Source organism: Cervus canadensis, chromosome 12, assembly GCF_019320065.1.
Source record: "Cervus canadensis isolate Bull #8, Minnesota chromosome 12, ASM1932006v1, whole genome shotgun sequence".
In the NCBI taxonomy this organism is placed as follows: domain Eukaryota; kingdom Metazoa; phylum Chordata; class Mammalia; order Artiodactyla; family Cervidae; genus Cervus; species Cervus canadensis.
Genome location: NC_057397.1, coordinates 10,727,832 through 11,016,189, shown reverse-complemented (window position 1 = coordinate 11,016,189; position 288,358 = coordinate 10,727,832). Strand labels below are relative to the sequence as shown.

The following is a 288,358-nucleotide window of genomic DNA, read 5'->3' as shown; positions in this document are numbered from 1 at the left end:
ACACAGTGTGGGCCAAATGCATAGCTTTAGGTAATACTTTTGATAGGATAAGTCCAACCTTTGCTATTTATATATCTAAAATAAGCAGTAGTGAGTAGTATAAAATTAATTTCCATTTTTGGATCTTTGCTTATCAGAAAAGAAAATTATTGTGTATATTTCTGACAAAAAATAAAAATTAAAAAATTTTAAATAATATGGCTGCAGAGAGGCATTTCCCTTTTATGTCTGTTCTCCATCCAAATGCTCAGTGTTATTGTACAAATTTGAGAGGGCAGTTTGAGGATGTCAGAGGCATTTGTAGTTTACTGTATCTGAAATTCTTGGGCTTACATAAAAATGCAGAGAAACAAATACATGGATAAAATAATTTATCACAAAAGGATTTCAACCCAAGCAGGGATGACTACATGGCCCAGCAGCCCTATTTATCATCTAGAAGTTCCTGAACTTAAGGATTGGCTTCTACTGAATAAAAAGGAAATGCCCATTTCTTTGTTAGATTAATAAACCTCAAATTAAAATGTTATCTTAATTATTACGTGTACATGGAACCTTAGTACCCAGTAGATACTTATTCTACATGGTGACATTATGTACAAGGTGGGCTTCTGGATATAACCCAGGGACTCAATGAATCTCTCTCTAACCTAAACATTAAACCAACCTCATTTTCAAAAGTGCTTTTTTAAATCTATGAATCACCAACTGGGGGAAAAAGTAAGGGTTGGGACCACTGGCTCCAAGAAGTAAAATCAAAATAAATGTTTTTATCAGAGTATAAGCTTTCCTTGGAGAGGAAAATGGCAACCCACTCCAGTATTCTTGCCTGGGAAAGCCCATGGACAGAGGAGCCTTAGTCCATAAGATCACAAGATTCGGAGGTGACTTAGAAACTAAACAACAACAATAAGGTTTTCTAGCCTTTGAAAAATTCAAATGTCTATTTATTCAATTAGTAACTATCTTTTTAAAATGCAAAGAAAACCTTGGCCATATGTAGACAATGAAAATTACACAAAGTGTGTTGAAAGGAGAATATGTTTCCTCAGGCAGCAGAGTGACCTGATCAGAAAAGACAGCGCCCAGATGATGAATCAAGGCTCTCTTTGGTTCAGTCCCAAATTTCTTTTCTCTTCTTTGCTCCACGTGAAATAGCATTTAAGAGTTAACCTGTTCAACTGACACATTTAGTATTTTCTACTGTTGAAAATTTCAGGGAAATTGTGATGTTAAAGACATTTCTGTGCAGTGAGACCTTTGGGACTGTTTTCATATTTTATTAGTATATAATCAACATGTGTTTCCATCTTGTTTCCTGAATGAGAATGAAACTCCTTCAGGGCAGTTATCTATCTCAGACTTCTTTAAATTTGTTGTAAAGACTAGAAAAGTTGGCCTGCAGGCCAAGAAACAACATGGTACAGAGGAACAGGCTTGCTCCGTTTTGGGGTTGATTCTGATTCTCACTCTGCTAGTCCAGGCACGAGCTATGTGATTTCCGGTCATTTGTTTAACCCTCCTGAGACATCATTATTATTCTGGGAACATGCTGGGGTGTGTGGGAGTGTGGAGTTAGCTAATTGGCTACTAGTGAGCAAGAGGTTAGCGCAAACAGCTGATCCTGTTTACATGGGTTTGAGGTTTTTAGTGCTCTTGGGCTTTGTTTGCAGAAATCTTTCTTCAGAGGCCTTCAGCTTTCAATACCTTTAAGAAAACGCATTGGGAAGATCAAGGGAAGGATCACTTTTAAGCTGAGTGCAAAACCCAAAGCTCACTTAGATATCTTTGGCTTATTCCACTACTGGATAGACTTATGTTCTTGGGCAAAGACAACTGTTTTCCCTGGCTCTCCTCCTCAAATATGCAGACAAATCCTCGATGGCAGCGGCAGCTAGAGAAGAGGTTATAGCCAACTCTGCTAAAGGAAGTCGGTAATACAAGTCCTGTTTACTGGTGCCAAATGGCAGCGTTGGTCCAATATTAGAAAAAAAAGTTCAACATCCCAGGGTTGTTATTGATCACCATGCATGACTTTACTCTTTTTTGAATAATAGTTGTTTACTGCAATGCTTAAGCCAGGGCTGGTACAGAGTAATTTTGAAAAAATATATACATAATGAAGAGAAGTCTTATTTGCTTTTGTTTGTTTAAGACGTATTTTTACATGTTGACATTATAGCTACCAACACACACAGAAAGAGGCCTTCTACTAAATGTACTGAAGGCTCAGTTGGAAAAGATACAAGGACAATGAAAAAAAAAAAAAAAGAACGGTGAAGGAAAGGGTAAAATGTTTTATTTTATATCTGAACTGGTATAACTGATTATTAATGGTCATTCAATGGAAAACTTTGGTTTGTGTTTTGGAGGGCCAGTCTTGCTCTTCCAGTCTTGGTTTTGAAAGTCCTCCCCCTCCCCTACTACCATTTCCGCTGTTGTTGCCCCTTCTAGCCATCAGGGTTCTGCATTACTAGGTTAAATATTATTATGGTAGTTTAAGATTGGATTTGTTTCTTTCTATGACTATTATGTTGTCATGGCAAAAGTCTTGTGTAATATGAGAACCATAATTTCCATTTCACAAAGAAAATAATGGTTCTTCAAGCTGATTTAAAGAACTTAACAATTTAAATAAATAGCAAGAAACTCATAGTTATATATTCCTCAAATATACCTGATTTGTATACATCTAAGGAAGCATGGCTACGTGATCACTGATCAGTATCCTATGTTATAATATATTTCCATCTCCTCAGCATTTGTCATAGAAGCATCTGTTCATTATTTCGTATCACTAGTTCTTTTAACAACTTGGAGATAGTTACATGAAGAAATTCAGAAATTTCACCATGATTCATGGAGAAATGCATTCCTTTATGCCTTGGTTTTGAAATTACTTACCAAATCAGAGTCTTTGGAATTTTCATAGCTTAAGCAATTGTAAAAGAAACTTTGTATGCTTCTGATATTTACTCCACTTTGCCTTCTGGACGAATCTAGAATTAATGCTTTTGGTGACAAATTACCTTATTTGGAATGTATAGCTATTTTTGCCAAAAGTGTTGACCACAGATTCAAAACAATAATAATTTTTTAAAAAGCATACATGTAAATCTATTGCTGGTTCATGTCAATGTATGACAAAACCCACTGAAAAAATAAATAAATAAATAAATTAAAAAAAAAAAAAAAGCATTGTCCTTACTTTTTATGGGATTGCTGTTGTTTTTTAGTCACTAAGTCATGTCCAACTTTTTGCGACCCCATGAACTATAGCACACCAGCTCCCCTGTCCTTCACTATCTCCCTGAGTTTACTCAGACTCATGTCCTAGTGGCTCAGATGGTAAAGAATCTGCCTGCAATGCAAGAGACCCAGGTTCGATCCCTGAGTGAAGAAGATCCCTGGAGAAGGGATTGGCAACCCATTCTAGTATTCTTGCCTGGAGAATTCCATGGACAGAGGAGCTGGCTGGCTACAGTTCATGGGGTCAAAGAGAGTCAGATGCAACCAAGTGATTAACACACACACACACATGTCCATTGAGTTGGTGATGCCATCCAACCATCTCATCCTCTGTTTGCCCCCTTCTCCTCGTGCCCTCAATCTTTCCCAGCACCAGGGTCTTTTCCAATGAGTGGGCTCTTCGCATCAGGTGGCCGAAGTATTGGAGCTTCAGCTTTAGCATCAGTTCTTCCAATATTCAGGGTTGATTTCCTTTAGGATTGACTGGTCTGATCGCCTTGCTGTCCAAGGGACTCTCAAGAATCTTCCCTAACACCACAGTTTGAAAGCATCAATTCTGCACCATTCTTTATGGTCCAACGTTCACATTCATACCTGACTACTGGGAAAACCATAATTTTGACTATATGAAACTTTATTGGCAAAGTGATGTCTCTGCTTTTTAATACACTGGATGGGATAACATGGTTCAAATAAAAAAATTTTGCCTCCCCTTTGTTTAGAATGTACAGGCTTCAAAAAGATGGGTCTATTTTTTTGAACATTTTTTCCCCACAGTTCTATGGGCTGCAAGGAGGTTTTGCCTGGGATCTCTCAGGCAGTTCCAGTCAGATAGCAGCCGGATTGATTGGGCCAGGAGGTCCAAGATAGAGTCATTCAGATCTCTGACATTTGGTGATGCCAGTCAGCTGGGGTACCTCGGTTTCCCTCACCTGTAGTTCATTCGAAGGACCTCAGAGATCAGTTGTTGCCCTTCTCTTCTGTTCTTCTCCCTGTTTCCTTTTCTTCTCCATTATTTTGTAGCTTCTTATTCTTCGGGTGCTTGAAATATTTTTTAATTTCTCTAATCCAATTCTCATGTGAAGGATGTGGACATCTCATGCCTTTTTATGCTTCTCTTCTCATATTATCATACTATGCTAGATCCATGTTCTTTTCGCAGCTTCCATTCCCCAGCACCTTATTTTGAGAGCTTCTATCATTTCTGAGACCAGCTTTTATTTCTGGTCTGAACTTTGGAGTGAAACTGCAAAACAAAAAAAACCTGGCAAATTTTACATAACTAAGGGTTTAATTGGAACAGTCCTGATTTTTGTACTATAATTCTCTGCAAAGGACTCTTTTTCTTCTTTGCCTTTTAGAGGGCTTTCTTTTATTTTCTGTTTTTGTTTCTTTTTAAAGACCAGATGCATTTCTATATTTTATTTTTTATATGTACTGCTTGATGTCAACTGAAAACATCCTACAGTTTCTCTATCTCCTTCCTATATTTTTTCTCTCTCAATACGGAAGTAAGATCCAATATTCACTCCAAGAAAAGCACAACTGGATCCAAGGGAACACAGGCACTTTGGAGCTCCTGCCAACGAACCACACTCTCTGCTGCTGTCAGTAAAGCACTTTGACACCCACCTGGGGCTATTGTCACAGGTGCCTATTCTCTACTCTATTCAGCTTTTGAAATCTACAAATGGTGTCCAGGACTCAGTGTAATCAACATACTGGAAAACAAAAGTGAAGCGCACAACAGAAACAAACTGAGAGTGTATTGTATCTATCATCATGAAAGCGACATTTCTAATTCCCTGTCCACCCCCCTACTTTGGAAGAGTGAGAGCTGCAAACCTTTTTATAAAAAGATCATGTCCTTGGACAGCAAGTATCATGAAAACCTCAAACCATCAAATAATAGAATTGTTAAGCACTGTGTGGAAGTCCTCTTAATTTAAGTAACATTGCCCCAATCATAAGTAAAGACAAGATGAATCGGGTTTGCCTCTTTGAATTAACTGTGGTGAGTTACATGATTATCTTACCTTGAACATTTTTGCTGCTGTTCATACCTAAATTTTTATTGTCTGAGCTCTGTCCTCTATCTCAGGAAAAATTCCTTTCTCAACTCTCAGTGCAAAAGTTTCTGTAAATTTAAGATTGAAATGGCAGGGGGACTTAAATACAGTGCATTTTTCCTCCAAGGTCAGAATTGATTGAGGATAGTTAAAGGGAGAAATTAAGAAATTTGAATTCTCTTCTGTCTATTGTCTGGAAACAGCAAAAGGACTTCATCAGTTCTGGGAGCTTTCTAAGTATTTATTGTTATTTATGTTTATTATTTCCAAGTGGCTTTTCCGAAGAAGAGCTCTGAGATCTTATAACAATTTTCATACTTTCTAAGCAAAAAGAAATCAATAAATTTGAACGTGTTGAGAAAAGAAAATGGATAGAAGGAAATATTGTTAAAAAAAAAAAAAGATAAATATTATAAAAAATAAAAGGGATAGGCGCACAGAAGAAAAAATAATTAGACCAAAATAAGCAAGACAAATAAAGAGAGTTTGAATTGAGGATGGACACTGTCCAGAGGGGAAAGTTGAGGCTTTAAGAGTAGATGGACTCTCAAAGGTCACCTAGTCTCTGAATCAAGAACAAAACCCTTTGCTTTCCTGGGGGTTAACTGAAGCTTTTCTCCAGGAGACCACACTGTCTGCCTAGAATTTGCTTCACACTTTCCTCCTCAGCACTGGTGCACTCCTGTCTCCCTGCCCTTGGGTTCAGTGGGTGGTCAGTATTACTTTACAGAAAGAGAAACAGAAGTTCCAAGGGGTTAAGTGATGTATAAAGTGTTAAACAATCCTTTAGAGGGCTGATCTCAGAATTGGGCAAAATCACCCCATCCAGATATTTTGAGGAAAAAATGATTCTTATTTATTTTGAAGAGAAAAAAAAAAATCAGTTTTGAGGGTGAATAGATGTAAAAGAGCTACATTCTACATTTACGAGGGATTACAAAACAGGGCAATGATGACTTTGCAAATAATTTCTCTAATTTAAAACGTGTGGGGATTTCACATTTTAAAAGACCATTATTAATCCATTTTTTTTCCTCAAGTTTTTGAAAGTTCCTGAGGAGTGGTACAGCTACATGGGGAAATTTACCTATAAAAGCATCATTTCTGTGACCTCTGTTCTGGCCTACAGTGTCGAGTTAAGGAGAAACACGCTACTTATCCTACAAGAAAATTGGAAGATCTTAGCTTTGAGCTGTAATATTTCCAGATGGTTGAAATCAAAAGCAGACTTCCTTTCCTTGCCTCTTCAGCCAAAGTTTTATACAGCAGTAAATAAACTCTTATTTGCTTCTGCCACATTTTATAGTAGAATACAGAAGGATTGAAGGGGACCGTTTCTCAGGGACTGATTCTCTTCTCATACTTTGAAGGCTGGATACTGCTTCTGTTTTAAAATGGGAACACATAGCTCACAACTATAACTCCAAGAGTAATATAGAAATCTGTTGGTTCATTGCCTTTTACTATTAAGACTTTTCTAAAATTTGCAGAAAATGTCAATTTCTCTTTCCACAGATTGAGACAGAAAAGCACAATGATGATTCTTCTCCTTAAACTTTAAATATTAAACTTATTTTGGGGGGACTTCCCTGGTGGTCCAGTGGTTAAGATTCTGTACTTCCACTGCAAGGGCTGCTGGTTCAATCCCAGGTCGGGAAACTAATTTCCCACATGCCAAGCAGCAAGGCTGAATAAATAAATTTATTTTCATGGAAGTAAAAACTCATTTCATTAATTTTCATTATGAATACAATAATAGACACTTTTAAAAGTAAATACAATATCCTTGGAAGTCTAAATTAGACTTAAAAAAATAAAATGAGGATTTTTTTCATTACTGACAAACGGATTGGGTTGGGTTAGTTACTTAGTTTACAAATGTGATTTAAATTTTTTTCTGACCTATAATTTCTATCCCATTTTTTGGTAGAAACTATATTTCAGCTATGATCTTTGCTGGATAATGTTTCTGGACCTACCCATTATATTGAACAAAGAGAATATGTTTTGATAACAGAGTCAGCTTGTCAACACCCATAGTGTATGTGAAATCTGGCTCTAGAATATGATAAAATATAAATGCCATGTATTATATTATGGGTTCAACCCCTCCCAGCTTATTTTCAAGATAAAAAATAGACTGTCATATTGTTACAGAATCATCTCAATGCTTTTATTTCCTTTATTTTTGCTAAAGGTGAATAATCACTTGCCTATCTTCAAATATGTGGGCTTCCCTGGTAGGTCAGTGGTAAAAAATCGACCTGCAACTCAGGAGACCCAGGTTCTACCCTTGGGTTGGGAAGATCTTCTGGAGAAGGAAACTGCAACCCACTCCAGTGTTCTTGCCTGGGAAATCCCATGGACAGAGGAACCTGGTGGGCTACAGTCCATGGGGTCACAAAAAGTTGGACATAATTGAGCAACTATATAACAGTCTTCAAATGTACAGATGGTGGGAATGAGCAGGACTGTGAATTTTCCCAGATCTGTAGAACTGAGGTGTTTAATCTTGAGTGAAGCAAGAACTTAGTATGTGCCTGAGTGAGAATGGCGGTTGGAAAGAATACTGATTATACTCACTAGGATGTAGCTATAAATACTTTCCTCTGGCAAGCAAGTGGTAGGAACTACAGACTTGGGAGAGAGGACTGAACAATTCTGTGGTTCAAGTTAACAACTTCTCTGGTTCACTTCTATATATATTTGCTAAATGTCAGTGCTGCACTAGATCCTGCCCTTGGCACTTGCTATGGGGTGAATGTTTGTTGTCCTTCTCAAATCCATATGTTGAACCCCAAAAGTGATGGTATTAAGAGGTGGAGCCTTTGGGAGCTGATTAGGTCATAAGGGTAGAGCCCTCATGAAGGGGATTAGGGTCCTTACAAAAGAAGCCCCAGAGAGATTCCTCTGTTTCATACCTTGTGAGAACACAGTGAAAAGATGCCATCTATGAATGAGGAAATGAGTCCTCATCAGACATTGGATATGCTGGTGCTTTGATCTGGTACTTTCCAGCCTTCAGAACTGTGAGAAATAAATTTCTGTTGTATATAGTCCACTTGGTCTAAGTTATTTTCTTACAGCTGCCTGAACAGACTAAGACAGCATCTTTATTCAATAAAGAAGACACAATACTTGATCAAGGAACAAACACACATTAATGTGGTTTGCTTTTAGACCAGTTTAACCAGTGTATGGGTAGAACTCTCAGAGGAAGTGATTCTTGAAAGTAACTCTAAGCCAGGAGATAAAAAATGGGAAAGGGTTCAAGTAGGGAAGACAATCCGAACAAATGCACGGAATTATGAAATCTGCAATCTCATGCAATCATATATGCATGAGAGATTAGAGACTAGAGGCAATTTTAACGACTGCATCATTGAATCTAGAGGCAAAGAGTAAGAAATAAGTAAAGAGGAAATACAGTCACTGTCATAAATAATCTCATCTTCTGTACTATCTTCTTGTGAGATAATAAGCACTATTATGGTGGAGAATGTAAGCAAATGCCTGATAATGCCTTACTAATGAACAATTATTTATTGATCCATGAGTGAATTACCTGGATGAAACAGTGGGAATAAGTATAGAGCAAGGGATAGAGTTTAAAAGTATTTAAAGTATTTAATAGGTAAAATTACCAGGACTTCTCAACTAAAGTTAAAAATGGCACTGGGGTGCCTGTATTAATGAGATCATATGCAAGACTAGGATAAGATACAGCAGAATGTTAAGAATGTAAACTCGGGATTGATTTTAGCTCAAACCTCAGCACCTTAACTTCCAAGCTATGTGCCCTTGGACAAGTGATTTAATCCATCTGTGCTTTTTTCCTCAAATGCAGAGTGGGAATAAAGACAGCATACACCTCATCCTGTGGTTCTGAAACTTACAGGAGTTCATTCTTTTAAAACACTTAGAACAAAGCCTGGCAAGAAGCATTCAGTGAAAAAGCTCAGATTAAATTCACATTAAGTCATTAGTCAGCAGTGACTGTTTTATTGCAGGGAGGTGACTTGGCTTTTAAACCTTAGCCACGCCCCTGCTTTTGGTCTCCACTCTTTCTCTGAAAGATTTCACTCTCTTTATTGGACAAATAGCAAGTCGGAAGCCCCATAAATGATGTGTTAAAATTCACACAAATTGTCAACCACCGGAACTAGGCTCAGAGCAGCGATGATTTGACCTTGTACAGCACTTCCTACTGAATTTCTTCAAGGAGAACTCACTGCTGGCTGTGGATAAATCAAAATCAAAATCAACTTTTAAGTGGTGGGAGGTGGGAGGGAGGCTCAGGAGGCAGGGAACGTATGTATAGCTATGGCTGATTCATGTTAATATATGGCAGAAGCCAACACAATATTGTAAAGTAATCATCCTCCAATTAAAAATAAATAAATAATTTTAAAAAATCAACTTATAACTATTAATAAGAATATATATTTTGACAAATTATATCACTTCAAAGTTTTACCAGACTAGCACATCAAGAGCATTTTAGGAAAATTCTACAAATATGTGATTTTTGTTTTGTCCATTAGAGATCTATATTCCATAAATTTAGCCAAAATATTTTAGTGCCTAAAATGAGTTTTTTTAACCATGAGTTCCTCCTTTACTAGAGATTCTAGTATAAGTAGATTTATCATGTTTCTATTTTCCTCAATAGAAGAGTTTTGTGTTTATTGCATACTAATGTGTACATTTCTTCTCTTGTGGAGTATTAGCAAAAGCAGAAATAAAATACTGGGGAAATAAAAATGAAAGCCAAAAGAATAGGAGAGGAAGAATTTTGTCATTCAGCTTTGGGAGAACTAAGGGAAATTGAATAAAAATACCCCTGAGCCTTAAAAAAGATTTGAGGGCCTCTCTGCGGTGATAAGTAGGAATATGAGTGGACAGAGGCTTGTAGGGCTGGGGTACTGGGCTCTGTGGCCTGAAATGTGCTGCCTAGCAAGCAGCTGAAATTGGTAAAAGGAATTTACCATCTCAGGCCTAGCTACTGAATTGAATAGAGGTCTTCCAAAGCTTTTTCCATCAAAAGGTACTTTGAATTTCTAGGAGGAATACAAGAAGGATTTAAACAGAATGCCACTGTGAGAGTCAAAAATTCGAAGAGTGTTTGAAAAGAATAAATGGACAAGAAATTAAACCCTAGAAAATAAATGCATTCCTTAGTAAAGTCCTCTATTGTGGTCTATGTACCAGAGATGATCTCTCATAGTTTATCATCTGTCTGCTAGGGAACGTGAGACATTGAGAATAAGCTGAAGAAACTTGTACAGCAGGTTGGAATTCATTTTATGTCTGTTCCATTTGATGTTTAAGAATATGGCCCTAATGTATGGCTTTCATTTGCTTTATATATTCCTATTTTTTACTTTATGCTCCTAGTAATGTATTCTTTATTGTACTTTATAAAAATATCAGTTAAGGATGGATGGGGGAAAATTGACCCTTTTCCATAGATAGTTGGAGAAGTACAGTCCTCAAATGAGGAGAAGGAAATGGCAACCCACTCCAGTATCCTTGCCTAGAGAATCCTGTGGACAGAGGAGACTGATGGGCTCCTCTCTATAGCATCGCACAGAGTCAGACACGACTGAAGTGACTTAGCATGCATGCATGCATTGGAGAAGAAAATGGCAACCCACTCCAGTATTCTTGTCTGGAGAATCCCAGGGACAGAGGAGCCTGGTGGGCTGCCGTCTATGGGTTCGCACAGAGTCGGATACGACTGAAGTGACTTAGCAGCAGCAGCAGTAGCAGTCCTCAAATGAATGGTTTTTCCAACATTGTGTGTGCTCAATTGCTTTAATTGTGTCCGACTCTTTGAGACCCTATGGACTATAACCTGCCAGGCTCTTCTGTCCATGGGATTCTCCAGGCAAGAATATTGGAATGGGTTGCCATGACCTCCTCCAGGGGAACTTCCTGACCTGGGGATCGGACCCATGTTTCCTGTGCCTCCTCCATTGCAGGCAGATTCTTTAACTGCTGAGCCATCTGAGCAAATCTGCCATCATTGCTTAAAACATGGGGGAAGGAGATAAAAAGTCTCTACCAAGCAAGAGAGGTAAATATAGGTTAATTTTATGCTTTCTAGTATTCCTATTTTAAGATATGCATGCAATCTTATGAGATTATCCCTGACAACCTTAGGTAATATGCTGAATTTATTATTTTTATTTTGATACATATGTGGTGCTAGTGGTAAAGAATCTGCCTGCCAATGCAGGAATCATAAGAGATGCAAGTTCGATCCCTGGGTTGGGAAGATCCCCTGGAGGAGGGCATGGCAATGCACTCCAGTATTCTTGCCCTGAGAATCATATGGACAGAGGAGGGTGGCAAGCTACAGTCCATGGGGTAGCAAAGAGTCAGACACGACCGAAGCAAATTAGCACCAGCATATGCAATATATACTTATAAGGAACTGACGGCTCCATTTATATTTCTATCTTCTAGTATCAGCTTTTGCTTAACGTCATACTATTTTTCAAACCAGTTTTTTTCCCCCCAAAAAACTGTTTTTTTTTGTGAATATAGCTTTTCAGTTAAGAGGAATATACAGTATTTTATATTTTTTAATATGTTTTACATCTTCTCAGGGTTTGTTATGTTTGATCACTCAGAAATATCCGACTTTTTGCAACTCCATGGACTGCAACACACCAGGCTTCCCTGTCTTTCACCATCTCCCAGACCTTGTTCAAACTCATGTCCACTGAATCAGTGATGATGTCCAACCATCTCATCCTCTGTTGTCCCCTTCTCCTGCCTTCAATCTTTCCCAGCATCAAGGTCTTTTCCAATGAGTCCACTCTTAGCATCAGATGGCCAAAATATTAGGGCTTCAGCATTAGTTCTTAAAATGAATATTGATTTCCTTTAGAATTGACTGGTTTGATACCCTTGCAGACCAAGGAACTCTCAAGAGTCTTCTCCAACATCACAGTTAGAAAGCATCAATTCTTTGGTACTCAGCCTTCTTTATGGTACAACTCTCACATCCATACATGACTACTGGAAAGCCATGGCTTTGACTATACGGACTTTGTTGGCAAAGTAACGTCTCTCCTTTTTAATATGCTGTCTATGTTGGTCATAGTTTTTCTTCCAAGGAACAAGCATCTGTTAATTTCATGGCTAGAGTCACCACCTGCAGTTATTCTGGAACCCAAGAAAATAAAGTCTGTCACTGTTCCCATTGTTTCCCCATATTTGCCATAAGTGATGGAACTGGATGTCATGGTATTAGTTTTTTGAATGTTGAGTTTTAAGCCAGCTTTTTCATGCTCTTCTTTTACCTTCATCAAGAGGCTCTTTAATTCCTCTTCGCTTTCTGCCATAAGGGTAGTGTCATCTACATATCTGAGGTTGTTTATATTTCTCCCAGCAATCTTGATTCCAGCTTGTGCTTCATCCAGCTTGGCATTTTATATGCTGTACTCTGCATATAAGTTAAATAAGCAGGGTGACAATATACAATATACAGCCTTGATGTACAATACACTTCTTTCCCAATTTGTAGCCATCCATTTTTCCATGTTTGGTTCTAACTGTTGCTTCTTAACCTGCATACAGGTTTCTCAGGAAGCAGGTCAGGTGGTCTGGTATTTCCATCTCTTTCAGAATTTTCCACAGTTTGCTGTGATCCATACAGTCAAAGGCTTTGGTGTAGTCAATGAAGCAAAAGTAGATGTTTTTCTGGAATTCTCTTGCTTTTTCTATGACCTTATGGATGTTGGCAATTTGATCTCTGGTTCCTCTGCCTTTTCTAAATCCAGCTTGAACATCTGGAAGTTCACGGTTCACGTACTGTTGAAGCCTGGCTTGGAGAATTTTGAGCATTACTTTGCTAGTGTGTGAGATGAGTGCAATTGTGCAGTAGTTTGAGCATTCTTTGGCATTGCTTTTCTTTGGGATTGGAATGAAAACTGACCTTTTCCAGTCATGGGGCCACTGATGAGTTTTCCAAATTTGCTGGCATATTGAGTGCAACAGCATCATCTTTTAGGAGTTGAAATAGCTCAGCTGGAATTCCATCATTTCTGCTAGCTTTGTTCATAGTGATGTTTCCTAAGGCCCACTTGACTTTGCACTCCAAGATGTCCGACTCTAGGTAAGTGATCACACCATCATGGTTATCCAGGTCATTAAGATCTTTTTGTATAGTTCTGTGTATTCTTGCCACCTCTTCTTAATAGCTTTTGTTTCTGTTAGGTCCATACTGTTTCTGTCCTTTATTCCGCTCATCTTTGCCTGAAGTATTCCCTTGATATCTCTAAATTTCTTGAAGAGATCACTAGTCTTTCCCATTATATTGTATTCCTCTATTTCTTTGCATTGTTCACTTAGGAAAGCTTTCTTATCTCTCCTTGTTATTCTTTGGATCTCTGCATTCAGATGGATATATCTTTCCTTTTCTCCTTTGCCTTTCACTTCTCCTCTTTTCTCAGGTATTTGTAAGGCCTCCTCAGACAACCATTTTGCCTTTTTGCATTTCTTTTTCTTGGGGATGGTTTTGATCACTGTCTTCTGTATAACGTTACAAACTTCCATTCATAGTTCTTCAGGCACTCTGTCTACCAAATCCAATCCCTTGGATCCATTTGTCATTTCCACTATGTAAACGTAAGGGATTTGATTTTGGTTATAACCTGAATGGCCTAGTGGTTTTCCCTACTTTCTTCAATTTAAGTCCAAATTTGACAATAAGGAGTTCATGATCTGGGCCACAGTTAGCTCCCAGTCTTGTTTTTGCTGACTGTTTAGTACTTCTCCATCTTTGGCTGCAAAAAATATAATCAATCTGATTTTGCTGTTGACCGTCTGGTGATGTCCATGTGTAGAGTCATCTCTTGTGTTGTTGGAAGAGGGTGTTTGCCATGACCAGTGCATTCTCTTGACAAAACATTTTTTGTCTTTGCCCTGTTTCATTTTGTATTCCAAGGCCAAAGTATTATAAACTTACCTGTTAATCCATGTATCTCTTGACTTCCTATTTTTGCATTCCAATCCCCTGTGATGAAAAGGACATAATTTTTGGAGTTAGTTCTAGAAGGTCTTGTAGGTCTTTATAGTACTGTTCAACCCTGGCTTCTTTGGCATTAGTGGTTGGGGCACAGCCTGGGATTACTGTGATAGTGAATGGTTTGCCTTGGAAATGAACAGAGATCATTCTATCATTTTTGAGACAATATTTGCACCCAAATACTGCATTTTGGACTCTTTTGTTGACTATGAGGGATATTCCATTTCTTCTAAGGGATTTTTGTCTACAGTAGTAGATGTAAAGGTCATCTGAATTAAATTCGCCCATTCCAGTCCATTTTAGTTCACTGATTCCTAAAATGTTGATGTTCACTCTTGCCATCTTCTGTTTGATCACTTCTAATTTACCTTGATTCATGAACCTAACATTGTAGGTTCCTATGCAGTATTGTTCTTTATAGCATTGGGCTTTACTTTCAGCACCAGACACCCTTCTCAGGGTTAGAGCTTCCATACATTAATTGTCTATATTGTAGCACATCAACCCTTTTATTTTTCTTAAATGTACTTGCTTCAAAAACTATGGCAATGTTCATATTAAAGAACAAATTTCCTCTATTTTCCCCAATGTTCTTAATTCCTATAGACATTCCTATTTTGCTTCTTGTTAAAAAAAAAAAAAAAAAAAAAAAAAACCTGGAGGGAAGGAGATTTGGTAAATTCTTAAAAAGAAAGACAACTGTATGAAAAATACTCAACTCTTATAAAAGTGTCTAAAATACTTGTATTTTCCAGTATTGGTAATATTGAAATTAGACTTGAGAAAGTAAAATCCTTGCTCCAGCATGCCCAGGGCAGTGTAATAATACCTACCCAAAACACACACGAACACACAGACTCTCATCTTTTTAAATCATACTGTGGTAGTCGGGTTCTCTAGGGTTCCTTGTTCCAAAGGATGGTGCCTGCTTCCAAGCCCATGTGGCCATTCCCCCTGTATCTACAGTTTTGATAGTGACTGTCACTAGTGTGAGTGGGCAAGTGAAAACAGACTAAAGGGCATCTATGGGGGAAGTCATGAACAGAGATTTAATGTGTAGTCTAGGAGGTCCACATGCCTGCAAGGTTAAGAATTAATGTATGAGGAGGGTAAAGGGGCCCTGACCTTACAATAAAGGTAGTAAACTGTTTTCATATGGTTGGAGAACGAGTGAGAACAAGCCTTTTCAAAATTCTTGGTGAATGAAACATTGGTACTACCTAAAAGACACTTAGCAATCTCCAATAAATCCCTGAGTGAAAGTCGCTCAGTTGTAGCTGACTCTTTGTGACCCCATGGACTACACAGTCCATGGAATTCTCTAGACCAGAATACTGGAGTGGGTATCCTTTCCCTTCTCCAGGGGACCTTCTCCACCCAGGGGTCAAACCCAGGTTTCCCACATTGCAGGTGGATTCTTTACCAGCCACAATATCCCTAGTAAATGCCTTAAGTTTTCATCTCCACTTGAGGTTTTTATCATGTAAGAAAAATCTCTTTCCTCACTAATTCACTTATTCAAAAAATTATTGAATATCACCTATGTTCCAGACACTATTTTAAGTGCCAGAGATACAGAAATGAACCAAAAAAGGAGAAGAAGAAATAGATAAAGTCCCTTTCCTTAAAGAGATTACAGTTTAATGGGGAAAAACAAATGAGTTACAAAATAAATGCAACTAGGCAATCTTATAATATAAAGGAAATAAAGGGGTAATTGGAAGACTATTTAAATATAGACATTACATGTACATATACACACACATATATACATATATACTCATTAAAATAATGCTATAGTAGCAAAAGATACAGGAAACAGTTAAATATCTGTTACCATGGAATCGATTGAAAAATCTAGGATATAGCTATGTATGTTTATCAAATAGATGTTAAAAAATGAGATAGAGTTCTTCTGCATATGCTGAAAAGGCAACATCTCTAGCATAGAAAAAAGTCCGCAAAACATTATACATTGCATATTGTGTAGAATATGATTTATTTCAAATAAATGTGCATGTACTTATGATTGTATGAAAATTTTCTAGACAGCAAATGCAACAACAGCTCACAGTGGGATCTTTGGCCAAATGGAGCTGGAAGTACATTGTTCATTAAATGCCATTTGTCCTGTTTTAGCTTTTTACCATAGGAATTTATTACTTTTTAAACAAAGGTCTGTTTTAAAGTCCTAGGTTAGGTTAAGAAGGAAGTGCTATAGTGTAGACTGAGTGCAGTGGAATTCCAGCTGGAGCATGGGCTGTGGTTGCAGAAAATAAAATGCTCCCTCTGGGTGAGAAGAGTGTGAACAAGGGAGAGAAACCCAGGCGGCTGGTGACGATGAAACTTCAGTGAATGCATTCCCAGAGACAGACTCACAGTGGGGAGAAACAACTGTACTATTTTTAAAATATGGATATTTGCTGGAGGATTTAACTTGGAATAAATTAATATTATCCCAGGTTTCAGGTTGGGAAGCAGGACCCCTGCAGTGGAGATGTGGTCTGGTGGTGAGAATGTTTGGCAGATTCAAGGACTGTTCACACTGGTGTCTCAACAGAATGAACCTAAGAACCTGGAACATAAGACCTAACAGGAGCTCTGGTTTCAAGGTGGTGGGCTAGGCTGTCTGAGGCAGCCACAGGGGAAGGCCTTTGGAATTAAGAGCCAAGAGTCTTGCTACCACCGGCATCCGAAGACAAAGCTGTGGAGAAAGACAAGACACTGTCTCTGAAGAGACAAGGAGGAGGAAGTTAAGCAACAAAAATGAGAGAAGTTGGACAGAGTCCTGAGTTCAGAATGAAGGATAAAAGGCATATCTGGAGAGGACCTCTGGACCCCTGGCAACCTGGACTTCTGCTCCTGGGCCTCTGCTGATACAGACAAGAGCACATTGAGGAGGCTATGACAGCACCAGCCCAGGACCTTTAGGTCCTGCAGCTCAGGGCTGTGCATTTTCTCAGTTTAGTGCGAAACAGCCCTTGGATGCCCCTTCAGAGCATTCAGAGCAGCTGCACAAGAAGAAAATGTGACGCGTGTTAAGGAATAAGAACGCTGAAGTTAGACTTCTCAGGGTCAGCTATCATTTTCTAGTTCTAGTCCTTGAGCAAGCTGTTTAAGCTCCCTAAACCTCAGTTTCTTCATCTGTAAAATGGTATAATAGTATTACTTACCTCAGTGTGTGTTGGGCCCCCCTGGTGCCTCAGATGGTAAAGAATCTGCCTGCAACACAGGAGACCTGGGTTTGATCCCTGGATTGGGAAGATCCCCTGGAGAAGGGAATGTCAGCCCACTCCAGTATTCTTGCCTGGAAAGTTCCATGGACAGAGGAGCCTGACAGGTCCATGAGGTCGCAGAGTCAAACATGACTGAGTGACTAACACACACACACATACACACACACATGCACACACACACAAACACACACACACGCACACTGCTCATAGAGTGTTATAGTGAGCATAAAATGAGATAAAATGCACAAAGTGCTTGGCATGTAGAAAATGCCTAATGAATGACGATGATGATGTAACAGCATCACACAGGCCAGGCACTGTGTACATGATATTGCATTTGACATCACCTTCAAGGTCAAGTTCAATGATCTCCATCCCTCCATGATCTGGTAGGAGTGGAACCTTCTGGAAGGCTCAGGGGAGCAAGAAGAGGAAGCCAGCTATAGCTCTTGCAACCCAGCCACCTAGCCAGTGGAAATGAGCCATAGAATTATTATTCTCAGCCCTTCATACCTCAATCCACCCTCCATGGTGTTGTATCCCCAGGCTGGGCAGCACCTGTTCTACAGTAATTCTCATGAATGTGGGGATTTATCTGTAGTTTCATGCATTATATCCTTATCATCTGCAGTTATACAGAGCAGAAAACTACCTTTGTGTTTTATCATGATTAATCTTACTAATTAGGTTTTCTACTTCCCTTGTTTCCTGTTCCCCATTTCTTCAGAACCCACACTGGGAATTTTATACCAGGAAGTTGCAGCTGTGTTCATATGCCATGAAGCTTTAGTTACAGGAGGGATTTCCATAGCCCACAAGCTCGGTAATCTAACTTCCATGTACACTGATCCTTACTTTGGCCTGGAGGTAACTTAAATGATTCTGCCTGCCTGAGTGTTCTGTGAGTGCTTTCTTCCCTTGGTGCCACAGGAAGGTACTGGGCTATTTTCCCATGCCACTCATTAGTTGGGAAAAATTTTTTAGAGAGTTTCAATTAATTGTATTATTAGTTTTCTATTGATGCTATAACAAATTACCATACACTTAGAGGTTTAAAACAATGCAAATTTATTAACTCTATTTCAGAAGGTGAAATTCTGGGTATAGCAGGGGTCAACAGGTTCTTTCCTTGGAGTCTCACAAGACTGATAGCAAGGGATCAATCATCAGGTATCTTCCTTTCTGAAAGATCTGTAGATAAATCCACTTTCAAACATGCTCAGATTGTTGGAAGGTTCAGTTTCATGTGATTGTAGGACCGAGTTTCAAGTTTCCTTGCTGATTGTTGGTTAAGGGTCATTTCATTTTTTAGAAGCTACCTACATTCTATGACTCATGACCCCTTAGCACTATGTTCAAAGCCAGGAGTGGTGAATCAAGTAAGCTGCAAATCTCTCCGGCCTCCTCTTCTGCCATATTTCTCTGCTTGGTCTTCAGTTTCACAGCTCAAAATTTTTAATTTTGCCAGTTCTTAGTATATTTAAGTTTCAAAAAACTAGCAAGAGACTGAAGAAGGGACAGAGCTAGGTTTGAACACCAGCCAAAGGCTAGTAGCTATCTTACATGCTGTGTTGAGGATAGCCAGTCTATTACAAAGCTCAGTAAGATTTAACCTGGACAGGGTACTTAGTGGTACTGTCTATGTGGACTTGGTTTGATATGGAGGTGGTGGACAGGAGGCGGTCCCAGCATTTGTGCCATGCATTCTCAGTACAGTGGCTCATATGCAACCTATAATATTTGCAAATTTCTGTCAATGTTTCACTCACATGCTTGTTCTCTGAATTCTCCTCTACATTGGAGATTTTTAGAAAATTAAGTCACTTAAAGAAGATTGCAGGATTTAAGTGGTGGTCCAGCAGTTAAGAATCTATCTTGCAATGCAGGGTATGTGGGTTTGATCCCTAGAGTTAAGGGACTATGATTCCACATGCCACGGAGCAACTGAGCCGATGCACTCTGGAGCCTGTGTGCCACAACTAGAGAGTCTGTGCACCACAGCAAAAGAATCTACAGGATGCATGAAGATCCCACGCTTCAGAAAAAAAATCCCAACACTAAGAAAAAAGTTACTCCAGTAATGGTGATCAAATACAGTTGTTCTCTTGCATCTGATTACTATTTAGTTTGAGACATTCTTACTTTATCATTGTTTATGCCGTGGTTCTAGGATGCTAATACCACCAGCTGACCAGTGCTATATTTTGACATTTTGATGGGAACTTTGGTATTCCCAGGCCCTATTCTCACAGTCACACCTACATTTTATTCTCTCATCTCCATTTCTGTCATGACTCTTCTCCAAAAACCACTTCCTGGTTCCCGTGCTTTGAGTTCTCTGGGTCTTCAAATATGTTTCTCAGTCATCTATAATGCGCACCTTTCCATTTTTTATAATTCCTTCAAGAATCCTTCTCAAATGTTCCCTTTTCTGGATGACTTGGTGCAAATAATAATAACAGTTAATGGACCTTAGGTAAAAATTAGGTCAGACACTAATACTTACAATGGGCCACAAAATTTAATTCTTCTAAATCTATAAGGTGAATACTATTATATCCATTTTAAAGATGAAGAAACAGAATCAATGTGACTCATTTCCTAAAATAAGTCTAGTTACTAAGAGCAAAGCCAGGTTGAAACATATGTTGGTTTCATTGGGTTGGTTTCAGCACATTCTTCATTGTGCTGAGATGCTAAAATGCTCTGTGCCTGTGATTCCTCATGTTTAAACTCACTCATTCCCTCAGGAACCATCTCACTGTCACTTCCTGCACACACCTTTCTTAATTCCCCAGGTAGATCACCCTAGGTTTGAAGTGTGCTCTTTCTTATTTGCTCCACTCCTGAGACCTTCTGTCATTTCTCTTCTTTTATTATTTTCTCTTATTCTCTGCATTTCCTGGTGGGCTGTTTGCAACCTCCCTGATGACTGGGGCCAGGTCTCATTGGCCCTGTCTTATTCAAAGGACCCCACATTCTGCTCAATAAATGTCTGATAAATAAATGAAGAATTGATTAACACTTCTCCAAATGGATTTTTAAAGACCCTGACATAAGAATGATTTTGCTTATATTAAGGACGTGTAAGGAAAGATGACTTAAGTCCTGCTTTAGTTACCTTTAATCTCCCTAATTGAGTCCCTAGCTTTGAAGCTAAATACCAAAATGATTAAGAGTGCATTACTGACCTCAGACACCATTCAGACTATACGTCAGTGCTCACCCACTGGGAGTATCAACCTTCCGAAGGTTAAAGCTAATGTTTGAGGGAGGAGCACCAGCAGCTAGTGAGGCCAGAAGTTAGGCCTTGGGGACCTGCAGAAAACAACCCACCCCTTTCTTCACACAGTGATGTTACCACTTGCTAATCAGTCAACAACTGGCCTCTGTGATAGAATTTCTTCTCTGGATTTACACAATCCAGAAAAGCAGAACATTCAGTGGACTTTTCCCTTACTAAGCACCATCTATTTCCATGAAAATGTTTAGCTTTGAGGGTAAAAATTTACTGCAGCCCGAAAAATGAGGATATTGAGTTCAGTTCAGTCACTCAGTAGTGTCCATCTCTTTGCAACCCCATGGATTGCAGCACACCAGGTTTCCCTGTCCATCATCAACTCCCAGAGCTTGCTCAAACTCATGTACATCAAGTCGGTGATGCCATCCAACCATCTCATCCTCTGTCGTCTCCTCCTTCTGCCTTCATCTTTCCCAGCATCAGGGTATTTTCAAATGAGTCAGTTCTTTGCATCAGGTGGCCAAAGTATTGGAGGTTCAGCTTCAGCATCAGTCTTTCCAATGAATATTTAGTACTGATTTTCTTTAGGATTGACTGGTTTGTTCTCCTTGCAATCCAAGCGACTCTCAAGAGTCTTCCCCAATACCACAGTTCAAAAGCATCAATTCTTTGGCGCTCAGCTTTCTTTATAGTCCAACTCTCACATCCATACATGACCACTGGAAAAAACACAGCCCTGACTAGACGGACCTTTATTGGCAAAGTAATGTCTCTGCTTTTTAATATGCTGTCTAGTTTGGTCATAGCTTTTCTTCCAAGAAGCAAGTGTCTTTTAATTTCATGGCTGCAGTCACCATCTGCATGATTTTGGAGCCCCCCAAAATAAAGTCTGTCACTGTTTCCATTGTTTCCCCATCTATTTGCTATGAAGTGATGGGACCAGATGCTACGATCTTTGTTTTTTGAATGTTGAGTTTTAAACCAACTTTTTCACTTTCCTCTTTCACTTTCATCAAGAGACTCATTAGTTCTTTTTCACTGAGATGGGGTTATGTTGCAATTTTTAAATTTCTTTTATATCAGAGGCAAGATAGAGGAAACAACATAGCTCCATGTTATTTCAAAAACCATTTGATACTCCATTTGATATATAATGTGTGTGTGCAATAATTCAATTATTTCTGTCATTCTTTTTGGCTTCCCAAGTGGCTCAATGATAAAGAATCCACATGCCAATGCAAGAGGAAATGGCAACTCCCTCCAGCGTTCTCTTTATGTATGCATAGAAATTTATGAAATGTTCTCACACTCTGTCTAAATAAAAGAAACTGTGAAAGTAAAAGTTGCTCAGTTGTGTCTGATTCTTTGCAATCCTATGGACTATACAGTCCATGAAATTCTCCAGGCCAGAATAATGGAGTGGGTAGCCTTTCTTTTCTCCAGGGGGATCTTCCCAACCCAGGGATTGAACCCAGGTCTCCCACATTGCAGGCAGATTCTTTACCAGATGAGCCAGAAGGGAAGACCCAGATAAAAGTGACTCAAACACTGAAGCAATTATGATCTTGCATAGCAACATCATCAATATACAGGACCAGTTAATTCAGTGATTCAACAAAATCATAGAAAACTCAGGTTCCTAACATCTCTGTGTTCCTCCATTCTCAGCATGGTAGATTTTGTCCTCAGACTTTCCCACACAAGATCACAGAGTGAATACTGCCACTCCCAGTTTCATCTCATCATGAAATCAAATCAGAAAGGAAGAAGGGAAGAAGAGTGTGATGTTGCACAGCTATTCTTAGTGAAGCAATTTATCTAGTTAATTCCAATAACAAATAAGACCTAGCATGCTAACAGTTATACAACCTCTGAGCAGTTGGTGTCCTCCAACTTCTTAGAGGGACTAGTGGCTTTCAGCCACCTGAGATTGAGCAATAACAGGTCTGGGATTACCTTAGATGTCTATGGCTGCACACACGCTATTCTGACTGGTCCAGCATATGTCTACTCCACAGCAGGAGGCCCAGGGAACCTGTTGAACCCTACCTGTGTCTTTACAGCATGCCAGTTTAATATGACTGCTAGAGTTGATCCAGTGGGGTTATCACCATTTTTTTCTAATATGGCTAGCTACAAAAATTATGTAAGTTAGTTCTATCTTCTAGTCCATCCATGCTTCAATTTAGACATTCTTACCTTTCCTTTTAGTAACTATAGTAAAAGTAATCTTATTTAAGATGGTAATGCTGGTTAAACAGTGTGCTCTGAAGACATCAGATTGCATTAACACCATTAAACACCTATTATGGTCCAAGAATGTTTCCACATGCATTGTTACACTTTCAGCCAGTTCAGTTCAGCTGCTCAGGCTTGTCCAACTCTTTGCAATCCCATGAATCGCAGTACGCCAGGCCTCCCTGTCCATCACCAACTCCCAGAGTTCACTCAAACTCATGTCCATTGAGTTGGTGATGCCATCCAGCCATCTCATCCTCTGCTGTCCCCTTCTCCTCCTGCCCTCAATCCCTCCCAGCATCAGGGTCTTTTCCAATGAGTCAGCTCTTTGCATGAAGTGGCCAAAGTATTGGAGTTTCAGCTTCAACATCAGTCCTTCCAATGAACACCCAGGACTGATCTCCTTTAGGATGGACTTGTTGGATCTCCTTGCAGTCCAAAGGACTCTCAAGAGTCTTCCCCAACACCACAGTTCAAAAGCATCAATTCTTCGGTGCTCAGTTTTCTTTACAGTCCAACTCTCACATCCATACATGACCACTGGAAAAACCATAGCCTTGACTAGATGGTCATTTTTGGCAAATGTCTCTGCTTTTTAATATGCTGTCTAGGTTGGTCATAACTTTCCTTCCAAGGAGTAAGCGTCTTTTAATTTCATTGCTGCAATCACAATCTGCAGTGATTTTGGGGCCCAGAAAAATAAAGTCTGACACTGTTTCCACTGTTTCCCCATCTATTTGCCATGAGGTGATGGGACCAGATGTCATGATCTTAGTTTTCTGAATGTTGAGCTTTAAGCCAACTTTTTCACTCTCCTCTTTCACTTTCATCAAGAGGTTTTTTAGTTCCTCTTCACTTTCTGCCGTAAGGGTGGTATCATCTGCATATCAGAAGTTATTAATATTTCTCCCAGCAATCTTGATTCCAGCTTGTGCTTCATCCAGCCCAGCGTTTCTCATGATGTACTTTGCATATAAGTTAAATAAGCAGGGTGACAATATATAGCCTTGACGTACTCATTTTCCTATTTGGAACCAGTCTGTTGTTCCATGTCCAGTTCTAACTGTTGCTTCCTGACCTGCATACAGGTTTCTCAAGAGGCAGGTCAGGCGGTCTGGTATTCCCATCTCTTTCAGAATTTCCCAAAGTTTATTATGATCCACACAGTCAAAAGTTTTGGCATAGTCAATAAAGCAGAAATAGGTGTTTTTCTGGAACTCTCTTGCTTTTTTGATGATCCAGCAGATGTTGGCAATTTGATCTCTGGTTCCTCTGCCTTTTCTAAAACCAGCTTGAACATCTGGAAGTTGACAGTACATGTACTATTAAAGCCTGGCTTGGAGAATTTTGAGCATTACTTTACCAGCATGTGAGATGAGTGCAATTGTGCGGTAGTTTGAGCTTTCTTTGGGATTGGAATGAAAACTGACCTTTTCCAGTCCCATGACCTCTGCTGAGTTTTCCAAATTTGCTGACATATTGAGTGCAGCACTTTCACAGCATTATCTTTTAGGATTTGAAATAGCTCAACTGGAATTCCATCACTTCCACTAGCTTTGTTCATAGTGATGCTTTCTAAGGCCCACTTGACTTCACATTCCTGGATGTCTAGCTCTAGGTGAGTGTGAGTGATCACACCATCGTGATTATCTGGGTTGTGAAGATTTTTTTGGACAGTTCTTCTGTGTATTCTTGCCACCTCTTCTTAATATCTTCTGCTTCTGTTAGGTCCATACCATCTGTCCTTTTTTGAACCCATCTTTGCATGAAATGTTCCCTTGATATCTCTAATTTTCTTGAAGAGATCTCTAGTCTTTCCCATTCTGTTGTTTTCTTCTGTGTCTTTGCATTGATCACTGAGGAAGGCTTTCCTATCTCTCCTTGCTATTCTTCGGAACTCTTCATTCAAATGGGAATATCTTTCCTTTTCTCCTTTGCTTTTTGCTTCTCTTCTTTTCACAGCTATTTGTAAGGCCTCCTTAGGCAGCCATTTTGCTTTTTTGCATTTCTTTTCCATGGGGATGGTCTTGATCCCTGTCTCCTGTACAGTGTCATGAACCTCCGTCCATAGTTCATCAGGCACTCTGTCTATCAGATCTAGTCCCTTACATCTATTTCTCACTTCCACTGTATAATCATAAGCAATTTGATTTAGGTCATACCTGAATGGTCTAATCTCACCAAAAATCTGTGAGGAGGAAGATATTGATATTACCAGTATCATCAATACTGATATTGATTTTAGAGAATACTATAACTAAAAAGGTGTTTACATTAATTCTTTAAGACCACCCAGCTAGCAAGTGGTAGAGATGAAATGCAAATACAGGTTGTTTAGCTCTAAATTCCGTATACTTGTCACAATGCTACTCCATGGGATTACAAAATCAACTAAATTAAATGAAAAGTGATCCAACTGATAATAGTACTTTAGAAGATGCCATGGGTGAGAGCCAATAATACTAAAGAGTTTAAGCAAATATGTTCAGAGCTGGAATGCACTTACTAGTGGTACTTGAAATAAATTTGGATAGAATCTTGAATTAGGCTTCTGAAACGATGGATTTGATGCACTTTTTCCTATTCATCACACTAAGTACAGCTACAAGCCCTGGACATTATATAACAAGAAATATAAGGAGATTCTGAAGTTACAGAGAAGTTGACAATTTGACTAGGGATTTGACATTCAAGGCATGACATGATGTTGAGCTCCCTGGGTGTTCTTTTCACCTCATGTATCCCACACTTGGTGCAAAAAAAACTGGTACTAGTGACTGAATGTTCTAAACAGAAAGAAAATAAAGAATAAACCTTGGAAGGAAGAAAGGATAGAGTAGGCAAAAACATTTGTAAATACAACAGACTTTGCTTTTCCTCTTGAATTCTCTAATTTGTGTTTTTTAAATTATTCCAGTTGAAGCAACCATGATACCACCATCTAATATGCTTCTAAATGTATGTAGAGGAAATATTTAAGAAAATAAGTTTATAAATAGAGGAGAATAAAGGGAAGTAAAGGGGGGGTAAGGTATTTATGCTTCAAAAGAACTGGTAAAATGATGGCACAAATAGGCTGTGGTTAAAAATATATAACAACCACAAAAAGTTGTCCTATTTTGAATGTGAGATACACACTTAAAGGCACTACACATGAATAAAAATGAAATTTTAGAAAATGTTCCAGTAACCTACAGGAAGACAGGAAGAAGAAAACAGAGACAAAAATCAGAACAAACTGAAAACAAAAATAATATTGAATTACAAAGTGAGAAAGTAATTCCCTTTTCAATAGCCTTTCTAACTTCCAATCAACTCAGGCAGAAATTCCAGTCTGGTGAAGTCTTTAGCCTTCTGGTGACATTGCTAAACTTCTCTTTTTTAACCTAGGGAAAGTAGATGGAGACTCAGAATCTTGGTGTGGTGAAGTTACTTAGATAGAACTCACTGCTTTAATCGGGCTTCCCAGGTGGCACTAGTGGTAAAGAACCTGACTGCCAACGCAGGAGACATGAGAGACATGGGTTTGATCTCTGGATTGGGAAAATCCCCTGGAGGAGGGCATGGCAACCCACTCCAGTATTCTTGCCTGGAGAATCCCACCGACAGAGGAGCCTGGTGGGCTTCAGTCCAAAGAAAAAGTCAGACACAACTGAAGCAAAAGCACAGTTTTTATGCACTTTTTAATTGTATTTATTTTTAAGATTACTTTATGCACTTTAATTTTTAAGATTACTTTATGTGATTTATTTTTAAGATTACTTTATGCACTTTATGCACTTTTTAATTGTAATTTATTTTAAATAAATAACAATAATAAAATTTATTTATAAATAAATAATATAATTTATTATAAATTTATCACATTAATTTATTAATAATAAATTGTTGATTTATTTATTAATTTATCAATTTATTAATTAATAATTAGTATATTTATTTATTATAAATTATTTATAATAAACAATATAATTTATTATAAATTATAAATTTACTATAAATAATATAATTTATTATAAATAATAAATAAATAAATTACAAAAATAAATTTTAAGTAAATGTAATTTATTTATGCACTTTTAAATTGTACTTTATTTTAAAAATGTAATTTATTTTTAAGCTTACTTTATGCACTTTAATTTTTAAGATTACTTTATGCACTTAATGCACTTTTTAATTGTATTTATTTTTAAGATTACTTTCCCTTGTGGTAAATGATAATAGGTTTTTATACACTGGTCTTATAAAATGTTCCTTTTTCAATAATTGGGGGAAAATGATGGCTCAATCTATGAGAAAATATTAAATATATCATAGTTCATATATCCAAAAAGAATAAATATCAGGAGATAGTGAATGAAATTTGGGAATTTAAGTAAAGTGGCAAAGCCATACACATTAATAAAACTTTCTTGTATCAAATAATTACTATCTGTTTATACATTTTTAAGCCAATTATAATATGAGCTTCTTAAAATGAGGAAATATGTCAATTTGTTTCTTTAGCACTTAGCATTATATTTGTCCCATAAATTTCCAGATAAGTGTCTAGTGAATGTTTGCCTGAGCAGTTCTAAAGGGAAGTATAGAAAATTAAGATCAAACTCAGCCTCTCTGTTACACTTTGCCTATGATGGGCTAAGAAAATAAAAGTCATAAATAACTTATATTCTTGAATTGACTCTAGGTATGGGTTTATTTATGCATCAAGGTAATCAGTATGAGGCTAAGGAGGTGCAAACAGGCACTAGGATATCACTTAAACAACATCAACAAGAACAAAAATATGAATGTGCCCTGATATTTCAAATCCATATTTTACTAAACTATGTTTACCTTTCAGAAAGATCAAATTTTCAGCATAAGCATGTGTCCTTTTATATTATTATTTTATTTTTAAAATATTTACTTATCTGGCTGCACCATGTCTTTTTGCAGCATGCAGGATCTTCAAACTTTGTTGCAGCATGCAAACTCAGTTGCAGCATGTGGAATCTAGCTCATGACCAGGAATTGAAACAGGGACCCCTGCATTGGGAGCGCAGCATCTTAGTCACTGGACTGCCGGGGAAGTCCCTATAATTTTAATCAGGTACTATACAGCCAGTTATGAATTAGTTTTTAAATCTTTTCAGTTATAGACATGGAGTCTATTTTTGAGAAACATAGTCATAAATTTAATGAAAATTATTAGCTAGGTTGATGAAAAAGAAATCCTTCAGGTATGTGTGTTTGTACATGTTTTTCTGTGTACTTTTAAAACTTTAAAGCACTTCTTTCAATCATAGCCTTTCTAATTTATTTTTTTTTAATTAATTTATTTTTTATTGAAGGATAATTGCTTTACAGAATTTTGCAGTTTTCTGTCAAACCTCAACATGAATCAGCCATAGGTACACATATATCCCCTCTCTTTTGAACCTCCCTCCAATCTCCCTCCCCATCCCATCCTTCTCGGTTGATACAGAGCCCCTCTTTGAGTTTCCTGAGCCATATAGCAAATTCCCATTGGCTATCTATTTTACATAAGGTATGTAAGTTTTCATGTTACCCTTTGCATGCATCTCATCCTCTTCTCCCCTCTCCTCATATCCATAAGTCTATTCTCTATGCCTTTTTCTCCATTGCTGCCCTGTAAATAAATTCTTCAGTACCATTTTTCTAGATTCCATATATATGCATTAGAATACGGTATTTCTCTTTTTCTTTCTGACTCACTTCACTCTGTATAATAGGTTCTAGGTTCATTCACCTCATTAGAACTGACTCAAATGTGTTCCTTTTTATGACTGAGTAATATTACATTGCCTATATGTACCGCAACTTCTTTATCCATTCATCTGTTGATGGGCATCTAGGTTGCTTCCATGTCCTAGCTATTGTAAATAGCACTGCAATGAACAATGGGATACACATGTCTCTTTCAATTTTGGTTTCCACAAGGTATATGCCTAGCAGTGGGATTGCTGGGTCATATGGTGGTTTTATTCCTAGTTTTTAAGGAATCTCCACACCGTCTTCCATAGTGGCTGTATCAATTTACATTCCCACCAACAGTGCAAGAGCCTTCCCTTTTCTCCACACCCTCTCCAGCATTTATTGCTTGTAGATTTTTTGATGATGGTCATTCTGATCAGTATGAGGTGATATCTCATTGTAGTTCTGATTTGCATTTCTCTAATAATGAGTGATGTTGAACATCTTTTCATATGTTTGTTAGCCATCTGTATGCCTTCTTTGGAAAAATGTCTGTTTAGGTCTTTTTCCCTACTTTTTGATTGAGTTGTTTATTTTTCTGGTATTGAGTTGTGTGAGCAGCTTGTATATTTTGGAAATTAATCCTTTGTCAGTTGTTTCATTTGCTGTTATTTGCTCCCATTCTGAGGGTTGTCTTTTCACCTTGCTTATAGTTCCCTTTGCTGTGCAAAAGCTTTTAAGTTTAATCAGGTCTCACTTGTTTACTTTTGTTTTTATTTCCATTACTCTAGCAAGTGGGTCATAGAAATCTTGCTTTGATTTATGTCATCGAGTGTTCTACCTGTCTATGTTTTCTTCTAAGAGTTTACATTATAGTTTCTTGTCTTACATTTAAGGTCTTTAACCCATTTTGAGTTTATCTTTGTGCATGGTGTTAGGTGGTGTTTTAATTTCATTCTTTTACATGTAGCTGTCAAGTTTCCCCAGTTTACTCAAGACGCTATCTTTGCCCCATTATATTGCCTCCTTTGTCAAAAATAAGGTACCCATAGGTGCATGTGTTTATTTCTGGGCTTTCTATCTTGTTCCAATGGTCTATATTTCTGTTTTTGTGCCAGTACAATACTGTCTTGATGACTGTAGCTTTGTAGTATAATCTGAAGTCAGGAAGGTTGATTCCTCCAGCTCCATTCTTCTTTCTCAAGACTGCTTTGGCTATTCAGGGGTTTTTGTGCTTCCATATGAACCGTGAAACTTTTTGTCCTAGCTTTGTGAAAAATGCCATTGGTAATTTGATAGGGATCACATTGAATCTGTAGATCGCACTTGGTAGTATAGTCATTTTCACAATATTGATTCTTCCTGCCCAGGAATATGGAATATCTCTCCATCTGTTTATGTCATCTTTGATTTCTTTCATTAGTATCTTATAATTTTCTGTATACAGTTCTTTTGTCTCTTTAGGTAAGTTTATTCCTAGATTTTTAATTCTTTTTGTTGCAATGGTGAATGGGATTGATTCCTTAATTTCTCTTTCTGATTTTTCATTGTTAATGTATAGAAATGCAAGTGATTTCTGTGTATTGATTTTGTATCCTGCAGCTTTGCTAAACTCACTGATTAGCTCTAGTAATTTTCTGATACTATCTTTAGGGTTTTCTATGTACAGTATCATCTCATCTGCAAACAGTGAGAGCTTTACTTCTTCTTTTCCAATCTGGATTCCTTTTATTTCTTTTTCTTCTCTGACTGCTGTAGCTAGGACTTCCAGAACTATGTTGAATAGTAGTGGTGAAAGTGGACACCCTGGTCTTGTTCCTGATCTTAGGGGGAATGCTTTCAGCTTTTCACCATTGAGAATAATGTTTGCTGTAGGCTTATCATATATGGCCTTTACCATGTTGAGGTAAGTTCCTTCTGTGTCCATTTTTTTCAAGAATTTTAATCATAAATGGGTGTTGAATTTTCTGAAAGGCTTTTTCTGAATCTATTATCATATGGTTTTTATCTTTCAATTTGTTAATATGGTGTATCACATTGATTGATTTGTGTATATTGAAGAATCCTTGCATCCCTGGAATAAAGCCAACTTGATCATGGTGTATGAGCTTTTTGGTGTGTTGCTGAATTCTGTTTGCTAAAATTTTGTTGAGGATTTTTGCATCTATGTTCATCAGTGATATTGGCCTGTAGTTTTCTTTTTTGTTGTTGTTGTCTTTGTCTGGTTTTGGTATTAGGCTGATGGTGGCCTCATAGAATGAGTTTGGAAGTGTTTCTTCCTCTGCAATTTTTTGAAAGAGTTTTAGAAGGGGGCATTAATTCTTCTCTAAAAGTTTGATAGAATTCTTCTGTGAAGCCACCTGGTCCAGGACTTTTTTTTCTTGGGAGCTTTTTGACCACAGCTTCAATTTCAGTGCTTGTAATTGAGTTGTTCATAATTTCTATTTCTTCCTGGTTCAGTCCTGGAAGACTGAACTTTTCTAAGAATCTGTTCATTTCTTCCAGGTTATCTAATTTACTGCCATATAGTTGGTCATAATAGTCTCTTATAATGCTTTGTATTTCTGCATTATCTTTTGTAACCTCTTCTTTTTCATTTCTAATTTTGTTGATTTGATTCTTCTCTCTTTTTTTCTTGATAAGTCTAGCTAAAGGTTTGTCAATTTTGTTTGTCTTCTCAAAGAACCAGGTTTTAGTTCTATTAATCTTTACTGTTGTTTCTTTCATTTCTTTTTCATTTATTTCTGCTCAGATTTTTATGATTTCTTTTCTTCTACTAATTTTGGGGTTTTTTTTTTTGTTTGTTTGTTTTTCTTTTTCCAGTTTTAGGTGTAAAGTTAGGTTGTCTATTTGATGTTTTCTTGTTTCTTGAGGTATGATCGTATTACTATAAACTTCCCTCTTAGAACTGCTTTTGCTGCATCTCATCAGTTTTGAGTTGTTGTGTTTTCATTGTCATTTGTTTCTAGAATTTTTTTGATTTCTTCAGTAACCTGTTGGTTATTTAAAAACATGTTGTTTAACCTCCACTTCTTTGTGTTTGTTACATTTGTTTTCTTGTAATTGATATCTAGTCTCATAGCATTGTGGTCAGAGAAGATGCTTGATATGATTTCAATTTTCTTAAATTTACTGAGGCTTGATTTGTGACCCAAGATGTGGTCTATCCTGGAGAATATTCCATGTGCACTTGAGAAGAAGGTGCATTCTTCTGCATTTGGATGAAATGTTCTGAAGCTATCAATGAGATCCATCTCATCTAATGTATCATTTAAGACATGTTTCCTTATTAATTTTTTGTTTTGATGATCTGTCTATTGGTGTGAGTGGGGTGTTAAAGTCTCCTACTATTATTGTTTTACTGTAAATTTCTCCTTTTATGTCTGTTAATGTTTGCCTTATGTACTGAGGTGCTCCTATGTTGAATCATGGCATCTGGTCCCATCACTTCATGGCAAATAGATGGGGAAATAATAGAAACAGTAGCTGACTTTATTTTGGGGGGCTCCAAAATCACTGCAGATGGTGACTGCAGCCATGAAATTAAAAGATGCTTACTCCTTGGAAGGAAAGTTATTACCAAACCAGACAGCATATAAAAAGCAGAGACATTACTTTGCCAACAAAGGTACATCTAGTCAGGGCTATGGTTTTTCCAGTAGTCATGTATGGATGTAAGAGTTGGACTATAAAGAAAGCTGAGGGCCAAAGAATTGATGCTTTTGAACTGTGGTGATGGAGAAGACTCTTGAGAGTCCCTTGGACTGCAAAGAGATCCAACCAGTCCATCCTAAAGGAGATCAGTCCTGGGTGTTCATTGGAAGGACTGATGTTGAAGCTGAACCTCCAATACCTTGGCCACCTCATGTGAAGAGCTGATTCATTTGAAAAGACCCTGATGCTGGGAAAGATTGAGGGCAGGAGGAGAAGGGGACGACAGAGGATGAGATGATTGGATGGCATCACTGACTCAATGGACATGAATTTGGGTAGGCTCTGGGAGTCGGTGATGGACAGGAATGCCTGGTGTGCTGCAGTTCATGGGGTCGCAAAGAGTCGGACACGACTGAGCGACTGAACTGAACTGAACTGAACTGAACTATGTTGATTGCATAGATATTTACAGTTGTTATGTCTTCCTCTTGGATTAATCCCTTGATCATTATGTAGTGTCCTTCCTTATCTCTTGCAATCTGCTTTATTTTAAGGTCTATTTTGTCTGATATGAGGACTGCTACTCCATCTATCTTTTGCTTTCTGTTTGCATGGAATATATTTTTCCATTCTCTCACTTTCAGTCTATATGTGTCTTGAGGTCTGAAGTGGGTTTTTTGTAGACAGCATATATATGGGTCTTGTTTTGTATCTGTTCAGCCAGTCTGTGTCTTTTGGTTGGAGCATTTAATCTCTTTACATTTAAAGTAATTATTGATATATATATTCTTACTGCCATTTTCTTAATTGTTTGGGGTTGATTTTAGATCTTTTTTTCTTCTCTTGTATTTCTTCACCATGTAAGTCCTTTTAACATTTGTTGTAAAACTGGTTTGTTGGTACTGAATTCTCTTAACTTTTGCTTGTCTGAAAAGCTTTCTACCTCTCCATCAATTTTGAATGAGATCCTTGCTGGTACAGAAATCTTGGTTGTAGATTTTCCCCCTTCAGTTCTTTAAATATATCCTGCCATTCCCCTCTGGCATGCAGAGTTTCTGCCAAAAGATCAGCTGTTAAGTGTATGGGGTTTCCCTTGTATGCTACTTGTTGCTTCTCCCTTGTTGCTTTTAATATTATTTCTTTGTGTTTAGTCTTTGTTAGTTTGATTAGTATGTGTCTTGGCGTGTTTCTCCTTGGGTTCATCCTGTATGGGACTCTTTGTGCCTCTTGGACTTGATTGACTATTTCTTTCTCCATGTTGGGGAAATTTTCAACTATAACCTCTTCAAAAATTTTCTCTTACCCTTTCTTTTTCTATTCTTCTTCTGGGACCTCCATAATTCAAATGTTGATGCATTTACTATGGTCCCAGAGGTCTCTGAGACTGTCATCAGTTCTTTTCATTCTTTTTACTTTATTCTGCTCTTCAGAAGTTATTTCCACCATTTTATCTTCCAGCTCACTGATTCATTCTTCTGCTTCAGATATTCTGCTATTGATTCCTTCTAGAGTATTTTTAATTTCAGCAATTGTGTTGTTTGTCTGTGTGTGTTTATTCTTTAATTCTTCTAGGTCTTTATTAATTGATTCTTGCATTTTCTCCATTTTGTTTTCAAGGTTTTTGATCATCCTTAGTATCATTCTGAATTCTTTTTCAGGTGGCTTGCCTATTTCCTATTCATTTATTTGGACCTCTGTGTTTTTAGTTTGTTCCTTCATTTGTGCAGTATTTCTCTGCCTTTTCATTATTATTATTATTATTTTAATTATTGTGTTTGAGGTCTCCTTTTCCCAGGCTTCAAGGAACGTTGAATTCTTTCCTTGAGGAAAGTTGAACTCTTTCTTCCCTTCTAAGTTTGGTCCAGTGGTTTGTGTGAGCTTCCTCTAGGGTGAGATTTGTGCTGAGTTTTTGCTTGCTTGTTTGTTTTCCCTCTGATGAGCAAGGCTGACTGAGGTGGTAATCTTGTATGTGGATGATTTGGTTTGTATTTTTGTTTTGTTTGTTGTTTAGATGAGGTATCCTGCACAGTGTGCTGCTGGTGGTTAGGTGATGCCAGGTCTTGTATTCAAGTGGTTTCTTTTGGGTGAGCTCTCGCTATTTGATACTTCCTGGGGTTAATTCTCTGGTAGTCTAGGGTCTTGGAGTCAGTGCTCCCACTCCAAAGGCTCAGGGCTTGATCTCTTGTCAGGAACGAAGATTCCACAAGTGGCTTGTTATGGCATTAAGTGAGATTAAAACAAATATTCAAAAACAAGAAACCAAAGATGAACCCCAGACAAACGGCTGTTACAAAATCAGGCAAATAATTAAAATAATGGAATATACACCTATATATATACACTCATAAGCAAAGTGAAAACAGTCCAACAAAAATAAAGTACCTGGCAAAGAAAGGAAATAAAAAGTTATATTTACCAGTTAAGAACAAAACTAACTAAAGCACAAACTGGAGAACAAAACTAAAGCAAGGTGCCAAGTGGGGAATAAAGCAATGAAAACAGACTTTACAAATATGTTGAGAGGAAAGGAAAGAAAGAAAAGAAAGAAAGAATAGGTATGACAATTAAATAGAGGTAGATGAAGAAGATTAATATACATTGCATTAAAGATTAACTGCAAGGGGAAACAAACAGTAGGAAAGTCAAACAAAGGAATAAATGTAGAAAAAAAAATAGGTTTAAAAAAATAAAATTATAAAAAAGAGAAAAGAAAAAAATGGAAGAAGAAAGAAAAAAAGAAAAACTCCACAGAATTGCAAAAGCCCAATGTAAAGGCAGAGGTTTATAACAACAATAGAAATTTGACTGAATATACACACATACATATACACCCATAAGCAAAATCAAAGCAGCCCAACCAAAATAAAGTACAACAGATTGACTGGGCAAACAAAGGAAACCAAAATTTTATCTACCATAAGAAAACTAATTAAGTTCAAACTGAAAAACAAAACTAAAGCAAGGTGCCAATAGGGGAATAAAGCAATGAAAATAAAACTAACAAATATGTTAAGAAGAAAGAGGAGAAAGAAGAGAAAGAAAAATTAGATATGCAAAGTTAAATAGAGGTAGATAAGGAAGATTTATATACATTAAAGATTAACTGCCAGGGGAAAAGAACAGTAGGAAAAGCAAATAAAGGAATAAATGTAGAAAAAAAATAAGTTTTTAAACACTTAAAATTAAAATTAAAAAAGAGGAACGCTCCACTGAATTGCAAAAGCCCAATGTAGAGGCAGAGGTTTACAACAACAATAAAAAATGTGACTGAGGGGAAAAAAAAAAAAAGCTCAAAAGCTTAATTGGATTTCTTGGTGCCAATAAAATCAACAACTACAACAGAGGGGGAAAAAAGGAAAAGAAAATGAAAAAATATTCCAAAAGAATCTACAGAACAAGTCAAAAAATAAGAACAATAAATGTTTTTCTTGAGTCACTGCTGTCAGGGTCCTTTCCCTCGCTGGGAGTCACAGTCCACCTCACCCCCCTAGGATGCCCCCCAACACTGTGCTGACCTCTGGACCTGCTGTGGGAGCAGCTCAGATTCTAATCTGATCCTACTCCTGTGTGTTCTTGCCTCCAATGTCCACAGCTATCAGAACTAGTGCATTTTCTTTTGTGGGAGCTCTCAATTGCCTTTTTTACATTCCATGGACAGAGTTTGCCTAGTTGATTGTGTGGATTTAACCTGCAGCTTGTACAGCGGATGGAAAGGTTTAGGGTCTTCTTCCTTAGACACACGCCCCTGGGTTTCAATTGTGGTTTTATTTCTACCTCTACATGTGCATTATCCACTGGGGTTTGCTCCTGAGGCTGCCCTGGAGGACTTGGGTTTGCCCCTGTGAAGAGCAGGTATGGAGATGGTGCAGCTGCTTGGGTCACAGGGGTTCTAGCAGCACCAGGCACTCAGAGGGGTTGGCGGCTAGGGCAGCAGGAAATACAGTGCTCTAGAGGGTATGGCAACCAGTATTGGCCAATGCCCTCCAGTACACTTGCCTGGAGAACCCCCTGTCTGACAGAGAAGCCTGGCAGGCCAGAGTCTACAGGGTTGCAAAGAGTCGGACACTACCAACGTGATCCTGTGTGCACAGATACAAGACTTTTTTTTGCCTGTGGCAGCTGATCCCCACTGAGAGTTGAGTGTGAAGGTGGCACAGCTGCTTGGCTTGCGGGGACCCTGGCAGGGACACAGACCACCTCCGCTGCAAGAGTTATGGCCCTATCAGAGTCTTTTTTCGAGCCTCTTGTAGCTGGAGATCAGAAGGCCTCTTCGGCCAGCCTTTGTCCCTAGCTCTAGTTGTCAGGTACTTAGGGGCACCCTGGGTGGGGTCCTACTCTGTAGTTCATTGCATCAGGCGTTTGATAGGCCAACTTCTCTATTGCTCACCTGCCAATGCTGGCGTGGGGACAGAGGTTGTGGTGACGGCTCCACCCCCTATGCATGACTCAGCAGTATCGCCTTGCTTCCATGGCTGCCTGGCTTTCCTCCACAGGCATTTCCCACCGCCATCTCCTCTCTCACATGCCCTCAATCGTCTCTCCACAGTCAACAGCAGCTCTTGCCCTGGGATTGCTCCACAATCCCTAAACACCAGCTCCCAGCCGCTGCACCTCCCAGGGGACCAGCGTTCCTGTCTGGAGTATGTATGGCTGCAGCAAGGACTGTCTGATTCTCATTCCATTTAGGCTGCCACAGATCAGCTATTTCCCTCTCAGCCTCAAATGTTTGTGCTCTGGTTCAGACAATTGCCCCTATGTGGGGATCGGACCCCCTGCTTTAGTTCCCCCAACTGCTGAGGGCAGGTCCAGTCCTACTAACACTCCTGTTTTTCCCCCTCGTTCCTTCATCCTACCGAGTTTGCGTGGGTCTATGTATTCATGGGAAATAGATGGGGAGACAGTAGAAACAGTGTCAGACTTCATTTTTTTGGGCTCCCAAATCACTGCAGATGGTGACTGCAGCCATGAAATTAAGACGCTTACTCCTTGGAAGGAAAGTTATGACCAACCTAGACAGCATATTAAGAAGCAGAGACATTTCTTTGCCAACAAAGGTCCATCTGGTCAAGGCTATGGTTTTTCCAGTGGTCATGTATGGAAGTGAGAGTTGGACTATAAAGAAAGCTGAGCACCAGAGAATAGATGCTTTTGAACTGTGGTGTTAAAGAAGACTCTTGAGAGTCCCTTGGACTGCAAAGAGATCCAACCAGTCCATCCTAAAGTAGGTCAGTCCTGGGTATTCATTAGAAGGACTGATGCTGAAGCTGAAACTCCAGTACTTTGGCCACCTCATGCGAAGAGTTGACTCACTGGAAAAGACCCTGATGCTGGGAAGGATTGGGGGCAGGAGGAGAAGGGGACGACAGAAGATGAGATGGCTGGATGGCATCACCGACTCTATGGGCATGAGTTTGAGTAAACTTCGGGAGCTGGTGATACCGGGAGGCCTGGCGTGCTGCGATTCATGGGTCACAAAGAGTCAGACACGACTGAGCGACTGAACTGAACTGAACTGATGTACTCTTTCCCACTGGTCAGGGGCTCCTGGCCACTCTCAGCTGGTGTTCTGTGTGCACTCTGTCTGAACGTGTGTTGCTGATGGATCTGTGGAGAGAGATGTAGTCCACATCCACCTATCCTCCACCGTCTTGTTCTCCTCTCTAATTAACTTTTAAAAGCTAAGATAAAATTCCTCAAAACCTGAGTTCTCATGTTTGAAAATAATACCTTCTCTTTTGTAATATAAATTTATTAAAGAAGATTAAGTCATTAAAAAAACAACAACACTTCTTGTGTATATGTGTGTGTAAACATCAAAGTTGAATTTATGGCTTAGGTTGTATGACAGGACTTTCTTACACAAGCCGTTTTATTATTACTCTCAGACACAATAACAGAGATTAATGCCTAAGGTTTTCCAGATGTTGGCTGAACAGATTTGTACTGGAAATAAAGATCATGGAAGTTGGTGTATTTTCTTGCAGAGCAAATCACTATTAAGTGTGTGAAATCAGTTGTTTTTCAAAACCTCCTGCTAGAAATAATCTTGACAGTATTATATGCTTAGTAAACTCCTCCTCAGGTAAATTCAAAGGCAAATTTTGACTTGCTCAAATGATCATATATTTGGAATCTCTGGCCTCACTTACTGAAATTTATTGTATTGTTCTAAGAATTTTGTGATGCCTTAGGTAAATAAAATCAGTATTTCACTTTTGAAGACTAAGGTTAATTTTTTTTAAATAAAGAAGTTAACTTCTAAATTTTACTCATTTGTTACTTTTAAGTGCAAATGAACTTTCAATTAATTAATTAATTAATCTTTATTGAAATTTTGTGATATATCAGAGAAATGTTGCACAATGCCCTCCTTAGCATATTCTAACAATTTCATATCCCCTTACTTCTAGGAACAATGGTTTGTTTTGTAGTTCACTCTGATATCCATTTCAGAATGAAAGGCCATATTTATGAGAAATGACATTTCAAAACTTAGAAAGGGGAAGAGAATATTCATGAGGAAAGAGTGATTCATTTTAGAGAAGTAGTTCTGTCTGACGCCCAATAAATGAGCTAAATATATAGCTTATTTCTCCATTCAGTAAAAAATTATTGACTCCCTACTATGTGCTAAGCTCTGTTTTATCATCAAAGTTACCTTAGCAACACGGAAAAAAATCCCTTCCCTTGCAAGAAATTTTAAAGAACGGAGTAACAAAACAGGGGAAACTATAAGGGAGTTTCTTCAGATTATGAGAGGTTCTACATACAGAAGGTAAATGGTAATACAATAGAAAGTTACTAGTAGAGAAAGAGGATGTTACACTTATTAATATATTGTAAGTCAAGGAAGGTAATATAATCCGTCTGTTGTAGCTTAGCTCCATGCTCTATGGTTTAAAGGTCCTGCATATCACAGCACACACACATTTTTATTTTTTTTAATTGGAGGATAGTTGCTTTTTAATGTTGTGCTAGTTTCTGCTGTACAACAATATGAATAAGTCATAATTATATATATGACCCTTCTAGGTTATCAAATCCACCAGACTGGGCTCCCTGTTTACATAAGGCATCCTCCCACTACTTATTTATCTTACACATGATAGAGTATGTATGTCAACACTACTTTCTCAATTTGTCCTACCCTCTCTTACCCCTGCTGTGTCCACAGGGCAATAAACATATGAAAAGATACTCAACATCACTCATTATTAGAGAAATGCAAACCAAAACTACAATGAAGTATCAACTCACACCAATCAGAATGTCCATCATTAAAAAAATCTATGAACAATAAATGTTGGAGAGGATGTGGAGAAAAGGGAAAACTTCAGTACTCTTGGTGGGAATGTAAATTCATAGAGCCACTATGGAGAACAGTACGGTTGGTTGGTTGATTGGTTTAGTTGCTGAGTTGTGTCTGATTCTTGTGACCCCATGCCAGGCTCCGCTGTCCATGGGATTCTCCAGGCAAGAATACTGGGGTTGCCATTTCCTTCTCCAGTGTTGCTTTGAGCAAGTGCCTACTTCAACCAACATGTATGGAGTTGCTACTGCAGACCATGATGGTGATGGCAAAAAGAAAGCAAAGGCCAGCTAGTGGCTCTTGTAAATAAGCACTCTGCTTTTTACCAGGGTTCTGTTTCCCAGTTGTTTGCTATTGTGCTCAGTCGTCTGACTCTGCAACCCCATGGACTGTAGCTCACCAGGCTCCTCTGTTCATGGAACTCTCCAGGCAGGAATACTGGAGTGGGTTGCCATTTCCTCCTCCAGGGGATCCTCCCAATGAAGGGATCGAATCCAGGTCTCCCGCATTGCAGGCAGATTCTTTACTGTTTGAGCTACAGGGAAGTCCAGGCTTCTGCATGAGGGCCCTTTAAAAAAATATATGAAACATTTTGTGGAAGTCTCATAATTAAACATTAAATTTAAGCTGTTCCATTGATAGCTGAAGTGGAAAGTTCCTAAGTCACGTGATCAGTTGTTTCTTCACTCCTGATGGGAACCCTGAGGCATTCACTTGGAATTCTGTGTTTCCAAATTTGAAAAGAATTGAACTTGATGATATTTATTCACCTTTGACAATACAAGCTTTAACATTCCCCAACTGTCTATGCATCTTGCCACCAAAACCTAGTTCCCCTAAAAGCAAGCTCTTCTGCCAAGCTGATGATTAACCTATCCATCCAAAACCTTATTCCTTTTCTTGTCCCACCTCTGTTTCCCCCAGGACTGAGGAAGTACAGTATGGAGATTCCTTTAAAAAAAAGGGGGGGGGGAATAAAACTACCATATGACACAGAAATCCCACTACTAGGCATATACCCTGAGAAAACCACAATTCAAAAAATACACATGTATAGAAATGTTCGTTGCAGCACTACTTAGAATAACCAGGACTTGGAAACAACCCAGATGTCCATCAACAGATGAATGGATAAAGGAGATGTGGAACATGTATAATATGGAATATTACTCAGCCATAAAGGAATGAATTTGAGTCAGTTTTAATGAGGTGGATGAACTTAGAATCTATTATACAAAGTGAAGTAAGTGGGAAAGAGAAAAACAAATATCATATGTTGTTGAGTCTCAAAGTCATATTCAACTCTTTGCTACCCCATGGACTGCAGCATGCCAGGCTTCTCTGTCCCTCACTATCTCCTGCAGTTTGCTCAAACTCATGTTCATTGAGTTGATGATGCCATCCAACCCTCTCATCCTTTGTTGCCCCTTCTCCTCCTGCACTCAATCTTTCCCAGCACCAAGGTCTTTGCCAATGAGTCCACTCTTTCATCAGGTGGCCAGAGTATTGGCATTAGTTTCAGCATTAGTCCTTCCAATGAATATTCAGGGCTGATTTCCTTTAGCATTGACTGGTTTGATCGCCTTGAAGTCTAAGGAACTTTCTAGGGTCTTCTCCAACAGCACAGTTCAAAAGCATCAGTTCTTTGGTGCTCAGACTTCTTTATGGTCCAACTCTCACATCCATACAAGACTACTGGAAAAACCATAGCTTTGACTAGACAGACCTTTGTTGGCAATGTCATGTCTCTGCTTTTTAATATGTTGTCTAGGTTGGTCATAGCTTTTCTTCCAAGGAGCAAGCACCTTTTAATTTCATGGCTGCAGTCACCACTTGCAGTGATTTGGGGCCCAAGAAAAGAAAGTCTGTCACTGTTTCCATTGTTTTCCCATCTATTAGTCATGCAGTGATGGGACCAGATGCCATGATCTTAGTTTTTTGAGTGTTGAGATTTAAGCCAGCTTTTTCACTCTTCTCTTTCACTTTCATCAAAATGCTCTTCAGTTCCTCTTTGCCTCTAGGTGAGTGATCACACCATGACGATTATCTGGGTCATTAGGATATTCTTTGTATAGTTCTTCTGTGTATTCTTGCCACCTCTTCTTAATATCTTCTGCTTCTGTTAGGTCCATACTCTTTCTGTCCTTTATTGTGCCCATCTTTGCATGAAATGTTCCCTTGGTATCTCTGATTTTCTTGAAGGGATCTCTAGACCGTCCTATTGTGTTGCTTTCATCTATTTCTTTGCATTGTTCACTTAAGGCAGATTTCTTATCGCCTCTTGCTATTCCTTGGAACTCTGCATTCAGTTCAGTATATCTTTCCCTTTCTCCTTTGTCTTTTGCTCCTCTTCTTTGCTCCTCTTCTTTTCTATTTGTAAGGCCTTCTCAGACAACTATTTTGCTTTCTTGCATTTCTTTTTCTTTGAAACGCTTTTGGTCACCACCTCCTGTACAATGTTACGAACCTCAATCCATAGTTCTTCAGGCACTCTGTCTACCAGATTTAATCCCTTGAATCTATTCTTCACCTCCACTGTATAATCATAAGAGAATTTATATAGGTCATACATGAATTGTCTAGTGGTTTTCCCTACTGTATTCAATTTAAGCCTGAATTAAATTTGTGACTTCACTTTAAAAACCTGCCTTCACGACTAATGGCATTCAGGTCTTATTTAAAAGCTCTTTCACCTTTCTTTGCCATATATCCTCAAAAACAGATAGTGAGGGTCTGGCAGTGTCCCCTCTATATTTCAAAAGTGGACACTGTTTTGAGTCTATGAAGGATTTGAGTAGCTGACTTTCTTAGGTAAGAAAACAGACACCTTTTTCTCAGTTAAAACAAATGCATAGATTCTTGCACAGATACTCTAGAGCATCAATGCAGAAGCAAGTACATACTATTTAGAGTTGAAGCAACTATTATTTAAAAGTATTTAAAGTATGCCAGTCAACAAACTGGATGATTAGTAATGTTTTGCACCTTTCTGTGAACTTATGGGTCATCCTTGTATCCTGTTCTGAGAAGTCATTGTTTCGGTCTTTACCTAGCTTATTTTTTATTGAGATATTGTTCCTTTTTCTAAAGATTTGCAGTTCTTCACATATTCTGAATACAAGCCTTTTTTAGACATTTACTTTGCATTTGCATTTTTGCCAGTTAATGGTATGTCTTCTCTCTTTGTTAGGAGTGTTTGTGATAAGCAGAAGTTTTTAATTTGGGGGAAGTCTAATTTATCATTTTCTTGGCTTGTGTGCCTTCTGTGTCCTAATTATGAATATTTTCCTATCCCAATTTTGCAAGTATTTTCTCCTTTTTTGTAAAAAAATAAATTTTACAGTTTTGGTTTTAACATTTATATCTAGCATCTATTTCAAGTTAACTTTTATATATTTTGCATAGTGAGAGTTAAGATAGTTCATTGTTCCATGTGGATATACCCTCACTGTTTCATAAAAATAAATTGGCCCTGTATGTTCAGGTCTATTTCTAAACTCTGTTTTGTTCCATTAAGTTAAAACTCCACACAGTCTTGTTAAGTGAAGCTTTACATAAGCTTTAAAAATTAAGTAATATAAGATTTCTAATTTAATTTTTTCTTTCTTTTCTTCTTTTTTTTTCTTTTTTTGATATTCTAGGTTATATCTTTTCCATATAAATTTTGCAACTAGCTTGTCAATTTCTACAAAAATTTTGTATAATTGATTGGTGCCAAATCTGAGAAAATTAATTTGAAAAAAATGACATTTAAAAAGTACTTAGTAGCAATCTACCATTATGATCTATTTCCTTTAATTAGTCTTTTAAAATTTCTCTTGACTGGTTCACAATGATCCAGTGGCATCCATTCATGTGCCTTTCTAGTCTACTGTCCACATTGCAACTAGAGTTGCCTTTTCAAAATGTAAATCCAATGATACTTAAAATATTTCAGTGGTTTCCCATTATTTTGGGGTATTAAGAACACCATTCTTAAAATGTCAACTCTTCATAGCTCTGGAGAATTTGGATATGATATTCAGATAATAACTTAGTTATTACCTTCTCTTGGAAATCTTATAGATCACACTGAAAAAATCAAATTACCTCCTTACATATTTACATACTACCCTGTACCTATTCTGTACCAGACTAATGCTATCATTTTATATTTATTTTTGCTTTTTTGAGTAATATCTATCCACCAATTGCATAAAGAGTCTGATTTTGCTCATCATTTTCAACAGTTATTACAGTGCCTAGAACACATGATGCACTCAATACATATTTCATGAATGATTATACAAATTAATCAATTTGCTTAGTAGTGAATTTATTGGCAAGAAAGGTAAAATAGTTACAACCCCATGGACTGTGGTCCACCAGGCTCCTCTGTCCATGGAAATCTCCAAGCAAGTATACTAGAGTGGGTAGCCATTCCCTTCTCCAGGGGATCTGCCAGACCCAGGGATTGAAACCCAGGTCTCATACTGGAGAAAGATTTCTTTACCATCTGAGCCACCAGGAAAGCGCAAAATAGTTAAAGGGATATTAGCCTTGAAAAATGCCTATTTCCAAAAGAAACTTAAGAATTGCCTAGAAAAAGAATATCATCAAATATCTTAAAACTATATTTAAATTATTTTTTCATGGAGAATCACAGCTAAATCACTACAACAGAACAAAAATTGTAAAATATAAAATATTTATGCTAAGAACTTTCAGCATTAAAACATAATCTAATTACAAAAATATTTACAAGGTGCTAAAATTATAAGAATAAAATTCTTATTATTTCCTAGAAAATATCATGGTGACTCTGGAGACTCAGAAACCAAACAAAGTCATCTTTCTGTGACTCAGTATTGGATGGGTTATTGGAATCTGTGACCAAAATACATCTGTGGAGACAAATACAAGCTCAGCCTTATTCTTTTCCTTGAGCCAGCCAAGCACTGCTAATAAATCACCAGAAGCAGCAATAATGGGGTATGTCTGTTCTGAGGACCCGCTGTTCATAATGAATTTTCTTAGTTAGCCCTTAAAATATCTATGAAGCAAACGCTGTATTTTTCTCTTCTAAAAATGAGGTAACTGCCATTTTAATTATTCTGAAGTAGACACACAGCCCAAATGAGGTATGTAAAGCATCACTGACCAAAATATCTTCTGCAGAACATGAGTAACAGGTAAGATGTTAACTGCTGTTCTTTATAAAGAAATGAAATTAAATTTCAGTCCCTGATAAAATAAGTTAAAAAAAAGAAGTCTGTGTAAAAATGTTAAATTAGTTTATTGTAGGACTTACCAGAGATGAATTTAATATTTTAATATGCATTGTATTCTTCCCAAAAGAGTTAAATAGCACACAAAAGTCCCTATATTTATTTGGTCTCTTGAAATATTAATATATCTCAAGAAACTCTCATGGTTTGGTCAATACAGTTTGGGAAATTGTGATATTATAATGTTGTGGTTTTAAACCATATAAACAAAGTATTAGTATTTTCTTTCACCACAAGTGTCACCTCCCTTGAACATGTTTGGACAAGGTGTTGAGGGAGAGGGACTTGTTTAACTACTGAGTTTTTTAACAGACTCTGGATGCACTTAGTTTGATTCCTGAGTTGGGAAGATCCTCTGGGGAAGGGAATGTCTACCTTCTCCAGTATTCTTGCCTGGAGAATCCCACAGACAGAGGAACTTGGTGGGATACAGTCCATGAGACCATGAAGAGTCAGACACAACTGAGCGACTAACCACACACAAAGTTTCAGGTTCACCAGATGAATACATTTTAGAGATCAACTGTACAACATTGTTCCTATAGCCAGCAATACTGTATTGTACACTTAGAATTTTGTCAGGACCATAGACATCATGTGAAGTATTCTTGTGCCAAAAAAACAAAACAAAATAAGATCAACAAGATAAAATATTTGTGAGCTCAAGGTACACACAATTTGTAATCAAAACAAGGCTCACCTGACACCAAATACTGTTTTCTTTCTACTAAAGCTTAGTTTTATTCATGTCACTGTCTTTTACTAGGAGGCAATTCCACTTAAAAGATAAGACCATGGATTCTATAGATGGCTCAGAAATAGAGCTTCATTCCAACAGTGATGGGGTGTGTGAACTTGCAATTTACATAACCTATCTAAACCTCACCATCTCCATCTATACAAGAGAAAATATATCAGGATCACCATGAGAATGAAATAAGAGGATGAATGTAAAAAACACAGTGAGTGCCCTCAAATAGTTACCACCACTACGCATCCTGGCTGCAGCTGGACAAACTGTCTTATAAAGACAGTTTTTGTTTAAGCTTGTTTAACTTTATTTATTTTGGGCCATGTCACATGTGATCTTAGTTCCCTGACCAGGGATCAAACCCTCGCCCCTGCAGTGGAGGTGCAGGGTCCTATCCACTGGATCTCCAGAGAAGTCCCTAAATACAGTTTGGGGTTTTTTTTTTATAGTTTAAATTTTACTTCACTTTTTAAATTATATTAATTGTAATACACTTCAGTTGATATCAGTTGAGTACAGTCACTCAGTCGTGTCCAACTCTTTGAGACCCATGGATTGCAGCATGCCAGGCGTCCCTGTCCATCACCAACTCCTGGAGTTTACTCAAACTCATGTCCACTGAGTCAGTGATGCCATCCAACCATCTCATCCTCTGTCTTCCCCTACTCCTCCCACCTTCAATCTTTCCCAGCATCAGGGTCTTTTCAAATGAGTCAGCTCTTTGCATTAGGTGGCCAAAGTGTTGGAGTTTCAGCTTCAACATCAGTCCTTCCAATGAATATTCAGGACTGATTTCCTTTAGGATGGACTGATTGGATCTCCTTTCAGTCCAAGGGACTCTCAAGAGTCTTCTCCAACACTACAGTTCAAAAGTATCATTTCTTCAGTGCTCAGCTTTCTTTACAGTTTTTATACATAAATAAAATATGGAGAACTGAGTTTTTTATTCCAAAAAGTCAAGCAACATATTTTTTACATGAAATATTTAGAAAAAAATGTTAAATAATTTTATTTGCAGTTTATCTTGATCATTGTTTTTAATTATGTTACCAGGGTTTATTAACCTGTTAAAGAAATTCATGACTAGGTAGATTTTAGAAAATTCACAACCCTTAAATCATAAGCAAATTTTTATCTGTATGCAGCTAACTTCCTTGCTGAGAGAAGATTCACAACTTTTTCCAGGTTTTTTACCCGCTAAATTTAGTAATCTACTCATCTGTTCGCATTATTTGTTTTGACATAAGTTGTATGGCAAGAATATGTTTGTTCTATATAAATGAAATTATTTTGTGGTTATAATAGTGTCAAAATTCCAGGTTTCTTTGTCTAGTCATATAAGCTTCCAGGCACCACCTTTCAGTAATTACTAGCTTTATAGAAAATGTCAGGTGTTTTTAAATGTTTCAGTATTTCAATCTCAATTTCAGTCTCAACTATAACCTCCTCTAGAAAGCTCCATGGGCTTCCCAGGTGTTGCTATGGTAAAAAAATCCACCTGTCAATGCAGGAGATGTGGTTAAATCCATGAATCGGGAAGATCCCCTGGAGTAGGAAATGGTAACCCACTCCAGTATTCTGGCCTGGAAAATTCCATGGACAGAGAAGCCTGGTGGGCTATAGTCCATGGGGTCACAAAGAATCAGATATGACTGAGCACACACGCACGCAGAAAGCTATATACTTTTCTCCTCCCAGGTAGAATTTATTCACTTTTCTTTGCATTCTTCTGGTATCCTAAAGAAACTTCTATCATAAATTCTGTGCTACTTCACTGTATTTTCTTGCCCTTCATGCATCAGCTTAAATGCTGTTCCTTAGGGAAACTTCTCAGACCCCTATAATAAGATTAAGTCTTCAGTGTGTGCTGCTATAGCATCCTAGGCTTTGCTTGCATAGCAGTTATACTGGTGCATTTATGTACATTATTTTCTATTTTATATCTCTTCCCAATCAGTATATAAAGTAGGGAAAAGACTGTGTCATTACTTTTGATGGTTTTTGTTCCTTTGAACTGAGCCCAGTGCCTGTCACACAGCACGCATTCAAAAAAATGTTTGAAGAGGAGAAGGCGGGGAAAAAGAAGGGAGGGAAGAAGGGAAGGAGGGAGGGAGGAAGAGTAGGAGGGAGGGCTCTGAATGGAGTTTTCCACCAAAAGGATAGGTTGAGTGTTCTTGGGGTGGGAGATGGGGGAGGCAAAGAGGACAAAAGTCTTGCAGACTATCTCCACATGGAAAAAAAAAAAAACAGCCAGACAAGTAACAAAAACAAGTACCTAGATTATCGACAGTATAAAATAATCCTGCACTGCTTTCCCATTCAAAAAAAACAAGCATCAGAGCTGCTTCTTGAAGTTATTGACAGTATATGCACATATCCCCTGATGACTGGGGGTGTTTTGCCCCTGCCCCAACCCCAACACCACACACATATCTCAGTCTATCTTTGTGCAAAATGTTTGTTCTTTTCTTACAATGGTCACTCATGTTTACTAAGTTGGCCATGCTTATTATTATTATTATTTTTAATTTAAATGTTTGTGATCTAATCTACTTACTGGCATATCCCCAAGAGCTGGGCTAGGCTGTGGGCAGACTAGACTGAACAACAGCTGCTGAGAATTCTAAGCCTCAGAGGCAAAAACTTAAGGCGATCTGGGGAAGGAAGAGTATAGATTTCATATACCTAGGGGAAACAACAGCAATATTAGTGTTTCTCTTTGCTTGTAAAATGGAGGATACAAAGGTGGTGAAAAAAATAGTTTTGCCAGTCTATCTTTCACATGGGTAATTGGGAGCCTGCTAGGAATTTTCAAACATAATATAACAAAATTGAGAAACAAAAAAGTTCCTTTTCATCTGCACAGAGGCTCTGTTGAAGCTGAAATACTTGTGGGATATTAGGAATGAAAAATGTCAGCATGCACACTGCCCAGGCTCGCCTGGTTTATGGCTCCCACCTCGTGGCCGTCGTGACTGCCCAGTCAAAGAGCTTCTTTGTCCCTGGAGCATTGCTTTGCAAAGACAAGAAACATCCCCAAGCATCCTCTCACTTTGACATATAGGTCATGGCATTCAGAGAATAATGCGAAGGATTGCCCAAGTGCCAATTCCTTGAATCTTCGGGACATGAGGCTATTTAGTACGGGTTCAGCTAAGCCTTTTTGCTCCTACGGATTTCCTTCCTGAATGGAAAGTCACTTTTCAAGTGAAAAAGACCTGAGTTATTGAGTGGCTTGAAATGCAAGGCTTGTAAACAAATAGAAGGCCAAGAAGTGAGTGTGCTGGAGTGGGGAAAGAGAGAGACCTGTCATTTGAAAGCCTTAACCAAAAATATGTACAAGTGATGTATGTGTGTGTGTATGTGCGTTTTGAAATCCACAAGAGAAATGCCAGTCCTTTAATTCAAGGCTGAAATGATCCAGACTTTGAAATGCGCACATTTCCTGATGTTTTGGTAGATTGAGAAACTTGATTTAGAGAGAAAGATGAGATTGACATGGGCATTCTGCCCTCTGCCATAAATTCCCCTGCATCTCCAGCCTCAAGTCAGACCCTAGAGAGGAAAGATGAGTTCCTGTCATGGGTGTGGAATGCAGAGGTCTAGTTCTTAGAGGTAAGGGTACTGCAATCACAGCTCTTTCAAAGTAAATCATTTCTAAGCCCAACTTAGTGGTTTACATTTGTTAAAATCATGGCACTGTACAAGGACAGTTGCTTCTTCCTGGCTACCTGGTATGAACGGCAGCCAAGCCACTTTGTTGAAGTCAGACCTAACCAGTCTCCCTGTGCATACGGTGCCTAAAACCCATGGAAAATAAGAAGGGTTGATGATTTTGCATGAGATTAAGTCATGATTGAATAGCATGGCAGAGGCTTAGATGGCATGAACATGTGACATGTGGCAGAGGCTATGGCAACTGTCAAACCTGAAAACTTCAAAATAAACTAAAGGGCTAATAAAGAGACAGGGTTAGAATAAACAAGGACACTTGAAGCCCAAGCAGTGAGCAGCACTAGGCTCCATCTTCATCTGAGTACCTTTAAACAGTGATCTAATTTTTCTGTGACTGAGCTTTCTGCCTTATCTGTCCAAATGTTTTCTTTTTGGCTAGAAAATAGAGACTAAGTCCTACATTCTATCCCTCAAAAAAATGCCAGGTACTGCTCTAAAATATTTGATCCTCTCCCAGACCTCATAAGGTGAAGAACTCTTGTTTTAGCTTTTTAATAAGTTCACATGACTTGTTAGGGGCAAAGCAAGTAGAGCACTCTGTCTTCACAGCTTCCTCAACAAAAAACCATCATAAAGCTTGCCATTTTGTTCTAGTTTATTTTTCCCTTACTTATGTTATGATAATCACTCTTGAAATTACAATGTGTCTTGCTATGCACAGGCAAAGGGTATAGATGTTGAAATAACTCATCACCTATTTCACCTGTTGTCTTAACTTGAAAAGAACTCATTCATTTATGAATGCATGTATGCATTGTTTGATTGATTGACTTATATACCAGATGTCTTTTTTAAAAAAATATGTGTCTTCCATACAGATGGCTAACAAACACATGAAAAGATGCTCAACATCACTCATTATCAGAGAAATGCAAATCAAAACCACAATGAGGTACCCTTACACACCAGTCAGGATGGTTGCTATCCAAAAGTCTACAAGCAATAAATGCTGGAGAGGGTGTGGAGAAAAGGGAACTCTCTTATACTGTTGGTGGGAGTGCAAACTAGTACAGCCGCAATGGAGAGCAGTGTGGAGATTTCTTAAAAAAACTGGAAATAGAACTGCCATATGACCCAGCAATCCCACTCCTGGGCATACACACCGAGGAAACTAGATCTGAAAGAGATATGTGCACCCCGATGTTCATCGCAGCACTGTTTATAATAGCCAGGACAAAAAAAAAATAGCCAGGACATGGAAGCAACCTAGATGCCCATCAGCAGATGAATGGATAAGGAAGCTGTGGTACATATACACCATGGAATATTACTCAGCCATTAAAAAGAATTCATTTGAATCAGTTCTAATGAGATGGATGAAACTGGAGCCCATTATACAGAGTGAAGTAAGCCAGAAAGATAAAGAACATTACAGCATACTAACACATATATATATGGAATTTAGAAAGATGGTAATGATAACCCTATATGCAAAACAGAAAAAAGAGACACAGATGTACAGAACAGACTTCTGGACTCTGTGGGAGAAGGTGAGGGTGGGATGTTTCGAGAGAACAGCATCGAAACATGTATATTATCTATGGTGAAACAGATCACCAGCCCAGGTTGGATGCATGAGACAAGTGCTTGGGCCTGGTGCACTGGGAAGACCCAGAGGGATAGGGTAGAGAGGGAGGTGGGAGGGGGGATCGCGATGGGGAATACATGTAACTCCATGGCTGATTCATGTCAATGTATGACAAAACCCACTGCAATATTGTAAAGTAATTAGCCTCCAACTAATAAAAATAAATGAAAAAAAAAAACTGCAAAAAAAAAAAAAGAGGTACTGGGGTTTAAGAATTTAACATGTGTTTTGAGGGAACACAACTCAAACCATAATGCTATTTTTTATGAAATAAATATTTTCCCCATAATAAGATAATATATATATATATGTGTGTGTGTGTGTGTGTGTGTGTCTTTTAAAAACACTTTATTTATTTATTTTGGTTGCACTGGGGTTTTGTTGCTGTGCATGGGCTTTCTCTAGCTGCAGTGGGCAGAGGCTGCTCTCTAGTTGCGGTGCACAGGCTTCTCATTGTAGTGGCTTCTCTGGTTGCAGAGCACGGGCTCCAGGGTATGCCAGCCTCAGGAATTGTGACACGTGGCCTCAGTAGTTGCAGCTTCTAGAGCATGGCCTCAGTAGTTGTGGTGCACAGGCTTAGTTGCTCCGTGGCATGTGGGATCTTCCCAGACCAGGAATCAAACTCGTGTCTCCTGCGTTGGCACCAGGGAAGCCCCAGATATCCTTTTGTGAAGGAAGTTTGACTACATGTTTTTCAAGTTGAGATATTATTGACTTGGGAAATGGGGAAAAGAATAGGAATAGGTTTAAATTTTTTTTAAAAAAGTTTTCAATGGATTCTGCTTGGAGGAGAGAACTAGGTGGTAGGTCTAAGATGGTATAAGACATTCTGGGCTTAAATAAATAGGATGCTGTCTCCAATATTGATCAGCCTTCCAGCAGTGGTTTCCATGGAACCACTGAGGGTAGAGAAGAGTAATATGGTTGGAGAAATTGTATTCTTATTTTCCTTAATCCCACAGGTGGGGAGAGGGTGGTATCTGGTGCTTGGAAATTCCCTTCCATCATAAAAAGTACTTAGCACAGTAACTGGTGGTGTCTGGTGTGATTTTGTGTGACTGGGGGCTCTTTTATTCTTTGGAAAATGCAGACACTTCCATATAAAAGGAATAACACACTGCATGGTCAGTATGCATAGATTTATATCTTGCCCACTGTTCAATTAATTAATTTTCCCTAACCCATTACCTCACAGGCCTCATAGGCTATTCCTTTCCTGATGTCATTTCACTTCTGTTTTCTCTTGGCCCTCTTCCATCTAAATCCAGCAATCTTCTCAGGGCTTTTTACTGTCTTTTCTCAGCTCTGTGTTTTTACGCATGACTCTGTAGACAGAACCTCTCCTGGGCTCAATCTGATTCATAATCTCTTTCCTGACTCTAATAACTCCAAGATATCCCTGATTTTAAAGGTGGCTTTCAGGCAGTAAAAATCTGGATAAGAATTAACAAATATCTAAATCTCTTCTTTTCTAAATTTATAATTTTCAGTATTTATAAATCTCTGTGCACGCATGTTAAGTCACCTCAGTCATATCTGACTGTTTGCAACACTATGGACCATAACCCACCAGGCTCCTCTGTCCACGGAATTCTCCAGGCAAGAATACTGGAGTGAGTTGCCATACCCTCCTCCAGGAGATCTTCCTGACCCAGGAATTGAACCCGCGTCTCCTACATCTTCTGCATTGGCAAGTGGTCTTTACCACTAGAGCCACCTGGGAAGCCCTTATAAATCTCTACCTTCTTAAAAATAAAAGGCAATGCTCTTTTACATGCTTATTCATTGAAAATAGTTAACAAATATTATGCAATTGCTATGTCCCAGGTACTGTGCAGAACCCTGGGAATAAAATACAGAACAGTTAAATGTAATCCCAACTGATGGAAAGTTTAAATACTGACGTATTTGATCATGAGCATTAGCTGGTTACTAGAAATAACATTTTTAAAGTGGTTTTTAAAAAGGCTTGTTGCTGTATAAGTGGTAGCACATTTAATAGATAAAACATATGGCAGTTTTGAATTCTTCTAGTCATTGTAGAAAAATATCATAACGTTCTTGCAAGTCTTTGAAATCTCAAATCAATACATGGCTTTTTCCTGTACCCAATGTGTCAATACCTTACATTAAAACGTTTTTAAAGTGTCTAATCATTTTTTCTATTAGAAGTTGGCTTAGTAAAGTTTAATTTTAACCAAATCTAATTTTTTAAACCTAACAACACTAAGGGGTTATTTTAGGCTTATAACTTTATTCCTAACACAACAACATAGCTCTGCTGTTTGCTAAACTTTAACACAAAAAATAGAAACCTACCTAGATTTGCCCTGTAAACTATTTGTCTACCTTGCATAATTTTTTGAAAAGAAAGGAATAGCCAAAATGTAGGTATCATATAGAATATATGCTATATGTCATATATGTCATATAGATTATAGCATCTGTAGGTGTCATATAGGTTTAATGGAATAGTCTACGGTTTCTTATGTATTCTCAGTGAATCCAGTTTTGCTGTTAGGGAGTCGTATGGGACACTCTCAGTTTTACTCCACTTTCTCATTACTTTATCCCCAGCATGTGGTTGGTATGCAGTAGATGCTAACTCCCTTCATCTTTTAAAAAATATTTATTTATGTGGTTGTGTCGGGTCTTAGATGCAGCATGTGGGATCTTTGTTGTGGTATGCAGGCCACATGCAAGCTCTTCACTGCAGCCCGCAGGCTTCTCTAGTTGAAGTACGCGTTCTCCAGTTGTGGTGCGAGGGCTCTATAGCTCAAGGGCTCAGCTGTGCATGAGCTTAGTTGCCCCACAGCACATGGGATCTTAGTTCCCCAACCATGGATCGAACCCTTGTATCCCGCATCAGAAGGTGGATTCTTAACCTCTGAACCATCTGGGAAGTCCCTCTCTTCTTCATCTTTTGGTTAAAGCAGAAATTGGTGATGTTGTAGCTGTATATATCACAATATCATATCAAGCACAGTGCACTAATATGCTTTTTGATTTTTTATTTATTTGATTCCTTTATTCTGCTTCTACCTTTTCTGCTATCTTTGATAGCACCAAAGTGACAAAGGCATTGGTGAGTATCACAAGGAACCCTGTTCTTTGATTGGCTTGGAATAGAAAAATGAGTATGAGGGCATTGTGGGGGAACAAGAGGGCAAATAAAAGTCATGAAAGTGTTAGTTCTTCAGTCACCTCCCCATCCATCTCCTCTGGACCCTGGAGGAGAAAATGGCAGCCTTACTTTGATATGATTGAAAAAATTAATCCCCCCGCCCTCCCCGGGATCTCTGGAGCTTTAGTTATAGACTGTATTATTTATTCTTTAAACTTTCTCCATTTCTTCTCCCATTTTCCAACTTTAGTCCTTCTGCTGCTTCCTGAGTTTCATCCTGGAATCTGTTTCCCATAAACTGGAAGATCTACTCATCCAATGTGATTTTATAGCAATGCTAAAAGATCTACCATGTTCTTTCTAGAACTTGATACTCAGTAGCTGTAAAACCCAAGTTCTCTCTCAAGAATTATGGACCCTGGGGAAAAAATTACATTTTAGGCCTCTGTATTTTTACATTTTTTTGGAAGGAATATATCCCTTAAGAGAGATAAAAGAAGAACACTGCATTCAAATTCGGTTCTATCCTGAATCAGTTAATTGGACAAAGATTAGACAAGTTAACTAACAGCCTCTCCTCAGTATTTTGGTTTCTTTGTGTCCCAAGATTAGATTATAAGAATTCATGGGAGGGTATGATAGTGATGGGCTTCCCTGGTGGCTCAGACGTTAAAGTGTCTGCCTGCAATGCGGGAGACTTGGGTTCGATCCCTGGGTCAGGAAGATCCCCTGGAGAAGGAAATGGCAACCCACTCCAGTATTCTTGCCTGGAGAATCCCATGGACGGAGGAGCCCGATGGGCTACATTAGTCCATGGGGTCACAAAGAGTTGGACATGACTGAGCGACTTCACTTCACTTTCACTATGATAGTGATATTCAAAGTGTGATCTGTGTACCTATATGTATCCTTGGGATATACATGGACAGATTTGGACAAGACTTAGTGACTGAACAACAACAATACTAGAACAAAACTATTTTTATGCATTATTAAGTCATCATTTGCCCTTTCCATTATCATTTTCCCATGAGTATATAAAGCTCAAAAAATTCATTAGTGTAGTTTCACTTTGCAACAGATCTCTAAGAAAATAACACATGTAGAGTTTTTATGCAGTATCAAAGAACATCCAAAAAAAAAAGAACATCCACCATTATCTGAACAGGCTATTCAAAAATGTTTTCCTCTTCTAACTATATGTCTGTAAAGGACCAGATTTTTTTCACGTACTTTAACCAAAACAACACATTGCAAGAGTTTGAAAGCAGCAGATATGAGAACCCAGCTGTCTTCTATTAGTCTAGGAATTAAAGAGATTTACAAAAACGTAAAACAATGCCACTCTCTTTAGCAAAACTTTAAAAAGTTATTTCAGAAAATATATTGATTATTGATAACTGTAGATAAATCTGGATTTATTATTTTTAAAAATAAATTGATACATAGTAATTTTTTAAAATCTTTAAAATTTTTTGAATATAGTAAATATCAATAACCATAATACATATAAATTAAATATCTTTAGTGCCTTTAATTTTGCTTAAGAATGTAACAGAAAAAGAAAAAAAAAAAAAGAATGTAACAGAGTCCTGAATTAAAACTTTGAGGACCACTGATATATAGAATGTTGACACATAATTTATATCATACTCACCCACTGTAAACAAACATGAAAATGCTGAGCTCATATTTTGCTTTAGAGAGCAAAAGAAAAGTTAACTTCTTCCTTTCTTTCTTTCTCTTCCTTTTATCCTTGTATCTTTCCATTTTTTATTATCTGCCATTATCTAATTTCTATTTTTCTAATATCTCCTCCATTGTCATCTGTATTAAACTTAAAATGTATTAATGTAAGTGAACATAAAAGGACTTTGCCTTATTTAAATCTTTATATGTAAAAAATAAGCCTAGTATAAATAATTCAAATTTATTGACAAGAATAGGTCACTCAGGTGTGTTTAAAAATGAATTTGAGAAAATTCAGAATATTACATATTTATCAGTCAGATATATGGTATGTAATGTCACTGAGACATTAATGAGATGACATTGCAAAACATCTGGAGGAGTAGGAAAAATGAATCACTTCTTTGTTAAAGGGAAATTCTCGCATGGAAAATTCACTGGGAGAAATAAAAGAGAAGTGATAAACTAGTTTCTCCACTCTAAGTTCTAAGAAAGTTGTAGAATTTAAAAAAGAACTTGGAAAAGGGAGATTTAAATGTATTGGAATTCCAATAGAGGAAACATAAAGAATTGTAAAACCAACTAATAAAATTTGCTCAAAAATCCTGTTTTGTCATATAAACTCAGCCTGGAATGTGAATGATTATCAATTGTGATAAATTCCCCAAGTTGCCAGTCTTGGTTTTCATGTCTATTCATGAAAGGTGATGATGGTACTTACACATTTCTTTGAGAGAATTGGATGGGAAAATACAAATAAATTGCTCAGCACACCACTAGATATAGAGTAAGTGAACACTACTTTTGTCTACTAACAGCAGTGATGCTCATTTTTATGTGTCACGTAGTGTCCAGATGAAATGGTCTCTCCAGTTCCCACTCTGGTTCTGATTCCTAAAACCAAATTCCAACGTCGACTTCTACTTCCTTGTTGGTAACTTGAGGAATTTATCACAGTTGATAATTATGCAGATTCCAGGCTGTCTAATCTAGCATCCATGTCCTTAGCCACGTTGGTATTCATCTTTCTTTAACAATGGCACCCTTTGGTATGGCCTCTTCTTCCTTTGTCTACCTCTCTATCAAAGCTCAGATCTCATCACCAGGTAAATGGAATCTCCAGGCCCGCACCACCCCAGGAAGCGCCAGTTCCCTCCTCTTGTTCACGCTACTTGATTTTGACATAGGAGTTACATTTCCTTGTGGCTTCTGCTAGCAAGTGCTAGCATGGAAGTGAGGATCAGGGTACCCAGGTGGTAGCAGGAGCAGAACTGTTTTGTAACTGGAAGCCAAACAAGTCACTTAGCTTTGAAGGCACAAGAAAGGCTTCATTTAGATACCAGGCGACAAAGATCAAAGCTGAGGAGGACAAACATGCCTGTTGTCTGCGACAGGCGGCAAGTCACCAGAAGGGAGCCCCACATCCTTTACTGCAAAGCAGATGCAGTACATCTGAGAGGTTACCATAAACCAAATAAATACCACTGCAGAGCCTTCCCTTGAAGTCTCATGGAAACAAAAGAGGGGGGCTTTCACCTGAAACAGAGTGGCTTGCTCTCCCTGCAGCTGGCACATGGCCTTCTGCCCCATTCTACTTGTCACGTCTTAGATGAACACCGAACATCTCCTAATAAACTCCCCCAAAGACACAAAACCTCCTATATGGGTCCAAAATAACACAAAAATTAATGTAAAAATATTCTCTGGGAAGTGACATATCATGACTTCTTGGCAAATCACAAAGGTTCCAGGGTGCTGGTAGGCAGTTAAGAGAGATGCTCTGCTCTATTTAAATGAAGCCATGGCAAATGAACACAGGGGACTTCCTGATTCAAGAGAGAAACACGAGCATATTGGGCAATCTACTCTACGGCAACACTATTTTAGGTCTTTGATGCACATGGTTGTATCTGATTGCTACCACAGTCCCATAAATTTGGAATTATTCTCCAAGAAGAAGGAGATTTTTTTTTTTTTTCTCAAGATCATATAGTAAGTGGTAGAACTGGGATAAGAATTCCTTCCTTCAACAAGATACTTGATTTTATTTAAAAAGTTACTTTGTAATGAATTCTACCAGCTAGGAAACGGAAAGCCCAGTTAGGAAAATTTATGAAAATTACACAAAAGCAATTAACTTTAGGAGCAAAATATTTCATCTGTTAAATCTGAAGGAAAAAGAGATAGATTTAGGATCTTAATAAGTTAGAGGTTGGTAATAACAAACAGAAAATTGAGCAAAACAGCCTTCCTCTTAAACTTTAGTTTTAAACCCATTTTTGAGTGCATTTGAGAGTGGCCTGGCTCTGTCCCAATCAGACCCTGTATTTCATCTTGGAGACAACGTACATGGTAAGTAAGGATAGTTGGATTCCTACCAATTGCTGCCTATGGTAATTGCTAGAGAGAACAGAAATTAATGGAATGAAATCCAGTGGTAATTAGAGTTACTAAGTTAGTTATGTGACTGCATTAACAAAGGGATTTGAATTGCCATGGGTGTTTAAGTATAACTCTGTGGAAGTGACAGATGAGAGGGAATATAAAGGATAAACAGATATTAAGCAAATACAAAGGGGGTTGAGTGGGGATATTCTAGGCAGAGGGAGAAGACTGTAAAAACTGGATGGCTGAAGGGAAGAGATCTTGGTACTTTGGAGCAACTGGAGAAAATAAGGGTTGCTTGAGGACAGAGTGAGGAAAACAAAGTGCAGGTGAGACTCAGGTAGGTGAGCAGACAATTCAAAGGTTTGTAAATTGAGTTAAAGCTTTTTATTTTTATCCTAGGACAAGAGATCTAGGACTTTGGCTCAGATGGTAAAGAATCTTCCTGCAATGCAGGAGACCCAGGTTCAATCTCTGGGTCGGGAAGATCCCCTGGAGGAGGAAATGGCAACCCACTCCAGTACTCTTGCCTGGAGAATCCCATGGACAGAGGAGCCTGGTGGGCTACAGTCCATGTTGTGGCAGAGTCGGACACGACTGAGCAACTAATGCTAGGAAGAGAGAGAAGCTTTTAAAGGGCTTAAGGACGGTGAAGGGAAGGGGTGGAGGTTGCAGTTGACATATTTACGTTTCCATTGTGAGAAGATCACTTGCACTAAGGGGAGTAGAGTAGATGAGAGGAGACATCTCGCTCCTGCTAAATGACTGCGGGCACCAGATGAGAGGCAATGGTGGCCAGGGCTAGGCGGTCAGAGCAAAGACTGAAAGAGGATGGATCGTGCATATTTACAGACAGAAAAATTGACCGCTCTTGGCAGTAAGTTCAACAGTGAAGCGAAAGTAAAGTGTCAAAGACGATGTCTAGTTTTCAGGCTCTTGTAAATCGATGGACGAAAGAAACTTCAGTCAGTCATTTCAGTCGCTCAGTCACATCCGACTCTTTGCAACCCCATGGACTGCAGCACGCCAGGCTTCCCTGTCCATCACCAACTTCCAGAGTTTGCTCAAATTCATGTCCATTGAGTCTGTGATGCCATCCAATCATCAGTTTTATTCTCCAACAATTTCCATTAGCTGTTTTAATAAAGGTGTTCTTGTTTTTGTAATAACATTGGAACATGCATGGGTCTATAGTCCCCTGCTGCCATTTTCTGAAGCTGTCCCTTACTTGTGGAGAGACAACCTGGGAGGTGAAGAGAACTTAATAAAGGCTCAAACATCAAGTCTATAAATTACAGCTCACATTACATGTGAATGAAGATCAAGCGTACCGGAATAATTAGTTCAAAGTTCCCTCAAGCTGAAGATGCATCAATAGGCAGATCACATGAATGAAAAAAACTGTAGAACTAATTCATTTAACCCATCTTCTTGACAATGAGAGACAGGAGTTAATACTTAAAGGTAGGTTGTTTTTTTTTTCTTTATAACATTACTTTTTGGAGCAGTTTTGACAAGAACCAACAAAATAATTCCACAAATCTCTCTGCTCACTCGATTCTGCCACCGTGAGTAAAATTATTCCCTTCATACAGCTTCCAAAAGTATTAACACATATTTGATTATGCTAACCCTCTAGATTTTTCTCTCATCAACAATATGATTATTAAAAAGGTAAAAGCTACTATAAAATTATTTTTGTCTTATCCAATGATCAGATTGTACTTAGTTTACAATAATAAGAAGAAAAAGAAGAAATTATGCATAAATATTGCAACCTGATATATAATATAGTATATGGATGTTATATATTAATGTAATATAATGTATAATTAATTACATGTATTCAGAATGAACCATATTCTGGGCTATATAGCAAGTCTCACAACATTTAAGAGGTTAATATAGTATAAAACATGATTTTAATCACAATGGAATTAAATTTTAAAGTCGACTTTAAGAATTTTTAAAAGGATAATTATAAATAGTATACTAGGGTGATAGGTGAGAGAATCCAGAAACAAATTTGCTTCAAGTCAAAACAAACCACATTATCTGTTAATATATATTATTATATAACACAGTACATAATAATACATTGCATATATTATATAATGTATGTAATATAAAACCACACTACTATGCTTTAAAATATCAAAGTGATACATAAAACTCATAACATATGTTATATTTTATAATTCACAAAGTTGTTTCACACATATTCTTGCACTGAATCTTCACTGTGATCTAAGTGTTACCATGCTTCTAACAAAAGACAGGAAACAATGACTGTTATTAGGAGGTTGTAGTGAGTTTGAGAATAGAGGATAGATGGTGTAATATCTCTGTAAGGTACAATACATAGTATATAATACAGAATGCATCACCTATGACATATTACAAAATATACTTCCCCATGTATACTCTCCGGAGAAGGCAATGGCACCCCACTCCAGTACTCTTGCCTGGAAAATCCCATGGACAGAGGAGCCTGGTAGGCTGCAGTCCATGGGGTTGCTAAGAGTCGGACACACCTGAGCGACTTCACTTTCATGCATTGGAGAAGGAGATGGTAACCCACTCCAGTGTTCTTGCCTGGAGAATCCCAGGGACGGGGGAGCCTGGTGGGCTGCCGTCTGTGGGGTCGCACAGAGTCGGACACGACTGAAGCGGCTTAGCAGCAGCAGCAGCACGTATGCTCTCACTGCCCTGGGATGGGAGCATTACCAGGCCTTCTAACAGAGAAGGAAACAAAGTGATTCAATAACTTACTTAAGTTCCCTCAACTATATTATTGAGAAGATTTAGAACTCAAAGCCAGCTTTCAAAAAATGCAATTTTGGTGTTATTTCTACCACATCACAGCTGCCCTAGATAATGGACTGACTTTTGATTTATAGCTTCTAACCAGCTCCTAATTGGCAGTTATATACAGGAATATTCATGATACTATCTGCATAAAGATGACTCAACTGATGACATCCAGAAGCAGTCAAGAAAATTCTGAATGGGGCTCACATGTCACATTCTGAATAGGAATATTAAAATGTCCAGTAAACATTTGTGTGAAATGTTTCCTTGGCAAGAACCAGACTCTCAGGACTGAATTGCATTGTGTGCAAGTGGTTTTCATCATTCTTTCCCTTTCAAGTAATGCAGGGAGCAGCCTCGCACTCCAGGTTCCCAGGACCAGGACTGTCTTTGCACACAAGCGGCAGAGCAAGTATCCTGGCCTGATGGCCAGGCAGCGTATACTGCCTGCTAGAGGCAAAGGTCATCAGGCTTAATGACCTCCAAGAAGCCCACCCACCCAGAGGAACAAAGACTCCTCTGGGTTCCCGGGACACATGAGAGCAGAGGGATGGTGTAAGAGTGTGTGAGGGGGTTCCTGTGTGGGGGCTGGGGTTGACATCATTCTCTGACTTCATGGTTTAAGCACGGTTAACCCCAAGAAAGCTAAGGGGTAAGTCAAAACATATAGGGAATTCATGGACAGGATAGGAGAAAAAACAATATTTTAACCCTGTTCCTTCCTTTCCCCTAGCTGGTACTCACTCCCAATAGTACCAAAAAAAAAAGAAAAAAGAAAACCGAAAACTCACACATGTACATATATTTATATACTTACATAGATTATATAATACATACATGTTTATATATACACACATATATATATACACACACACATGTTTTTCCTTATGTTTTCTTTTTCTTGATCTCTAAGAATGCAGGTAATGCATTTCTTTGGGAAAAGAACTGTAAGCTAAAGAACTGTCACTGATGGCAAAGATTAACTTTTTTAAAGGCCACAGAGAAGATGGAATAAAAATCATCCATAAAAAAGAGAAATTGCATCAATCATGGCCCTATCTTTAGGTCTGCTGGCTGGAATCTGTCTTCTGCTCCAGTATGTGTACACGCACTTTTATTTAGGTTAAGAAAAAGTGAGTGAGTGTCATTTGCTCAGTCATGTCTGACTCTTTACAACACCATGGACCATATGTAGCCTGCCAGGCTCCTCCGTCCATGAAATTCTCCAGGCAAGAATACTGGTGTGGGTTGCCATTCACTTCTCTGGGGGATCTTCCTGATCCAGGGATCAAACCCAGTCTCCTGCATTGCAGGCAGATTCTTTACGGTCTGAACCAGAGGGAGATCAATATAATCTGCCTGCCTAATTTATATCTGCATTTTATATATACAGTCTCATTAAACCTGAAAAACACTCACTGATGGGAAATAGCAAAGATTGGCTTTTTAAGAAAGTTACTGAAAGAACTGAGTAAAATTTTCCTTAAAACAGAAAGAGCGAGACATATTTTTATAGATGATTCTATATTACCTCCCTGCTCAAAAATTGTGTTTGGCTCTTCGTGGACTGACAAAAAAAAAATCTGAACTCTTTATGTGGCTCATTTTCACTAAGTTGGAGAGGAAAGGGTTACTAGTCACATTTTACAGATGAGGAAACTGATGCTTAAGGATGATAAGTGACCTGCACAGGGTTTCATGTGGAACAGATGTTTTCGTCTGCCTCCAAAGCTATTGCACCACACTGCGGTCTCTCATGAAAGAGTTCAGGCCTGACATTTCTCCATAACTACGAAACAGAGAGCAGAAGATGCTTCACTTCAAAAAAAATGTTCTGATCCAGCAATATGTTTTTCCTTATTTCCCCCTTTCCCCTCCAATTCCTAAGAATGCAGATAATGTGTTTCTCTGGAAAATGGATTACAGCCTGAAAAATACTCACTGATGGGAAACAGCAAAATTAGCAATTTTTAAAAGTTACTAAAAGAACTGAGTAAAATTTTTAAGAAAAAGAGACATATTTTTACAGATGATTCTATATTACCTCGCTGCTCAAGAGTTGTGTTTGGCTCTTCATAACTGACAAAAAAATTCTGAACTCTTTATGTGGCTCATTTTCTCTTTCAACACAAAACTGTCATCATACCCCCTTTGCAATTACAGGACTACTACACATCTCTATGTGTATGGGAAGGCTAATCCTGTTCAGAACACCTTTCATTCCTGGGTTCATCAGCTAGAAAATTTCTTTGCGCTCACACTGGAACCGATGCATCCCCATCTCTATGAAGACTGCTCTGAACTCACTAAGCAAACGGGGTGACTAAATGACCTTGTTCCATACCACCATCACGTTTTTCATTATTTTTGTAAAGTTTACAGGTTCTTTTACTCACTACCTGAGCTCTGTTGGGGTCAGAGAACATTGCTTCACACATGGTTATGGCACCAGAACCTTCACTGTCCTTAGCATGTAGTAGGTAATCAACAAAGAGTTGTTGCATAAATCAGTGGATAACTGAATCAAAGCCAAGTACAACACACTAAAAATTCTGCCAGGTTATTTATGGTTCTGGTGAAATTAAGTTGTGTCTCATACAATTATCTGATGCTGAAGCTGAAGCTCCAATAGTTTGGCCACCTGATGTAAAAACTCGTTGAAAAAGACCCTGATACTGGAAAGATTGAGGGCAAGCGAAGAAGAGGGTGACAGAGGATGAGATGGTTGGATGGTATCATTGACTCAATGGAGATGAGTTTGAGCAAATTCCAGGAGATAGAGATGGATAGGGAAGCCTGGCATGCTTCAGTCCATTGGGTCACAAAGAGTCGGACACGCTGAGCAACTGAACAACACACAATTGTCAAAGGTTTATTCCCATCCAGGATTATACACTCTCTCTGTCTTCTTTGACATTCTCAAACATTTGCAATTCCTTTCTATTATTGCATTAAAAAAAACCACACACACAAATAAATCCTCCTACTAACCATATCTTGGTTTTGCCATTTGTGCACAAATGATTCGATGGCACCCATATAGGGAGGTTATTGCTTTAAAACAACCATTTATTTTTTCAGATATCAAATCTCTATTTTTTATGCTCCTGGTCCCAGTCCTGTTTCACAGCTCTGTTTTCTTGTAATCTTCTACCACCAAAGTAGAATCAGGGGGCTGATGACATTAGAGAAGAGGAGCGCAGACTCTGCCTGGTTCCTTCATCAGCCTTGAGTTCTCAGTTCTCTAGACTCACAGCTACACAAGAAGAATGACTTTATTTTTGTCTCCTGCTCGTTTCTCAGCAACTAAAAAGTGCCTAGCACATAACACTCACTTTATACAGAACAATGAATCTGTGAATGAGAGCTGTTACTCTTGATCTCTTTAAGACAGCAAAAGTAATAATTACTGGACTTGATGAGTAAGAAAGGATTTCCTAACATTTCTCCAGATTTCTTTTGAACTTAGCAAAAGGCAGACAGGCTCACCCACTCATTAGAGTGCCAGTAAATAGATCATGACAAACAGGGAAGGGAGAGCTGAAGGCCCACCCTTTCTGATCTCATTAATGGTGTTTAGTAGAAGGAGAGAGACTGAAGGGCAACAGGTGATTAGAAGCATGTCTCAGGCTCCCTTGTGCAGCCCTAAATCTGAGGCTAGGTAGGTTGGGGGTCATGTCAGCAGTGGAAAAGCTTTTGCTCTATTTATTTTTGGACATTGGGAGACTATCTCCTGGCAAGCTACCCTCTCAGCAACCCAGAAGCAGTTTCACCAAATAGGTTGCTTTACTGTAATTAAATAAAGAGAGAATCTGAGTCTGGTTATACCGAGCTCCTCTCCCGGGTTGCCAGATTTAGCAAAAAAAAAAAACACCTATATATATATATATATATATATTTAGGGCACCCAGTTGCATTTGAATTTTGAATCAGCAAGTGAATTTGTTTTTTGTGAGTTATTTTGAGTTTTGCATGTGTGTGTGTATGTGTGTCTGAGTGTGGGTGGGTGTGTTTTGTATAAATGTCTCACGCAATATTGGGTACAGCCTTGCACTAAAAAATATGTTCAGATTCAAATGAGACATGGCATGCTGTATTTTAAATGGCAACTCTGCTGCTGCCACTTTTTGTCATGTATAATTTATAATGTGCTCAGGGATTCCTGCAGACCCCCACAAAGCATGTGAAAGTTATTTAAGAGCTCTCTGGGGATCTTGCCAGAGGGTGTCACAGCATACTGAAAGCCAAGGTGTGGCCAAGTTTCCAGGGAGGATCAGTCAAAGCCCTGAGCAGGACAGAGAAGAAAAGATCTCAAGCTATGCCAGCCTCATGAAGGGAAAGTGACAGGCTCCCTAAGAATGGCACCAGTTGCCCCTCGGAGGTGTCACCTGTCAAGAGAGAAAACAGCTGAGACAGAGACCAATAAAAACCTAAAAATCCAAAGAACCTATGGTAGCAGTGGAGTATACCACCCAGACCTCTGCTCAAGATAGAATTCTCCATTTAGGTAAAAATAGTGCAGTTGGCTGACAGCCTCCTGACTGCCTTCAGGGTTGCTCAGTTTGAGACAAGAGTATGCTCTCTCTGGGTAACCCTCTGCTATGATTGAATACAGCAGGGGTACTAAGTTCTGGCAATTTCTGCTGAACACAAGACTCCTCCAGGAGTCTGTCTCTCCTCTGCCAATTGCTGTTGGATTGGCAAAGCCTTTCTCATAGTTGCTTTGTGGTCTTCCTGCCCAGTTCTGCTTCTTTCCATCTTTCTTTCCCCTGGTACAACACCTGTGGACTGAAGTCTTTCCCCATCCAATCTTGCTTCCTCCCCATTTCAGTTTTCACAGGTTTTGCTTTGCAGTAAATCCCTTGAACTCCTACTCTATTACAGCATCTGCTTCCCAAAGGTTCCAATCACCACAACTGTGTTAGTTGACGTGATGCCACCTAAATCTACCTCTTCCCATAATCTCAGTTGGGCTTCTTTGGTGGCTCAGTGGTAAAGAACCCACCAGCCAATGCAGGAGAGATGCAGGTTCGATCCCTCGGTCGGGAGGATCCCCTGAAGCAGGAAATGGCAACCCACTCCAGTATTCTTGCCTGGAAATCCCATGGACAGAGGAGACTGGTGGGCTACAGTTCATGAGGTTACAAAAAAAAATCAGACATGATTTAGTGACTAAAGAACAATAAACAACAACATAATCTCAGTTGCCTTCTTGGGGAGAGAGAGAGGATGCTACAAAACTCTGATACAGTGAGTAGAACCTGTCACCCTAGCAGAAAAAGAGCTTACGCTTTTAAGTCAGAATAAGACTATCTGATTGTGATAAATGTACCTGGAGTAAATTTATTTCTTCAAGTCACCTAATTGGGACCTCATGAAGGAGATCAAAGTAATTACAGAGAAAAAAAGAAGTCACATTTTCTTTGTAAGTTTGACTGCAGTATTGAGGGATTTACAACTCTGGACTTAGGGTAGAATAAAACTTCTGATTAATGAGATAGGAAAACAGAGACTAGAGACATGGGGAAGAAGGAGATAGATTACAGGGAGGTGAGACAGATGAGCTTCCCGAACACTTAAAATTTCAAAGTCTTCAGGAGGGTGCTTTTGGATGCTACCCTCTGACCCTTCACTAACTTCAATGTTAGTTTCCCATCCTGGGAAAACACTGGCCAGGTTAATTTCAAAATCTCACCCTGTACTTTTTTCCTGGGAAAATGATCAAAAGTCATTACCTAGCAGGTGCCTAAAAAGGGGAAGAGGAAGTCTTACTTCCTGCTAGGTCCTGTAGATGTGAAGGTTCAACTTTCCCATCTAGTAAATCTCTTAGAAGCATAATATCCTTCTGGTAACACCCTACTGGAGCTAGCTTGCTACCCTTTCAACAAGTTTTAGGTTGCAACCCATTCAGAACTGAAGGGATTTAGTGGAGCAAAAACCACACCCCAAAATATCTTAAAATCTGAGCTCTTTAGCCTGTATTACATGTATTTCATAAATTCAACCTAACCCATCTTTGTTCCTGAAGGCTGGTTAGACTGATTTCCTGCCTGGATGAAGCCTTATCTAAATTTCAAATCTATGATGCACCTGCTTCAATACTTGTATCTTATTTTGTCACCATAGTTACAGATTTCTTTCTCTTTGAATCATTTTGAATTTATCTTATTACTTATTTTTTCATTCACTACATACCTCCTCATATTTTATAATTTTTCTGTGTAAATGTCTTATCTCACCAATATCAAAGTTATTATAAAGGACAGTCCCTTTTTTTCTAGAGTATATGTTAGAGTAGGTATCATAGAAAGACAAATATGTTTAATCTCACATGTGGAATTTAAAAGAAATAAAACAAACTCATGCAAAAAAGAGATCAGACTTGTAGTTACCAGAGGTAGAGGTTAGGAGGAAGGAGAAATAGGAGGAAGGTGATCAAAATGTACAAACTTCCAACGAACACTGCTGTGTGATACATAGGAAAGTTAAGAGAGTAAATCCTAAGGGTTCTCATCATAAGGAGAAACTGTTTTGGGTTTTTTTTTTTCTTTTCTTTTTTCTTCCTTTTGACTGTAACTATATGAGATGACAGATGTTAACTGAGCATACTGTGCTAATCATTTCACTATACATGTTAAGCAAACCATATGCTGTATACCTTAAAATTATATAGTGATATATATCCATTATAATAAAACTAAGAAAAACTCTTTTTCAAGAAGTAGCTGTCAGCTGATTCTGGAAGTTCTGTTGACACCAAAACAAGTTATTTCAGGAAAATCACAGATGTAAATGGTTAAGTTAGGGTCAAAGTTAAATACTGTCAATTTGAAGGTACATAAATATTGTGCCCACCATGTTGTTATTCTTCAAACTTAAAGAAACTTCTAGTAGTAAGAGACAGTGGAAAATGGATGTTAAACAAGTTGGTTGTGATTCGCTGTTTGGTCTTTAACAGTGACCAACAATGAACTTTGAGGTGAGCCGGAATGAGCTACTCCACCTCTAGTCTTGATACCAGTTTGAATAAACTGAGATCTCAGTCTAAATTTTGCCACACTTGCAAACAAAGCACATACTGAACAATGCTTAGAAAGCAAAAACAAAAATTGTTCATACAACCTGTTATATTGGCTCAAGGAAGTCTTAGCTCCCTGTCCTTTTAGATACTATTTTCATAAATTGCAAGAACATTCACTTAAGGCAGACAGCAATGTTCTAGAAGCAGACACAATATTTCCAAGCCAGGATTCTGTCACCATTACAGCTGAATCAAATAACCAGAATCCTCCAGAATCTAGGGCTGGACACAAGAATCTTTGGGGATTTAGATTAAGACATCTTTTGGGTGTAGGCAATAAACTAAAAACACTCCTTGAATTCTTACTGTTCATGTAAGTGTGGGAAGTAGCTTCTAAATATTTTAGCCAATACACATACACTGACTATTTTAAATTTCTCTAACAAAGAACCACTTTTTAAAATTAATTTTTTTTATTTTGTATTGGGATATAGCCAATTAATAAACAATGTTGTGATAGTTTTAGGAGAACAGAGAAGGGATTCAGTCATACATATACATGTATCTATTCTCCCCCAAACCTACCTCCCATCCAAGCTGCCCCATAACATTGAGCAGAGTTCCCTGTGCTATACAGTAGGTCCTTGTTGGTTACCCATTTTAAATATAGCAGCGCATACATGTCCATCTTTTTTCTAGCTAGGTTCCCCCGAGCCCTAGTCTTGCTCTCCACTTCTACCAACTGGGGAGCTTGTGCTCATGCTCATTCACTTAGTCGTGTCTGACTCTTTGCAACACCATGAACTGTAGCCCGCCAGTCTCCTCTGTCCATGGGATTTTCCAGGCAAGAATACTGGAGTGGGTTGCCATTTCCCCCTCTAGAGGATCTGCTCAACCCAGAGATTGAATCCAGGTCTCTTGTATCTCCTGCATTGGCAGGTGGATTCTTTACCACAGAACTAGGGAGCTACTGTATCCTAAAAGGCTGAGTGTTGAAGAATTGATGCTTTCAAACTGTGGTGCTGGAGAAGACTCTTGAGAGTTCCTTGGACTGCAAGGAGATCAAACCAGTCAGTCCTAAAGGAAATCAATCCTGAATATTCATTGAAGGACTGCTGCTGAAGCTGAAACTCCAATACTTCGGCCACATGATGTGAAGAGTCAACTCATTGGAAAAGACCCTGATGCTGGGAAAGATTGAGGGCCAGAGGAGAAGGGGGTGACAGAGGATGGGATGGTTGGATGGCATCACCGACTCAATGGATGTGAATTTGAGCAAGCTCTGGGAGATTGTGAAGGACAGGGATGCCTGGCATGCTGTAGCCCATGGGGTTACAGAGAGTTGGACATAACTTAGCTGAACCAAGCAACAATAATACGGTATCCTTAAAAAAAACAAAAGCTACTTTAAAAAAGTGTTTAATTTTTATTGAACCTCCAGGTAAGATCTCATCTGAAGGATATAGAAGGGATTGCTGAAAAACAGATTGGAAAGAATTACTCTGCTACTTGTGTTATGCTATTTCTCAATGATAAAATTATCACCCAGATGGTGCAGAGATAAAATTTGAGATGTATTGTTTAGTGGCAGGGATGGACCCTGAAGAGCATTTGAATTTGGGAGAGTGGTCCATAAAGATACTGTGACAAAATCAATATGTTTAGAAAGATCACCACAGTGGCTGGTTTTCTGGATCCAAGTCTGTTAGCAAAGTACCCCTGAAGAACCACTGTGATTTGTCCTTGTTCCTTTGACACATCTTAAATTATGTACAGATATAGCATCAGTCCAATACTTGGAGCTGACCCAGATAATCATCTAAATCAAATGATATAAGGTATGATTCTCTGTCAGAATCTTTGGTACATATAGAAAACTATCCTCCAGGAAAACAAATTGAAAGTTACTTGCAAAGAGTGAGATTTGAACCCATATTATCTCAAGGATGCCTTTGTAGTTCCAGCTGGACTGATGAGGTTGGGAGCACTAGACGTTTTGATAGCCTAGGAGAGCATGACCCCCTCTGACACTGCCTTTCTCCCTTGGTCAGGGGCTCTTAAAAGTCTGCTTTGGTGGACAAGTGTGAAAGATAATGAGTTCTTTTATAGAAACCACTGACTCTTTCTTTACTTCTTTTGGGTCATGGGGAGTTTCCTATAAGGAAAGAGAAGGAAAAAGCCACAGATATGGGCAGAGAGCAGTGTACATGTCCTCACTCTATGCTGTTCTTTGCTTTCCCACTTGCATTTCTCAATCAGCAGGTACTTCTACCAGAATATACTCCAAAGGACTTGTGAGATGAGGAACAAAGAAGTAACTCAACATACAAAATTTGGGAACCTTAAACCAGGTGGTTAAACTCTACCTAAATAGTCCTTAACTTTTTCTAGGTTACCTTTTGGAGGACTGGAAAAACCCTGAGCTGTTGTTCCAGAACATGCTCATGTGTTTCAAATTTTACAAACTATCAGAGAGGTTACTGCCTCTCCAAAGATCACCTACAGATTGTTCCCTTCCTCGGGTGACCTCAACCTAGAAAGGTGGCAACCTGTGGTTATATATCCACAAGGAATTCGGATGTTGTAGATGGTAAGTAAGTTCATTATATTGATTAAAATTAAAAGATAGAACATGAACCAAAAAATCAAATAAATATGATGGCTAATCTACCAACCTAAGAGTCTCTATTAGGAGAGTCCCTCTCCCATGATTCCCTGTGTTCCTCCATAAAATGGCAGAGACTAATAACACACCATGCTCTATCTCAGTTACTACTTCCTGAAGTTAGCCTTCAGGCACATTTTGGTGTAAGCAAAGCTATTCTTATCATATAAAACAAGACAAATGCAAGTAAAGTTACAGAGCTCTTTGAGTCACTCCAATAACATTTCTTTCTAGATTTCATGTTGAGTTTATCTCAAATTATTTAGAAACACGTTCCTAAAAAAAGATTGTGATTTACTCCTTTACAAGGATTATAGTATTTTTGTATAATTGTGTGATGCTGGTAATTTCGAACATCCCTTCATCAACACATGTTCATGCTGCCAATTTAAATTCACAAGTGTACTTAGACAGGTTTTTTTTCTTTTAAGATCTTCAACATATAACTGTATTGTTTTAATTTCCACCTCTGTGATGAAATGAATGTACAAGAAAGGAGGTGGAAGTGGGAAAGGTCATGGGAATAATGTGGAATCCATCTCACCACCAAATTATCTCCATGTCTTAAAAAGCCTTGTTCCAACATGGATTGGATTTCCTCTGAGCCACAGAGAAAGAATAAACAAACAGAAATGTTTTCAAAGAGAAGGAAAATAATTGCCAAGCTGTACACATTTAATTGTAGCACAATGACACAAGTTAATTTGCATCAAGTAAAAAAACATATTTTAGTGATTAAATAAAAATAAAACCTGGGAAACCACTCAAAGTTTCCCTCTGAAGAAAGTATTCTACCCAAGTCTAAACCGTACAAACACACCCTCTGATTACCGCCGATTGGGAACCATGGAGAGCCTTAATGTCAAAGCATGAGAAGGCATTTTAGCTTTACACACCACCTAATTGTTCCAAGCTATTTGACAAATTCAAAAAGGCCAGTTTACAAAAAGCATAGTACATATGGTGCTTGCCTTAATTGCTATCTATTCTTTCAGATATTTGAACTCAAACTCACTATGCCTGTCAGAAGCGGCAGAAACAATTCAGGAGCAGACAAGTTTTGTGTAGGTGTATCTTTTGCTTCTCTAGTCCATTATACAGTTGATTTTGCCAAACCATTGTCTCTTATAAATACAATTCATCTGAATGACTTTACAAGCTGCAGGTCCACGGGATTTTAAATGCAGTCTTGACAAGCTGTGTGACAACCTAGTGGCAGAAGGCGGGGAGGGGTGAGGCAGGAAGAGCTGCATGGTCCAGAGCAACTTAGCCTGACTCTCCCACCGGAGACCAATTAATTCAGCAGGAAGTTATGGTTTACATTTTGCCCTGGAAACTCAGGCTTTGCACACATTTCTGGACCTTGGCCCTCAGAGCATCCTCCCCGCAAGTTTTGTTTAATCACGGTCATGGTTGAAAACTCCCAGCATTTTCCCCTCTGATTTTATTAGCTAGTCCTTACCCACATTTCATCTGCTTTCTCTTAAACACTTCTTTGGGGTCTGTGTTTATAGACCTTGAGTAAACACACATCCTTGACTTTAATTAGGAAGCCAGCAATGGCCAGAAAAGGGGGCTCATTCTATTTCTCTTGTACTGTGACTGTTGAAAGAGTAAGAGAGGGGATCTCCTAGAAGCTAGTAGAAAAAGACCTGGGGATGAAGAATTATGTGGTCTCCCTGCCCCCCAGCAGATCAGGTGCTCTGAATCAGCTTACATCACATCGACATTACCTGCAGTAGTTCGCCTGAGGTTACCTTTGATTCATTCATTTATTCACCAGAGGGACACCACCTTTCTGTAACACCGTCTTATGATCGGACCTTAGCGGGCAGCAGCGATGTTTGCCTCTGTTCACTCCTGCTTCTTTATCTCTAGAATAGAGCATCCCGTGGGTGTTCAGTAAATATTTGTGTAATGAATAAATGAGTACCCGAATCCGTTTCTTTGTTTTAATCACAGGCTTCTATCTCCTTGTATCTTAGAACAGTGCTCTGGGGGAGGGTGAAGAATACAGTGGGTGCCAACAACAAGCTGGTCACAGGAGGGCAGATGAAACTCTGTGACTGCTGGGGAGAAAGTGAGCCAGCAGCTGGCTGGGATATCCAGTCGTTCTGGAAGTTGATATGAAGAGTGAGATCAGAGGCTCTGCTAGTTGTATGAACAGGAATCTTGGGCAGGTCACCCAGGCCCTCTGAGACAGACTTCCTGATCTAGAAACCAAAGGGCGGAAGGATAATGCCAGACTCTTACCTAAAGAGTCTTACTTGCCCTGTTCCCTGGGTTTCAGTTTCTCCTCTGTCTTCTTAGCTGTTCCCACTGGGGCTTCCTCAAGGTGTTTATTCTGCCTCCACTGTGTCAGACACCATTCGAGGCCCTGGAGGGGGGCAGGGGACGGTGGTGTCGGAGGCAAATGAGTCCTTTTTTCATCTAAGCCGGGGAATTGAAATAGAGAGAGAGCCAGCAGTGATACAGGGAGCTGGGGTGGGGGACGTGCAACCCAGCTGAAGAGATCAAGGAGGGCTTCCTGGAGGAAGTGGCATCCTAAAGGGCAGGGGCTGTGTTTTCTTACTGTTTAGATTCCTAGCTCTAAGCAGAGTAGCTCACATATAATAGGTATTTGGAGAATGAATGATGGATGAGCAAATAAGTGTAACAGTGTCTTATAACCAGAAAGTGTAGAACAAGGGGCAGGTGTTGGTGTTATGATTTGTGGAGGGTTGAGCAGGGGCACTTAGGGCAACCTTTATCTCCCAGCTTCCTGAGACCCACCTGTCGCCAAGGGCTAGGATCTCCCTTAGAGCATAGCCGTCTGGGTAATGGTGTCAGCCTCTGCCTTTTGTCCCGCGACTCAGGGATGGAGACTGTCTGAGGCTGGACACTTAAAGCCAACTCAGTGGCCAGCAGCCCTTCCTAATGGGATCTAAAGTTGGACATACAAACCTTGTTCTTGGGCTAGGTCCTAGGGCTAGTGGCTGAGTCAGGAGGTAGCTCGTTTTGTGCGTGTGTGTGTGTGTGTGTGTTTATAAATGGGGTGATGCCCAGCAATTTCTGAAAAAAAATGTCTGCAGCTTATATTCAGATCACCAACTCTGCACTATATTTGCCTTCCCCAGTGCAGAACTTGCTTGCTTTTTATCCTTTCCTTTAGCCAGCTGAACTTCTGGAAGCCAAGGATGATAAGTGATTCATCTCTGTAACCCTAGAACCCAGCAGGAGGCCTGGCACATCTGGATCTTGAAACAGTTTGCTGAATAAATGAACAAACAAATGAACAAATGAACCTCAGTTTATGTCCATGGGGTTGCAAAGAGTCAGACACGACTGAGCAACTTGCACATACAGTCACAAATATCATTAAGTGAAAGTGAAAGTTGCTCAGTCGTGTCCAACTCTTTGCGACCCCAAGGAATGTATGGAATTCTCTAGGCCAGAATACTGGAGTGGGTAGCCTTTCCCTTCTCCAGGGGATCTTCCCAACCCAGGGATCGAACCCAGATCTTCCGCATTGCAGGCAGATTCTTTACCAGCTGAGCCACAAGGGAAGCCCAAATATTATTAAACTTAATTTTAAAAACTTCCCCCAAAACCGAGTCGTAGGTGATCTTCACTATAAGGTAGATATGATTGCTTAAGAACACACAGCCAGAAAAAGTTGAAGTTTGGCTTGAAGCGCAGCCCTGTAATTATGTTCTTACTCCCTGCCAGGTTGGGTCGCAAACACAGTGTAAGTGAGGCTTCCTTTTCTTTAGATTTTGAGATAGTGTAGTTATAGGAGAGTGAGAGGCTAGTGTAGTTAGTTGGAGAGAGGCGTAAACCTGCAGTTTTCATAATTGTTTTGTTGTTAAGTAGTAGGGCTCCATTTTACCAACTTGCAATTTCTAAATTATCCTTTTCAGTTATTTTCTGTAAACAAGCATTCTTGTGGAGTATTGAAAGCTGATTTTCCTTGCTGAAGATTGTTACGTTTGAACTTCTTCTGACTTAAATATTTAATGTGTTCTGATATTAAGTAAGTATATTTACCAAGTTGTTTTTGAAAGTACAGAGAAATCAGCTTCATGTATTCCATTCGTTTGCCTTAAAGTATACATGAATTTAGACTTGGAAATGTGAAATAATCTGCTAGTTATGTTGGCACTAGTTCTGAGTTCCTACTGGGTACAAGTAGGTTGATGCCTAAAACTGAGAGGCTGAAGTGTTTTGGAAATAGTCTTCGGTAAGCAGGACTTCCTGTATTAAAATGTGAATGTAGTTAAACTAAAGCTGCTTCTTTTTGTTTATAGAGCAGTGTGTTGAAGCGATAGTCACAGCATGTGGCCTGGGGTCGGCAGCCTCTGAGGTGGGCGCGCCTCAGTCCATTGCAGTGTGTGTCGTGGTGACAGCTGGCCAGCGCTCCGTCTCTGGTGCGTGTCCCTGCCCCTTCTCAGTCGGCTGTTAGCATGCTTCATGTGTGTCTTTTAAGAACTTCATTTCAGCTGACGTTCAGTGTTCTTTCTTTACAAGCAACTTTTAAAAAAACACGATAGTGTACCTTAGTTTTATTAAAATAAAATGCAGCTTTTTAAACCATTCTCAATTTGCCTAGCGTGGGTAGGTAGACAGCTTATGCATTTAAATAATTTTTAAAAATATTTAAGCACTTCAAAATTTCTTCCTAGTTTAGGTATACAAGCAAAGCTTTTTGTGAAGTCCTTTTACGGCGTCTTGTCTCCCAGACCCCTTCTAAGATCTTATTTGGGCCTCACAAGTGAGAGACGGAAAAACAGTTTTCCAAGAAGTGTGACTGGTTTATGGTATTACAGGAAACTGTCCTCAAGTTATAAAATACGGGTTAAACAGTCACCCTAAGACAGTCTATCCCAGGCACTTGTTACCCCCTTGTAGCAAGGTCACATATTTTGTACATCAGGGCTTCTTAACTAACTCACTGTGCCTAATCTTTATACACACTCTTTTCCCCCACCTTCTGTAAAATGGGAACTCTTAAGTGACCTTGTCATGAGTTAGTTGAGGATACTGGAAAAGACTGCTTGGAACTATTTGGTGAAAGTTCTTGACTTAATAAGGAAAGAAAGAAAAACTCGTCTTCTGAGGTTGCTGAGATCTAAGGTAAGAGCAAATCTGTCTGCGAAATTGTGAAGAAGGAAAAAGAAGTTTATGCTGTTTTGCTGTCACACCTCAAACTGCAAAAGTTACGACCACGGTGTATAAGTTCTTAGGGAAGATGGGAAAAGGGTTAAATTTATACAGTAAGATACTGTGAGAGAGACAACATGCCTGTAACTTTTATTACAGTATGTCGTTGTGATTGTTTTATTATTAATTGTTGTTGATCTCTTACTGTGCCTAATTTATAAATTAAACTTTATCATAGGTATGTGTATATAGGAAAAAACATGGATGTATGTAGGTTTTATGTATGAGGTTTATGTATGGATGGTTTTTTATGTATGAGGTTTTATGTATGTATGAGGTTTCAGGCTTCTCTTGGGAGTCTTGGAGCATCTCCCCCTTCGATAAGGGGAGACTGCTGTACCTACTTTTTATCTCTATAGATTTTCCTCTTCTGGACATTTCTTGTAAGTGAAACCATATAATACATGCTTTTCTGTTTGTCTGACTTTCTTCGCTTAACATAATGCTTTTGAAGATCGTTCATGTTTTTGAGTACAGCTAACTTTTGAGCTATGTAGCTGACCCTCTGCACAATTGAGAATCTGTAACTTTACAGTCTGCCCTCTGTATCTTCAGTTCTGCATTCTTAGGTTCAGCCAACCTCATTGTGTAGTACTTACTGTATTGCATATCCACATGTAAGTGGATCCGTGCAGTTCAGACTCACGTTGTTCAAGTGTCAGCTGCATGCACCAAGGATTCGTTCCTTTTTGTTGCTGTGTAGTATTCCATTATATGGATGTACTACTTTTTTTAATCCATTTACAAGTTGATGGACATTTGGATTGTTTCTACTTTTTGGTCACTGTGAATAATGCTGCTATGAACGTCTGTGTGACTGTATGTTTTCACGTCTTTTGGGTAGATGCCTAGGAATGGAATTGCTGGGTCATGGTAAATTTGTGTTTAATTTTTTTTTTTTTTTTTTGAAACTTCTATCTCGACTACCATATGAGAGCTTCAGTTTCTCCAAATCCTCCCAGCACTTTTCATTGTCTTTTTGGATTATAACAATTTTATTAGTTGGTGTGAAGTGATACTTTACAGTGGTTTGGATTTCCATTTCCTTAATGACTAATGTTGAACATCTTTTTAAAGCCATTTTTTATCTTTTATGTGAGATGTTTATCACATCTTTTGCCCATTTTTTAATTGGGTTGTCTGAGTTGTAAGGATTCTTTACATAGTCTGGATCCGAGTTCTTTATTGGATACAGGATTTGTAAGTATTTTCTCCCAGTCAGTGGGACAAAAAGACAAAGAAAAATTGTCTTTTTATTTTTTTCATTGTCTCTTTTGAGTTGCTTGGTTTATGAGTTTTAACAGAGTCATTTTCTCTTTTCTTTTTAGATTTGTGTTTTTGGTGCTGCGCCCAAGAAATCTTTGCCCTATCCAGGGTCGTGAGATTTACTCCTCTGTTTTCTTCTAAAAGTTTTTTTTTTTTTTTTTTTTATATAGTTTTAGCTCTTAGATTTAGGTCTTTGATCCATTTTAAATTAACTTTTGTGTATAGTGTGAGGAAGATGTCTAAATTCATCTTTTTGTATATCACTATACAGTTGTCTCAGCACTATTTGTTGATGAGACTATCCTTTCCCCCTGTTGAATTGCCTTGTCGTTTCTGTTGGTAATTAATTGGCCATAGATATATGGCTTTATTTCTGGACTCTCATTTCTGTTTCATTGGTCTGCATGTCTCTCCTTCTGCCAGTACCACATATTTTGATTACTGTAGCTTTTCATGCCATAATAATATAGCATTCTTCTTGTAAAAAAATAAACACTGTTAAATATTGAAACTATATAGAAAAGTAAAAGAAGAATGTAGAAATCATCATCTGAGTGGTCACTGTTTTGGTGAACGTGTCTCCAGACACCTCTACACGTACATGCATGTTGTATGAGTGCACACACACCCTCTGCAATTATACATAGAGACGTGTCAGTATTTGCCCACACTCCTTGTTCTTGTGTACTTCTTGAGTGAATACCTCTATCGTCAACTTCAGGAGAGAAATGATTATTTTTCTTCCTTCAGGCACTTTTTAAATTCTGTGGGGTTTTACTGACATAAACTTCTGAGAAGAGTGAAGATGCTTTGGGCCGAGAACTGAGTGTTGTTTTCTTGGTCTCATGTTAAATGGAATGTATTTCTCACTCATCTACCTAAAGATGGCCTTCAAACAAAATTTTAAATGTGTGCTCTGTGAATGGATGGCAAATTATGTGTGAAACTTTGAGAAATTAATCCCCAGATCCAGCTTTAAATAAATTTAGTTTGCAGAAATCTCCTGTTAAGTATTAGGTAAACCTTTTGGCAGTTGTGACAGTGTGGAGCCAATAAATTATATGTGTCTGTGCAGTGATAGTTGTGTTTACAGTCATGTGGGGGCTGATCCCTGCTGCAAGCTTGGTTTTTACTGAGTTATAGAGGAGTAGCATATTTGCACTTTTGTCCTTGGTGATTTCAGCCTCGTAGACTTGATGAAGCTGGGTCCTTCGCTACTTTCAGTAGCCAAATTGGAGCTGACCAAATTCGTCTGAGTTGTAGGTCCACTTCCATGATCAGAAACTCCTCTGACATTCACATTTTTCTTGCAGTATGATTTTTCTATGATGAATACATGTTTTAAAGTCACATTTAGAGATGTTACAGATGTAGGAGACCATACAGATTATGCTTCATTTAAAAAGATTGAAGTTTAATTTTGGAAATAGGGAGCCATTAAAGAGGTTTTGACTTTGAAGAGTGACATAGACAGACAAGTTTCAAAAAGCCACTGCGCACATTGGTTGGGTTCAGTGTAAATTTGGTGTTTGAAACTGTCATGCTTAGTCCATGGCCATATCACCCTGAATGTGCCCAATCTCGTCTGAGAATATCATGCTTAGGTTATGTGGGAAACTGGATCGCTCAATGAAATTATATAAATGAGTGCTTTTTTCATGATTTTTAAAAGTTAAAACTTGAAATAAGAAACTTTCAGATGACAACTAGACTCTACAGAATGAAAACCAGTTAGCAGTGACTAACTGGTGGGATTATAGATTTTTCTTCCTGCTTTTGGTGGAAATTTTAGAAAAAAATATTAACTATATTATGTAATAAGATGTTACAATGAAGCTCTTTTGTTCTGAGTTGAGCTCTAAGTCAGTAGATGCACATTTCTGAAATGCGTTTTAAGAACACAATGCAGGTCCAGCAAGAGAAAGAGCCAAGAAAACGGATCTTGTGACTTCTAACACCCATTTCATCTGTCGGTATATAAAGATTCAGGAAGTTGGAAATTGGAAGAGTTTTTGAACCAAGTGGTTGATGTGAGTTTCTTCTGACTCCCGCTCCCATCTCAGTGTTCCCCCCACCCCAAGTATGGGGTGACTTGGAGAGCTTACTCAGCGATTGATTCGGTTCGTGGACACAGCGGGTTGATGTCTGTCTCTCGCATGCCTGGGTGAAGGAGAGGCTGTTTGGTCTGGCAGCACACGAAAAGGACCTGTGTGGGCCCTTGTTCTCTGGGGCGAGGGTTGCGTGGTTCCTGCGGTTTCTGTGAGGGCCACCAGTGAGAGAAAGCCCGCTGGAACAAAGTGGTGTGGAGTGGAGCAGGGACTAGACGATCATGCTGCATGTTCTCCATCAAGGAAATGCAGTGAGAGATCTCAAAGGGCTGGAGTGGCCGAGAGCATCCCAGGATCCTGGAAGCAGTTCCTCACAGGTTGGCTGTATGCCCTTGTGAGCTAAGAGAGTGCCCATGTCCTACAGGGACCCTTAATTGCCTCACCCAGGGTTACTAAGGTGGAAGGAAGAGGGGTAAAGTGCAGTCCTCTTAATAATGCCTGCTAGCCTGCTTTTGGAGAAGGAAATGGCAGCCCACTGCAGTATTCTTGCCTGGGAAATCCTTGGACAGAGGAGCCTGGCAGGGTATATAATCCATTGGGTCTCAGAGAGTAAGACACGACTTAGCGACTAAACAGCAGCCTGCCTTAGGCAGAGCCGGGCATAGGGGAGAAGCTGTAACCTTGAATGACAATTTTGACGATTATATGGTACTAAACAGGGTCTATCAGTTTCTAAGCTCAGTTTTTATAACTTGAAAAAATGACTAAAATCATAATAAAGGTTCGGGGCACTATCACCAAAGAATAACTTTAAAGAGCAGCAGTGAACAGAAATTTGCTTTATGGTTACATCCCACAGGTTCTGCTTGTCCGGGGTAATGGTTACTGTTGTTTTTCTAATAAGAAAAATATCAGTGAAAACAAATTTTTATAAGAAGAATGTGCCCATTGAGACATTTGTTGGGGGTAAAACACTGCCTTTAGGGCCAGGCAGATCTGTGCTTGAGTCAAACCAAAACCTTGTTAGCACTGACATGAGGTGAGTAAACCAGTTTTTTAGGTTAATTTCTGTCATTTACTTCTCATAAAAGGGGTAGCATCATCTGCTTTCTAGTGTTTTCCAAAGAGATTTTGGTCTATAGCAAAATTCATGGTACACATAGGTGCTCACAAATATTACTAGTGCTCTTTCCTCTCTGAAGCAGATGTTTCCTATAACTTTAAATGTTCTTACTCCCCTTCACATATGTTTTACTTCCTCTAAATGTACTTCTTTAGCATACCAAATAGATTAGAGGATTTAAATGACTACTGGATACTACTATCAAGAATGTAAGAAGTGTGAGCTTTTAATATAGGTAAAAATTCAGTTTTGAATTGAATTGTGAAAACTTTTCAGAAACAGTGAAATGTAGTTTTACTTACATGTTAATTTTTAGTGAGGAAGCATGAAGTAGGGATCTAGAGAAAAGGTAGACGCAGGTGGAGAATTGTTTTCATTACTGTTCTTGGAGCTTTCTTGGGGGGGGGGGCGGCGGTGCACTGACTTAGTTGCTCCTTGGCATGTGGGATCTTCCCAGGTCAGGTGTTGAACCCATGTCTCCTGTATTGGCAGGCGGATTCTTTACCACTGAACCACCAGGGAAGCCCACGGTTTGGTTTTCATAAAGGAGAAAGAAGCCTTCTTACCCCAGGGAAAACACTTTGTAAAAACCAGTACCATTCTAGTGTTCCTATTTTCTCAAAACATGCATCAGTGTTTTCTTTTTCTGGAAAGCTAGTTTAGTTTTTTATTTGATTGACACTGTTTAAAATGTTCTTGGTGTTTTGTCGTTTCTTCTTTCTGGATGTTCTTATACTCTAGCATTCAAATTTTGTATTTTGAAACTTAAAGTTTTTTTAGTTATTTTTAGGAATACAGGCACCTCTTAAATGTCTCAAAAAGCTGATTTATGTCACTTTTAATTTCATAAGATCTTTACAGTCTGCATCTCAGAGTTACATTTGTAACATAGTTAAGATGTGTTTATTTATAGGAATGGCTTTAAATTAGGAAGGAAATTATAGTTAGCATTGTATTTGAGTCCAGAATATTCTTTATAATTCATTCAAGCATCTTAGGTTGCAGCTTGCAGAAATTGACAGGGTAATTTGGATGGAAAAGGAATGTATTGGGAGGCTGGCAAGTAACTCACAAAACTGGCAGAGAGACTAGGAATGCAGCCTCAAAAAGCCTGAGCAGTCGTGAAAGGAGGGCGAGCCCCAGGAAAGCCCAGCCCAGGCGATCGTCTGGTTGGGACGCCGGCTCTGGGCTCTTGCTGCTGCCAGTGATCCCTCAGGTGCCCCTCTCTGGATCGATCAGTCGGAAGCCATGGGGGTGGAGGTGCAGTGTTTGTGGGCTGGCCCTCCATGACCTACCTACACACTTGTGCTCCTGTGACTCTCTGAGTTTCCATTTGGAGGCCCTTGACCTGGCACATTTAACATGAATGGAACTCTTGCTTTTTTTTGTTGACCTCAGTGGTAAAGAATCCGCCTGCCAATGCAGGAGACACAGGTTTGATCCCTGATTTGGGAAGATCCCCTGGAGTTGGAAATGGCAACCCATTCCAGTATTCTTGCCTGGGAAATCCCGTGGATAGAGGAGCCTGGTGGGCTACAGTGCGTGGGGTCCCGAAGAGTCGGACATGACTGGGCAGCTGGGCATGCACGCACCTGCTCCTTCCCGCCCAGGCAGGCGGTCTGAGAAGTTGTTCTGTAGTTTGGATTTTTCTGTTTTTTGTCTCCTTATAGATAGATTGAGGTACAGCATATTTGACAAGTATTTTACAGAGGATAGTATTGAGAATGTCCGCATGTATCACATCAGAAGGCATACCAATGACTGTCACATTTCTTGATGATACTGAGTTTGATCCCTCATTAGAAGTGATGCTTACCAGCCTTTTCTGTTTGTTTTTTCAGTCTGAAATACGTACATAAAAATTATTGATGATATGAAAGTATTAATTATGGCAATTAATTATTGTGTTGCAATGATGCATTCATTTGGTTTGTGGATATTAACCTGTTAAATCATTTAAGGAGTTTAAGTCTAGAAAATAAAGATAGCACAGTACTAGCTTTTTTTTTCTCTGCATAGGTTGGAGAAGTTTTATTTTATTGATTTGTCTTCTTGTGTTTATACTAATGTTTGAGAGTAACACTCAGATACAGTGCTATGAGCACTCTGAGCATGTACCACAAAATGGTATGTGTATATGTTGACTCATTTCAGGCTATGACAGTTCCTCTTTACTGCATAATAGGCAACACGAGGTAATACACTATGTATGCCAAAATGTGGAAATACTGATTATTTTCCACTTGTATATCTCTGCAAAGCCTCTTGAAATTAGGAAAAGCAGAATTCCATTAAGAAAGTACCAGCTGTTTTGAGAAATTAAGCTGTATGATGTGATGCTTTTATATTTGTGTGTATTGATGTTTTGTATCTGTTAAATCCGTTAGATATCATATGGCTACTTTCATTCCTAAGAGAACAACTGTAAGATATGTAAGGTTTTGGGTTTTTTTTTTTCTTGAAAGAGAAGATACAGAAAAAAAAATCAATTTTATCTTAGGATGTGTAGCATGTTTGGACAGTGTTTTAAACATAAAGCTTTAAGACACACACACACACACTTTGGTCATTAAAGACTAATTTTTAGAGTAGTGCATTTTTTCCCATTATTCTTTGTTTATTCCAGTTTTATTGAGAAATAGTTGTCATACATCACTGCATAAGTTTAAAGCATACTCCATGATGATTTGACTTCCATATATTGTGAAATAATTCCAATAAAAGGTATGTGTCCTTTTTTGATATGTTTCCCCCTTGTAAGTTCAGACTTGAATAGTCAATATCTGAAATTAACTAGACTCTGCAATAAGTGGAAATAAAAGACAATTAAAGTTTAAACATGCATAGCAAATAGGATAATAATTGTTGAAAAAATTGGCGTAGTGTTTGTTATTTACTGTGACTGAAAAATCTTATCTATTGTTCTGTGGGATTCTTGATGTTGCCTCAGTCTCAGTTTAACAAAGCTTTTTCTTAAGGACTTTTACATTAATCTATTCTGTGCCCCTTGTTAGGAATCAGGTGGATAGCGTTTAAAATGCTTCTTTTAGACACAGATGTATAGAACAGTCTTTTGGACTCTGTGGGAGAAGGTGAGGGTGGGATGATCTGAGAGAATAGCACTGAAACATGTATATTATCATATGTGCAATAGATCGCCAGTCCAGTTTCGATGCATGAGACAGGGCGCTCAGGGCATCTAAAAAATATCTTCGGAAGTTGTTAGTGGTGGTAGTGTTTTTAAACATAAAAGGCAAAATCAAAGGTCAGCACTTCTCTAGCTTTCTCTAACACTGTCCTCTAGGCATAATTCAATTACTTTTTCATCTGTTTTCCTAAAGTATTTTATCCACAGAACTCTAGCGTAGCATTGTACTTAATTACACTGTATGGTCGCAATTTATTTACCTGCCTTCACAGACTGTGAACTTCTTGAGGACAGGTCTTATATTACTCAGTATATACTCTGCCTTGCATGTGACAATCTGGTGTTGGAAGTCCTTTTCTAATCTTTGTCAAATTGCCATTGCTGAACAGGTTAGCATTATTTTTTAAAGAAGATTGTGTGACAAGGCATTTTTTAATGATTTTGAAGAAATCTACGGTTTGATGGCTTCTTAGACAGTTGTGAAGTAATATTACATGTCAGGCATACAGTATCTCTTCTGAGTGGCTATCTGCTTGCTGCAATTGAATTATTCTGTTAGCTTGGAAGAACCAATATCTATAAAACCATGGTGCCCACTTGAGAGTGTTCTATTTAACATCTTTTTTATTAATTTAAATAGGGGAAATAACAGATTTTTCTAAATGTTACTAGTTAGCCCATTACTTTTTTTTTTTTTTTTTAATGGCCTCTCCTTATGTCTCATTTTCCTAAAGAAATCTTTTTGGCAGAACAGCCAATCTTATGAGGCCATAACTCTAAATAAGTCGCATTTACTCAGGTCCCCTTAAATCATGTATCATGCTTGCTTAATTCACTCACTCGGCCAGCATTTACGCGTTGGAGGCTGCAGTGTGCCAGGCATCGTTCTTAGTGCAGAGATACAATAACAGTGAACAGGGGTTCAGTCCTGGAAAAGAGCCAGACATTACCACTAGTGATGTGACCTGTCATGGGGCCCATGAAAAAGGATTCTTGTGGAATTGTCTCTAAATTTCTATTGCAATTGTGATCTGTAACAGTGATGTAGTATGGGCAGAATTGTTAAGGACTTGTTAGTTTGTACATATGCAGGTATCATTTCCACAGCAAGTCATTAGCCTCTTTCAGGATAAAGACTGGCTTATTTCTTCATATCTCAAGCACCGCTGGGGACACAATAAAGATTGAATCGACAAACAGAAACTCTCTAACCTCTGTTGCTGCTTAAAGTCTTTGGGCCTTGAAAACTGCAAGAACGGCAGTGACCACATCTCTGCAGAGGGAGTGCTCTTGGCCTAATGTTGACAGGTTAAGATTGGGGAAAAGAGCCAGACAGTGGAATAAGTGCCCCTCGAACTTTATTTCTGGGTCGCTCAATTTCATGAATACATATTATAGTCCTTTCTATAGATGAAGAAATTGAAACTTTGGGAGATTTAAGATTCTTGCTTCAAGTTTAAAAGCTGAGATTTTCTTTCTGTCAAATTACCTTACGTGTGGATCTGTATTTTTGTCGGGAAGATGATTAAATGTTTGGTTTGGTCATAGAACTCTCTGGAATTAGGAGAGCACGGTGTGACGTCCCAGGCACAGACCTTCTCTCTGAAGGTCACAGGCCCAGCATGATCAGGTCTTTAGTCCTGGCTTGGCTCACGGCATGCTGCAGCAGCCCACGCTGAATGGCGCACTGGCTTATGTTGTTTGTAAGCAACACAAATTACCTTTTACAACAGCCAGAATTTGTCAGTTACTTCATTTAATCTTTAATGTTACGTAAGGATTAAGCAATTTTAAGAGTGAGTTGTGTACATTTGATTTTATTAGTGGTTCCTAGTTTTATTTTGCATAGATTGTTTTTTTTTTTTCATTCTATGGAATAAAGCTTTTTAAAAAAATTGCATAGATGACTCAGTATAACTCTGTATTTTGAAATTTGTGGTATTGCAGTTCAGACCCAGAAGTTTGAGAACACGCTGTACTTAAATACATACTTTTGTAGAGCATTATCTCAATATTTGGCACTCTGGGAATATTGCTGCTAAACAGTTGATTATGTTGTATATTTCCAACAGTAGGAAAAATGGCTAGAGAAAATTAAGAAGTGGACTTAGCCTTGGGACTTTGGATTTTCCAATGGTGGACTTGCCTCTGATTCTGTTACTGTGAAGTGTGGTTTTCAGAGGTACTCAGTGAACAGCCAGCTGTAGAAAGGGACATGAGTGGATGGACGTTGTGTTCTTTGCTTCTGAAAGGCTATTTTCTTTTGTTAGTGTAGGTCAGCCCTTTTGGTGTTTGTGTGTTTTTACATGGGTTAGATCTATAGTGTTTGCTGCAGTTGAAAGTGTGAAATCCCAGGCCTTCCCTCCCCCTTGTGGTATAGCTTGCAATATGGAGTATCGTCTTTATGCCTTGGCCAAATTGTCATACTTGTAGGTCTGGGTCAGCTTCCAGCATTTCACCCATTGCCTTCTCAGTGTCATAAGACACACCCGTGAGTTCTTTCAATGAGAATTTTTTTTTGCTGGCATCACTTCCTGTGGGACATCTTTGTCCTTTTCTTCACGACCACTTTCCTCACTCACGTTGATAGGTTTGTCTCCACAGAGTTCCTCTGACTACATATTTAGTCTCCTTCATGGCGACAAGTGTCAGCATTCTTGGAGTCAGCTATTTTTTTCTATAACCCCACTTATGTTCTATTACAGTTTGACTTCCGACATTACCACTTCTGTTTCTTTACTGTAATTTTATCTTTGTTGGCAAGTCCTGTTGTTTGGCTGTCCGTTTTTGTGAAATGTCCCACGGGTCTGTCGCTGGGAGACAAGGAGGAAACACACCTCTGTGCTTTACGGTCTATGTGTGACCTGGACAGCAGACATTCAGTGACTGTCTGTGTGTGACCTGGACAGCAGACGTTCAGTGACTGTCTGTGTGTGACCTGGACAGCAGACGTTCAGTGACTGTCTGTGTGTGACCTGGACGGCAGACGTTCACAGTGACTGTCTGTGTGTGACCTGGACAGCAGACGTTCACAGTGACTGTGTGTGACCTGGACGGCAGACGTTCACAGTGACTGTGTGTGACCTGGACGGCAGACGTTCACAGTGACTGTCTGTGTGTGACCTGGACGGCAGACGTTCACAGTGACTGTGTGTGACCTGGACGGCAGACGTTCACAGTGACTGTCTGTGTGTGACCTGGACAGCAGACGTTCACAGTGACTGTCTGTGTGTGACCTGGATAGCAGACGTTCACAGTGACTGTCTGTGTGTGACCTGGACAGCAGACATTCACAGTGACTGTGTGTGACCTGGACAGCAGACGTTCAGTGACTGATCACTGACGGGCTGTGAGAGGGGTTGTCGTCGGGCACTAATGATGTAAAAATGGGTACAAAGTTATGACACTAAACATATAAAACATTCTGTTTTCACTGTCTTCATTTCTCATTACATTTTAAAGAGGCAGCCAGATGTTTCAGAAAACACGTATTTGTGGGTATGGTTTATACAATAATAACAACAGCATCAGCTTACACTTGCATGCTACTTGTATATCAGGGGCTGTTCTCAGTGCTAAGCATATATTCATTTACTCCTCACAATAACCCATTGAAGTAGGTATTACTGTTTGTTATCCCCTCTAGAGGTAAACAGGCAGTCAGAGAGAGATTAACTTGTCTGGAGCTAAGCCTGACAGTCTGGCTCCAGAGTTCCTGCTTTATATGTTATGCTTTGTAAACCAACTCTAGTTCATAAACTGTTGGCAATCTGCGGAGAATTGGGATTTGTATTTTGTAAGTCTTTTTAAAACTTTTTTTTTCTTTTTTTTTAAGTCTTCTTCTTCTTCTTCTTCTTCTTTTTTAACTCTAGCATGTTAGTATTCTGGATTTTTTCCCTTTCCACCATGATGGGTGGAAAATTTAAAAATGAAACAGCTGTCCTTCACCACAGAGAGCTTGAAAAATCTCAGTAGGCTGTGCAGGAAATCATGTTCAGTACTCTAGAAATGACCTGTATTCAAAGAATGTGTCTTGGTCTTCATAACAGGATTAGCTGATGAATGTGCATGTATATTATATCTATCTGAAGAATTTTTCTGAATTGAACAACTTCTGATTCTGATTATTCTAATGGAGAAAAGAGGGGTTTTTACTGTAAACACCTTAGAAGGAGGCAAGGCTTATCTCAAAAACTTCTGCTATTTTCAAAGTGGAGCAGGTTCCTGAAAGAGTAGTAAATTGTACCATTCACCTTTGTGCTCTGCGTGTAGATGTTGTTTTAACACTGATAGGAGAAAACATGCTTGTTTCCTATCAGCATAAGCGCGACATGCAGACCAAGAATCCACACAATCATTTTACCTGAACCATCTTATAATGTGCTTCAACACTTCATATATGAAAGATAAATAAGTTATAAGTTGTTAATAAGCGTAAAGTGAAAGTTCATGAAGTCACCTCTGATTAAGGTCTAGGAAGCTGCTTTGTTCCTTCCCTATACAGTCTCCCTGCTGCCCCCTAAAGGAAAATATTTTTCCTGAATTATGTGTTTATCACTTTTATAGCTTAAAAAAAAAATCGCAATTGTCTGTGTCTCTAAATAATACGTATTTTAATTATGCCGTTTTTGAGCTGTGTGAAAATCATTATGTAGTCTTCTTAAGACTTCTGACGAGTTCATCGTTTCTGAAATTTCATCCATATCCTTCTCGATGACTACAGCTCCTTTGTACTGCTCTGTAAATTTTCATTGTGTGAAAAAGCTACAGTGTATTCATTTTCCTATCATTGAACATGTAGGTTGTTTGCAGTGTTTTGTTATTTTTTTTCCTTTGTAACAAATAGTGCTTCTCTCTACAAGAGTTTCTCTAGGTATATACCTGAGAGTAGGACTGTTCACTTTAACAAGATAATGCCAAATGTTTCCTAAAGTGATTGATAACCACTTAATTATCACCTAAAGTGGTTATCAATTGATAATCCCACATTCTGGGTATCTGAGAGTACCTGTTGATAAACATTTTTGTCAACACTCTTGTCAAAGCTCTTTATTTTTACTAATCACATGGGTGTAAAATGATATTTCATGTGGTTTTAGCTTATAAACATCAAGACTGAGGATTTAACTTTTGTGTTTCTTTTTATTGAAATGCCACTTTATGACTGTGGTCCATTGTTTCATTGATTTGTCTTGCTCTTACTGAGTTTAGCAGTTCTTTATATATTAGATACTGATCCTTTCTCTGTTATATATGTCATCAATAGCTTTCTGTAGCTTAGTGGTTTGTATATTCAGTTTCTTTAAAGTGTCAATAAGCAGAATTTTTTTGATGCTAATAGAATAAAATTTATCAGGCTTTTCATTTGTGGTTAATACTTCCAATATTTTATCTACATTGAGCTCTCCTTCCCTCCCTCGGGGCTTCCCTGCTGGCTCAGGCGGTAAAGCGTCTGCCTGCCGTGCGGGAGACCCGGGCTCAGTCCCTGGGTCGGGAAGGGCCCTGCAGGAGACCCGGGCTCGGTCCCTGGGTCGGGAAGGGCCGTGCGGGAGACCCGGGCTCGGTCCCTGGGTCGGGAAGGGCCGTGCGGGAGACCCGGGCTCGGTCCCTGGGTCGGGAAGGGCCGTGCGGGAGACCCGGGCTCGGTCCCTGGGTCGGGAAGGCGGTGCAGGAGACCCGGGCTCGGTCTCTGGGTCGGGAAGGGCCCTGCAGGAGACCCAGGCTCGGTCCCTGGGTCGGGAAGGGCCGTGCTGGAGACCCGGGCTCGGTCCCTGGGTGGGGAAGGGCCGTGTGGTAGACCCGGGCCCGTTCCCTGGGTCAGGAAGGGCCGTGCGGGAGACCCGGGCTCCGTCCCTGGGTCGGGAAGATCCCCTGGAGAAGGAAACAGCAGCCCACTCCAGTCTTCTTGCCTGGAGAATTCCTTGAACGGAGGAGCCTGGTAGGCTAGAGTCCACGGGATCGCAGAGTCGGACACGACTGAGCCTTTTCACTTCACTTCCCTACCTTGGGATTATAAAGAACCACTTTTGTATTTTCTTTTAAAATTTGAGGTTTTTCCTTTCAAATTAAAGTCTTTAATCCCATGAGGATTGATTTATCTGTGGTATAGGATAGGGATTTTACTTTCTTTATGAACAGTTAATTACCCTAGTTCCATTTATGCCGCAATCTCTCCCCAGTGATCTGCAGTGCAGTCCCTCAGGATTTGCTTCCTCTTCATAAAGGTCCGTATGTTTTCCTGGACTGTGCATTCTGCTTTTTGACTATGCTTTCATTTGCCAGTTTGTCTTTGTGTTAATTCCATTCTGTCTTAATTACTGTTGTTTCATTCTATATCTTGATGTCTGATTGAGCAGGTTGTCTTGTTTTGAGTCCTTGAGCATTTTGACTGTTTTTCGATTTTTGCTTTTTTATGTAAAGTTTAGCATGAACGTATTAAGTTTTATAAAAGAATACTTTGGGGATTTGGGTTGGAAATGCATTGAATATTAACGTGGATTTTAGAAAGGATTGACATTTCTTACAGTATTGTCTTCTTATTTGTGAACATGTCTTTACATTTTTTTATGGCTTTCTTAAAGTTTTGTGATTGTTTTTCATGCAGAAATTACAAAGCTTTTGTTAGGTTTATTCCTAGTTACTGATTGCTTTTTGTTATTGTGAACTGTGTCTGTGGGGAAAATTCTCTTTTGTTCTTTTTACTGGAAAATAGAAATGCAGTTGAGATTTTCATGTTGATTAAAATATTGTTACCTTGCCAAACTCATGAATTGTTTTTTCCTTAAAAATTTTTTAACCTTTAATCTCTTTTTCTTATAAAGTTGGCTAGGACCTGCATACAGTGTTGAGTAGAAGTATTGATCGTGGACTTGTTTGTCTCATTTTGATTCTAAAGGGAATGTTTTAAGAGTTCTTCATTAAGGACTATTTATTATAGGCTTTGGTAAGGGTAGATATCTTTTATTCTTCTATTCTTACTTTGCTAAGGTTTTTTTTTTTTAATCACAAGTATAGCTTCATGAAAAGCTCTTTGTGTATCTTTGACCTGATCATATGTCAGTCCTTTTTGCTTACATCTGTTAATGTGGTGAAAAACAGTTCTAGGTTTTCTGACCCAACTTTGCTTTTCTGAGATGAGCCAAATTTTTTTTTTTTAACTTTTTAGTTCAGAGTAGGGCTAGGAGTGGAAGGAGGGGTGGTAGTGGGAGGTGATGAAGCAGGGAAGAAGCTGGAAAGGATGGTCATTTCAGTGCTAATACAATGACTGATTATTTTGGAGCCTGTATATTCTTAGGAGGCTGTGTAATGAAATGAATAGATATTTATTTGATCTTTTCCAAAATTGTCCATGGGGAAAATGGTATTTTCTTTATATATAGAGTTGTAATTTTTTATTTTGCCTGTTATTTTCACTCTTCTTATTTATAATTTCTTTAAAGTTTAATCATGTGTGTAAATTTTATGATGAATTTTGAATATATGAAGTAGAGTAAATGAGCCACAGTAAAAATTCCTATCTTTTCTTTGAAACAAACATTTGTTTTAAAGAATTTGAGTTTTTGCAACTGCAAAATAGGTTATGTATTTGTTTTACAGAATGTACTTAAGCCTGTAGAATCTTTAGGTTGGCATGATCACAGTACCTGTTATCCACAAATGCATCTTATAGTATGTTTATTGCTGTGTGTTTCAAAACATAGCTGAGTTTAGGTCTTAGAGAAATCCCATTGTAGAAAGTCCAGTAATCAGGGCTTGGTGATGACAGCAGCCAGGAGATCAGTGAGAAGGTTCTGGACAACATTCCCAAAGCCTAGTGATCATCTTTATGAAGCTACTGCCTCAGGCTTTCCAGTTATGCTACTGTAGTTTATTCTTTAAGGAATCGTCGTAATTTTACAGAGGATGTTAATGGGAAGGTAATATTGGGTTCCCCAGAAAGTTTGTTCATGTTTTTCCATACGGTATTACAGGAAAACTCGAATGAACTTTTTGGCCAACCCAATATTTACTTTACAGAAAGTCACAATTACACAGAGGAGTATTATAACTGTTACTGCTTGAACAGTTTCCTGAAAAATAATTTTCCAACTCATTCCCTGCCTCCCTTCCCGTCTCCTTCTCTTGTGACTCTGGGCAAGCTACTTCACCCTTTAAAGCCTCATCAAGGAAAAGAGGCAAATAATTTTAATCTGATTAGATTGTTAGTCTTCAGTGAAATAAATCATGCACAGTGTGTCTCAAACACAGTAAGTGCGTATGAAATGGCAGCCTAGTAGATCGTTTTTGAAGACAGTGTTTAACTTTATCATATGCATTTATTATATACAGTGTCTGAACTAGGAGTTCAAAAGTGACAGTGATCCTCTTAAAAATAAGTAAGGCCTTGATAGAGAAACGAGAAAGGACTAGTTTTACAAATGCAGAGTAAAAAGAGCCGACGTTATTTAGTAGCTCACTAAAAACACTGTGAAAGAAGGCACCATATTGTATGTGCATGTGCAGAAACACACCGTAGTGCACACCTTTTACTTTTCAAACCGTGAAGTTCATGTGCAGGAGGCATGGTTCTGATGGCATTATAGATTGAGATGTATCTTTGTAAAGCAGTTTGGCATTAGGTATCAAGACCTCTACATATCATAAAACATTTTAATTTATATCAACAAAGATTTGTGTTGGGTATAGCCAGGGTAATTCTTCAGATTGTCCTCTGCAGAGAGGGGCCACATCTGTGTGTCAGGCGCAGCACAGGAATGCCCTTTGGGGCCATGGGTGGGTTTGGGGATCGGGGTCTTCCCACCACACTAGAGCAGCGGTACCGTCAGATTGTCCTCTGCAGAGAGGGCCACATCTGTATGTCAGGCACAGCACAGGAATGCCACCTTTGGGTCATGGGTGGGTTTGGGGATCGGGGTCTTCCCGCCACACTGGAGCAGCGGTACCGTCAGATTGTCCTCTGCAGAGAGGGCCACATCTGTATGTCAGGCACAGCACAGGAATGCCACCTTTGGGGTCGTGGGTGGGTTTGGGGATCGGGGTCTTCTCGCCACTGGAGCAGCGGTCCCCTCAGATTGTCCTCTGCAGAGAGGGGCCACATCTGTAGGTCAGGCGCAGCACAGGAATGCCACCTTTGGGGCCATGGGTGGGTTTGGGGATCGGGGTCTTCCCGCCACACTGGAGCAGCGGTCCCCTCAGATTGTCCTCTGCAGAGAGGGCCACATCTGTATGTCAGGCGCAGCACAGGAATGCCACCTTTGGGGTCGTGGGTGGGTTTGGGGATCGGGGTCTTCCCGCCGCACTGGAGCAGCGCCCCCTGGTGTATAAGCGCAGCAGCGCCGGAGGCGTGCCTGGACTCGGGTGCTGAGGCCCCACGCCACCCCAGTGCGCGCAGCAGTGTCTGGTTCTGGAAGAGCTTAAACTCGTCTCTGTCTAGTCTGTGTAGGCTGGGAAGGTTGTATCTTAGTTCAGTGTGGAACTACTTCATCACAGTTTATTAAGTTTTCTTTCTTCACTGCCCTGTGATGATTATACATTCCTCCCATGGAATGTTCTTTTTATACCTTATACCTTCTTTTCCTTCTTGCCCAGATTGTATTCATTTTCCAAAATCTGCTTCAGCTACCAGAGCTCCATAGCGTCATAAAATCTTTCCTGACACCTGATTTCCAGGCTCTACTCCTAGCTGGAATTCCGTGATTGCTGCAGCACTCTGTGTAGCTGTTTCTTATGATGCTCATTTTCACCTTAAATATTTTAATTGCTATACTCAGACTAGACATTTTTAGAGTGCACAATCTTTTTCATCATAGTATCTCCTAGGGTATCTCTTTTAGTGGTATATACATAAACAGACTTTGTGATAAATACTTGGTGTTGGGTTTTTTCTTTTTTAAACATGTATATACAGTTGGACCTATTCTAATTTCTGATTTCTTCCCCTCACTGTATATCTAACCCAGGGCCAAAAAATTTTAATTTCTGATGAGTAGGATGGATCCATCTCACCTGTTATTCTGTCTCTCAGAAAATTTTTATAGACTTGCATGTTTCCTTTTTCTCAAATAGACACAGAATACCTTGTCAAGTTCTCAGATTTAAAACTTATCAGATATTTGTTGGAATTATGTCGTAATGCACTTTTCGGAATATTGTCTGATCTGTGAGTATAATCAGTAGGCCCTTTATTTCAAGTGCTCTTTTCTAAGATAGCTTTTTAAATTGCTCTTTGTATATTAAGGGGAACTTAAAAAAATTGAATCCAGTTATGTTTTATCATATACCCAAGTGGAGGAGAACTGCAACCTAGGTGGAAAAGGTTGGACTTTTCCATGGGGTTATTTCAACACCATTTATTAATGCAGTTAGATTTATGTACCATCATTTGAAATACTGCAAAGCTGTAAATGTGGCTGACAGTGCTCTGAAGTCATAACTCTTCTATTTTATATTTTGTTGGAGGCAAAGAAATTGGTTTATAGATAAAAGATCCTGGATTGTCTAATTTACATATCATCTAATATTCACTACTTATGACTTGACGTTTGATTTCAAAGGGTGAAAACAATTACAGGTGTTTTATTATTTCATGATTTACTAAGAATTAAACAGAATCAACAGAGCTTTTCCCCCATGGTGTTATGTAAGTGGCACTGGTTTTTCTTCTGCGGTTTATGCAAGTGGCCAGCCAAGCCACTTGTTTTATTTCTGGGTGGCTGCAGTAGGTCTTAGGGAAGGAAGTTTTCATTTGGCAGGAAAAGCAAAACTGTGTTTATTCATTCCATTTGTAGTAGCGTTGATCCACGAGGAGCTTGTGAGAAAAACCAGAGTGGTTAGGCTTTGAACATAAGTAGCTCCCGTTCATCTCTTATCTGATCGAGGAAAGTATAACAACAGATTAAGGATTAATAGTATAGCAGCAATTAGAAACAGTACAAAGTTCTGAAGCAGAAGTTGCAAACTGATGGTTCATCAACCAAATACAGCCCTCAGACTCTTTATTTTGGCCTACTGAATGTTTCCAAAACTTACTCAATTACTTCATAACATCTCAAAATGGTTTTATATGAGTACCTAGCAGTGGATCACCTGCCTTTTTAGCCTGACATGTTAGTAGCTGTGGCAGTCTATAGACGAAGCCCCAGTTAGCACTTCCGACATGATCTCAGCATCTCACTTTGCACCACCTGTTCTGGAGGCTCTTGAATACAAAAGTAATAGTAGATCTAATAATGTTAATGCAGCTCAGCCTTCGACAGTGAGTAGATAGGAGGTAGAATAGAGAGCATGAAGATTTTAGGTAGTGAGAGTTGTAGTTGAAAAGGGATACGTGAGAAAGAGTAATTGCAGAGAAATCCAAGGTTTTTAACTGAGCAACTGTAAGGATAGAAGTGTCATCAAATGATGGGGGAGACTGCGGGGTAGGTCAGGCATGGGGAGTGAGATGAGTTCAGTTTTGAACATGTTAAGTTTGAGCTATCTGTTAAAACATCCTAGTGGAGATACTGAGTAGGGAATGCTATGAAAGTGCAGAGATGGAGAAGTGTCTGGACTGGATAAATAAATTTGAGCAAGTTTTAGATTTTGCTAAATTTAGACTCAGAGAGTTATGAGACAGGATGAAGTCACAAGGAGAGCAGAGGACTTGCAACTGAGTCCTGGGACATGTCAGTATTCAGGGATTTCAAAAAAGTGTTCAGCACAGGAGATGAAGAGGGAGCATCCAGTGGGGTGGGACAGAAAGGAAAGGAGGTGTGGTGTCCTGAAGGACAAGTGTCTAGACATGTTTTTACCTCCTAAAGCAGAGCCCAAGACAGGGACTCTTCAGACAGGTGATTTCTTGGGGGAAGTGTTAATGAGAAACACAAGTTGGAGAACTGGGGCAAGTGAAACAGAAAAGGAAAGTCAATCTAAGGGAGTATTATTGACCTGGTCACTTCTGTGAGCATTTGGGCTTGATCTTGAAGAAACCCCCTGAGAAGATATGAAGAATACGCCTATTGGTGGGAGGAGGAGGGTGTTTGTCTACCAGACTTCATCTCACCAATGGCCAGTGATTGCCCAGGCTCTTGGTATTAACACCTTCATACTTCCAGGTTCATTATGACTCAGGATGGCCTAAGAGTTCCTGTAGGCATCTCTTATTGCAAAGCCTCTGAGCAGGAAGTGAGCCCCACCAGTGCAGCAAGCCGCTAAGGGGAGGCGCCTCAGCTGGAGTAAAAACGAGAGGCGGGGCGGGAGGGTGTCCTGTGCAGCCCACCATTAAGTGCTTGCCATTTAGTTCCACCTACTATTAAGCTTTCAAGATGGTGGCTGACCACAGTTTCTACATTAGACTTACGACAGAAGGCTTAGTGGAATGATGTTCTTTAGTTCAGTCAACTACTAAGTTTAGATTGTCCTCACTTTCAGCCAGCACCCTTCAACAGGCTGAGGCATTTTCCTGGTGGAGTGACCCAGACTTTCCTCCCCAAGGGATCAGCGCCTGTGATTACTTTATGCTTTCTGGGCTGTGTTGCGATAGTTGTCCATTTACAGTTGTCAGTGGGCATGGCAGCCTCAGTCCCATCCCCTGGGTTCTCTGTACATTGTCTGTTGTGTAGGAGCTGCCATGAGTCCTCATGGTGAGGGGTCAGTTTACAGGACCCTCTCCCATTATTCTCCTGTTGGTTATTGCTTCAGAATTCTTCTTGGCATCTCCTGACAGAAGTGCCTTCCCTTCTCCCCTAGAATCAGAAATTTTAATTCAGTGGACCCTAAGGTTGCCAATCTGCTGTTCATCTTTTGGTTCCTATATGTGTATAATTTTCTTTCTTTCTTTCTTTTTTTTTACTCTATCAGAGAGAGCACCACATTTCTACCTTGGGAAGAGTGTGTCAGATCATGTACCGCTGGGAGAACTGTGCCCAATTCCCTCAAGATGCTACCAATTTTTTATACATAGGAAGTTTTGTTAAATTTGTTAATCTCGGACTCTTGGGTTGTACCAGATAAATAGGGAAAGAAATCTTCTCATAAAAGTGGTTAGTTACATTCGTCAAATGTTTCCCCTCATTCTATTTGTGAATTCAGCTAGTCATATGGCTATAGTTGTTCTTAGTTGCAAAGTTAAATTCATTCTGAAAACTTTATTTCACCTAAAATTATTTAATAAGGCTTTGAAATAGTAAAACCAGTCCTTGAGAGGACTTTGTGGTTCAGTGAGTTTAGCCAAATGTGCCTCTGGCATAATTGTCATGGAATATAAGGATCTTAGTACTTGTAGTAAAACTGATTTTCTAATACATTGATACTGAACTTAAATTGTGATAAGAATATAGAAACATGCCTCTTTTGCTAATTTTACATGAATAAGGAGGAATTGCTAGTTTTTTCTCTTATCATCTGAGTAAAGAATTTATTTTTTTTCTCTTGTTACCTCCTGCTTCGTAAGCTCTGATGAGAACTGAGTACTTGGTACACCTGTTTGTCTTTGAATATCTTGATGGTGACAACTAGGGTATATCACTTACTGATATTTCTCAGGGCTTAAGATAACGCCTTAGTAAGTCCTCCATAAAGAGTTGTTGAGTTAACCCAAGAGGGGAAGGATATGGCTTATACATGTGATATATGATAGCATTGATGAACTTTGTGGTTAAAGTTAGTTTTAATAAAATTAAACCTTGTTTTAAAAATAATGTTATAGACTGTCTTCCTTTTTCCTTTCTTTAAACAGATAAGAGGGACACGAACAGAATCACCAGCACTGGCTGAAGGTAAATATGTCTTTGGGGGAAATGATTATTCAAATACATGTGAAAAGTTATGGTTTAAATGAAAAGTGATATCTGCTAAACATAATTTAAGAAAAATGTTCTGTGCATATTATTGAACTGCTAAAAATGTCTCTAGGAAATACCCTATATTGTTTAGTTTCTGGCTTAGAATGGGAAGTAATGTAGATTAATTGGAACTTGTTTTTTACAGCTTCCTTTCAATAGGAGAGGTATGTGTTTTTCCTTGAATTCCTTTCTAAGTCATTTTCGCTATCACCAGTATAGTTGAGCAGGAAAAGTCCAAGCCATAGTTCTAGTGGTTAGAAATAAAATGTATGTGTATATTTTGAAGCTAGCTAGAAGGAAAGACACTTTTACATACTTTCTTAATACAAGAATTCTACCTACAATGGATTCTGGTCCTTTTATAAGATGGTGAAAGTAAAGAACGCAACAGCAACAGTAAATAGTCGCTGGTAAAGGGTCCCGAGTACCCAACCATTTACAATCCTGGGATTGTTTCAATTATAGCAAGTTAATAGGTATTTGGAAATTAATTTTTCTATAGATATACTTTGTCTTGTCTAAGTGAAAATGATCAGCTTAAAGTCCCTTTCTGTTTTTTCTAATCATAAGCAGGTATTTATATTTTAAAACGCACCTGTCATTTTATTATAATGGGTATGATTATGACAGTTATGGTCATTCTTTGGAATTGTAATCACCTCACCCACACTCTCTATTATAGGGCAGGAGTTACCCCCCTTTTATTTTGTTGTTGTTTCATGAATTCTAATAATGATCCATGGTTTTATGAAGTAAAATGCATAGAATTAAAAAAGAAACCCGTTATTATTGAAATACAGTTAACAAATACTAAAAATACAAATTTTTGATGCTTCTCACATTAGAGAATAAGCTTTAGTGACAATTTAGTTAAAGTACTGTAATTTCAAATAATGATAAAAAATAAATAATGATGAATTTGTAGTAATTGTAATATGAAAATACCTGTGATTTTTACCAATAACATGTTCAATAGATATTTCTAATCCTACTGTGGCTTGTTGCCTATAATCCTAATTGAAGGAACTGCTAAATTTCACATAAAGGTTAGTAAGAAGTTTCCCATTCAGGTTCACAGATCACCGAATTCTTTCTCTGAACCTCAGATAAAGAACTCCTATTAGTGAAAAATCCATTAGACCTTTCTTTCTCCATCATGTTTGAGTAAGTGTAGAGTTTTTTATGTCTGTATAACTAATCTTAAAGAAGTAGAGTTACAATCCATTCCTTAGGAAATATCCTAACAGAAATAGCTTTGAAAAAACTTCTAGTTGCTAATCAGTAATCACAGAAACAGCAACATAGTCTATAGAAAAGGGAGTAGAAGAGGAGTTATACCTTGGAGAGACCCTGCCTTCAGAGAACTCACATTCTAGTTCAAGGAATATGAAATAAACATGTAAAAAATAGCATATCAGCTTGAGATACTTAAAGTGTAACACAAGAAATGTCATAACTGTCATAGGGAGGATGCAAATAGTAAGTGCTCTGATGTTTGTGTTACCGAAGCACAAAAAAAAGGTCAAGACTTGCAAAATGTCACCAAGTGTCTGCCAGTTGCTTTTTTTGAATAGAACATTTGTGGGATTTTTGTTTTGGGTGTTTTTTTTTTTTTTTTTGCTTGTGGTCCTTTGATTCTTTCTATCATTGTAATCTGACTCTGATACCATATTTTAAAGATGTTCTTAAAAGCCACACTGTCAAGCAGCACAGGGATTGTTTGGTTAGTTTGGTTCCAGGAGGCCGGTGAGAACTGGGACCAAGGAGGAGAAATTAGCAAGTTTCAGCTTCATGCAGGTTTTGTGTGGTGGTTGAGGATGGGCTTCAGGTCAGATTAAGTGTGTCATTTGATTATTGGCTGAAGTTTCTAAAAAGTTTTTAAAAATTGACTCAAGTCTAGAAAGGTGTCATTTGAAAACAGAATGACTTCCTCTTTGGATGTACTCATGCAGAATAAAGTATTTAAGCAGAGACTCGATTACAGCTTGGCATAAACAGATGTTGTAGAATACATTCTTACTAAGGTTAGATGGTCAAGCTTGAGACTTCCATTTTAATGCATGTCTTAGTTTGGGCTGCTTTAACAAAGGACCACCAACTAGGTGCTTCATAAACAACAGAAATTTATTTCTCACTGCTTTGGAAGCTCAAAATCAGTCCAAGGCCAGTGTGGATGGTCCCTTCCTGGTCTAAGATTTTCTTACTCTTTGATGATTGGATATTAAGCCTTTCTGTCTGGTATCTTTCACTCCTCACGGTGACTGTTAACATTATGGAGAAACCACAGGGACGTCCCTGACGGTCCAGTAGTTAGGAAGAGTACTTCAAGTGCAGGGGGCAAAAATTTGATCCCTGGTGGGGGAATTAAGATCCGAATTTGCTGCACGGTACAGCCAAAAAAAAAGAAGAAACCACAGTCCATCAAAAAAAAAAAAAATGGAATTCTTGCTTCAGAGAATACCTTTTAATTCAAATTATGAGGGAAAGTGGACAATTTCTTTTTTTTTATTTGTGCTGTGCAAAGATGCCAGGAGAAAATTAAATACTTTATTTCACTATGTATTTATGAAGCACTTCACTCATCCCAAATTCTCATTTATTGCCAGGCACTGTAATACACTCCCTACATACATAATCTCATTCACTATCTTAAAAATGTTTTTAAAAGCAAGTTTTATTATTTTACATATTTATAAACAATAAAGCCAAGTTTTATTGTTGAAGTACCTTGCCCAGTGTCATAGTTAACAAACTGCTGGCTTACACATACAGAGGAGCAAAGCAAGAAAGTATTTCAATAAATATTAAACTGAATTTTAAAATGTCTGTATCCCAGAAGTTTATGTGGCCTGGTCTCTGACCATTAAATAAATCCCCAAAGGAAATAGTTTCTTTCATACATTGCTGGTGGGAATGAAAATTGGTGTGCTCCATCTGGAAGGGAATTTGGAGATAGTTAACCAAATTTCATACACACCAACCTTTTGACTCAGCAGTTTCACTTCTAGTAATTTATCCAGCAGCTACACCTTCAAAAATATGAAAATCAATGTGAACATTTCTTCAGCATTGCTTGCATATGCAAAATACTGGAAACAACCTAAATGTCCATACATTGAAGAGTTATTGAATAAACTATAGTCCATCCATACGCTGGATGCTAGGTAGCCATTAAAAAAGAGAGGTGGGGGGTCGGGGAGACAATTTCCCTGAACTGGTATGGAATGACTTTGATGATCTGATTTTTAAGTGAATAAGAGCCGTCTAAACTGTTTTCTGTAGAGTATGTTATCCTCCACCTACCATGATGGTCCTGAACAAAGTCTGCCTTACCATCTTTAACACACATCATTGATTATCTTTTTTTTTTAAATTAGTAAATTTGTTTTTGATGCAAGGGTGTGAGTTAGAAATTCGGAAACTAGTTTATTGAATTTACTTGAATTATAGTAAGTGAATATGTGGTCAAAAATGAGGGCCAAGCTTCTCCCGGTCAGAGAAAGGAGCTATAAATAAGGAAAGGAAGAAAATGACAATAAATCCAGTGATGTGGGACTGGGATTAGAACTATTAGTCTGAACTTATGGTTTTAATATGTGTGTGTGTGCATAAATAGATACAGAAATGAGTATATATGCATATTTTGCATTAGTAAGTAAATATATCATTTCATAGCTATCTTTCCTAAGAAATCCTAGAAGTAGTAACATCTCAGTAGTAATAACTATACCTAGTGCTCATCTTTTGGTTTATAAGTATCATTATTTGATAAAAGGAAATAGAGATCCTTAAAGATATAGGAAATTGGAGGACAGAACCATTAAAAATTATATGTATAAGATGAGCCTGAAATATTTATGGAACCAAAAAATAAGAAGGAAATGTTCAACAAATGATGTGAACGTGTTGAAAAAGACACATGGACTAAATTGAATAAGCTCCCACTGACTACATCTGGGACAGTTTGAGCAACAAATAAATAAAAGTATAGTAATGGATTATAACCCATAGACTAAAATAAATATCCATGAATCCATACTAATAGAAAAAACAAATGAATACTAAGTGGAGATGAAAGGCTTGCTCTTCCTTATAGTAGAATTCAATTAATAATTGTATAAGGAATGATGAAAATTAAAAATGACCATTAGTAAACACCACAGTGAACATTGTTGCAGAGAAGTAATCATTGAAGGATGCTCAAGTTAATGGGCAAAAGTGAGATGAGAAACAGGACATTTGAATAGTCTCAAAGTGTCTCCCCACAAGATATTTATTCATTGCAAATGTGAAAACACTTTTACAGTGGATAATTCTATCATTCAGCACCTTAACCAAGTAATCAAAATCGATATCATTAGCAGCACAAACTGCACGCATGCAGCTTCTGAAATGATGCACAGAGAAGGACAAAGGTCACAGCATCACTTCAGTAGTGATCTTGCCAAACATATTTTATCCCATCTAATCCGACAAACCCAGACTTAGGGACATTTGATAAGATAACTACTCGGTTGTGGTTGTTTAATCGCCAAGTCATGTCCAACTCTTTGCAGCCCCATGGACTGTAGCCCACCAGGCTCCTCTGTCCATGCAGTAGTTTCCCAGGTTGGAGAATACTGAAGTGGGTTGCCATTTTCTTCTCCAAGAATCTTCCCAACCCAGGGATCAAACCCACATCTCCTGCATTGGCAGCTGGGCTCTCTCCTGCTGAGCCACCAGGGAAGCCCATGTCAGTACCACACTGTCCTGGTTTTGACGGCTTCGTAGTGTATTTTGAAATTGAGAAGTCTGAGTCCTCCAACTTTGTTCTTTTTCTAAATTGTTTTGACTATCCTCGGTCTCTATATTTCTGTAAGAATGTTAGGATCAGCTCATCAATGTCTGCAAAGATGCTGGGATTGTGTTGAATCTGTAGATCAATTTGCTATCATATGAATAATACTAAGTTTGTGATCTATCAATATATGATGCCTTTTCGTTTATTTAGGTCTTCTTTAGTGTCTATAAAAAGTTTTCTCTAGTTTAATACTGTTCATTTTTTAAAACTCTTCTTCCATGATTAAGGCTTTTGAACTTTACTCATTTAACATGGGTCTGTTTCTGTATTCTTAATTATACTCCATGACCTGTGTCTATTCTGCATTGATGCTGCACTATTTTACTTACAACAGCTTTGCAGGACACTTTGACATCAGATAAGGGAAGGCTTTCTATACTTCTAATACTTTGTTTTTCTCAAAATCTCTTGTCCTCACTCATTCTCCCATATGAATGTCAAAATTATCTTAAGTTCTGAAAGAAAGACTTCTACAGCAATCTGAATTGGAGGTACATGTTCCAGTTCATTTAAGGGACTGGACTCCTTTACAGCACTGAAAGTACCCTTACTTGTTCAACTTTTCTGTTATTTGTGTTTCAACATGTGTTATATTTTTCTTTATGGGTCCTGTGAGGGTTAATTTTATGTATCACTTCTCACCCATACCTGATCAGGTGACATTTTAATGAGACTTTGGACTTGGAATCAATGGTGGAATGGCTTAAGACTTCGAGGGATGTCGAGATGAGGTGAGTATATTTTAATAGCACATGAAAAGGACATGAATTTGGGCGGGGGGTGCAAAAGATGGAATGTATAGACCAAACTGTTTCCACTCAAAATGTATATACTGAAGCCCTAACCACTAATGTGACTGTATTTGCAGATAGGGTCTGTAAGGAGGTTCGTGGTTAAATGAGGCCAAAGGGTGGGGCCTTAATCCAACAGGAAGTGTCCTTATAAGGAGAGGAAGAGACACCAGAACTGTCTGTCTTTGTGTGTACACAGAGAAGAGGTTATGTGAGGACGTGACAGAGGAGCCTGGTGGGCTACAGTCCCGTCCATGGGGTTGCAGAAGAGTTGGACATGACTTAGCAACTAAACCACAACAACAATAGAAGGCGGCTGTGTATAAGCCAGTGAGAGAAGTCTGATCCAAACCAACCCTGACAAAATCCTGATTCTGGACTTCAACCCTCTAGAACTGTGAAAAATATAAATTTCTGCCGTTTAAGGCACACAGTGTGTGCTTTCCTGGTATGGTACCCTGCAGACTATTAGGGCTTGCTAGGGGGCGCTAGCAGTAAAGAACCCACCTGCCAAGGCAGGAGACACAAGAGATGCTGGTTCAATTCCTGGGCTGGGAAGGTCCCCTGGAGCAGGGCATGGCAAGCTACTCCAGTATTCTTGCCTGGAGAATCCCAAGGACAGAGGAACCTGGTGGGCTGTATAGTCTATAGGGTTACAAAGAGTTGGACATGACTGAAGTGACTTAGCACATATGCACACAGACTATTACTAATAGAGGGTCTACACATTTCATAAAAAATTTTACTGGATATTTTTTACTATATTATTCAAGGTGGTATCTGGAATACGGGTTCTGAGACCTTACTGCACCTATTGCTAGTGTTAGCTATTGTAGCGCTGACGTTAGACACCCTTCAGGATCACTGGCGGTTGGGACACACTGGTGGTTGGGCGCGTGCGCTGACGTTAGGCACCGCCTCAGACATCGCTTGAGGTTTGGCGCGTGCGCTGACGTCAGACACCCTTCGGGATCACTGGTGGTTGGGCGCGTGCGCTGACGTTAGGCACCGCCTCAGACGTCGCTTGAGGTTTGGCGCATGCGCCGAACTTCGACACCGTTCAGGATCCTGGCGGTTGGGAGACGCTGGCCGTTAGGAACATGCGCTGCAGTTAGACATCCTTCGAGGAGGAAAAGCATTCAAGGAGAGCTTTCCGGGAGGAACACATTTCAGCAAGAGAGAAGAGCCAGGTTACAGAAAGCAGAGAGCATTGGCATGTAAGAAAAACGCTTTCCCAGGAGGGCGGATTCTGCAAAGAGGCCTAATATGACTGAAGATAAAAGCAAACAGGCTTAGAAAAGAGAAATGTACCTGTTTTGTTTTGTTTTTTTAATTTATTCCATATTATTTTGTTAATCCCCTAGGCAGATGGAAATCCTCAAGATTTTGGAGCAGTATGGGATACAAACTGAGAAATGTGCTTTCCAGACGGTTCTTTGGCCAACTCTAGGAAGAACAGGTGAGTCGATTGGTTCAGGGCAGGGAAGAGACTGTAAAAACATAGTGAAGCTCTTCAACTAAGACGAGTTCATTTTCTCCTTGGTTTGAATTAGAAGTAGGCTCTGGTGTTTGGAAGGGGCCTTAAAGGTCACTTGGAGCAGCCGTGGACCCTGTGCAGACAGTCATGGGAGGGTCACTGGGACACAGAAATGACCCAAGGTGTTAGTGAAGAGCTCAGCCCCACAGCAGACAGGTGCAGGGGAAAGACCTCAGGCCTGAGCACCAGTCCCTGCTGCCCAGGGAGCAGAGCAACTGTCTGGGTCTTGGTGCCCTTCTCTGTGAATATTAACTTTCAGTGGACAGAGATGCAGTGATACAAAAGTATATCTCCTACCCACTGTAGCCTGGGCTTCCTAGGTGGCGCTGGTAGTAAAGCACCCACCTGCCAAGGCACGAGATATAGGAGACATGGATTTGATCCTTCGGTCAGGAAGATACCCTAGAGGAGGGCATGGCAACCCACTCTAGTGTTCCTACATGGAGAATCCCATGGACAGAGGAGCCTGGAAGGCTACAGTCTATATGTAGCACATGCACCCACTGTGGCCTAGCATGAGAGACATACACTGCACCTCTTGGTCACAGCCAGAATCTTCCTCCTCTTTTCACTCATTCATAGGACCAGATTTCATCTCCTGAAAACACATAGGACACATTCGCTACCAATTTCCTAAGTCAGATATTAGAAGATAGAAACCATGTTGCCACAAGTCTTGTCTTTGCTAAAGAACATTTAACATCACCTCCCTCAGATAACATATTTTCCAAAGCACTTATCTTTGCAATTCCTAATACATGCACTCTGATGATGTCTAAAATGGTCTTTAAAATAAAATCATATTCCTGTGTACAGTGAGGGTTAGGCTTTCTCTAATACAGTTCTGAGTATCTCACTCCTTCTACAGAGTGAGTTCATTTGGCTAAGAGGGAGAGACAGGGCTCTGTTGCTGACCTCTAAAGACTTCTGAACCCTTTTTCATTCCTCCACACTCTGGTCTGACAAATCCTCAAGTATACTCTGGGACAAAGCACTGGGAGAGAAAAAATGAGAACCACTGGTTTAAGACACATGTATCAGTGTTCAGCTGACTACCCAAAATAAACGACGATTAACAAGATTAAAATAACTTCACCACTTCATGTTAAAGAGGCGGGGATAAGCTCTCGTTAAGGCAGTGCATAAAAGAGCAGAGCAGTTTTCAGTACAGGCAGCCTGGTCTTGGGAGCCTTGGCCTCCCACAGGAGGAAAGAAAGAAAATAGGTGGGAGCGAGTCATGCGTGTCCCATCAGTGTGGAGAACAGATTTCTTCTGCTTTTGAAAACTGGAGTCTCTCTTCCCTGACCCCACGGCCCACAGCAAACACACTCAGCAACATGCGTTATTGACCCCTCACTCTGGACCAGGTTTTTTCTGAGGTCTTACAGATGGTAAGGTGATTAAACCATCACTGTTGCTCTCAAGCAACTGGAAGTCTGACTAAGGAGACTGTTAGAGAACAAGGAAGATTAAGGCAATATAACCTGGTACATGAAACAAGGATAAAGGAAACCTAGATTTTGTACTTAAGGTCTAAGCAGGGGGCCAGAACAGCTGTTAGAGCTAGGGTGGAGATTTCATTTCAAGTGCCATTGGCAGTAGCAAGCAGTCAGGGACACCACGAAACAAAAATTTCACAAGGATTTCACCAGGCTGCAAGATCAGTCAGGGAATTCCAGGCCAATGGAATAACATGCCCAAAAGCCTACTGGTGGGAAAGCCCAAGGATTATCAAGGAAAAGGCAAATATACCTATGGGCTTTAAAATCCCTAAGTCATGTGGAATCAAAGAAAGGCTTTTAACTATGGAAATTACACAAAAGAGATTACAGTGGAATCCTCCAGAACTGGGTAGAGAAGGAGTTGGAGTAGCAAGTCCAGAGTCAGCGAGAGCTGTTAGAAGACCCGAGACCAGTCACAGATGGGGCCCTGGATTAGGGCAGTGTCTCTAGGGGTAGAGAAGAGATGGTGGGTTTGGTAGACATTTTGGACAAATAGCTAAATCGAGATGTACCACATTCCTGAGTAAATATTTGCACATGATGCTGTGCTACATTTGAGGGCCCGACAATTAACGGAAAGGACGGGCCCTAATATCTCCCAGCACAGACACAGGTGAACTAATGTGAAGAAGAGCCATTTTACTCAGGCATTTGTGCTGTGCAAAGCTGCCAGGAGAAAATTAAATACTTTATTTCACTATGTATGTATGAAGCACTTCACTCATCCCAAGTTCTCATTTATTGCCAGGCACCGTAATACACTCCCTACATACATAATCTCACTTACTATCTTAAAAAAGTTTTTAAAAGCAAGTTTTATTATTTTACATATTTATAAACAATAAAGCCAAGTTTTATTGTTGAAGTACCTTGCCCAGTGTCATAGTTAACAAACTGCTGGCTTACACATACAGAGGAGCAAAGCAAGAAAGTATTTCAACAAATATTAATTGAATTTTAAAATGTCTGTATCCCAGAAGTTTATGTGGCCTGGTCTCTGACCATTAAATAAATCACCAAAGGGTACTTACAAGAATAAGCAAAGTTTCTAAAGACGATCCCCAAGTCTGAGATCCCAGACTTTGGGAATTACTTTGCAGTTTCCCCTTCCCTCTCTTCTTTCCTCCGTCAGGTGACTAATTTAGGGAAAGATCTGAGTCCTGGCATGAAAAGAGATGTATTCATGGTCATACTTCACATGAAAAGGGAGTTCAAAGGGAATTGACATTGGTTGATTATTTGCTATGCATCAACTGCTTTATCCACAGCTTCTCAATTTATTTCACTTAACAACCTGGAACATAGTCATTTTATTACTATACTGATTTCATAGATGAGACAACAGTGCATTATTAGAAGTGACAAAGTGCAGACTCAAACCCAGATCCAAGTAACACAAAGCATATTCTCTTCCCACACTATCCCATTGCCTTGCCCCATGAAGGCACTGGGAGCCTTTGATGAATGCTATAATTCCATCTTGTCAGCCTGGGCCACTTTCTAGGCATGTGAATAAGATCACTGATAGCTCTTCTTGGTTTCTTTTTTCCCCCTTCTGTTCTTTTGGCTGTGCACAGCATGTGGGATCTTAGTTCCCCGACCAGGGATTGAACCTGTGTCCCCAGCAGTGGAAGCTCTGTGTCTTAATAACTGCACCATCAGGTAAGTTCCTGGTTTTTTGTGCCCAGAAAGGACCCCACACTTCCTCCGCTCTCTCCCACCCCTGGTACATTGTCAGCTATCTTGCAAATGCACCACCTTGGTTGTTAGGCAGATAGATGAGTGAAGCTACAACTGGGAATCTAACTCAGCCAATTCCCTGGTGCCTGTGGGGTCACTAGTGCCCTTGCTGACCAGGAGAGTAAGCCACCACTATTCTTATCCCTGCTTTTCAAGGGGAAGAAAAGCATTCTGTAAGGACCATTCTTATCTCATCAGCAGTGCTCAGAGTAACAAACTGGCTTGAGGACTGCAAGGGTGCAGAACAGCATTGGATGGGGGTGATGATGATAACGAAAAAGATGATGCACACTTTAGACAAAACTGGGTGTGCATGAGTATGTGTGTGTGTTTTTCCTGGCTCCAAAAAAGATGATGTGTATTTCTGAACGGGCTTCCCTGGTGGCTCAGTGGTAAAGAATCCGCCTGCCAATGCAGGAGACGTGGGTTCAATCCCTGGGTTGGGAAGATCCCCTGGAGAAAGAATTGGCAACCCACTCCAGTATTCTTGCCTGACAAATCCCATGGACAGAGGAGCCTGGTGGGCTACAGTCCATGGGGTTGCAAAAGAGTTGTACATGACTTAGCAACTAAATAACAACAAATATTTCTGAGCAGCTCTGAACAAAGAAATCTAGTGTTTAAGTTTTGCCTGCATCAGACTCTATCCACAGAAGATAGCCAGGAATGGTTTTCAGGGTGTCTGAGAAAATGAGAGGTGCAGATGGTTTGCGCTGGGGCATGGTTTCAAATTTTAAAAGGATTATGGCTCATGAATCCTAGAAATGGTGGGTGGAGGTGTGAATCTTTGAAATTCTAATTGCATACCAGTCTAAGGAGGTATATACTTACCTGGGCACATTATCTCATTGTTCATATATTCCTTTCTTGGCTAGGGGAGATGGGGAGGAGGAGCAGATACATAACATAATCTTCAAATGAAACTGAAACAACAGTTGGTGGCAGCAGTTTGGACTCTGGTGAATTCCATCAAGAAAGCAATCCCCACTGTTTACCATCACAGTTAGCTTAGCTTGTTGTAATAATCTTTATTCCTTGCCTCTGTAGAGCTGAGGGCGGACACAGACTCAGCTCCAGCTGGGAAGGATCTCTGTGGTCATTCTGACATATGCATCCCTTTATTTTATCGAAGTGAGGGCACTAAGGCCCAAGCTAACAGCATCAGTTATCAGGAGAGAAAGCTCTAGAATCCAGGCCTCCTGGAATTGAGGCAATTATTCACTGACTACAGGCTTTTTAATAACAGCTCATATTTATCAAGTGTTTGCTCTAAGTCATGCACATGTGACAGAAGGAGCTACCAGCCCAGCAGGGATGACAGGTATTCGATGACAACTTGAAAGAGAGAAAAGTGGAAATAATGCAAAATCAGAGTCTCAATTGATTTCCAGCCTAGGGGGTGGCCTTCTTGGAGTGGTTGGAAGGCTGAGTGCTGGGTGTTAGATTCTCAACTGCTGCATGGGGATAAACATGGGGTTACTTGAGGCTCTTGGAGCTTAATGAGCACAAGCTAGTAGTGGCCATAGTTGTTCCCAAGTCACAGAACATTGTAGATGCAGGATGACCCAGTTAGTATATGGGAAAAGAGGTAGGGTTTTTTCTGGTGTCTCATATTCTGTCAGTAACAGCATGTGAACAAGTGACCTCCAGGTGTGGGTCTTAAATGCCATCTGGCAGTCTCCCCAAAACCTCAACCTTGGTGTGTCCCAGTGCAGACTTTTAAAGTAGAAGGAGGAGAAAGTGTGTACCTATTTGTTTGTTTGTTTTTTAGGATGCCTCTCAAAACTGATGTCTCAATGCTTTGCCAGAGCAGGGTCTTTATTCCTGTATGCTGCCTTACCAAGGCCTTCCTCTCGTTAGCTGCAGTGCTTGCGTTCCTGACATTAATAAGCGCTTCCCCAGAGACACAGTGCAGGTTCAGGACAGCCAGCACAGGCAGCCAAAAGACCTTGAACTTGTACAATGGCTCTCCTGGGCACAGAGCACCTTCTCATCTGTTATCATTTACCAGCCTCATGGGGCTAGCGCCCTCTTCTTTCATGTTCATGGGAGGCAACTGAAGGCCAAGATCCCGTAGCCACCAGGATACCTGCAGAGGCAGCCCCTCATTCCCGTTTCTTCTTTTGTTTATTTGGCTGCATCGGATCTTAGTTGTGGCACACGGGACCTTTGGTCTTTGTTGCCACTGCAGCATCTTTTTAGCTGCGTCTCAGAAACACTTTTGTTTGTGCCATGTGGGATATAGTTCCCTGACCAGGTATGAAACCCAGGTCCCCTGCACTGGAGCGGGGATGTCTTGGTCCACCAGGAAAGTCCCTTCATTCTCTCTTCTGCTCTAGATGTCACTTTGTCAAGGAGGTTTTCTCTGCTCATTCCTCAAACCATAGCTCCTGCATCGCTTGCCTACTCTGTATATACTTCACTTTATATTACATGTATATTGCTTGTCTGTTTCCCTTACTACTGTTGATGGAAGAGTAGGGGCATTGTCTGTTTCCGAATCTCCAGCGGCAGGAGGAGGGCGTTAGTAAACAGTTGTCAGCAGTGAGCGAGGAGATGCAGTTTTCATTTGACAATCACTCCCGCGTCCAACGCCCCTCCCTGCCAGTGGGCACTCTGTTGTGGTTTGGGGAAGGACCAGAGGACAGATAACTGTACAAGATCGCAGAACTCAATCCCAGAGGGGGCCGGGGGGCTAGACTTCTGCCCAGGTTGGTGAATTTGGGACTTTGTGAGCCGGCTTCAGTTGGCTCCAATTATAGGAGCCAATCGTCAGGCGCTTCCTAAGGGCCTAGTTGGTGTGGTGTTTTTTTTTTAACCAATTTGATCCGCAATCAATGGTGAGAAATTAAATGGATTCTTTGGGCTAAGTAGATTGAAGAAAATAGCCATCTGCCAGGGCCGAGGAATGAGCAATCTGTTGGTAATTTTTCCACTGAAATTTGGCATCTACTTAGCATTGTACACCATTTGCACCTCGGGAAATGCCTTTTACACCTCTTCCCCTCCTCTGTCCTTCGCGCTAAAAACAACAACAACAACAAAAGCCAGTATAAATGAAAGATTAGAAAACTGTGGGGGGGGGGGGACTTTCCTATAGGGTCTTTACTTAGCACTTCAGCGGCTTCAGCAAACGACACAAAGCTAGCCTTCGGGGGGCTAGTGAGCGCCCTGCCAAGGCAGTGAGGGGCCAGAGCCGGCGGGCGGGCAAGCTGCGAGCCGGGCCCCAGAGGCCGCCACCGCGCGCCCCTCTCGCCGGGCCCGCGACCTGGGCAGACGGAGGCGGCTCTCCGGGCCTCGCTTCCTGCACCCACACGGGGCTAAAAAAGAACGCGCACAACTTTTTTTTTTGGTCCCCCTTCTTGCGAAACGCTCGCGTAAGGAGCTCGCCCAAGTAACCGCTCCGGGGGCGGCCCTGGGAACGCGGGCATTCGCCGCCCCGAGAGCCGCGCGGCCCGGGCCGCCGGTGAGGGGGGACCCAGTCGGAGTGCTGCGCGCGGGGCTGCGGGGGACGGGACGGTGAGGGTGGGGCGGACTGGGGCAGGGCCTGGGCGGGGCTGGGGGCTGGCGGGGGCGGGGTGGGGGGGCGCGGCGGCGCGTGCGCAGAACACTTCCTTGTTTGTCCAGTGACTGTCGCGGCAGCGCCGCCCGCCCGCTCGCGGGAGCGTGTGTTCAGTCAGTCGGTGTAAGCGCTGCGGCCTATCAGAGCGTGTGAGCAGGCAGCACCGGCCTGCCGCGACCCCGGGCGCCCCCTCCCCGCCCCCCGCGAAGCATCCCCTCCCCCGTGGCCGGGCATGAGCAGAGGGAGGCGGGTAGCTGAGAACTCCCAGCCTCGCGCGCCGCTCGGAGTTTGAAGGGCCCCGTGCCGATCGCTGATCGCGGCCGCCGCCGCCGCCTCCTTTCTCACGCCGCCGCCGGGATCGCAGGCGCGCCAGGCCGGGCGGCGGGTGGCGGGCTGCGTGCGGGGGCCGTTCATGAGCCGCCGGCTGGCCCGCGGCCGGGGAGCCTGCGCAGAGACTCACCCCCCCCCTCCCCCCGCCCCGCCTTCGCTTGTGTCTCGCCCCCTCCCCCGGCAGGATGCCGGACCAGATCTCCGTCTCCGAGTTCATCGCGGAGACCACCGAAGAGTACAACTCGCCCACCATGTCGAGCTTCACTACGCGGCTGCACAACTGCAGCTGGAGGAGGTAGGTCGGGGCCGGCGCCCTCCGCGCGCAGCCCTCCGAGGACCCCGGCCCGCCCGCCGGGACGCCTCGCCGCCTCGGCTCGCGGCCGCTGCCTCGCAGTTGGATTGTTGATTTCCGAGCCGGGGAGGAAGGGGTTGTAAGGGGCCTGGGGGAGCCACACCCCCACTGCGGGACTCCCTCCAGCCCACCCAGTGGCCAGGTGATGGGCGGGGGACATAGGATGTGCAGCCCCCAGCTCCGTTTTCCCCTCGAGGCTAGAGGTGGGGAGAGGATTGAACAGGCTGTGGACACCCCTAAGAAGAGGGAAGTCCTCTCCCTGGCTTGAGCCCTTCTGAGCGCTTTCCACATCATCCTGACCCTCTCGTAACCCGCCAAGTAGATGGTGTCAGGCCCCCGAGAGCAGAGGGAGGCAAAGCAACGTGGCCATGGTCACCAGCAAGGGACTGGGAGATGGTCAATTAATGGACCTCTCCACGGCCCGGCTTGGCCAGGCAGGCTGAGCTGCATTGGCTAGGACTGGTGGAAAACCCCCAGAGGAATGAGAGGGAGCTCTGGCCGGGACTGCCTTCACCCCGGGATTCCTCCTCCTCTGTTGTCCTAAAGCCCTGGGTGGAAAGAGCTATCTATGCAGACTGGTCCCCACCCGGCTCCCGTGGCTGGCTGGTTTGGTAGAGTCAGGCTGCTGCGCCAGCAGGACCTGCCCGCAGGGCACTCATAAGCTGTGAATGGATCCCCGAGGCCGATGCTGCCCCAAGGAGCTGGCCAGACATGAAGAAGGGAGGCCTGAGATGCAGAAAGAATCGCTCCTCTTATTTAGGTCTCCAGGGAAAGCTCGTGGGTGCCTCCGACAGCGCCAAGAGCTTAGCAATTTCCTTTAAAATTTTAGGTGCATTAGTGATAGGGCCGAGTAGGTACATAAGGAGGAATCTGCAAGCCTGGGAGCTGGGAAGCCTCTGAACCGCCTCAAAAACGGGATATTTGCCCTGGAACTCTGTCCCGTATGTAAGTGCCATAAAGTGCCGCTCCCTTCTCAACCCCAAAAAAGATAGCACTGGAGGAAGTTAGGAAGGCAGATCGTTTTCCCTGGGTGGATTCTTCTGTGGTTGGTTTATTTGAGGTTTGGGGAGCTCTTTCTGATCTAAGCTCCCCGCGGCTCCTCCTCTGTAATGCTAAGAAGCTTGGGCTTCTGTGAGCAGACTGCTCTTGATGCAGGCTGTGATACTTGTTCCTGGGCCAGGTTACACCCAGAACTGTGTGTGTACTCAGAAGCACCAGGGTCCTACGTTTTAGGAGGGGAGAGGTTTCTGCTAGTGCTGGGTCCTGTTTTGCCGACCTGATGCTGCAGATGAGTCTGGATGTTTTAGGCCAGTTGAGGTTGCTTCTGGATTCTCTCTGAAGTTAATGTTGGGTTATTGAACTGAATTTTGAAATTCAGTTGGAGAAGCACCATCTAACTAGGTTTGTTGAAAAGCCAGAGGTAAATGACTCTTTTTTCTTTGTTGTGGTTTTGTTTCTGTCAACTGTCTTGTCTGTTGAACCAGCCTGATGCCTGGTGTCTGGGATTAAGTGGACTTGCCAGGCATTCAACCCTATGACCAGTCTGTCCTTCACTTAATTGTGATGAATTGAAACATGTTGATGTGGAAGCATTTTGCATCCTTTTTCTGTACCTACTGTATATGCTTCTAAAGGATGTGATATTGGTTAGACTGAGGGGCTATTTTCCTTCTAGATAAGTCCTTCAGGGCCTGCTGATGGAGCTGTCAATTGCATTAACTTTTCCTTTCTGCACATTCAGATAATGTTACTGTATTCTGTTTGTGTGGGGTGTGATAAGGGTAAGTGTATAGTTGGTGATGCTGTTTGTAGGGGTATGTGCCCATATTATGTGGCCACACTGGAGGATAGGGTTAGTGTTTTTAAATTATATGCAGCTGCTCTGGATCTTTGTTTGAGATTACTAAATTTAAAGGCAAATGCAGCTGATACATTTTTTGGTGGGCCCTGCTGTTTTGCAAGGTTGGGTAGAAAAACAGACCCAGTCCTATGAACTTGAGAAGGAATTGGAACCAGGCTAGAAGTTCAAAAGTGTCATGTTAGAGTACATTGGTAATACTCAGGTTCTCAAGAATACAGTAGTGATTGTTTCATCAAGAGCGGCACAATAATTTTGTAACTGTTTTTTCTGACTTTAGTACAGTCCTAGTCAAGAAGTCATTGTCCCCAATCTCCATCTTTTAATTCCTTAAAAAAATTTTTTTTTAATTTATCTTATTATTATTTGTTTTGGCTGTGAACAGGCTTTCTGATTTGTGGCGAGTGAGGTCCTCTGTGCTGCGGTCCTCGGGGCGGGGTCCTCACTGCGGCGGCTTCTCTTGCGGAGCACCGGCTCTAGAGTGCTGGGGCCTCAGTAGTCGTGGCACTCGGGCTTCGTTGCTCCATGGCATGTGGGATCCTCCCGGACCAGGGATTGAATCCATGTTCCCTGCATTGGAAGCGGATTCTTAACTGCTGGGCCACCAGGGAAGTCCATCTTTTAACTCCCTAACTGAATTCCATGAGGTCGGATTCAAGAGTGATTGCCTTTAGCCTAAATATGAAATAGGCCCTTTGGTTTCTTAATTGATAGATAACTACCACGGTTGAACTTTTAATCCCACCCCCCCCGAAGCTTATATGTGTGAAAGAGGTACATTTATAAATATCTTACATTTTACATTACATCAGCATTCAGTTCTCAAAAATTATGGGGCTTAAGGTTATTACCCTCAAAATATAATGAAAAGTTTTGGGGCAAACCACAAATTCTTGTTGGCGTAGGCTTCACAAGTGAAATAGGTGGAAACTAAAGACTGCTGTTTGGGTTATCTTGTGGTTATTCTTAGGAGGAGAAATTTTGGGTACTTTTTTGGTGATGTGGAAACTCAGAAATAGGAATTAATTTGGGCAGCTTGGATTTTTTAAAAAAATATTTTTCTAGTTTTAGCAATTGTCTTCCTATTTATTTATAGACTGTTTTGCTCTTTGAATTCCAAAGTAGCATGCCTAAATGTCACATAAAAAGTTGTGTTAGATCTCCTAACTTGGAACCCCAAATTAACCCACACACTCCCTTTTGGTTTGTCCTCTTGGCAAAGAGTTCTGTGCTTTGCAGATGTTGCTGCTTTTATTTTAACCTATCACTGATGAACACTTTAGGAACTGGGTCAGACATCCTTGGTTAAAAAAAAAAGAAAAGAAAAGAATTTACTTCTAGGCTTCAACTTTGGGGGCAAAGGGTCCCCCATGATTCTGGAAGTCATGGCGGGGCTGGCACGCAATGAGTGGCTGCTTTTGAGAGGCAAGAGTGGATGGGCTGCCAAGGTTTCATGCTGGTGTGTGAGTGTTTTCCAAGCAAAAAGCCAGTGTTTTGCTTATTCAGCAACCAAAGCACACTGACATGTGCCATTTTACTCGTGACCGTTTGGAAATTATGAGTAAATGAGTAGGAGAAGGCTGAGGTTTCCCAGGAAGGGAGCAGGCACCATTGAGGGAGACAAAAGGAGATGCTCTTCATTTAGAGACTTCGATTGGTACATACATAGTGTTGGCTGAAAGGGAGAGTCCAGTGTGATATGTGAAGGTCAGCTGGGTTATTGATTGTGTAGCGTTGGCCCAGCACTTTTATCTTTGGTGATGATGGAGGAGGCATGCTCTGCTCATTGATTAAGCAGATAGCTGCTTGGTACCAGGACTTTGAAGGCACATGGCATGCCTGAGGACACTTCACCCTTACAGAGGCTTTATGGAGGAGGAACAATTGTTAGCCCCATTTTACAGGGAAGAAAACTGAGGCCTAGCGAGATGAAGTGATTTGTCTCCAAGATCAGATGGCTAGTAAGTAAGTGGTGTTAATGATGAACTCTGCTGCGGCTAAGTTGCTTCAGTCATGTCTGAATCTTTTCGACGCTATGGACTTCAGCCTGCCAGGCTCCTCTGTCCGTGGGATTCTCCAGGCAAGAATACTGGAGTGAATTGCCATGCCCTTCTTCCAGGGGATTTTACCCAACCAGGGATCGACCCTTCCTCTCCTGCATTGGCAGGCGGGTTCTTCACCACTAGCGGCACCTGGGAAGCCCCTAAGTGGAGTTAGGAAGCCCTTAAATAGTTAAGACTTAGCATAGATGTTCTCAATGTCTACAAAAACATACTTCAGTGGTTAGTGTTTTGTGGAAGCGCAGGAGGCTTCACTCTTATTGTCTGTTCTCGCTTTGGTACCATGAATCAGGTGGGTAAGTTCCTAGGTGGTTTGGTTTATCTTCACGTTCAAGTCACAAGGAGCTCTTCATGTGGTTGCTGCTGTTCAGTCGTTAAGTCATGTCTGACTCTTTGTAACCCTGTGGACTGCAGCACGCCAGGTTCCCCTATTCTTCACTGTCTCCTGGAGTTTGCTCAGATTCATGTCTGTTGAGTCAGTGATGCTCTCTAACCACCTCATCCTCTGCTGCCCCCTTCTCCTCCTGCCCTCACTTATATCCAGCATCAAGGTCTTTTCCAGTGAGTCAGCTCTTCAGGTCAGGTGACCAGAGTATTGGAGCTTTAGTTTCAACATCAGCCCCTCCAGTGAATGCTCAGGATTGATTTTCTTTAGGACTGACTGGTTTGATCTCCTTGGTGTCCAAGGGACTTTGTAGAGTCTTCTCCAGCACAAAACATCAACTCTTTAGCAATCAGCCTTCTTTTTGGTCCAACTCTCACATCTGTACATGACTACTGGGAAAAAAATCATAGCTTTGACTATATAGACCTTCATGAGCAAAGTGATGTCTCTGCTTTTTAATATGCTATTTAGGTTTGTCATAGCTTTCCTTCCGAGGAGCAAGCATCTTTTAATTTCATGGCTGCAGTCACTGTCTGCAGTGTTTTGGTGTCCAAGAAAATAACTCTCACTTCCATTTTCCCCCCTTCTATTTGCCATGTAGTAATGGGACTGAATGCCATGATCTTGCTTAGTTTTTATTAATGTTGAGTTTCACATCAGCTTTTTCACTCTCTTCTTTCACCCTCATCAAGAGGCTGTTTAGTTCCTCTTCAGTTTCAGCCATTAGAATGGTACTATCTGCATATCTGAGGTTATTGATAGTTCTCCTTGAAATCAAGGCAATCTTGATTTCAACTTGTGCTCCATCCAGCCTGGCATTTCGCATGATGTACTCTGCGTAGAAGTTAAATCAGCAGGGTGATAACATACAGCCTTGACGTACTCCTTTCCCAGTTTGTTTTATTTATTTATTTATTTTTTGTTTTTCTTTTTATTTCTTCATGTTTTCCTTTCCCAATTTGGAACCAGTGTGTTGTTCCATGTCTGGTTCTAACTGTTGCTTCTTGACCAGCATACAGGTTTCTCAGGAGGCAGGTAAAATCAGTTGTGATCTTAAAGAAAAATAAGCCTCAGGAAAGGTTTAGGTAAACCAAGACTGGTTCCGTGCATTGCTTAAGTGCAAGAAAATGTGCTTCCTTTGTCCCTGAACTCTTGAAGATGAAACAACAAAAGGTGAACAAGGCTCTTGCGGCCACCGTCCCATGCTGAGTTCTGGGCTCTGAGGCTCCACTCTCAGTGCGGAGGTACCTAGGGTGAGTGTTCTCTGGCCTTAACCAGATAAGGCCAGTGAGTGAAGAATACATTTGCCTGCAAAAGCAAAGAGAGAAGGCTACTTCCTTTCTGCAACAGAACTCACGCTCTTTCTAAAACAGGGCTCAAACCTGTTAGTGAGCTAGTCTAAGCTAATCCTGTTTGCCTTTTTTATATACATCTTTATATTTTAAAAAACATTTTTACCATCTAATAAAACCCCTGTCTGGTAGCATTTTTATTATTCTTTTACATATGAATAAACCTCAGTGCAGGCTTCGCAGGTGGCTCAGCTGTAAAGAATACGACTGCCAATGCAGGAGACACAAGAGGCGTGGGTTAGATCCCTGGATTGGGAAGATCCCCTGGAGAAGGAAATGGAACCCACTCCAGTATTCTTGCCTGGAAAATTCCATGGACAGAGGGTCCTGGAGGGCTACGGCCCATGCGGTCGCAAAGAGTCGGACATGACTTAGCGGCTAAACAACAACAAACCCCCGCTCATAGAGGTAAAATGCCTCCTCCAAAGTTGCACAGTAGTAAATGCTCTGAATATAAGATCTCAGCATCTGAAAGCCTTTGTGTTTCACCTGTAGTTCACTCTTGTGTTTCCTGTCTACTGTGGGTTTGTTGTTGTTGTTTTTCTGTCTTGTAGATATCTACAGGTTATTTTTCTTATCTTCACTTAATTTTTAATGCCAGGGAGGAGAGAGTTTGGGGTAGAGAAGGAAAGGGGGAGTTCTGTGTCTCTCTTCTTCTGGGACCTCTTGTTGGACCTCTCTTGAAGTCTCTGCCTTTGGTCCTCAGAGATGGTGCTGCCCGCTGCCCTGCCTGGGCTGAGCGGAAGTGGACAAGGCCCTGTGGTTTCCAGCTCCACCCTGGCATACTTATGGGACTGTCGCCCAACCTGCCCTTGCCCGGGAGCTGCCCACAGCCCTGGCTGAAGAACCTGAGCTCTGGGTGGAGTTGCTGCAGGGCTCCATGGCCAGCTGCCTTCTGGCTCCCTGCCCGTGCCAGCCCTGCCTTTGGGCCGGCTGCTGGCAACTCTGGACATCAGAGCGGACGGGGCCTGGGAGAGAATGGAGGCTGGTGCTCGCCAGCCCAGGAACCTGGTCTCTGAGGGGCCCGTGAAAGTCACGTGGGTCCAGCAGCCAGTGGCCCAGAGGACTGAACAGACACCTCTCACAGCGTGGTTCAGCGTCTTTCTCATGCCGGCCGTCTTTGATTTTGGCCGAAATACATCAGCTCAGTGGTGTCACACCGGTCATCTCCTGCTGACCAGATACTTGGATCGCCATTTATAGATGACTAAAATGGGAAAGCAAAGGTTTCTCTTATTCTCGTGATTGGTTTGCCAGCAGAACCTTCGAGTTCGGTATTCCTGTGGGAGAAAGCTCATGAAGGAAAGAAAAGGACCTACACAGATCTGGTTTAGTCCTGCTGTTTTCAGAGGTGGGGACCGAGGCCTGAAGATGGGAAGGAAATGGGGCGAGGATTTGAGTTTCCGTCTCCGGACTCCCAGCCCAGGCTCTCTGCGCCCTGCTCTCCCAGAGGTCTATGGAGGCTGTTTATTTGCGGGTGGAGGGGTGGTGGTGGGGAGCCTGGGGCTTGTCCAGTGCCCTTCCCTAGAATGTGCTTAAGGCAGGAGGTGAAGAGTGAGCCTGAATTAAGGAGCCTCGATCTTGCTGGCTGGTCTGCTGGTAAGTCCTGGTCTCACATCACGTGCCCAGTGAGGCCACAGCGGCCCTCCTTGATGTGAGGCTCGGAAGCTCTCATTAGATGCCTTTGTGGTGTTGGACGTTCAGATGCTATGCAAACCTTTGCATTTGTGTCTGGGCGTCAAAAGGAGCCTCAGAGAGGTGGTTTCCATTTATGTAACCAAGTCATTTGAGGACTGGAGGCAGACCTTGGCCTCGGCCATTCCCGCGTGTATTATCTAAACATGAGTAAGCGATGGACTCGATGGGGATCACTTGGCAGCTCAGCCTCGTTCTCCTCGTTTGATGAATAAAAGAAAGAGGAGAATGCACGTGCGACACCCATCCGGTGGGTGACCTCACTCCTGGCAAAACGTGCACAGCAGGGGCTGCCCTGCCAAAGTAGTCAGCCTCTTCCCCGTGGGGCAGGGCTCAAGGAGGTGAGAGGCATTCCTCGGTGGGGAGCTGGGCAGGGTTCTTGCCACCACGGACCGACAGGTGACATTTGGGTCGGCAGGAGGACAAAGTGCCTTTGCCGGGGTTAATTGAAGCCCTGCTGTCTTTTTGTGTCTGTCGGGCGAGTCCCTGAACCTTCTTGCATCTTCGTGAGCTGCCTCTTAACCGGTCGGTGCATGCGAAGCGCTCGGAGCCCTGCCAGCTCAGATTTTCTATGTCCGCAGCCTTTGGCGGCACTGCCCTGAAGTGAGGGGACCGGTTACCAGCGCTGCCTCCTCGGACCCAGGCTAGCCTCATGGGCTCTGCGGCTGCTGCCTCGCTGTCTGGGCTTCCTTGAGTCGCTGCTGTTTCTTTATTTCCTTCTCCCAGCCTCCTCCTGCCACGTGCCTTCCATCAGTGCATCAGAGCTGGGGCGGTTGTCTCTTTTGATTTTCACTGGGGCTTTGGAGTAACGAGTCGCTTTCTGTGTTCCATAATGAATACAGGTGCTGGGTTTGGGTCGTCTGTGGGGAAGCACTGGGGGAACATTTCTGCCTTGGCCCCAGGAGGACAGAGCTTGGCTGGTCGGTTGTTTGCTTTCCTGATTACAGCTTGAAGCCCTGAGACCACAGGGAATTCTATTTTGGCTCAGATGCAGGCGCCTTCAAAGGAAAGGATCTTTCCTTGAATTTGCATTTCTGTTTGCCTCATAACTTCTTTTCAGCCTCAGTAAGATGCATTTTCATGATCTCTGGGGCAGGGCTTAGGTCAGACCTGGACACCCTTGACCCTGCCTGGTCTTAGCAGGATGTAGGCGTTCATGGTGGGCTCTCCTGCCCCAGAGCTCATTCTGAGCAGCCCAGGGTCCCCGTGCGCTTAGTGTTCACGTCCGTAAGAACTGAATTTTAATGCTAAGGCCCCGGAATAATTTTCCCCCAAGGACTGGAATGTGTGTGCCTTTGTTAAGACAGCACCCAGTTTAGCCACCCAGAAGCTAGGAAAACAAAGTCAGAGCTGCCGGTCCCAGGGAGTAAAGCCGTGGTCACCTCCAGCCAGCCTTACTTTGTGGCAATTCAGCTGCGCAGGGCCAGGAAACAAAAGAGAGGTTAGTGTTGACTTCCTTAGTGGAGACAAAGGCAAACAAGACCTGCATCCTCCACTGGAAAAGAAAGCCTTTCCCGACTCTGGGTTTGTTTCCTTAAGTAGAATGGGAGGCATTTAAATTCGGGTAGTTTACATCCATCTTCTGGGGCAGCCAGTTTGTGGTGTGGTGTTGGAGGGAATACCGAGAGGATTGGTATTTTCACAAAGAGTTGACCTCTGATCTTCCTTTACAAACGGTGAAGCTAAGTCCTGACTTGATGCAGTTGTGCTGTGCGTTTACTCTCCAGCCTTTCTGTGCCCTGTGAGGACCGCTCACTCTCTGCTCTCATACACACTGTCTCGTTTCATCCACAGCACTTTGTAAGGCAACAAGCCACCGTTTCCTCTTTGGCGGATGAGGAAGCGGGGGCTCAAAAAGTTGAAGTGACTTGTCAAAGGTCGCGGTACTGAAGAGGCAGTGCGCTGAAGCTCAAGGTCAGTTCTGCCTTCTGGTCTTGAGTTGTGTCCCCTCCCCCCGCCCCCCCAAATAGCTCGCCGTCTTAAACAGATCGACCTATAGGATGTTTTATCAAGTGATTTTTAACATAAATAATACCCTTTGACTTTAAAATAAGCACAGTTTTATTGGACAGTTTCATAATACTTTGCATTATTAGATTCCCCCCCATATGTCCATACAAATGGCTTTTGTAGTCTCTTTTTTCCTTAGTAGCTTCAAATGGCTTTTTACTTTGGGCACATTTCTGTTTTAGGTTGTTGGTTTGTGACTTTTACACAAACGCATAAGTAGGCAGACCAGTAGGAGCCTCCACATACCTGTCACCCTGATTCAACAGATCTGCTTTGGCCAGTCTTGTTTTTATCTCTGTCTCCTGCCCCCTTGATTTTTTTTTTTTTTAAGCAGTCCTGGATATTCTTTCATTTCTTCCATAAATATTTTAGTATGTGTCTCTAAAAGATAAGGATAAACAGCAGCAGCCTCAGTGAACCACAATGAATATAAGGATCACCTCAAAAAATGAACATCTTCTCAATATAGCATTAGATAGTGTTCTGATTCCCCCAGCTGTCTGTTTTTCTTTCTGTTAGTGATTTGTCCAAATCAAGATTCAAATGCAATCCATATGTTCAATTTGACTGACATATATTTAAAATGTCTCTGTGGGTAGTCCCTCTTTTTTTTCCCCCTCTCATTTATTTGTGGTAGAAATGAGTTGTTCATCCCGTAGAGTTTCCCATAGTCTGGATAGTGTTGCTTGCATCTATCTATCCAGTGTCATTTGACATGTACTACAATCTGTTCTTAACATATTTTGTTCCCAGTAGTTTTTGAGAATAAAAGAAATTAAACTCCCCTTGTAGAGAACTATTAGGGAGAGCATAAAAGAATTGAAAAGTCACCCATAACCCCAGAAGTTAGGGAATCACCTCTGTCATCCGTTCAGGCTTTTCTTCCAGATAGGCCTGCATCCTGCTCACCTTCATTTAACACATTGAGAGCCTTTCCCCATATTGTCAAGAGGTCTTCAGTAACAGTTTATGAGGTGCGTCATTATATTAATGACCTTTCCCTCCTCCCCTTAAGTTACCCCCCCAACTGAGGACCTTGTGTTTTTAAATAGTCGGCTCAGCAGTTGCCCAAGAGAACTAGTCAGCTCTCTGAGGCAACTGCTTGGACTCCAAGGAGATCAAACCAAGTCAAGTCAGCCTTAAAGGAAATTAACCCGGAATACTCATTGGAAGGACTGATGCTGAAGCTGAAGCTTTGGCCACCTGATGTGAAGAACCAACTCATTGGAAAAGATTGGGAAAGGTTGAGGGCAGGGGGAGAAGGGGGCAACAGAGGATGAGATGGTTAGATGGCATCACTGACTCAGTGGACACGAATTTGAGCGAACTCCCCTGTGTGCTGAGGCTCCAGAAGGGGACTCTGCGTCTGAAGAGCAGAAGGAGTGAGGGTGTTCCCAGGCCGTTTGCAGAGCAGAGTGGACGGCCAGCCGAGAGCCCGTGTCGTCAGGGTCACAGGAAGTGGCAGCTCTGCCATCAGCCCTCGGTGACTTCTTTGCCTTCTGGAGCCTTCCTGCCCAAGTCCCTGCTTACCCTGGAGATACGTTCACAAAGGCCTGCGCCTCATGGCTTCAGGAATAAGGAAATCGATCTCGCTCTGAAGAGGGGGGACGTGTGGAAGACAGACATGGAGTCCGTCGGACTCCTCACCAGCCCTGGTGCTTCTCCTTCCTGCCTCGTCGCCTGGACGGTCGCGCGTCCCCTGTTAGCGTCACGGGCCGTTCCCCGGCTGAGAAACGCCTTTGGGTCAGTGAGTATCTTTTGCACACCTAAGTACTGCCAGACATGGTTGTACTTCACACACGGCCATGAACTTGCTGGTTGGACTGTTTCCAGCTCACCACTTGGCCAAGAGGCAGCTTGCGGGGGACAGGAGGGGAGGGTGTTTTGGAGAGAGGGACCTCTTCTCAAAGTCACGTGGGCCTCATGGGGCACCTGGGCCTTTGGAATAACCCGAGGGGAAGAAGGTGCCAAAAATAACTTGTTCCGTCTAAGAGTTGGCACATGGTTTTGTTTTTTTTTTTTTCAGAAGCTTAATTGTATTTTAGACGTCTTGGAGTTGTCTCTGGGATGGGAGCCCCATAACTTTGTCACGTGCATTGCTGCACGACGGGTCCATAAGGTTTTCCTGGTTGACCTGGAAACCCAACCACAACTATTCCTCGGCTGGTGTGTTCTCCACACCAGGGGTTTCAGAGAGGCTCCTTCTTAAGTCTGAGTGTGCTTCTGAATGTGCTGGACTCCCGTTTCCCCAGGGAATCTAGGCAGTGGCTTTCTGGGGCACTTTTTTGCAGTGGGACTTCAGCTTAGTGGAGAGTTCTTCAAGTCAGGGTTGACTCTGGGTGCGGCGTTCTGGGTTGCATGCTGGTGCTTCACTGGTGGTGTCTTACAGGGTCCTCAGGGCATCTGGAACCTGAGCGATAGTAACTTCATTTTACAGATGAGAAGACGAAGCACAGAGAAGTTTAGGGTCTTGGCCCCGGCGTGCAGGCAGTGGGGGAAGCTGGAGTTTGTGTCTTTCATGGCTGGTGTGGTCCTTACCCGTTCACGTCCCTTCTCCATTCTTGCTTCCCCTCAGGGTCCCAGGACGTCCCCCTCCCCTCCCCCCAGCACGGTCACTGCCCTGGCTCAGGACCTGGGTCTTCTGCCCCAAAGTCTGCTGGACCAAAGTCCGACTCTCCTGGAAGCCGGTCTCACTGAGGAGCCCTTTCAGTGTTAAAGCCTGACGAGGCAGCTGCCGCCTCTCCCGGAGCTGTGAGCGCCACCCGCCGTGCGTGAGTCCCTGACCGGGCATCACCGGGAGGCATTTGGGAGGCAGCTTTAGGTGTTGGGCACGGAATACCCTCGCACTTTATGGTGTAGCTGCCTGTCTCTTCTTGTATGTCAGTTCAGTGAAGCCTTAGGAGAAAATGCCAGGTTCCCTCGGTTTCTTGGTTTAAATAGCTTCTCGCTGCACCCTTTTCTGCTGTCTGTTAGTGAATGATTACATGCATGCTGTGTGCTCAGTCACTCAGTCCTGTCCGGCCCTTTGCAACCCCATGGACTCCTCTATCCATGGGCTTCTCCAGGCAGGAATACTGGAGTGGGTTGCTACGCCCTCCTCCAGGGGATCTTCCTGATCCAAGAGTAGAACCCTCGCTGCATTGGTAGGTGGGTTCTTTACCACTAGTGTCATCTGGGAAGCCCAGATTATTACATAAATAAATGCTATTTCTGCTTCCGTTTCTGTCTCCCAAGAATCTCCTAAAGCCTGTTTGTGAACCCTTGGTGTAAGGCATAGTTCCGGCGAGGCAGAAAAGGAAAGATGACCTCAACAGAAGTAGGTTACCTTTATTCAGGCAAGGAGGGGCGACAGTCGGCCTAACGACCAGGCTGAGCGCCGAAAGGGATCAGGGAGGCTTCATACTTATAGGGAGGTTTGTGGAAGCGATAAGGGAAACGTCAATCAGGCAGGATATTTTGAGTATTCTTTTGTTGAGATGACATTTGTAGTTGGGCAGGGGGTGATAAGTCTTCTGGGCGGGTGTAGGGGGTGGTAGGTTTCCGGACAGGGGGTGATAAGTCCCAGATAGATGCAACTGGCCTGGAGCATCAGGATGGAACTAAAGTTATGCTTTGTTTTCTCCGAAGTTAGATGATTCAGCAAGGGGCCTTTGAGACTGTTGTTCTCTTTTCTAGGCCCAAAAGACTCCTTCACTTGGTGCCTCGACCCTGGTTAGCTGGTATGTGTCCAGTATTGGGCTGGGCAGTCAGGTTAAACGTGTTGCATGATTTAGTCTTCACATCAACCGCAGAACATGGATTCTCAGCTCCCCCGTGTTACAGATCATGGAACCATTGGCTCAGAGAGGTGGCAGGCTCTTAACGTGTATTTTATCATTTGATTCTTACACCAAGTCCATGATGTAGTTAATACTTAAATATTCCAATGAGGAGCCTGAGGCTGGGCAGTGGGCAGTTCCATGGCTCAGATTATACCGCTGAAGGGAAAGAGCCAGGTTCAGACTGAGGTCTGTCTAGCCTCCAGGTCTCTGCCCTTCCCCACGGTGCGCTACAGTTCTTACCCAGGACCCCACAACCACCGCCTGGTTACACGTCCTCTTGGCTCGGACCCTGGGCGCTTCCCCACACTTACTTTCTGAGGCATGAGTAATCGAGACAGGAGCTCGACACTGTGACCCAGAGTCATGCATCCATCTGGGGTGCCCTGCGCCTTCCTGGGCACCCTGTGGGTGGTGGGTGTGCTATACTCTGGAGCCTGGGGTTGGGGGTTTAGTGTTGCTTCCCTAAATGGTGCGTCGTGTCACTTGACTTACTGACTTAATTTGATTTGTTAGCACCCCCACAAACATGTGGCATCACTGCACTGTATACTGGTTAAAGCAAAAAAAGGAAAACAAAACACCCACTCCATAACACCCCCATCTTAAAACATGGATTCTTAAAAAAAAAAACAACTAAACTAGGAATTTACTAGGTAGCCTCCTGAAGGTGTTTCCACATCCTGTTGCCGTGAGGTAAGCAGCCTTTGGGAGTCATTGTAATCTTATAACAGCCACCATTTATTAAGCTTTTCTTTGGGCCTAGTACTGTGTTAAGTTCTTCACAGGTTTCTGATACTTAAGACAGCTCTGCAAGAGTTTCTGCACTTGATAGGAAAGAAAGCGATGCTAAGAGAAGATCAATAAATTCTCAGGTTACACAGCTGGTTTATGGCAGAACTGCGCTTCAGAGCAGGTCTGTTCTGCTCCTCAGTGTCACACCACTTTACAGCTTGTTACAGAAAGTAGATGTGGAATGAAAATGTGTAAATTCGTAGTTTAAATATATGTTATATAATGCATGTATATAATATATATTTTCTACATTGAGGAGGAGACTATGAATACGGCAGATATTATTCATCCGATACTCAATTTCTGCTCATGCCTTTCCCCTAGAAAGGTTATAGGAAGAAGGGAGCTGGAGGGATTTTCACCACATCCAGCATAAATGGTTCCCCAGGGAGAGGTAGTTTGTGTTTATTTCTGAAGCAGCAGCGGATGCTCCCTGAGGGCCCAGCCCTGTTTGACTCTCTTGTAGGATAAATTGCTCTGTCAGTGTGTCTCCTACTTTTCATTCCCCGGGAATTTCCCCCTTTGCGTTGCAGCCACCGTGACTGTGTGGGATGCTCGGAAAAGAGGGAATTATTTGGGGTCATTCCCTTCTCCATCCACTCAGCTCAGCCTTTTCTCCTTGTGTTACTGTTTCAAGGACAGGATGTGGTCTTCTTGATTTTCTAACCTCCAAAGCCTGGGGACCAGGAAGATGAACGCTAGCTGAAAATGAACAGATGACCGCACACACACATCTTCGCACGGAGGGGCCTTGAATGTAGGCAAAGGGGACCCTTGCTCTGTGGCAGGCAGAGGCGGGGAGAGGCATTGTGTGTAGGATTGACCAGACAACGAGGAGGAAGTTTCGGACTGGTTAGAGGTCAAGGGACATCACATAATCTTGGCATTTCAGAGGCGGAAGGAGCCTTAGCGATCCCAGAGATCAACCACCACGTTTTCCAGGTCATTGAGATTTCTCACCAGCCCTAAGTTTGCAGCTACTGCCCACTTCAGGGCACAGAACCAGACAGATCTCTTTAAATTAGTGCTTTTATTGATTTCGGCACTTAGCATTCATCGTGTTGTGTTTTATGTTTGAGTGATTTTGTTTTGTGTTTGAGCCCTGAGCTGGTTTGGATAGGAAGGAAAAACAACTCTAAAAATTCTAGAAACTGATCAAATAGCACACTGCCTTCAGGTGAGAGAGAATTGGATCTCATGCCAGCCCCGCCGGCCACCTCTGCCCCGGCCTCTTCCCCAACCCACGCTCTTGCTTGTTACGTTGCCCAGGCCCCCCTGCTGTATTTGGGATTACCTGTGCATTTGCTGATTCTTAAAACTCGCTCTCCCTCAGGACCTATATTATCTGTCCGCATCTGTTCACAGCATGCTCCTTTAAGCCCCGAGAAGGTTCCCAGCGTCTTATGTTTGTGTAGCACTTGACAGTTTACAAAGAATTTCGGTGTCTGTTGTCTTGCTTTGAGAGGTACTGATAGTAAGCAGGTACGTTTTCCACCCCACCTCTTTGCAGGCTTTTAATAGCGGGAATGAAGAAGTTCCATGCCGCTGTCCATGGCCAGGTTGAGTCGGCAGAGACACTGCAGGTTAGCTGGAGCGGCTGTGGACTCTACAGCTGTTTGGGGTAATGTTCTTGGAGGAGAGCCCCTCTTTATCCACCTGACATCCATCTCCGGTTGCTGTTTCCTCTTTAGGAACACTTCCCATGAGGGTGCTTTCACTGTAGCCACTCGTTTTTATTCAGCGTTTGCCGTGTTAGATACAACTGACTACGTCTGCTCATTGAACCCCACAGCCACCATTAAGGTAGCCACTGTTCATTGCCCCTTCCTAACTGTGCTATTTTGGGAAAGTGACTTGACTTCTCTGTGCCCTAGGCACAAGCTCCCTGAATCACTGGAGTATTAATGCTGCCCTCCTGCATGAGGCTGTCATGGGGTGAGTCGAGTGGCTTCGAGTGAAGCATCATAAACTGCTTGGGGAGGCTTATCCCCCAGTGCCTTGCCCCTCTTTTTTCATCCGTAAAATGTGAACAGTAGGTTTTGAGAGGGTTGCTGTGAGGCTGGATGAAATAGTGGCTATTAGGCACCTCATGGTCTGCATCAGTACGTAGTAAGTACTTGATACAAATGGTAGTTTTAAACACCATTCCCGTGGGGAGCTGTTTCTCACCCTCTTAAGTGCAGCATAGGTTACAGGATCAGAGGGTCTTGTTAGCAAGGCTGGCCCCTGGCCACTCTCTGTAGAAGACAGAATGTCTTGGTGCAAGGGAGCGATGTCAGGTTGGGGGTAGGAGAAAGTTCAAAGACTGTTATAAAACCAAAGGAAATGTGAGAAAAAAGCTCCTTGAGACGCCAGAAGATTCTGCCAGCCTGTAGTACTTTTAATTTTCATGAGATGGAAGGAAAGCTCCCCACTACCACCTCCCTGCCCACCCAGCTCTCATTTCCTGAGAGGATTATATTAATATATCTTAGTTCAGGCTGCTAAAACAAATTGCCATAGACACCTTGCCTTATCAACAACAGAAGCTTGTTTCTCACAGTTACGGAGGCTGGAAATCTCAGGTCAGGTGTCATCACAGTCAGCTTCTGGTGAGAACCCTCTTTTCCGTTGCAGACAACTGTCTTTCTGCTCTGTCCTCATGCGGGACAGGCTGAGGGGTCTCTTTTGTAAAGGCACTCATCCCATTCGTGAGGGCTCCACCCCATAAAGGCTCCACCGCCTGATACTGTCTCATTAGAAGGCTAGGCGTTGATCATCTGAATTTTGAGAGCATGCAAACACTCAGTCCGTTGCAATAACATTTGTTTTCTGTTAATTATCATGGAGTTAGGACGTGATTATTTGGGAAGGACCAGCATGCTTAGTTAGTATTCAGAATTTAGCATTTTTCGCAGGGGTTCTTTTGGGAGTGGATTCATTTTTATTACCCTTGGAGACCTAACTTTTGAAAAGCCAGTGTGTTGTATAGGTTATCAGTGAGGAATCAGAGGCAAGTGGTTAGTGGGACAGGTCTGGAGAACCACCGCCCTCCACACAGGTCACCTCATGGGTCGCTGGCCAGCGAGAGGAAGAACCTCAGAGGGAGGTGTGTGCCCCGGTCTGAGGGGGCCTGCTCTGGGGTCTTTTCTTGCTTCGAGGGGACATTGGACGTGACTTGTGTGGCCGGCAGACCGCCAAGCCTTCTCCCTTTCCTTTACCCCAGGGACCCTGTGTTTCTATAAGCGCAGTGGTTTCAGCTTTTCTCTTCTGAGTCACAGCATCCCTTTTATGATCCGTGTAATTTCTAGGAACACATGAAGAACGTGAAAACAAAAGGACAAGGGTGTAGCGGAGTTGGGTCCCTTCTGGCAGCCAACTTGCCACAGTGGCTTTCAGGATGGAAATATACAAGGAATTGTGGAGTTAGCGCTTTCCTTCAGAAACTCAGCACCACATCCCTGAGGCGTCGGGCACTGCAGTTTTTCTGGCTCTTTTCATCCCAGAACTTCAGAATCCTTGGGAAGAATTCTGTGCGGCTCCCTCCTGGTCTACGGGGTAGAATGTAGCTCTTTCAGAGCCTCTTCCCTTTCCCCCTTCCTTCCTCTCGATGGTTTTTACCCCGGCCCGAAGTTCTTCCTCTGACAGGTGATGGAGGTGTAGACCTCAGTGGAGGGCAGCCTTAGGGAAAGGCCTCCATCTGATAAGAAGAGATGCGTCAGCATCTGTCTCTGGAGAACGCCCAAGCCCATGCCCAGGGCAGACATCAAGGGCCCAGCACCCTCCATTTTTGTTACTGAGTGACACGCCTGTCTGTGTCTAGGCTAGAACTAGACTGGAAATCTGCATAATGACTGTCTTGCTTCTTTAAATTTCTACTGAGTACTCAGTGCCTGTTTGTTTGTTCTTTATTTTGAGTTCTTTGAGCAGATTTTTCTTTTTAATTGAAGTATAATTGATTTACAACGTTTCTGCTGGACAGCAAAGTGGTTTAGTTATACATATATATACACACATACACATCCTTTTTAAAACTATTCTTTCCCATTATGGTTTATCACAGGCTCTAGGGCGCTTGGGCTTCCGTAATTGTGGCTCGTGGACTCAGTAATTGCAGCTCCCAGGCTCTAGAACACAGGCTCGGCAGTTGTGGTGCATGGGCCCAGCTGCTCCACAGATCAGGGATCAAACCTGTGTCTCCTGCACTGGCAGGCGGGTTCTTTGCCACTGAACCACCCTGTCATTGTTACTTGATGAGTAAATTCTAGGCCCCGCGCAGTCAGATAGCTTCAGTATACTCTTCTCCTGACTGTGAACTTCGTTTTCCTTCCATTACCCCGGGACTGGAAGCCAGAAGGGCGAGCAGACAGCCATGGCGCCCCCTGACCTCCCCGTGCAAGGAATCCCTCTCGAGAGGAGGGCCAGCACTCTGACCACTGAACCATTTCCCTGGAGCTGGCCTTGTCAGTTACGTTTGCTGCCAGTATGTTTAGTTGCTGGTGGCTTCTGTGTGGGTGATTCCCAACCACCCCTCCCCTGCTGCCCCAGAAGAATATAACTGTTTTTGTTTGTTTTTAAGAGCCAGTGGGGGGTGGGGGGAAGAGCTAGTTGTTTCTTATTAGAAACACTGGACTTTTTCCTCTCCTGGTGCCAGATTGTGGACTTTGATAGCAGGCAAACTCTGTATCTTGTGTCTGCATCGGCTGCTTAAAAATACTAGCATCTTTGGTAACGTTTTTCAAGCCCCTCACTGGGCTTTTTTTCAAACCCCTCACAGTAAGAGGGAAGCTCCCCATAATAGCCCATTTATTGCATTATTAATTTCGGTTGAGTGCTATTTAATTATTGATGTTGCACTAAAGGCTGTTTTGGCCAGCATAAGGAAGCAGCTTGATTGGGGAGAGATCCTTTTGTCCCGTGGCTGGACTAGAATCCTCAGTGCCTGGTAACCTGCAGGCTCCGCCGCCAGCCCTGAGAGTCACTTGTCATCTGGGTCTTGCTGAAGCCCTCCAGCTATTTGCTTATCAGGAGATGGGAGGAGATGCTTGCCTCTACCTGGAGCTGTTGGATGGAGCAACAATTCCTCTCAAATTGTCCTCGTCTTAACATTGTTCCAGCTATTCTTGGGTCTGATGTCTGTTTCTGGTGCAGAATAAAATTTCCCTTGCTGGATTCTTTAATATCCGCAAATCAATCAATGTAATACACCACATTAACAAATTGAAAGATAAAAACCATATGATTATCTCAATAGATGCAGAGAAAGCCTTTGACAAAATTCAACACTCATTTATGATTAAAACTCTCCAAAAAGCAGGAATAGAAGGAACATACCTCAACATAATAAAAGCTATATATGACAAACCCACAGCAAGCATCACCCTCAATGGTGAAAAATTGAAAGCATTTCCCCTGAAATCAGGAACAAGACAAGGGTGCCCACTCTCACCACTACTGTTCAACATAGTGTTGGAAGTTCTGGCCACAGCAATCAGAGCAGAAAAAGAAGTAAAAGGAATCCAGATAGGAAAAGAAGAAGTGAAACTCTCGCTGTTTGCAGATGACATGATCCTCTACATAGAAAACCCTAAAGACTCTACCAGAAAATTACTAGAGCTAATCAATGAATATAGTAAAGTTGCAGGATATAAAATTAACACACAGAAATCCCTTGCATTCCTATATACTAACAATGAAAAAACAGAAAGAGAAATTAAGGAAACAATACCATTCACCATTGCAACAAAAAGAATAAAATACTTAGGAGTATATCTACCTAAAGAAACAAAAGACCTATACATAGAAAACTATAAAACACTGATGAAAGAAATCAAAGAGGACACAAACAGATGGAGAAACATACCGTGTTCATGGATGGGAAGAATCAATATTGTCAAAATGGCTATGCTACCCAAAGCAATCTATAGATTCAATGCAATCCCTATCAAGCTACCAATGGTATTTTTCACAGAACTAGAACAAATAATTTCACAATTTGTATGGAAATACAAAAAATACCTCGAATAGCCAAAGTAATCTTGAGAAAGAAGAATGGAACTGGAGGAATCAACCTGCCTGACTTCAGACTCTACTACAAAGCCACAGTCATCAAGACAGTATGGTACTGGCACAAAGACAGAAATATAGATCAATGGAACAGAATAGAAAGCCCAGAGATAAATCCACGAACCTATGGACACCTTATCTTTGACAAAGGAGGCAAGGATATACAATGGAAAAAAGACAACCTCTTTAACAAGTGGTGCTGGGAAAACTGGTCAACCACTTGTAAAAGAATGAAACTAGAACACTTTCTAACACCATACACAAAAATAAACTCAAAATGGATTAAAGATCTAAATGTAAGACCAGAAACTATAAAACTCCTAGAGGAGAACATAGGCAAAACACTCTCCGACATAAATCACAGCAAGATCCTCTATGACCCACCTCCCAGAATATTGGAAATAAAAGCAAAACTAAACAAATGGGACCTAATGAAACTTAAAAGCTTTTGCACTACAAAGGAAACTATAAGTAAGGTGAAAAGACAGCCCTCAGATTGGGAGAAAATAATAGCAAATGAAGCAACAGACAAAGGATTAATCTCAAAAATATACAAGCAACTCCTGCAGCTCAATTCCAGAAAAATAAATGACCCAATCAAAAAATGGGCCAAAGAACTAAACAGACATTTCTCCAAAGAAGACATACAGATGGCTAACAAACACATGAAAAGATGCTCAACATCACTCATTATTAGAGAAATGCAAATCAAAACCACAGTGAGGTACCATTACACGCCAGTCAGGATGGCTGCTATCCAAAAGTCTACAAGCAATAAATGCTGGAGAGGGTGTGGAGAAAAGGGAACCCTCTTACACTGTTGGTGGGAATGCAAACTAGTACAGCCGCTATGGAAAACAGTGTGGAGATTTCTTAAAAAACTGGAAATAGAACTGCCATATGACCCAGCAATCCCACTTCTGGGCATACACACTGAGGAAACCAGATCTGAAAGAGACACATGCACCCCAATGTTCATCGCAGCACTGTTTGTAATAGCCAGGACATGGAAGCAACCTAGATGCCCATCAGCAGATGAATGGATAAGGAAGCTGTGGTACATATACACCATGGAATATTACTCAGCCGTTAAAAAGATTTCATTTGAACCAGTCCTAATGAGATGGATGAAACTGGAGCCCCTTATACAGAGTGAAGTAAGCCAGAAAGATAAAGGACATTACAGCATACTAACACATATATATGGAATTTAGAAAGATGGTAACGATAACCCTATATGCAAAACAGAAAAAGAGACACAGAAATACAGAAAAGACTTTTGAACTCTGTGGGAGAAGGTGAGGGTGGGATGTTTCAAAAGAACAGCATGTATACTATCTATGGTGAAACAGATCACCAGCCCAGGTGGGATGCATGAGACAAGTGCTCGGGCCTGGTGCACTGGGAAGACCCAGAGGAATCGGGTGGAGAGGGAGGTGGGAGGGGGGATCGGGATGGGGAATACGTGTAAATCTATGGCTGATTCATATCAATGTATGACAAAACCCACTGAAATGTTGTGAAGTAATTAGCCTCCAACTAATAAAAAAAGAAAAAAAAAAAAATTTCCCTTGCTGCCTCTCTACCTCTCTAGCATTGCTAACTCAGGACACATAGGTTCTTTTTTTTTGTTTAGTAACGTAATTGAAATGAGGACTGTCCGGAAATGGTTGTTTCCCCTTGGTTGGCTTTACCATGTGCCTCCCCAAATCATAAGAGTTTGCAGCTTTTCTGAATCCTTTCACATCACATGATGAGTGTGGACACCGTTCATCCAGCCTCACTCTTTGCTGTTTGGTACCTAGGAGGCAGGGGCTACAGTGATGGCTCAAGCGGTTAAGAATCCACCTGCAGTGCAAGAGACCCAGGAGACGAGGGTTCAGTCCTTGTGTCAGGAAGATCCCCTGGAGGAGGGCATGGCAGCCCACTCCAGTATCCTGCCTGGAGAGTCCCGTGGACAGAGGAGCCTGACCAGCTACAGTCCATGGGGTCGAGAAGAGTCAGACAGGAGTGAAGTGACTGAAATACCTGGGAGGCATTCCTTTAGTTTATTGCCTTGTCTTTATACATTTTACTTTGAACGTGTTTCCCAGATGTAGGCCAGTGTCTCTCAAAGTTTCATGTGCATACAGATTACCTGGGAAGTTTGTTAAAATGCTGATTCTCATTTAGTTCGTGTTGGGAAAGGCCCAGTATTTTGCATTTCCAACAAGCTCTCAAGGGATGCTGCCTTGGCTGGTCCAGAGGCCACACAGTGAGTAGCAAGGAGGAAAACCACTGATCCACACACACATACACGTACATGAAAACACATACACGTGTGTACACAGCTTTGTTTAACTTAACCTTCTTGTCCACTGCTGTGATTAAGTGTGAGGCAAGAATCTTTTCCTTGGAGCGACTGATCATTCATCCGTTCGGTAAACATTTATCTTGGGTCGTAGGAGTGGGAGACCTGATTGTTTGGAAAGGGCTGTTTCTGAAGCTTCTTTTTGCAGTGTTTACATCCCAGGTGCCCATCCCTGCCGGGCAGTGATTCAGCAGCGCTTGGTAGTCTCTGAGGCATGTAGCCTGCCCTGACCCTGGGCCTCCGTTCCCCTATCTCACGTGGAAATCTCATATCCTAGTAATCAGACTTCTGATCATGCAGGTGCCTGCAGTTTGCATATTTTTTTTTTTAAATCCTGAAAATTTATTGCAAATCACGGGACTGACTCAGCGGTGTTATAAAAGAAGTGATGTTTGCCATAACAGGCTTACTGATCTCTTGTTGAGGCTCACATGTGCAGTGCTCACTCCTGACTTGCTTGCAGGGCTTTCCCAGGAGCCTCATTTCCCCGATGACCTCTGACGTCTCTCCCTGACCCGAGCGCCCCGGGTGTCACCAGGAGGAGGAGGTGGGCAGCACAGCCTCAGCAGAAGGGCTCTGTACCCTTTATCACCACAAGAGGCAAAGTCAAGCCCAGAGTCTGACTTCCAGCTCTTTCCATCTCTTTCTCCACTTGGACAACTCTGTTGATTCCTGGCTGTGGATCACAGTCCCTCCATATTCCACTATACACAGATAGGGTGATTCACCCTGCCAGTTCTCAGCAGGAGTGAGTGTGACCATGCAGGCTATGCATCTGGTGGACACGGGTTTGGATCCTAGCTGTGTCGCTCACTGTTTGTCAGTTTATCAATACCGTACCTCTCTTCCTCAGTTGCTTTGGACCTTAGTTTCTTCATGTGTGAAAACAGAACTCATACACTGACATTGCTGAACGATAGTGAGAATGAAGTGAGTTAGTCTCTTTGAGCGCCTGGTGGAGGAGGGTCTGCTCCATGATAGGTGTCCAATCAGTGGTCATTCTCATGATGAAGATGGTCAGGGCCATCAAATGAGAAGGAAGGGAGTATGGGTACTCTCAGTACCCAGGCTGAGAGAGTATTAATAGTTTGGAGGAGATGATGCTCATGGTGGGACAGGAAGTAAGGGTAGGAAGCCTCCTTTAGTTCGCTCTGCAGGGAGGAGAGAATAAATCAGCCGTCTTGAGGCTTCTTGTGTCAGTGACACAGCAGTGCAATCAGAGAATTTTGGGAATGAGCACGACCCAGGGAAGGTAGCAATGAAACGGAGAGAGGCTTAATGTGGTGCCAGGTCTGAGGTGTGAAGGAGTGGGGATGCAGTTGTATCATCTAAAGGGAAGGTCTGTTTATGATAAAAGTACTTTGTTAATGAGATGACTTTTCTCAATCTCTCTGCTATTTTATCTTGGTAAATGGTGAGCTGTTGCCATGTGAGAGGATGCCCAATTTTTCTCCGAGTCTGAAAGATCTGTGTTGATGTCGTAGTATAAAAAGTACTCTGTGATACGGTACAGGGCTGCCCAAAGAGGGAAAAGAACAGGAAGTCGCCACGCACAAAAAAGAACAGAGCTTTCATTCATTTTGTGTTTTGTTTCCCCCCGAGCTGTTAAATAAAAGTTTATTTTGGTCACATTCTACAACTGGAAGTAATTTGTAAGCCGTCAGAGTGGTTTTTGAGGAACTGTGGAATAATCTCAAGATAACCGTCTTTGCTTTGTGGCATGAACTGTTGTTCGAACTTGGTTCCCCATCTTCTAGTTCAAAAGTGAAGGAGGCCGTGTACTCGTTCTCCTGAACTCTAGCTGGTTTCCAGTGAAGAGCAGTTGGGGCTCTTGGGAGCAGAGGTTTCTAGGAGACTTCAGTAATTACTAGATGAATGAAGGGCTGCAGTTTCGTGATAGCATTTCATCACACGCTTTTCTTTTTCTGTTACCTGCGAAGCGTACTTGATACACCAGAGTTTTGCTCCCTGGAAATGCAGGTGTAGCTCCTTGTATGTGGGGCCTCGGTAGCTCCCTGTGGCTTCCGGGACAGTGTTCATTCTCTTTGGCCACCAAGCCTGGAGTTCCGTGCCCCTCTGCCCTCCTTTTGCGCTGTTGAGTCTCCTTGGCTTCTCCCTGACTCTCTTTCCCTTGCACCAGATATCACCTTTCCCAACGGTTGTTCCCTGACCTTGTCCTTGTTCCCACCTGGCCTGGCATCTGTGGGGCTTCCTGGGACCACTGGCAGTGGTGGATGCCTTCTGTGGGACAGTATGATGTTGCTCTTGTTCAGGGGCTAACCCATGTCTGACTCTTTGTGACCCCACGGACTGTAGCACACCCGGCTCCTCTGCCCTCCGTATTCTCCTGGAGTTTCCCAGACTCATGTCCACTGAGTCAATGATGCCATCCAGCCATCTCATCCTCTGCTGCTCCCTTCTCCTTCTGCTTTCAGTTTCCTGGCATCAGGGTTACTTCCAATGAGTCGGCTCTTCTCATCAGGTGGCCAAAGTATTGGAGCTTCAGTGAATATTCAAGGTTGATTTCCTTTAGTTTGATTTGACTTTGGTTTGACCTCCTTGCAGTCTAAAGGACTCTCAAGAGTCTTCTCCAGCACCACAACTCGAAACTATCAATTCTTCAGTGCTCAGTCTTCTTTATGGTCCAACTTTCACGTCCATACATGACCACTGGAAAAACCATGGCTTTGACTCTACAGACCTTTGTCGGCAAAGTGATGTCTCTGTCTTTTTAATGTGCTGTCTAGGTTTGTCATACTTTTCCTTCAAGGAGCAAGCCTCTTTTAAAATACATCTAATAGTCTGTGACAGAGTTTATTTATTTATTATTTTTTTAGTTTTTATTTTGGCTGTGCAGACTCTTCATTCACCTGGGCAGGCTTTCTCTAACTGTGGTGCATGGGCTTTGTTGCTCCATGGCACGGGGGAGTCTTGGTTCCCCAACCAGGGACCGAACTCGCATCCCCTGTGTTGGAAGGCGGATTCTTAACCACTGGACCACCAGGAAGTTGCAGTGGGGCTTCATTTTATCAACACAATCAGCAAAAATATGATTTTTTATTTTTGTGACCATTTGATACAAACCTTTCTGCTTCAGGATGGGGCATGTCCTGCCGTATCTTTATTATTGTTAGAGCCATGCCTGTTTGTTGTAGAAAGAAAGGAGAGCGTGAAAGGTGCCTGTAACCCCATCACCTGAGGGTGATCAGAGTTAGTGTTTTGGGTTATAGTTCTTTTTAAAACCACCGTTTAAGCAATCCAACGGGTTTGGATGAGGGAGAGCATTTAGGAAATGAGGGGTAGATAGAGTCTATATAGTAGATGTATAGTTGTAATTTCCCCATGACGTTTGAGAGCACAACCTGGTTAGACCTAACAAAAGTTATCATAAAAGGTTGAATGGTTTTATGCTCATAGAATCTTTGCATATGTTTTCATTTCTAGTTCATACTGTAATGTGAAGATACTTTCCTTAGCTCATCACTTTATTTTCCCTTTTTAAAAGATATTTCTCTGTAGCCACTATCAATTTGTTAGATTTTTATTTTTAAAAAAATATTTTCTGAAGTATTTTTTATAAAAATGAAAATTGTGTCTTCACATTAAGGGCAGCCACTGGCTAGTTGGGGGGCTTCTCCTTCCTGGTGGGGGAGTGAGTAAAGATCACCCTTTGACTTCGAAAGAAGTGATAAGAGAGGTAGAAAGTAAATTGGCGTGAGATTAACTAGAGAGGGAAACTTTTTATTCTATTCTCAGCTATTTAGGAGAAAGAAAAACTTTTTTTTTTTAATACCAGAAAGAAAAGTCCTTTTGCATTCTGGAATGCTTTCAAAAGCATTGCTGTTGGTATTAAATTCCATTTGGATTTGGAATTAAGAAATTTTTAAAGTGTTGAAGTAAAATTAGTTCTCAGTGTTATTTTTTGACAGTGTACAAACAACAGTAACTTGAACTAAACTACCGTTACATCAAAACAGAAACCAGTATAAAAGTGGATATTTAATTTGAAATGGAATTGAATATTCAAAAGTGCAGATGCAGTGGATGGGTTTATGGGCAAATGGGGTTTCCTTTCTCAGCTAGACATGAGGGAGTGAGAGCGTTTCCATTGGAGCTACTGCCAGTGGTGATGGGTGTGGAGACCCAGGATGGCCCAGGCAGTGTCTTCAGCAAAAGCATCATAAAAGCACAGAGCAGAAGCAAGAAGTTTCACTGGAAACTCCAATAAATCAGATCATTTGATCAAGAGTTGCACAAAAAATTCCAGATAGAGGTCCTGAAATAATATGACCCAATCAAAAATATGACCCCCCAAACCAAACCAAACCAAACCAAACAAACAATAAATTGGGTTCAACATATTCTTCATGGCTTCATGTTTAGTTTTCTATTTGAGTCGGTTTATAGGCTCAAGAAGGGTGGTATGTAAAGACAGGCTGGATTCTCATGTGATAAAAAATACACTGTAGATTTATTTGATAGAATCCTGTACTCTCTCCCATCCCACATACAGGTATAAATACTCATTTAACATGGGGATGGAGACAGATCCATCGTAAAGCTTACCCATAGGACAGATTCCTTACGGCTGTAAGAATCTCAACTGCTCGGGAAGGCCTCCCGTGTGCGTGCTCAGTCATGTCCAACTCTGTGCAGCCTCATGGACTATAGCCCACCGGGCTCCTCTGCCCATGGGATTATCCCGGGAAGAATACTGGAGTGGGTTGTCATTTCCTGCTCCAGGGGATCTTCCTGATCAAACCCTCATTCTCCTGCACTAGCAGGTAGACTCCTTACCACTGAGCCACCTGGGAAGCCGCACCTCTCCCCAGCCCACCCCCTCCACAATGTCAGACTAAGTTCAGTTTAATTTGCTTCTCACATTGTTTGGGCACCTGCTGTGTGCCCATTCTGTGTTGGATGCTGAGGGGGATGGCTAACAGAATGAATTAGACATATGACTTCTGCCCCAAAGGTGTTCGAAGGCGAATGGGGACTAGGGAGAGGGTACAGAGTTAAGTGTAGTGGACAGTGCTGTGAAGACGGATCCCATGGCTCTGGGAATGCAAGCGAAGCCGCAACTGGTTCCAGCCGGAGAGAGCTTACAGCGTCCCTTCTGACCTGGACCATGAAGGACAGATGAGTACAGCATTCCAGGCGGAGGATACCCTTTGAGCAAAGGCCCAGGGTGGGATGGACTTCGTGAGGCCGGGAGAAGGCAGGCAGCACACCCATGGTGATAGTATTGGCTTTATTTCATGCCTGTTCCATTTGACTAGGTGAAGCCATCAATCTCCCTCTCTGTCTTTCTCCGTCTTTTTTGTTTTATATTTTGTTGGGTGTGTGTGTGTGTGGAAGGGATTCATTTCCAGTTGGGTCTAGCTGCAGTGAAAATGTCCTACTTGACAAATTGGGAATTAGATTACAGCCATCTCTCGTTGCAAGCCGGGGCAGTAGCTACAGCATCAGACACCCCTCGCTGTGGGGGCAGGACAGGAGGGAAGTGTTGATTTCAGGCTGCTGGGTGTCTTGACTTAAAAATTATTTGAGAAACTAGGGCTGTGTGGTCCCAGTTGATTAATAAATATGACTGCTTGCCCTGTCTTGGGGGTTTTCTCCGGGGAAAACTTGGGATGGCGCTATCAGAGGCTACCCCGGCAGAGAGGTACAGCATATCGTAGGTGGGTGGACATTTTTTTATTGAAAAAATTAGTGCCTTTATGTGCTTGACTATTTAGTTCCTGTTTCAGAGCTCTTCTTAAAACGTAAAAGATGCTCAACTTTAAAATTTTGCAAACACCTGGAGTTTTTGGTCCCCATTTAATGAGGCAGGAATATGTTTGCACAGGAGGTCCGGACTCAGGCCCCCAGTGGCACTGGTGGGGTTCCACGCCAGTTTTGCCTCCCCTCGCCCCAGCCACTGTCTGCGTCTGTAGGGTGATGGCTTTGGAGCAGCTGGCCTCCAGGGCGCATGACGCAGGAGCCCCTCAGAAGTGGGAGGAAGGGACCCCAGGTCCTGCATCCCAGCTCTGCACCAGACAGCGTGGCAGCCATGCAAGGAGGAAGCGAGTGCGGGGGAGCTCGGTGGTGTCCTCCACGGGCAGACTCCCCGCCACGTCTGCACCGCAGCTGGGGGCCACGTCTTGAGAGGAGTGATGGAGGCCAAGTAGGGACAGAGCTGGAGTCTTTCCAGAAGTGGCTCGGGGAACGATTGTGCTGTGACCCAGAGAAGGGACAGCATGGGCGGGAGTGGGGGCAGTGCCAGCCCAGAGAGCCCTCCCGCCCTGATCCTGAGCTTGGGGCAAGGAAAGACGTATCACCCTGAATTGAAACTGGGGGCCTCAGAGAGCCCCAGGGGCCTCAAGGGGATGTTTAAGCCGACGCCGTTTTCCAGCTAGGAGAAATCTGGTCAGGGAACCTATTGCCCTGAATTCCCAGCTAGCGTAGGAGGCCTGCCCTCTTCCAGCTGTTCACAGTCTATACTGAGCCTCAACTGATTGCTAGTGTTTTTACAGCTTTTTGTATTAACACTGTACATCTCCCTCTTGAAAATAATTTGCTGTGATATTGTCTGGTCAAAGTGTTATTTGTGCCCAGGGCCTATTATAGACAGCAGGTGCTTAGAACCTGTTATTTTTGCGAGGGGGGTGGGTCACACCATGTGGCATGCAGGACCTTAATTTCTTGACCAGAGATTGAACCCGCACCTCCTGCATTGGGAGTGAGGAGTCTTAACCACTGAAACACCAGGGAAGTCCAGGAACCGCTTGCTTTTTTGTTGTCAGAATTACATCTATTTCTTGTCTTTCCTTAGTCTGAAAATTACAGTGGAATTTTCATAACAGGAATAATATCAAGGTTAAGTCACCTGTGCTTTCACTACTCTGAAGACTGTTGGCCACTGTATAATTCTGCACAGAGATCGAGAGCATCCAGGCTTCGGTCTGATGGTCCTGGTCTTGGATCTCCTCTGTACCACCACATACCAACTGCATGGACTTGGTCAAAGTCTTTTGTGTCCATACGTCGTGACTGTAATCAAAGAGATTACAGTGGAATCCTCCAGAACTGTGTAGAGAAGGAGTTGGAGGAGCAAGTCCAGAGTCAGCGAGAGCTGTTAGAAGACCCGAGACCAGGTCACAGATGGGGCCCTGGATTAGGGCAGTGTCTTTAGGGGTAGAGAAGAGATGGTGGGCTTGGTAGATATTTTGGACAAATAGCTAAATTGAGATGTGCCACATTCCTGAGTAAATATTTGACCATGATGCTGTGCTACAATGGAGGGCCCGACAATTAAGGGAAAGGATGGGCCCTAATATCCCCCAGCACAGACACAGGTGAACTACTGTGTGTGAAGAAGAGCCATTTTATTCAGGCATTGGTGCTATGCAAAGCTGCCAGGAGAAAATTAAATACTTTATTTCACTATGTATGTATGAAGCACTTCACTCATCCCAAATTCTCATTTATTGCCAGGCACTGTAATACACTCCCTACATACGTAATCTCACTTACTATCTTAAAAAAGTTTTTAAAAGCAAGTTTTAGGCTGATTCATATCAATGTATGACAAAACCCACTGAAATGTTGTGAAGTAATTAGCCTCCAACTAATAAAAAAATTTAAAAAAAAAAAGAAAACTAAAAAAAAAAAAAAGAAAAGCAAGTTTTATTATTTTACATATTTATAAACAATAAAGCCAAGTTTTATTGTTGAAGTACCTTGCCCAATGTCATAGTTAACAAACTGCTAGCTTACACATACAGAGGAGCAAAGCAAGAAAGTATTTCAACAAATATTAAATTGAATTTTAAAATGTCTGTATCCCAGAAGTTTATGTGGCCTGGTCTCTGACCATTAAATAAATCCCCAGAGGAAATAGTTTCTTTCATACATTGCTGGTGGGAATGAAAATTGGTGTGCTCCATCTGGAAGGGAATTTGGAGATAGTTAACCAAATTTCATACACACCAACCTTTTGACTCAGCAGTTTCACTTCTAGTAATTTATCCAGCAGCTACACCTTCAAAAATATGAAAATCAATGTGAACATTTCTTTAGCGTTGCTTGCATATGCAAAATACTGGAAACAACCTAAGTGTCCATACATTGAAGAGTTATTGAATAAACTATAGTCCATCCATACACTGGATGCTAGGTAGCCGTTAAAAAAGAGAGGTGGGGGGTCGGGGAGACAATTTCCCTGAACTGGTATGGAATGACGTTGATGATCTGATTTTTAAGTGAATAAGAGCTGTCTAAACTGTTTTCTGTAGAGTATGTTATCCTCCACCTACCATGATGGTCCTGAACAAAGTCTGCCTTACCATCTTTAACACACATCATTGATTATCTTTTTTTTTAAAATTAGTAAATTTGTTTTTGATGCAAGGGTGTGAGTTAGAAATTTGGAAACTAGTTTATGTGTATACTTGAATTATAGTAAGTGAATATGTGGTCAAAAATGAGGGCCAAGCTTCTCCCGGTCAGAGAAAGGAGCTATAAATAAGGAAAGGAAGAAAATGACAATAAATCTAGTGATGTGGGACTGGGATTAGAACTATTAGTCTGAACTTATGGTTTTAATATGTGTGTGTGTGCATAAATAGATACAGAAATGAATATATATGCATATTTTGCATTAGTAAGTAAATATATCATTTCATAGCTATCTTTCCTAAGAAATCCTAGAAGTAGTAACATCTCAGTAGTAATAACTATACCTAGTGCTCATCTTTTGGTTTATAAGTATCATTATTTGATAAAAGGAAATAGAGATCCTTAAAGATACAGGAAATTGGAGGACAGAACCATTAAAAATTATATGTATAAGATGAGCCTGAAATATTTATGGAACCAAAAAATAAGTAGGAAATGTTCAACAAATGATGTGAACGTGTTGAAAAAGACACATGGACTAAATTGAATAAGCTCCCACTGACTACATCTGGGACAGTTTGAGCAACAAATAAATAAAAGTATAGTAATGGATTATAACCCATAGACTAAAATAAATATCCATGAATCCATACTAATAGAAAAAACAAATGAATACTAAGTGGAGATGAAAGGCTTGCTCTTCCTTACAGTAGAATTCAATTAATAATTGTATAAGGAATGATGAAAATTAAAAATGACCATTAGTAAACACCACAGTGAACATTGTTGCAGAGAAGTAATCATTGAAGGATGCTCAAGTTAATGGGCAAAAGTGAGATGAGAAACAGGACATTTGAATAGTCTCAAAGTGTCTCCCCACAAGATATTTATTCATTGCAAATGTGAAAACACTTTTACAGTGGATAATTCTATCATTCAGCACCTTAACCAAGTAATCAAAATCGATACCATTAGCAGCACAAACTGCACGCACGCACCTTCTGAAATGATGCACAGAGAAGGACAAAGGTCACAGCATCACTTCAGTAGTGATCTTGCCAAACATATTTTATCCCATCTAATCCGACAAACCCAGACTTAGGGACATTTGATAAGATAACTACTCGGTTGTGGTTGTTTAATCGCCAAGTCATGTCCAACTCTTTGCAACCCCATGGACTGTAGCCCACCAGGCTCCTCTGTCCATGCAGTAGTTTCCCAGGTTGGAGAATACTGAAGTGGGTTGCCATTTTCTTCTCCAAGAATCTTCCCAACCCAGGGATCAAACCCACATCTCCTGCATTGGCAGCTGGGCTCTCTCCTGCTGAGCCACCAGGGAAGCCCATGTCAGTACCACACTGTCCTGGTTTTGACGGCTTCGTAGTGTATTTTGAAATTGAGATGTCTGAGTCCTCCAACTTTGTTATCTTTCTAAATTGTTCTGGCTATCCTGGGTCTCTATATTTCCATAGGAATGTTAGGATCAGCTCGTCAATGTCTGCAAAGATGCTGGGATTTTGTTGAATCTGTAGATCAATTTGCTGTCATATGAATAATACTAAGTTTGTGATCTGTCAGTATATGATGGCTTTTCATTTATTTAGGTCTTCTTTAATGTCTATAAAAAACCTTTCTCTAGTTTAATACTGTTCATTTTTTAAAACTCTTCTTCCCTCTATGATTAACTGCTTTTGAACTTTACTCATTTAACATGGGTCTGTTTCTGTATTCTTAATTATACTCCATGACCTGTGTCTATTCTGCATTGATGCTGCACTATTTTACTTACAACAGCTTTGCAGGACACTTTGACATCAGATAAGGGAAGGCTTTCTATATTTCTAATACTTTGTTTTTCTCAAAATCTCTTGTCCTCACTCATTCTCCCATATGAATGTCAAAATTATCTTAAGTTCTGAAAGAAAGACTTCTACAGCAATCTGAATTGGAGGTACATGTTCCAGTTCATTTAAGGGACTGGACTCCTTTACAGCACTGAAAGTACCCTTACTTGTTCAACTTTTCTGTTATTTGTGTTTCAACATGTGTTATATTTTTCTTTATGGGTCCTGTGAGGGTTAATTTTATGTATCACTTCTCACCCATACCTGATCAGGTGACATTTTAATGAGACTTTGGACTTGGAATCAATGGTGGAATGGCTTAAGACTTCGAGGGATGTCGAGATGAGGTGAGTATATTTTAATAGCACATGAAAAGGACATGAATTTGGGCGGGGGGTGCAAAAGATGGAATGTATAGACCAAACTGTTTCCACTCAAAATGTATATACTGAAGCCCTAACCACTAATGTGACTGTATTTGCAGATAGGGTCTGTAAGGAGGTTCGTGGTTAAATGAGGCCAAAGGGTGGGGCCTTAATCCAACAGGAAGTGTCCTTATAAGGAGAGGAAGAGACACCAGAACTGTCTGTCTTTGTGTGTACACAGAGAAGAGGTTATGTGAGGACGTGACAGAGGAGCCTGGTGGGCTACAGTCCCGTCCATGGGGTTGCAGAAGAGTTGGACATGACTTAGCAACTAAACCACAACAACAATAGAAGGCGGCTGTGTATAAGCCAGTGAGAGAAGTCTGATCCAAACCAACCCTGACAAAATCCTGATTCTGGACTTCAACCCTCTAGAACTGTGAAAAAATATAAATTTCTGCCGTTTAAGGCACACAGTGTGTGCTTTCCTGGTATGGTACCCTGCAGACTATTAGGGCTTGCTAGGGGGCGCTAGCAGTAAAGAACCCACCTGCCAAGGCAGGAGACACAAGAGATGCTGGTTCAATTCCTGGGCTGGGAAGGTCCCCTGGAGCAGGGCATGGCAAGCTACTCCAGTATTCTTGCCTGGAGAATCCCAAGGACAGAGGAACCTGGTGGGCTGTATAGTCTATAGGGTTACAAAGAGTTGGACATGACTGAAGTGACTTAGCACATATGCACACAGACTATTACTAATAGAGGGTCTACACATTTCATAAAAAATTTTACTGGATATTTTTTACTATATTATTCAAGGTGGTATCTGGAATACGGGTTCTGAGACCTTACTGCACCTATTGCTAGTGTTCCTCAGTTCCATTTCTTGAAGTCTGCTCTTATTGCTCTTTATTGCCTCACATCAGTTTATTTTGTAGCTTCTGTCATTTATCTGATGAATTCAAAGGGATCCGACCCTGGTTTACCTTCATATTGGAGGACAAAGACTTATAAATGCTATCCTTGAGGTCAGAAACATACATTTATTTTAGAGACCAATCAGATTTTCCCCCCAAATTAAAAAAAAAGTATTAGAAATGTTTATTATATATTAGTCTCAAATCAAATTGAAAACAAAAACTCGAGCTTCAAATCAAAGTTACAATAGTATTGGCTTTTCTTTTTCTTTAACTTTAATTTTATATTCATCTTTCAGTGTCATATCTTTTTTTCTAGACAGTGTGTTGAAAAGCAGAGACGTTACTTCGTCGACTAAGGTCTGTATAGTCTTCCCAGTGGTCACGTATGGTTATGAGAGCTGGACTGTCAAGAAGGCAGAGTACCAAAGCCTTAATGCCCTCAAACTGTGGTGCTGGAGAAGACTCCTGAGAGTCCTGTGAACAGCCAGGAGATCAAACCAGTCAATCTTAAGGGACATCAACCCTGGATACTCATTGGAGGGGCTGATGCTGAAGCTCCAGTATTTTGGTCACCTGATGCAAATAGCTAACTCTTTGGAAAGGTCCCTGAAGCTGGGAAAGATTAAGGGCAGAAGGAGAAGAGGGTGTCAGAGGATGAGATGGCTGGATGGCATCGCTGACACAATGGATATGAACTTGGGCAAACTTCAGGAGATGGTGAGGGACAGGGAGGCCTGGCATGCTGCCATCCATGGGATCACAAAGAGCTGGACACACTTAGGTGACTGAACAACATAGCTGATGAACAATGTGATAATTTCAGGTGGACAACAAAGGAACTCAGCCATACATACACGTGTATCCATTCTTTCCCAAACTACCTTCCCATGTAGGCTGCCACATATCATTGAGCAGAGTTCCCTATGCTATACAATAGGTCCTTGCTGGTTATCCATTTTAATTACAGCAGTGTAGCACTAGCTTTTTTAATCATCCATTTATCTCCTTTTACCAGAGATCTTGATCTCTTCATAAAGCTTAGAGTCACTGTTGAGGATCTTTCATTCCAACCTGAAGGACTCCCTGACTCAGGAAGATCTGGTGGTTGAGAATTCTCTCAACTCTCCTGAACTGGGAATGCCTTAATCACTGTTCAATTTTCAAAGGACAGTTTTGCTAAACATAGGATTCTTGGTTAACATTTCCTTCTTTCCTTCAACATTTCAAAGACACTGACCCATGTCATCTGACTTCTGAGGCTCCCGATGAGAAATCTGCTCTTGATCCTCCTGGCAAATCTTCTCTCAGCTTCATAAACATTAATAATGTGCTTTACCAGTGTCTCACACAATAGAACATTTTCCTATAGTTTCATCAAGTCAGTTAAATCATCACATTGCGACCAGAGTTTAAGGAAAAAGAATTGAATATTTCAAGTGGAGACATTATGAGGTCTTTAAAATTATTACTAACTTTCACAAACTAGAAATGAAAACGTTGCTGAAGCCTCCTACAGATTTTAATTTCTAACAAAGTGAATAGCAGTCTCTAATATATTTAAAGAAAAATCTCTTTGGGACCTTTTACCTAAGTGTAAAGGGGCCTTGAAGCTGAAAAGGGAGAAAAACCACTGGGTTTATCCCCAGCCACGACTGGTCCATTTCTTGCTGTGACCTCACAGGGCATCACTGTCATAAAACTCACCAAAACCCTTTATAATACCCCAGCTGGTACAGGTTTTTGTCCGCAGAACCCAGGAAGCTGATTTTGGTGACCGGACAGCTGGACCTACAGCTAGTGAGCTTTTTTCCGTGTTTTTGCCATTTTGCTGATTTTTTTTCCCTTTTTCTCTTTTTTGTCTTTTTCTCATTTTTTAAATTTGTGTCTTATTTTTTTCTTTCATTTTTAGTTTTTCCTCATTTTTTGTTTTTTCCCATTTTTCCCCCTTTTTTGTCATTTTATCTTACGATTATTTTTTTGTTTAGTTAGTCTTGCTAGTATTAGTATGGAGAGTATCACTGATACAGTTAGCAGAGTTGGTGTAGCTAAGTTTGTTAGCATAGATAGTATAGTTGGTGTTAGCACTGTTAGTATTCTCGGCGTAGTTAGTGCAGTAGGTATAGTTACCAGTTTCCTAGCACAGTCAGTATTAGCACTCTTACTAGTTGTTAGCATTAGAATAGTTGTATAGCACTGTTAGCATACGCAGTATTGTTAGAACAGTTAGCATTCTTAGTGAGGGCTTCGTGGTAGTATAGTTAGTGGTAGAGTTAGCATAGTTAGGTAATTAGTATAGCTTAGTGGTAGTTAGTATAGTTAGGGATGCAGGACTTCATAGCCATCTCCGCTAACAAGATGGCTCGTATCAAAAATTATGAGATCCTTCACACAATTGGTGAAGGCCACTTCGCCGAAGTGAAATTGGCCCGGCATGTTCAGACCAAGGGAGTGGTAGCAATCAAAGAAACTGAAAAGACACATCTGACGTTTTCCAACCTGCAGGAAGTATTACAAGAGTTTAACAGCTTGAAAACCGTGAACCACCCGAATATCGTCAAACTCCTGGAGTTATAGAGGAGACTGTGTTTACAGTAACGGAGTACCCCAGTGGGGGAGACTTACCCACCTCCTTGGAGGCCCAAGGCCGCCTGACGGAGGGGGAGGCCCGAGGCGCGTTCCGCCAGCTGGTCTCGGCCCTGCGGCACTGCCCCCGCGGGGCGTGGTGCGCCGGGACGTGAAGCTGAGCGGCCTGCTCCTCGACGCCAACAACAACAACATCAAGAGCTCGGACTTCGGCCTTGGCAACCTGTGGCACCCAGGAAAGAAGCTAAACCCTTTCTGCGGCAGCCCTGCGTACACGGCCCCAGAACTCTTCCTGGGGCTGCCTTACACAGGCCCAGAGGTGGATGTGTGGAGCCTCGGCGTCGGCCTGTACACCATGCTAACTGGATCCCTCCCCTTCAGGGGACGAGATTTCTGGGAGCTGCGGAGTGCGTCCGCACAGGGCAGTACCACATGCTCAAACGCCTATCAAGGGAAATAACAGATTTAATACAGAGGATGTTAACGCTCAACCCTAGCATCAGAGCGACTTTAGATGATGTTTGGCAGTATCCATGGGTGAACATGGGCCATGGGCCAGGAGGAGCCACTCCCGCCAGCCTGTGAAGAGCACCCTGGGGTGACAGTGGGGATGATACTGGGCTGGTGGATCCAGGGCTGGCTTACTAGCAGTGGCAGTGACACGAACGAACCCAAGGTGGGGGCCCGCACCATCATTGTGAGGCCGGCCATTTCCTCCGACCTCAGCAGCCAAGAACACATGCCTCCCGCCAGCCCTGAAGTGTCCATGCTTATTCCCGACTGGCTTTGGGATACCATTCAGCAGCAGGAGAACCAGGAGTCAAGGAGAAGACCAGACAGCCTGCCACTCCCTCACCCTGCCCGGAGGCGAGGACCGTCACCCCCAGCTCAGCCCCCTCCACTCGCGACACCCGTGATGACCGCAGCGCCCGAGCCACCGATCACGCCGGTGACCGCCACGACACGTGCGGGACCAGGCTCACCTGTGACACCTGCTCTGGGCGTGACAGCAGCCACACCCGTGATACCAGCATGACGCGGGACACCAGAGACGCCTGCGACACCAGCAGCGCCTGCGACAGCTGCAATACCAGTGGTACCAGCTTCACCTGTGACGCCTGCAGCACCCGTGACACCAGCCTCACCTGTGATACCAGCCTCACCCATGACGCCCTAAGCACCCAGGACACCACTGGGGCCTGCAACATAGAAGACGCCCGTGGCGCCCGCGATACCTGCGGCACCAGTGTCCCCAGGGACACCAGAGGCGCCCGTGACACCGGTGGTGCCCACGGCACCCACGATCCTCATGCCACCGTCACCCGGGACACCAGGGGCACCTGTGACATCTGGAACACCCATGACATCAGTAAAATCCCTGAAGGAACCCATGCCCCCTAGATGTGCCTGATGCGGGAAGCTCCACCCGTGTTGGGCAGCCCCAGAATATGTCCACAGTCACTCCCCCTGGCCTCACCCAGAATAAGAAGGGGGTGGCTGGGAGAATCTGGAGAGGTATATTTAAACATCTTTGCTGTGGGCTGCCCAGCAAGAGGGGTAAAAATAAAGTGAGCCCAGAAACACCCAGTGGATAACCTGCCAAGCCCTCTGGGACCTGAGCATGTTCCCACCTGGATGATGGGACTCAAACCCAGCACCTCCACCCCTTCAGGAAGCCTTCTGTCCAGAACCCTGGCCAGCACAGAGGATGCTCTGGAGGGGCCTGGGCGAACAGAAGAGGTGCCACCCTTGCCTGGCTGCCCCTCCTCCCCTGCTGGGTGAAACTTCAGAGACTGGACTGTCCCCTGGGGCATGTCCCCCTCCCCCACACTTCAGTCTTCCATGTGGTGGGTGAGAGGATAGTTATTGCCAACTCCTTAGTTCTTCCCTTCTTCAATCTTATTAAACTTCATGCTTCAGAAAGATGTATTGCACTGTTTTGCATTCTCTCTGGTTAGAGTAGTGTGTAGGCATGTAGTACTTAGCGTTAATGACCTAAGAATTAGCACAATCATCCCCAAGACCAACAGTTGCTGCACTGCAGAGCAGAAATATAGAAAGAATGTATTATCCCCCTGCACTGACATTATCTAATATTTCAGAAGGGGCAGAGGAAACTTTTGGTCCCTGCAGCTAGGGCTAATAGAACCAGGACGTCTAGGATAGGATAATAAGTCCTGTGAACCAGCCAGTGTGCAGTGTGGTCAGGTCCCTGTGTGGATGACTTTCCTGAATATGCTGCAGGAGCTGGGCGCGCTCCTCCCCCCATGGGGAGGCACCCTGAGGTGAGGCGTTTTTTAAATTTTTTTGATGTGAATTATTTTTAAAGTCTATTGAACTAAATAAAATGACAGGTGCTGCTGCTGCTGCTGCTAAGTCACTTCAGTCGTGTCCGACTGTGTGACCCCGTAGACAGCAGCCCACCAGGCTCCCCCACCCCTGGGATTTTCCAGGCAAAAATGACAGGTAGAGGAGAGGAATTTTGGCAGTCCTTGCACTAGGCGTAAGGAAGAGAGATGAATGAATCATAGTCTGTGCCCTCTGGGTTTGCTCATGCATGCAGATCTCCATGTTCTGTTTCCCCTTTACCTTAAGAAGCTCTATGTGCCAGTTATTAAAATTGTTATTAAATTATTATTAAAATAATAGTTTTATAATTATGAATATAATATAATAAAGTTATTTAATTGTCATTAAAATTATAGGTCCTGGGGTCTAATCTAGAACACTGTTTCAAATCTGGTTCTGCCATCTACTTAGCAGCATAACCATGAAAGACTTGTTTATCCTTTCAGCTATTCAAAAAAGTGTAGTATTAACTCCAAAATGTCAAGTGAAAGTGAGAAAGTGAAAGTCGCTCAGTTGTGTCCGACTCTGTGTGACCCCATGGGCTATACAGTCCATGGAACTCTCTAGGCCAGAATACTGGAGTGGGTAGCCGTTCCCTTCTTCAGAGGATTTTCCCAACCCAGGGATTGAACCCAGGTCTCCCGCATTGCAGGCGGATTCTTTACCAGCTGAGCCATAAGGGAAGTCCAACGTATTAAGGTGAAGTTAAACAATGCAGGTAAGGTGCTTAAGACAGTATGGTATATAATAAATCACTGCTACTAGTATTATTCTTTTTCTAGCCTTTGTTTATCAATGGAGACACCACTGTTTAGGGCTGGATAATTCTTCTTTATGCAAATCTTTCCAGAGTGTTTCTGCCCACTAAAAACCAGTAATGTCCCCCAAGTCATTGGAACAAACCAAACTGCCCCCAGATATGTTCAAACATGGGGAGAGTACTATTATGCTTCCTGGTTGAGAACTTAGGTAGCAAACTTCTTAAGGACTGATTTATTTTTGTGTTCTCAGTCTAATTCTGTGAGCACAAAACTCAATAAACACCCTCAGTAGAAATGAGTAGAGAATGAATAAAACAATATGACTATACATGTGCTTGAAACGCCTTCATATATATTTATAACTTTTGTTTTGTACATGGTTCTACTAAATGTCTAGAATCCCTCATTAATTTGCAGGTAGTTCTGAGGGGAAATACTCTCAGCTGTTAGTAACTAACGTCAAGGTGGGTGGATGCGAGCTCTGACGAAAGCCCTGCAGGAGTAGCTCAGGGGCAGGAAGCACGGAGATGCGACAGTGCTCAAGATAAATTCAAAGTGAGAGGCTTTCTGTGGTCTCTAATTGTCTCTCTGCAAAAAATCTGTGCATGAAAATAAGAACATGAGGAAAAGAAAAAAAAAAAAGAACATGTGTGACAATGGGAGCTCAATGGGAGACACATATCTTACCTCCATTTTATTCTAAAAGAAATTGAAACCCAAGGTTCTTTTCCATCTATCATCCTTTATTCCTCTTTCTTACAGAATGATACCACATCCCACATTTCTCTTTCCTCAGTAAGCATTCTTCCTGAGAAACTAATCTGAAATTCTTTGTTTAATATCAGTTTTTATTTAATTAGTCAAATTCTTGTCATAATTCCTTAAGAACTCATTCCCCAGGAATGAATGCTCAATGTTTTTGCCCTCAACTCTCTAAAAGTCAGTGGACTCGTGAGCACTTTGGTTTTCTTTCCAGCTCTCCCAAAGCACTTTATTCTCAGGAACATATCCATTCTCATAGCCTCAACAGTGACAACTTATCCTTATTTGAGTACTTACCACTCAAACTCACAAAGTTTAATTCTGTAAAAAATATTCACTACACAAGAGACAACTTACAACAATTAGTCTACATTTAAGATCCCTCCCTACTTAACAAAAGATCTGCTAATGTATTGAGACAACTGAGGCAGCACACACTGGTTAGCACAGGTATACATCTATTAGCACCACAAAATATAAGAGCAATTCTATTTCAAAAAAGAATTTTACATCTTGTAAAAGATGCAGGATTTCATGATATCAAAGCACAGTTCAGACACTTAGAAAGGCACTCATATAGAAGAGCTACTCCAGTGAACAAATGAAGATAAATTTACAGGGATGATGACACGACAGATACTTCAAAGACTTCACATTGATTTGAATATCAAAAAATTACAAAAGATTCTTAGAAAAAACTGATGAACCCTCACAAATGTTTTACAAATTTTGTCCTCTTTATAACTGTGTCATACAGTAAACCTGGAGAGCTTGAATAGCCAAACAATTCTGAAAAAGAAGAACAAGCTTAAAGATATCACACTTTCTGATTTCAAGCTTCTTGCAAAGCTTCCATGGTGGCTCAGACAGTAAAGAATGTGCCTGCAATGCAGGAGACCATGGTTCAGTCCCTTGGTCGGGAAGATCCCCTAGAGAATGGAATGGCTACCCACTCCAGTATTCTTGCCTGGGAAATCCCATGAAGAGAGGAGCCTGGAGGGCTACAGTCTATGGGTAGCAAAGAGTCAGACACAACTGAGTGACTATCATGCTTTCACACTGTAATCAAAAGTGTGGTATTTTCATGAATGCAGACAGAACAATGGAATAGAATAGAGAGCCCAGAAATAAACTCTCACAATCATAGTCAAATGATTCCTGATAAGGAAGCCAAGACCATTCCATAGAAAAAAGACGTTTTCAACAAATGGTTGTGGGAAAACTAGATATCCACATGCAAAAGAATAAATTGTACCCTTACCTTACACCATATACAAAAATTAACTGAAGATGGATCAAAGACCTAAATGCAAGACCTAAATCTATGAGTCTTAAAAGAAAAGACCAAAGAAAAGCTTCAGGACATATTTCATTGTAATTTCTTAGAAATTTAGGGGAATTTTTTTTTTTTTTTTTACTCCACCTTCTTGGGATCCCTGGCTGGCTTTGAAAATTCAATTGACCAAGATAGACTAGTAGGAGAAAACATGTAAATTTACTTAAAGTAAGTCTTAAGAAACATTAGTCTTCATAAAAAAATCAAGACCTGAAGAAACAGTGAAACCTGAGTAATTTTCACACTAGATTTGATGAAGAGTGGATACTCATGGAGAAATATAACAGGCCAAGGAGCATGAGCTGAGTGTAGTATGCTGGGGGAAACTTAGCAAGGCCTATCTGGAGTCTTTCTAGCATCATTTTGTCCTTTGGAGGTGAGGATGCACCTTTGTTTCTACAGGGAAAGCACTTCTCACTTAAGAGTACTGTGACCTACTTCGGGGTGAAAGGTGAGCAGAGGGTCAAAATAAGCTTCTGCTGTTTTCTCAAATTCTTTCAACTTCAGTTCAGTTCATTCACTCAGTTGTGTCCAACTCTTTGCAACCCCATGACTCACAGCACGCCAGGCCTCCCTGTCCATCACCAACTCCCAGAGTCTACCCAAACCCATGTCCATCAAGTCAGTGATGCCATCCAGCCATCTCATCCTCTGTCATCCCCTTCTCCTCCTGCCCCCAATACCTCCCAGCATCAGGGTCTTTTCCAATGAGTCAACTCTTCTCATGAGGTGGCCAAAGGATTGGAGTTTCAGCTTCAACATCAGTCCTTCCAATGAACACCCAGGACTGATCTCCTTTAGGATGGACTGGTTGGATCTTCTTGTAGTCCAAGGGACCCTCAAGAGTCTTCTCCAACACCACAGTTCAAAAGCATCAATTCTTCAGTGCTCAGCTTTCTTTATAGTCCAACTCTCACGTCTATACATGACCACTGGAAAAACCATAGCCTTGACTAGACGGACCTTTGTTGGCAAAGTAATGTCTTTTTAATATGCTGTCTAGGTTGGTCATAACTTTCCTTCCATGGAGTAAGCGTCTTAATTTCATGGCAACAATCACCATCTGCAGTGATTTTGGAGCCCAAAAAATAAAGTCTGACACTGTTTCCACTGTTTCCCCATCTATTTCCCATGAAGTGATGGGACCAGATGCCATGATCTTAGTTTTCTGAATGTTGAGCTTTAAGCCAACTTTTTCACTCTCCTCCTTCACTTTCATCAAGAGGCTTTTAGTTCCTCTCCACTTTCTGCCTAAGGGTGGTGTCATCTGCATATGTGAGGTTATTGATATTTCTCCCGGCAGTCTTGATTCTAGCTTGTGCTTCCTCCAGCCCAGTGTTTCTCATGACGTACTCTACATATAAGTTAAATAAGCAGGGTGACAATATACAGCCTTGACGGACTCCTTTTCCTATTTGGAACCATTCTGTTGCTCCATGTCCAGTTCTAACTGTTGCTTCCTGACCTGCATACAGGTTTCTCAAGAGGCAGGTCAGGTGGTCTGGTATTCCCATCTCTTGAAGAATTTTCCACAGTTTATTGTGATCCACACAGTCAAAGCCTTTGGCATAGTCAATAAAGCAGAAATAGATGCTTTTCTGGAACTCTCTTGCTTTTTCAGTGATCCAGCGGATGTTGGGAATTTGATCTCTGGTTCCTCTGCCTTTTCTAAATCCAGCTTGAACATCTTGAAGTTCACAGTTCACGTATTGCTGAAGCCTGGCTTGGAGAATTTTGAGCATTACTTTACTAGCATGTGAGATGAGTGCAATTGTGCGGTAGTTCGAGCATTCTTTGGCATTGCCTTTCTCTGCGATTGGAATGAAAACGGACCTTTTCCAGTCCTGTGGCCACTGTTGAGTTTTCCAAATTTGCTGGCATATTGAGTATAAAATATGCCAAGGTAACATATTTTAGTGTAGCATGGACACCAAAAACATAGACAAAGTTAAAAGAGATAAATTGGATTACACCAATGTAAAACTTTGGTCCATCAATGACATAATCAACAGAGTAAAAAGACAACCCATGGAATGGAAGGAAATATTTGCAAACCATATATCTGACAATGAGTTAAAATTCAGAATATACAGAAAACTTCTAGGTTTCAACAACAACAGAAACAAAAACAATCTGATTCAAAAATGAGTAAAGTATTTGAATAAACGTGTCTCCAAATAAGATATATGAATGGCCAATAAGCACATGAAAAGATGTATATCTCTAGTCATTAGGGAAATGCAAATCAAAAACACATTAAAGTGGCTATTATAAAAAGGCATTTAAAAAGGGAACAACTGTTGACAATGTAAGAAAAATGGAATCTTTGTGCACTATTTTATATTTATTTATTTATGACTGAACTGAGTCTTCACTGTGGCCCATGGGCGTAGTTGCCCTGCAGTATGTGGAATCTTCTCGGACCAGGGAACCCTTGTGGCACCCTTGTCCCCTGAATTGGCAGGCAGATTCTTAACCATTGGACCATCAGGAAGGTGCCTTTGGGACTATTAATAGGATGTAAAATAGTGCAGTCACAATGGAAGAGTATGGTGTTCCTCAAAAAATTAAAAATTAAATTTCTGATTGGTTCACCAATTACATTTGAGTATACTCTCAAAAGAGTTGAAAGCATGGTCATGAAGAGATATTTGTAAGCCCATGTTCCTAACAGCACTACCCACAAAAGCCTAAAGGTGGAAGCAACTCAAATGTCCACTGATTATATGAATGGATAAAACGTGATGCATGCATACAAAAGAATAGTATTCAGCCATAAAAAAAGGAAATTCTGACATGTGCTATAACCTGCATAAACCTAAAAGGCATTATACTAAAATAATCCAGTAACAAAGAGACAAATACTGTGTGATTGATTACACTTGCAGCAAGTATCTAGGTACTCAGACTCTGAGAACAGAAAATAATAATGCAATGGGGACTTCCCCAGCAGTCCAGTGGTTAAGACTCTGCACTTACACCACAGAGAGCCCAGGTTCAAACCCTAGTCAGGTAACTAAGATCCCACATGTGTGGTCAAAAAGTGAGGAAAAAAAAGAAGAAAATGTCACAATGTGGTTTCTAGGTCCTAAGGGCAAGGAGAATGGTTATGGAGTTTCAGTTTGCAAGACTAAAACTTTCTGGATATTGTTTGCATAACAATGAATGTACTTAACACCGCTGAACTGCACCGTTGAAAATGACTTAGATGGTATTAATGTATTTTATATTATGTGTCTTCTACCACAGTTTTTTAAAAATATCAAGATAGCTCAAGGGAAACAATGATAAAAATCTAAAAGGATCTTGTATTCAGATAGGTTACCAAAAGTCTTTGAAGTTTCACTCCATGTCGAAGAGTCCAAGACTGACTTTTTTACTGTGTGTGAGATTTGTGCATAAAAGACCAGACAAAACTCAAATCAATATACCAGTGATTTCTTTAAATAAAAACACTTGGTGATGACAAAAAGACTAGAAAATAAGTCTGCATTTATACAGTTTTTTAGAAGGTAAGACGGAGTGTAGATTCTCAGAGACTAGTGCACAGATTTACTGGGTATATGGAAACAGCGACAACAAGAAATTCTTTGTTCATTCTAAGGATTAATGGCCAGTTGGAATTGGGATATAAATTGTTTTAAATATAGGATACAAATAACTGTAATCACTTTTTTCTTTTTATGTTTTTCCACTATATATTGGTATATAGTGGTGCTCTTATAAAGCTATTTAAATGATCTTTTTACTATATATCTCTGGATAATAAAGACCTCCTTCAGTTCTGTCCTCCATGCAGATGACTTAACTCTATCTTTGGGCCAGAGCAATCGAAGATTTCCAAATGCCCCTAGACATTTTTACTTAAATTATGTTTCTCTATTAATTCAGATTCAACATAAAAATGTCAGACCTGTCATTGCCCGTCTAAATATTACTTTCCCATTTCTCAATGTCGTCGTACACACCACACCAACTTAAATGAAAATACTGGTGTCATTCTGTCTTCTTCATTTGCTCACCTGTCATTTAATGTGTCCAAGCCCTGCTGACTTCTCTTTTGAAGGCTATCTTTTCATCTTCACTCCCTTTTTCCTTCCCTCATGTTTCCCTCATTCTGACCCTTACCACTCCTGCCTAGGTGAGCACAACAAACTTCTCTTTTGTCTCCTCACTTCAATTTTTCCTGTTCTAATTCTACCCAAATTCATCCCTATTAACCTTTTTTGTTGCTGTTGTTGTTTATGTGGGTGATTTTGATTTCGTTTTTTGGCAATGCCACACAGTATGTGGGATCTTAGTCCTGTCTGTTCTTCAGCTTCCTAATTCTTTAAATGGGGACAATAGAGTGTATATATATATATGTATATATATATATTAGGTGCTGTGAGAGTTAAACTAATTAATATAAGTAGAGCATTTGTAACAGTATCTGGTACACAAGAAAGTGTATAAAACACCAAATTAACTATGATTGTGTCTATAAGAAAATATACAAAAATAAACTTTAAATAAAATGAGAAATATGAGCTAAATAAGTTTTATTTTAGTGTACTGATTAATGATATAAACTTTTCTGTCTTAACTAAAATTATTACTAATAAAATTAATTTTAACAAGAAAGTATAATTGAACATGTGCCACTGCTTTTTAAAGCCTGGGTATAAAACTTTGTGAAACAGTGATTTGATGGCTTGGTTCTAAATTTATTTTGGTTTTCTATTTTAATGGCTGTCTAGTTGAAAAATATACTTCACAAAGAAACACAGGTCCTTATGGAAAAGTATATTCATATACAAGTCTTGGGGCTTCCCTGATAGCTCAGTTGGTAAAGAATCCACCTGCAATGCAGGAGACCCCAGTTCAATTCCTCGGTCGGGAAGATCCCCTGGAGAAGGGATAGGCTACCCACTCCAGTATTCTTGGATTTCCCTTGTGATTCAGCTGGTAAAGAATCCACCTGCAATATGGGAGACCCGGGTTTGATTCCCGGGTTGGGAAGATGCCCTGGAGAAGGGAAAGGCTACCCACTCCAGTATTTTGGCCTGGAGAATTCCATGGACTGTATAGTCCATGGGATCACAAAGAGTCAGACACGATTGAGCAACTTCCACTTTCACATAAGTCTTATGTTTGATCAATAAATTTGCATCCTCTATAACGTTAATCTCTTTTTTTTTTAATTAAAAGAAAGTATTTAATATTTATATTTTTACAGATGATCTTAACACCTACCTGAAGTATTCGTTTGGACAATTTTTAAGAAATTAGAAAATTCACTTTCAAAACATTATTAACATTGAAATATGAGAGTTTTACAGGTAAAATGAATCAGTCTTAATCAGGAACAAAAGTCCCATAGTGATGGAAATATTTCTTTACATATGCTTTCAAAATTCTTTCTCCAAAGCATGAGTTTTTTTTTTTCAAAAGCCATTATTTTCTCATTTATTGTGAAAAATGTCACTTTCATTTCAAAAAGATTGGTTAAGCGGGCATATTTTATCCAAAAAAATTGCTGCTAGATAACATATCACCAATAGCTATTGTTTTTAGCTCACAATGTATCTGAGAAAGAGTTCAAACCCAGAGGGGCCATGCTTTTCTTCCATTTTTTCATTGTTGTTATTATTGACTTAAATTATTAGGATCATCTTGACCAGTAGATTCTTTGCAGAAAATATTTTAAGTCACTCATACATTTTAAAGAGTGTTCATTTATCATAATCAATAATATAGTGTATAGATTCATCTCACCAAGAACATGTAAACTACAACATGTCACTGTATGTTCAGAATGAGATAGCCATCGCCAACTCTGAGTTACAGAGCTCCCACTTCTCTTGCAGACCAGTGACACAGAATCATCCATCCTAGCTATTGAGTTATGGAGCCAGTATCAATCATATATTCAATACTAGCAAAGTATAGTGTACTTCTATTTTCTCAAGATAGAAACTAAATAGAAATTGGAGTTCTAATACCTGGTGGCTCAGTGGTAAAAATAATCCGTGTGCCAATACAGGAGACACTAGTTCAATCCTTTGGTGGGCAAGAGCCCCTGGAGAAGAAAATGGCAACCCACTCCAATGTTCTTGCCTGGGAAATCCCATGGACAGAGGAGCCTGGCAGCCTAGAGTGCACAGGGTCACAAAGAGTCAGACATGACAGCGACTGAACAACAACAACGAAATGTTTTCTTCAGGCACCTTAAGGGACAATCTCGCACATTCTTAGAATGTACACACCCTATTTTGGACATGACAGCACTAAGCTGTCTCATGCCACCAGTGCCACCACATGGTCACCAAGGAATAATACGATTTATGTTTTTTCTCAGACCTCTATTCTTCCCATTAAGGAGACTCAAGCATTCACAGCTTTCTTCTTTCTGTTCTTCACTATCCTAATTATCAGATTGGAACTTGTAGCCTGAACCTAACTAGGTCACTTGTCTGATAAAACAAGAATATTTATGTTTTGAGGTCGAGAGTCTCCCAGTGTAACATATGAAATGTGCAGGATATTGTACAATTCAAGATTACTCAGCATATGAAGATCCAGGAAATCCTCAATCCACTAAGAAAAGACCATCAACAGACAACGACCTCAAGATGAGACAGGGTTATGAGCTGCATTGGGTGCCCCCCAAATTCATGCATTGAAACCCCAACAACCAGTACCTCCGGATGTGACTACATTTGGAGATAGAGTCCTTAAAAAGGAGATTAAGTTAAAATAACCCATTGGGGTTGGCTCTAATTCAATCTACTCAGTGTCCTTATGAGAAGAGAAAATTCACACACACACACAGACACCAGGGATGCCCATGTACCATGTGAAAGACTACGTAAGACAGCAGGAAAGCAGCTGTCTGTAAGTCAGGGAGACACCAAACCTTCCAGCTAGTGCCTTAACCTTGGACGTCCAGCAACCAGAACTTCGAGAAAATTAAGTTCTATTGTTTAAACCACCCAGTCTACAGTACTCTGTTAGGGCAAACTGAGCAAAGTAACACACACTGATATAATTTTCTGGCGAAGACTTTTTAAAAATGCCACAACAAGCAATAGGAAATATCCTTAAAAAGACTGGAAAAATAGGAAATCTCAGCAGAGAAATAAAGACCGGAATGGAAATTTTAGAAATATAAGGTATAATAACCATATATACATACATGTATATATAGATATATACACACCAGATGGACACTGAGATGACAGAGAAAATAGTCAGTGAACCTAAAAATAGATCAATAGAACTCATCCACTCTAAACAACAAAGAGAAAGGAGATTGAACAAAAATTAACCCGAGTCACAGGGACCTGTGAGGCAAAAATAAAAGTAAAAAGTAAAAATCCTAAAATTAAGGTCACTTGAGTCCCAAAATTAGAAGAGGAGGAGGATGGTGCTAAAAATACTGGGGGAAATAATGGCTTAAAAAATCCCCCAAGTCTTTAGCAAAATACTTAAACCTACAGATTCAAGAAATTAAGCAAAACTCTTACAGGGGAAACTCAAAGAAATCCACACATAGGCCAGTGGGTAATGGAGACCAGAGGGCTAAGGGAGCCCTAAGACCAGACAGAAGGGAGCATGAATTTTGAACTGGGTATATGTGAAGCCAGACTCTTTTCATATTCAGTCACAGTCCAGAGACTCCTCAGCAGTCCTGCTGATAAACACAGCCTAAGTGCCAGCAAAGAATCCAGAGGAGAACTGAACAACCCCTTGAAGGCAAACCAGAGCATGTTAACTAAAAGTAGTGATACCACAATTACAGGCAAACGTTTGCTGGGCAGAAGCGGGGGTGCCTGTGAAATGCCGCAGGGCATCAAGACAGTGAGGAGCAAGTTCCACCAATTAATGAAGTGCTTCTGAGCAGGAGTTTTGCCTAGAAGGTTTCTGAAAAAAGCCATGGCTGCACCAGCTAAGGCCCCTGGGAACTGGGAACAAACTCTCTCTCTCGCAGTGGGGACACGAGAAACCCAGCATCGCCATGGCTACCAGCAAGAGCCTCTCTCAAAGCCTTTCAGGAATCTCTACTATTTGTGGAAACTGGGGAGCATTCCCCAAAGGCCAGCATCCCTCTGCTCTCCAACAGTTCCGGTGGTTGCCTCTCTTAACTGTCCCTAAATCCAGTTGAAAAGCAAGAGGACGTGCTTACACTCCACTCATGCTTGAGACCCTTGGTGACACTCATCTAGAATGCCTCCATCAGACACCCTGCTGGAAAGGTGATACCAGCATTTTCACTTTGCCAGAAATCCGTATAGTCACAGATCCCGATCTGGAACCTTGTTAGCATGCTCTTAAATTCCTTACACGATTGGAGGGAAAAAATAGATCCTCAGTGATGTGACCGATGTATCAGTTAAAGGACGCAAGCCTTTATTCTTTAGCTTTCTGTGTTCTTTTCCCAACACAACTGCAAACAGAGGGGAGTGACAAATAATGTAATCTCTGTTGTATGCTGGCCACAAAGAACACTCAGAAAGCTTCCTATGGGGACCAATGGTGGATGTTAATCTGAATTTTTCCAAAGAAAATAAGGAAAACATGTAGATTGGTTTAATAAGCTAAAGTTTTGGAGAATAATAGAAATTGATTTTTAAATTAGCTTAAGTTCTTATTATAAATCCAGACTCTCTCAATCAAATATTTTTTTAAAAATCCAGAAAGAGAGCATGTGAGGTTTTCTGTTCGATGGTTCCTCCCAACATTGCACATCTATTTGTCTTTTCTGGTCAGTATATCTCCATTATTCCAGAAAGGATCTCAATTCACCTTTAGAATGATGTCTCTTAAAATTGCCCCTTCTGCAACCTCTGGCCAAATATGAGGCTCCGTTGGGAACCACCAATGATCATATCCTAATTGCTTAACCCCGGGGTTAGCATCTGACCCATAACAGGCCAATCGAAGTTCTTCCAGTGATTTTTCAGAATACAATTAAAGAGGAAACATCTGTTCCCTTTGAGTGGGAAGCTGAGGAAGTGATCCCTGGACTCCAGATATGGGCAAGTGCTTTGTGTAAAGGAATGAAGGTGACCTGCAGAGAAAGGCAAAGACACGATAAGGAGACATTCTGGTCCTTGGTCTAGGGTATATTTGGTAGACTGATACATAATGGCCCCCAATAAGCCATGCCTCCTGGGACACACAGCCTTGCACAGTCCCCTTCTGCACTAACTTAGTTGGGTCTTGGCCAAGTGACTTGCTTTGGCCATAGGCCATCAGCAAACGCAATGCAAGCACAGGTTTGAAAAGCACTCGCACGCTGGGACCTACACTTTCTCTTGCTGCTTTCAGAACTTGGTCTCCAGCCTGGGGAGATAGATGACCCAGCCAAAAGGCAGCAACAGTTGCCAGACATGAAAAAGATCATCATAAACCATTTGGTCCCAGTCACGCCATGATGGAAGGCAAAAGAAAAAGCCCAGGTATCCCAAACATCCCAGCCATCTAGCTAAGGTCACAGCAGTAACACTACACCCAGGTGATACCACATGGAGCAGAGACGAGTTTCCCAGATGAACCCAGCCCAAGTCACCAATCCACAGATTCATCATCAAGTAAATATTTGTCTGAATTTAAACTAAAAGTCACTAGGTTTTGAAGTGACTTGTTATACAAAGCTAGCTCATACAGCCTTCTTGAAGGTACTCTATCCTTGCCTTTCTCACAAAGGCAATATATTCCCCATTTTGTCCAATTTGCTGTGTAGGATTAAGTGCCTTCCTAATGGCCAATCACTCCTTTTCCTTTGACTACAAAACCTTCATTTTGTGTAGGGAAGCAATGTACCTAAGTAACTACTCACTCCATCCACTTCTCTTTCTGTAGATATGATCATATGACACAGTTGAAGCCTTAGAGAAGGATATGAACAATCAATGAGACAGACCATACCTCTTCCACTTTCTACCTTCTTTCTTACTAGAACACAGATGTGATGACTGGGGTTGCAGCAGCCACTTTGATTGAATGAGGTGGGGGGGGGGGATGAGTAAATGAGCCATGAGTAAAATATAAAAGAGACATCAAATCTGACATTATTGAGCTTCTAAAGCAACGCCAGTGACCATCTAACTCCAAAAGTGTTACTGTAACAGGAGGGAAAGTGGCAGAGCACAATTTCTCAAAGAATGACATACCCAAGGGGCACAACATAAACCAATTAGAATTAAATTGGACCAAGATGGCAGGCAAGACTAGACCTTGATCCTCAATCAGCAAGTGAAATGACACATCCAGAGGTGCCCTGACAGTTCCAAGGCAGTGTTAAAAGACCAAAGGGTGGGTGGTGGCCCAAATCCTGGAAATCTCCACACCTTCCCAAAAATAGTTGGAATAATCCTCCCACTCATTAGCATGTGAAATTACCCAGCGTATAAAAACCATTCTGTCTGTGGAGTGTGTTTCTCTCTAAATCTAAATAAATCCACTTCTTACCTATCACTTTGTCTCTCACTGAATTCTTTCTGTGATGAGACATCAAGAACCTGAGCTTCATTAGATCCAGAAACCAAGTACCATGGGTTGTGACTGGATTTGAGTTCCAGCCATGTGGGTTTGAGTCCCAAACTGGGTTTTGGCTGGCTTCAAGTCCCAGGATATGGGTTCAAGTCCCAATCTGTGGTAAATGGTTTCATTACTGTACAACATAATCAGAAACTTGGTTCCAAGACCACTGTGTAGAGTGAGTTTCAGTTATACAAAGCCAAACACAGTGATTTAAGTTAGATTTTTGTCACTTGTGGCCAGAAGCGTCCTGACTAGTGATTGGGCTTTTCCTCTGGGGAGTCCTCTGGCTGCTTCTGAACTCCACACCTTAAGGTGCCTGACCCCCCTTTACTCTCTGATTTGCCGGCAGACACAAAGTCATTTCCATTTTCCTTCTTAAAATACATGAGATAGTGGATGCTTCCAAAAAGTATTTTATTAAAGTCCAAATAAATAAATAAAACACACATACAAGAAATACAAAGAGCGTGTAATTGCCGTGTTCCCATACGTGATCCTAAAACAGCCCAAAAAAGCTTAAGAGCCCCTAATCTCTTTACTTTATGGCACTAGCTCTCAAAGTGGAGGCCCCAGACCAAAGCATCAGCATCTCTGGAGAACTTGTTAGAAATGTGAATTCCCAGGCCGGCCCAAACCTACTGAATCCAAACCATGGTGGTGGGGTATTTTGCCAAAAGTTTTCACTTTCATCTCAGGTTCACAGGATTTGTTAACAAAATAAGCCACTCATTTTATACAAGTAAATAATACAAATATTTATTAGAGAATTATAGAGCTTACTTTCAATATACTAACATTAAAAGAAAAGAGGCATAGAAATAGCAGAAGGTACATCACCAAATTGGATTCAACATGCAGGCTTAAATAGCGTTGAGAAGTCCCACGTCACAGCACATCTGGAGTCCCATTTAGGAAAAGGTCCCAGGCAGCATGTCTGGTCTGTGTGTGAGACCTCAAAGATTGCAGTTCAGAGTCCCACTATTAATCCCAGGATGCAAATAGATATCATCATCAATGTGTGAGCAAACTGCAAGCTTGGGTTCATGTTAATGCTATTTGTTTTGTCTTGTACAACTTGGAATGTTGTCAAGCCTGGGACTTGGTTGGCCAGGCCCCCTCCAGGGGTTCAACCATCTCAAGATTCATCTCCCATCTTATCTAGGGTTTGCAAGTCATGCAGTGACAGCAGGCAGTCACTCCTGGTCACTCACAGTCAGGGCAGTGTCCAGGCAGGTTAGAAGCAAGGTCAGAGGCCTGCTTTCTTTGTCTCTGAAGCCTAAGCAAGACCATTTATTTAATTTCCCTAACAGTCCCAGGATTGTTTAGGCCAAAGAGCATAGGAACAAGGCAAAATAACATGAGCAGTCTTATTAATTTCTATAAATAACAATGTAGAACATATTGTAGGTTTTAGGGAAAACAGTCCATTCACACTAATCGATGGAGTGTGCCAATAAGTGGGGTTCGCAAACTCGAGAAGTTGGTCCTTTCATAGTCCTGTCACAGTCTGTCAGTAAATGGGTGCAGTTATCAAAGCCTAGATAATTTAACCACCGTTGCAAGAGTCTATGATTTTATGTTTCTACTGACCAATGGTAGGGCAGGTGAAGTTGTCTTGGGTGTTGGCCAGGTGATATTCTTGTATAAACACGTGGAGACCCATTTGCTTCATTCTCAAAGAACAAACTTAACAAGACGGTTAAACAGGCATACAAGTAGAAGAGCTGTCAAGGTGCCTAGAATAAAAGCTAGCCAGGAGAACCAGGACCAGACATTGACCCATGATGTTAGTGTTTCTCTAGATATGAGAAGATGCAAGAGTTTGGGTTCAGAAAAAAAAAAAAGAAAGTCTTTACCTGAAAACATCTATCTGAAGGCCTATTTTGCCCATTTTTGCCAGAGCACAGAGTGAGTGCCTAATTTCTGATATCTACCCTGAAATCCTTTCAGGGGGTGTTGAAGTTCAGCAGCTGTAGTGGCCATTATTTAATCTTTGCAGAGGCAGTCTGCAAGTGCCAGTCTCCAGTCAGCAGGGCCCCTTCATAGCCATAGATTTGATCATGTTTTGGGGGCATTTCATGGCCATCATGTTCCATGATGCTGGAAAGGCTCATTCCCAGGTCTAGCGAACATTCCACTGATAGGCCACTCAATGTGTTCTTATTGGACCAGGGCCTATGAATAGAAAAAGTCTCTGGACCATTCCTGTCTTACTAGCCTCTTGGTCCAGGAAAATATTCCCTCTTGTTGCTTCTTCCCATATCTAGAGTTACATTATTATAACCATTGATCTCATATTTTATCAGTGGCTCAGTCACATACTTGGTAATGTAAGAGATAACAATTTTCTGCAACAGGCGACATAGACAATAATATAGATACCAGTTATTAGTAAGGTCACAAGCAAGAAGTTAAGTCAAGAACTTTCATTAGGTATAGCCCAGTACACCCCGGGTCATCTGACTTAGTTAAATGATTATAGCCAGGTGTTAATCTCCTGGTTGTACATCATGGAATATCTGATCTTTATCCAAAGATTGACTATTGATATAAACTTTAGAAACAAAGTTAGAGTGTCCTTTTAATAACTGAACTAAAATTTTAGCAATAAAACTTAACAAGGAAGCATCTCAGAAGTGAGTAACAAAACTAGAATTTAATGTTTAGTGAAACATAAACATTTTTCATTGTGAGAGCATTAACCTTGCAGCCAGGGAAGGCTTTATCCCATCAAATAAAAGTGAGGTTTGTCACAGAGCCAGGAAAAGCCAAGTGGCCATCTTGGATTTCCCATAGCCCTGACTGTTTGATTTACAGCTATTGCTTATCCATTTTAAATTCCCCAATTTAGGAATAGACTATTTCCATGTTTTAAGGACATCAGGGTAGCAACAATTTGACAGTGAGGGATTAATTCTGTAGAAGCAGAATGAGCTTTATCTACATGTACCATAAACTTCATAGATCATTATGAAATAATGCACATTTACTTTACCAAAGTAACAAAAGATTTTAAAAATAAACATAAATCATTTCAAGGCAAAGAAATTCACAACCTGTGATCAAAAGCTGCATTCTAAGAAAACGTTCTCTTAACAGAGAGAGGAAACCAAATTCCTGTCTGGTACCAGCTCACTGTGAGTAACAAAATTTTATCTGGTTAATCTTTGAAAGACTTTTCCATAAATCTTAAAAAAGTAATAGTGTTCTTTCAAAGGTATCAGAGTAAAACCACAGAAGGCATTTTTAAAATCTGATGATATTGCAATTGACAAAGCAACCTGGTCATTACTGTGACATGCAACACTATAATATGACAACTGGAATTATAATTGATGACATTTTATCAGGATATATCAGATGTTTATAAATTATATGCATAATTTTTAGCATATCCATATTAGTAACATCAACCATAGCGTTTAACCTGAGAAGATTTATCACTCCTCCAACAATACTTCCCATGTAATTTAACATGCCAAATGAACGCATGTAGTTTAATATCTCTCTTTGGGATGTCTCAGGCACCCTCTGAAGTACCCCAGAGTCAGCTAGAGGTCAAAAGAACTTCATTAGAATTTAATTTTAGGAAGTTTTGTCAAAATATCAAAAGGTTTTATAATACTTAGTCAGATAGGATCATTTAGGTCACTATGAAACAACAGATATTCACTTAGCCAAAGTTAACAAAAGATTTCAAAGTACACATAGAACAGATCACTTTGGGCATAAAGAAACTTAAAATCCATTATCAAAGGCAGTTCAACATCTCGACAAAACTTGTATTATGCACTAAACTTTCTTTGGGGATCCACTTTCCATAAAACCTGTCTCTCTCTAGTTTTGTTTCGTTTTTTTAATCACTTTGCTCATTTAGAAACAGCCACCTGTAAGTCATACCTACTTTCTTTTTTCTTAATAAAATGTAATGATATTTCTCATACCTTTTTTTGTTTTGTTTTTTACTAAAAACACACATTCTCTTTTCTTAAGCAACCATGAACTGGTTGCATTCTATAGACTGGTGAACATAAATACCAGTGATAATTTCTAAAAACATTTGCTTTCTTATACAGAACATCTCAGGATGGCACCAAACATATTTATTAATTGTCCAAAATCTCTTTAGTTTCTCTGTAAGAGGAAGTTATATCATCATGTATGTTAAATCGCTCCAGTCATGTCCGACTCTTTGAGACCTCATGGACTGTAGCCCGCCAGGCTCCTCTGTCCATGGGATTTCCCAGGCAAGAATATTGGACAGGGCTGCCATTTCCTCCTCCAGGGGACCTTACTGACCCAGGGATCGAACCCTAGCATTCCTGCTCCTCCTGCACTGTCAGGCAGGTTCTTTACTGCTAGTGCCACCTCGGAAGCCCCAAGAGGAGGTTAGTGTTCAGTAATTAATGTTCCAAATCTTCTTTTATTTGGAAATGACCTAGCTATTCAGTAAACTTTCATCACTTAGTTTAGCACAACCCTAGACATCCAAGGCACCCCAACCTGGAGAGACTATTTTAGACAGACATTCCTAAAGTATAATTATTCTTAATAGAGTTTATCTAAAAGCTCTTGTCTCATTTATATTTTTTTTTAAAGTTTCTTCACTCGAGTTACTTTCCTTGTTGACAAATTTAGTTTACATTAAACCTAGGCACAATGAAAGTATTACAATATTGATGACTCAAGACATGTCTTAATTAGATTAGCAAACAGGTATTTCTAGTTCATGTGAACCTAAAATTCATTTAGGTTAATTTCTCTTGTAACTGTTTGATTTGTAAGCACGTTCTTTTGTTTAAGTCAATTGAATTAGAGCTCATTTACAAACTAACTTCAGCAATGTGATCCAAAAACAAAGATGCACACTGAGACACAATACATAAATTCAGACAGAGATCTCGTAGTTTTCCGCTTGAGATTTAAAACGTCTCTGACTCTCTTCTTTTATCCCCCTTGACTTGAAATTCTAGTTTGGACAAGGCTGAGGTCTCAGGCAAATGGACATGACAAAGGCTGAATGCTGTGCTGAGTCATGTCAGTCATCTCCAAGTCTTTATGACCCTATGAAAGGCAGCCCACCAGGCTCCTCTGTCCATGGAATTCTCCTGGCAAGAATACTGGAGTGGGGCGCCATGCCCTCCTCCAGGGCTTCTTCCTGACCCAGGGATTGAACGTGGGTTCAATGCATTTCCTGCATTGGTAGACAGCTTATCTACCACCAGCGCCATCTGGAAAGCCCAAGCAAAGTACTGGAAGCTTTTTTCTAGTTAGGCCTTTTTAACAAGCTAGCTGGTTTTAACTGCATATGCAAAAAGTTTTGCAGTTTCAAAGGTAAAAGCAATTTCAATTCAATCAGTTTGCTCCAGAATCTAAAGAATATTGTGGCCATCCTGTGTCCAAAAAGTCATCTTTCCTTTCTGTATTCATAGTTTTATAGCCAAAATATAGACCAAATAGTGTTCAAATTGTCTCTGACAACAGAGGCAGAAAAGAAACTTGCTAGAGTGGGGGAAGGAGTTGGGGAACCTAGGTTCCCCCCTCCCCTGAGAAATAGGGGAAGCTAGAAAACGATTAGCGGATGGTAAGGAGGGCAGATAAGGTAGCAGCAAGATAGCAAGTGGACAAAGAAAGGAGAGAGAAAGGGGAGTTAGGGCTGTGGGCTGGCTCAAGGGAGAGCTGACTTAAAAGAAAATGAAGACTTGATCAGTTAAAATATAATTTCGGCATGGTAACATGGACAACTATCCTCACGAATCACATAATTCTTTTTCCAATTGTAATTTCTCTCTAGACAATTTTAAGTGAGCTTCATGTACCTTACAGGAGGCAGAAAGGAGGATCAAGCCTCTCATCCAGCACAGCACATTCTTATCCCTTCTCAATCAGTATGAACCACAAACACTCAATAACTTTTAAAGGTTTGGCCCACCTTAATGTAAAGTTCCAATTCTCACACAATCCAGTGAATCCGTCCCTTGTGTTAGCTAATGAGCAATAAGGTTACTCTTCCCATCTGGGAATAAAAAAAACTTCATCAATCTTAATCTCTTAGTAGAGTGGCATTTTGTTTCACAAATCCTGCTTACAGCACCAAGTAATGTTTTGCCAGAAAGTTTTCATTTTCATCTAAGGTTCAAAGACTTTGTTAACAAAATAAGCCACTCAGTCTATACAAATAAATAATACAAATAATTATTAGAGAATTATAGAGCTTACTTTCAATATACTAACATTAAAAGAAGATAGAAATAGAAACAGCCGAGGATACATCACCAAATTGGTTTCAACATCCAGACTTAAACAGCGCTGGGAAGTCCTGTGTCACAGCACATTTGGAGTACCAACTGGGAAAAGGTCCCACGCAGCGAGCCTGCTCAGTGGGTGAGACTTCCAAGACTGTAGTTCAGGGGTTCCTGCTTATGATCCCAGGACCCAAACTGATATCATCAATCTGTGAGCAAATTGTAAGCCTGGGTTCATGTTAATGCTGTTTGTCTTGTACAACTTCGAATGTTGTCAAGCCTGGGGCTTGGTTGGCCAGCCCCGCTCCAGGGGCTCAACAATCTCAAGATTCATCCCCCATCTTATCTATGCGGCTGCAAGTCTTGCGCTCACAGCAAGCAGTCACTCACAGTCAGGGCAGTGTCTAGGCAGGTTAGAAGCAAGTTCAGAGGCCTGTTTTGCTTTGTCTCTGAAGCCTAAACAGGACTATCTACTTCACTTCCCTAACATGGGGGTTAGCAATAAATGCTTTAAAAAGCTCTGCAGGAGATTCTGATATAGCCATTGTCTGACAGCCACTACCTTAGAATAATTATTTGCCAGTTTCTTGTGGATAAGTAAGCCCTGGCTTCTTTTCTTCCAGGCAGCATTAGGTAGAGCCCAGGGTTTTGTAATCGGAGTCCTTGGTGCCATATTGTGACCTCAGCATATCATCTGTGACATCGTGGGCCAACTGATCAACCCCTAAATAACTCTGGGGTCCTAATTTCTGCACAGGTAAAATGGGATATTACTTGATATGATTGTTTAAAGGTTAAATGAGATGAGACCAGCAAAATAACAACTCAACTGTCCCACTACATGCAAGTACTGAACAAAGTCAGCTAGTCTTTTTAAAGTCTGCATCTCAGTTATATGTCCATGGGTCAGTCCAGAAACAAATTCCTGGTGTATAGTGTCATTTTATCTTCCAAAAAAAAAAAAAAGTTCTCTAAATTGAGTTCAAATCTCCTAATACTCCTAGATACTCCCACTTCAGTCAGGTATCAAGATGAAGAGTCCAGTTTATTTCTTAACCAATTTATTGGAATTACTGACACATCACTCCCAGGCCTTTCCTGGCTGAGGCTGGAGGAATTTTCCTCCTCTGGAGTATTTCCATCCTCCCCTCCTCCAACGGTCTTCCATCAATCTGCTTCTCTCCACTAAACTATAAACAGCCTCCAACCGTATCATAAATGCTCTCAGAGTAAATCACATTCAGAATCAACCTTTCACTCACAGGAATCAATATAGAAACATCAAAGGGTAAAATGGACACAGGAACATAGTTTGTTTTTATCTTTGTTTGTTTCTATGTTTAATAGTTTATTGTTTTGAATAAAGAATCCATATCTGTGATTAAAAGGTTTAAATATAAAAGAGAACGTAATGCATAGTTATTCTCTTCCCCACCTTTGGCACTTAGGTTCCTACGCAGAGGCAACGATGCTCATGAGTTTTTTAAGTAAACTTACAGATAGTCTATATGTGCAAAAATCATAGGAAAAAAAATTACATATGTGTGCATGTTTGTCTGTGTATCTCATCCTTTGTTTTCCACAAAATGTAGAATATTACACACACTGTTTGTACCAGGAACATGGAAAGCATGACCAATAAGACTAACAAGAAATCTTGATAATCTGCAAAGTCCAACATAGGGGATGCCTGATAATCTGGATGATATTTCTGCAATACAAAAAAATCTTATCCTGTCTTTTGTGTCTCTGGCTGCACAGCTGCTCTTTTGATGGCTGTATCCATATGTGTGTGCACATGTGCATGCATGTATGTACACACAATGTCAAATACTTGCTCAGTAGATGCTTGCTATATGTCTGAAGACAAATCAAAATCTTTATAGACAGGATTTATATTTTAGACTCAAGATCAGATATTCTTTAAGTGGTCCTAAAATTCAGATGATGAATGACAGCTTCTAATACTACATACATATGTGTGTATATATAATCAAAATAGTGTAGAGAAGTTTTCTTTTTTAAACTGTGGACTTTAGAACTATACACACTTAAATTTGAATCCTGATTCTGTTATTTTCTCTTTGTCTTTTGGGCAAATTAGTTCAGCTATCTATGCTTCTATTTCCCCATCTGGAGATAATAAAAATCTCACAAAATTGTTGTAAATTAAAATCACCTATGTAAAAGTCTTAGCATACTCCTCATGCATAGCAATGGAATAAATGGGAATAAACTGAATGACTTTTAAAGACTTCCCAGATTATTTTTGATACTTTTTAATAGAAAAAACATATCAATTTTAAAGGAAGTGTATATCAGCTCATAGATACTATTCCACCAGGCTTTAGAAACGTACTTTTGATAAATTAGTCACTCTGATCATATAACTATGAAAACAGTATATGTGTGGCTGAATTAGAAGCTCCCAGCCCTGCTCTACAGGAGCCATAGAGACTGGGTTACTAGTGGGGAATGAATTAATTCCCCAAAGTGCCCGTGGGGAATAGAGATCATGGAAGAGGTGCTGAACCTCCTAGTGCTCGGTCCACTTTACTCAGTGTATTCTTTGCATTCGGTGAGGCACTTTGTAAGCAATGGGGCTAGAGAATTAAGTACAAACATCTAGCCACACTGCAGCGGAGCAACAACCTTTTAACCTAAATATACTTCCCCAACTAAACTCAAAACCTTGGTGGCCCCATAGGACTAAAGTCCAGGCCTTAATTATCTCTGAATCTCTAGAACAGAAATAGTTATCTGGCATGTGACCTGGGCTAACTATTTGTTAATTGTTGATGGAATCAATGAATGCCTTTTACAGTAGTTATGATGGCAAATAGTGTCCTTTTTAGGTCAACAATAATCGCCTTAAGGGGCTTCCCAGGTGGGGCCAGTGGCAGAGAATACACCTACCAATGCAAGAGATGCAGAGACATGGGTTTGAGCCCTGGGTAGGGAAGATCCCTGGAGAAGGAAATGGAAACCTGCAAATGGAAACCTGCTCCAGTATTCTTGCCTGGAAATTTCCATGGACAAAGGAGCCTGGTGGACTACCACGGGCTAAAGGCCATGGGGGTAGCAAAGAATCGGACATGACTGAGCAAATACGGACAACAGCCTTTAACACTGAAGAAAGCAGCTCACTTACATGCTGCTCTGCCTCTCATCTGTGCAATCCAGATGGAGCTGAGAGAACCCACACTGGGCCATATCAAATGACATCTGAAATGACAGGGCTCACCTCACCTACTCTTTGGAAACAACTACTGAAAACATTCTGTGAGCATGCTTACACACACACACACTCACACACACTTTCCCCACAGAATAGTGAGCACCTTAACTAAAAATTCATCCTCAGGATTAGGAAGAGGCATTTAGTTTCTCAAAGAGAAATAGTATTAAAAGTATTCTGATCTGGTTCTGAGAATCATACATTTATGCAAAGATTTAAATTGTGATTTCCTAAGTAATATTCCAGTAGTGATAACTATATTTAAAATTAACGAACAGAATAATGTGTTAGTCACTCAGTCATGTCCAACTCTTTGCAACCCAATGGACTGTAGCTCAACAGGCTCCTCTGTCCATGGAATTCCCCAGGTAAGAATACTGGAGTGGGTTGCCATTTCCTTCTCCAGGGGATTTTCACACCCATGGATCGAATCAAGGTCTCCTGCATTGCAGGCAGATTCTTTACCCTCTGAGCCATCAGGGCTCATGCTTGCCCACAGACTCCCCTTACTTGGCATTTAGTCTGAACATATAAAAATATACAGATTCCCAATCCTTATCTCTTGAGATCATCCTAAATCTGTCCCAGTAAGTCTATGCCCTGGGTTTCTCTATTTTTATAAGTTCAGGGTGATTCCAGTTCCAGGTATGAGAACCACTCACTTGAATCACCCCAAACACGTTTCTGTTCCTAATAGTGAGTCAGCCAGGTGAGAAGGCTGCAACATCGGTCAGCCTAGAGATCTTGAGATGCTTTGTGTGGCTCCCTGGAAAGGTACACCTGATAAGCCACCCCCCACCCCGACTCCTTAAATGTCCATCTGAAAGCTGCAAGCCAGGTATGAGAGAATACCCATCCTAGCTATATGTCAGCTCCTCAGTCAAGAGGATACTTTTTACTGGGCTTCCCCTGCACAAACTTCAAAGATTTCTCAGGGTCCTTGTGTGAATCTGATGAGTCCAGATGTCAGTCACCATCCAAGCTCTGTGTTTCTCCCATCCCCAGAGCTAAGCCAATCACCTAGAGGCATCAGCTCATGGTAGAAGATTCTACCCCTTGTTCCCAGGTTCTTTCCTTATTGAAACCTCAAACCCCATTTCATCTAGACCCATGATCTGAAGTCTCTTCTTTGCAAAAATTCCCGAACCAAGAAGCAACATTGAAACTTTGTCACCTGGGTGTGTGTGAGGACTTGGGGTAAGTACAACTACTGGATGAACCAATCACCCTGTAATCTTCTTTAGCACCCCACATCAATAGGAGTAAATAATTATTTGTGCACCTTTTCTCTCATAGCACCTAACACCACTGTAACTTGATAAATACTTTGTGTGGCCTGGCATGCTGCAGTCCATGGGGTCACAAAGAGTCAGACATGACTGAAATGAACTGAACTGAACTGTGTAATTTCTTACCCAATAAGTCTCCTCCAGAAAACCAGTGTTATGATCACAGAGACTTGGACTTGTTTTGCTCACTCACATCCCTGGCACCTAGCACAGAGCCTGGCACACAGTGCTCAGGGAAGTCTCACTCATTAATACAGGAGATGGGTCTTATGGTTGCACAGGATGCTAGTTTCCTGCCCCCTAAGAAATTTCTCTTTCAGAATCAATTTGTGAATATATTGCTCACACCCACCATGGGAATTCTGAGTTCCTTCACCTGGGTTCAAAGAGGATTAAGTAACCATAAGATGCACAAGGAAACTCAGGATGTTGCAGCTATCCTGCCATGTTTAAGTCTCAAGTCAACAATCAACAGACACAGGCTGTCTATACTAGTTAAGGAGAAGCGTGATGGACAACTCTACAAGACCCCCATTCTGCTTCTCTGATAACTACCACCTAGACACTGCAGGCAAGTATGCACTGAGATTAAATGCCCTGCTTCTGACAGAGAAGAATTATCAGAAGCCTGTATTCTTGAGAAAATAGCGGAGGAAGGGACATACAGGAGAACAGGTAAAAGGAGAGAAAAATCTTAAGGGAGAAAGAAAAGTGAGTCCACGAGTGTTTAACCAATCAATCAAGGTATATTTTTATCCTGACTTACAAAGTACTCCTTCTTCCAATAAGATGAAGCATCTTTCTTAAACCCTCACCTAATATTTGAGCAATACAATGGGGATGAAATCAATTTTTCATATTTTATAGAGCCAAAGAAGCTACAATGAGTTTGTAAGAATCCAGAAGGATTCAGAATATCAGAGGTTTAGGAGATGGGATGAATCTTCCAGAAACCTTCCCATTCAAATGCTTGACTTTGGATAACGCTTAATTTCCCCCATTTTATAGATAACACAAGCTAGTTCTAGGACTGAGATTCTGTGAGAAAGGTGTGAAGGGCCTGAAAAGAGCATACCCTGGTCCACTAAACACAGTGCTTGGCAAAACTAAGCTCATGACTCAGATAAGCTAGGACCTTATCCAAGTGACCCAGTGATTCCCAGACTCGTCCGAATTTATTTCAAAAACTTAATAACTGATTTCTATAAGCCAGTTTCTGTTCAAAACCCTTTAATCCTCACAACAAGCTGGTGAAGTAAATACAATCAGCATTTTGATTTTATTAGTGAAAAAAAAAATACAGAGAGGTCAAGTACATTTCTTGAAACTGCACAGCTAAAATGTAGCTGGCCAATTCTTAAAGTTGGCACTCAGATAATCCAGGAGACCTCCCTTGTATGGAAGGAGGCTTTACCAATAGCCCCTTTCATACTCGCACTGCTCCAAAAGAACAGGCTGGCTTTAGCGCTTATGAGAGGTTATATCAGAGACCATTTGTTTATGTTGATGACCTCTTTTTAGATCCAGAGACTCAAACCCTTAGAAATTACACTATGGTCATTGGGCAATTCCAATAAGAAATGTGACTGTGGGGTGTCAACCAGGACCCAAAAGAATCTGAGGGACCTCCACTATATACCGCTACCTACTCATTAAGGTCTAGAAAGATGCGTCCCCAAAAGCTCAACTCCAGCCCACACGGAAGGGCCCTTACCCCATAATACTCTCGACCTCCACAGCACCCAAGTTGCCAAGGCATGACTCCTGGATTCACCACTTTCAAGTAAAGTCGTAGAATAAAACAGGAGAAGATTCCCGATGTACCTGCGAGCCTCTGGAAGACCACCGATATCTATTCAGGACTACAGGTGAGGGTCATTCTGATGAATATCCAAAAGCTGAAGCTCCAGGGGATAAGCTTTCTTGGGATGGCACTTGCATTCAGTCTGGGCTACCTCGTTGCCTCTCTCTTGGTTTGTGTTAGTCAGGGAGATCCTATCCTTTTCATGTCTGTTATCGGTTCCCATAACACCATACTCAGGACACCCCCATGTGGCTCATGTATCCCTGGGGCTGTCACTCTTATACACACTCCTGAAGTCCAGCCGCCACAGAAACCATGAACACGCTCAATAAGACTAGCTGTGGTATGTTCTAAAAAGCTGACTTATATCAATAGGTCAGGACTGAGCACCAAAAGCTTATTCGAAACTAATCAAATCCTGGACAAGGTCACCACAGCAACCTGGTTCCAGCCAGTCAAGGATGCGGCCCTACCGTGCATCTGGCCTATAACTCTGTTGGCTCCCTCTTTCCTCAACCTACTTAGTTTACTTCTCAGGTCAGCAAGATACAGGCTCAGCTTCTGAAACAGCATAGATATCAACCCCTCATCCCTCTGATGACTTCCTCAAGCCACTCCCCCTTGGACAGACAGAAGCAGCCCTTACTGGCCTCTCTCATTGACAGCTACCAAGTGATGGACATCCAAGGCCCCTCACTGCCCCAACTCAGCAGGAAGTAGCCAGAATGAATGACACCCATTTCCCCAACGAATTGGGGTCCATACACCTTGAGGGGGGACTGTCAGGTAGGAAGCTACATGAGCAACTTGAAGGGAGGCCTGGCTGAAAAGGGATGTAAATTCATCTCTAAACTCCACCCCAGACACACCCAGGAGAGCTCACAGATATATTACAAAATAACCACAGAGACTTTTCAACTCCTGCACATGGCCCTAGGCACACCAAGGATGCAAAAAGACCACAGGAGCTTCTCTTAGTAACCTCAGGCAGTTAGGAGACCATTAAGGACTCATGAACATCCTACATCTAACAGAATTATGGGAAGACATAAACAACACAGCCAGCTGTTAGACAACTTATAATTGTCAATCAGCCTCGGGCATATGCCCATTTGCATTCCCTTTCATTGATTGGTGGTGGGTACAAGCCCTATTTGACCTGGGCATAATCAAAAGGAAGTGTAAAAAGGGGAAGCCAAGACATCTACTATGTGCCAGGTAACTCTCTAGACACTAGCATACAGCAGTGAACAATATGGGCAAAAATCTTTGCTCCGAAGAAGGTCACATTCTATAGTGGAGGATGGCAAATAATAATATCAATCGAATAAAATATATAGCCTATCAGTGATAATAAATGATAGGAAGACAATAAAATGGGATCTGGGGGAGGGATGACTGTATTAAAATATTACTATTAAATATTTTATTGAAACTTAACTCATTGTTGTAAATCCCACAGGGGGACGATGCCTACACCCATATCCAGCCTAGTCCTCTTTCCCTAAGCCTTACGGTCATCTGTCTGTTGGACACCTTTACTGGGGTGTCTTTAGGCACCTTAAACTTCACATGTCCCAAACTGAATTAATAATCTTCATAGAAGGGGGCGACAGAGGATGAGATGGTTGAATAGCATCACCGACTCAATGCACATGAGTTTTCACAAACTCCGGGAGACAGTGGAGGACATGTCTCTGATGTGCTGCAGTCCATGGGGTCACAAAGAGTTGGACACAACTTATCGACTGAACAACAACAAATTGTGTCTTCTACCTCAGTTTGATTTTGTCTACTAATCTTAATTAAGCACAGAGTCACAATCCATCCAACCCCCAATTTGAAGTCTGGACTCCTCTCTCACCTTCACCATTATCACCAAAATCTTGTGGAATTTACTTTGAAGTATTTTTGGAAATTTTTCCCTCTTCTCCATCACAACCCTAGTTCTGACTCCCACTATTCCTGCCTGAAACAATCATAGTAGCCCTTGAAATGGTTTGGCTAAAAATAAAACAGATTCAGAGAGAGCATGTCAACTGCCCAGGGACACACTGCCTGTAAAGGCAGTGCCATAATTTAATCTTGGTTCTCTCGTGTTCCCAAATCCCACCCCTCAGCTCTTCAGCCTTTGAAGATCTTGTCCAGAACTCATGATGGCGGGGAGCAGGGAGGGTTGCAAAAGCCCCTGCCTGCTCCCTCTGCCCCTGGTCATGCTGAGGGCTAGAATGTCAGCTGACATCATCGCCACCTTTGGAAAAGTCTACTAAATCCGTGCCAGGAGGCCGCATAGGCGCCACAGCCACCCCTCAGCTAACCCATCTATGGTTGGAAGAAGAATTATGTTGGATCCACTTACAGGCACACCCCAGTTTATACTATTTGTGAGCAGAAGAGATTGTGTATTTCATAGCACTGCATTACTTGCAAATTTCTCTGTAGATGCAAATAATAACACGGGGGTTCCCCATTTCCCAGGCTTCCTGTTTGCATGATGAGGGAATTCCATGAATGCACCCCTCTCACTCTCACTAAGGAGGGCAGTTTGGAAGAAGGTCTGAGCAGCATTGTCTTAGCACCTTTCTGCCTTGTTGGGGGCAGCCTGCCTAGGACACCCACCTTCTCCATCCTCCACTCTGTAAGTTCACTGGGGCACGCTCTGCCTGCTCTAGGGACACCCCAAATTTTCCAACTCAGCCAGGGCGGGTGGTAAGTCTGCCTAACTCAGGGTGCTGAAGCAGCACACTGGCTTGTAATGCTATAGCTCCAAAGCTCAATTCTCCTCCTTGATTCATCAGTAACTATCTCCATCTGGAAGATGGTTTGATCTCCATCAGGGTTTTCTATGTCTTATTTCTCCATTGGTTCTGGCCTTAGGAAAGGAGATGCCTCCCTCTCCTCCTCAAGTCAATAATCATAGAAATAAATATCAAAATGGATTATAAGAAAATGGATATTATTTCAGTAAGTGTTTAATATATACTTACTCCCAGCTAGAACCTGTGCCTGATCTCAGATTACAAATGTGAACAAGACACAACTGGCCCTCAGGGAGCTCACAGTCCACCAAGGGGTTGCTAGGTAAAGAACTCGTTTTTTAAAAAGAATGTTTTAAGTGTTCAAGATGAAGATAAACAAAACAGTGTGGGCCCGGAGTGTGGGCACATGGCCAGTCTTGGAGGGGTCAGTCTTGGAGGGGTCAGTGTGGAAGATTTTAGGGTATCATTGCTGGAGAGGGTAGAATCTGATCCAAGACTTGAGGAGTTAATTATGCCAAGAAGGAGGGGAAGGAAAGATGTTCCAGGAAGAATCCCCAGAATAGGCATAAAGTACTGAGGATAAAATTCATGACAAGAGTGGTAAAAATGATACACCATGGAATATTACTCAGCCGTTAAAAAGAACTCATTTGAATCAGTTCTAATGAGATGGATGAAACAGGAGCCCATTATACAGAGTGAAGTAAGCCAGAAAGATAAAGAACAGTACAGCATACTAACACATATATATGGAATTTAGAAAGATGGTAACGATAACCCTATATGCAAAACAGAAAAAGAGACACAGAAGTACAGAACAGACTTTTGAACTCTGTGGGAGAAGGTGAGGGTGGGATGTTTCTAAAGAACAGCATGTATATTATCTATGGTGAAACAGATCACCAGCCCAGGTGGGATGCATGAGACAAGTGCTCGGGCCTGGTGCACTGGGAGGACCCAGAGGAGTCGGGTGGAGAAGGAGGTGGGAGGGGGGATCGGGATGGGGAATACGTGTAACTCTATGGCTGATTCATGTCAATGTGTGACAAAACCCACTGAAATGTTGTGAAGTAATTAGCCTCAAACTAATAAAAAAAATTTAAAAAATAAAAAAAAAAAAGAGTGGTAAAAATGAGGCTGGAGAGAGAAAAGAGGCTCAGATTATGGAGGCTCTCGTATGTAACGGAAGGAGTTAGGATTTCTTTTTTCTAAATAGCAGGTAGGAGGTGGTGATCTTGAGTGATTTTAAAGCCACATGATTTGATTTCCATAAGTGGATGTTAGAAGGCCAAGGAAGGGAAGCCTGGGGGCAGGGAAGCCAGGGTAAGTGTGTGGATTGAGTGAGTTAGTTCATGTCAGAGACAGACAATAGCACCTGTCATAGTCACAGTAGGATGTAAAGTATTTCCTGTTGTTGTTGTAGAGACGTCCCTGGTGGCTCAGACTGTAAAGGATCCACCTGCAATGCAGGAGACCTCAGTTTGATCCCTGAGTTGGGAAGATCCCCTGGAGGAGAGCATGGCAACCTACTCTAGTATTCTTGCCCGGACAATCCCCATGGACAGAGGAGTCTAGCAGACTACAGTCCATGGGGTCACAAAGAGTCAGACATGACTGAGTGACTAAGCACGCATGCCAATGCAGGAGACGCAGGAGACGCAGGAGACATGGATTTGACCTCTGGGTCAGGAAGATCTCCTGAAAGAGGAAATGGCAAACCTCTCCAGTACTCTTGCCTGGAAAATTTCATAGACAGAGGAGCCTGGCGGGTTACAGTACATGGGATCCAAGAGTCGAACATGACTGAGCATATACAAATTGTTGTCATCCGGATGGTCTAGGTCAAAGGTCAGCCAGCTTTTTCTAGATAGAACCAGATAGAAAGTTTGTTAGGTTTTCCATGCCATTAGGCCTACTTTGCAATTCCTCAGTTCTTTTGTAATATCGTGAAGGAAGCCATAGACAATATGTAAATAAAACAGCATGGCTGGGTTGCAATAAACTTTATTTCTATAATTACAACCCACAAGCTATACTTTGCCAACCCTTGGTCTAGGTTATGCTGCAGTTTCAATTCCCAAAGCTCATTGGTTTATGAGGGTTACTCTTATTTCTATAATTATCCATCAGAATGGGTTAGGTTATGCTGCATTAACAAACAGCTCCAAAGCTTTAGTGATTTATCCGTAGAAGGGTTTTGTACTTACTCACACTGCATATCCACTATGAGTTGGCTGGGAGCTCCACCCCATAATTCCTCGCTTTGAAACCCAGGTTGAAAAAGCAGCCAAACATTTCTGGCCTCCGAGGGAGAGAGAGAGAGAACTTTGGAAGGTCCTGAAGCAGCGATTAAATGAGCCTGCCCAGGGGTACAAGCAGCAGATCCACTCACAACTCGTTGGCAGCACCAGGCACAGGGACCCACCCAATCACAAGGGACCTAGAAAATGCAATCCTGCCTCCTGCCCCAAAATCAGGGGGCTGGAAATACTTGGCAAACACCACTGTGATGATTTCCACATTACTATTACCTACGACGAAGCTTCCAAGGAGACATGTGACAGCTCTGGCCACACGGAGGAAAGATGTTCTCTCAGTGTAATTCTGAATTCTTAAGGCAGAGAATCTGATCAGCTCAGCTTGAGCCAGAAGTGCATAGCTGGTTCAATTCACCAAGGCAGCAGCAAGGTATTATATCATCAAGTATGGTTGGTGGGAGCCCTTTGTTTGGATGGGAGGGGGTGGAAAAAATTAAAGGGATTATTTTAAGTTGGGCAATTGCTCCAGTATTCACCAACCTTAGTAAAGTGGCAAATAACCACAGTTCAGCTTTCTGTGAAGGCAGTGGGAAGAAAGACAGGGTCGGACATAAGTGAAAGCAAGGAAGAGCTATCCCAGAAAAATAGGGCACAAGCCCTGGGTCTGTGGCTAACCAGGCATCCGAACTGGGCTTGCAGTTGTTCAGTTGCTCAGCTGTGCCTGACACTTTGTGACCCCATGGACTGTAGCCCTCCAGGTTCCTCTGTCCATGACATTTCCCAAACAAGAATCCTAGAGTGTGTTGCTGTTTCCTTCTCCAGTGACCTGGGTTAAGACACCTCAAAAGCTTTTGGTGCCTCTTTTTCCTTCTCTGTGAAATATATACCTTAGTAAAATGGTAGAGAAAAAAACCATAGAGTTCTGAGAAAAATGAAGCATATGAAGATGAAGGTCATGCTTCATTTTTCCAGAACACTGTGTTTTTTCTCTCTCAGTTCAGTTCAGTTCAGTCACTCAGTCATGTCCGACTCTTTGAGACCCCATGGACTATAGCAGGCCAGGTTTCCCTATCCATCACCAACTCCCAGAGCTTGCTCAAACTCATGTCCATTGAGTTAGTGATGCCATCCAACCGTCTCATCCTCTGACGTCCCTTCTCCTCCCGCCTTCAATCTTTCCCAGCATTAGGGTCTTTTCCAATGAGTCAGTTCTTCGCATCAGGTGGCCAAAGTATTGGACTTTCAGCTTCAACGTAAGTCCTTCCAATGAATATTCAGGGCTGATTTCCGTTAGGATGGACTGGTTGGCTCTCCTTGCAGTCCAAGGGACTCTCAAGAGTCTTCTCCAACACCACAGTTCAAAAGCATCAATTCTTTGGCACTCAGCTTTCTTTATAGTCCAACTCTCACATCCATACATGACTACTGGAAAAACCACAGCTTGGACTAGACGAACCTTTGTTGGCAAAGTAATGTCTCTGCTTTTTAATATGCTGTCTAGGTTGGTCTTTCCTTCCAAGGAGTAAGCGTCTTTTCATTTCATGGCTGCAGTTACCATCAGCAGGGATTTTGGAGCCCAAAAAATAAAGTCTGACACTGTTTCCCCATCTATTTGCCATGAAGTGATGGGACCAGATGCCATGATCTTAGTTTTCTGAATGTTGAGCTTTAAGCCAACTTTTTCACTCTCCTCTTTCACTTTCATCAAGAGGTTTTCTTAGTTCCTCTTCACTTTCTGCCATAAGGGTGGTATCATCTGCATATCTGAGGTTATTAATATTTCTCCCAGCAATCTTGGTTCCAGCTTGTGCTTCTTCCAGCCCAGCGTTTCTCATGAAGTACTCTGCATATAAGTAAATAAGCAGGGTGACAATATACAGCCCTGACGTACTCCTTGTCCTATTTGGAACCAGTCTGTTGTTCCATGTCCAGTTCTACTGTTGCTTCCTGACCTGCACACAGGTTTCTCAAGAGGCAGGTCAGGTGGTCTGGTATTCCCATCTTGTTCAGAATTTTCAACAGTTTATTGTGATCCACACAGTCAAAGGCTTTGGCATAGTCAATAAAGCAGAAATAGATGTTTTTCTATAAGTCTCTTGCTTTTTGCATGATCCAGCGGATATTGGCAATTCGATCTCTGGTTTCTCTGCCTTTTCTAAAACCAGCTTGAACATCTCGAGCTACCACATGCCTGAGGTCGGGGGTGGCGGGAGAGAAGCAACCCCACGTCCACGGAGCAGCGGCTGCGCGGGCACAGAGGGCCGAGAGGAGCTACTCCACGTTCAAGGTTGGGAGGGGCGGCCGTGAGGAGATACCCCACGTCCATGGTAAGGAGCAGCGGTTGTGCTTTGCTGGAGCAGCCGTGAAGAGATTCCCCACGTCCAAGGAAAGAGAAGCCGAAGTAAGACGGTAGGTGTTGCGAGAGGGCATCTGAGGGCAGACACACTGAAACCATAATGACAGAAAACTAGTCAATCTGATCACACGGACCACAGCCTTGTCTAACTGAATGAAACTAAGCCATGCCGTGTGGGGCCACCCAAGACAGACGGGTCACGGTGGAGAGGTCTGACAGAATGTTGTCCACTGAAGAAGGGAATGGCAAACCACTTCAGTATTCTTGCCTTGAGAACCCCATGACAGTATGAAAAAAATCTTAGTAAGTTCCAAAAAAGACAAATCCCATTTTCTCGCCATGTGTTGGTTATAAAATCAATTAACTAACCATTGCCTAAGAGGAACACAAAAAGAAATATTTAAAAATAACTTATATGAATGTAATTTAAAACATCTACAAAGATGGAGGTACAGTGCCTTTACAGATATAAAATACAATGAATTAACTGTATGGAGCAGGTATTAATGAACCATTACAAAACCTTAAATCCAATGTCTGCCTTCTAATATCAATAATCTATTTTACACTTACATACTTACTGCAAATGATAATAAATATTAATTCAGCTGAGTCTCATAACAGCTCTTATCAGGTAGGTACTGTTATCCTCAATCCTCATTTTTAGATGAAGAAATTGAGGCACTGAGAGATTAAGAAACAAGAATAAAAAAGTGGTAGAAACAGGATCAAAGCCAGGACTCCAAACTTTGTGCTCTTAACTCTCTATGCTGTACAGTTTTACTTCTTTAACTTATGGTGGCTACTCAAATAGAAAGGCTATCTATTTTCACATGAATTTTTACATGAATTTCAAGTACAGATGTTCCCAGTATGTTTTTTAAACAATTATTTTAATTAGGATGTCACATACTCATTCAGTTCAGTTCAGTCGCTCAGTCATGTCCGACTCTTTGCGACCCCATGGACTGCAGCATGCCAGGCCTCCCTGTCCATCACCAATTCCCAGAGCTTACTCAAACTCATGTCCATCCAGTTGGTGATGCCATCCAACCATCTCATCCTCTGTCGTCCCCTTCTCCTCCTGCCTTCCTTCAATCTTTCCCAGAATCAGGGTCTTCTCCAATGAGTCAGTTCTTTGCATCAGGTGGCCAAAGTACTGGAGCTTCAGCTTCAGCATCAGTCCTTCCAATGAATATACCTTTACGATTGAATGGTTTGATCTCCTTGCTGTCCAAGGGACCCTCAAGAAAATTCTCCATCACCACAGTTCAAAAGCATTAATTCTTTGGCGCTCAGCTTTCTTTATAGTCCAACTCTCACATCCATACATGACTACTGGAAAAACCATAGCTCAGACTAGACGGACCTTTGTTGGCAAAGTAATGTCTCTGCTTTTTACTAAGCTGTCTAAGTTGGTCATAACTTTCCTTCCAAGGAGTAAGCATCTTTTAATTTCATGGCTGCAGTGTCACCATCTGCAGTGATTTTGAAGCCCAAGAAAATAAAGTCTCGCACTGTTTCCCCATCTATTTGCCATGAAGTGATGGGACCAGATGACATGATCTTTGTTTTCTGAATGTTGAATTTTAAGCCAGCTTTTTCATTCTCCTCTTTCACTTTCATCAAGAGGCTCTTTAGTTCCTCTTTGCTTTCTGCCATAAGGGTGGTGTTATCTGCATATCTGAGGTTACTGATATTTCTCCTGGCAATCTTGATTTCAGCGTGTGCTTCATCCACCCCAGCATATTGCATGATGTACTCGGCACAGAAGTTAAATAAGCAAGATGACAATATACAGCCTTGACATACTCCTTTCCCAATTTGCTACCAGTCTGTTGTTCCATGTCCCGTTCTAACTGTTGCTTCCTGACCTGCATACAGATTTCTCAGGAGGCAGGTAAGGTGGTCCAGTATTCCCATCTGTTTTAGAATTTTCCAGTTTGTTGTGATCCATGCAGTCAAACGCTTTGGCATGGTCAATAAAGCAGAAGTAGATGTTCTTCTGGAATTCTCTTGCTTTTTCTATGATCCAACAGATATCCATTACTCCTGCTTAACGCTATAAATCAGTGCTGTCAGATATCACCTATTTTTCTCAGTCGTTTATCATCAGCAAATATGATCTAGTCTCCCCTGTTTCATACATATTTTCTTACAAAACAAAGAAGTTAGTATCAAATGAGTTTTTGTAGTCTTCTCACATATATACCTTCATGTGAATGTCATTAAAGCTCCATAACCAGCACTGGACAGAAATTATTACTCTGCTTTACACAGAATAAGAAAGGTCTGAAAGTCTAAGTAAGTAACCCAAGGTAATAGAGTTATAGGTGGCAGAGCAGAACTGAAGATCAGACATCAGTACTGCAAGTTCAGTGGTCTTCAAAAAATAGGCCAAGTTCACTTTCACTTTCAAAAGTATAGGTGGTACACACTGGCACAGACCTACTATTGTTTTATCAGCCACACAACTTTCCACAGTTACTCTTCTACCAAGCTCATATTTCTCTATTTTATTCACACCAATGTGAGAGATCTGTCACATAGCTTGCTATCATACAAATACATCAGCAGTAGGACATTCTTCTTGATCCTGTTATAGTTACCTTTTGCTGAATCTTAGTAAATACCATTGCTGTATTCAATTATATCAAGTATTCACTTCTCAGAAATCCAAAGAATCTATTTTTAAAGTAAATTAGACAATTTACATCCAACTTGTTCAGACTGTTCTGTGCAGATTTCCTTAGTTTGTAGAAACTATATGCACATATGGAATTGGAGAGTTATCAGTTTCCCATGCTCCAGTGAAATGGGGCCAGAACCACTTTTAAATGTTAATCACAGGTACAAACTTTCAACAAGATAAGTCTTAGGAATGCAGTGTACAGCATGGTGGCCATAGTTAACAATATTGCTTTGTGTATTTCAAAGCTGCTCAGAGAGTACATCACAGAAGTTCTCATCAAAGGAAAAAACAAACAAACAAACTGTAACTGTGTGATGATGGGTGCTAACTAAACTTACTGTGGTGATCATTTCAAAACACAGACATGTATCAAATCATCCTGCTGGACACCTAAAACTAGTAAAATGTCATGACGATTACATCTCAAAAAAAGGTTAATGGTAATATTGCCATAAACATTCCCATGTTAAGGGAGCTGAAGCAGATCAATCCTAAACTAATGCAAATCCCCCAAAAGTCAACCAAAGAGGCATCGTGTTCAAAATATGGCCAAACAGTAGAACACAATTTATTTAAGTATCAACAAGTATGTTTTTAGTATAAATAATTTAGAAACCACATTTTATCATCAACTCTTACGGTACAGATGTGTGTGTTGTGTGTGTTTAGTTAGTTACAGTACATATACATAGAAGCCAATAAAAACAACTACCCGAAGGAAAAAAATAGGCTATTAATATTTAAGGCCCTTCTCAGTCGATATTTACAATTTAGATATAAGCAGACTGTACTTTTAGACCAAGGTAAGTGCTCTTTTTCAGTTAATCATCCTAAACCATGGGAGTTAAGGTAGCAGGCACAGTTAAAAGCCACCATACAAAAAACAAATAACAAAATTTAGTTTTTGACCTAAATAGACTAAATAAAATGAAAACCGCGCCAATCCTGAATGGTTTTTTCCAACAAAGGTGCTTAAAAAACAAGCAAAGAAACAAAAAAGCATACAGTCTGAAGATCATCTCTAAAGTAGAAAGTGTAAATTTAGTTTTTAACACAAAAAGGCCTGTTTGCTGACTAATACCCCTATCTTGTTTTCTTTTAAACTATGTACCATAATGGTTTGAAGTGTCACATTGCATTTTTATAACACCCAAATGGAATCACTTTATTAATTGTGAGCCAGATAATGGCAAGCATGTTCCCAGATGATGTTTTAAACAAGGCAAAATATAAAATAAATATTATCTTCTCTTTACCCTCACTTCCCTTTCCTCTTCCTCAGTCAGGATGAAGAGTCTAAATATGGCCAAATAAGAAAGTTACTGTTTATATTAAAATTTCACTCATACTTGAGCATCACATTAAAATTTTACTTTTTCAACAATTATCACAATCAACAATGATTTTTCTATATCTGAATGCTTACACTATTACCTGCACCATGGAAAACTATTCTATAGACTTTCAGGTGTTAGTCTTGCCTCTCCATTAAGAACATAATATGCTCAAGGATATGCAGTAAACTTCCTTTGGATTCCTATAATACTTAGCTGATCACATAATTTAATAAATTTACTGATCAATATAAAATATTGAATACCAACTATATGGAAGTCACTGTTCTAGGCAATGAAAATATCTGACTAAATTTCCACAAGAATTAAAAAGTTTGAAGCTGCTGAAAGGCATGGGTAAAAAATGACAGTCATAAAAGAGAAATTTAGGAATCTATACTAATAACCTCAGATATGCAGATGATACCACCCTTATGGCAGAAAGTGAAGAACTAAAGAGCCTCTTGATGAAAGTGAAAGAGGAGAGTGAAAAAGTTGGCTTAAAGCTCAACATTCAGAAAACTAAGAACGTGGCATCTAATCCCATCACTTCATGGCAAATAGATGGGGAAACAGTGGCTGACTTTATTTTCTTGGGCTCCAAAATCCCTGCTGATGGTAACTGCAGCCATGAAATGAAAAGACGCTTACTCCTTGGAAGGAAAGTTATGACCAACCTAGACAGCACATTAAAAAGCAGAGACATTACTTTGCGAACAAAGGTCCGTCTAGTCAAGGCTATGGTTTTTCCAGTAGTCATGTATAGATGTGAGAGTTGGACTATAAAGAAAGCTGAGTGCCAAAGAATTGATGCTTTTGAACTATGGTGTTGGAGAAGACTCTTGAGAGTCCCTTGGACCTGGTGTTGGAAAGACTCTTGAGAGTCCCTTGGACTGCAAGGAGATCCAACCAGTCCATCCTAAAGGAGGTGAGTCCTGGGTGTTCATTGGAAGGACTGATGTTGAAGCTGAAACTTTTTGGCCACCTGATGCGAAGAGCTGACTCATTTGAAAAGACCCTGATGTTGGGAAAGATTGAAGGCACGAGGAGAAGGGGACGACAGAGGATGTGATGGTAAGATGGCATCACTGACTCAAAGGACATGAGTTTGCTGAGCAAGCTCCAGGAGTTGGTGATGGATAGGGAGGCCTGGCGTGCTGCGGTTCATGGGGTCACAAAGAGTCGGACACGACTGAGCGACTGAACCAAACTGAATATGGTCCAGGCAACAGTAGCAAATCTCACTCAGCTAAAAGCAGTGAATTTAATACATTTTAGAAATATTCTCTTGATATTTTGCTAGAAGCCAGAGGAAGCGCTAAACCCAATTCCAACCTAATGGGGAGGAACTACTTTGTTAAGTGGAAGAGATAGGAACTTTTGGAAGATGGGAATCACAGCACAGTGAGGTAAGTACTCTTTCAGAGTTCTGAGAAAAGACAGGTAGGGCAATGAAAGAATATTTAAAAAAGGAGAAAGATGAGTCAAGAAGTCCGTAGACTCATAAGTTAAATTATTAAAGTCAATCATAAATACCTCCTGAAAAGCTGCCTTATGAACATCTGGAAGCATGATAAACACAGAATAAAAGAAATTCATCACTGAAAGGCATAAGTTATTTGACCACTTACTGTGTCTACAGAGCTGACTCATTCTAAAGAATTTTAGTCTGATTTTGATCAGACCTTGAAGACTCAGAGTAGAACAGCACTACTCTAGATAAAATACTGTAATTTGTAATTTGTAACTAAGTTGTGCCAAAGGCATTGGCACAATTTTTACCTTGCAATCTAACTGGAAACCAAACTGGCTCAACTGGCAAAAATACAGGGGAAAACAGATAATTAATGTGTGTGTATATTCAAGCAAGTAATGTTACATGCAAAAGATCAAATCAGTTTATCAAGTGGACCTAGTAGGAACATCACAAGGATGCTACAATTTATCAAACACTGAGACTCCATGAGAGCTCATTTTAAATTCTTCCACTGAAAACAGCAAACTTAAAAAGCAATAGTTCTTTGATATGTTTTATAAATGTGACTTACTCTTTTAGTCAAGGAAAAAAGATAGTATGAAGACTTCTTAAAGTATTTTATAATTACCGCTATACTATTATCTAGGTCAACAGATTTTTGGGCAAACAATTTAGTAAATCTTACAAAGTTAAACTGCTTTTGTGTGTGCTTAGTCGCTCAGTCCTGTCTCTCTGTGACCCCATGAACTGTAAGCCTACCAGGCTCCTCTGTCCATGGGGATTCTCCAGGCAAAAATACTGGAGCAGGTTGCCATGCCCTCCTCCAGGGGATCTTCCCAACCCAGGGATCGAACCCAGGTCTCCACATTGCAGGTGGATTCTTTACCATCTGAGCCACTAGGGAAACCTTTTAGACATCTTTAAATAAAGAAAACTACTGTTGACTATACATTTATTACTCTGAAGTTTTATGAATTTTCAGACCAGACATACATTAATCAAAAATACATAAAAACAAAAACAAAAATAATTTAATGTTTTAGATAATTTACACTATCAATCTTTATACTGCTTATAATAAACCAAAAACTACTCATTGAGTATTATAAAGTCATAACCCAACTAGCTACAATTAACATGGTAGAACTGAATACAGAGGACCTTTATAACCGCAGTAGTCTGGTCCTAAAGAAAGATTCATCCTCAGAGTTTCTAAAATATAATTTGTATATCCAAATATTAGTCAAACTCTTCAAAACATGGTACTAACCACAGATTTACAGACTTATTTTAGCATTTATCTATTTTCTGACTGTATTAAGACATTTAAATATATTGATATTTTGACATACAATGCATTTGGATTTAAATTATACTAAAGCTCATGCTTTAAGTGTCTGCATAATTATAGGAGGAATATTTCAGAAATATTTCTTCTTTTTATGTTGCCATCATAGGCCTAAATTTAGAAACAGAAACTATAAAACTTCCAGAAGAAAATACACAAGAAAAATTTTGCAACTTTAGGATACACAAATATTTATTTAGGAAACAAAGACCATGAATCATTAAGGAAAAAACACAATCAACTGGACTTGATGAAATGAAAATCTTTTGCTCATAAGACACATTGTTAAAAAATGAAAAGGCATGGCTGATTCATTACAATGTATGACAAAACCCACTGAAATGTTGTGAAGTAATTAGCCTCCAACTAATAAAAAATAAAGAAAGAAAGAAAGAATGCACTTTGAAAATAAAATGTGAAAAAAAAAAAAGAAAAGGCAAATCATGCTGGCAGAAAAAACTTGGAAAACACATATTTGATGGAGGACTTGGGTTCAGAATATATAAAAGAACTACAACTCAATAAAAAGCTATTAACAGACATTGCACAAAAGATATGTAACAGCAGTAGACACACCCCCCAATGGCCATAAGCTCAAAGAAGGAGCTCAGCATTACTAGTCCTCAAGAAATAAAAATTAAAACCACAATGAAATACCACCGTACTCTCACTAGAATGAGTTAAATACAAAGCCTGAAAATACCAAGGGTTTGGGGAATGTATAGAAATTGAAACTCTCATACACTGGTGATGGAAATTTTAAATGATACAACCACTTTGGAAAACTGGTTTGACAGCTTCTTACAAATTTAAATGTATACTAACTATATGAACCAGCAATTCTATTCTTAGGTATTATCCAAAAGAAATGAAAACATATGTCTCTGCAAAACTTACACAAGCACGTTCATGGCAGCTTTATTCATATGGGCCAAAAATGGGGAAAAAAAATAAACGTCAGATGAATGGAAAAACCCAAAAAGGAATGAACTACTATTACACATAAAAACATTATTTGGATGAATTTCAAAAACATTCTACTGAGGAAAGTAAGCCATACAGAAAAGACTATATGCTCCAAACTGCATTTATATGAAATTTAAAAACAGGCAAAACTTATCTAAGTAAGTGGTTCTCACTGGGGAATTTTGCCCTCCCCTTCCTCGGACGGTGCTGGTGACATTTCTTGATTGTCACAACTTGGGGAATGGGGGCTGGGTGGTTGCTTCTGTTATGTAGTGGACACAGAGGCCAGCAATGCTGTTAAACATTCTAGAATGTACAGGACACTAACACAACAAAGAATTATCAGGCCCAAAATTCCAACAGTGCCTAGGCCCAGTTGGAAAATTGTTGTCTACTGTGGTCAGTGATGGTCTTGGGATACTGAATGCAAATGAAAATGAAGGTGACAATAAAAATGTTCTATATTTTATTTGTAGTAGTAATTTGTTTTCCAAAATTCACCACACTGTACACTTCAAATGGGCACATTTTATTGTATGCAATTTTACCTCAAAGTTGATGGTAAAAATTATAGCCTATCAAATAATATAAAGCTACAAAAACAGTTTAATCCAATTTTTGCTGTTAAACATATATGCATAGAAAAAACAGAAAAGGCAAGCAAGTACTATTGGTTGGATTATGGATAACTGCGATTGTTTTCCCCTACTGCTCATCTGTTTTGTATTCACTTGAAAATATGTAATAATGTACTTTTGAGTTATACCCAAAACAGGTCCAAATAAATTATGGAAGAGCACAACTACACATGAATATTTGACTATAGCTAAACTCTGATTTACGATCACAGGACTGAAGTTATTTCAAGAAACTATAAAAATGTATAATGCAAAGGCATTTAGAATTCAACTTTAAAAACAGCTATATTTAGAGCCTAAATTATAAATATAACTATTTCTGTACAAAAAGTATTTAAGAGAAATTTTCACTATAAACAGTGATACTACACCATAATAAGGTAGGCTGAAAAGATTAATAAATTCTTTTAAATTAAATAAAATAATGTTATAAAGGAATAACATTTCATTATATCTATACAGCAGAAAAACATAACAGATACAATTCAATTGTTCAACAACAGGCCAGGGACTATACAAACTGTGAGTAATAAAAAGATGTCCCTCAAGAAGCTGACTATCTAATGGAGAGAAATGATACTGTTAATAAATCAAATAAAAAGAGTTAAAGGCTATGGTAGAGGTTTGAAAGGAGTACAATGAAAGAATCAAACAACTAAGCCTTGGTAGTTTGGGAAGTATTTACAAAGATGACAGTTGACCTGGGTCTTGAGGAAGTAGTAAGAGCTTATCAGGTGAAAATCATTATTAGACACTTCAAAAATCTTAAAACAAACAAAAGCCAACTGCCTAACAATTTTGTTACACTGCTCTTTTGTTACATTTTATAGTCTTAAAGGTCAGCAACAGAAAAACCAGTTTCAGGAAAAGGAAGATATTCTTGCAATACTGAGCAAGGAAGTTACGCCTGCTAGGAAAATTCCATATTCAAGAAAGACTGCATTGGATTTATCTTGAAGGAAAAAGGCACTCTTTGAAGTTTAACTACATCTAAGTTATATCTAAGTTAGGCAACTGTGGTGTTGGAGAAGATTCTTGAGAGTCCCTTAGACTGCAAGGAGATCCAACCAGTCCATCCTAAAGGGAATCAGTCCTGAATATTCATTGGAAGGACTGATGCTGAAGCTGAAACTCCAATACTTTGGCCACCTGATGCAAAGAACTGACTCATTGGAAAAGTCCCTGATGCCGGGAAAGATTGAAGGCGTGAGGAGAAGGGGACAACAGAGGATGAGATGGTCGGATGGCAGCACCAACTCAATGGACATGAATTTGGGCAAGCTCCGGGAGTTGGTGATGGACAGGGAGGCCTGGCAGGCTGCCGTCCATGGTGTCACAAAGAATCAGAGACGACTGAGGGATGCCAGCAAATATGGAAAACTCAGCAGTGGCCACAGGACTGGAAAAGGTCCGTTTTCATTCCAATCCCAAAGAAAGGCAATCCCAAAGAATGCTCAAACTACCGCACAATTGCACTCATCTCACACGCTAGTAAAGTAATGCTCAAAATTCTCCAAGCCAGGCTTCAGCAATACCTGAACCGTGAACTTCCAGATGTTCAAGCTGGTTTTAGAAAAGGCAGGGAAACCAGAGATCAAGTTGCCAACATCCGCTGGATCATTGAAAAAGCAAGAGAGTTCCAGAAAAACCTACTTCTGCTTCATTGACTTACGCCAAAGCCTTTGACTGTGTGGATCACAACAAACTGTGGGAAATTCTGAAAGAGATGGAATACCAGACCACCTGACCTGCCTCTTGAGAAACCTGTGTGCAGGTCAGGAAGCAACAGTAGAACTGGACAGGGAACAACAGACTGATTCCAAATAGGAAAAGGAGTACATCAGGGCTGTATACTGTCACCCTGCTTATTTAACTTATATGCAGAGTACATCATGAGAAACGCTGGGCTGGAAGAAGCACAACCTAGAATCAAGATTGCCGGGAGAAATATCAATAACCTCAGATATGCAGATGATACCACCCTTATGGCAGAAAGTGAAGAGGAACTAAAAAAACTCTTGATGAAAGTGAAAGAGGAGAGTGACAGAAAAAGTTGGCTTAAAGCTCAACATTCAGAAAACTAAGATCATGGCATCTGGTCCCATCACTTCATGGCAAATAGATGGGGAAACAGTGGAAAGAGTATCAGACTTTATTTTTTGAACTCCAAAATCCCTGCTGATGGTGACTGCAGCCATGAAATGAAAAGACGCTTACTCCTTGGAAGGAAAGTTATGACCAACCTAGACAGCATATGAAACAGCAGAGACATTACTTTGCCAACAAAAGTCCGTCTAGTCAAGGCTATGGTTTTTCCAGTGGTCATGTATGGATGTGAGAGTTGGACTATAAAGAAAGCTGAGTGCCGAAGAATTGATGCTTTTGAACTGTGGTGTTGGAGAAGACTCTTGAGAGTCCCTTGGACTGCAAGGAGATCCAACTAGTCCATCCTAAAGGAGATCAGTCCTGGGTGTTCATTGGAAGGACTGATGTTGAAGCTGAAACTCCCAATACTTTGGCCACCTGATGCGAAAGAGTTGACTCACTGGAAAAAACCCTGATGCTGGGAGGGATTGGGGGCAGGAGGAGAAGGGGACAAGAGGATGAGATGGCTGGACGGATCAGTGACTCGATGGACATGAGTTTGAGTAAACTCCGGGAGTTGGTGATGGACAGGGAGGCCTGGCGTGCTGTGATTCATGGGGTCACAAAGAGTCAGACACAACTGAGCGACTGAACTGAACTTAACTGAGGGACTGAAGTTAGGCAGTCTCAGTCTCCAGCACCACTTAAAAGTACTACAAAAAACCATCAGTTTGGCTACAATTTTAAATCATGTATTTTAACATGTGTGAGCAAATTTCAGTTGGCCTCACATAACAAATTGAAAACCTCATACTGTTAGCAAGGGAAAATCTAAGATGCCTCTTAAGAAGGATAGGTACTGGGACTCCAATATGCATCCTTGGTGGTACTTTTTTTTGGGGGGGGGGGGGGCTATGGATTGGGATAACTTAATGTAATTATGTAAGTGTTCCAGCAGAGAAAATGTCTGAGGCTATATTTTAAAATGTAAGAACCTTCTGAATTAAGGACATGTGCTAAGTCGCACAGTAGTGTCCGACTCTTTGCCACCCCATGGACTGTAGCCTGCCAGGCCCCTCTGTCCATGGGATTCTCCAAGCAAGGATACTGAAGTGGCTTGCCATGCCCTTCTCCAGGGTTGGCAGTACGTTTCAAAGACATAAGAAATGCTTATAAATATATGATGAATGAGGTAAACGACCACTCTATACGGTTAACAATGATTACAACGCGGCAGAAAAGTTAATTCCTAAACTTACCAAGAGAAAAAAGCCTACAGGGTTCTGAGACCAAGGAGGTAACACTGCAGGGAGAACCTGCCTACTCTGCTCCTTAGACTTCCTATAATTCTGGACACCCACTGAAATTAAGGAACCGAAAGTGAATGAAACTGAGTTTAATTAAACTGAACAAATTTTATGCAGAAGATGCAACTTTTGAGTAATCAACTCAACCCAAAGACAAGGGGTCTTCAAGTAGATCTGGTTTCGGGGAGAGAGCAACATATCCTATTCTTTACTCTCTTGACTTAGAGTCAAATAATTACTAGGAACAACATAAGGAACACTGTTTCCAGGTAGTGGCGGTTCAGGAGACAGGAGAGAATGGAAAAACGATTAAAGCGATAAACCAAGGTTGCAAGGGAGTCTTCTGGAGTCATGTAGTAGCCAGTGAACTAGAAACTCTGGATATTAAATAGATATCGACACCAATAGTGGAACCAGGAGCTGGTGGAGGCAGGCAGCGAGACAACAGTCGCTGTCAGATCCTTTGGCCTCCACCGCAAAAGATCACCGCCCGACCCCCGCCCCAACCATCTAGCTGAAATGCTCCCAGTACTCAGCACCGGCCCACAAGCACCCCCTCCCCACAATAACCCCCCACAACCCCAAAAGCCCAGTCGGAGGGACAGCGCCGTCGTTCACTTACTGAGCTGTCCCCCACCCGACGTCGTACTCCGTTCCCGACCTCCTGCGCCTTCCAGGCCGGTCGCCCCGGGGACCCCCGGCGCCCCCGTCCCCGGCGGGGTCCCGGTCTGCCTCTCGAAGTTGCCAGGATTGGAGAAGTAGTCGCGCAGCCGAGGGAGCTCGCGCCCGCTCTCTAACAGCTCGGTGTGCAGCTCCAAGGCGGTCAGCAGGTACTGATCGAGCAGCAGCTGGGCCGCGATCGCATCAACTGACAGGCGGGCTGGGATCTCCCCGAGGGTCCCACAGGGCCGCCGCCGCCGCCTCCCCGGGGAGCCCAGCTCGGGCACTGCTCCCCAAGGCCACGGGGTGCTGAGGCGACGGCGAGTCCGCAGAGCCTGGATCTAGGCCGCCCCCGGCACCCAGCCGAAGTCCTGCCCGCAGCCCGTCGGTCACCGAGACCTCGTCCTCATCCTCGTCCGAATCTCTGAGGAAAGGGTTCACGCCGCCGCCGCCACCTCCAGGCGCCATCGCCTCCATCTTAACTGTTAGGAGTGTGGGCGCCTCCCTGTCTGGCTCTGACAGGCCGCGGCCTGAGTCCCCGCTCAGCCTCGGCAGACACCGCTCGCTTCCACAGACCCGGCCTTGCCACGTCCGGCCTCCTCACCTGGAGACCAGGCGCAGGCTCGGAAGCGAACCGTCCGGAGGCTGCAGCGATAGCACCAGCCACTACCTCAGCCGCATCTGCACCAGCAGCCCGGCTCTGCGGGCGTCTTCCTGGTCCCCGGTCTCGCGAGAAATGGCGCGTGCCCCGCCCCTCTCCCCGCCCCGCCCCACCTGCTCCCCACGCTGGCGAGCAGAGACTGAGGGGCCCCGCCCCCTGCTCAAAAACAAAGCCCCACCCCACTCCTTTTTGATTGGTCGCAGGAGGTAGGGGCGGGGATTGGAGTCACGGAGGATTGACCCGGGAATTATCGCGAGAGTAGCTTCTGGCCAGGTAAGTGTCAGGGTCGTTTCGTGGTTGGGGGGCGTTTGTGATGGTGGCTTAGGAAGCTTCTCTTCTGGGCTGGAGAGGAGCTCTGACTCGCAGCCGGGCCCCGCCTTCGCGCTGACGAGACCTCGTTCCCGAGGTCAGGCCTGACCTGCTCAAGCCCAGGTAGAGTCCGGGAGAAGTGGAGGCAGGGACCGGCCCGACAGTGGCGCTCGCCGGGGTGCGCCGCCCCCCTTCCTTCGCTCCTGCGGTGTGCGCTGCCCGCTGCTGACGTTTTCCCCGCGGGGGTGGCCGGTGCCGGGCAGGGCCGGTGATCAGAAGGGGGCTTGCTTCCTCTTTCTCGCCCTCCCAGCCTCGTGCCTGCGGGACCCGGGGGGCTGGGTGCGGCACAGGGACAGAGCCAATGGAACATGCAGCGGGGACGTTGGGATCTGCTTGGATCTGCAAATATCCCGATAGTCTCGACTTCGGTAACAAACTATTAGGAGCGCAGTAAGCACTTGTGATTTAATACACAGCTTGCACAATGGGGACGCTTCAAAACATCAAATGCTGTCCCTCAGAGAGTCCCTTGCAGAGCAAGGAGATCCAGCCAGTCCATCCTAAAGGAAATCAGTACTGAATATTCATTGGAGGGACTGATGCTGAAGCTGAAACTCCAATACTTCGGCCACCTCATGCGAAGAACTGACTCATTGGAGAAGACGCTGATGCTGGGAGGGATTGGGGGCAGGAGGAGAAGGGGATGACAGAGGATGAGATGGCAGGATGGCATCACCAACTCAATTGACATGAGTTTGAGCAAGCTCCGGGAGTTAGTGATGGACAGGGAAGCCTGGCATGATGCAGTCCATGGGGTTGCAAAGAGTCAGACACGACTGAGCCACTGAACTGAACTTGGGGTATCTGTTTTGTTTTCGGTAGAAGTTTTTTTGGTGCTTTTAATACTAAGAATTGGAAGCATTTTTTTTTTAACAGAACATTACTCCTAGTGTTTAATTCTAAATTTGTGTGTGTGTGTGTGTGTGTGTGTGTGTGTGTGTGCGAGCATGCCATGTATTGAAGAAAAGCATGGGAAAAAAATCCCAGATCTTAGGAAAATAGTATCAAAAGAGACACCAGTGTTGTTTCATAGTCCTTAGCTAAAAGGTTTGCTGATCTTTATTGTAATTGAGTTGCCAGAGAGATTGAAGATGGAACCACTTTCTGGAATGGAAAAATGGGAAGGATTAGGGAATGGCGTGGAAAAAGCATGTTTAGAAATGGGTTATTTATATGCAGTATTTCCGCCTGTATAATGGGAATTTTACACATCTGTTGTACTTAAGGTCCCCACACTTAGGGTCTTCCTCTCAAGGACTGTGCTTATTAGGTTGAAGAGCCTGCATGCAGTTCATATCCCCGTCCTGCCAATGATTTGCCTTGAGACTTTTAAAAAGTTACTTGACTCATCTCAGCCTCCTCTGTCAAGGAGATACTTAAAGTACACAGACTTAGGAATGTGTTTGTCACAGTACCTGGTACCTAGAACACAACAAATGTTACAATCATTTATCAATTAATGTACTACTCGTATATCTTGACAATATTTGACAGATTTTTAAAAGTAAAGTGAAACAAACCTGATGTCACTCATTTAGTAGCGTTAGCCAGAAAAAGCTAATTGCCCCAAAGTAGGCCCCAAAGGGAATATCTTTTAGGGTCTGACTTCTAAAATGAAAATTGATAATAGACTTAAAATATGTTTCCTCAGAGAGTTGTAAGAAGTGGGATATAGAAGTTCTTCCTTGATAAGCAGCTTCCTATGACACATCTGTAATTCCCTGGTTCTACCTCATATCCTGTAATCATGGACTTGTTAATGTGACCTTCCAAGCCGCTAACAAATCAACTGGCCAGTTGTCTCAGTAAGTACCTTTCTCTTCCACAGTGCATAGAGATTTCCTTATCAATTAAAAATGTTGAAGAAATATTAATAGTGCATACTAAGATATTATTAACAATTGCTGATTTATATTTAATAATAATTTGCCATTAATATTGTTGAGGAATTTTCCTTCTACTTACCAAGTTTTGCGTTAATCTAGGTCTTTACAGCCAGTGTTTCACTGAATAATCTGGATAGACATTGATGCTTGTATGTTAGTGATAAAAAAAAAAATATAAAAGATCACTTTTTTCCAAGCACTTCAATTGTTTTCTTGATTAAAAAATTATTTTTTTGTTTTAGTACTCTTAAAATAACCACAAGTAATATTTTCAGTGCAAGTTTTTCATTGATGTAAAGTTTTATAAATATCTAATTTTTTATACATTTTTACATATTCTAATTTTTGACATTGTTTTTCAGTGTGTGGTAAACATCCCAGAGGTATAAGTTAAATGACTTTTATTGATACATGGTTATGTGTATTTTAAACATTTTAGTAGTTATTCATTTTTTTAGGTGATTTCCAAATGATTCACCCGTGAAAAAGTTCTTTTTCACTAAATTTGAATAAAAAGTGATTTTTAAAAAAGAGAAATATTAAATGATAATAGTGCTTAATTATATGTGCATAGCTATAATTAAGTAGCATGTGAAGGATGATATTTTGGAATCACTGAAATTTTATGTATGCCACCGCTGCTGCTGCTAAGTCGCTTCAGTTGTGTCTGACTCTGTGCGACCCCATAGATGGCAGCCCATCAGGCTCTGCAGTCCCTGGGATTCTCCAGGCAAGAACACTGGTGTAAATGACAAATGTGAAAGTTACTGTGGTTGTATTTATCTTGAATCTTCACTGCTCTTGTGTCTGTTCTTGGGGAATAAATAGAGAAGCAAGGCAGCCTCTAGTGGCTACAGTGCATATCACACATACCATTGAATGGACAGTCCTAGGTTATTTAATAGCCCTGACTAAGTGCCCAGCACTGGGCGGAGTACTGGAGAAAGCCTGTCTTGCTGGAATCAGCATGAAGTTACAGAGGCAGACATTACTACAAATAGTCAGAGTCATAGCTGTGTAGTTATAAACTGAAGTAAAGGTTTGAGCTTCTGATTTGGACTGAGTAGTCCCTGAGGAAGTGATGCTCGAAAGTGCCGGGGAGGGACTGACTAAGATCCCACTGTTACTATGTGAGAGAGCTAGATTTTTGTGTTAGCTATTACAGCTTCAGGGTCGAAGTTCTCAAATGTTTGTTTTACTACTTCAGTAAGCTTTAGGGTAGTGGAAAATTTGTATTATCCTTTAACACACTTTGATACTTTTGACACTTTGATACTTTTTACAGAAAAGTTGTGTAACAACAGTGGGGAAAAGAAAGAACATAAGTCCAGGGAGTTTTATTTGTAAATGCAAAATAAAGTGAGAAATGATAAAGATATTTCCTTATTAATGAACATGATGAGGGTACTCAGGTTTCCATGGTAGAGAGGAGTATTTAAGTCAATGGGAGCTTCTCTACATCTAGGTAGATACCATATGTACTTTAGTTGTAAATCGAGTTTAAGATCTTACTGAAATGAATTAAAATGAGTTAAAAATGAGTTACTTTGCATAACTAAATATGATACCTGATAGAAGAGTTCTGAGCTAGAGAACAGAAGAAAGAATAAGTGAACAGAATATTATGGACTGTTTTGTCATAATAAATTTGACAATTTGGATGAAATGGACAAATGGACAAAAGATACAAGTACCAAAACTTACTCAGCAACTAGTAAATAATCTTAGTATCTATCTCTCTGGATATGAAGAAATTGAATTTATAGTTAAAAACCTTCCAACAAAGGAAACTCTGAGCCATTGATATCCTGTTACACAATAAAGGAAGAAATAGTACTAATTCTACACAAACTCTTCCAAAAAATAAAAGGTAATAGCACTTCCTAATGCATTGTCTGACACCAAAACCAGAGAAAGACATTACAAAAAAAAAATATAGTCTAATATCACTAATAAATATTAATTTAAAATGCTAAATATTTTAGCAAATAAAACCCAAGAGTATATAGAAAGGATAATACTTAATGATTAAGTTCAGTTTATTCTGGGAACCCTAGCTTGATTTAACATTTGAAACTCCATCATTGTAGTTCACCACATTAGGTGACACCACATTAGGAGACCCCACACCAGGAGAGGCCCTACACCTTGAGATCCCACACCAGGAGAGGCCCCACACCAGGAGATCCTACACCAGGAGAGGCCCCACACCAGGAGAACCCAAACCAGGAGAGGCCCCACACCAGGAGAGGCCCCACACCAGGAGAGGCCCCACACCAGGAGATCCCACACCAGGAGAGGCCCCACACCAGGAGATCCCACACCAGGAGAGGCCCCACACCAGGAAAGGCCCCACACCAGGAGATCCTACACCAGGAGATCCTACACCAGGAGAGGCCCCACACCAGGAGAACCCACACCAGGAGAGGCCCCACACCAGGAGAGGCCCCACACCAGGAGATCCCACACCAGGAGAGGCCCCACACCAGGAGATCCCACACCAGGAGAGGCCCCACATCAGGAGAGGCCCCACACCAGGAGAGGCCCCACACCAGGAGATCCCACACCAGGAGAGGCCCCACATCAGGAGAGGCCCCACACCAGGAGATCCCACACCAGGAGAGGCCCCACACCAGGAGACCTCCACACCAGGAGAGGCCCCACATCAGGAGATCCCACACCAGGAGAGGCCCCACACCAGAAGATCCCACACCAGGAGAGACCAAAAGAGAAAAGCCAGATAGCCATGGCCCTCTCACTGGACAGGATCTCATGTGATCTGCCCCTCTCACTTTTGCTTTTGTCAAAAGCACTTGACAAAATCTGGCATTTTTCATTCACAACTTTAAAACTGCATATTGAGAGTAAAAGAGAACTTCTTTAATGCAACAAAAGGAGTCTATGAAAAAAAACCTGACAACTTTCATCCTAAGACTGGAAACACGGCAGGATTTCTGTTGTTTCCACACCTACTCAACATTACACTAGAAGTCCTGGCCAGTACAAGCATGAGACATAAATTAAAAGTGTATAGATTGATAAGGAAGAAGTCCTTTTATTCACAGGTGACATAATTTTTCTCCTTGGAAAATCAAAAGGCATCTACATAAAAACTACTATAACAGTTTTTCAGTGTTGCAGAATGCAGGGTGAATATATAAAAATCAGTGGTAATTTAAAAACTAACGAGGGGAAACTGAAATAAATGCCATTTACAATAACATCAAAAAGTGAAATATATAGGGATGAGCCACAGGGGCATGAGGAAACTTTTGAGGATTATGAGTATGTTCACTCTCCTGTGATTATTATACACTTAAATATGTACACAGCTTATTACAGGCCAGTTATGCCTTAATAAAGCTATAAAAATGCTGTGAAGAACATCACTGGGACACTTCAAAAAGTTGGAGTATAAATGGTAGATTAGGTAAAATACTGACGTTGAGTTTATTGAAGTTGGTAACCACCGTAGGTACATAAGGGAGTATCATTATTGTCAGAAAATAAACACTGAAGTAAACTCCTGCCCCCCCCACACACACACACACCCACACTCACACACGAGAGGGATAAGTTAAAGAGACAAGGCAAGGACCAGAGAAAAATGATAATGTTAGAGATACATGGCTAAGGGGTATATGGATGTTTGTACCATTACTGCAGCTTTTCTCTGGACTTGAAATTGTTTTAAAATAAAAATATTGAAAGTCTGTACTAAAGAAAGTGTTGTCATCTACAAAAATTCCCTAGGTGGAACACAACATACAATCACCAAAGAAAAGTTAATTCATTGAACTTTCAGAATTTTTAAGTAAATTTGAAAAAATTTTGAAAAACACAGTTAAAAAAATGAAAAGGGGATAAAAGAGGATTAAAAAATGTCCATTACATTCATGTAAAGTAGCTCGACATTATTGATCACCAGGGAAATGTACATTAAAACCACAATAAGTTAACAGACTGTACAAAATTAAACAGATTACAATAACAAGTTTTGGCCAATGTAATGGTTATGGCATTGAGGACATAATGCTCAGTGAAACAAGTCAGTCACAGGAGGACAGATGTGCACATTTCTCCTTGTCTGAGATAATCCAGAAGAGTCAAACTCATGATGGGTGGGGGTGGGGGGTGATGATCCATGACTGTAAAATCTCACTTTTGCAAAGTGAATAAGTTGTCAAGATCTGATGTACAACAGTGCGTATAGTTTGAAATACTGTATTTTACACGTAAAAATTTAAGAAGGTAGATCTTATGTTAAGAACTCTCTTCTCTCTTTTTAAGTCGCTTAGTCGTGTCCAACTCTTCATGACCCCATGGACTAGAGCCCGCCAGGCTCCTCTGTCCCTAGAATTCTCCAGGCCAGAATACTAGAGTGGGTTGCCATTCCACATCTCCAGGGGATCTTCCCAAGCCAGGGACCGAACCCAGGTCTCCCGCTTTGCCAGCGTATTCTTTACGGTTTGAGCCACTAGGGAAGCCCTCTTAGCCACAACTTGAAAACAATTACCCGTGTAGATAAGGCAAGTAGCCGCAGAACAATGAAGCTTATTGAAAGACGGAGGAAATAAAAAGTGTCCACCAACCTAAGAAGTTTTTTGAGACTGAAAAATGAGGCAGGCAGCTCTAGTCATCAAGTAAGTTGAAAACATACTTGTTTGCACTAAGGCTTACCAGATTTAGTTTTGCTCCCTCTTTCCAGTTTCTCTTGGGGATTAGTTCCCCTGGATATGCTGCTGTACGTTGCTTTGGGCTTGCTTATGCACTTCGTGTTCTTCGCCCCCATCTTCGACATGTATTTTACCTCTCCTTTGGTTCATGGAATGACTCCTCAGTTTACACCCCTGCCTCCCCCAGCAAAACGATTAGTGCTGTTTGTCGCTGATGGCCTGCAAGCAGATAAACTTTATGAATTAAACGAAGATGGAAATTCTAGGGCACCATTTGTTAGTAAGCATGTCAGCTGGTACAAAGACATCTCTGGAAATTGTTACGCTAATAATGTTTATCTCACATTGGGTAGAGAGGTGATGATGAAAAAGAGAGTAGGGCACATATGCCTCTGCCTTTGTCATAGAAATTAGCAAGTGTGTTCCCTTCTACAGTTACTTCTGTTATTGTGGAAGTTGATACCAGGTAGTCGAAATGCATGACCTTAGCTGCTTGGCCTCACTTGTCCTGATTTCTGAATCCTGGCTTACAACTCAGTATATTATCTTTTTTTCTGTTTTCTAAAGTAAGACTGGTCAATTTTTAAGTAATGACAAGCATAAATTTCAGTGAATTGCCAATTACAAAGGTATTTAGCTAAAAAATATAAATTTCTATTCAAAATATGTTTTCTATAAAATAAAGCCTTCCAAATTTATATCGCTATGTAATATGATAATTTTGGATTCTGTTAAGTGGCTTTGAAAAGAAATATTTAATTTTTTGGACCTGTGGGGTTCTTGCAATCAACTATTCTTTATTTTTTTCATTCATAGCAAGCCCCTCAAAAGCCCTTCCTAATGCTACTGTGGAGAGATTAAAACTCAAATTCAAGGGAAGTTTATCTGAAATTGTCTGTCTTTCCCCTGTCCCTACCTGTCACCATTGCTTCCTATGCCTCTACCCTGTTTTGATTTTCTTTATAGTACTACTTAGCATGTACAACTTCCTCTAAGGCAGGGACTTTGTTTTGTACACTACATTATCTCTGGTGCCTAAAATATATTGGGCAGTTAATCAGTATTTGTTGACTGCTAGAAGAATGAATGAACCTGAATTCTATGTCAGATTTCCAGGAATAAATTTATGGTGCGTCAAAGAAATGCAGAATATATTAAAGGATACAAAGAAACAAGCAACTCAGGGCAATAGGAAAATACGAGTAGGAAAATAAGGTTGTCAGGGTTAGGTTCAGTACACAAAAATATGTAACATAAATTTCTATGACTAGTTTAAAAATTGGGGTGATATATTTGGTTGCATTTCTTAGTTGTCATAGAGAGGAGAGGAATGTAGTTCACTGCGAAGTTAATGACATTAAAATAGACTGGTTGTTCAGGCAAAGATGAGCGTCTCTGACAGCGCCTGTTCTTCGTTTCTTTAAAAATACGATCTGATCAAAATGTTTCTCAAGAGAAGTATCCACATTGCTTTATACCTCCCTGTTTTTGCTTGAGTTCAGTTTCCACTATAGAACTGAAGAAGTTAGAAAATATTTCTCTCTTAACATGTGGTTTAATGGTTTTTCAAGCCTTTTACTTTTTATGTATGTATTTTACCAAAGTCTGTTTGGTTATAAGTCAATTAACTTTTAGGTACTTCTCTCCAGAACATTTTGACAGTTGCGAGTTCAGCTTGAAAACTGTTACAAATGAATTCATGTTTCATAACTCGTTGCTCTACTGGCCTTTCACCTGCAATGGCATTACTGTTGCTTTTGCATTTTTCTCCAGATTTTGCAAATCACCCTTAGCTTAAAGAATATGGTGATACATTTTAACAAAACAAACTTTTGACTTGTTTTAATCTCAATAACCTCAGATATGCTGATGACACCACCCTTATGGCAGAAAGTGAAGAGGAACTAAAGAGCCTCATGATGAAAGTGAAAGAGGAGAGTGAAAAAGTTGGCTTAAAGCTCAACATTCAGAAAACTAAGATCATGGCATCTGGTCCCATCACTTCATGGGAAATAGATGGTGAAACAGTGGAAACAGTGTCAGACTATTTTGGGGGGCTCTAAAATCACTGCAGATAGTGATTGCAGCCATGGAATTAAAAGACACTCCTTGGAAGGAAAGTTATGACCAACCTAGATAGCATATTAAAAAGCAGAGACATTACTTTGCCAACAAAGGTCCATCTAGTGAAGGCTATGGTTTTTCCAGTGGTCATGTATGGATGTGAGAGTTGGACTGTGAAGAAAGTTGAGTGCTGAAAAATTGATGCTTTTGAACTGTGGTGTTGGAGAAGACTCTTGAGAGTCCCTTGGACTGCAAGGAGATCCAACCAGTCCATCCTAAAAGAGATCAGTCCTGAGTGTTCATTTGAAGGACTGATGTTGAAGCTGAAACTCCAATACTTTGGCCACCTTATGCGACGAGTTGACTCATTGGAAAAGACCCTGATGCTGGGAGGGATTGGGGGCATGAGGAGAAGGGGACGACAGGATGAGATGGCGGGATGGCATCACTGACTCGATGGAGTTTGAATAAACACTGGGAGTTGGTGATGGACAGGGAGGCCTGGCGTGCTGCAATTCATGGGATCTCAAAGAGTCGGACATGACTGAGCGACTGAACTGAACTGAATCTCAAATTTAGAAAGAATATTTAACTCCTAATTGAGAGTATAGCTGTTTCCTCTCTTAATTTTTTATTTTTAAAAAACTTTTAACTACAGAAATGTTGAAAGGATTATATCATGAATATTCATCTGTATATCCTTAATCTAGATATGACCATTTTAAACATTTTTCATATTTGCATTTTCTGTCTCAATACACACACACACATATACACACTTAAACTTTATTTTTTCCTGAATAATTTGAAAGCAAAGTATTTTAACACTTTACCCCTAAACACTTCAGTGTGTATCTCCTAAGAACAAGGACTTCAACATGATCACAAAACCATCATCACACCTAGTGAAATTTAACATTGACAAAGTAATACTTTGTGTATCAGTGATTTCTTATGTAGCACAGCGTTTCAATACTTTGTGACTTAGAGCTGTAGCCTCTATTTTGTTTTGTGATTCTGTGCAGTGGTTGGGTGGTTCCTTGTCTAAGAAAGTTCCTTGGGCTTTCTTATGCCGCGGAATCCGTCTGGTGGGAGGAACTGGGCTGAGCCCAGCTGGGATCAGAAATGTTCCTTCTTAAATTTTGACTCCTTCTTTTGATTGGATTTCTTCTGTGGTGATCTTGTTTTTCTAAAGCCTTACCAGAGCATGTGGTCATAGTGTGTGCTGACTCCTTGTCTGTGATACCTTTCAGGAATGTCATAATGAACGAAGGCAGCTGGGGCATCTCTCACACACGTGTGCCGACCGAGTATCGGCCCGGGCACGTGACCATGATTGCAGGGTTTTATGAAGATGTCAGCGCAGTTGCCAAAGGTACTGTCTCTTTAGATGATTTTATCACGTGAGGAGATTGATTGCATAAATATTGCTTCTTTAATACTGAATCATAACACAAAGCGAAGTACATTTTGAGATCCTTTTGACAAGTCATTTAGCTTACCTAAGTCACTTAAACACTCACTGGGACTGACTGAAGAATAAAACTTTAATCTTGTATCATCCTGTCCTGTTGATAGAATATGATTGGGTAGATCTCTGGTTTTCCTAGATGTTAACTCTCAAAAGTTCAAAAGTGATTCTGTATTTTAGTAAGAAGTCAATTAACTGTTGTAAGCTTTTTTAAAAAAAAAAATTTGTAGTATAATACAGATAACAAAATCTGTTGTTAGTTTTGCATTTGTTCTGCAGTTAATCCTCTTTGTTGTTATTTGAAAAATACTTCTTCAGGAGCCATACCTGAATTGTCATTGTTTGTTTTTTTTCTCAATTACCTGAAGGATGGAAGGAAAATCCTGTAGAATTTGATTCTGTTCTTAATGAAACCAGGTACACATGGTCCTGGGGAAGCCCAGACATCGTGACCGTTTACCAAAGGTAGGAGTCACTGATTGTATTTCCCCATATATTAAGTAGGCAATAAATCAATATGGTAATTTAAAATATATACATTTTACTTATTATGAGATACATGTTTTGACATATGTAACATCTCTGAAACGAGTGTATATTATAATAGATGTGTGAGTTTGATTTTTTTTTTCATCTTAGTTGTACTTAAAATGTTGGATTATACAGTTTAAATACCTTGGATTCAGTGAAATGGTATATGATTCTAACATCTAACAGCTTTTTAATCTTGGGTAAGTTAGATAACTTCTCTAAATTTCAGTTTTCTTTTTTGTAAAATGTGATAATAATAATTTCTATCTTACAGGTTTGTTTTGGGCATTAAATAAGTTAATTCATGTGAAATATTGACCAGAACGCTTATTAGAATGATCTCATTGTGATGATGTTCACTCACTTTGATTATTAAGAAGTTAGTATATAATCACATAAAGATTTAAAAATTTAAACTTTATATTTATAACTTATATTTTCATGTATTCAAGATCACGCCATTGAGATTTGTTGTATTTATTGTGTTTCTGTGCATGAATCTGCAAGTATGAGAACATCTCTTGATGAGAAAATTTATTTGCATCATTTTCTAGAATCAGCTGGATTCCACTTGAATTTTATGTTATTAAGTGCTTTTTAGTGGGAGCATTATAGTCATTTCACCTAATGAAAAGGTTTGGACCTTTAGCCATGGGTATAATTATACTATAAATTATAACAATTGGATCATTAAAGATTATTCTGTATCTCAAAAGCAAAACAGATACTCAGAATTTTCTGTATGATAGTCACAGAACATTATTATTTAGAGCAGGTCCAAAAACTCAATACTGCTTGCCATTTATATACTCCCTCAGTTCAGTTCAGTCGCTCAGTTGTGTCGGACTCTTTGCGACCCCATGGACTGCAGCACGCCAGGCCTCCCTGTCCATCACCAATTCCCAGAGTTTACGCAAACTCATGTCCATTGAGTCGGTGATGCCATCCAACCTTCTCATCCTCTGTCATCCCCTCTCCTCCCGCCTTCAGTCTTTCCCAGCATCAGGGTCTTATCCAATGAGTCAGTTCTTTGCATCTGGTGGCCAAAGTATTGATGCTTCAGCTTCAGCATCAGTCCTTCCAATGAATATTCAGGACTGATTTCCTTTAGGATGGACTGGTTAGATCTCCTTGCTGTCCAAGGGACTCTCAAGAATCTTCTCCAACACCACAGTTCAAAAGCATCAATTCTTTGGTGCTCAGCTTTCTTTATAGTCCAACTCTCACATCCACACATGACTCCTGGAAAAAACATAGCTTTGACTAGATGGACCTTTGTTGGCAACGTAATGTCTCTGCTTTTTAATATGCTGTCTAGGTTGGTTATAGCTTTTCTTCCAAGCAGCAAGGAGTTAAGCTTTTTTTGGTAGTGGTGAGGATGAAGTTGCTATGGCTTACCAAATTCACCTCCCTACTTCTGACTACAGTTCATAGGACAGGATCAAAGCCTTAACTGGAGACAATCCAATAGAAGTGTTCCATTTCTTATAGTAACTTGCAGTCTCACTCAGACCTTTACTTGGGATTTGAAGAGTAGAATGGTTGAGGAGTAGAACCAGTATCATTAGAGCTTAGCTTGTCATTATTATAAAAGATTATCATTATTTTATCTCTTCCTTATGACCTTTAAGAGGCTATCTAACTCAGAAATTCACTAAGTTGATTAGATCCTTAATAAAATCATACAAGTGTATAAGATTAATATATTTGTTGACCCTTTCAAACTCTTTGGCAATTATCAATATTTTTTCTTGTATATTGAGAAAAATGCATGTGTTTTATGAATAAAAGAATTGAAATATTTGAATTTTCTTCTTGGTTAGGGAATTTTGTAAAACAGGTGATTTAATCTGTTTTAGATTGTACCATCCCTAGATGCTCAAATTCTTTGATTAGTTTCATCCTTACTTGAAGACAAACTCTGTTGTTTACTTTTGCGCTATTGTATACTAACTAGCGTTGTGATTTTTTCTCTTAGCATTTTAAATTACAACTCACTTGTATCTGTAAAATTGGAAAATGTTACTGGGAGAACAAAAGCAGCAGCATATGTTCAAGCATACACCATGGTCCATGGCATGTCATTAAAATTCCCCCCCCCCCCAATTTCCTCTTCAGGTGACCTTGGAAACCATAATTTTGCACACACTTACGATGCTTCCAGTGAGGATTTTGGTGCCCACGATGTAACACAACTGGACACGTGGGTTTTTGATCATGTGAAGATATGTGCTATTGAGTGGCTAACCTGTAACACACTAGATGCAGGTATTTGTCTAATGTGCACTAGTTGTCTAGTACCTGTACCTAATGTGCTAGAAACTGATTTGTTAATACATGCATCTTAGTTTTTTCTGCTTGGATGAATTTGAAAGTTCCATACTGTAGCATACTATTTTGAAAAGACTGGATTCTAAGAAATTGCACATTCTACAATAACCATACAGGTTTTTAAAAAATAATTTGAAAATGTAAACCCTTTTCACTTCCACACTTCTGACAGTGAAGTGAGCCCTGGATGGGATTCAGGAACCCCACATTTCATTCCTCGTTTGCTGAATCACCCCAGAATGACCTTCCTGTTCTTTTGTTGACCACAGAACCGTCTCTTACAAGCAGTGATGATGTATGTGAAAGTCTTTTGAATGTTCAAATCTAAAGCATTTATTATTAAATAAGGTAGATAGTTTAAATATTTGTAAAGAAAAATTAGATAAGCAAAAAAACAAGTTCATAAGTTAATCATAATAAAACATTTGAGTCTCTTTAAGAAATAGAGGGGGGTTTTTTGGACTATTTGTTAGTGACAATCCTCACAGTTTCACCAGGAATCCAATAGAGTTTGTGTTTTCAAAAGTTGTGAGAGAATCTCAGCTCTGGATGTTGGCTGACTCCTATCTATCATTGTCTTCTTGCTTATCTCCAAATTAGAACTCATAATTCATCTATTGTAAGAGGCATTCATTAACTGACCTTTAGTTGTTCTTTTGTTTACCAGTAGTGTCTCTGGACTGACATTGTGGACTTCTCCATAACACAGTCATTTTTTATTGTTTGTTTGTAAACAGTCAGTAGGTGTCTGCATATTTATCAGAAATTAAGTGCTCAATATGTTCTTTGATAAACCCTATTTCTTTTCTTAGAAGTTTTTTCCTTAAGATTTTCTTGTATTACTCAAACTGAAAGTGAAAATCTTCAAGTTAAATAAAATCTCTTTACAAAAATAGCAAATGATTTTGCTAAGTATCACTTCTTAATATAATCAACTTACGTTAGTATTTGTTTCAAGGCCCTTGGCTTCTAACTTCCTAAACATAGCTAAAAATGTTCAACATTGTGGATTTGATTCATTGTGGATAGGCAGATATAGTTAGTGCCTGGCTTGATTCTATGCCTTTTTTACCTTATTTCAACAGTGCTATTGACCAGAAAAAAAAAATTCCCTATAATTTTGTAAGATATGATAGAGTATGTACATTAGTCAGGTAACAACAAAAATATGAAATCATCCACAATAAAGAGTGGTGTGAAGGAATAATATAGGGACTAAGAATATATCTTTAGAAAAGTTCAATCTAAGCTGAACAGTTAGAGGAAGACTTTCCTCTGAGTTTTGAGATAATCTCTGGCGAAGCCTAGGAAACAAAGAAATGGTTGGACCTGGATTGCATATAGAGAAGAGTATCTCAGGCCAACAGCGTAATGATAACTTGGGCTCCAAAGGAGCTCTGTAATAGAGTAAAAATATTGCTTTAAAGTTTGTTTGTCTCTCAATAAATAATAATGCCAGAAGTAGGCAGCCGAGGATTGATGTAGTCCAAGATTACCATGGTGGTTCCCCAGTGTCATTAAGACCCGGTCTCTTAAGTGTGTCTTCTGTCCTCAGAGCATGACCTTAGCTTCTGAGTTGTCTTACGACAGGAGATGCTGGTGTTCCAGCCATTGTTTCAGTGTTTTAGGTCAACCATACAAGGAATTGAAAAGGACCTTCTCTTCTACTAAATTAAATTTATTTCAAAAAGACTTTAACAAATAGTTAAATTTATTTCAGAAGGCACATCGTCTTTTGACTGAAGTGTTTGATTTCTGTCTCCTTGGCCATAACCAAAAAAGCACAGATAGGTAGCTGTGGAAGACAATAACAAATATGTAGGTTTTAAGTTTGAAGCACTGACATGTTCCCATAAAATCAGAAGTTTTACTTAGAGAAAAAGGGAGAATGCATGCACTCTCCCACAATGCATAGTAAATATTTAAGTACAAAAAGGAACGAGTGCCTTTGAGCTAGGAAAAAAATGGGAGTTGGTGGGCATAATTATACTAAATATAGGGAGTGGAGAGGAAGCTAGGAGTGTATTTCACCTCTTGTGTGAAAAAGACCAACTTTTTAAAAGGCCATGGGAATCTATCAGGTTGAGCTCTGCAAGATTAGTGTTTCATGGTTTCCCAGATCGTGTGTCCACGTTCAAATGAACAGCACTTTTTACAAAGCCGAATAATATCAGTCATGAAACAGATTGTAAATTCGACTCCACTCAATTGCTAAGTTTTTTTGTTTCTCGTCAGCTTTTCAGTTACATCTTTAGAATATAAGTCCTGTCTCTTGAAAAACTTCCCATTTCTATCTGGATTTAAAGTTTCTTAGGGGCTAATTAGAATGTATATGAAAGCTAGGGGGTCATTTTATGCTTTTAAGGATGATTCAGTTTATTTATATTTAATTTATATTTATTTACATTTAATTTCATTTGTATTCCTTTTTTTTTCTATTCGGAAATAGGTAGTTTCTCTAATGGCACCATTTATATGTTTTTAATGTTTGTAATAATGAAAAGTTAGTTGAAGGAATACTTCAGGCTTTTATTGGAAAGTTAAATACCTTGTTAAAATTAACATCTTATATAGTGAAAGACATTTATGTGAATAACAATTATATATCTTGGCAGTCAGGTGACTTATTCAAAATAATTTAGAAGTACTTTCCATAGGTACTTGCTTACATGTTCATGTATATGTAAGTACAGGATGAACCCTTTTCGTAGAGGGCTTTATGAATCCAGTTTATCATTGTGAAATTAATCATTTTTGATCTGTATTTCTATTTGTCATGTGGACATTTTTCTGTCATACCTTGTGAAGCACAGATTCGAGTCTTGGGACGGTAGAAATAGGCTATTTGCAATGTTCTGAGTGAGAGATTATGGTTGAACTCGGGTGCTGACACGGGACAAGAAGCAGGAAGACATTTTAAACTCATAAAGCGTTCCTAATTGTTGCCATTAGTGCTGTTTTATTGTTGGCTCGTGTCAAAATAGTTCTCCAGTATGATTAGAGCTTCATGAAATCAAGATCCCCTTTCTATCATCTTTTTTCAGCCTAATAGCGGAAAATAGCTCACTTGTTTTTTGAATGTAGATGCCTGAACTGACAAGTACTTTGTGTTGGTAGGTCCTGAGGACAAATTTAAACAAAATAGGACAATTTAATTTTTTAGTTCTGTATAAGCTTAATTAAATGTTTTCATTGGAATTACTTTTTAAATAAAATTAATGAACTAAAAATTTTTAACTGATTTGTTACATATAGGAATTCTTTCATGCCGCCAGAAACAACCAATCTTTGTTTTCTAAAGTAAATGAAGACAAAATAGTTTTTTTCTTACATTTATTAGGAATAGACACAAATGGACATGCTCATTGACCATCATCAAGGTAATTGTAACGCTGTGTTCAATTTCATGGTTTTGAGGGAAATACCTGTTCTGTTTGAACTTTTAAAGGACTGTGATATTTTCTTTGTAATGATCACAACAGAAATTATATTTTGAATAACTCTAAAGTAGAATACATTCTAATTTATATGATACGTAGTATGATATTGTGGCTAAAATCACATGTGCTGTGACCACACTACACATTAATATAAGTAAAATGTGTTCTGTATGTGTATTCCATATTACTCATTTATCAAAGCAGAGAGAGAAAGATCATATTTTAGAAAGATTTTAATAAATTTTGAAACAAAAAGCATTTTTATGGTGCTAGTATTTACATCACAAAAAGATGTAACTAGCTGTTCCTTACGTTCCATTTAATCAGTGCTATATCTAGCAGATAATAGTATAAGGTTTTGTATATTATATTTCAGTTGCACTCCTTATATAAAACAGCAACTGTTTTTCTCACTTCTGCAGAGCATAAGATAGGAAGAATTCATATTATACTTTTATTTTTCATTTTGGATTAGACTTAGATTAGTCTAACTAACAGTAAAGTCTATTAACTTCCAGTAATGAATACCTCGTGCTTCTCTTCTTTAACACAATGCATTGTCTTAAGTAATAAAACTTACACTAAATCACCCCCTTGTTTAATTGTATGGAAAGCTTAAATATAGTTTGTTCAAAATGTATTATATCATATCACAAACACACTAAAGCATGAAAATATTCTATAGTTGAAACAGTGATACTTAACCTGTTTGATAAATGTGGCAAGAGCAACATAGTTTACATTATTAGAGACGTGAATTTAAAAGTCATCATTGTTGCATTTGAGATTTAAAAAGCATTCATGAAAATCTATTTGCTAATCAATACTTTTAAAAAACAATATTTTTGAAAATGATTTCAGATTGTTTTACTCGTTTAAGAGAGGAAAAATTGTTTTTAACAGTCTACAGAGCTCTGATTTAAAAACACTAAGGTTGAAATCTAAAAGTATTTTAGGAATTATGGACTTTATCATAAATTCGTGTTGAATAAATTTGATTTTGCCAAATTAATGTAATTAATATAATTTAATTTGCTCTTCTGAAACGGAATATTCAGACAATATTAAATTAGTTGATAAGGAATTGAAAGAAATTGAGTCTACTGTTAAAGATGTTTATGGAAATGATGGGAAAACAGCATTTATCTTTACCGATGACCATGGAATGACAGACTGGGGCTAGTCTGTCTGTAAGTGATACATACTTTATGATTGAAGTAGCGGTAAATGTAGCTTGCAAATATTTTAGGGTATTGAAGAGGATTAGGTGTCTTAGTATATGCAAAGTGTCTAGCACATAATAGTATGCGTAAAATGTTAGCGTAAAAAGAACTAATCTTATATAATCTTTCTTCTAACTATGAAAGGAATATATTCTCATTTGACTTCCCAGGTGGCACAGTTGATAAAGAACCCGCCTGCCAGTGCAGGAGACAGGAGACACGGGTTCGGTCCCTGGGTTGGGAAGATCCCCTGGAGTAGGAAATGGCAACCCCCTCCAGTGTACTTGCCAGGAAAGTTCCATGGACAGAGCCTGGAGGGCTACAGTCCACAGGGTTGCAGTCAGACACAGCTGTGTGTGTGCATATGTGTGCACACACACCCCCACACACACACAGAAGAACCCTCCCCCCTAAACCCACATTTATCTGCCTAGAAGTAACTGTATGTGATGGCATAGTGCGTGAGTTTAAGGTGGTGTTGCTGGGGGAGCTAGGGCTACTGACTTTGTCCACTAGAGGAGACTGTCCACTCTGCCAGACTCCCAAGGCAGACACAGTGTGTGCCCAGAGAGCAAATCAAGGCGAAGCTGAGACTTGAGTCCCCGAATCACAGTGTAGAATTCTGATGAAGGGGTCCCACTTTATCAGGGGGTTTTGGCTACACCAGCCAGAGTGGTCGGGAAGAAAAGCAGACCAAGACTCTGCTTCCTCTTCAGAGCAGAGCTGGCCTCCACCGCCCACCCCAAACCTGGCAGTTACTCCCCAGAGGAGCCTTCCCTGTGGTTTCTGCCTTTGGTGCCACTCTGGTAGCATCTCCTCCAAGCCTTAGTCGTTATGATTCTTAATCTTCTTTCAACCAGAGTCACTCCACGGATGTTCTGGTTTTTCTTTTTGCCTGTTTGTTGTTGCTGCTCTAACTTGCCTTGAGGATATTTTAAAACTAATTGTTAAATAGAGATGCAACCTTTCGGGAGTGTGGTGGCAGAAATTAGCTCTTTATGGGTCTTTACAACTAAGTATTAAAAAATATTTAGGTATAGGTTAATCAGATATAGGTTCATCTTTATATACTTACGTTGCTCTTTGTGCCTTATTTGTAGGCTCCCTTGGAGCTGGTCATCCTTTAGAGACTTGTACTCCTTTTATCACTTGGGGAGCTGGAATCAGGCTTCCCCAAAAAGTGTCAGCTCGGAAATTTGATGACTCATATTTGCAAGGTAGGAATACTTACCTTTCTTGTTTTTATGAATGTGACATTTTAAAACTCAGAGTTTAATTTTAAAAAATGACTTTCCAAATTATAGCTTTCATTTTGTTATTTGTGACATTACTATTTCTCTGTATTACTTTTGTATCATTTATATTATTTCATTTATGATATTCAGCATAAAATACACATTATTATTTGCCTTATGAAAGTTCAAGTGTACTATTCTTTTTTCACAAACCTTATTACTCTAGGACTCATATTAAACCCTTGGCTTAGATCTTACCTGCAAAGACTATCAATCAGATAAGCCACATTTATGTCACAATTTACATTTCAAAACTGAACAGATTTTGCCCTGTCTCTAGTACTTGGGCTCAGCTGGTAAAGAATCTGCCTGCAGTGCGGGAGACCTGGGTTTGATCCCTGGGTTGGGAAGGTCCCCTGGAGAAGGGAAAGGCTACCCGCTCCAGTATTCTGGCCTGGAGAAGTCCATGGACTACACAGTCTGTGGGGTCGCAAAGAGTTGGACATGACTGAGCAACTTTCACTTCACTGTCACTAGTACTTCTGAAGGCCTTCTCTGTTGCGCATGCCCCCTTGTTTCTCAATCCATGATAAAAAGGAATTTCTTTTTCCTTGGAGCTCTGGTTCTCTTGCAAGGTAAGAGTCTTTTTAGGATTTCAGAGCTTTTACTAGTCAGACAAAATAAATTCCTCCGAATGTCCTTCTCCGGCTTAGTTGTGTCAACTCACTCAAAGTGCTAGTGAAGAATACAGATTGTTTAAAAATTACAGATTTCTAGACCTTATCACTAGATATTTCGATTCCATGAGTCATGGTAAGGCCTGGAAATTTTCTTTTTAAAACCTTCTCCAGGGATGTGAACTCACAGCTGTATTAGGTATTTCTGCTAGAAGACCTTTGGGTTTGTATAATAAAGTTTTCTTACATATTCTTTCTTTTCTTGAATTTTTTGGACATGTACTTCTCATACTATAAAATTCATGTTTTAAAAGTGTGTAATTGAATATTTTTTTAGCATATTCACATGATTTTGCCCCTACTATGCAATTTCATTGCTCTCCCCCACCCCACAAAAACCCTTATCCATTAGCAGTCACTCCTTACTCCTCTGTCCATTGTATGTATATACCATATTTTGTTCAATCATCTTATGGACATTTGGGTTGTTTCCCACATTTGGGCTATTATTACAATGATGCAGTGAACCTTTGTATAAAATTGTTTGTGTGGATATGTGTTTTTATTTCTCTTGGGTAGATTCCTTGGTTATAGGAGGAATAACAGGTAATAACAGGTCATATGTTCCTTATGTTTTATTTTTTGCAAACTGCCAAACTGTTTTCCTAAGCAGCTGCATCATTTTGTATTCCTATACTCTGTGTTAATAGATTGTTTTTGTTGTTTAGTCGCTCAGTCGTGCCTGACTCTTTGTGACCCTATGGACTGTAACCCGCCAGGCTCCTCTGTCCACGGGGTTTCCCAGACAAGAATACTGGAGTGGGTTGCCATTTCCTTCTCCAGGGGATCTTCCTGACCCAGGGATCACACCCGTGTTTCCTGCTTGGCAGGCGGGTTCTTTGCCACGGTTGCCCGTTAAATGGATTAGATTGGGTCTAAGTAGAAGCTAGGTTAAATAGGATGTTTGTACTTAGGAAACAGAACTTTATTTTGGCAGTTGATTTCAACCCACTTCAGTATCCTTGCCTGGAGAATCCCCATGGACAGAGAATCCTAACGGACTGCAGTCCATGGGGTTACAAAGAGTCGGATGCGACTGAGCTGCTAAGCACATACACATTTGGGATTAGTGGTGGTAGGAGCATCAGAGCTAAAAAACTTCATGTATTTTGCAAGCAGCTGCCATTACAAAAAAAAGAAAAGCTTAGAGTGGCTAACGGACGGTCGGCCGCCGTAGTGACTCCCTGGAGCAGGACTGTCACTGCAGTCATGCGACGGTTGTTATCATTGTGCCTTTTGCTTCCATCTTTCCTTCCTTAGCCTTTTGATGTTTTGAAACAATTATCCCCTAATGAGCATTTTGGAAGTTTAATAAACTGTTACGGAAAATATCAAATATATATTATTGAGTTACCCTTTTAAAATTCTAGTTTAAAAAAGTTTGCCTCTCTGCCTTTTTATCACCCTCATGGTTCACACTTGTCTTAAAATCGACTGTCCCAATACTTTCTTTTTCCATTGACCACCTGCAATAATCAAATAACTTCTTTTTTTTTTTTTTAATTCTTAACATCAGCACTCATGTTTATTTGTATCTTTCAGAATGGAACTTGGAGAACTGGAAGAGACAAGATATTAATCAGGTATTCATTATATTTAATCATATTCAAATTTAATTTTCTCTCCTATAAGAAGTTTAGAACAAAAAAAATCTGGGCAAGAAAATTGTATTAAAGATGATAAAAGATTTTTCTAAAACATTTCAGCTACTAAGAGAAATCCTGCTAGTGTGAATATTTTCACCCCAAGTAATCTTTCTTTGGGCAAAATAAAGCAGCCTCAAATAAAACCGAAAGATATTTACTTCCTCCAAATAACACTGGCTAATTACAGAATTATTGTGCAAATTGACATCTGCATGCCTGTTACATTTGTGTGACTTTTTTGTCATGATTGCCTTGCTCAGTTGCTTTCAGCATGGGTCTAAGAAAACCCCACTATGGGTTTCCTTCCTGTTAGTGTGTCAGTTACTGTTTCTTCTTTATTAACGCAAGTTTTATCTTTAATTCTACCCCAAAATTTTTACAAATGCAGTGGGGAAAAAGTGACAAGAGTATATAGATTAGAAACCTTACATTATAGGAATCCTTACATTGTAGGAAACCTTACATTACAGGAAAATTCCTGGCCAATCTAATAGAGTTAGACCAGTAGCATCACCTGTAAATAGGAAGCACAGAATTTTCTTGTTGAGGATATGCTATGTAGATAGCTGTCTTCAAGTGAAAGGCATGGTGCCATTGGTGTGTGTCCTCCAGAATGGCAGGAATATCTTACACCTCCTCCAGGTGACCTCACATGTTCACCTCAGAAGCTGGCTTTCCTTTCTGTAGAGGATAAACCAAGCTCTGGGGTCTCATTTTCAGCTGTGTGCTCACAGAAGCCTTTTCTTTCTCAGCATATTAAGAATGGTGTCTTCTCTCCAGATGCATGCAAATGAAAATGTATAGAATGTATAGAATCAGATAGCAGTCTACTAATTTGCAATAAAAATCACTGTCAGGGGGATGGGAATATCTTGAAGTTCATAAAATAGGAGCATGTATTATTCATAGCCAGACTGGATCATAATCAAAAGCTGAATGCTATTGCTCTCTGAATACTGCTTCAGATCTATGTTAGATGAGAATTCTGTATTCATTCCTTCTGCCAGCGTTGTTATGTGTCAGCAGTATGTTTAAGCCCTGTGCAGACATTAACACTAACATTCCACATTGAAATATTAACATTAAACTCCGTGTGACAGCTGTCATGGTGAATAAAAAGCAGACACAGTCCCTCCCCTAGGAAGCTTATAGTTTAGGAATAGGATAAATGTTACATTTATCTTTACTTATCATACAAATAAATGTAAAATTATAGCAGTGATAAGTACAGCAGAAGAGGCCTGGCAAGTCATGAGGGCGTAGAGCAGATCTATCTGGTGGGCTGTGTTTTCTGAGAAACTGAGGCTTGAGCCGAGACTGAAGCCTGAGTAGAAGTTGCCAGGCCAGGGCAGGAGGCGGGGAGCTTCTCAGCAGCTTGTACCCAGAGGTCTGGGAGGGGGTACATGGCATTTCAAAGGATCCTGAAGCAGGTGGCTGAACAGAGCACAGACAGCGTGGTTTAATGGGAGGCAGACACTGGACGCGCAGGGCCTCGTGGGCCTGTGGAGTTTATCCTCAAGTTTGGGGAAGCCCTCCTAGTGTTCGAAGCCTGGGGAGTGACACGATCTAAGGTTTTACGGCAGGATCTTCTCTATGTTGGAGAATAGTTCAGAGGCCAGCAGTGGAGGCTGGGGAAGGAGAGGATGCAATCAGGCGGCCAGGGGTGTTGTCAGTTTTCTGTGAGATGGGGCTTGGTAAAGAGGGCGTAGATGGTGAAAGTGAGACAGACTGAGAGCCTGGGACAAAACTCCAACTTCAAATGAGGGCTTGAGAAATCAGCTCTGAATGTTCACTGGAAGGACTGATGCTGAAGCTGAAGCTCCAATACTTTGGCCACCTGATGCGAAGAGCTGACTCATTGGAAAAGACCCTGATGCTGGGAAAGATTGAGGGCAGGGGAAGGGGATGACAGAGGATGAGGTGGTTGGATGGCATCACCGGCTGGATGGACATGAGTTTGAGTAAACTCCGGGAGTTGGTGATGGACAGGGAGGCCTGGCGTGCTGCAGTCCATGGGGTCGCAAAGAGTCAGACACGACTGAGTGACTGAATTAACTGAACTGAGAAATTAGAGATTGGAGACACTCTAACGGTGGGGTTACAGAGACCCAGAGGGGGTGGTCTGCACAGTGCCGAGTGGTGACATCATTATAATCGCAGCAGCGTCTGCAGCAGCTGGTTACTGCAGGATTATTACACACCAGCACCTTATAAATTGTCTCATTGCCTCGGGCCATAGTTCTGTAAGGGAGAAACTTTTACTTATTTTTTAACTGATGAGGAAAACTGAAGCATTGGAGAGTTGAAATAACCTGCCCAAGGTCTCAGAGATCACAAGCGAAGTGTTTGAAATTGGGCATTCTGATAGCCAAGCACTTGACCGCCTGAAACATCATCAGGACTAATACAAAAGCAATCAATTAGATGTAGAAAATGGAGGTTATTAGTTCTGTAGTGAGTGCAGTCTAGAGGATGATAAAGAGTCAGAATAAGTTAGAGCAGCCTGAGGACGGATAGGGAGGTGAGGCCATGGAGACCGGAAGCGTGGCCTGCTCTTCTGGACACTTGGACCTGGAGGGGGCTCTCCAAAGCCATGCTTGCGGACTTGTGTCTAAAGAGACTCTTATCCTGCTTGATGTCTTTTTCTAGACTCCACTGGCTGGCCAACCAACCTCCTTCTGCTATATTCTTTCTTTAATTACTATATATATGTGTGTGTATATATATAGATCTCGTTGAAGTCTACTTTTGCTGTTTATTTTCTGTCTAGTAAGCATCCTTGTCATAATACCCAAAAACTGTTACATTGGTTGGTCAAGCTATTAGCTTGTAGAATAAGTAACTTTTTGTTTTATATCTTTTACTTTGGGGGCTCCTAGTGGTTTCAGATTTAGGTTCTCATGAGTTCGTGTCCCTCTAGCAAATGACATTTGTTTAGAGATCAGTATCTACTGTGTATGGAATAAGTATTTGATGATAATGGATTAAAATGGATATCATGGTTACCTTTCTTTTTTGTTTTCATGGTTATCTTTCAAAACCCAGTTATACAAATTAAATTACTTAATGTCCTTGTTGATCTGTTGCCGTCTTAGATTTCACTTCTTCTGTTTGCAGGCTGATGTTGCACCATTGATGGCAGCTCTTATTGGAGTTCCCTTCCCTCTTAATTCAGTGATAAAGAGTACAATCTTCTTATCAACTCTCAGAATAAAAGAAAAATTATCGTACAGTAAAATTTACTTTTTATGTGTTTCTGAATCCATTTAAAGAAAATTTATGACAAAGATATTGCTGGTTTGCTAAATCAGTGCTCCAGAGACCCAGGACAAAGAAACTCACTGCGGTTCCATTGCAGAGCCAGTCTGCAGGGTCACCGACTCGCACTGTGCCTCTTGTACTGTCTGTTCCTTGACCCTGAAGCTTCAGGTTCCAGTGTTTATTAGCATTTGAGTGGTCCAGCCTGGATTACTTGTCTACCCTTTAGTATGGGAAGGCAGGGGACCTCATTAGACTCACTATGCTCCATCTAATATCTCAGCTTCCAATGGAAATGTTTTTAAGATGGGAACTGGATGCTGAAAAACTACAAGACAAACAGAATCCATTCCCATCAGCCATTCTTTCCAGCCCTTCAAGTCAAAGTTTAGGAAAAACAATATCATCTGCCTCAGAACCCTGACTCATCTGACCCCTGTAGTCATAAATGTGTGTGTATGTCTATAACTGAAACGAAAGTTTCACAAAACATCCTCACTTTTAAGTATAGTATAATAGTGTGGAGCTTCCCTGGTAGCTCAGTTGGTAAAGAACCTGCCTTCAGTGCAGGAGAACCTGGGTTCGATCCCTGGGTCGAGAAGATCCCCTGGAGAAGGAAATGGCAAACCACTCCAGTATTGCCTGGAAAATCCCAAAGACAGAGGAGCCTGGTGGGCTACAGTCCATGGAGTCACGAGAGCTGGGCACAACTAAACCCTAATAGCATACTCCTATTTTTCTTATGCCTTTTTTTTTTTTAATGTGCTGGCTGTGGCCCACCATAGTAGCTTTTTGTGTATGCAGAGCATTTAGTTCATTGCCTGCCATATAGTAATCTTTTGATAAATGTTAGGTTTTATTGGACTTAATTCATCTCTTTTGCTTTATTTATTTTGTTACATCTATTTTGTGAGAAAAGTAATAGAACATTTTTCAGTTACGATTTAAAAAAAGTTTTTTAAATTATTCCACAAATGTATTTGCCCATGTCTTATCTCTGTTGCTTCCCTTGTAAGTCTGTTGTGTTTTATAAGAATAACCTGAGCTTTGTTAGTAGTAATATTAAACCAGTGTTTATTATTCACAGGAAATCATTCCTGTGGACATACTTAATACCTCCGATCTCTTCAAAGCAGAGAGCATGTTTGCAAATGCAGTACAGATTCTTGAACAGTTCAAGGTAAAACAAGACCACACACAAATATGGACATGATTCCAATTTTAAAACTGAATATATCTTGTGGAAATACTTGATTTTGCATTTGAAGAAATGATTTTTGTAATGTATTATCTTTAACTTGTCTGTACCTGACTAGCGTCCTGCAGTTCCACATTTCTGAGGTGCAGTTTTCATGAATCAGTTTGAGGGTGTAGAATTAGCGCTGAGGAGTGTCCCTAACTGTTAGAGTACCACATATGCTTATAAAGACTGCAAACCAAGTCTCTGTCGATGGAATTTGCCTTGTAGAAGTAGTTTTAGAGGCTGCAACTTTTCATGTCATTCTGTGTATATTATTGTTTGCATTAACAACTTGAAGAAATGACCGTTTAACTGAAACTTTGTTATTCATAACAGTGTTAATGCAGCATAGCTTATTTTGTTTCCTAAGAGTTAAAAAGTATAGCTTAATTCTATGACAGTTTTTTTCTTTTGCAGGCTTGATATGCTTCATTCTCAGCTTATTGTAATGGTACTATATAGCATTAACATTTTCTTTACATGTTTATGAAGTAGGATAGTAACACAAAATTCCATTTATTTCTATCGCCCGAAGAACCATTTTAATGGATATTTGTATTTCAAAATGAAATTAGTTCATTTTTTTCTCTTTTCTAATATAAAATATATTCATGCTTCGTTTCCAGGTAAAAATGACTCGGAAAAAAGAAGCTACTTTATCATTTTTGTTTACACCATTGAAGTAAGTTTCTTATGTTTTTTATTAACTTGTAGGAAAGAATTTTTCACTGAGTTTGAATGCTTGACACAGTAGATGAGGTACTTAGAAAATTTGTCTTTTCTGTGTACATTAGTGTCATATACCAAATGAAAGCCTCTTCTATTGTTTTACAAATAATGAACCAGATGCTGTATACCTTTGAGTGGCTCGTAGAGGAGATACAGGGGTGCAGAAAGACAGGAAGCATGAAGGAGATAAACTCAGCAGGGCTTGACTGGGAAGGGGCGAGGGCTCTTAGCCTGGCCGACTGGGGAGATGCTTATGCCGTTCTGGCTTATAGAAAGAGAGGAGAGCTGGTGTGAGAGGTGAGGCTGAAGGCTACTGAGCTCAACTTGCATATGAAGATACAGGAATTAGTTAAAAATAGGGATTTGGATCTCAAGATAGAGATCAATCGTGTCTGACTCTGTGACCCCATGGACTGTAACCCGCCAGGCTCTTCTGTCCATGGGATTCTCCAGGCAAGAATACTGGAGTACTTTGCCATTTCCTTCTCCATATAGCACTAGTGGTCAGTCCTAAAGGAAATCGACCCTGAATATTCATTGGAAGGACTGATGTTGAAGCTGAAGCTCCAGTACTTTGGCCACCTGATGTGAAGAGCTGACTCATTGGAAAAGACCCTGATGCTGGGAAAGATCAGGACAGGAGGGGAAGGGGACGATTAAGAATGAGGTGGTTGGGGGAATTCCCTGGTGGTCCAGTGGCTAAGACTCTGCGCTCCTGATACAGGGGGGCTGGGTTCGATCCCTGGTCAGGGAACTAGATCCCACACGCCACAACTAAGACTCTATGCAGCCAAATGAATAAAAATAAATGTTTAAAAAAAAAAAAAAAAGAATGAGGTGGTTGGATGGCATCACTGACTCAATGAACATGAATTGCAAACTCAGGGAGATAGTGAAGGACAGAGAAGCCTGGCATGCTATAGTTCATGGGGTTAAAGAGTCAGACACGACTTAGCGACTGAACAACAACAATAACATAGCACTAGTGTAATAGTCATGAACTAGAAGCTTTTACCCTCTGAAGCATGTAATTATGATTCACCATGGCAGCCTGCTTCTGTGTGTGTGTGTAGGAGAGCAAGAACAAAGCAAAATTCAGAGACTGCAAGTCAAAATTAATTATATAATATAATAATATATGTAATAATGTTAATGAAATATTATATTAATTATATACGTCAAAGGTAGAATTATCATTTGAATAGTGTCCCTAGTTGTAAGGTTATCATATATGCGTATAGAGAGTATAAGCCAAGTCTTTATCAATTAGAATTAGTTAGACTCCTAATCCTCCAATTAGAATGTGTCCTATATTATATCATTTAGATATCATATGCATCTGTTTATTAATAACATAGTAGTATAGTCAGACCATAACAAAATAAAGAAATAAATGAATAAGAAATATTTTATCAATTCTTGGTATGAAGAAGATACACAGGCTATTGAAAATAACAGTCACCTAGGATCAGCAACTTTATCAGGGAGATGCTCTTCTGCAGGAGGCTCAAGCGCACGTTGCCTGTCTTCTTCCCCTCGGCCGGGAGCTGACCGTGACCCTGCCCTGCTCTGAAGCTCAACACCTGCCTGGGAGCTGCTGCTACCTTTGTGCCAGCTGGGGGCCCGACAGAAGGGCTGATTCTCATCCATTGGCTCACCCGTCCTGCCTGCAAACTTGTCTGGCTGAAAAGCACCATTTGTCGAAAGCCTGCAGCGTGACCAAAAAAGCCCCAAGATAAAAAATTAACTTATGAGGAAATCGATCATTGAAGGAATAGCAAAGGACTAAAAATATTAAAATCCTGAAATCCTCAGAAGTATCTGAGAAGCTGTTTTACCTATAAAACAAAAAGTGGCACAAACTTTACAAAAGGAGAAGTACAGGGTGCATTGTTTAAAAATGGGAAATGTGTCTAAAACCTCATGGAACGATCAATTGTATAGGAATGAGCCAAAGGGGAGGCCAGTCCTCCAAATTAGAAGAGCAAGTAGACCTCAAATGAGGTGAAATGAGTTTTCAGTAATATACCGATTGATGAGGAGCTAAGGAAACCCTGGAAGGCATCATTTCTTCACCCCCCTTGCGGAGGAAACTTTAGAAAAAGGAAACGTTTCAAACTGTACAAGAAAGCACCCTTGCAGCATGCAGCAACGGAAGACGTGATGCGATTTGGAACAATTGAGGCAGACACCTTGATCAGAGCAGACACAGGGAGGGGTTCATTTCTGTAATGGCAAGCTGAGAGTTGAGAACAGTGGGGCAGGGATTTACTGGTTGTCATTATGCCCCTCTGTACTGTTTATTATTATTAAAAATTATATCTGTCTATATGTGTGTATGTGTGTGTGTGTAAGGCACTTTCAGTTCAGTCCAGTCACTCAGTCATGTCCGATTCTTTGCGACCCCATGGACTGCAGCACGCCAGGCCTCCCTGTCCATCTCCAACTCCCGGAGCTTACTCAAACTCATGTCCATTGAGTCGGTGATGCCATCCAACCATCTCATCCTCTGTCATCCCCTTCTCCTCCTGCCTTCAATCTTTCCCAGCGTCAGGGGCTTTTCCAGTGAGTTAGTTCTTCGCATCAGGTGGCCAAAGTATTGGAGTTTCAGCTTCAGCATCAGTCCTTCCAATGAATATTCAGTACTGATCTCCTTTAGGATGGACTGGTTGGATCTCCTTGCAGTCCAAGGGACTCTCAAGAGTCTTCTCCAATACCACAGTTCAAAAGCATCGATTCTTCGGTGCTCAGTTTTCTTTATAGTCCAACTCTCACATCCATACATGACCACTGGAAAAACCATAGCTTTGACTTGACGGACCTTTGTTGGCAAAGCAATGTCTCTGCTTTTTTTTTTTTTTTTTAAGCAGCTTTTCATTTATACCCAATATATAAGACAAAAGATAGACATGTAAGGGACAGAGTTTCTTTTTTTTTTTTTTTTCATTTATTTTTATTAGTTGGAGGCTAATTACTTTACAATATTGTAGTGGTTTTTGCCATGCATTGACATGAATCAGCCATGGATTTACATGTGTTCCCCATCCCGATCCCCCCTCCCACCTCCCTCCCCATCCCATCCCTCTGGGTCTTCCCAGTGCACCAGCCCTGAGCACTTGTCTCATGCATCCAACCTGGGCTGGCGATCTGCTTCACACTTGATAATATACATGTTTCAATGCTGTTCTCTCAGAACATCCCACCCTCGCCTTCTCCCGCAGAGTCCAAAAGTCTGTTCTATACATCTGTGTCTCTTTTTCTGTCCTGCATATAGGGTTATCGTTACCATCTTTTTAAATTCCATATATACGCGTTAGTATACTGTATTGTTTTTTTAATATGCTGTCTAGGTTGGTCATAAGTTTTCTTCCAAGGAGCAAGCATCTTTTAATTTCATGGCTGCAGTCACCATCTGCAGTGATTTTGGAGCCCCCCAAAATAAAGTCTCTCAGTGTTTCCATTGTTTCCCCGTCTATTTGCCATGAAGTGATGGGACCAGATGCCATGATCTTAAGTTTCCTGTATGTTGAGTTTTGAGCCAACTTATTCACTCTCCTCTTTCACTTTTATCAAGAGGCTCTTTAGTTCTCCCTTTCTGCCATAAGGGTAGCAGAGAAGGCAATGGCAACCCACTCCAGTCCTCTTGCCTAGAAAATCCCATGGACGGAGGAACCTGTAGGCTGCAGTCCATGGGGTCGATAAGAGTCAGACATGACTGAGCGACTTCACATTCCCTTTTCACTTTCATGCATTGGAGAAGGAAATGGCAACCCACTCCAGTGTTCTTGCCTGGAGAATCCCAGGGACGGGGGAGCCTGGTGGGCTGCCATCTATGGGGTCGCACAGAGTCGGACATGACTGAGGCGACTTAGCAGCAGCAGCAGCCATAAGGGTGGTGATATCTGCATATCTGAGGTTATTGATACTTCTCCCAGCAATCTTGATTCCAGCTTGTGCTTCATCCAGCCCAGTGTTTCTCATGATGTACTCTGCATGTAAGTTAAATAAGCAGCATGACCCATGTATAGCCTTGAAGTACTCCTTTCCGGATTTGTAACCTGTCTGTTGTTCCATGTCTGGTTCTAACTGTTGCTTCTTGACCTGCATCCAGATTTCTCAGGAAGCAGGTCAGGTGGTCTGGTGTTTCCATCTCTTTCAGAATTTTCTTTAGTCCTGTTCAACTCTTTGTGACCCCATGGACTGTAGCCCGCCAGGCTCCTCTGTCCATAGGATTCTCCAGGCAAGAATTCTGGAGTAGGTGGCCATTTCCTTCTCCAGAGGATGTTCCCAACCCAGGGATTGAACCAGTGTCTCTCACGTCTTCTGCATTGGCTGTTGGCTTCTTTACCACTAATGCCACCTGGGAAGCCCAAATATATATTAATATATATAACTTTTATAAAATATAATTTAAAAAGAAATAAAAAATAGAAAATTTCCTGGTGGTACAGTGGTTGGCACCTGGTGTTTTCACTGATGTGGGCCCAGGGTCCATCCCTGGTTGGGGAACTAAAAATGTACAAGCTGTGCAATGCAGCTAAAAATAAATTAAAAACAAAATAAAAATTTTAAAATAACTTAAAAGATATTTTAATCATTGGCATGAATCATAAAATCATGCAAGCTATGGGCACAGATAAAGAAACTTATTCTTTCATATAAATAATAGAATCATCATGTTGAGTTATATATAAAATTCTTTTTAGTTATTTTAATATATTTAGGAAGCAGTTGGAGAGAGTTGACATTTTTTACAATATTGAACATTATTTATTTACCTCTTCTGTCATATCCCTAAGTAAAATTTTATCATCCTTCACCCAATATACATTTCTCATTATTTTATTCCTAGATATTTTATTTCCAAATATTATGAGTAGTATCCTGTTTTTCCTATCACATATGCTCAGTATACCAGGAAAAACAGTTATCATCATTTATCATTTGAGTACAATGGGTTCTTTAATTTTCTCTATCCCAATAAGTTCTTGTCATTTCTACACATCTCTTTTCTTTCAGTCACCTTTATATATTCACCTAATGTCAGCATTGTCCACTTTGAAACTACAATGTAAAGTAATTATTGGCACATAAACATTATAAAAGATGAAAGTATACTGTGGTTACATATTCTTTTTGTACAACAGAGCTTCCCTGGTGACTTAGATGGTAAAGAAACTGCCTGCAATGTGGGAGACCCGGGTTCAATCCCTGGGTTGGGAAGATCCCATGGAGAAGGAAATGTCAACCCACTCCAGTATTCTTGCCTGGAGAATTCCATGGACGGAGGAGCCTGACAGGCTACAGTCCATGGGGTTGCAAAGAGTCCGACACAACTGAGCGACTATCACTCACTCAGGTTCTTGTTGCAAGTAATTGTTCAATGAAGTCCTTCCTTCTTGAATAAGTACTGTATTTCTTTTTTCTTCTTATAAATATATTGTTCACTCATTGGTGCATAAGTGTGAGAAAATTTATCTCTGAGGTATTGAGAACTGAAAATTCAGTCTTGAGATTTTGCTCATGTGATCAGTTTCACCAGCATCATTAGATTTTGGTTTATTAATGTCTCTTTACCATTCGTCCGTTGTCTTATCTAGTCACTTTTAGCATGAGTAATTGGTCTGTCCAGCACCATTTCCCCAACCCCACACCATGGTGCCTTGGTTAAAGGTGTGGATGTGCAACCTGTGCTGTGGGATTTGCAGTTATCACTCAGTAACACTGTAGCATTGAGCTAAAAGTCACACCTCTCAGAGCCAAGATGGATTGGTTATTGAAACTGCTAATTGTATTAGGTGGGACATTGGCAGTTTGTAAGAAAATGTGTTTTTTTTCCTTGACTTGTAAATGGAGGTGTTTGGGGAGCAGGAAATGATGTGGTGCTTGGAATTTGTCTTTAAAGACACTCCAGGCCAAAAAAGGGAGAGTTAGTGCAGTGGTAGGAGAGGACAGATGATTGCTGAAGCAAGGCGAGGGCTACATAGAGCGGGGTGGGGTTTTCTGTGCCCTCCAGAGTTGTGTGTATGTTTGAAACTTTTCACTAAGAGTGAGTGAACCAAAAACAAACAATAAGGATTTCCAAAGTGCGTGTACATTTCATAATTGCAATTTATTTGATTTTCCAGATAGATTCCAGCTCTCATCCTATCCATTAGCTTCCCTAGACATGAAGCAGGGATATTCCCTTTGACAAGACTTGCCAGGTCCAATGCTAGTGAGCACACTGGTCTGGATTCTGTCCGTTCACTTCAGTCACTCAGTTGTGTCTGACTGTTTGTGATCCCACAGATTGCAGCAAGCCAGGCCTCCCTGTCAATCACCAACTACCAGAGCTTGCTCAAATTCAAGTCCATTGAGTCAGTGATGCCATCCAACCATCTTATCTTCTGAGGTCAACTTCTCCTCCTGCCTTCAATCTTTCCCAACATTAGGGTCTTTTCAATTGAGTCAGTTCTTTGCATCAGGTGGCCAAAGGGTTGGAGTTTCAGCTTCAGCATCAGTCCTTCCAGTGAATATTCAGGATGCTTTCCTTTAGGACTGACTGGTTTGATCTCCCTGCAGTCTAAGGGACTCTCAAGAGTCTTCCTCAACACCACAGTTCAAAAGTATCAATTCTTCAGCACTCAGCCTTCTTTACAGGCCAACTCTCACATCCATACATGACTACTGAAGAAATCATAGCTTTGACTATATCAGTCTTTGTTGGTAAAGTAATGTCTCTATTTTTTAATATGCTGTCTATGTTGCTAAAGCTTTTCTTCCAAGGAGCAAGCATCTTTACATTTCATGACTGCAGTCATCATTTGCAGTGATTTTGGAGCCAAAATAAATAAATAAATAAAGCCCGTCACTGTTTCCGTTGTTTCCCCATCTATTTGCTATGAACTGATGGGACCAGATGCCATGATCTTAGTTTTTTGAATGTTGAGTTTTAAGCTAACTTTTTCACTCTCCTCTTTCACTTTCATCAAGAGGCTCTTTAGTTCTTCACTTTCTGCCATAAGGGTGGTATCATCTGCACATCTGAGGTTATTGATATTTCTCCTGGCCATCTTGATTCCAGCTTGGGCTTCTTCTAGCCCAGCGTTTCTTGTGATGTACTCTGCATATTACTTAAATAAGCTGGGTGACAGTATACAGCCTTGACATACTCCTTTGCCGATTTGGAACCAGTCTGTTGTTCCATGTCCAGTTCTAACTGTTGCTTCCTGACCTGCATACAGATTTCTCAAGAGGCAGGTCAGGCGGTCTGGTATTCCCATCTCTTTCAAAATTTTCCACAGTTTATTGTGATCCACACAGTCAAAGGCTTTGGCATAGTCAATATGCAGAAATAGATTTTTTTTCTGGAACTCTTGCTTTTTCAATGATCCAGAGGATGTTGGCAATTTGATCTCTGGTTCCTCTGCCTTTTCTAACACCAGCTTGAACATCTGGAAGTTCACGGTTCATGCATTGCTGAAGCCTGGCTTGGAGAATTTTGAGCATTAAGTTACTAGCGTGTGAGATGAGTGCAATTGTGTGGTAGTCTGAGCATTCTTTGCCATTGCCTTTCTTAGGGATTGGAATGAAAACTGACCTTTTCCAGTCCTGTGGCCACTGCTGAGTTTTCCGAATTTGCTGACATATTGAGTGCAGCACTTTCACAGCATCATCTTTCAGGATTTGAAATAGCTCAACTGGAATCCCATCACCTCCACTAGCTTTGTTTGTAGTGATGCTTCCTAAGGCCCACTTGACTTTGCATTCCAGGATGTCTGGCTCTAGGTGAGTGATCACACCATCGTGATTATCTGGGTCGTGAAGATCTTTTTTGTATAGTTCTGTATATTCTTGCCACCTCTTCTTAATATCTTCTGCATCTGTTAGGTCCATACTATTTCTGTCCTTTGTTGTGCCCATCGTTGCATGAAATGTTCTCTTGGTATCTCTAATTTTCTTCAAGAGATCTCTAGTCTTTCCCATTGTATTGTTTTCCTCTATTTCTTTGCCTTGATCACTAAGGAAGGCTTTCTTTTCTTTGAATTGATCACTGAGGAAGGAGATACGGAATAGTTTCTGCCATATCAATAAACAAAGGATATCACAGTCGTCAGCAATTGCAGCCACCATGGAAGTTGAGCTAGTGAGCCCTGAGGGTATTCAGGATGGAAATAGTGCCTGCCGTCTAGTAGCCATCAAACTGCAGCCATTCCCTATGGTGAGCCCTGAGGAAGCTCAGGATGTGAAAACAGACTTCTGGCCCCAGATAGTTTAGGGGCATATCAAAGGAATAATTTCAGTAAGCCTAGTCTCTTGCATCTTCCCGTACATAGAAAAGCACTAAATTTCTCAACTTGGGATATCTGGTTTTCTTTCAGTTACAAAACATTTTTGACGTTCAGACTACCTACACTTTGTTGCAAAACTTCTATATAACCTGTCCCCCACCTCCCTGCCTCCTCAGAGCAGTTCTCTCAGGGTCACTTGAGCCGCTGTCTCCCGGACTTGAAGTCCCAAAAATTCTCACCAAATAAAACATAACTCTCAACTTCTAGGTTGTGAATGGTTTCTAAGGAGATTACAAATAAATATGTATGCACATGTATTTGTGTGCTATGTTCTGACTAGCTAGGTAATGAGGTGCTCTTTAAGAAGAATGAAGACCAAAGTTACTCAAAGGCGCTCCCTTAAGAAGAGTGAAGACCCAAGGTTTTTCCGACCTCCCACTTGGATCTGAGCCAGACCCTGGAGCAAGATCAGGGAGGAGATACTGGAAGAATGCTGCAGGTAGATTTTTCCCAGTGGAAACGGTGGCTGGAGAGGAAGCCCCAGACTCCTCCAGCCAGTGCTCTTCAGCCTCAGACCTACCTCACTGGGAGCCAGACTGCCCAACCCAGCTTGCCTGAGCTGCAGTGCCGCCCTCCGCCGCACGGAGGCAGCATGACCTACAGCGCGGTGGCAGCGGCGATCCCCACGCCCCTCTTGGCGGCGGCGGGCGGAGGCCGTGCGGCGGAAGCCAGCCCGCGGAGCTCTCGCTGATTGGCCGCGGTGCGGCCGCTGCCATGTTGGCCGAAGTGGCGTTCTCTGCCGGGGCAACTGGCTCTGGCTGCGGCTGCCAGGTCCTTATGCACAGGGTCTTCCTTCTTCCCCTCGCCCGCGGTTGGCGCTGAGAGGCGGCGTCCGGCGGGATGGAGAAAAGTAGGATGAACCTGCCCAAGGGGCCGGACACGCTGTGCTTTGACAAGGACGAGTTCATGAAGGTGCGCCCGGGGGGCTGCGCTCCCCGAGCCGAGGCGGGTGGCCTGTCTTTCTTTCACTCCGGGGCCTAGTCCAGCTGCTGGGCCGCGCACGCCCCGGATCAGCTCCCGGCGGGACCTCGCTGCCTTCGCAGCGAGTCTTTGGCCTCAGGTGGGGCCGGGGCAGCCTGCTGTGAGAAGGCACTTCTGTGAAATGGTTGCATGGTGACGAAAAGCCTGAAGTTGTGGGCAAGTGGTTTTGAGCTAGGTGTAAAAGCTCCTGTTATTGCCCGAGCCCGTTACCAGGCAGTGCAGTCGGAATTGCCAGATCCTGGGCAGACAGAAGTTTGTCGATCGCTGCCTTGCACCTAGAAGCTAAGTACGAATGTATTGACCAAATTTCTGGACCCACGTCTCTACCTAGGGATTAGGTGGGTGGAAAAGGCACTCAATCGAAAGTTTGTCCTTAACGTTCGCCTAAAGTTTCTGAATGGGATATTTAAAAGATTAGACTCTTATTACTGATTTTGTTGCAGTACACCAAAGCATACCATTTTGCTTCTCTAAAGTTACTCTACTTTTTATAAGGTGAACTTGAGGTTGGTCTGAAGGTAAATATCAGCTTACATGAAAAGTTGAAATATGATGGATATTAAAGGTTTATCCGGCACAGCCTTGAAAGTGTCCAAGATTCGAATCAGAGCTGGGAGGAACTTTGCATATTCTTTTGGGGTAATGCTCTGGAACTGTACATATACCATCAAGAAATACAGTTATGCTTTATTTCTAAGGATTGGGGGTTTTGATACCACTTAGTTACTGCTTTCAGTGTTAAAAAGTTAAGTGTTTTGGCTTAGTAGACACTTAAATTTTTGAGCAACTGAATTTAAGTCTTACTTTTTTTTTTTTGATGACTTCAAGTCTTAGTATGTTTTTTGCTTTTTAGCTTCATTAGTTTATCTTTTTGATGCTTGCATTCAGTTCACAGTCTCTGGTTTTAAACAGTATTTACATCTGTTCTTTTTTATAGCTGAGTAGTATGTACCACATGGACATGAGCTTGAGCAAACTTGGGGAGATGGTGAGGGCCGGGGAAGCCGAGTGTGCTGCAGTCCACGGGGTTGCAAAGAGTCAGACATGACTTGGGGACTGAACAACACCACATCTTCTTTATCCATTCCTGTGAACTTTTAGATTGTTTCCATGTCTTGGCCTTTGCGAATAGTGCTGCAGTGAATACTAGGGTGCGTGTATCTTTTCAAAGGATGATTTTCTTCAGATAAATGCTCAGGAGTGGGGTTGCTGAATGATATGGTAGTTCTATATTTAGTTTTTAAAGGAACTTCCATATTGCTCATCAAAAAGAGGAAAATAATGCCATTTGCAGCTACATGGATGGACCTGGAGATTGTCATACTAAGGGAAGTAAGTCAGACAGAGAAAGATAAATATATCATTCACATGTGGACTCTATTAAAAATGATACATGCATGCGTGTATGCTCAGTCTTAAGCAACTCTTTGAAACCTCATGGACTGTAGCCTGCCAGGTTCCTCTGTGCATGGGATTCTCCAGGAAAGAATCCTGGAGTAGTTTGCCATTTCCTTATCCAGGGATATTCTTAACCCAGGGATGAAACTCACGTCTCCCATGTTTCTTTGCATTGGCGGGTAGATTGTTTACCGCAGAGCCACCTGGGAAGCCTGAAAAGTGATAACAGATGAACTTATTTACAAAACAGACTCGCAGATCTCAAAATTAAATTTATGGTTCAGTTGCTTAGCCGTGTCTGACTCTCTGCAACCCCATGGACTGCAGCACGCCAGGCCTCCCTATCCCATCGCCAACTCCAAGAGTTTACTCAAACTCATGTCCACTGAGTTGGTGATGCCATCCAACCATCTCATCCTTTGTTGTCCCCTTCTCCTCCCACCTTCAATCTTTCCCAGCATCAGGGCCTTTTCCAATGAGTTAGTTCTTTGCATCAGGTGGTCAAAGTATTGGGGTTTCAGTTTCAGCATCAGTCCTTCCAGCGAATATTTAGGACCAGTCTCCTTTAGGATGGACTGGTTGGATCTCCTTGCAGTCCAAGGGACTCCCTAGAATCTTCTCCAACACCATAGTTCAAAAGCATCAATTCTTCGATGCTCAGCTTTATTTGTGGTCCAACTCTCACATCCATACATGACTACTGGAGAAACCATAGCCTTGACTAGTCGGACCTGTATGGTTACCGAAGGGGAGGCATGGGGAGAGGTGATAAGTTAGGAGACTGGGATTAACGTATACACACTACTGTATGTAAAGCAGATCAGCAGAGGTTCACTGTGCAGCACAGGGAGCTCTGCTAGCACTTCAGTGACCCACGTGGGAGAGGAGCCCCAGGCAGAGTGGGTCCACGCGTGCACACAGACGAGCTGCTCTGCAGCACACCCGGGACTGGCACAGCCGTGCATGCCAGCTGTAGTAAAAAATTAAGTGATGCAGTTTCAGAAAAAAGCAGTTACATCTGGATCTTCTCCAGTGTGGCCATGTATTTTTCTTATGCAGGCCATCTAGACCCAGGAGTAATGTACTCTTGTCCTTGTACAGTGATGTTTCTGCTAAACCTCTGTGATGAAGGGCGTCATTTGAAAGGGAGTACCACGTGAGCTTGCCGATCCAGAAACGCTTTGTTCCATCCGCTGGCTGAGACCTGTCCTGGAGCAAGGGTAGGAAGAAAGAGCGTGATGAGGTGAGGTGTGCTGAAGGCAGCCAAGGCACAAGCAGAGATGAGGGGCTTTGTTCTGTTCAGGAATCTCAGAATACAGAGAGCTTAGCCTGACCAACTTTGCCTTCTCCAAGGCTTCCTTCAGGCCCAACACCAGCATTCTTTCTGACTTGCTAGCCCCACCATGTTTCTTGCTCTGAACTGATAGAAGGCCTTTGGGAAGAGAGGCTTCAGAAAGTAGAAACCTCACAATAAGTTCTAAAGTAGAACTTGATGAAGGGGAGAGCAAACTGGGGAGGTGGCTGAAATGGCAGCAGTTTCATATTCTTTCATGCCTCCTAAGCCTCTGAATGTGCTCTGTAGTTTGTAGTGCTAATACGTATGACCACTTCACATGGAAGAGCAAAATACATAGGACAGCCACCCTGTGTTAAACGTTGATTTTCTAAGTGAGACTTGGAGATAAAGGTTACTTGCAATTTATGTTTCCTTCAGAGAGACATTTTAAAAGTTTTGGTCACATGGCAGAAATGATAGGTAGAGAGTTTGCCTTTGGGGTTATATTTCTTAAGTCTGTCTGATTCAATGCATATTGTAATTTGTGCCTGTGAGAAAGTTAGAGAATGTCCGATTTGCATTAGGAGAGTGAAGGTTACTCAAAAAATCCAGTCATTGGAAAATTTGTTTCCAGTCAAAGGAAACTTGTGTCACACACATGATGAGGCCCTATTAGGACAATGGTAGCAATCATTCATTTAATAAACAGGCACTCATTGATCACCTTGGAGAAGGAAATGGCAGCCCACTCCAGTATTCTTCCCTGCAGAATCCCATGGCCTGAGAAGCCTGGTGGGCTACAGTCCATGGGGTTGCAGAGAGTTGGACATGACTGTCTATCACTTCACTTCACTGATCACCTGCTTTGTGTCCACCAGCAGTCTAGACTGGATAGTACAAGGTAGATAAGATTTAGGCTTTTGATTTTGAGTATGGTCACAGAAAGACCACAGTGTGTGCTGAGAAACTGGACTTAGTCCAGAGAGGCTGCGAGGATAACCAGAATTGAGACTGGAAAAGGAGAAAGACAGCTGGGTGGGACTGCAAGTCGTTCTCGTGTACTGCACTGAGGGGTTTGCGCTTGATGAGTCACAGTCAGGTGGAAAGCAGGAAACGACGTAGTCATGTCTGTTGCATTGAACCCGTGTTAGAGGATGCTGGGCCACTGGTTACTTCAGGTTAATATGGGGTTCTGGTTCAAGGGGGAATTAGGTTGGATTTGAACTGATGAGCTAATATTTTGATTTGGGCCATTCTTGCACATGTATTTCAGTCCTAACTCAATGTCGTAGTGGTATCTCAGACTTTCAGGAAGTTATTTAATAAATGCTTAAGAAACAACCAACTACCTTTCTGAACATAGAGGGAAAAGGCTACTTAAAATGCTTCAATGGTCCTTGTAAGATCTAATGAGAAATACAGAGCAAAGGACAGATTTGTGAAGGATGTAGGTGATCAGAAGACAAAAGTGGCAGATGGGAGTAGAGGTACCATCACTTGGGGACTTCTGTCACTTGGTAGTAGAGGTGGTGATGACATCATATCATTAGTTTTGTGAGCTTAAAAGATACAAAACTCCTTAGCGACGGTTGATGGCCAACTAATACATGAAATAGGACATGAGATACTAGTAGTACGGAAGAGAAGAGGCTGTGAACAAAGATAACTTAGACCACTTCACCTAGGTGTGCTGCTGAAATCTGTCCTTCTATCTCAGCATATGACTTCTATTTTATAGAAAAAATAGTGCCATCAGATGGGAACGTCTTCATCTTAACTGATGACAGCTCCATTCTTGTGTATGTACCCATTCCCTTTCTCCTCCTCGCCTGTTTGGAAAAGGGGTTTTCCTTCCTGAGGTTGGTCCTTCCTACCCCACTCCTCCCCGTGCTTGGAGCCCAGACCCCCTGGTACTCTCCCCACCCTCTGATTCCCCTCTCCTCTGACCTCATCCCCAGTGGCTTTCAAACACACTCCTGCTTTGGTCTCTTCCTCTTGACCCTCCTGCCTCTAGTCATTTTCATGTCATTCTCTTCCACATCCCAGCCAAACCCTTGAGTTGTTTTTACTTTCTTATATGCTGATTGGCTATTTGTATATCTTCTTTGGAGAAATGTCTATTCAGATCCTTTGCTAATTTTTTAATTGGTTTATTTGTCTTTTAACTGTTGAGTTGTAAGAGTTTTTTATATTCTGGATGTTAGACCCTTGTCAGATACATGATTTGCAAATATTTTCTCCCATTCACTGGGTTGTCTTCTCACTTTGTAAATAATGTGTTTTAACACACAAGTTTTAATTTTGATTGAGTTCAGTTTATCTGTTATCTTGATGCTTTTGTGTCAGTCACTGCCTAATTCAAGGGCACACAGATTTTCACCTGTTTTCTTCTTAAAATTTGATTGTTTTAGCTCTTCTATTTGTCTTTTAATCTATCTTGAGTTAAATTTTTGTGTATAGTGTGAGGTTGGTATCTAAATTCATTCTCTTCCATGTGGATAATTTCTAGATAATAATATCAATTGCTGGATGTTTAGTAAATCTACAGTGTAAAGTGAAACTCTCTGGGAAATGAAATGTGGCAGTTATTACATGCCACTTTGAGTCTGAAGTCGTTTGCTGTCAGAGCAAAAGCTCCGATATTCACAGGTGTTCTCAGTCATTTTCTCTTGTGTGGGGCAGCATTTGTTTATCCAAGAACAAATACATAAATGGCAAACTGAGCACTAATATTGCCTAATAGCATTTGTTAGAGCTCAAGTTATATGACTTAGAATGCCATCGTGACGTTCAGATCTGAACTTCATCCGCTTGAAGTTCACACTTTCGAAGTAACAAGCCGAGTGCTCTGCATAGTCATACGGCTGGTCAGTACCAAGGCCAAGCTGCCAGGCTGAGTCCTGCCCCCACATTCTTTCTGTGATTGTTGTGTAACTGTGAGTCTAAGGTGTTATCTTAGGTAGTCTCAAGAAGTGAAAGAAACATGGTTTTTCAGTAGGTGGCTGTGAAATTATAGTTTGGTAAGAAATCTCTTATCTGACACTATTATAGCAGGTGTTTGGGTGATTAATTAAGAAAGTCAGTTTTTGTAAGTACTCTTACAGAATGATGCATGCTGTACTTAACATATGTGTATATTTGTTCCACATTGATGTGGCTCGAAACTCTTTTCTCTGAAAATCTGTCTGTGAATTCTATTTTTTTGTTGTTGTTGTACTTTAAGTTGAATGAGAATCCCAAGGCATTTGCAGAGAATCTGGTATAGAATCCTTCAAGATTTGTATGATTCTCCTTCCCACAGCACTACCTGGTTCATGGTCATCTCATACATTTAATATAATTCAGCAAAAATTGTCTTATCAGTTTCTCAGTAGCAGGTCTTTGCAAAGCATCTGCTGTAGTTTTCATGAAAACAGTTATCACTGTGTACTTATATTTTGTTGGTTTATACAATGTTTAATAAAATTATGTAATTTTGGTGATAAGTATAAGTGGCCTTACCAAGTTTGGGAATCATCGTACCTGATACTTGATAACTAAACAGCTCAGTACCGAAGTCATAAGTAGACAGCAATTTGCTGTCTGTATGCCTGTGTGCCTTCCACAGGCATCAGAATGTTATAAAGGGAAACAGGGCATAATGATTCTGTGAACAATGCTTGGAAGTTGGTTTTGAAAGATTTTGAACATCTGTTCAGTTGAATACTCAACATCCATGTAAAATGTCAATACCAATTAATATGTATTATGAAAAGACATTGAAGCTATATGTAAAAGGAGAAAAATAGCTTAGAAAAGATCTATTAAGATTCTCTGTGTGTGTGTCTGTGCATGTGTGTGTGAACATAGGAAAAGGTCAAGGGTTTCATGCAAGGAGGATCCTACACGCTTACCTCCTCCCGTGGACACAGGAAATCGGTAGCTACTCGTGGAACAGTTTCCTCCTCTGAGCAGCTCCTGCACATCTGGCAGACAACCCACATCAAGGTGGATAGGGGAGGCTGAGACATGGCCTCACCATCCAGCCCACTCCCAGCATGGTGACCCACAATTGGAAGGAAGCTACCATCCCCAGCTGCTCCCTGAGAAGTGAAGGGTCTGAACCCTAAACACGGCAGCCCTCCTTTAAAGACTTGCACCTGGGAGATGAGCCCCCAAACATCTACCTTTGAAAGTCAGTGGAACTGGCATCTGCACGACCCACCAGGCTCATGATGTGAGAAACAGCTTTTGAAGGGCAACATGGACTTGGTCACCCTCCTGGGGCCTGGCACAGGGACAGCGGCTGAAATGGGCCCAGACTTTCTGTGAAAGAGGCTTGTTTATCTTAAAGCATCAGCTGAGGGGCCGGCCTCTGATTTAACACTCTCTGGGGGCTTGAAGGCTGGCAGGAGCCATCTTTGCCCTCTCTGCCTCATTCCAGCTGAACAGTATCTCCTATAAAGGAACTTGGGTACTTGTCTAGTGCCCCGATGTTTGCAGTTGCTGCCCAGAGACACATCTAGGTCACCTGGCTTTGGTGGCCAGTGAGGTATACATCTGTAGGTCCCCAGTGTTCACTGCAGTGTTACTTGCAATAGTCAAGACATGGAAGCAGGCTTAGTATCCATTGATAGATGAGTAGATAAAGAAACCATGATATACACACACCACACACACACAGAGGAATATTATTCAGCCATGAGAAGGAACTAAATCTGGACTCCCCTGGTGGTACTGAAAGGAAAAGTTAAAATTTGACATGACCTCCTGCTCGTTCTGCCTGTGTAACTCAGCTTGCTCCTTGCAAAGTCTGGATCGGGTAGGTCACGCAGTCTCAGAAAGTGGGGATTTAAGATACGAGGAACTGGAGCTTATCTCACCACCCTTGTCCTGCTCTTTGCAATTCCGCAGCCCCTGTAAACCTGCTTAATCATGCCTTTCCATATAAAGGTCAGGCATTCACCTCCCCATCTTGACTGCTGTTCCCATGCACACGAAACTGCTTCATTTAAACCAGCCTATTAGCAGCTAGTGTTGCCCACTACAGTCTATCTATGAAAACTCTGTAACCCCGCTGTTTGGGGCTCAGAGCTTAGAGTGTTAACTGCTCTGGGCCCACTAGCGTAGTAAACGTGAGTTCTCCAACTCTCCGAGTGTGGTGCTTGGTTTCTTGAGTACTGGTTTCTACAACAGTACAGTGGCTCAGAATCTGCTTGCCAATTCAGGGGACACAGATTTGATCCCTGGTCCGGGCAGATTCAACATGCCACAGAGCAGATAAGCCTCTGAGCCACAGCTAATGTCCCTGTGCTCTAGAGTCCATTGCCCACAGCAAGAGAAACCAGCACAATGAGAAGTCTGCAAACCGCAACACAGAGTAGCCCCTGCTCGCCACAACTAGAGAAAGCCCGCATGCAGCACTGAAGATGCAGCACAACCAAGAATAATAAATCAAAATATTTTCAAAAAAGAAAGAAATCTTGCCATTTGTGGCAGCGTGGATGGACCTTGAGGGCATTAATGCTACATGACATCAGTTAGAGAAAGATGATCACGATCTCACTTTTATGTGAAATCTATAAAACAAAACAAAAATTAACTCAAAGGTACTGAGAACAGATTGGTGGTTGCCAGAGCAGGGGGTGGGGAATGGACGAAATGGGTGAAGGGGTCAAATGGTACAGACTTCTAGTTAATCAGTTAAATAAGTCATGGGGATGTGATGTATAGCATGGTGACTATAGTTAATAATACTGTACTGTATATTTGAAAGTTTCAGAGAGTAAATCTTAAAATTTATCATAGCAAGAAAAGGAAATTTTTAACTGTGTGATGGATGTTACCTCATCCATCCTCACAGTGAAAATATTTGGGAAAAAAATTCCAGAAAATTTCAAAGCACAAAATTTGAATTTGCTGTGACAAATAGTTGGCAACTCTTTACATAGTATTTTCAATGATCTATATAACATTTATATTTTATTAGGTATTACGTAATCTAGAGATGATTTAAAGTGTATGTAAATACTGTGCCATTTTATTGTAGAGACTAGGACATACCTAGATTTTGGTGTCTTTGGGGGTCCTGAAAACAGGCCCCCATGGATGCTGAGGGATGGCTTTATTTATAGGTTGAAATTGTCACAGTGAATATTTGTTACTTTTAAAACTTAAGGGAAAAGGAACTACTTCTGTTCTGAGAAGAGCCTATTTAATGTGTGTAGTTGAAAACAAATGAGATCCCTTTTGGGAGTTGGGCAGCAGGAGAGAATGCTCTTGGTCAGCGGCCTCCGTCTTGGCACCTTGATGTGTGCAAGCGCCTTTCTGTCCTGTGTGTTAAAGTGCTTTATCCTGACAGCAGTTCACCTTTCAAATGGATAGAATGGCGTTTCTCTGTTGTTCTCTCTCCTTTTATTTGTATATGTAAAATGTGATATTGTTGCAATAATTCTTTTTTTCTGGTTTTATTTTTAGGAAGACTTTGATGTCGATCACTTTGTGTCTGACTGTCGGAAGCGAGTCCAGCTGAAAGCACTTAGAGATGACCTGGAGCTCTACTATAAGCTGCTTAAAACAGCCATGGTTGAGCTCATCAACAAGGACTATGCAGACTGAATTTACAAACCTGGTAAACTTGAAATCCACAGTTCCTACCTGTCAGTGTATTTACTCATGTACTGCACACTTTTTTTCTCACCCATGTTTCTTCTTAACAGCTCTGAGTCTTTTTAGAAACCTTTTAGTTATTTTCCCCCCAGAAACTTGAAGGGATTGCTAATCTTGATTAATAAAGGAACTAAACTTTCTTGATACACATGTTTTGTGTTTAGTTTAGTTTGATTATTTTTGAATGACTTATTAAGAAGTGGTGAAAAGTAAAGGATAGCAATACCAAGAGCGTTTGTTTTTGTTAGTTGCTAATTGATTCCCATGAAATCTCACCAGTTTAGACTAATTTCCGAGAGCAGATATCAACTCTTCTTAAGGAAATGTTTCATTTACTTTGAGGTACATGTGCTAGCCAGAGATAGGTTGAGAAAACATTGGCCAATATTGATCATTAAGAAGCCTCTTTTTATACATTTTATAAAAATGTAGGAATTGTTTATAAGAAGCATATCAATTACTTGGAAAAGTTGTTTAGAAACACTTGAGTTTTCATACTTGCGAAAGTCTTGTTCATATTTTGTTTTTAAGTCTGTTTGTCGAAAGAGGTATGGAAGTAGCCATCTCTATGGGAATTTCAAGAAGCATTGAGAATAATGAGCCATATTTGCTTTTGGGAAATACACCACTAAAATAAATGTTCCAGTAGGATTAGAGACCCTGAAAATTTTATTTCCATCCTATTTAATTTGGATTTTTCTGAAGGGTTGTAATAATGCTTAGGAGAGATGTAGTCCATCAGACTTTCATATCAGCTGGTTGAATATCATAAACAACAGAGATAGCTATTGTTCCTGTTAGTCTTTTAAGTCATTTAAAATTTCATCCCAAAGGCAAATTATGCATAGGAATTTTTGATTTATTATGACTTTCCTTATTTTTATAGTGCTTATGTATCAACAGGTTTTTCACATTCAAGGAGCAATGTTTATGGCCAAATAACATTTTTGTTACGTAGTTACTAGCAGCATATAATTGTACAGAAAGAATAACCTAAGCCTAATACTGCTTTGATCATTAAGCATAGGCTTCACTGTTAATCCTGGCCCTGATGCGTCTGTGCCAGCATGCTTTTGCCTTTAGGTTGGTAGGGACAAGGCCCTCAGTCAGCTTTCTGTGCCTTTGGGACAGTTACGAGAAGAGGTTCTGGTACGTCCCCAGAATTATTTAACAGTCAACAATCTACCATAAAACATATTACACTTGTTTGCCTTCTCCAAGAATTCTTTTTTATTAATCTGTTAGATTGTTGTGGTTGGTGTTTTTTAATGTTCCATGATTATAGTATAATACTTTTTTTTTTTTTTTTTTAGTATAATACTTTTAAAATGTAAATGATTTGCATGTGATATTACAACCTAAGAAACATATTTGGTTTGAAGACAGCAAATTCTCAAGAGTAGAGTAGACACTTTTAAATGTCGGGGAGGAGGAGAAGGGTATTTCAAAAATTAAATTTGTTAATACCACCTCACCCATGTATAAGTGGTCTCCAGCTTAGAACTGGCTTACTTATATTTTAAAATTTGTCATTTTACAAGTATTTTCCCAGACAATATTTTAAATGTAGTTAGATTCGTGGATCAGTTTATACCAGCCATTTAACCCCTGATGTAACTGAAGGGTAATATAAATGTCGTGTAATACCTAGTTTCTCTGAGAAAATCTCTCCTTTGGGAATGGAACTGTCTGCCCCTAAGCCATGAGAACAGGGACTTCATCCGGGTGAACAGTGGAGAGGGAGTTTTGGTGTCACCTCCAACAGAAAACTGCCACCCTGTCCTCCCCTCACCCTCTGGGCTGTGCTAGGCACCTCGCCCTCCATCCTCCCTTTGTTGTGAAGCACTGCACCGTCACTTCCTGTGTGTGTCAGCACTGGACCACGCCAGACCACATGGCCTTATGCTCCTTGCCTCGAGACAGTACCTGGCACATGCAGTGTTCTCAGTAGATAATGTAGTAAAGAGGTTCTGCTTGAATAAAGCTGTAGGAAATGCAGGACAATGGGAACGTCAGGGCTGAGAAGTCCCGAGGAGGGTAGGCAAGAAAAAATTCGTAAAAAAGTTAAGTTGTGAGCTGTGCCTTGAACTAGCAGATTGTTTGAAAGTTTGTGTCTTGTTTGAATTTTACAAAGCTTATTAAAGGGCCTTTTGTTGTAATGGAAGAGAAAGAAGTTTTTGGTCTGCTGCTGGATTCCACACCAGCCTCTGCATGGCCTTCCTGCCTCCTTTTCAGGACTCCTCTTCCTTCTCCCAAACTGTAGCCATGACATTTCCCGAACCCTGTCCTTTTTTAACCTTCCACTCTTCTCTCTGAACTCTCTCCACTCTGCCCACCTGTGCTTGAACTTCCTCGACTGCCCTCATGCCTTCAGGCTCTTGTCCTACACTGCCGGCGGCCAGCACCACCTACCGTCCCTTACTCTGCAGCTGTCTTTATAACCAGCCTTCTCCTCATCAGCCAAGACCTCACCTGCCTTTTTAATCTCAAGAAGCTTCTCTGAGATTCTAAGATCATTGAGGGATAAGACTGTTTCTGTCTAATTCATCATTGTATCCTCATTGGCTGACGGTTAGTAGACATTTCATGTTTATGGAATGAATTAATTCACTTTTCTATAAAGTTTTTGTGATTTGTCTGGTGGTGGTGGTTTAGTCGCTAAGTCGTGTCTGACTCTTGCGACCCCATGGATTGTAACCTGCCAGGCTCCTCTGTCCATGGGATTCTCCAGGCGAGAGTGCTGGAGCGGGTTGCCATGTCTAGTTTATTCTCATCGTTTCTTTTACTTTTGCTTTGGCCTGATTCTTCATATTTTGTTTCATTTATTAGCTTCTGGACATGTTTCTCCACCTATGAGCTGCCGTTTCCTGGCCATTCTTTTCCTTACTCCTTGATTCGTAATATCCTTAGAACAACGTGGCATCATGAAGTATCAGTACTTAAGGATTGTTTAGCTCCTGATAGAATCTAGTCTAAAATTCTCCTAAATCAACACCCCTCCCCCCGCCATTTATTTCTACTTTTCTCCAAAATGAAGCCTGCTGTGCACCCAGGTGCACCCTCCAACCCTGAGTGCGCCCTGTCTTCCAGTGACTGCTCTCCTCCACCGTCGGCCTCCACAGGCTCTCCAAGTCAGACTCGAGTTCCATCCCCTGTGCCACATTTTCCTATTCTTTGATTCAGATGATTCTTTCTGTACTCTGACCACGTATGTCGGTGATTGTATATGTATTGGGTTGGCCAGCAAGTCCCACTGGTTTTTTGGTTTTTTTTTGTCCCACTGGTTTTTAAGTAAAAATAAAAGACACAGTTTTCATTTTCACCAAGAACTTAATTGAACAGTGTATTCACAGTTTTGTTCCACTACCTTCTGCCATTTTTTTCAGGCAGCTTCATAATTCCGTCTTCCCAAAACTTTTTATATTTTTGAGCAAAGAACTGTTGCAGGTGTCTTTTATGGTCTTCAGGGAATTGAAATTTTTCCATTAGGGGAATTTTGTAAAGACCAAAATAAGTGAGAATCTGAAAGTGCAATGTGTGGTGACTGTGGTGGATGAATCAGAACTTCCTTGCCTGGTCATCAAAGAAACGTGGTCTTGAGTTATCCTGATGCAAGATTATGCGTTTTCTCTTGACTAATTCCAGATGCTTTTCGTCTAGTACTGCCTTCAGTTTGTCTAATTGGGAGCAAGTACTTGTTAGAATTAATCGTTTGATTTTCCAGAAGGAGCTCATTATAGAGAGTTCCCTTCCAATCCCACCATATGCACAGCATCACTTGTGGATGAAGAGCAGCCTTACGTATGATTGTGGTGGTTCATTTTGCTTGCCCCACGAGCTCTTCCATTCCACATAATTGTACAGTATCCACAGAGGATGAGATGGTTGGATGGCATCATCGACTCAATGGACATGAGTTTGAGCAAACTCTGGGATGTAGTGAAGGCCAGGGAAGCCTGGTGTGCTGCAGTCCACGGGGACAACTGAGCAACTGAACAACAGCAGCAATCCACTTTTCTCTCTCCTGTCACAATTTGTTTTAAAAAGTAAACATTTTTGTTACTTTTAAGTAGAGAATTCCATGTGGAAATATGGTCAAGAAGGTTGCTTTTTCCCTTCACTTATGTGGAACCCAAACATCAAAACGATTCACATAACCAAGCTGGTGCAAATGGTGTTCAGCAATTGATTTGAATATTTTGAGTATGTTGGCCATCTCCTGCATGGTATAACATTGATTGTTCTCAGTTAAGGTCTCAATTTGATTGCTGTCAACCTCAACTGCTCTTTTCAACTGTGGCAGAATCTATCCAGTGAGAAGTCTGCAGCACAGATCTTTGCAAGCCATTTTGACACTTCAGCAGTCACAGCACCTTCTCCATACACTGCACAAACCTTACTTTGCATTTCAGTTGTATTCTTACCTTTCTTGAAATAATAAAGCATAATATGCAGAAAATGTTGCTTTTTTTCTCCTTTAATATTAAAATGACTGCACAAAAATTCAGTAGTCTTGATTTTTTTTTAATGCACACTGATATGACAGCTGTCACAATACAGTCTTACAAAATTATTTCTAATGAAATTAAAGACAGCCAAGCACTACTAGAGCCATCTTATGGTAAAAAAGTAAACTAACTTCTTTGCCAACCCAATATTATTATTCTTTTGGCCATTAATCCTCTGTGATCTTGGCTTTATATGTCATTTTGCCTTTGAATCATGAGTACCCTCAACAGCAGGTGTATTTGATATTATGTATTTTTGTCAATATCTATATAATATTGGCCCAAAGATAATTAAGTTACATGAAATTTAATGTGTAAGTTTTGTAATGCCACAAAACAATTTCTGCAGTATGTTTTCTTTATTCTTTTACAGAGTCTTCGGTCATCTGTCAGTGAAGGAATTCGGGCAGTAGGTGAACGAATGTCTAAACAAGAGGACATTAGGGGAAAAAAGGTGTCCTTGAGTGTCATACTGTTAAACACGGGCTTGTGGTAGCACCTCGGAGCTAGCGGCACTTTCCTGGCTGCGGTGTGATACACTCCTCTTGGTGCCTCAGCAGAGGGGAGTGCGGGGTCTTCCTTTCTCTTCAGGCAGCAGCGTTCAGCCCGGCTCCTGAGGGGTTCAGCCAGAGCTGGAGCCCAGGTCTTCTCATTCCTTGGCTGATTAAAGTCCTGTTGATAAGAAGGGTGTGGTAAAGTAACTAACTGAAGAAAAAGACAAAGAATATTGCATATTCTTCTTGTGCTTTATTAATGATAGCATTAAAAATTTTAAATGTAGATTTCTTATGCTACATGCCAGCTCAAAGCCTCATGTCTTCTCAACTTCTTACCATATGAAACTTTTTTTTTTTCCTCCCAAAACTGTTTCTATGCTTATAATGTCATGTTAACTATTTGAAATAAAGCTGAATTTTAGAGGTACTCTAATGGACACAAAATTAACATTCCTCAATTTTTCCAGAATAAGACACAGGAATAACTGGTATCAGTGAAGCATTTTACAGTTTAACAGGCATAAAACTAGTTTCTCAGCATCCTTGTAAAGAAGATATTCAAATTTTAGTGATTCGGGAGCAAGTAGGCCTTCTAAGACCAACTCTTCCAGTGTTCTGCTGCAGGTGGAAAAACTAGTCTGTTGCTCTCTCATTCTGCCACATTTACTTCTTCTGTTTCCACTTCTTAACTGTACCTCTGCATGCACTACTTTTAATTTTCAGCAGTCTCATGTTTTGATTTTATTTTCTGACTTTAATGGATATAATATTACATTATCATATAATATTATATATCCATTATTGTATATATTGTAATAATATATAATATATATTATATATATATCCATTATTATTGGATATAATGGGATTAGAATTTGAGACAATTATCAGCTTCTGTCCAGAGATTTCAAGAATGCAGTGCCTTTCTAGGAAAGGTTGTCAGCCCTGTGAGAGCAGGGGCTTTGTGCCGGTTCTGTTCACTCGTGTGCTCCCTGCCTGGATCAGTGTCTGGTGCACAGTAGGTGCTCAGTAACTGTTTACATATTTTATTTTGTCTTTTTTTAACTAATTTTTATTGGAGTCCAGTTGCTTTACGGCGCTTTAGTCTCTGCTGCACAGCAGAGTGGATCCGTCACACACACACACGTGTCCCCTGGTGTTTAGGTTTCTGTCCCATTCAGGTCACCGCTGAGCACTGCATAGAATTCCTGGGGCTATACTCCTGCATAGTTCTGGGAGCTGTTTGTTTAATGAGTGCTTTATGTCTTTCTGTGCTTTTAAGGATGGGTTTCTTATAATGCTCAACTTCTTTGATAAGGTTGTATAATAATGTCTTTAATGAACTGATGCTTAAGCATATAATTGTGTCATATACATGTCAATAGGATAAAGATGATCAGAAGCTACAGTTACAACACAAAAAAGGGTCATAAGAAAATAAATGTAATACCTATAGAGAGGTTCATTTAAGATAGGAAAAGAAAGGAATAATAGTGTGGGAAATGAGGAAACAAAAAGTCTAGTTTTCTCCTTTTTTTAACTATAAACCTGCAGTAGAATATTGAAAATGTGCTTCTTCTTGACACCTAAAATTAAGATTTGCATTCTTGGGAATTCAGTTTTATGTCAAAGCATTTAAAATATAGAATGCCCTACATACTCTTAAGTTGACTTTTTGCTTTGTATGTCCCTGTATTTAGAATGGGGAAATAGGATTATTAAGATTAAGTATCGTGATAACTTTGTTTTTTGCTTAATTATTATTTTATAGATATGTGTGTTGCAGCTTATATAGGTTATTCCATCAGTTGACAAAATTGAAAAAATCTTAAGTTCTCAACATTGTAAAGAAATATCTGCACTAGAAGCAAGCAGGTAAGTATTTTCTTTACTAAATATTACATAAATTAATACTTCACATCTAGCCTAAATTTTTTATTTTTATTTTTTAGTTAAAATTCATCTCTGAAAAAGAAGAAAGGCCAAGTCTATGGTTCAGTGTTTTTGAGTGTAGCTTGTGGAAAGTGGAGGGTGTGAGATGGTAAAGTTTATAATACATCCTTATAAAGGCTTTATGGTTATGGGCCACAGTTCCAGTACATCACTTCACAGGGAATCAGAGGAGTGTGCTTTTATTGGAAGAATTTTAGTCTTTGGAATTGCCTTAGAGAACCACTGGCAAAATTTTGTTGATCTTCAAGATATGAAATAGCTTTCATCTTTCCTAAATTCATTTAGACCACCAGAGTAATGGCCAGAGTATTGCCACTTATGTATCTTACCGTACCATTACATCATTAAGAAACAGGATAGGCACATTTAGTTAACATTGTCAACAAGGAAAAAAAAAACTTTTGAAATTAGAAAAAGATGACCATTTTCTTTGTTACATACTGCAACTGTCTTCTTCTTATCTTTCTAGTCTGAATTTTAAATCAGCCAGGTAGGTGAGTGACTCAGAAAACGAGTAGCTCATACCAGCACCATGGGAAGCACCGTGGTGCCGTGGACAGATTTGTGCTATATATTCCACTCTGCAGCCTGAGCCATGGAACTCAGCTCCTGGTGTCATTGACAGGGGAAGCTAACGGGAACTCCTCTGGCAGGGTTGTCTGACACTGAGGTGCCGTCAGCCCAGACCTGGCATGTATAGGCCCTCAGTTCAGTTGAGTTGCTCAGTCACGTTCGACTGTTTGTGGCCCCATTTGATGAGTCATCCCTTCTGACCCATCCAGGGGAGCTGTTTGTCTCAAACCGTTCCAAGTCTCTTGCCCTCAGCCGCCTTGGCAGTTCTTGCCAGCTTATCCTCACTCGACATCCACCATACCTGCCTTCCTGTTTTCTTTCCGTTTTTGACCATCCCTCCTCTTCCTTTGATAGAGATGCATCACAATGTCTTTTTCTATAATACTGTTCCTTTGTGATATTCCATCTTTAATTAATAGATATTATGCTGTTTTTGCTCAGAATCACCTTCGAGGACTTTTTAAAAATTCAGATCAGCAACTTTGAGTTGTAGAGGAGGGAAAACCAGGGCAGTGTAATGTAAATAACCAGGTAGAGCTAGAGAGAGGGAAGGAAGTTAACAATGAAGAAGGCCCTGAGTGGGAGAGACTGGGGGAGGAGATGTAAACACCCACACTGGCCTGGGCCAGCTCTTGCTTCTCTGCTGGCCCCTGTGGTCGGAGCCGGCAGTGTCAGGGGCTTATACTTAACTTTTCTAGTTTTCCACTGTCCTAGAACATGTTGTACCAGAGAAGGAAATGGCACCCCACTCCAGTACTCTTGCCTGGAAAATCCCATGAATGGAGGAGCCTGGTAGGCTGCAGTCCATGGAGTCGCAAAGAGTCAGCACAACTGAGCGACTTCACTTTCACTTTTCACTTTCATGCGTCGGAGAAGGAAATGGCAACCCACTCTAGGGTTCCTGCCTGGAGAATCCCAGGGACAGCGGAGCCTGGTGGGCTGCCGTCTATGGGGTCGCATAGAGTCGGACATGACTGAAGCGACTTAGCAGCAGCAGCAGCAGCAGAATATGCTGTAAAAGCTCATGGCACAAAGGATGCTATAGCTTCTACCTTGTAACAAGGGGGCTATGGAAAAGCACAGTGAAAGCATCAGGATTGCCAATCATGTGATATATTCTTGGAAATTAAAAACCTTTAGAAATTAACTCTTTTTAATTGTCTCCACTAGCCCACTTTTGACTGAAATTTTGGAGAGAATTGCCACAGAATTTAATCAGTTACAGTGTCATGCTGTTCAAAGCAAAGCCTTGCCTGTTTTGGACGAAATAAGACCAGGAACTGTTGTTCTAGATTTTTGACACTTTAGTATTTAGGAATTAGCTAAATAATTTTGATTTTACCTGGTACAGGCAGACCTTGTTTTATTGCCCTTAGATTTATTGTGTTTCACAGATACTGCACTTTTTTTTAATTGAAGATTTATTGCAGCTCTGCGCCAAGCAGGTCTATCACCATGCTAGTACCCTTTTAACAGCACTTGCTCACTTCAAGTCCTGTAATCTCTGTATCTCATTCTGGTAGTTTTCACAGTATTTCAAACCTCCACCAGCAAAATGATGATAGCTTACTGATGGTTCACATGATGGTTGCATTTTTTAGCAATAAAGCATTTTTAATTAAAGTAGTTAAGGTCTATATCTTGTTTTTCTTACACATAATGCTTTTGCAAACTCAACATACTGTATGTAGTACAGTATAAACAGACCCTTTATATCTGCTGAGAATCCAAGAAACCCCCATACCTGACTTTATTGTGATAGTAGTCAATTTACTGTGGTGGCCTAGAACCACACCTGCAGTATTGCCAAGGTATGCCTGTATTGTTCTGACAGTTTTTGATCTGCAGGATTTTGAAACTAGCTTTGAATTTTCTCTTTCATTTTTTGTTTTTTAGGCCCCTGCCTCCTAAGTGTCGCACATTATAGATTTTGTGTAAAGACACAGGCATATCCTCTGACTTATAAGGGTAAAATTAATTCTAAATTTCATGTAACTTGACACACTATATGATTTAGTCAGAATTAATTTATCCAAAACTCTTGACTGGACTTTAGAATCATGATGTTTGTCAGATTTACTCTGTAGCTTAAAAGAACCTCATTCTGAAGTGATATCTAAATCCTCCTTTGATACAGCAAAGATTGACTTACAAAGAGATGTGAGGAGGAGGAGAGATTCATTGTTCCTCTCCAGAAAATGTTAATATTTAATTTTACATGTCTTCTGTTGGAATAAGAAATTTGTTATGTGTGTGTTTGGATCTTTAGAAATGATTACAACTGGAGCTTTTTAACCTGTCTTTCTTGCAGCGTATAGCTGGTATTACAGCCATGTTAACAACAGTCGCTGGAAGGCCTCCTATTAGAAGGTCTTCAGACTTCCAGTGTCGATATTATTCGGCCCTGCTTACGGACTTACGCCACAATTGACAAGACATGGGATGCAGAGACATTAGTTGGTCAGGTCCTCATGAAACCATACATAGATGAGGTTTGTGTACTGTTGAATAAGGCCTTCATTCAGCAGATGTTCATATAGAGCATCTGCTCTGTCTTGGATGCTTTACTGGGTGTAAGGGGTAGTTTAGAGGCCTTTCTCTAAAGATTCTCAGTTACTGTAGTACCATCAGTTGTAAGAAAAGGTTGGTCCCTGGTGGTTACAACCAGCATGCAGGAGTCAGGCACCTTCTCAAATGTTTTTTAGTGATGCCCAGGGATCATGTTAATTTAGTGGGAGTAGGGTCTTGCCTAGGGAGAAGGAATGTATCAAAATGTTTTTAGGTTTTATGGTATCTGAATTATTTGCCACTAAATTCTTAAAATGAATTTTTAACTACTGGTCTAGTGTGTAAAATGAAACAAGTAAGCAGATACCAAAACCACAGTGTAAGTTCCTAGTAAGGGAGCCTGCTGAAACCCTGGCCATGGAAAGTCTGTGCTGAAGGTTGTCTTCACAGAGATGTGGCCTAAGTCTTGAGTACTGAGGAGTCTCTTAGCCAGGAAGGTGGGAGGGAGGAAATAGTCACTGATGCAGGACTTCCGTAGGCAAATTAGCAGCATAATACCCTAAGTCCAGAACTTGACTATCCAGTGTCCTTCATCTCCAAGGATGCAGTTAAACTTTGGAAAGTATGCACATTCTGCCTTTGAGCAGCCAGGATGTAGACTGTACCATACGAAGTTGCCAGTACTCAACGTTTTCTGACACACAAAAGCGGCAGCTTCATCTGGTTCAAACTGATAAAAGTCACAAGCCCATCCTCAGTGTTTGCAGACTCTTCAGTCCTCTGTCAGTGTGGATGCTCTTTCTGTCCAGTAAGTACAAAGCCCTGTTCACCATGACTTTGGGATGAAAGCCTCCCATTTATAAATGGGGGAAATGGAATCCCATTGATAAAAATGAAATGTAAGGATTAACTTCAGTAATCCTTTCAGCTTTTATTAGAGTTACTAAAAGTAAATGATCTGTCAGTTTCCTCTCTTCCTATCCTGTTCTATTTCTTACCTAACTTGATAAGAATGAAAAAGACAAATTACCTACATTATTTCTGTCTCAGTAAGTGAAAATCATTACTAGCTTATGCCTTTGTTTTTCATTGAACTGAACCTAAGAGAAACATTTGATGTTTCAGTGGCATATTAAATAAACCAAGGCCACATTTTCATTTTTTTTTAATTCGTATGCATATCTTGTCATTAACCTCTTGACTGTCAACCTTAACACAAAAGATAAAATAATAAAGTAAAATAAAATATATATTTCCATCTTTCTCTGTCTCACGCCTTCCCCTGATCTAAATTATGGTAGAAGAAAAGGCCGAGATCAGTACAGGGAGGGTCTGTTGTTATGGGAAATTGTCATTTTATTTTGTTTTCAGTCTCGGGAGGGGAGGAGACAAATGTGCTTGGCTTTCCAGCTTCAGGCCAGTCTCTGTCACCCAGCCTGTGTCTCCCCTGGGTCAGAGCTGTGCTTCCAAATCCTGAATCTAGTTCTGAGTATAGCTCTTACTGTTGGAAAACATGTTAGCTGGGGAGGAGGGGGCATGAGGAAGCATACTTTTGAGGTTTTCTCTATTTTTCCTGTAGTGTGTAATTCATACCTCTCTTTTAGATGCTTTTTTAAAAATGCTATTTGTTTAATAGGTGATTCTAGAGCAGATTGTTGATAGTCATCTGAGTGATCTCCAGTTCACATATGATAAACTCTTGGAGTTCGTTCCCCATCACTGCCACCTTCTTCGAGAGGTCACAGGAGGAGCCATCTCAAGGTAGTTTAAGCAGCTGTACTCAGAACTTGCGCCTGCTGATTATTGCTGCCTCCTTTGGGTCGGGTTCATATGCGCTCCCCCGGTGAATTGTTAGCATGGCGCTATGAGGTGGGTGAGGGTCATCGCCTCAGAAGGAAACTGTAATGAGTAGGGCAGAGGTAAAGGGTACATCTTTGTGAATTCACAACCCATATTTTCCCCTTTTGTGTACTTTTTCCTCAATTACATGTGAAATAAAAGTTGGTTTCCTTCCATTATTCTAATGTTGTAATCTGTTTATAACTATGAATTCAGTGTAATTCAACAAGTTTTATATTAATTGTGGTTAAAGTCATCTTAAGTTTTCCCTCCTCTTGCCTGATTTCCATACTTTTCGCTTTGTTTTATAAATACCCAGCTGCCTTTCACCATCACCACTGGCCTGATCCGGGCCTTCGTCATAGTCTTATCCAGAATAACAGGATCTGCCCACCTCCTCTCCCTCCCTCTGCCTCCACCCTCTCCCTTCTCACCCGTCCCCTCTGCCCTTCGGCTGTCACACTGACCCACGATTTGATATTTAGGCACTGCCTTCTTCCTAAGTCTTCAGTGGCTTCTCGTTGCGTATGGAGGACAGTCTAGACGTCTTGATGTGGCGTACGAGGCCCTGCGCACTCCGGCCTCAGTGGTCCTTGTGTGTGGCACTCTGTGGGCTTCCCTTGCTCTGCTGGTCCCCGGCACACATTTGGTGGGTCTCTGTTTTTCCTCAGAGTCCTCTGCCTTTCCCTTTCTTTTTGTTGATCTGTCATTCCGTGTGAAGCCCCAACGCAGATGCCACTTCCTTCAAGAGACCACCTTTCATCCTGAAGTCTAGCTTTCATCCTGTTCTCTGTAGGTGATTGCATGTTGCTTTCACTTCTATTGAGGACTAATTTCCATCTTAACAGCTTGCTCCCATCCTGCACAACCCATACTCCCCACCCTTGGCACAGTGTCTTAAGACAGCAACTGTCCAATGTTTGTGAAATGAAAGACTCAGTCAATTTGCAGCATTAGAAAGGCAAATCAAGTCTCTTTGTTCATGGAGTAAAAATTATTTTTAGTCTTGAAATTTTTTTCTTTGAAAAGAGAAACCTGGGGAATAAATGTGCTAATTGACTGGGAAGTACCCTCTCTGTTTCCACTAGATGATTTCAGATGAAGCTTTGTTTTGCCACTTTTGTGTAATAATCATGAAGATTTAGTTGGATTTGGATTTGGGGTGAGAATTTAATAGAAGTCATCATGTGAAATTAAAGAGGCCACAGTAATGAAACAACCAATCTTTAGATTTGACAAGCCTAGTCTTGGTCCTGAAATGTCAAGTTTCATGCCTCACATGTTTGTTCTTTTCCACAGTTTTCAGGGTGGCAGAACTCATGTAGAAAGCTCAGAAATTTGAGTATCTAGACTGTACCTTGGTAGGTCATCTGCCTTTGCTTCATGCTGCATCATCTTGTTGCCCTGGACCCTCCCTTGCTCAGCATCTGCCGTTGGGTGCTCTGTATACCCAGCAACAGCAGTGATGTTCAGGAGTTATTTTCCAGAGGACGTAAATTAGCTTTTCTAATTGTTGATCTTGCAGAGTTAAATTTTCCTTTTGAGGCTTTAATTGTGTATTTAGTTTGGGAATGAGGTGATCTTGTCATTCATTTGCTCATATTGTGTGCATTTGTGTTCTAAAATCTTCAATTTTGTTCTGTCTTCCTATACCTTATTAGAGCTAGTTCTTACTGGGATTAAAAGTATATGATATGATACATGGAATTGGGTATGTGGGACATAGGCGTCTCCTTTCCCTCATCGAATATAAAGAAAATTACCTTAATATAGAGCATGTTAACAATGCAGCAAAGTGGGTAGGTCAGTGAGATGCTGTTGCCTAAAGATATTTACAGATTTTTAAGTAGAGAGAAACGTAAGGAACCCACCTTTTTTATTTATGTACTGTGTATTTAACACTATTAACATAGCACTATATGTTAGTAAGTGCTAAATGCTTTACAAACCATACACCATCCTAAATGCTTTACAAATCTTATTCCATATAATGACCCTATGATTTTAAAGATGAGGAAACCAAAACACAGAGAAGTTAAATGACCCGAGATTTGAACTCAGGTTCTGTGGCTCCTGAGAGCTTGATTTTATCTCGGTGTTCTCTCTCACCTAAGTGTGTGAATTAGAAACTCAGAATTTGGCCTTTTTGCTTACAATGCAAAATAAAGCATGTGCATATGAAAACCATGAATGTTATCATTTTTTTTGTATTAAGATTTGTAACCCAGATTTTATATGAAATAGTCATAGAACATTAGACCTGAAGGTAATCAAAGATAGCTGAGTCACAAAGCTGTTAGTAATTGGTAAATCAGTGTGATTTACAGTGTTTTAGAGTTGAGTGGTGTTAAGGTTGAATACAAAGATTGTTTTTCTTGTGGTATTAGATTGCTGCTTTTTCAAGATGGTGTATAAACATGGTAGCCCATTTTAGGGGAGACAACTGCCACAGCAAGTTGGCGTAGTTTTCCATTATCCTTGACCCCAGCTGTCTGCTATGTGATAATTGTAGGAGTCAGGACACAGAGGATGTGTCAGGTTCTAGGTGAGAATGAGATCAAGGAGTGAAATAGAAGTTTGGGCCTAAAAACAGAATAATTGACAAACATAGTTGTTTTTAAAAGGTTGAAGTAAATTTTAGGCTAAGGAACTTTTATTTTAATAAAACATCACAATGGAATTTTGCTTTTTGTAAGTAGATGTTTCTGGTGTATTTGACTGAAATTTTTCTCTTATCCTACAGTGAAAAGGGCAATACTGTTCCTGGCTATGACTTTTTGGTGAATTCTGTCTGGCCAGAAATAGTATGAGGATTAGAAGAAAAATTACCCTTGCTTTTTAATCCTGGGAATCCTGATGGATTTCACTAGGTACCTTTCCCTCTGTTGTCGTGATTCTTGCAGTTGTTAACCTGAGATAGTCATGTCTGTTTTGCACAGTCTTGGTACTGTGGTTTATTGAAAATCACAATCTGAGTTGCAGAGCCAGCATTTACCTTAAAAATACACACATTATTTTATTAAAGTCATAGTCTCTGATACTTTGGGGACTAAGAATATTTTTTAGAATGTAAGGTAGAATTCAGTTGAGAAGCAATTATGACTAGATATGGATGTTTTTATCTAAGTTTTAAAAAAGATCTTAAGGACCGCTGAAAACAAATCTCTTTACAGTTGTTTTCGATGAAAAATTAAGTTTGCAGATCTCTGCTATATCACTTTGAAGGAAAACAAGAAGTAGTAATTGGATTGTATATGTATTATATAACTAATATTATAATTATTAATGTAGTATAAAAATGTCCTATATAATTTGAAAGATTAGGAGGCCTTGATATTTCTTTTTTTTAAAAAAATTCATGTTTTTTATTTAAAGGACTTCGTGGTTGATATATCAAAAGTAAACCCATATGTTAATTTTCCATTTTTTTAAGATGTTATGTAGTGTCCTGGAGAAGAATGAAGACTCTAGGCCAAATGGCCTGAGTCTGCACCCCGATCGCCTGCTCAGTTCCCTGTTGCTCAGCCTCTTGGTGCCTCTCCTCCTGTTCCTGCTCTGGATTTTGATTTTTGTTTTTTTATTTTTTTATTCAATATGACAATCTTTGTCTTATAATTAGGTAATTTATTAAATTTTACAATGATCATAGTGATTGATATATTTGCGGTTTTTTTAGTTCTTCCTATTTGTCCCATTTTTCTTCCTTCTTTTCCTTTCTGTCTGTCTCTCTTTTTTTCTTTCCCACCTTCTTTATATTGTGCACTTTCGGGAATTTGTTTTTCTCATTTATTCTCTTTTACCACTCTACTAATTTGGAAGTTCTGCCCTCTGTTTATGTGTGTATTAAGTAACCTTAGTGTTTACTTAACAGAATTTAAAGTTACTGGTGTTCTTCAGCCTCCCACACAGCACAAGGATCTTAGATGCCAATCATGCCATTCCATAGTATGTAATAGTTACCAGGGTCTTATTTCTATTTTGATTTTTTTATGCCCCCCAATTGGGCATTATTTTTATTGCTTCAACATGGCCGTCCTCCTCCTCTCAAAAATATTCCACATTTTATCATTTCCTTTGCTTATTGTTCCTTCTTGGATGTTATACCTTTTCTCTTAGATCATTTTCCTTCCTCCAAAAATTCATCTGTTATGAATTTCTGTTGATAATAAATTTCACTTTTTTATGATAAACCCTCAGTCAATATTTGTTTGAAAATAACTTTATACCTTTTATGTTTGAAAGGTAGTTTTGCTGGAAGTAGAATTCTGTGCACTTTGAACTTTGTCACTTGAAAGTAGTTGTTGCTTGGTAGTTATAACGGCTTTTCCCCGGCTCCTTTTAAAATTTTCCCAGTGACTTTGGTGTGCTATTTCGTTATGATATATCTAGTATGGACTTCTTTTTATTTGCTGAATTTAAGATTTGTTGGGTTTTCTGAATGAGGATTGGTGGTTTTTTAAATCATTTCTATATCATTTTTATTCATTAACTCAATTGTGCTTCTGTCTCATTCCTTTATTATTTGCTTTTAGAACTCTTAATTAATTGTCCTCACTTTATCTTTCATGTTTCCTGAATTTACTTTTTTTATTTTTCATCTTTGTGCTACATTCTGGGTAATTTCTTGGGACTTTTCTTCTAGTTCAAGAATTCCTTCTTCAGTTGTGTCTAAATTCCTTTTCACCTGTTTCAAATTTATCATTATTTTCATTTCTAGAACCTCTATTTGCCTCTTTTTCTAATTATGCTTGGTCACTTTGCTTACTAATTTATAAAGTGTAGAGAGGCACACGGAGAAGGCAGTGGCACCCCACTCCAGTGCTCTTGCCTGGAAAATCCCATGGATGGAGGAGCCTGGTAGACTGCAGTCCATGGGGTCGCGAAGAGTCGGACATGACTGAGCGACTTCACTTTCACTTTTCACTTTTATGCATTAGAGAAGGAAATGGCAACCCACTCCAGTGTTCTTGCCTGGAGAATCCCAGGGATGGGGTCGCACAGAGTCGGACACGACTGAAGTGGCTTAGCAGTAGCAGTAGAGAGGCACAAGTTGAGTGTGGTAAGCCTGGGCCGAATAACTTCACAACAGGTAAGACACCAAATTTGGAACTTTATTATCCCAGAAATACCACTTATCTGTTCTCTTGGCCCTTGTTACAGTATGTTGAACCATATAATTAAGTAATATGATTTTCAACAAGTTGTGTGACACTGAGTTTTGTGACTTTATAAAATAGATCTTTGTAAATAAATAAAGTAGGGCTTTTAAAAATAGATACCATAAGCAGAATGAAGTAATGGTCTTAAGCATTAGCAATTTAGACTCTTTACATCCCTCTTTAGAGAATCATATTTATCATGTTAGGCTCAGGAGATTTTCCAGCTCAGAAATGAAGCTTTCTGATGAAATGTTGACTTTAGAATTCTAAACCAGTACTTAATGGTTGTGGTTACATTTCTTGCAAGAAATGCTTTCAGTTTTCAGTGTTAATGGGACTTGCTTTTGAGAAGAGAGAAGTATTTTTGCATTCCTTTAACATCCATTATATGCAGGGGTGTAGTTTTATCCCAAAAGGGATGAGGAATACTTTTCTTTCTCTCAGCTCCCCACATTTAGACCACACTTAGGGAATTCAGTAAGTGTAGCTAAGAGTCGGATGTGACCGAGTGACTTCGCTTTCACTTTTCACTTTCGTGCACTGGGAAAGGAAATGGCAACCCAGTGCAGTTCTCGCCTGGAGAATCCCAGAGACAGGGGAGCCTGCTGGGCTGCCGTCTGTGGGGTCGCACAGAGTCGGACACGCCTGAAACAACTTAGCAGCAGCAGCAGCAGCTCAAAACCAGCTGAAAGGAATTTAACACTACAGTAGTCTTTACTGTACCACACTTCCCATGTAATCACAGACATCATACTTAGGCGATTGGTTTGGTGACCCAGAAGAGAGCTTCCCTTCAGTGAGAAGTCCGTGGGAAATCCTGCAGTGTCCTCCCCAGAGCCTGGGGACTGAGAGCCCTTGCCAAAGGACGTGCAGCTGCAGGTTTCACTGCTGACTGTCTGGGCTTCTGGTTCCTCTCTTTCCTTGCCTTGTTTCTGAGTCAGTTCTCTCTGAGCCTGAGCAGAAGAGGAAGTGTCATCTCTATGGGAGATGATGATAAAAGCAGTTAACCTGGTAGTATAGTTTTCTGGGTTAATTAAATAATAGAATTGTAAACACTGTGTCCAGATGATACATGTTCAGTAAGTGTTACCTGCTGCGCTTAGTGGTGTTGCTAGATTCCCCTTGTCAGTCTTCATGCTGTCCCATCTATAAAAATGATGTAATTACTCACATGGTTTGAGTAATTGCTTTCCTTTTCTTCCCTCCTTTCTTCCCTTTCTTTAAATTTTCTACTTCTTCTTGAAAGGCAGTGAAAATTATACCACTCAATCTGTGATCTCTCGTGGTTCCAGTGGACAGTTAGGGGTGCCCTAGAAGATGAGTGAGAGCTGTCACTTAAAGACCACTGGACTTAGAATACCTGGGTCTCTTGATGGGCTTGCCACCTAAGACCTTGAGCAAGTCATAGAACCACTTTGGGCATTACTCAGTGTGCGGATCTTCAGAGGAAGATCCTGTAAGGGCCTAATGAGATCTTAAACCTGTGATTCTGTGTGTTGATCTTTATCTTGATTTCCATTTTTCAGTATATGATCCCGATTCTGGTTAGTTTCCTTAAAATGAAAATTCCACCTGTTTGTTCTTATTTTAGAAATATACCAAAAAAAAAAAAAAAAGAAATATACCATAAGTATGGATTTTGTAAGAACGTTTCAACGGCAGTGTGGATCAAAGGCCAGTGTAAAAAGATTACGAGCACATTCTGCCTATCACAGCGTCAATAATAAGTGGAACTTGCCGATTTATTTTCAAATAAGGTTAGCAATTTTTTTTTTCCCCCTCCCCTCCCCTCCTCCGCCCGCCCCGCCTTCCCCTCCAAGGTCAGCAATTTATTCCCATCACCTCCACCCTTCTGAAATAGAATTTGAACACCAGTTCAGATGGACTGAACTTCATCTCACAGCCCCTTCTTGGAGACCATCATATTATTCCTTGGGAAACAATTTAGAGCAGAAACACACAAGAAGTATCATGATTGCCAAAGTTCTGGCCTGTATGACAAAAGGATTAAGTTTTACTTTCTTGTCATGAGCAAGCTGAAAATGCTGGACTCCAAGGGAGATAGACCAGGCCCAGCTTCATTCCCAGGTGCTACGCCTTCATTCACCATGAAGAGACAGAGAGAGCTGCTCACCTAGCAGCCCTTCCTCTCCATTTTCCTCTTTCATCACTTGCTTCAAATAGCAGACCTATCCTTCATCTGTAGTTTTGTAGTTTTGAGTTTTGCTCACCTGTAACATTTTTATCCTCAGAGGGAATCAGGAAAAGTATTCTTTCTTGAAATATTCTTTGTAGCTGATTCCATCCATCAATTTATAAGAATTGTAGTTATTCTTGGTGAGTGTTCTGGAAAATGGTGACACTTTCCTTCCAGATAGCATAATGATATCACCAGGGTCAGTAAGTGGTCCTGTAGACAATTCGGGGGCAATTTAGGATAAATTCTTAACAATGTATGTTCCCCTAGAAAAAGAGATGATAATATAGCCATTTTTGCAGATTCTCTTGAGTGAGATCACAGTAAGTTCCTCCATAGAATGATGATAACTCGAGCATTTTAGTTAGAATGGTTTTTAAAGACTTCCAAGCTTTTAGTTTAAATCGCTGGATGCAAAAAATAAATAAATAAATAAATCGCTGGATGCTTTCCTTAATTATGATGCAGTCCTTCCCTGGAGGTCTGAGGAATAATTACAGAGAGGGAAATACATTAAATCCCTTGACTTGTAATTACTTGCCATGATTCAGAATGTATATAATCATCTTTTGATGATGAAATCTAAGCTGTCAGACCGTTAGTTTGGTGCTCTTTTACATACAATACTGAGCTTTAATTTTTCAAGGTTATATTATAATGTAGGTAAGAAATTAAGGATCTGTTTGTCTGAGATACTCATGAACTGCATGGGACGTAATCATTATGTGATGATCAAGATGTAGCCAGGGCAAGAAGCCCTTTTGGTTTGTGAGAAAATTTTAAAATGGTGAAGCATCATTTTATAGTTTAAGAGTGCAGTAGAGAAATAAAATTTAAACTTTCCATGTCTCCTGTAGTCTATGTTTTGGCTTAGATTGCTTTAGATATCTAATAACCATCACAGCCCATACTCCTGTTTACTGCCTCCAGACGCCTCTTATCTAGTCATTTCCCCGGAGCCCAGACCCCACACTTGGGAATCTTGCATAAGTGTCGTGTCCAGGAGGACTGTCGCGTCCTTCTGCCTTCTGGAGCTCTGGGCCCTGCAGGGTAGCACAGCCTGTCCTCAGCCTGTTCTCTTCTCCTCATAGGTTCTCTCAAAGCTGGTAATTGAGTCTTAAACTATGCTGAAACTCAGCCAGTCCCATGAAAGACATTTTTAATCTTCACCAGAGTTTAGTCATAAGCATTCAAAGGAATTGCTTTTCTTTGTGAATAGTTTTATTTAAAATTGATGAAATTAAAAAAGTTACGTTTGAGTTATGACGTGTGTAACCTGTTCTCAGTGCATTTGCTCTTCCACTTGAAATTCAGGTACTACTTTATAGAACACCATTCTGTTGATTTTTGTCAGTGGTTGGGTTATTTATTCTCTGGGATAACAGAATGTTCTGCAGACATGGCTGGTGTCAAAGCTGTATTGCTCTCTGATTCACTTCAGGGTCATTTAAAGTAAGCCTGAACACCAGTAGGGTGGTGATGTTTCAGCAAATTTCTAGGAAGGAATATCGGTACTAATATTGCACTCTCGGTAGCAATCAGATAGTCCTGGGTCTGGCTCTGTGCCGACATCCCCGTCATCTTCAGGAAAAAAGGCACCCCTCCCACCACCTCCATTCTGTGAGCACACAGGCACCCCTTCTGTCTCTGGTCCCCTACTGTGTCAACATACCCTATTGTGTCAGCGCTTCATTTGTTCTTCCAGGAGTTTTGAGAAGTAGGGTTAGGCATTAGTTTTCATAGAAAGAGATTAAATGCACATGGGCCCCCAGCAGTCTCAAACGGTGGTAAATCAGTGGCTGCCTGGAAGCTGGGTGTTAGCGCCTTAAATGCTACAGGCAGTGGTGTGTCTTTCAATTGAACTCTTGCTAGAATGGTGCATGCTCCCAGGGTGGTCACATGTGTGTTCTCTGTCTGCTCCATTCAGCACATGCTTAGTGTGGTGTAGCTCCTTTACAGCGTGGAGTCCGTGTGGTACTGATGCGCCTTCCTTCCCCTCCACCCTCCTCAAGTTGTGTCCATGCGTCAGTAGAGCCGTGCATGGGGGAGGGGGTGTGTGTCTCCAGATCATCCCCATACCCAAATGGAAGAGTTTAGGAGTGTTTGTATTTGGGGTTGCCTTTCTTACAAATCCTCTATCAAGAGTAGAATGGCATCCCATATATATGTGAAAACTACAGCATAACTTTCCAAATTTCACCAAAGTAACATCTCACTTTGTTTATTTTCTAAGAAGAAGTACAACCTAACACCTCAATCCTGGAAGTTACTGGCCAGCAAAGCTACTTGAGGGGGCGGGTTCTGGGCTCCTGGAAGGTAGGGAGAGGGGACAACTGGGTCACACGACTTAGACAGTTTTAGTCTTAGGGATCTCACACCTGGTCACACGTCATCTGCACGTCTGTTTAAAAGGCATTAATGTTAGGGGTCTGCTGCATTTGTGTCTTGCACTTTCTCGTTTGTATGGTTTTCGGATTGTTGTGGCATACATACAGTTTTATCCTGTGTCCTTACTTACACTGAGTTATACCTGTTCCTCTGATGGCCGCAGAACTTCCAGCTGACCTCTCTTCACGCTGCTTTCAGTAGGAACTCTGCCGCATGTTACGGAAACCTTCCCTTCCTTGGGGCTGTGAAGGTGGCTTCTGGTTCTCCGCGTTCTGAACAATGCTGTGTTGGTGTCAGGCCTTTTCTATGCTGAAGCTTCCCTCCTGTGTTTCGTGTGTTAACAGATGTGGGCAGATGGTGGGCTTCGGGGTCTGAGGCGAATGCAGGAGCTGGTCTGCTCTTGTCACCGCAGGGCGGCCCCTGACCTCTCCTCCGCAGTGTGCTCGGGAGCACCGCCTTCTTTGCGGTTCTCCAGTGCTCCCTTCTCTTCCTCCACTGCTCTTCTGCCACTTGTTCCCTCTGGGCCTCTCCCTGCTGCTTGGCGAGACTCGCCTTCCGCAGGCTTCACGGGGCAGTCGCTGAGTTCTTTCCTGCGTGTGGCACAGGGAAGCTGTGGGGAGCGGCCAGCTCCAGCAGGCAGGGTGGGCCAGGGTCCTCTGCTCTCGGCCACTCGTGCCTTTGAGGGCAGGGCTGCTGCTCTTTCTATGAAGTGCTGCTGCGTTTACTCTCCAGTTTCCTGAAGATCAGTCTCTGAACTGCTTTTAAAAAGCATGTAAGTACTATCCAAAAAACCAAGATTGTGGATTAGGTAAATTGATGTTAAGTATGTGTCAGAATTTATTGGTAGCAAGGGAACTAGTGGGTGACAGAAGAATGTATGGTAAAGAAAGTATGAACATGGAAGGTTATAGAGGTGGGAAGGAGGGGGCTGCATAGGCAGCTAATTAAGGAAATGAATACACACACGGTTTCATTTCACAGTCATAAAAATGTGTCCACATCAGGTATTATAACAGAAGGCTGTGAGAAGATGGTATGAAATGACAGATGGCCCAGCAGAGAAAACAGAAAACCCATCCAGAAAGCAGATCCTGAGCCTCAGGGTGGGCCTGCAGTTACCAGTAGCAGCACGAGAGACAGGCAGCAGACCTCTGATGAGCGCCAGGCAGAGACTTGTTCTAGTTTAACTGCCTACTTTCAGTGGTATGTCTCAAGCTGCAAACCAAGATACAGAATATAGCTTCTCCATTTCTTAGTTTGAGGGACATTTGCCGCCTTCTGATAGTGTAGAGGTAAGAGGACTGGAAAAACCAGTCTTACGGCCCTGAAGTGATTACCTGATTATAGGTGGTGGGACTTGCCAGAAATGGCTTCCTGGTCAAGTAATTCAGATAAGTTTATTTCCTGCTCAGTAAGATAAAAAGTCTGGAGGCCAGGCATCAGGGCTGCTGGGGCATCTCTGAGGCACTGGCCCTACAAGCAAGCAGGAGAATGGTCCTATTGCCTGGGGAGGGGGGAGTTGGGGGGACAGGCACCTGAAGCAGAGAAAACAGCCGTTTACGCTATTGTTTTTCTCTCAGATTTAGAGAAATAGCGGGATCCTTAGAAGCAGCACTTACAGATGTCCTGGAAGATGCACCAGGTAATATCCTCAAAGTGACAAAGGCTATCATTAAGTGGGTTAATTCCATTCACCAAGTCTTCTTGGTGGCCTTAGCGCCCTGGGAGCACTTTGACCTTTTGCTGTCTTCCAGTAGTGTTACTTGCTCAGTCGTGTCCAACTCTTTGCAACCCCATGGATTGTAGTGTACCAGGCTCCTCTGTCCATGAAATTCTCCAAGCAATTACTGGAGTGGGTAGCCATTCCTGACCCAGGGATCAAACCCAGGTCTCCTGCATTGCATGCAGATGATTTACTGTCAGAGCCACCAGGGAAGTAAGTTAGACCCTGAAGATATAGTTTAAGTTCTTTTTTAAAAAAGGGTTTCTAGAGCTTCCGGCTGTATAGAGACGATGTAAAGAATGCTTTAAGAAAACGGGAAGGAGACCACATTTTCGCTTCTGAATATAATGTGTCAAGGGGATATAACCCCTGCTGTGCTTAAGTGACAGCCTTTTCTTGTAACCTTGTGGCTACCCTCCACTTCTCTCTCAAGCTGAGGTCAAGGATCAGAATGTCCCTTCCCTCCAGAGAATAACTCTCAGCTCAGACTGCTGCCTCAGGCCTCCAGAGCCCTTGGCCCAGTCCTGGGACAGCGGGCGGGTGGCTGGGGTCAGCCTACGCTTTCCAGACATGTTTGCATCTAGTCACGCTTTAGGCGTCCCTGGTGCCTGCTCACCTAGGTGGCTGTTCCTGTAGCCACAAAGCTCCACTCCACTGTGCTCCCTTTTGTGTGGCCAAGTTCCATCTAAACTGCACTCTTCTAGCCTCAAAAGTTTATTTTCAGCTGTCTTTGCAAAGGTAGCCATGTGTAATTGACTTCCTGTATTTAAATAGCATATTCAGGAGTGGAAGAGAAGACAGGACAAATTCAAAACCAAAGAGTAAACCCTTGCAAGTGACTGCCACTCCAATTCGCATTTGTTGCTTTATTATAAAGTACCTGTTAACTGATTATTTCTGATTGTTATGTATGTTTAATATGCATCAAATACCTGGGAGAAGGAGTCATGTAAAATTAGAAAACAGCGTTTAAAGGCCTCTTGATGACCCAGCAATCCCACTTTTGGGCATACACACTGAGGAAACCAGATCTGAAAGAGACACGTGCACCCCAATGTTCATTGCAGCACTGTTTATAATAGCCAGGACATGGAAGCAACCTAGATGCCCATCAGCAGATGAATGGATAAGGAAACTGTGGTACATATACACCATGGAATATTACTCAGCTGTCAAAAAGAATTCATTTGAATCAGTCCTAATGAGATGGATGAAACTGGAGCCCATTATACAGAGTGAAGTAAGCCAGAAAGATAAAGAACATTACAGCATACTAACACATATATATGGAATTTAGAAAGATGGTAATGATAAACCCTATATGCAAAACAGAAAAGAGACACAGAAGTACAGAACAGACTTTTGAACTCTGTGGGAGAAGGTGAGGGTGGGATGTTTCAAAAGAACAGCATGTATACTATCTTATGGTGAAACAGATCACCAGCCCAGGTGGGATGCATGAGACAAGTGCTCGGGCCTGGTGCACTGGGAAGACCCAGAGGAGTCGGGTGAAGAGGGAGGTGGGAGGGGGGATCGGGATGGGGAATAAGTGTAAATCTATGGCTGATTCATATCAATGTATGACAAAACCCACTGAAATGTTGTGAAGTAATTAGCCTCCAACTAATAAAAAAATTAAAAAAAATTAAAAAAAAAAATAAAATAAAATAAAATAAAAATAAAAATAAATGCTCAGCTTCCCACCAAAAAAATAAAAAAATAAAAAAAATAAAGGCCTCTTGGCTGTCCACTCCACCTCCCTAAATCTTTGCTGACCTCATAGGATTCTTCAGAATGTCATTGGCTTCACTCTTGGCTTGTCCGTTGAAGATTTTAGCTGTTAGCCCTTCCGCTGCAACTCCTTAACTGTGCATTTTTACCTCTAGCTGGGAGCTTGTATTGCCTTTTGGCTTCTCACAGGACGTGGAGCAGCCTTCAGAGGTGCTGGTCTGACAAGATGTTCTTGCTGCTGCTGGCACGTCGTCTGTGGAGACTGACGCTGCAGATTCTGGCGCGGTACTCCAAATTTGTCAAGGAGGTGAGGGCTGGCTGGTGCTCATCCCTAATCAAGACTGAAATGAATTAAAGACAGGTTAAACTAAACGTGCCAAGATTTTTAAAGCCCATGTGGTCATGAGAGGTTGATGCAAGGGCTATAGTCCAGCTTCCCTAGTTTCTATCCATTTCACTGGACTTCCTTTTCACTCTTGTTTATGTGATCTTTAGGGGCATCAGTTGTCACATATTCATTGCTTTGTCTTTTTGAAAAGCACTGCATTGACCTCATTTTCCCTTAGGAAAACCAGAATCTTTTTATGGTGCCTCCAATACAGAGGCACCATAAAACAGAGATGGTCGTTTTAATGAAGATAATAAAAATATGCATAGTTTTTCCTTAATATTTGGAAATTGAAAAACACCAAATGGCTGAGATTAGAAGGTCTTAAAATTGGTTAACCTTCCCTTCATTTCAGAAACCCTTTTCAGCTTGGATGTATTAGGGATTCACATGCCTATAATGATTGATTAATTTTTGTGCATAAAGCCACAGGAGCATTCATGTGGTCCAGTGCTGAGCACCCGGCCCCACCAGGTCCGCTCCAGGTCTCAGAGATGCCTGCTGCACAGACAGCTCAGTGATAGACACACACCCCGGCCAGTGCAAGGTGATGATTATAAGGGAGCATGAGCGGAAGTGTGGGAAAGATGACGTGGAGAAGCCATCATCCACGGACACGGAAGCACTCTGTCAACTGGAGGAGAGTGTTTCAGTGGAAACAGCACAGGCTTCAAGTCAGACCTTGGCGCTGCTGCTCTTTAATTATGTGGTCTTAGGGAAATTGGCTGAATCTCAGATTCTTCGTCTGTAAAATAGGAACACAACTTCTACATGTGCTTGTTGTGAGGAGTAAAGAGATTTCTTGCCCAGCAAACTGATAACAAAGGTGCCCAGCAGATAATGGTGCTCCATCCAAGTTCCTCTCCTCCTCCTCCTTTGCCTCCCTCTCCTCAGAGGAGTCTCAGTAGAGCACCCTGCCCTATGAAACTGTTCATGAAGATTGTGCAGTTCCTGGGACACCGTGGACTTGATATGATCCTCTGAGGCCTGGGCTTGCTTCATCATCCCCAGCAAGATGCCAGCCAGTGATTATTCTTACACCTAGAATATTCCATTCTTTTCTCGATGCAAGTGGTCTGCTCTTAGGTTTTTTTCCCCTGTAGCAGTCCATTATGCAGAGGACACTTAGGTTGTTTGTATTATTTGAAGCATAATTGAGGTTGAGACTTTTATTTTTTACCCTATGATAATAATTTATTAAATAAATATAGTAAATTGTTTACCTTAAGCAGTTAATTAACTTTTTAAAGCCTAGGATGTTCCAGATCTTAATTTTCCTTTAGTTTTGGGACCTCTTGCTTTCTTTCTGTTACTTAGGTCAAGGAGGGGAAATGCACACAGGGTCACAGTCTGTCCTGTTCCTGTTTTTCACACCTACCTGGAGAGGCAGGGTGTGGTCTCCTTTCCTGAGTTAACTTTCACTTAATACTTTGTCGACAGCTGGGATTTTGTGTTGAGTTACATGCTCATGTATCTTGCAGGTGGAAACATTTTATCGCTGAAATCCTTTTTCAGCTTTTACTCAGGCCCATCTCTAATGAAAGTGCTAAGGATATTAAAAAGCCTTTGGTAACTGGCAGCAAAGATCTTTCTATCACCCAAGGAAATTGCGAAGACCAAGCAAGTGGCCCTTCTGAAACAAAGCCCATCGTCTCCATTTCCAGCACTCAGCTTGTCTGCGTGGTCACAGACCTGGACAGGCTTCAGGAGCAGGCAAGCCTGTGTCACTGAGGATTCTAAGTGTGGGGTTCAGGGTTTTCACTGTCTGGCCTTGTGGGCCAGACACTGTCTAGACTTGTGGGCCCAGGGCCCCTGAGAGACAGCATCCTTTCCCTCCCTCTGGCGTCGCCTCTGCCCCCGACGGGCATGCTGTCCTCCTCGGGTAGCAGCCTGTGCTCTCACTGTCTGGCCTCATGGGGTTTAGACTTGTGGGCCCAGGGCCCCTGAGAGAGAGCATCCTTTCCCTCCCTCTGGCGTTGCCTCCACCCCCTGACTGGCATGCTCTCCTCCTTGGGCAGCAGCCTGTCTACTGCATGCCTGCCTGGAGCCCTGGCTTCCCCTGAGCAGTGACGCCACAGGCCAGGACAAGCCAGGCCCTCATAGCTCAGCTCACCCTGTGGAGCCACGGTCTTTATTATTTTTCTTTTTAATTAAAAAAAAATCATTTATAATGACAAACACAGTTTTTAAGGAAAAAAGTTTGATTTGAAGTACAAACACTGGATCCCCAATATCTAAAAAAAATTATTTCTATTGACAAACACAGGTCTTAAAGGGGAAGAAAGGACCAGAAAAAGCAGCTTCAAAAATGCAAGGAAGCAAAGTAAATGGGAAAACAAGAAGAAAGAAAAAAAAGATAACTCAAGTTTACTAATACTGAAACTTTCAACAGGCAAAGTTTCATTTTTTAGAATTTTGAGAGCAACTCATTTGGAATTTTAAATAAATAAGCTTAAGTTTATTCACATCTTCTGGTCCAAGCAGATCTCTAGTGCCATGACTCTGCTTGCTGTTGGTCAAATTCACCTATTAGTCTCTTGATGGGAGCTAGCTTGTTATGAAGATACTTGCATCTGTATTTTTCTTCGTGGTAATTGGGACTAGACTGCTTTATCTTCTGATATTCTTGTAAGACTTCTTCATGAACATTCTGATACTCTTTTGAGCCTGGAGAAAGGCTCTTTCGCTGTGCATCCAGTTTGATAAATCTTCTAGCCACAGTCTCCATCCTGGCATGCAAGGCCCTATATTCGTCATACTCAGCGTTGAAGTCATCCTTGTAATTCTGGCCTTGCTCGTAGGAGACGATGGCAATATATTTTATCAAATAATCTGGGAGTTCAATTGTTGAAGAAGGCTCTGTGGAGGTAGTGCAATCCTCTTTAACTCCTTCATTGGAATCCGGATTGGAGTCATTCAGCTTGACAATTTCCTCTTCTCTTGTAAGGTCCTCTTCCTTTTCCTCAATCATCTCAACGTCGTGATTTTTTATTTGGTCCTTTTCCTTGTGTTTTTTAGACTTCTTCTTGGACTTTTTGCGAGACGAATGGTTTTCTTCCATAGGCTTTGGACACTTTAGTAGAACTGAACCAGGGGGTAAGTTTTCCAGAGAAGTCCTAGAGGTATATTTGTCTTGCTGGTCCTCATAGATACTACTATCTTGACTAAAACTGTCAACAGGTAGGTCTTGAGTTCCCTGGCCTTCTGGGGTGCTAGGGGAATTGGAGTTAGAATTTACAGTCTGAGGCGGGTTGGAGATAGGCAGGTGGGTTGAAGGCAGCGGTGGAGGAGTAGGGATGGCAGCGGCTGCAGGGGGCGGCCGGAGGCCTGCAGCGGATTTTTCACTGGTGGAGCCACGGTCTTTAATGGGTTGGATTCTAATTGTTTCTAGTCTACTTACCCAGTACTTATGCTTTAAAAGTGCTGAACTTTTAAAACGTCTTCCTATTTCCTCCACATAGGTTTCATGTTCTTGCTTTTACCATTAACAGAACTTTGTTTAGGAACAGAGTGTGTTTAAGTGCTGTGATACATAATTCTGCTTATTTCAGGTTTAAGTGTTTTGTGGTGCTTGGACAAATACTGGATGTGTTGAGCAAAAACATGATCTTTATCATAAGGTTTTTTTGGTATTGAAGGGAGCTACAGAATAGTGTTAATAGCCGTGAAAATACGATTTTCCATGTTGTTGAATTATTTTCTACTGAAAGCACTAATGAATTTTGTTTTCTTCTGATGAAAGTTACTGAAAGTTCCAAGTTTAGTTTTATCATTAATTAATAACAGTCTAGAGTTGTAGGTGCATATAGAATTGTCTCTTCCTTTGATTAGTAAAAAGTAACTGAATATATAAAGTGCATATTTATTTCAGCTTCCAGAACTCTTAGAAACAATCAAGCCAAAACGTGAAGTGATGGGCTTTAAGAATTTTTCTTCTATCTCAGGTAAAAATGAATCTTTAAAATTCAGCAAATCTGTGAATAAGAAATAACTTATAATAGAATTTTAGAGACTAGGATATATTTAATTAGCAGTATTCTCTAGTTGTAAATCCTTGGTTTTTCTGTATTCTGTTCTGTGGTTTTTAACTTCTCTGAATGAGATATTTTAATTCTAATACTTTGATTTGGTTTGGTTTATTGTATATATTGAGCCTGTGCCCCACAACAAGAGGAGCCACTGCAGTGAGAAGCCCCACACCACTAGTTATGGCCCACGCTCACCCAAACTAGGAAAAGCCCACACACGAAGACCCAACACGGCCAAAAATAAATAAAATCGTATTCCTAAAAAATGCATATCTGACAAAGAATCTGTACTGAAATTGTCCAAGAACACTAGAGCAAACAAGCCCATTCATAACTGGTAAAGATTGAAATAGACACGTGGCCACGGAGGGTATACTGATAGTAAACTCTCCTACAGAAACATACTCAAGATACTGGTGGGATGCATGCACAGCCCCCTTTGGAAGACAGTCTGACAGTTTTTTCAGTAACCACATGGGACAAGCACTGAATTCTATACATGACAAGTGGTGGAAGCCAGGTATCTTACCATTGGAATGGGAAGTTACCGATAAACCAAAGGAAAGGTTACAAGATCCATGGAGACATCATCACAAATTACCTTTAACTGAGTATGTTCAACAGTAAGCTGGAATACATGTATATATTTCCAAGTATTGTCAGCTGAGCATATTTACCTCCTACATGGTTTTTTTTTTTTTCATTTATTTTTATTAGTTGGAGGATAATTACTTTACAATATTGTAGTGGTTTTTGCCATACATTGACATGAGTCAGCCATAGATTTACATGTGTTCCCCATCCTGATCCCCCCTCCCACCTCCCTCCCCATCCCATCCCTCTGGGTCTTCCCAGTGCACCAGCCCCGAGCACTTGTCTCACGCATCCAACCTGGGCTGGTGATCTGTTTCACCCTTGATAGTATACTTGTTTCAATGCTGTTCTCTCAGAACATCCCACCCTCGCCTTCTCCCACAGAGTCCAAGAGTCTGTTCTGTACATCTGTGTCTCTTTTTCTGTTTTGCATATAGGGTTATTGTTACCATCTTTTTAAATTCCATATATACGCGTTAGTATACTGTATTGGTCTTTATCTTCCTGGCTTACTTCACTCTGTATAACGGGCTCCAGTTTCATCCATCTCATTAGAACTGATTCAATGAATTCTTTTTAACGGCTGAGTAATATTCCATGGTGTATATGTACCACAGCTTCCTTATCCATTCGTCTGCTGATGGACATCTAGGTTGCTTCCATGTCCTGGCTATTATAAACAGTGCTGCGATGAACATTGGAGCGCACGTGTCTCTTTCAGATCTGTTTTCCTCGGTGTGTATGCCCAGAAGTGGGATTGCTGGGTTATATGGCAATTCTATATTCAGTTTTTTAAGGAATCTCCACACTGTTTTCCATAGTGGCTGTACTAGTTTGCATTCCCACCAACAGTGTAAGAGGGTTCCCTTTTCTCCACACCCTCTCCAGCATTTATTGCTTGTAGACTTTTGGATAGCAGCCATCCTGACTGGCATGTAATGGTACCTCGTTGTGGTTTTGATTTGCATTTCTCTGATAAGAAAGATGATTTTTTGATGCAGGATGGCCGTGATATTCCTTGGACTTCAGAGAAAATTGGTTAAAATGAAACTTTTTTTTTTTTTCTTGGAAACTGCAAAGCTGGTTCTTTTAGCATATGCAGTTGAAAACATCTAGGTTTGTTAGGTCAGTTTTCATTCCACTCCCAAAGAAAGGCAATGACAAAGAACATTCAAACTGCTGCACAATTGGACTCATCTCACATGCTGGTAAAGTAATGCTCAAAATTCTCCAAGCCAGGCTTCAGCAATGCATGAACCGTGAACTTCCAGATGTTCAAGCTGGTGTTAGAAAAGGCAGAGGAACCAGAGATCAAATTGCCAACATCCACTGGATCAAGAAAAAAGCAAGAGAGTTCCAGAAAAACATCTATTTCTGCTTTATTGACTATGCCAAAGCCTTTGACTCTGTGGATCACAATAAACTGTGGGAAATTTTGAAAGAGATGGAATACCAGACCACCTGACCTGCCTCTTGAGAAATCTGTATGCAGGTCAGGAAGAAACAGTTGGAACTGGACATGGAACAACAGACTGGTTCCAAATAGGAAAAGGAATATGTCAAGGCTGTATATTGGCACCCTGCTTATTTAAGTTGTATGCAGAGTACATTGTGAGAAACACTGGGCTGGATGAAGCCTGAGCTGGAATCAAGATTGCCAGGAGAAATATCTATAACCTCAGATATGCAGATGACACCACCCTTATGGCAGAAAGTGAAGAAGAACTAAAGAGCCTCTTGACGAAAGTGAAAGAGGAGGGTGAAAAAGTTAGCTTAAAGCTCAGCATTCGGAAAACTAAGATCATTGCATCTAGTCTCATCACTTCATGAAAAATAGACGGGAAAAATAGTAGAAACAGCAGCAGACTTTATTTTGGGGGGCTCAGAAATCACTGCAGATGGTGACTGCAGCCATGAAATAAAAAGATGCTTACAACTTGGAAGGAAAATGATGACCAAACTAGACAGCATATTAAAAAGCTGAGACATTGCTTTTCCAACAAAGATCCGTGTAGTCAAGGCTATGGTTTTTCCATATGTCATGTATGGATGTGAAAGATGGACTATAAAAAAAGTTGACAGCCGAAGATTTGATGCTTTTGAACTGTGGTGTTGGAGAAGATGCTCGAAGGTCACTTAGACTACAAGGAGACCCAACCACTCCATCCTAAAGGATATCAGGCCTGAATATACATTGGAAAGACTAATATTGAACCTGAAACTCCAATACTTGGCCACTAGATGCGAAGAGCTGACTCATTTGGAAGTTGCTTTGATTTGCCTGTGAGTGTGGGAGCCCTACCTGGGCACGGGGCCTCAGGGGCCATTGCCACTGAATCATGACCTCCACGCAAGCGCATTCCAGCTGTGTGACACTCAGCACGCGGGAAACTGGGAAAGCTATCTTCCTTGGAGGAAGGAAAGGCATCCATACAGAGTGTGTTGTCAGGCCTCTATCTTGCAGCAAATGTTTTGCTTCTCAGATGTCAGACCTGCAGGCCTGCTCTGAGGGCCTCAATTCCCGAGTCAGGGCCCTGGGTCTGCCTGCACATTCTGAGCCTTGCAAACACATTCTTAGGTCAGCTCGGTCCTGCCCACGGGGAAGGAGACTGCGAGAGTGCATCTGAGGGGGCCAGGTGCCATGCTGGGTTCACCTGGCCGAGGGCACCTGGCACCTCCCATGGGCCCCCGGCAAAGGGTGGCACTGGCTTGCCAAATGCCAAAGTGGGGAGCAAAGCTAGCTCTGGCAGAAGGAAGCAAACAGCAACGGGAGGCCTTTGCAAGTAATTGCTGGGCTGCCCCACGTAAGGGCTCCCCATGAGAAAAACGCCAGTTTGGGGCCCTAGGCCTGGGATCCAGGTGGGTGCCCAAGGTGTTCTCCCCACAGGATCCAAGCATGGTGCAGACAGGCCTCAGCCTGGGAGCTTTCTCCTGCAGAGCAAACGTGATGGAACAGCCGTGTGGAGGTTGCCTTGATCTTCCCTGGGAGTGTGCGAGCCCTTCCTGGGTGTGGGGCCCCAGGGGCCATTGCCGCTGCAAAATGACCTCCCAGCCAGCGCTTCCCAGCCAGGGGTGACTCTCAGCCTGTAGGCAGCTGGGGACGACATCGTCCTTGGAGGCAGGAAAGGCAGCCCCAGAGAGTGGTTTTTCAGGCCTCTATCATGCAGCAAGTGTGTGGCTCCTCAGGCGCCAGAACTCCGGGCCTGCTCCCAGACCTCAATTCCTGAGTCAGGGCCTGTGTCTGCCTGCACTCTGTGAGCCTTGCAAACACATTCCTAGATCAGCGCGGCCCTACCCATGGGGAAGGAGGCTGCGGGAGTGCTTCTGAGGGGGCCGGGTGCCATGCTGGGGTCACTTGGCCGAGGGCACCTGGCACTACCCAAGGGCCCCTGGCGGGGGGTGGCGGGCTGGCCCCTGACTTGCCAAAGGCCCAAGTGGGGAGCAAAGCTAGCTCTGGCAGAAGGAAGCAAACAGCAACAGGAGGCGTTTGCATGCGTTGGTGGGCTGCCCCGAGGGGTATCACACTAGACACTGTGGAAATGTGACCCCAGGTCCAGGGTCTAGAGGGTGTCACACTGAATACTGTAGACATGTGACTCCAGGTGCAGGGTCTGGGAGGTGGGGTCACCCTAGAGACTGTGAACATGGGACCCCAGGTACTGGGTTTTAGAGGCGGGGTCACACAGTAGACTGTAGACATGTGACCCCAGGTACAGAGTCTGCGAGGTGGGGTCACCCTGGGGACTGTGGACATGTGACTAAAAGTGAAGGATTTGGTGAGGCAGCTCTCCCTGGAGATTCTGATGTGTGATCCAAGGTGAATGGTCTGGGAGGGGGTCACCATGAAGACTGTGGACTTGTGACTCCAGGTATAGGGTCTAGGAGTTGGGGTTACCCTAAGACTGTGAACATGTGACCCTGGTACAGGGTCTGAAGGTGGGCTCATACTGGAAACTGGAGGTGTCACCCCATGTTTATGGCCTGGGGGGTTACCCTGGATACTGCAGGTATTTGACCACAGGGACAGGATCTGCAAGGAGGGGTCACCATGGAGACTATGCGCATGTAACCCCAGGGACAGGACCTGGGAGAGGTGTCACCCAGGGGACTGTAGAAATGTGACCCCACGTGCAGGATCAGGAGCAGTCACCCTGGAGACCGTTTAAGTGTGACTGCAAGTTCAGGGTTGGGAGGTGGGATCGCCCTTCAGACTGTAGACATGTGACCCTGGTCCAGGGTCTGGGAAGGTGTCACCCTGGAGCTTGTGGACATGTGACCCAGGTGCAGGGTCGGGAGGGTTTCACCATGGAGACTGTGGACATGTGACATCAGGTGTAGGGTTTGTTTGGGGAGGTTACCCTGAAGACTGTGGACAGGTGATCCTAGGTACTCAATCAGGTGTGGTGAGTCACCCTGATCTGTGGACATGTGATCCCAGGTACAGGGTCTAGGAGGGGTGTCATCAAGGAGACTGTGGACATGTGACCCCAGGTGAAGGGTCTGGGAAGGGTTTACCCTGGGGACCGTGGAAGTGAGAAGCCAGGTGCAGGGTCTGGGAGGATGGTCATACTGAAGACTGTGGTTGTGATACCCCGTACAGAGTCAGAGAAGTTGGGTCACCCTGGAGAATGTGGACATGCGACCCCATGTGCACAGTCTGGGGGGTATTGTCACCCTGGAGACTGTGGTTAGGTGACCACAGGTGCAGGGTCTGGTAAGTGGATGTCACAACGGAGACTGTGGGCGTATAACCCCAGGAGCAAGGTCTGGGAGGGTTGTCCCCCTGGAGAGTGTGCACATTTGACCCCAGGTGCTGGGTATATGGAGACGGGTCACCTTGGAGACTGTCGACATGTGACCCCAGGTGCAGGTTCTGGGGAGGGAGCTCACCTGGGAGACTGTTAGACATATGGCCCCAGGCACGTGGTCTGAGATGTGGAGTCATCCTGGAGATAGTGGACATGTGACCCCAGGTGTAGGGGCTGGGAGGGGAGGTTCCCTATAGACTCTGGTTGTAAGACCCCAGTACGGGACAGGGAGGTTGAGTCACCGTGGAGAATGTGGATGTGACACCATGTACAAAATATGGGGAGTATGGTCACCCTGCAGACTGGACATGTGACCCAGGTACAGGGTCTGGGATGGAAGTCGTGCTGGAGACTCTGGACATGTGACACCAGGTTCAGGATCTGGGTAGGGCTGTCACATAGGACATTGTGGAAGTGTGACCCCAGGCACAGGGTCTGGGAGGGTGTCACTCGGGAGACTGAAGATATTTCTGCCCAGGTACAGGGTCTGGGAGGAGGGTCACCCTAAAGACTGTGGACATGTGACCCGGGTACAGGGTCTGGGAGGGGGATTCACACCGGATACTGTGGACATGTGACTCCAGGTACAGGGTCTGGGAGGTGGGTTCACACTGGACACTGGACATGTGACCCCAGGTGCAGGTTCTGGGAGGGGTGGTCACCCTAGAGGCTGTGGACATGTGTCACAGGAACAGGGCCTGGGAGGGGGGTTCATACTGGACACTGGACATGTGACCCCAGTGCAGGGTCTCGGAGGGGGGTCACCCTTGAGACTGTGGACATGTGTCCCACGTACAGGGCCTGGGAGGGGGGTTCACACTGGACATGTGACCCCAAGTGCAGGTTCTGTGAGGTGGTGTCCCCCTGGAGACTGTACATGTGACCCTAGGTACAGGGTCTGGGATGCGTGGTGCCCCTGAGGACTGTGGATGTGTGATTCAAAGTGCACGGTTTGGGGAGGGGGCTCTCCCTGCAGACTGTGGATGTGTGATCCAAGGTGCATGGTATGGGAGGGGGTCACCATAGAGACTGGACCTGCGAATCCAGATAATGTGTGTAGGACTTGGGGTTACACTGCTGATTATGGACACGTCACCCCAGGTGCAGGGTGTGGGGTCACTCTGGAGATTGTGCAGGTGTGACCCTAGGTACAGGATCTGGGGAGAAGTGTCACCCGAGAGCTTTTGGAAATGTGACCCCAGGTGCAGGGTCGGGTGGGGATCACCCTGGAGACAGTGGTCGTATGATCCCGGGTGCATGGTCTATGAGGGAGTCACCATAGAGACTATGGACGTGCGACCCCAGGTTCAGGCTCTGGGAGGTAGGGCTACCCTGTAACGTGGATGTGTGATCCTAGTTGCTCAGTCTAGGGGACGGGGTCACCCTGGAGACTGGACGTGTGACCCCAGGTACAGTGTCTGTGGAGGGGTGTCACCTCGGCACTATGGGAATGTGACCCCAGGTCCACAGTCGAAAGGAGGTCACCCTGGATACTGTGGACATGTGACCCCAGGCGCAGGGTATAGGAGGTGCCATCGCCCTGTAGACTTTAGGTGTGGGACCCCAGGTGCTGGGTCTGTGAGGTGGGGTCTCCCTGGAGACTGAGTACACATGTCCCCCATTATAGGTTCTGGGAGGTGGGTTCATTTTGGGGACTATGGACGTGTGACCCAAAATGCAGTGTCTGGGGAAGAGGCTGACCCTGGAAATGTGGACGTGTGTCCCCGTGCATATGGTCTAGGAGGGGGTCACCATGGAGACTGTGGGCTTGTGACCTCAGGTGCAGGGTTTGAAAAGTGGGGTCACTCTTGGGATTGTTGACAGGTTACCCCGGGTGCACAGTCTGGGATAGAGTCACCTTGGAGACTGTGGACACGCGACCCTAGGTGCAGGGTGTGGGAGGTACTGTCACCTCGCACGCTGTGGTCATGTGACCCAAGGTGCAGTGCCTGGAGGTGGGCTCATCCAGGAGACTGGGACCTGTGACCCCAGGTAAAGTGTCTGGGCTGGTTCATACCCCTGTAGACTCTGGACATGTTACCAATGTGCAAGGTATGGGAGGGGGTCACCTGTAGGAGACAGGACTACTTAAAGGCCTGGCAAAAGAGTTAAGCAATCTTGCTGAGAGGACATGACTCAGCATGTCACTCCTGAAGGAATCCAAGAAGGAACAAAAAACATCTTGAAAGCAGGATGTACTCCTGGGGGTGGAAAGCCATCAACAGACTGTTTCTTTGTCGCCTGTGAGGCACATAAACATTAACTAGGTCTTTGTCCCTGAAGCAGAAAAACAGGGATTAAAAAATGCTAAATATTAATTGCACAGGATTATCATTGAAGGCCACCCGGCCTGCTATGCTCCTGTAAACACATGAAAGCTAGTCTCAAAAAGTGTAATAAAGCAGACATGAGATCAGTTTGGGCACCTTCACCTCATGGCGGTGCTGGTCCCCTGATCCCCTCTGTAACTTTCTTGAATGTTTCTCATCTTTTGCCATGCCATGCTGTCAGGAACCTGTGCTGCTGAGTTGGACTCAACAGTCACCATGGAGACTATGGACGTGTAAGCCCAAGTACAGGGATCGGGAGGGGTAAACCTGAGGAATATGGACCCCAGGTGTAGAGTGTCGGAGGTGGGATCACCCTGAGACTGTGGACATGTGATCCCAGGTACAGGGTCTGGGAGTTGGGGTCACTCGGGGACTGTGGGCATGTGACCCCATGTGCAGATTCTGGGGAGGGTTCTCACCCTGGAGACTGGAAAATTACCCAAGGTACATGACTGGGAGGTAGGGTCACCCTGGAGATGTGGACATGTTCCCTCAGGTGCAAGGCATGGGAGGGTTTCACCCTGGAGACCGTGGATGTGAGAACCCAGGTGCAGGGTCTGGGAGTTGGGGCCACTTGGGGGCTGTGGACGTATGACCCCATGGGCAGAGTCTGGGGAGGGTGCTCACCCAGGAGACTGTGGATATATGATCCCAGGTACATGGCTGGGAGGTGGGGTCACCCTGAAGACTGGACATATTCCCTCAGGTGCAGGGCATGGGAGGGTTTCACCCTGGAGACTGTGGATGTGAGAACCCAGGTGCAGGGTTGGGAAGTTTGGTGACCCTGGAGACTGTGGTTGTGATACCCAGTACTTGGTCAGGGAAGTTGGCTCACACTGGAGAATGTGGACCCCAAGGACAGAATCTGGAGATAATTGTCATCCTGGAGACTGTGGACATGTGACACCAGGTGTAGGATCTTGGAGGGGTTAACAGGAGACTGGACGTGTGACCCTAGGTGCAGGGTCTGTGGGGAGTCACCCTGGAAACCGTGGACGTGTGACCCCAAGTACCGGGTCTTGGAGGCAGGATCACCCTGGAGACTGAACATATGACACCAGGTACAGGGTCTGGGAGATGGGGTCACCCTGAGGACTGTAGATGAGTGATTCAAAGTACAGGATTTGAGGAGGGGGCTCCCCCTGAAGACTGTGGAAGTGTGATCCAAGGTGCATGGTATGGGAGAGGGTCACCATAGAGACTGTGGACCTGCAAATGCAGATATAGTGTGTAGGACTTGGGGTTACCCTGCTAATTGTGGACATGTGACTCCAGGTGCAGGGTCTGGGGTGTGGGGTCACCCCACAGACTGTGAAGAGGTGACCCCAGGTGAACAGTCAGGAGGGGGAACCCTGGGGACAGTGGTCGGTAATCCCAGGTGCAGGTGAACCCCAGGGAGGGGTTCACCATGGAGACTATGGATGTGCAACTCCAGTTATAGGGTCTGGGAGGTGGAGTTACCCTGGAGACTGTGGACACATGATCCTAGTTGTTCGGTCTGGTGGATGGGGTCACCCTGGAAACTGTGACCACATGTACAGTGTTTGCAGAGGGGTGTCTCTCTAGACACTGGGGAAGTGCGACCCCAGGCCCTGGGTCTGGGAGGTAAGTCATGCTGGACACTATGGATATGTGACACCAGGTGGAGGATCTGGGCAGGTGAGTCAACCTGGATATTGTAGAAGTGTGCCTCCAGGTACATGGTCTGGGAGTGTGTCACTCTGAAGACTGAATACATTTGACCACAGGTACAAGGTCTGGGTGGGGGCTCACCCTGAAGTCAGTGGACATGTGACCCAGCTAAAGGGTCTTGGAAAGGGTGTCACCCTGGAAACTATGGCCATGTGACCACAGGTCTGAGAAGATTATCACAGCAGAGACTGTGGGTATGTGACCCCAAATACAGTGCCTTTGAGAGGTCACCCTGGGGACTGAAGACATGTGACCTCAGGTACAGAGTCTAGGAGGGTGTCACCCTGTAAGGTGTGGACATGTGACTTCCTGTGTAGGGTCTGAAAAGTGAGGTTACCCTGGATACTGTGGACTTGTGACCACAGGTACAGGGTTTAGCAATGGTGGTCACCCTGGTGACTGTGGACATGTCATGCCAGGTTAAGGGTCTGGGATGTTTGTTACCATGAAGACTGGACAAGTAACCCCAGGTATAGGGTCTGGGAGGATAGGCTACCAAGGAAACTCGAAATGTAACCCTCGGTACAAGACCTGGGAAGGTTGTCACCAAGGAGACTGTGGGCATGTGACCCCCAGGTGCAGGTACTTTGAAGGGGTCACCCTGGAAACTGTGAACATGTGACCCCAGGTGCAGCTTCTGGGGAGAGGTCTCTCACTGAAGACCGTGGATGTGTGACCCCCTGTGCAGAAACTGGGGAGGGTGCTCACAAGAAAGACTGTGGACATGTGACCCCAGGTACAGAGTCTGCGAGGTGGGGTCACTCTGAGACTGTGGGTGTTTAATAAAAGTGCAGGGTTTGGGGAGGGGGCTCTTCTTGGAGACAGTGGTGGCGTGACCCCAGGTGACTGGTCGGGGAAGGGATCACCAAGGAGACTGGATGTGCGACTCCAGGTACAGGGTCTGGGAGGTGGAGTTACCCTAGGTTGTGGACATGCGATCCTAGTTGCTCAGTCTGGGGGGATCGGACCACCCTGGAGACCGTGGATGTGTGACCCCATGTATAGTGTCTGCAGAGGGGTGTCACCCAGGACACTGGAAATGTGACCCCAGGTCCAGGGTCGAGAGGGGCTCACTCTGGATACTGTGACCCAGGTGCAGGGGCCACAAGGTGGGTTCACCCTGGAGACTTTGGCTGTGAAACCCCAGATGCAGGGTCTGTGAGGTGGGGTCTCCCTGGAGACTGTGTACGCAGGGCCTACAGTACAGGTACAGTTTCTGGAATGTGGGTCACCCTGGGGACTGGGCGTGAGGCACAAAATGCAGTGTCTGGGGAAGAGGCTGACCCTGCAAAGTGTGAACGTGTGTCCCAATGTATATGGTCTGGGAGGGGGTCACCATGGAGACTGTGACATGTGACCACTGGTGCAGGGTATTGGAAGTGGGGTCACTCTTGGGATTGTTGACAGGTTACCACAGGTGCATGGTCTGGCAAAGAGACACCTTGGAGTGTGTGGATGTGCGACCCTAGGTGCAGGGTCTGGGAGGTGGTGTCAGCCTGTACACTGTGGTCATGTGACCCCAGTTACATTGTCTGGAGGTGGGCTCATCCAGGAGACTGTGGACATGTGACCCCAAGTAAAGTGCCTGGGAAGGTCTGTCACCCTGTAGACACTGAACATGATACCAAGGTGCAGGGTCTGGGAGGGGGTCACCCTGGAGAGAGTGGACATGTAACCCCAGGTGCAGGGTCTGGGAGGGGGATCACCATGAGGACTATGCACATGTGTCCCCAGGTATAGGACGATGAAGAGGTGTCACCCAGAGGACTGTAGAAATGTGACCCCAAGTGCAGGGTCAGGAGGCAGTCACCCTGAAAACTGCTTGGGTGTGACCCCAGGTGCAGGGTCTGGGAGATGGGGTTGCCCTTCAGCCTGTAGACATGTGGCCTCCGTCCAGGGTCTGGGATGCTGTCACCCTGGACATCCAACTCCAAGCGCAGGGTTGGGAGAGGTTCACCGTGGAGACTATGGACACGTGACTCCAGGGGCAAGGTCTGGGAGGTGGGTCACCCTGGAGATTTTGGACGTGTGTCCCCAGGTAAAGGGTGTGTGGAGAGGGGTCACCGTGGAGAGTGTGGAAGTTTGACCCCAGGTACAGGGTCTGGGAGAGGGGTCACCCAGGAGACTGTGAACATGTTCCCCAGGTGTAGGTTCTGGGAGGGGTTCACCATGGATACTGGACATGTGACCCCAGGTGTAGGATCAGGGAGTGGGGTTACTCTGGAAACTGGAAATGTGATCCCAGATACATGGCCTGGGAGGTGAGGTCATCCTGGAGACTGTGACATCTGACCCCAGGTACATCATCTGGAAGGTGGAGTCACTTGGAGAATGGATATGTTACCCCACGTGCAGGGTCTGTGAAGGAGGTCACGCTGAAGACTGTGGACATGTGACCCCAGGGCATCACCCTGGAGATTCTGTACCTGTGGTTCCAGGTACCCGGTCAAGGGGGACTGAGCCACTCTATACACTGTGGAAATGTGACCCCAGGGTGTCACCCTCGAGATTCTGTACCTGTGGTTCCAGGTACCCGGTCAAGGGGGACTGAGACGCTCTATACACTGTGGAAATGTGACCCCAGGGCGTCACCCTCAAGATTCTGTACCTGTGGTTCCAGGTACACGGTCAAGGGGGACTGAGCCGCTCTATACACTGTGGAAATGTGACCACAGGTGCAGGTTTGGGGGTGTCTCCCTGGAGAAAGTGGACGGGTGACCCAAAGTGCAGTGCCTGGGGTAGAGGCTAACCCTGGAGCCTGTGGGGGCATGTGACCCCATGTATATGGTCTGGGAGGGGGTCACCGTGCAGACCTTTAACCCCAGGTGCAGGGTTTGTGGGTGGTCACTGTGAAGATTGTGCATGTGTGACCCCAGGTAAAGGGTCTAAGGAGAGGTGTCACCCAGGGTACTGTGGAAATGTGACCCCAAGTGCAGGGTCTGGTGGGGATCACCCTGCATGTTGTGGTACTGTGAGCCCAGGTGCAGTGCCTAGGAGAGGTCACCCTGGGGACTCTAGACATGTGACTGCAGGTACAGGGTCTGGGAGGGTGTCAACATGGACATTGTGGACTTGTGACTCCAGTTGCAGGGTCTGGTTTGGTGGGGTCACCGTGAAGACTGTAGACGTGTGACCCCATTTACAGAGTCTGGGGGTGTCACCATGGAAACTGTGGGCCTGTGACCCCAGATTCAGGGCCTGGGAGCAGTGGGCACCCTGGAGACTATGGACGTGTGACCACACTTAAAAGGTCTAGTGAGGTGTGGTAACCTAGACGTTGTGGACCAGTGACACCAGGTACAAGTTCTTGTGAGGTAGGCACTGGACACTGCGGACATGTGAGACCAGGTGCAGTGTCTGGGACGTTTGTTACCCTGGAGACTTTGAAGATGAAACCCCAGGTGAAGGGTCTGTGAGGGGGTGGTCACCCTGAGGACACCAGGTACAGTGCCTGGGAGAGGTCACACTGGGGACTATAGACATGTGACCTCAGAACATGGTCTGGGAAGATGTCACCCTGGAGACGGTGGATATGTGACCCCAGATACAGGATCTTGGGGGGTGAGATTGAGATTCTGGACGGGACCCCAGGTTCAGGGTCTGGGAGGGGTGGTCACCCTGGAAATGTACATGTGTAACCAGAGTTAAAAGGTCTGGTAAGGTGGACTCAACCTAGAGCCTATGGACATGTGACCCCAGGTCTAGGGTGGGAGAGGGGGGTTACCCTGGAAACTGTGGACATGTGACCCCAGAAACATTTTCTGTGAGAGGTGCTACCTAGGATACTGTGGACATATGACCTCAGGGGGAGGTCTGGGAGGAGTTCACCCTGGAACCTGTGAAAATGTGATTCCAGGTGTAAGGCCTGGGAGGGGTGTCACCTTGGAGACTGTGGACAGGGTCTGGGGAGAGGGCTGTCCCTGGAGACTGTGGATGTGTGACACCAGGTTCAGGGTCTAGGGAGAGGGTTCACCCTGGAGACTATTGACATGTGACTCCAGGTGCACGGTTTGGTGATATGGGGCACCCTGCCAACTGTGGACACGTGAGCCCAGGTGCAGGGACAGAAAAGGGGCATCATCCTGGAGACTGTGAATGTGTGACCCTATGTACGGGGACTAGATGTGGGTCACATAGGAAACGTTGGATATGTAAACCCAGGTCCTCACTCTGGAGACGTGAATGTGTGACACCATGTACAGTGTCTGGGAGGGGGTCACCATGGAGACTGTGGACTTGTAACCACAGGTACGGGGTCTGGGAGAGGTTCAGCCTAGGGTCTGTGGACCTGTGTCCCCAGGTGTAGGGTCTGGAAAAGGGAGTCACCTTGGAGACTGGATGTGAGAACCCAGGAGCAGGGTCTGAGAGCTGGGGTCACCTTAGGGTGTGTGGATGTGTGACCATAGGTACAGGGTTGGGAGATGGGTTCACCCTGGAACCTGAACGAATGACCCCAAGCCATGGCCTGGGATGTGGGACATCCTTGAGATTTTGGATGTATGACCCCAGGTGCAGGGTCTGGAAGGTGTGGTCTCTTTGGAGACTATGTACTCAGATCCCTGGGTACTGGTTCTGGGAGGGGGGAGTCACCCTGGGGACTATGGACTTGTGACCCAAAGTGCAGTGTCTGGGAAGAGGCTGACCCTGGAGACTGTGGACATGTGGCCCCATGTATATGACCGTGGGGGTCACCCTGGATATTTCAGACATTAAAATCCAGGTACAGTGTCTGGGGTGGGGTGACACTCTGGAGACTGTGGACATGTGACCCTAGGTGCAAGGTCTGGGAGGGGCTAACCCTGGAGACTTGACATGTGAGCCCAGGTACTGAGTCTGGGAGGCAGGATCACCCTGGACACTATGGAGGTGTGACCCCAGGTATATGGTCTTGGAGTTGGGATCACACTGGACACTATGAACATGTGACCCCAGGTACATGGTCTGGGAAGTGGGGTCACTCTGGGGATTGTGGATGTGTGACCCCAGGTACTTGGTCTGGGAGGTGGGGTCACCCTGGAGACTATGGATGTGTGACCCCAGGTACATGATCTGGGAGGTGGGGTCACCCTGTACACTATCACCCTGTACACTATGGACGTGTGACCCCAGGTACAGGGTCTGGGAGGGAGGTTGCTCTGGGGACTGTGGACATGTGTCCCAGGTACTGGGTCTGGGAGGCAGGGTCACTCTGGACACTGTGGATGTGTGACCCCAGGTATGTGGTCTGGGAGGTGGGGTCACTCTGGACACTATGGACATGTGGCCCCAGGTATATGGTCTGGGAGGTGGGGTCACTCTGGACACTATGGACATGTGACCCCAGGTATATGGTCTGGGAGGCCAAGTCACCCTGGACACTATGGATGTGTGACCCCAGGTACATGGTCTGGGAGGTGGGGTCACTCTGGACACTGTGGACATGTGACCCCAGGTATATGGTCTGGGAGTTGGGGTCACTCTGGACACTATGGACGTGTGACCCCAGGTATATGGTCTGGGAGGTGAAGTCACCCTGGACACTATGGACATGTGACCCCAGGTATGTGGTCTGGGAGGTGGGGTCACTCTGGGCATTATGGATTGTGACCCTAGGTATATGGTCTGGGAGTTGGGGTCACTTGACACTATGGACGTGTGACCCCAGGTACAGGTTCTCTGAGGTGGTATCCCCTTGGAGACTGTACATGTGACCCTAGGTCTGGGAGGTGGGGTCACTCTCAACCTAGAGATGGTGAACATGTGACCCAAGGTACAAGTTCTGGTGAGAAGGTATAGAGATTCTGGAAGTGTGACCCCACATGCAGGGTCTGGGAGTGAGGTTACCCTTGAAATTGGAAATGTGACTGCAGATACAGGGTCTTGGAGGGGAGTCACCAAGGAGACTCTGGACATGTGATCCAGGTGCAGGTATTTCGAAGGGGTCACTCTGGAGCCTGTGGATGTGTGACCCAAGGTGCAGGGTCTGGGGAGAGGGATCACCTTGCAGACAGTTGACATGTGACCACAGGTGCATGGTTTGGTGATGTGGGGTCACCCTGGAGACTGTGGAGTTTTGAAACCTGATACAGGGTTTGGGAGGTGGGGTCACGCTGAAGACAGGACATTGACCCCATGTACATGGTCTGGAAGAGGATCACCCTGGATATGGTGGACATGTGACCTCAGGTACAAAGTCTGTGAAGGGGTTCACCCTGGAGGCTGTGGCCTTGTGACCCCAGGTACAGGATCTGGGGTAGGGTGTCAGGAATGTGTTGTCAAGGCTCTCTAAGTGCAGGGAAACACACAGCCTTGACTCTGGAAAATAGGTCTTCTGTGCAGACCTGGAGTCCTCACATCTAAGAATCTAGACAGCTACTAGGTGTGAAAAGCACTCTCCTTTTTGCCTTTCATTCCCTGGTGGCTCAGAGGATAAAGCGTCTGCCTCCAATGCGGGAGGCCCGGGTTCGATCCCTGGGTTGGGAAGATCCCCTGGAGAAGGAAATGGCAACCCGCTCCAATATTCTTGCCTGGAGAATCCCATGGACAGAGGAGCCTGGCAGGCTATAGTCCACAGGTCGCAAAGAGGTGGACACGACTGAGCGACTTCACTTTCACTTTCAATCAAATGAACATAGGTTTCCCAGCATTCTGTTTGC

At 41.6% G+C, this 288,358-nt stretch overlaps 4 protein-coding genes and 1 pseudogene across 22 annotated transcripts; 3 read left to right on the top strand and 2 right to left on the bottom strand.

Annotated features, from left to right (window-relative positions):
- Positions 1 to 72,157: 72,157 nt before the first annotated feature.
- On the bottom strand, positions 72,158 to 197,430 carry LOC122450878 (RAB11-binding protein RELCH-like). Its single transcript, XM_043483231.1, has 2 exons — positions 196,637 to 197,430; positions 72,158 to 72,643 (listed from the first exon to the last, which is right to left on the bottom strand). Exon 1 carries the CDS (start codon positions 197,149 to 197,151, stop codon positions 196,879 to 196,881), a length of 273 nt encoding a protein of 90 aa, XP_043339166.1. The 5' UTR covers positions 197,152 to 197,430; the 3' UTR covers positions 72,158 to 72,643; positions 196,637 to 196,878.
- Positions 89,473 to 150,408, top strand: LOC122450875. 14 transcript variants are annotated; one of them, XM_043483224.1, is made up of 9 exons: positions 89,473 to 89,777; positions 97,268 to 97,307; positions 102,870 to 102,944; positions 104,369 to 104,463; positions 107,621 to 107,705; positions 111,860 to 111,970; positions 127,511 to 127,621; positions 146,217 to 146,257; positions 148,403 to 150,408. In XM_043483224.1, the coding sequence occupies exons 3-8, from the start codon at positions 102,904 to 102,906 to the stop codon at positions 146,254 to 146,256; spliced, it is 483 nt and encodes a 160-aa protein (XP_043339159.1). In that variant the 5' UTR covers positions 89,473 to 89,777; positions 97,268 to 97,307; positions 102,870 to 102,903; the 3' UTR covers position 146,257; positions 148,403 to 150,408. The 14 variants fall into 14 exon arrangements, 3 of the variants coding, with proteins under 3 accessions (XP_043339159.1, XP_043339161.1, XP_043339160.1); XR_006272250.1 differs by lacking the exons at positions 89,473 to 89,777; positions 111,860 to 111,970 and adding exons at positions 127,692 to 127,935; positions 144,891 to 144,965 and having other exon boundaries at positions 97,265 to 97,307; positions 127,511 to 127,583; XM_043483226.1 differs by lacking the exon at positions 89,473 to 89,777 and adding an exon at positions 97,519 to 97,537.
- A 194-nt stretch (positions 197,431 to 197,624) lies between the features above and the next one.
- Positions 197,625 to 226,500, top strand: LOC122450876 (GPI ethanolamine phosphate transferase 1-like). Of its 6 annotated transcripts, none has more exons than XR_006272260.1 (11): positions 197,625 to 197,767; positions 199,356 to 199,509; positions 207,584 to 207,705; positions 208,170 to 208,266; positions 214,004 to 214,044; positions 216,412 to 216,543; positions 218,841 to 218,881; positions 222,062 to 222,171; positions 223,290 to 223,382; positions 224,069 to 224,124; positions 225,674 to 226,500. XR_006272260.1 is itself a non-coding variant. In XM_043483227.1 (10 exons), exons 3-10 carry the CDS (start codon positions 207,594 to 207,596, stop codon positions 225,720 to 225,722), a joined length of 621 nt encoding a protein of 206 aa, XP_043339162.1. In that variant the 5' UTR covers positions 197,625 to 197,767; positions 199,356 to 199,509; positions 207,584 to 207,593; the 3' UTR covers positions 225,723 to 226,500. The 6 variants fall into 6 exon arrangements, 2 of the variants coding, with proteins under 2 accessions (XP_043339162.1, XP_043339164.1); XR_006272259.1 differs by having other exon boundaries at positions 225,602 to 226,500; XR_006272261.1 differs by lacking the exon at positions 225,674 to 226,500 and having other exon boundaries at positions 222,062 to 222,176; positions 224,069 to 224,117.
- Positions 226,501 to 233,142: 6,642 nt separating this feature from the next.
- LOC122450879 lies at positions 233,143 to 270,367 on the top strand (annotated as a pseudogene).
- Positions 270,368 to 270,431: 64 nt separating this feature from the next.
- Positions 270,432 to 271,616, bottom strand: LOC122450877 (RNA polymerase II elongation factor ELL2-like). Its single transcript, XM_043483230.1, has one exon. It carries the CDS (start codon positions 271,330 to 271,332, stop codon positions 270,760 to 270,762), a length of 573 nt encoding a protein of 190 aa, XP_043339165.1. The 5' UTR covers positions 271,333 to 271,616; the 3' UTR covers positions 270,432 to 270,759.
- Between the last annotated feature and the right edge of the window lie 16,742 nt (positions 271,617 to 288,358).

Bases quoted from the DNA above. Each gene is read 5' to 3' on its own strand.
- LOC122450875 (XM_043483224.1), top strand. From the start codon at position 102,904: ATGGTGGAATGGCTTAAGACTTCGAGGGATGTCGAGATGAG. The intron at 107,706-111,859 runs GTAAGTTCCTGG...CTCCCCCGGCAG, and splicing joins CTTAATAACTGCACCATCAG to GATGCCGGACCAGATCTCCG. The intron at 111,971-127,510 runs GTAGGTCGGGGC...ACCTCTTTGCAG, and splicing joins CACAACTGCAGCTGGAGGAG to GCTTTTAATAGCGGGAATGA.
- LOC122450878 (XM_043483231.1), bottom strand. From the start codon at position 197,151: ATGGAGGCGATGGCGCCTGGAGGTGGCGGCGGCGGCGTGAACCCTTTC.
- LOC122450876 (XM_043483227.1), top strand. From the start codon at position 207,594: ATGAACGAAGGCAGCTGGGGCATCTCTCACACACGTGTGCCGACCGAG. The intron at 214,045-216,411 runs TAATTGTAACGC...ACGTTGCTCTTT, and splicing joins CTCATTGACCATCATCAAGG to GTGCCTTATTTGTAGGCTCC. The intron at 224,125-225,673 runs GTAAGTTTCTTA...GCTCTTCTGCAG, and splicing joins TTTTTGTTTACACCATTGAA to GAGGCTCAAGCGCACGTTGC.
- LOC122450877 (XM_043483230.1), bottom strand. From the start codon at position 271,332: ATGGAAGAAAACCATTCGTCTCGCAAAAAGTCCAAGAAGAAGTCTAAA.